This window comes from Xenopus laevis, chromosome 9_10S (genome assembly GCF_017654675.1).
Source record: "Xenopus laevis strain J_2021 chromosome 9_10S, Xenopus_laevis_v10.1, whole genome shotgun sequence".
NCBI classification, from domain to species: Eukaryota; Metazoa; Chordata; class Amphibia; order Anura; family Pipidae; genus Xenopus; species Xenopus laevis.
The window spans coordinates 22,396,585-22,647,373 of record NC_054388.1 but is presented as its reverse complement, the minus strand read 5'-3'; the positions used below and the strand labels follow the sequence as shown (position 1 = coordinate 22,647,373).

The following is a 250,789-nucleotide window of genomic DNA, read 5'->3' as shown; positions in this document are numbered from 1 at the left end:
AGTCACCACCACATAGCTCACACTAAAATGATGCCCCCTACACAGAGGCTTCTCTTCTCCCTTTTTTCTTTTGCCTCCCCCCCCCCCTGCAATCTCCTAACACCAATTCCTCAGTGGCTTCTCCTTTCTAAATTCTATCCTTTCAAGCCTTCCACTCCAGTCACATCTCCTACTCTAAACTCAGACATAAACTCTTAGTACGGATACTAACATAAACTCATAGTACAAGTTGATCCAGGGACTTGTCCGATTGCCCTTTGGGAGTCAGGAAGGAATTTTTCCCCCTCTGAGGCCAAATTGGCTCTAGCTTCAGATGGGGTTTTTGCCTTCCTCTGGATCATCTACTAAATAGGAAGATCCCTTTTACACTAAAACTTGAACCTAATGGATATGAATTAATCTAAAATGCATAAATATAACACCCAATTTATAAATAAATATGTTAATACACATTTCATTGGTGTTCTTGCATTTTTTTTAGTTCTATAGTATTGCCATGGAACATTACAGAAGAGGGAAACCGCTAGTGCAAGGGAAAAGGGTCACTGAAAAGTGAAGGTGAAATCAAGAGGCAAGGGTGGGAGAAATTGGTGAAAGGAGATGCTAAGGATGAAGAAATATAAGAAGGGGATAAGCCATGTCTGGACCCAGTCCTACTGATCTGCACTGATGTCAGATGTTTGGTGAATCAATCACATACAAATGATATATAGTGTATATAAACATATCACTGGGATTAGTACATTATGAGACTGGGTTCAGAAGGTGCTGACTTATTAATATGTTATTTTGGGCCTAGCAGGGACTTGTATATTCATGTCACTGCCATTAGTATCCTTTAGGCCTAGGAGAAACTGACTCATTGGCTCTAGAAAGAGCTGACCCATAAACATGCCACTGTCATTAGAAGATCTTTGTCCCATGATAAAGTAGCATTTGGTATTATTTGGGCATAGGAAGGGCAGGTCCGTGTGATGTTTCATTGGGCATCAGTCCATCCTGTGATTGGTCTACTAATAACAGGTGGGATATTAATGGCCACTGGAAATTCAAGGAACCCTGGGCCAAAGTAAGACGTACATAATTGACTCTACATTTTGATTCGTAGTGAATATTTTACCATAGTACCCTGCTCCCCAGAGGGTCACTGCACATATCACTCCCTTTTGGAAAATGGGAAGAGGAGGGTCCGTCCAGAGTCACCAGGAGGGTTTGTTCTGCTGAAGTGGGGGGATGTAACTTTACCAATCACACGGCTGAGAGGCAGTACAGCAGCCCCCCTGCCCTGATATTAATCCATGCAGTTTATGTTTAGTCCTGGATTTACTTGCCCTTTAAGAGACAGGGTGGGGGGTAGACAGAGCAAGGGTTAAGTTTATGTAATTGCAGGGTACAGCTGTATCAAGCTTCTCAGTGCTGTTTGGCCCAGGCCTTTAAGGAATCACATGTTGATCTTGCTGCCTCCCTGCTGCATGGTGTTGCCCCCATGCTTTAGAATGAAACAGTAGAATACCCATGCCCACTGACATACATGAGTAGGGGAAATAGGAGATGCTGCTTGTGAGAGTAGGCGCCTACAACAGATTTAGGCTGAGTGCCAGCACAGTCCAGTCAGCTCTGAAGAGGTATTATACTGGGTTTGTTCTGTGCCAGGGACATTATCATACATGGGCCCTCAGAAGGTCCTGCCTGACCAATATCTAGGGTTGTCACCATTTTTGAAAAAGTACAGAAAGGGGAGGGACAATGAGGGGGTAGTTCAGGAGAAAATATGGTCGATATGGGAACGAGGGATTATAGGAAGAAAGGAAAGAAGCTGAGCTGGAGGCAGGGATCGGGGAGGAAAAAGGACAGGGGTGGTACGTCAGGGAATTATACATTTATGAGCAAATACATTACTGGTTAAATGTGTAACTATATAACTGGTTAGGCTGGTGAAATACCAACCAGGTGCAACCCCCATTCATATCATAAACTCAGCCATATGTATCTGGGCAGGTTTGAAATGGATCCTTGACTGAAGTACCCACTGATCAGCAGGGCCGGGCCAAGGTAGTTTGGCACCCTAGGCAACGGCTTCAATCATCACCCCCTCATCCTGCATTACCATTTCCCTCCTTACCATTACATTTTAAATTAAGCTTACAACATATTAAATCACATTTTAACGTATCCACAACAAGCCATAAATATTGCCCCCAAGATTGCCCCCATCTGTACCTGTGCCAGCAGCCATTGCCCATTATCCATAAATATTGCCCCCAAGCCCCCATCTGTACATGTGCCAGCAGCCATTGCCCATTAGCCATCAATATTGACCCAAGGCCCAAGCCCCCTCCTTACTTGTGTCAGCAGCCATTGCCCATTAGCCATAAATATTGCCCCGAAGGGGCCCAAACCCCCATCTGTACCTGTGCCAGGAGCCATTGCCCATTAGCCATCAATATTGACCCAAGGCCCCCATACGTACTTGTGCCAGCTGCCATTACCCATTAGCCATAAATATTGCCCCGAAGGGGCCCAAACCCTCCATCTGTACCTGTGCCAGCAGCCATTGCCCATTAGCCATAAATATTACCCCCAATATTGCCCCCATGATCTGTACCTGTGCCAGCAGCCATTACCCATTAGCCATAAATATTATCCCCAAGATTGTCCCCATGATCTCTACCTGTGCCAGCAGCCATTGCCTTTTTAGCCAGCATCAATATTGCCCCCAACCAAGGCCCCCATCTGTACCTGTGCCAGCAGCCAGCAGTAAGGAAGCGTCAAGAATCACAGTATCAAAAAGCCCAGCAGGTCTCCTGTGTCTTCAGCGCGAGCCGCAAATTACTCCAGTGCATAGGTTCTCTCTGCTGCCCATATGACGTCCAACTTATATAGAAGCACCTGATCTACATCGCTTGTGCGGCAGTGCGTTATGGAAGGCTCCAAGTGCACGTTAAGGGTGGGGATAGCCTTCAATTTAGTTAACAGGCCAAAACAATAGTGAGAGAAGTTTGGGGCAGGCAGTTTTCTGATGGATACTGATGTTATTAAAGGATTAAACAAACCCATTTGTAAAAATAAAAAAAAATAAAAACATTTTTCCCCTGAGAAGTGCACACCCCCCAATGACTGCACCCTAGGCAGCTGCCTACTCTGCCTACTCCTTGTTCCGGCCCTGCTGATCAGCGCCCTGCTCTTGTACAGTCCATTGGCCAGACTAGTCCACCTCTCAAAGAATGAGCCAGGGAGCATATTTCGGGCATCAGATCTAAGCAGGAAAAAGAATAAAACAGCAAATCTGAACACAGTGTATAGATCTATATATTTAGTAGGACATGTGGCAAGGGGTTGGGATCTGATAATAAAACATCCCACAAATGGACACACATAGAAACATCATACAAAATAGTTTATTTTTTTTCAAAACAGAAAATGATGACATTATTATAAATTCTACTCTGAAGTCGTCCGAAGTTTCCTCGTGAGGAAACTTCGGGCGACTTCGGAAAACGCATCGCCGCGTGTGCTTTAGCACAGGTGACTTTTTTTCCTCAGAGGCTCAACGGTCACTGCAGGTAATCATGGACATACTACAGCAACTCGTCTGGTTCTCAACCTGAGCAAGTCATCCTTTGCACAGCTGATGTACTCACACCTCTAGTTGAGTGAGCAGTGAGTCTGACTGGTGGAGTCTGGCCTTGTGCCTAGGCTGTCATTGTTTGTTTGATCCAGCAGGATATGGTTGACTTTTTAGCTGGAGCACCTTGGTTTGTTCCTGATGGGAGAATCAGTAATGAATCTGATTTACTTATGTCTTGAACTCTGTGTAAGTAGAATTTTAGAGCCCAGACTGGGTCTAAATAATGCAATACCGCTTCTTTTGGATTTGCTGGAGCAGGACAGAAGGTTGGAATCACTATCTCCTGTTTAAGGTGGAACTCTGATATGACCTTTGGCAAAAATGGTGGGACTGTGCGGAGCACAGCCGTGTCATGGTGAAAAAAGGGGTATGGTGACTTGCATGAAAGAGCACTTAATTCTGAAATATGCCTCATCATGGCAATTGCCAGGAGGAAAACAGTTTTCCAAATGATCCATTGAAGAGGTACTGAGCCCATTGGTTCAAAGGGCGGACGTTGTAGTGCACGCAGCACTAATGTGGGGTCCCAAGGCGGGACTGGTGCCCGTACAGGAGGAGTCCAATGTTTTTCCACTGACAGGTTGATCAGTTCCTTGAACCAGGATCACCGAGGCCACCTTGGTGCAATCAATATGAGAGTGGTCTGTTCTTGTTGCATCTTCCTGATGGTTCTTGGAATGAGTGGCAGAGGTGGAAAGGCATACGCCAGTCTAAACTGCCATGTGGCTGTTAGAGCATCGACGTCTATGGTTAGAGGATCCCTGTAGTGGTATAAGAAGGCCGGCACTTTTCGGTTGTGACACCCCCACCGTTCCATCAATTACTGAAAAATTTCGCCCTTCAGTGACCATTCGCCTGGGTCTAGTGACTGGCGGCTTAGGAAATCTGCTTCCCAGTTTAGTAGCCCTGGTATCAATATGGCTGACATATGGACTTGATGGGTTTCGGCCCACTGGAAAATAAGCTTTATCTCGTTCAGTGTCCCTCTGCTTCTTGTACCTCCCTGGTGGTTGATGTAAGCCACCGCAGTGGAATTGTCCGACTGAATTTTCAGTGCCTGACCCCTCAGGTCTTTCTGCTAATGGAATAGTCCTAGACGAATTGTCCGGATCTTGAGCAGGTTGATCTGTAGCTTTTTCTAGTTCGTCTTCCATTGTCCCTGCGATGGGCAACCTTTGAGAACTGCGCCCCAGCCGAAGAGACTCGCATCCATTGTGAGGATGCGCCAGCAGGGTTCTCCTAGACATTTTCCTCCTGAAAGGTGGGGTGGTGTGTAGCCAACAGTGGAGGGATGCCTGTGTCCTGTGAGACAGGCAAATCTCTTGGAATAGGGATTTCCAATTCCAACTGGCAAGGATGTTCCACTGGAGTTGCCTGAGGTGGAACTGGGCAAATGGCAAAGCCTTGATGGTGGATACCATGACGCCTGGTACTTTCATGCAGAACTTGGCTGTGTGTAGTGGCTTCTGAAGTAGCAATTTTACCAGTGCCTGAAGGTGGAGTACTGGAGTACTTTTTCCTGATGGAGGGAGATCCGCTGTGTCAGAGAGTAGAACTGCTTCCCTAGGAATAGCATGGATTGGCTGGGCGTTAAGGATGACTTGCTCAGGTTGAGAACCCAGACGAGGTGCTGTAGAATGTCCATGATTACCTGCAGTGACCGTTGAGCCTCTGAGAAGGAAGGAGCCTTGATGAGAAGGTCGTCCAAGTACGAGGTGATGGATATCCCAGAGTTGCGAATGATCGCTGGGACTGCCGCCATGATTTTGGTGATGAAGACTCGTGGCGCAGATGTTAGGCCGAAGGGAAGGCTTGTGAATTGATAATGACAATTGTGGTAGGCCAACCTCAAGTATTTCTGATGCGGAGGGAAAATGGGTACGTGTAAATACAAGTCCTTTATGTCGAGAGAGAGAAGAAATTACCCTGGGGACATTGCTGCAATGACTGATCGGAGGGATTCCATCAATTTGTTCAGCTCCTTGAGATCCAGTAAGGGCTGGACAGACCCATCCTTCTTGGGTACTACGAAGAGATTTGAGTAGTATCCCTTGAAGCGCTTTCTGTGAGGTACTGAGGTAATTACTCTGCTAGGAGCAAGCTGGAGATGATGGATTGGAATGCTTTGCACTTTGTTGGCTCCTGGGGGAGCCTGGATATGAAGAAGCGATGGGGGGGATTGAGGAAAGCTCTATGTGATAGCCTAGAGTGACAACTTCGTGAACCCAGGAATCCTGAGTGAGTGTGAGCCATATGTTGGTAAAAAGGCATAGCCTCCCCCCTATCGGCATAGTGTCCTGAAGGGCGACGTCATGCTGAGGTAGTCTTGTCCAAGGTCTTGGAAGTGTGCTTTCGGCTTTGCCAAGTTTGTCTTTACTTACCTCCGAAGCATCCTTGTGATGAGAAGGACTGTCTTGGGGGAGAAGACCTTGTGTTCTTGGTCTGGGAGACACAAAACACCCCTGCAGAAGGAGGAGCGTGCTGTGGATTGTGGTAGCAAGGTACTCTTGCCCCCTGTGGCTTGACTGATGATTTTGTCCAAGTCTGGCCAAAATAGTAGCTTTCCTTCAAAAGGGATGGAAGTTAAGGATTTCTTGGAAGAAAAATCTGCTGACCATAGTTTTATCCAGAGAGACCTGAAGGCCGCCACTAAAAGCGCTGATGATCTGCTGATCACTTGTGCTGCATCCAGCGAAGCCTCACACAAATAATTGTTTGCTTCCTTGATCTGGGATGCCCATTGAGATAGCTTGTGTCAAGGTGATCCGGAAGCTATGGCGTTGAGTAAGGATTCAGACCAGGATTGGACTGCCCTGCTGACCCATGCCATGGCTATTACTGGACGAAGAGAGGTGCCTGAGGCTGAGAACACAGAGCGTAGTAGGCTCTCTAGTTTCTTGTCCATGGATTCCTTAAAGGAAGACACATTGGGAACTTGCAGGGCTGTTTTCTTGGAAAGACGGGATACTGGTGCATCCACTGAAGGAGGGGATGACCATCTTTCTGTAAGTTCGGCCGGGAAGGGATATAACTTTTCGCTTGAAAATGTCTCTCAGGTTTGTCCCACTCTTGTTGAATGATTTGGTCAAGCTGTGAGTGCGAAGGAAAAACTGGTGACACCTTGCTGTGATGTTTGAAGAGGACTTTAGAAGAATCAGATGAGACTTCTGTTTCTTGAAGATGGAGGGTTTCCAAAACTAATGAGATTAACGAATCTACAGATTCTGAAGATAGTTTCGGTGACTCCTCCACTTCGTGGTCTGAACTAGAGGATAGTTTGCCCTCAGAACGGTCGTAGTCATCCCCCGAATCTAATGGGAGGGGGGATGAGTGTCTGGGAGGGGTGTCACTTTCCTCCTCAGATGGAGATGGTGCTCTGCACTTAGAAGCCCTTGGCCTGGGGTTGTCTAGGCGGGATAGAATCTTGTCCAAGGAAAGAGCTAGCTTTGGGATTTCTGTGGCTAGTTCAGAAGCCCACTCACACACAGCGGGTGTGCGCTCAAAATTGTGGCCGAGAACTGTAAGAGGCTCATCTGTGTTCACGCGATGGTACCAGTGTGTGAACAGAATGCAATGGCGCCAATTTTAAAAATTTGCGTTCAGTCAGGGGAACCGGTCCGCAGCTAATTTTATTTGAATAGCTGCGCAAACCCTCCCGCCCCCTGCGGGTATGCTACAGGGACTGCTAGTGCCCAACCAAACTGCAGCAGTGAGCTGGACAGGGGAGGGTAAAACCGTTCCCCACAACAGGCTGAAGATCAGGCTGGGGGATACTGGGGAGAGCCAGGGAAGTGCAGAGTACTTATCAGTAGAAACTCTCCCCGTGTCTGCCGGCAGCCAGCTCTCCTCCTAAAGAGGAAGGAGACAAAAAATGGCTGTTGCAGTAACGTAACTAGAGGGGGGCACGCCTTGGTGCGGGACGCGCAGCCGGGCCCCCCGCACCCCTCCGTACGTAATTTTCGGCCCGCATTTCAGTGTCGCGCGAGCAAGGGGGGCCCTGGGGGGGTGCGGGCCCTAGCCTGCTCGCACCCCCTGCTCCCCCGGTAGTTTCACCACTGGGCTGTTGGTTTTGTGAATGCACCATATAGAGTCCAGCGTTGGAGAATGCCCAGTGCGGATCTTCTGCACAGTGTAGATGTCCTGAGCATTCTCTATTGTCAGATAACTGACCAAAAAAGGAATCACATCCTATCCTCCTGAGGACACAACTAAAACGGAGCTAAGCTCTGCCTGCTGGGGGTATAGCCAGTAGGGGAGGGGCCAGTTTTCTTATTCTGTTGTGTCCTGCCTCCTAATGGTACTAGCTATACTCCACTGTCCCTGTGTCCCCTAAGCTGATTAGGAGAAAAATGTTTTACTTCCTTGTGTGATTTCCAGCCCTGACCTTTTTTTGCATATGCAAATAATTTTTTTTTGCATATGCAAATAATAAACATTTGTTTGTGATTTGATGATTTGCCATGTAGAAAACTAATTTCGAGCAAAAACAGTGATTGTTCAGGTTAGTGATGTTGGGCTGCTATTATTCTGAACATAATAGTGTTTCAATGACGAGCACTTACTTGCAAGCAAGTCCCTTAAATACTGATGTCAGAGCAAGTTTGAATGTCTGACACAGGGAAATTGTGTATCAAACAGGCCGGCCTGTACCAGAAGAGACACCATTTCTTCAGCAGCCGAACTCCCTGCGAAAGAGAAAGCACATCATTCAGTTCAGCTCTTGTTATAAAAACATCATGTCTATACAGAGCCTGATTTTTCTCTGGTATTAAATAAGCCCCCCCATATTTATGAACTGAATCTAATGAAAGAGTTCTGTTACCTGCAATAGTTGCCGTACATATGTATATGAATGTTCCCTTTAAGCCTGAGCACCATTATCTAGAGACCACAAGGTGGCAGCACAATACACGCAAACTAGAGTCCTGCGCGGGTTCATTTTTTTTAACCCATACCCGACACCTGCAATTTGACCCACATGTTCCCGCTACATGACCCACAATAGGACAACTAACCTTCCGAACCCAGGGGACACGCAAAACCGAAAGTGACTCCAAAAAAAAGTATTTTATTGACTACAAATCACACGACATGTTTCAGGCTTAGCCCTTTCTCAAGTAAACCGAAAGTGACGTCACTCCGGTGCCAAATCATCCCAAAAAAAACTTAAAAACTGGAAGAACTACAAGGGAAGGTGGAAGGGATCATGCCCCCACCTTAGTTGGTACCCAGCCGGGTTACCCGTGGACTGTCAGCATGGCCAAGGAATAGGGGACATTTTGCCCAAAATCCGACCCCTTTGCGGGTATTCCGCGGGTACCCGACCCGGGTTACCCGTGGACTGTCAGCATGGCCAAGGAATAGGGGACATTTTGCCCAAAATCCGACCCCTTTGCGGGTATTCCGCGGGTACCCGACCCGATGCAGAACTCTAACACAAACTCTGTGACTAAACCAAGGCAATATCTTATCTAACTTGTAGCTGCAATCACCCTGCTCAGCCACTAGGTGTAAGGGTAACAATGTGTAACCAGGACAGAACAGGAATGAATGGTGCAGGTGCCCAGCTTAAATATATCCCCATAGACGAACAGTGCCTCTGGTTTCAGCGTAGTCTACCTTGCACAGTCAAAGCTGCAAAGAAAAGGCCACAAGATGATGGCGATGCACTTAATAGAATAGTACCCTGGGCCAGTACATTATTAAGCAAAGAGGGTGCTGGCTCAGGGTCTGAGGTAAGTGATTATTAATGATCACCAGGGGCCCTGTAAAAAATATGTGTTTGTGAGCAACCGTAGCTCACTAGCTAATGGTTGGGGATCAATGCCTTAAATGATGGCAAGTAAAAGCGATCTGTGAAAATCACAACCTCTAATTATCCCCTAAGTGCATCATTGGTCATTTGTTATCAAAACTTCCTCTTTCGCTGACACATTTGGGAGTTGTGTACCTTTTTTATTGATGCTTCTGTTCTGTACACTTGTTTATATGGATTATCCAGCAGAGATCTTACTTTTAACAGTAGCACTTTCTCACACGTTTTGTGGTTTTTCTTAGCCTATTACTTCTAGGAGGCTCAGTGTGACTGAATATAATGGAGACTCAACTTTTCCAACTGACTAGCTCTGTCCATATACAGTATAATATTTTCCCTATCAATGCCCTTTTATCCATAACATCTGCTTTGAGACACCCCTGTGTTGCCTAGCTTCTGGTCAGGGCCCCCATTATCTCATGTGATCACAGATACACTATAAAAGAACAATGTACCTAGGTTCGAATCCGCCCCCCCTCGCCCATCTGACCAGTCTGATCGTGCTATTCAATGCTATGGAAAACTACTCAAGAGTGTATTGGAAAGGTGTAGGCATATACCTAGGAGCAGGGTCGGACTCAAGAGCCCACTCAGGCTGCTGTCTCTGAGCCCCCCCGAGCCTGCCACAAATCCCCCTCCAGACCCCGGACAAGGTCGCAGCTACCTTTGTTATGTGCTCCTCTCCCCACGCGTGCATGCGCATACCTGACGCGACCAAGGCCAGAGATCGGGGCAGCAGGGGCAAGGAGCGGGTCTGGGCCCAGTCTGACCCTCCCTAGGAGTATGCAACGTATATGCATTCTGAGCTTGATTATGCTTGTATTTGCCTGCAAACCTGATTGGTAGTGATGAGTGAAATTTTTCTCCAGGTTGTGCCATGAAAATGACACCCATAGACTCCAATGGGTGAAATAAATTGTCATATGTAACAAAAAAAATTGTCACCCATCGACTTGCATTTGACAAATTCTTTGCCGCTTTGCAAATTATCGGAGAAAAGGTTCAGACTTAGCAACAGCAAACAAGAAACGGATCCGCACACACGCTATGATCAGCAGTTGGGGGGACACCCCTCTTTATTATATCACCTCGTGATCATCCTGATGAAGGGAGGTTTATCCCCCCGAAACGTTGATCACGAGGTGATATAATAAAGAGGGGTGTCCCCCCAACTGCTGATCATAGCGTGTGTGCGGATCCGTTTCTTGTTTGCTGTTCCTAACTTGTTACTTACCCTTCTGCGCAGGTCCAGTCCAGGGAGTTCACAGACGACATCTTCTTCCACGCGATCTTCTTCCTGCTGTGAACGGCGTTTTGGCGCATGTGCAGTAGGAGCATTTCGCCGGTACGGATCTACTGCGCAGATCGCGTGGAAGAAGATGTCGTCTGTGAACTCCCTGGACTGGACCTGCGCAGAAGGGTAAGTAACAAGTTAGGGGCATTTGCCCAGCGGGACGGGTAGGCCAGGGGGAGGAGGGAGGGTGGGCAACAAACGGGAGGGGGGTTGGGGGTTTGCGCCGACAAGGTTTCCTTCCCCTTTAAGGATACACAGCTTCACAGGGTAAATCCATCTACATGGTATTTTGTTGTTTTAATATAGCTCTTGTGGTTGCAAATTCCCTTCTCTTTAGTTATGTGTAGCTTGATAGATCTGGGAAGCATTGGAGATTGTTGAATTTGTTCAACAAGACTTGTTGTAGTGTGCTAGGAGTCACTAGTGCATCGGAGGTGGTGGGCTGCTACTCACTGAATCGCCACCATCATGAAAAGGGGAGTGTGAACCCATATGTGAGTTTCACTGGCAAAGGTTTATTCATGTGCATACCCATACTCTGCTGGCCCAGTGCTTTTTGTTTCTTTTTTAACTCATAGGGGCAGTGTCCACCAATTAGTTTATTTAAAACTTGCTAGGAATTTCCTGGCTAACAACTGTGTGTGACCTGTGCAGTTAGTTGTAGGCAAGTTATAGTTTCGATTAGTACAGTTGTAGTGGGAAATCTACACTACCGACTGGAGGAAAATCTGAAAATACCTTCTCCTTCTTTAACATTTCGATTGCTGCTTGTAAAACACATTGTGGGCAGTATTCTGTCTTAAAGGGATTATCAGAAAACGTTTTTTTTTCAAAATACATCAGTTAATAGTGCTACTCCAGCAGACTTCTGCACTGAAATCCATTTCTCAAAAGAGCAAACAGATTTTTTTTTTTGAAAAAAAAAATTCCCCCATGACAGTATCCCTTTAACATGGGAAAATGCTAAAGGAGACATGTTCCAGCAATTAAGCCAGACCACTATGCATAGCCATAGCGTTTTTTACATGCAGTGATTCAAATGTTTATAATTTTGGATGATATTTTCAGGCAATTTGCTGCCAACACCGGTAGTGCAGATTTTCTGAATTGACAAATCACTTTTCAAAGCCTTTATTAGGACTGGTTATTTTTTGACCAAGGGATTAAACCAAATGGCCCTTATTTTACATTAGAAATGCAATTTAGGTTTAGAGTAGGTACCTGCTTAAAGAGTCTACCTTGAAGTGGTGGCACGCCTTGTAATCCTTTGGCTAAAATGGTTTTAATTAATGTTTTAGCTCCCATGTCTGTGTGGCCTTTGTAATCTGGGGGTGGGCCAAGAAAATGTGGATGGTGGACCTGGACAGACCCACCAAAAGTAATCTGCAAGTAATAGTAGATGATACACAGACAATAGCAGTAGTGCTAGTTTGTCTTGTTAAAATTAAGCTGGCAATGTTGCATTGAAAATAAAACAAAGAAAGAAGACTCCTAGCATCAGGGATTCCAACTCATGTAATATTGCTATAAATTGTGTCTGCTTGTCCGTTTGCCTGGATGGATATATGTCTGAATAGCTGTGTATATAACATGTCAGATAATATAATAAAACAGAATGATCTCTAATTATGATGTACTTAAAGGATAAAAAAAAGAACACAAATGCTGAGAGGGTTCAAAATGTTTTACAACCCCCACCGCCATTATTGTAATCACTTACCTGATACCCTGGGCCATTGCTACTGTTTAAGGATGCACAGAATCCAGGATTCGGTTCGGGATTTGGCCAGGATTCGGCCTTTTTCAGCAGGATTCGGGCGAATTTGGATATGCAAATTAGGGGCAGGGAGGGAAATCACCTGACTTTTTGTCACAAACAAAAAAGGAAGTAAAAAATGTTTTCCCCTTCCCACCCATCATTTGCATATGCAAATTAGGATTCAGTATCTGGCTCAATCTTTCGCGAAGGATTCAGGCAGTGGCGGAACTTCTGGGGGAGCAGGGGGTGCAAGCGGGCCAGGGCCCGCACCCTATCAGGGCCCCCGGCAGCCTGCGCGCCACTGAAATGCGGGCCGTAGGGAGGGGGGCAGGGGCCCAGCTGCGCATCACACACCAGGGCCCGCCCCCTCTAGTTACGGTACTGGATTCAAGGGTTCGGCCGAATCGAAAATAGTGGATTCGGTGCATCCCTACTACTGTTAACTGAAAACTGCACTGACCCAGAGTACCAGCGAGCATATTATCTTCTTCCTCCCGTCATCTTCCGTGGTCGATGCATGCACAGTAGAGGGAAAAAACAACTTTTTTGTTACAGTTCAGCTTTTCACTCTACTGTGCATATGTCGAAGAAATAAGCATGAAGCGGATCGCTCCCTTGCAGGTACCCTGGGTTGGTGCAGTTTTCTGCTTACAGAAGCACTGGCCTGGGATATCAGGTAAGCGGGGTCGGACTGGGGGGCTTGGGGCCCACCGGGGCTGCTGCCCCAGGGCCCCCCTCCGGCTGCCGCTGCTTCTCCGGAGTGCTGCAATGGGCTAGTGCGCATGCACGTGTCGCCGCATTTGTGCGCCCGCGCGTGTGGCGCTACCTTTGTGCGCAAGCGCAGATCTTCTATTCTACCGTGACCCCGGACAAAGTGGGGTCGCGCCGCCCCACTAAGTAGCGGATCTGGGCCGACGGGGCCCACAAGAGCCCGGTGTCCCGCCGGCCCAGTCCAACACTACAGGTAAGTGATTACAATTATTGGGGTTCCTAACTATACGGCACCTTTCCTTCTCTTTGAAAAACATCCAAATTATTTAGTTATAACAAAGTTTCCAGAACATATACAAAATAATGTACTCAAATGCCAGTTGCTGGCCAATTTAACACAACCAGTGTAGATATAGGCGTATGTATGGCAGGAGACAAGCCAACCGATATTGGCAGAAAACAAGGATATCATGGCTTGGCTTTACATATGCATCTTCTAATTGTAACAGTACTCACAGGTAACTTCAGACCTTCTTTGATCTTCCTGGAGCTGATTATTGGACGAGTCTTTGCCTTTTTGACTATTGCATCCGAATGGTAGTTTTCTGTTTTCTTCCATGCCTTTCAGTTTGCCCTTTTAAAGCATTTGAGATCATTTTCGCTTAGCAGACTATCATTTTCTGCATTTCTGAGTTTTCCCCTCTCCAATCACCTGTTTAATCAAAGTACACTGTTCTTTTGTACAATGTCTGGAATGACTAATTTTACACACGGCATTTGCTGCCCTCCTTCCTTAAATAAGGGCAGTAACTGACACCTGTTTTTTCACAGAATGAGTTACCTCACTAATTGAACTCCACAATGCTATTATTTTGAATACGCCTCAATTAATGATTCAATTACATAGAATCAGCAGTATGTATATAATGACTGTTGGGTCTGTTGGTTTTCTATCACTCTACTACACATGCTCGTAAATTATTTACAATAGTTACATAGTTACATAGTTAAATTGGGTTGAAAAAAGACAAAGTCCATCAAGTTCAACCCCTCCAAATGAAAACCCAGCATCCATACACACACCTCTCCCTACTTTTAATTAAATTCTATATAAATTCTATATACCCATACTAACTATAGAGCTTAGTATCACAATAGCCTTTGATATTATGTCTGTCCAAAAAATCATCCAAGCCATTCTTAAAGGCATTAACTGAATCAGCCATCACAACATCACCCGGCAGTGCATTCCACAACCTCACTGTCCTGACTGTGAAGAACCACCTACGTTGCTTCAAATGAAAGTTATTTTCTTCTAGTCTAAAGGGATGGCCTCTGGTACGGTGGTCCACTTTATGGGTTAAAAGGTCCCCTGCTATTTGTCTATAATGTCCTCTAATGTATTTGTAAAGTGTAATCATATCCCGTTGCAAGCGCCTATTTTCCAGAGAAAACAACCCCAACCTTGACAGTCTACCCTCATAATTTAAGTCTTCCATCCCTCTAACCAATTTAGTTGCTCGTCTCTGCACTCTCTCCAGCTCATTTATAGCCCTCTTAAGGACTGGAGTCCAAAACTGCACTGCATACTCCAGATGAGGCCTTACCGGGGACCTATAAAGAGGCATAATTATGATTTCATCCCTTGAGTTAATGCCCTTTTTTATGCAAGACAGAACTTTATTTGCTTTAGTAGCCACAGAATGACACTGCCCAGAATTAGACAACTTGTTATCTACAAAGACCCCTAGATCCTTCTCATTTAAGGAAACTTCCAACACACTGCCATTTAGTGTATAACTTGCATTTATATAATTTTTGACAAAGTGCATAACCTTGCATTTATCAACATTGAACCTCATTTTCCAGTTTGCTGCCCAGTTTTCCAATTTAGACAAATCACTCTGCAAAGTGGCAGCATCCTGCATGGAACCTATAGTTCTGCACAATTTAGTATCATCTGCAAAAATAGAAACAGTACTTGCAATGCCCACCTCCAGGTCATTAATAAACAAGTTGAAAAGCAAGGGACCTAGTACAGAGCCCTGCGGTACTCCACTAACAACACTGGTCCAATTAGAAAATGTTCCATTTACCACCACTCTTTGCAGTCTATCTTTTAGCCAGTTCTCTATCCAGGTACAAATACTATGTTCCAGGCCAACATTCCTTAATTTAACCAGTAACCTTTTGTGTGGCACTGTATCAAATGCTTTAGCAAAGTCTAAGTAAATCACATCCACTGCTATCCCAGAATCGAGGTCTCTACTTACCTTCTCATAAAAAGAAATTAAGTTAGTCTGGCAAGATCTATTATGCATAAAACCATGCTGGTACAAACTCATAGTATTATGATTTGCTATGAAGTCCAGTATCTTATCCTTTATTAACCCTTCGAAAAGCTTTCCTACCACTGACGTCAGACTAACTGGCCAAAAGTTTTGAGGCTGAGAATGGGATCCTTTTTTTAATAGAGACACCACATTAGCAATTCGCCAGTCTCTCGACACTATGCCAGATCTCATTGAATCCTGAAAAATTAAGTAAAGAGGTTTGGCAATCACAGAGCTAAACTCGCTAATTACCCTGGGATGAATACCATCTGGCCCGGACCTTTGTTAATCTTAACATGTTCTAGTCTCTTTTGAATTTCTTCATGTGTGAACCATGCATCGTTAGTTGTATTACTAGAATTGGGACTATTATGAAGGAAACCTTCACTTACTGGTTCCCTCATTTGTGTAGACAGATATTTTGTTTTCATCAGCCAGCTGAGCTGACCCCCTCTGATAGTAAGGGTCCCACCCCTTCCTGCTTAATTTTTTTTACTATTAACATATTTAACAAATAATTTTGGATTTTTTTTACTGCTTGCTGCAATATCCTTTTCTATATCAATTTTAGCTTGCCTTATAGCTTCTTTGCATTTATTGGTCTCCTTGTACCTTATAAAAGATTCAGCTGTCCCAGCTAACTTGAAAGTCTTAAAAGCACGTCTTTTCTTACCCACCTCAACACCAACGCTTCTATTGAACCAAAAAGGTTTTGCTTTGCAACGACGTTCCTTGCTTACAAGTGGAATATACTGACAAGTATATCTAGTATAGGTAAATCTAAAAACAACTGGACTTGCTGAGTAATCAATGAAGATGTTTCACTACTCATCCTAGCAGCTACTTCAGTTCAACTGACTGGTGTGGGAAGTTCTCGGTATATAAACTCTTCCACTAATCCAATCACAATGGCACATTGTAACTCTTCAAAGACTTGAAAAAGAGCCACTAGCTCGAAACATGTTGTGAATAAAAAAAACTTGCAGCACAGTTTCTGCGGTTTTATGTTCCTGTTTGTCCACAACCTTAAAGATTTAACTCTTCAAAGAGGTGACATCTGAAGAAATTCACAGATGTGTAGATTCTGTGTAGTTACTGTGATAGGATTATCCAATGTGTCATGCAACTCCTAGAAAGAGGTGTTACTTGTGAGAGTTGATGAATGGACGTGTGAAGTGTTCTGAAACCGCCGGGGTACAGATGTTAGAACAGCATTGTATGTAGCAGACAGGTGGTGTCGAAGGCCCCCGCCTCTGTTCAGGGATGGTTTCTCCACCTTGACATGAATCGACTCTTTCACGCCTCGTTCAAACCAGCGGTCTTCTTTATCCAATATTTGGACCTTGCTATATTCAAAGGAGTGTCCCTTGTCTTTTAAGTGTAGAAAGACAGCTGAGTTTTGCCCTGTAGATTTCGCCCTCCTATGCTGAGCCATTCGCTTGGTGAGCAGTTGTTTTGTCTCCCCAATATAAATATTTGTGCACTCCTCGCTACACTGGACTCCATATACCACATTGCTTTATTTTTCTTTAGGGGTTGGATCCTTTGGGTGTACCAGTTTTTGTCTCAGTATGTTGCTAGGCTTGAAAAACACAGGGACGTGGTGTTTGTTAAAAATCCTCCTGAGTTTCTCAGACACTCCAGCTACAAATGGGATGACTATGTTTCGCCTACTATGTGTCTCCGGGCGGTTATTTCTATTGGTGTTCCTGTTGGGCTTAGTTACTACTGTTTTGACAAAGGCCCAGTCTGGGTAGCCACATGCTTTCAAAGCTCCTCTAAGATGTTTTTGCTCTTTGTCTTTGAACTCTGTATCAGTTGCCACAACTTCCGCCCTGTGGTGCAGAGTTCTAATGACACCCAGTTTGTGTTCCAGCGGATGGTGGGAGTCAAACAGCAGATATTGATCCGTATGAGTGGGTTTCCTGTATACTTCCGTCTTCAAGTTACCCCCCTCTTGGATGCATATCAAACAGTTCAAAAAGGCAAGTTTGTTCTCGTGGACATCTTCCCTTGTGAACTTGATGTTATTGTCCACTGAGTTAATGTGTTCTGTAAAGGCCGCCACTTCATTGGATCTGATTTTAACCCAAGTGTCATCCACATACCTGAACCAGTGACTCAGTGTCGTTCCCTGGAAAGTAAGTAAGGCCCTCCTTTCCACTTCCTCCATACACAGGTTTGCTACAATAGGAGAGACTGGAGAACCTATTGCACAGCCATGTTTCTGTCTATAAAAAAGGTTCTTGTACATGAAGTATGTGGTGTTAAGACACAAATCTAGCAACAAACATACTTGGTTGGGACTGAGCTTTGTTCTGCTGCTGAGGGTGTTATCTTGTTGCAGTCGATTTCTTACAGTCTCAATTGCCTCTGTAGTAGGTATACATGTGAACAAAGAAGTGACATCATATGATACCATTGTTTCTTCTGCCTCTAGTGTAACGCCGGGAATCTTGGTTACAAACTCTTTGGCATTCTGGATATGATACACTGTATTGCCTACCAACTGGGCTAAGATGTTAGCCAAGAAATTTGCAATGTTGTATGTCACTGAATTTATGCTGCTGACAATGGGTCTTAGTGGGGCTCCTTCTTTGTGTATCTTGGGGAGTCCGTATAAACATGGTGTGGCTTCTCTGGGGTACAGGCGGTGGTATAAAACTCGATCAATGGCTTTCTCCTTTTCAAGTTGTTGTAAGCAACCTATTACCTTTTTTATTGTAACCGCCGGTTGGGTCTTTCCTTAAGGGTTCATATGTATTGCTATCACTGAGTAGAGAGGTTATCTTGCAGACGTAGTCAGTTGTGTTGAGCACAACTGTGCATCTCCCTTTATCTGCTGGCAGGATAGTGATGTTCGGGTCCTTACTCAGAGAACTGAGCGCTCTCCTCTCTTGTGTACTAAGGTTAGAGGGAGGTGTTCTGGCACTTGCCAAAGCAGCTGACACATTTAGCCAGAGTTGTTCTGCTTCTTCCTTGTTCAAGTGATTATTTTTGATAGCAGATTCTGTGGCTGTGATGAGTTCAACTACTGGGATGTGTTGTGGTGTCACTGGAAGAGTTTATATACTGAGAACTTCCCACACCAGTCAGTTGAACTGAAGAAGCTGCTCGGATGAGTAGTGAAACGTCTTCATTGATTACTCAGCAAGTCCAGTTGTTTTTAGATTTACCTATACTAGATATACCATGACCTGGATGAATGAAAATCTTCATAGTCATACTGAAAAGTATATATATCAAGCAGCATTTTAAAGAATTCCCATTTTTGTTCTGTGTTTAACCCTGTGAAAAGCATTTCCCACTTAATATGTTGCAGAGATGCCCTTATACTGTCAAAGTTTGCACGTCTGAAATTTAGTGTTTTAGTTACTCCCTCATAGAATTGCTTCTGCAACAGAATCTCAAAGGAGACCATGTTATAATCACTATTCCCTAAATGCTCACCCACACAAATGTTAGAGATGAGTTCAGTATTATTAGTTATTACAAGGTCCAAAAGAGAGTTATTCCTAGTAGGTTCTTGAACGAGCTGGAATAAAAAGTTGTCATTCAGCATATTTACAAACCTACTAGCTTTTTCTGTTTTAGCAACCCCATTACCCCAGTCAATGTCTGGATAATTGAAGTCACCCATAGCAACAACTTGACCCAGCTGTGAAGCCGCTTGTATCTGCAAGAGTAGCTGGGCTTCATACTCGACACTTATACGAGATGGTTTATAGCATACACCAATGATAATTCTTTTTGTTACCTTTTGCCCAGTCAAAATCTCTACCCAGAGTGATTCTACACCCTCACCATTGCCAGCTATTGTTATTTCTTTAGTGCATGTCTTTAATTCAGGCTTTACATACAAACACAATCCTCCACCCTTTTTAATCCCTCTGTTCCTCCTAAAAAGGGTGTAACCATGTAAATTCACAATCCAGTCACATGTTTCATCCCACCAGGTCTCAGTGATACCAATTATATCATAATTTTTAGAGCATGCAATTAATTCTAGGTCTCCCATTTTACCAAACTCCATGCATTTGCCAGCATACAGCGTAGGTTACTACTTTTACTTTTGAAATTTGCATTACTTAGTGGAGAATTATATGTTAAGTTAGTATTATTCTGTTTTCCTTTAACAGAGGGACCTCCTTAGCTGGTAAACTGTATGCCCCCTCACTCCTCCCCCATGACCCCTCACTAACCCTACTGCCCCATCTACCCTAGCTTCCCCACAATTCTTTATCTCACCCCCCCTTGACTAGTTTAAACACTCCTCCAACCTCTTAGCCATTCTTTCCCCTAGCACCGTGGACCCCTTCCATTGAGGTGCAAACCGTCATGATTGTATAGGTTGTACCCCAAGGAAAAATCAGCCCAGTGCTCTAGGAACCCAAACCCTTCCTTCCTACACCAAGACTTGAGCCACGCATTTAACTCCCTAAACTCCCGCTGTTTTCCTAAACTTGCACGTGGCACGGGCAAAATTTCAGAAAAGATGACATTGGAAGACCTTTCCTTGATCTTAGAGCCTAGATCCCTGAAATCATTCTTTAAGGTCTTCCATCTACCATTTATTTTGTAATTAGTACCGATATGCACTAAGACAGCTGGGTCATGCCCAGCCCCACCCAATAATTTGTCTATCCGATCAACCACATGCCGAACCCTGGCACCAGGTAGACTGGTTGTAGCGATCCGGACGACAAATTACCCTATCCACTTTCCTAATAATTGAGACCCCTACAACCACAATCTGCTTAGGCCTCTCTACTGTCCTCCCCACCACTACTAGAGAAACTGGTCTCCCGGCTGTTAGAGAGATCAGCCCCATCTAGAATTGCCAATCCAGAGTTCATACTCCCATCATCTGCACACAATCTGGCAAATTTATTGCGATGTATAAACTCCGGATCAGCCTCCATTTTCCTTTTGCCCACCTTAGATTTTCTAACTGTCACCCAGCTAGCTGCCTCAACATCCTGCTGCTGTTCTGTTCCCCCCAAACTATCTGACCCCGCTAGGTCCTGCTCAGTGAGCAAAAGACTCCTTTCAAGATTGTCAATCAACCCCAGTGTTGCAATTTGTTGCTCTAGTGCTCTAACTTGAGTCTCCAAAGTGGCAATTTGCTCACAACCACCACAGAGGTAAGCATTTTGGATCTCTTGTTCCAAATCTGCATACATATGGCAGACTGTGCACTGAGTAAGACCTTCAATCTTGCTAGCACTCATTATCCCAGTTACAGATCAAAACAGGAAAAAATAAATAAATAAATAAAATAAAAATTAGGGTTTAGAACAAACTTTTGACCTAGTTTGAACCTCCTTTAGTTTGAAACTCCAGTGTTTGTAACTCCACTTACAGATCCCCCACGTAACTCCCGTGTTTGTTACTCCACTTACAGATCCCCCACTTAAAGAACAAACACTTAAGAGAAGCTAACACTAGCGCAAGCTCCACTGGAGTCCCAGGGGTTCTATTTATACAGTCTGTTCAGGTGCAACTAATCAAATCTAATTTCTATTAGTGATGTTGGACTGCTATTATTCTGAACACAACTGTATGTACATGTGTGAGCTTATTTAGAAGTATGGGAGGTTTCAGTGTATGAGTAGAAGTATGCCGGTGTGTAAATCATAAAAAGGTTTACTAAGAAAGTGCAAGAGCCTGAAACATGCAGAATATTTTTTCTCAAGTAACCCGTATCATGGACCGCGTGGAATTTTCTTTTAAAAACATACTAACCTCCCAGCCAGGAAAGTAAGTCATTCTATAACATACTAAAAGTTAACTTAAAGGAGAAGAAAAGGTTAAAACTAAGTAAACTCTATCAAAATGTCTAGGTAACCATAAACACTCAAAGGACATTAACTCAAGGAACGAAAACATAATTTTGAATCTGGTCTTTGGTAAGGCCTTCCTTGGCGTATGCAGTGCAGTTTTGGGCTCCAGTCCTTAAGATGGATATAAATGAGCTGGAGAGAGTGCAGAGATGTGCAACATAACTAGTTAGAGCAGTGATCCCCAACCAGTAGCTTGTGAGCAACATATTGATCTCAGTTGTCTCAAAGCAGGCGCTTATTTTTGAATTCCATTCTTGGTAACAGGTTTTAATTGCATAAAAACTAAGTATAGTGCCAAGCAGAACCTCCTGTAGGCTGCCAGTCTACATAGGGCTACCAAATAGCCAATCGCAACCCTTATTTGGCACCCAAGGGACTTTTTCATACCTGTGTTGCTCCCCAACTCTTTTTACATTTGAATGTGGCTCACAGGTAAAAAAGGTTGGGGACCTCTTAGAGAGATGGAAGACTTCAGTTTATGAGGGACTGTCAAGGTTGGGGTTGTTTTTTTCTGGAAAAAAGATGCTTGTGAGGGGACATGATTACACTTTACATGTACATAAGAGGGCATTATACCTGTAGACAAATAGCAGGGGATCACTGCATCAGAGGCCACCTCTTTACACTAGAGGAAAAGAACTTTCATTTGAAGTAGTGCAGGTGGTTTTTCCCAGTGAGGGCAGTGAGATTATGAATTATGATTAGCCCTGCCGGATGATGTTGTGATGATTGATTCTGTTAATGCTTGTATGTTATCTTGGACAAGCATAACATCAAAGGATATTGTAATACTAAAATCTACAATTATTATAGATATTGGTATGTCGGTGTGAGTGTGTGTATGTATGGACACTGGGTTTCATTTGGAGGGGTTGACCTTGATGTACTTTGCTCTTTTTTCAACCTAACTTAACTACTGTATGTGACTCACAGGGGCAAATTCACTAAACAACAAAGCGCCTAATGTAGCATAGCGCATCTTCGCACCACTAACGGACGCTGGCGTAAATTCGCTAGTGTTACTTCACACCCTTACGCCTGGCGAATTTGTGCAACGGACGTAACTACGCAAATTCACTGACTGGCGTTTTTTCCTATTTAAAGGGTGATAGACTGAAAAAGATCGTAAATTTTTTTTTTGGATATCCTCCTCCCCCCCTACATTTGATAATATATGGCACCTAAACTATACTGTGGGCACATGTGTAGGGCATTATAACAACTTTTATATAATTTTATTAAGGTTCCCTGCCCTTGTGTAGTGTAATGTATTTGCTGCAGCATATACGGCCATTGTACTTTAACTGCACGCCGTATGCTAATTAGCCAACGCTAGCGTAACTTCGAACTGCTGAGCGTAATTTCACTGGCGTAATTTCGCCAGCATTCGGTATCCTGTGCGCAACTTTGGATCTTCGTGAATTAGCGTTGTCCAGGCGAATTTACGCCTGGCGAAGTGTTGCGATGTGCACAAAGCCATTGCTGGCAAATTTTCGCCTGTTAATGAATTTGCCCCAGTGAGAGACACAGCAGGGGAGCTACATCACACAGAACTGATATAGTGGCTGCAATCTTAAAGGGGTGGTTCACCTTCAAACAACTAGTTGGTTTCAGATAGATCACCAGAAATAATGACTTTTTCCAATGACTTTCTATTTTCTAATATTGAAGCGTCAAGTGTCTTTTTTCACCTTCTGAAGCAGCTCTGGGAGGGGGGTCGCCGACCCTGTAAACTGTTCTAAATGGATACATTCATTACAGGCAGCTGTTAGAATTGATACAATAGTTGCTAATACTCCAGAGATGCTGAAATTACTGAGCTGCCAGACTGAAACACCAGAGGCACGAACATTAAACTTTAAACTTTTTGGAATTTTTTTTGGAAAAACAGTAAAAAATAAATAATGGAAGGTAATTGAAAAAAGTCTTTATTTCTTGGGAACAAATGAATTGAAAAAAATGTTTGGAAGGTGAACAACCCCTTTAAGCAAACAGAGAGAGCTTCTATGGCTGTTTACTCAGGTATTGTAGAGCATTCTACAAAATAAATATAGTGTTGTAGCTTGCATTATTGCGACTAATCTATTGTTGCATCTCCTTTAAATATGAACCACCCCTTTAACTAGGCCCCAAAGCCCTGATCCAGCACCTATGGCTTCACAAGCAGACTCCTGGCTAGAGACCCAACCAACTGATTTCTTGCCAACACCGCAAGGCCCCTCCATTGACTAGGTTTTGCTTGATAAATTTAGAGCAATGTGTAGCAGCGTGACATGCTACTGACTGACAAGCTGGGTCTGATTAGCCTCAGGTGGCTAATCAGCACTCCTTAAAACCCAGGTTGGTCAGTCTCTCGAGAGGTCTGAACAGCTCTGACTAGGACAGACCCGAGAAGAGAGTTGTGGATCCTGACACATAGGATCCTGTGTGGCTGTGCACACACAGTTACCAATACAGAAGGTTTGTAATTTTGTTATTTTTGATCTAACACTGCTGCCTAAAGCTATTTTTGTTATTTTGGAAAGAAAACTGTCTTTATTTTTACCTGTTTGCTGCTGGCTGAAATAAAAGCCATTTTTCTTTAAGAGACCTTTGCTGTCCTCACGCTTACTCTGTGGGAACCTGTCATACCATGCTTAACAGGAGTTGGCTTCTATGGCGGCCTGCATTACAATGAATATCACTAAACAGTTACAGGAGCATAGGCAGTGGACGGGTGTTATAGAGCACCAAATGGATGACATCACAACAGTGCTCGATGCCCATGAGAATGATATTCAAGAGCTCCAGGAGCAACAGCAGGAGGTCTGGGACACAATTGAAGATGCGGACAACAGATCCAAACGCAACCACAAATGTGGTTATTATGCAACAAAATATTTCGGTTTGGATGTCCTTTGCGGACTTTATGCTAACTGGAACAAACAGTACAAAGCCATGGGTTCCAGTTAGCATAAAGTCCGAATATTTTCTGACTAGACCCTGTTGGATCTTATTGACCCAGAATCAACACCAGTGATCCACCTCAGTGAATCCCTTCATGATCACCTAGGTTTGATCTGCTACTTTCTGCAACATCTAGATGCAACTGTTCAGGTCATTTGTTGATTAATCATATTTTCTTTGCTACTTACCTGCCCGAAATAGAACAACCTTTTTTTCAGAGTTAGCCCCACAAAATTATCTTGTTGCCAAATTGTGAGGATTTTGCCCTGACACCCTCTTTGGGGTAAATCTACTAAGCGGCGAAAAATTAGACATCGACTGCTTTGCAGTCATCGCAAAACTTCGCCAGGCGAAAATTCGCACAGACAACGCTAATTTGGTAGAATGCAAAGTTGCTTCCAGGGCTCCGAACACTGGCGAATTTTCTCTAGTGTTACTTAGTGTGAGCAAATCAAAGTCAAGATGCACTCTCGTTCAATTCTGCCTCTGGAAAAAAGGCGCTTGCGAGGGGACATGATTACACTTTACAAGTACAATAGAGGACATTATAGACAAATAGCAGGGGACCTTTTTACCCATAAAGTGGATCACCGTACCAGAGGCCACCCTTTTAGACTAGAAGAAAAGAACTTTCATTTGAAGCAACGTAGGGGATTCTTCACAGTCAGGATAGTGAGGTTGTGGAATGCACTGCCGGGTGATGTTGTGATGGCTTATTCAGTTAATGTCTTTAAGAATGGCTTGGATGGTTTTTTGGACAGACATAATATCAAAGGCTATTGTAATACTAAGCTCTATAGTTAGTATAGGTATGTGTGTATGGATGCTGGGTTTTCATTTGGAGGGGTTGAACTTGATGGACTTTGTCTTTTTTCAACCCAATTTAACTATGTAACTTCGTTAGAGGTTTTCGCTCAGGCTAATTTGCATACGTAGGGAAATTTAAAGTTGAATTGAAGTAGATGTTGCAGCAAATATATAGTAAATTAATTTTAAATTAAATATTAATAAATTAATAAGAAAACAGAGTTGTTATAATGCCCTACACATGAGCCCACTGTATAGTTAATGTTCCATTTGTTAGAAAAAGTATGGGGAAACCCGGTTAACCAAAAAAAAATTAAAGGACTTTTGCAGGCTATCAGTCTGAATAAGACACTTAAGACACTTTTTCCACTTAAAAATATGATGTACGTAAGTAGCAAAAGAATGAGGAAGATCTATGCACTTCAGAGCATTTTGCCTGGTCTGAGCTGGCGATATAGTGTAAATCACCACTAGCATCTATCTCCTGTGACTCCTGCGCCTGTTAGTAAATCTGCAAAGTCCCTAAAAACAGTAACGCTGGCGAACAGTGGACAGTTCCACTGAATTCTTTTTTCTTTGCAGTATTGCATTTTTATTTACTTCTTTTATTGTTATTGTGCTTTACAAGTTTAAGAAAGTGATGTTTATAGTTCTGCACTGCTTTTTTGTGACCTTCTACTCTGTCACGTTTAGAGTCACTCCTTATGACAATATGCTGTTCTACCTTTGTAATTATAATGATGTTGAACGTTTTGTTCAAGGGTTGAACTCCCCAACTAAAAGAAGGAAAGCCTTCCAGTATTACAAATATCTCCAAATTGATAAACTCTACCTCCAGAAAACCCACATTTCTGTGACATCTTAGCCAAAAATTTTACACAAACATTACCCTATGGCTTATATGGCTAACAGTGCTATTTTTTTTAAAATTCGGATAGTTTATTGAGTGTATAAAAATAGCAGTTTACAAAATAAAGTCAAAACAAGGAAGAACAATGTATCACAAGTTACATGTCATAGACAAAAAACAGTGCAGAGAATATAACGTGCCGCCATCACTACTAGGCACAACAGTTCACATCTGTATTAATACAACTGTCACCTTCCCTGAAACCTGACAGATTAAACTGCTAGAAGTTGTCTTGAGTGCTGGGGGTAAAGGTCGGTCCAGGGCCCCCAAATGGCTAACAGTGCTATTTAAACCAAGGGTGTAGCAATGTCACAGCAGGGCTACAAGCACAATTGATAGATATTCAAAGAGACCCGTATGGAAGATAAATTGCTGTCAAAATATCAATAGATGATATTGAAACTGGTTTCTTATAATGCCCCCAATTCAGCTCAACTGCAATTTTTTGAGTCCTTGATGGGTTTCCTCTTTCAATGGGAAAATAGCCACAAATAGATAGTTATTGGGACAGGCAGACTATTTCCCTACCTACTGATCCTCCTCACTCCCATATTTCATTCCAAAGTGCATTATGCAGATTGGAAATTGGGCATATATTTGGAGAGAATTGCATCCAGGTATTCCACAATTTACTCATTATTCTTCTCCTCACAAAATAGGGTCGGCGACCCCCCAGCGCTGCTTTAGAAGGTGAAAAATGACACTGTACACTTCAATATTGGAAAAATGGTGACACATATAAAATGGAGGAAAGTAATTGGAAAAAGTTGTTATTTTCTGGTGATCTATCTGAAAACAACTAGTTGTTTGAAGGTGAACAACCCTTTAAGGTCTGGAATAGTACCACATTCTCTTACTCACTGGAGCACATATACAAAAGGGTGAATTGTGTTTTTTTGTGTTTTTTTGTTTTTTTTTGCCAAAATGACAATTCGCAGCGAATTTGGTGAAGAAGACAATTCGCTGGCAAAAAAGCTCAGTGCTAGAGAACTTGCTGGAGTTTTTTTAATATTTTAATGTGGGATTATGTTTAAAAGTTGTAACTGTTAAATATATGTTATTTGCACTTTTTTTTAACTATTTGAAGCACATGCCACATTTAAGCAGGAGAGGGGAGGCATACGCAGTAACTAGATCAGTGTCAGCTTCCTGTATGGGCAGACTGGAAAGCCGTGTCGGGGATCCCTAGCTGAGAGGCAGCAGAGGAGAGAGCCTTTTAGCAGCAGCAATCCACATCTTATATGGTCTGTAGCTTCAAAACTGTCCATTTAAAATAATAAAGATAAATTACAAAAATCTTTATTCTGGCTTGGGTTATTCAAATTTATGTTCTGAAGGTGAACCACCTGTAGACAACCTATTTGAGCTATCAGTTATGTTAATCCAAATACTGCAAAATCAACACATCTGCATAGATTTGGGGGGGGGGCAAAGATAGAAAAAAGTACGATCACCCCAGAAAACCACCTGTTTTCGAAAAGTACACATTCGCCCGAATCCAAATTATCTTTCTACTCCAAAGCACCAAGCCTTAACCTTTCCTAAATTCTGCAATTTTGGTGACACTTCCAAAAATCACCTCAAAAACTCCACCCTGCAGCATCTTTTTTTCCCACATTTTTTTAGGTAAAACAATAAATCACTCCAAATATGAAAGCCAATATATGGTCTGTCATTTCAGGTACTGCAAAATCAACACATTTACATAGATTTGGGGGGAGCAGAAAACAGATGTTCACCACAGAAAACCATACACTTTCGGAAAGTACACATTCCCCCAAATCCAAATTGGGTATGCATGTCTTTCTACTCCAAAGCACCAAGCCGCAAACCTTTCCGAAATTCTGCAATTTTGGTGACACTTTCAAAAATCACCTCAATACTTCCATCCTGCAGCATCGTATTTCCCATATTTTATTAGGTGTAACAATAAATCACCCAAAATATGAAAGCCTGGGGTCCTCTAAGCATTTTTATGCCCAATATGTATAGGTGTACCTCAGAACATGGCATAGAGGGGCCCCAAAAAGAAGACCCCCCCCATATGGTCTGTCATTTCAGCAACTGTAAAATCAACACATTCACATAGATTTAGGGGGAGCAAAGGTAGAAAACGTTCACCACAGAAAACCATACATTTTCGGAAAGTACACATTCCCCCAAATCCAAATTGGGTAAGCATGTCTTTCTACTCCAAAGCACCAAGCCGCAAACCTTTCCTAAATTAGGCAATTTTGGTGACAGCTCCAAAAGTCACCTCAAAACTTCCACCCTGCAGCTTCTTTCTTCCAACATTTCATTAGGTAAAACAATAAATCACTCCAAATATGAAAGCCTGGGTTCCTCTGAACATTTTTACGCCCAATACGTATAGGTGTACCCAAGCACGTGGCAAAAAGGGGCCCCAAAAAGAAGACCCCCCCCATATGGTCTGTCATTTCAGGTACTGCAAAATCAACACATTTACATAGATTTGGGGGGAGCAAAGGTAGAAAACAGTATGTTCACCACAGAAAACCATACATTTTTGGAAAGTACACATTCCCCCGAATCCAAATTGGGTATGCATCTCTTTCTACTCCATAACACCAAGCCGCAAACCTTTCCTAAATTTGGCAATTTTGGTGACGCTTCCAAAAATCACCTCAAAACTTTCACCCTGCAGCATCGTATTTCCCACATTTTATTAAGTATAACAATAAATCACTCCAAATATGAAAGCCTGGGGTCCTCTGAACATTGTTATGCCCAATACATATAGGTGTACCTAAGCACGTGCCATATAGGGGCCCCAAAATGAAGACCCCCCCATATGGTCTGTCATTTGAGGTAATGCAAAAAAAAGTAAATGGCCAACTAGTACATGCAGCACTCCTAACCGGTGGCAATAAAGCCTCACTAACTAACTGGCTAGCGCAAAACTGTCTGCCTAACTAATAAAAGCAAAGTCCTCTAATACAAAAAGCAAAGTCTTTATTCTTCAGCGCCTCTTTTGGGTACTGTCCCTTTAACCAGGATACTCACAAATCCTCTTTGGAATACTTTAGAGCTCTCTCCAGGTGAATCCAGCACATTCAGACATACATTGTGATTACCAGCCCGTTTGGATGCTCAGATAGAAATCTTCTGCTGGTTGTTCCTCCAGTCTGGATTCCTTTCACGCTCTCTGTCATTCCAGGCACAGTATGTGTCGTCCCTGTGCCAGCCCGATCCAAATAAATACTTTTGGTGCAGCCTCTTAGCTCTCTGGGCCCACCAGCAGCTCTCTTGCTTCCTTCTGTCCACCATGCGGCTCTCTATGCCAGGCTTTCTTCTTTTGCCAGTCTCTGTGACTTCCTCTTCCTGCCAGCCACTCACTAGCTATTATGTCACTTCCTACTGCACTGAGTAGCTGGTTGCTAGGTAACAGCTTACAGCAAACAGACACAGGATCTGGGCTTCTGCCCTTACAGATATAAGAGCAATGATTTTGCACGGATTCCCTACATTGTCACAACATCTGGGTGAAGGGAGGGGTTGTTTATGCAGAGCTCATTATCTCCAGTGAAACAAATTCATCTAACGACAGGGACGGTACAACACCTGAAAGCCAAACAATTATCTCTTATGGCTGTTTAATACAAAAAAGACTATAGTACATGTGGAATATAAAATAAAAAAAGTTTATTTACATGGTGTTGCTTTTATAGTCACACTGTGTTGCACAGATTAGGTATCGAGTTCTTACAGCGTTGCACTGAAACTTCTCTCTGTCCCACAGCTGTCTGTCTACTCCACAATCCAGTGCATACTGTCATTCTGGCACGCCTAAAGCTCATCATTACTACTGTCACTCAGCCCCTCCATTCCTTAACCCCTGAGATATCAGATGGCCTGTTACCCCCAGAACCCAAGGGAGTTTTCTGGGAAAAGCCTGGCTAAGATTAATAGGCACAGAGACTGGAAATCTGAGTTATGATTGACATTTTTCAATTGCTTCAAAAACCGTCTAGAAACGCAACACGTGTTCATTATGGCACTTTTAGATAAATATCTTCATTCTCTGTATATTGCCTGTATACAAGTCAGCAGGAATTGCCAAAATGGTAGTGGCTTCTGTTTGCAGCACCTGGGGACGAAATTCAAATTTTTGTGTCTGCATAGGTTTCCTCCACATTCTCTCGTTTCCTTCCTCACTTCAAAAACATAAAGGCAGGTTAATTGACCCTACTATGTGGTCATATTATACATAGTTCCATATCCATTGAACTTTCAGTAGGAGAGAGGAGAGCACTCTGACGCAGATTAACTGCTTGTGATTAATATTTATTTAAGCTGCTATACACAACATGTTTCGGGCTGTAATTGCCCTTTCTCAAGTGTCTTGAGAAAGGGCAATTACAGCCCGAAACATGTTGTGTATAGCAGCTTAAATAAATATTAATCACAAGCAGTTAATCTGCGTCAGAGTGCTCTCCTCTCTCCTACTGAAAGTTCAATTGTTTGGGATGTTCGGTACATCTATTCGGGAGGATTGATGCATTCATTCATCAGGTGCTAATTGGCAGAGCGCGGATTCCCTACTTCCACTAATAGTTCCATATCCATATATATGTTCCATGGAGACAAGGACTAATGCAATAATTTCTGCAAAGTGCCATATATATATATATATGTGTATATGTATTGCTATTATATTAATACCAGATAATAACTGTGTCTTTCAGTGCCATTGGAGGCGATAGTGATTAGGGATGCACTGAATCCACTATTTTGGATTTGGCCGGACCCCCAAATCCTTCGCGAGAGATTCGGCAGAATACCGAACCGAATCCTAATTTGCATATGCAAATTAGGGGTGGGAAGGGGAAAACATTTTTTACTTCCTTGTTTTGCGACAAAAAGTCAAGCGATTCCCCTCCCCATTCCTAATTTGCATATGCAAATTAGGAGTCGGATTCGGGTTTGGATGAATCCTGCTGAAAAGGGCAGAATCCCGAACCGAATCCTGGATTCAGTGCATCCCTAATAGTGATACTGCTGTTGTTTAGGGAAAGTATCAAATAACCATATTGGAGACAAGTAATATGGAAAATACTTTCCAGAGACACAAATGATGATCATCATGGAGACAATGTTCTTTGCACAAAATAAGTTATACTCATGCAGCTTTGTAATTGAAGAGCAAATAAAGGCACAACAAAAGTAACTTTTAATCCATTTCTACGATGGCTGGTGTTCTGCATTCCACAAAAGCACATCTAGGTTGACACAGCTACGATACTTTACTTTTCCTCTAACTTTGTCCTCCAGGTTCCTCCATTGGAGTCTTTATCACCTTTACAACCTGGTCAAAGCAGATTACATGTGCCCAATGTGCACATTTATGTATAACCATGACCTAACTGGGGAAAGGGACTTTCTAGTAACTAGAAATTAGCAGGTGGAAGCTCTTAATTTAAAATCTAAAGAATCGTCTGAATTTAACGCTAATCAGTGTAAAAAGTCTTTTTGTGTTAAAATCTAAAGAGGTATGTAGTCACCACCTAAAAGAGGTGACCCCTTCAAACATGCAGATTTATTTGCAGCTGCCTCATTATCCTAACATAGGCACACTGGCACACTGGTGGATACAACTAAATGCAGCACATTAAATTGCAACATGGTACAAAACAATACAACCATATACCGTAACATGTTACTTAACACATGAGTGTGTTTTATGTGCAACAACATTGTGATCAGTTGTGAGGGCAAGAATTGTGAGACTATATAGTTTATTATAGTTTAAAATACTTTAAGCATGGATATCCAAAATGAGGCCTCCACAGCTAGATTAGCACTCCCAGAACCCCATCATAGCCCCACCTGTTGATATAATGATTTGTTCTAAAAAGTTGCCTTCTATAGGAGATAGGGAGGAGAAATCAAGCGCCGCACAATGGATCGTCGCCCTGTCACCGTTTCTAAAGAGGAATGCAATCGTAGAATCTGTTTATTTCTTAATAAAGACTTTGCGAATTTAAAGTTAAAAGTGTCTTGGTGTTTTTTTTTTCCTTTAATTTTTTTTTATGTTACTGGTCCTTTAAGGTGGTAGCAAACAGGTCAATTCCCTGAAATCTGAATGAGTGGCTCATGTGTGATTTGTCAAAAGTGGTGAGTGGTGAATGGTGAAACTGTATTCATCTTACTCTCAAATGACAATGTTTTTTCACAGCCATAAGAAATTATTGGCATCACTACAAATAACTTTGACGAGGCAAAATTGCCTGATATAACTGTCTACACACCCATATTATAGCTAAGAAAAATATACTTCAGGAATAACATCTTATATGATAGAATCAGTTATATTCAGTCTAAACAGTGTACTTTAGAAATAAAAACTCCAGAATAAAAATATTGACAGAACCTCTATTAGCCCCAAACAACCTACAAGCCACAAAAGATGCAGCAAGACAGATCTTTTGTGCCATTTGGGAACTAGGCTAAACTTATTCTTCTTTACCCACCATCGTAATGAAACCTAGCATGTACAAACAAAATTTGTAGACACTTTTTTAAAAGTGCTCCTGGCTGGGCAAGTTGAACATAAAAGGCCAGGGTTCACAATGGGCAAGTTTTTAAACAAAGGAATCTTCTCCACAATATACTATGTATATACAATGGTAAATTCCAAGATGTGGTTGCACTTGGGCAAAGTAAAGAACTTTACTCTAATATGTCTTGATCCATCACTAATAATCCTTCCATCCTATGCCTGTAATCCTTGCCAGAGTGCCTACCACACCACATGCTGAGGTCTTTGCCCCAGGGACTGCTGAAGTTCTCACACTATTAATCACTATCCATTATCAGCAGTCTCTTATTTTCTACTTTGGCCACCTCACAGAGCCCCATGCTAGAGACTCCCATAATGACTGACAAGCAGGGTGGCCTGTGCTGAACTTGAGTTCTCTGTGACACAGGGAGGTTTATTAAAATACTTTTTCCTTACAGCTGTACTGTATATGCAATAATTGCAGCACACAAGTGACCCCACAGCCTTTGCTCACTTGTGTGTATAACTAAAATCTCTGGGACACATGGAATGTCTCCACTTACAACTTATGAGAGTCCTCTGAGCCGTCACCTGTTACTCCTCACTCACACCAAAGCAGGGTATTAGAGTATGGGCAGTTTTAGGCATTTGGGACTATGTTTGAATCAAATTTAGGAAATAAATTGATTATTTGGTACAAGGCAACACTTTTCTCTTCCCACTGCAGTTTTATCAAATTTAGGAAATACATTGATTATTTGGTACAAGGCAACACTTTTCTCTTCCCACTGCAGTTTTATACTGGAACCCATGACGTTTATTGAATGCTTCTGCTTCTCTAACCATATACTCTGGCTTGTGTCTGTTACATAAACTAGGGCTCTTAAAAATATAAAATATTGTTTTTTTGAATTCTATAGTAATTACTCTTGTGCAATAAATGGTTCGCACCCCAGCTTGCACCTGATCCGTTTTAGCCAAATTATAATGTGCACAAATCAACAGTGGCGGAATTACCAGCGGTGCAGACGGTGTGGCTGCACCTGTACCAGGGCCTGTGCCCTTGCACTCTTTATGGGTGCCGCTGTGTATCAGGAAATACATTAAAAGGAAATACTAGTAGTACATTGGTGGCGCACTGCATGACGTTGCTACTGGTGCGCTGTGTCAAATAGGGCCCCGCACCCCTGGGGCAGTAGTAGTGCCGAGTCTCAGAACCAGCTCCGAGTCCGTGATTTCCATTATCTCTATTTGCGCGACTGATCAGCCGCAGTGACTGAATACTCACTTAAGGTAATTAGAAATAACAGGAGGAATACCGGACGAGTTGTATCAAACTGGCTTTGAGATTGTAATTGTTGCTGGATATTGGCGACACTGACAAGATAACAATTCTGCCACTGGAGAGAGACCATGTGCGCCCAATTTTTAAGGAAATTGCAAAACAATCCGGTCAATCGCCTGTTTGTACAGGCAGGCAGGGGCCCCAGATGCTTTCCCAAAAATATTTATGAACAACTCCAACTTCAGAACCACATTCTCTGTGACAGCGATCAGTCTCTCCTCAGCTGCCCTAATGGGATAGTATATAAATAATGAGCTAAATGTATCTTGCTGTCAGAGGTTCATTCCCAGGATTAAATAAAGCAATAAAACTATTGCACCTTATTAAATAAACCACCAAGACGCATTGGAAAACAATACCTAAATAAATAAACAAATACATGATCCACATATAATCTAATATAAAGAGGACTTATATTTTTGGAAATGTTTATATAATGCAGGCAAAAATAGCTTCTCTATCCCTCTTTTTGTCTTTATCTATCTGTCTGTCTCTGTCTGCCTGTCTGTCTTTGTCTGCCTATCTATCTATCTATCTATCTAGACACTTTCTAGTCTATTATATGTGTATTAAATATAATATGGAGAGCACACACACACAAAAAATCACCATCAGCAATCATATCCACAGCAAGGGGGAGAGATCCTTTTTATTGCACAATTTTTTAAGCAAATCCTGTGAGTTTTGAGTTATTGCTGTGGATGTGCTTATTGAACTACCACTCAGCACCCAGGCAGTTCATCTCCATTAATATTTTTATATTTAATAAGCATATAATAGACTATACGTGTATAGATAGATAGATAGATAGATAGATAGATAGAAGGGGGGACAATTAAATTGTTTGATTATAGCACATCCCATACAAAATGTTGCCATACTTGCCATAAAGCAGTAATGAGTGTGGGGCTGAGCACTTGGCAAATACAGTCAGGGGGAGACAGAACGTTATACAGACTGACCAATAGAAATGTATGTGTGTGGCACTCCTGGCATAGGAAACACATGAAGTAGTTATGGGAAAGAAACGGTGGACAGTACAGAATTTGACCTAGGAAGACATTTCTCAGTTTAGCACTGGATCCTTCTGATAGTAACAAGGTCTCCCCTGGCACCCTTCTTGCCAGTCCTTTATACAGGCTACCACCTAAACCCAACATGCTGGGTGTTACTTGGGTTAAAAGCAAGCACTTGCCTGTGGGAGAGGAAAATTTGATATGTATTAATTTTAATATATGTGTTGAGAATATTGTACAAAAAACCATCTGCTATGGGTTCTGGGTATTTATATTTGAAATTGCCACTGTGCCATCCTTCTATGGAAGCATAGGTATTCCTCTGTACTAAGCACAATTCAGAAGGAACAACCCCTATGTTTGCTCATAGTCTGTACACAGAGATACCATAAAACGATGGCAGCATAGGTATTCCCCTGTACTAAACACAATTCAGCAGGAACAGCCCATTAAGTTTGCTCATAGTCTGTACAGAGAGATCCATAAAACTATGGCAGCATAGATATTCCCCTGTACTAAGCACAATTCAGCAGGAACAACCTACTAAACTTGCTTATGGTCTGTACAGAGAGATTTACAGATGTCGACAGCACCAGCCATAGATTATGCTGTTTAAAATGCCTTTATTGAGACATGGGTTTCTGGCCCCAATACACTTGGCACAGAGAGATCCCATAAAATAATACATATACTATGAAATTGAATAAATGTTCTGTCTACGTAGTTGAACTCCATAAGAATAAACGGAGTAATGAGAGAAATGTATTAATTTCTTATGTATAATAATCCATAGTGTTGTGCACACATTTGTATCCTGGTCACCAAAGTTGCACAAAATATTTTGTAGTGGAGGACATTGCCTAGGCAGAAGTGATAGAGGGTAAGGCAGGCACTTTTTGCCCACCCAGCCCTGAAACCATATGCAAGACAGCAAAACTCCCAGTTGTTCAGTAAGGAAAGGCCTAGTAGAACGGTTTACATGACTTCATACTCAGCAAGGAAACAGATCAGCTTATCTGCCATGCTAGAAGTTTTATTTGTAAATGTGCCTGGTTTCTACAGTAGAGTGGCCTTACCTGTGGAAGGTTTTGGCGGCATTTGGTATAGGCCCAAAGTTTATAGCCCTGATACAACTCCTATACAAAGCCCCTATGGCATCTCTCAGGGTAGGTAATGGATACACACCCCCTTTCCCGCTCTCCAGGGGCACGAGACAAGGCTGCTCCCTGTCACCCATGCTCTTCGCCCTGGCAATTGAGCCCTTTGCAGCAGCAGTCCCTCAGAACCTAACCATACAGGGCTGGGAGTCACCAGACTGAACGGACAAACTGCAGCTATATGCAGACGATACCATTATTTACCTGGGAGACAGGGACCAGTCACTCAAGAAACTCATACAGCTAACAGACACCTTTGGTACAGTCTCAGTTCTGAGAGTCAACAAATCCAAATCAAATCTATTCCTCGTCGACCCCCCCCTGCCTGATGAAAATCTAGCAAACAGTGACTTACCGATTGTCCCCAAATTTTACCTAGGGGTGGTCATCTCTATGCCAGTGTCTTCTTATGTAAGCCTATATATACACCACTACTTGCCTGGGTGGAAGGCAGGTGTGCAGCATGGTGCAACTTGCCTGTGGGGCCAGCAGGCCGAATACATCTAATCAAAATGTTTGTGCAACTGAAATTTCATATATGTTGTGGCACTCCCCCAGGTCACCGACCCGGTCTTTCTTTAAAAAATTAGACGGAATTATTAGGAGGTTCCTCTGGGGCAAAGGTAGACCCAGAATAGGACTCTCCCTTCTGAAACGCCCTAGACACGAAGGAGGGGTTGCCCTCCCAGACTTTCATATCCTATATCCATGACCACCTTTAGAAATCGCAGGGCCCCATATGACAAAATTTCCTGGGCTATGCCCACCGCAAGCCCCACCTACAGGTCTGCCCTCCCCACCACAAAATAAGAAAACAAAAAAAATATTGGTGGCTAGGACCCCACATGAGAAAAAAAATTGGTGGCCAGCCCCCCACACACACACACATTATAAGAAAATTGGTGGCCAGGGCCCCTTAAACGTCCATGCCTTCCCGAAGTCAGCAGCTCTCAGAAAGATGGGGGGCCCGGCTAATAAAGTAAGTGTGGCGTGGCTGGGCCCCCCTTACCCTCGGGGCCCCCTACAACTCTCCCCCCTGTCCCCCCCTGATGGCTGCCCTGCCTATATCTAGCTGCACAGATGTCGCTCGTCTGCTCGCTTACCACGGATTGCCCTTGCACACCTCTATACTATAGCTGGCAACAGGGGTGCAATAAGCAGCTGCCTGCTTGGCAAGCCCTAATAAATATTCCCTTGAAGCCTGACAGGAGCCCAATAAACCAAGAAGCCGTATCTGCATACACAACTGCCAAAAAAATCATGAAAAATATGACAATGGACCCGGCCACCCAAGGTAATTTAGCTGAAATGGTCCCCCCACGTGCTGGCCAAAGGGTGGGATTGTAACGATTGGAGGGATGGGGAAGTAATGATTCCATTTGCAGCTCTTAGAAGACAGAGCAACCTACCAGCTACCTTAACTTACTACAGAGTAAAAGTGTATCTAGGGAAGAAGCACAGGCTCTCCCCCATAAGCATCGCAGAGGACCCAGTGTTAAGGTTAATTAAACAAGGCCCATCGAAATGTAAGATCTCAACCATGTATAAGCTCATCACCACAGGCGTACTCCACTAGTTTAAAAAGCAGGCTCCTATGGGAAAAAGATGTAGGGGACTTGACAGATACCCAATGGAAATTAGCACTCAAAACCCCCAGGTTGGTCTCAAAGGATTGTAGGCATGAACTTCTCCAGCTTTACTTAAAGGAAAACTATACCCCCCAAACAATGTAGGTCTCTATAAACAGATATTGCATAAAACAGCAAAAATCCTGCTTCATGTAAATAAACCATTTTCATAATAATATACTTTTCTAGTAGTATGTGCCATTGGTTAAACATAAATAGAAAATTGTCATTTTAAAAAATAAGGGCCGCCCCCTGGGATCGTAGGATTCACTGTACTCTCAAACATACCAACAAACCATACATGTTTGGTCACATGAGCCAATTAACAGACAGAGTTGTGTATTTTGCTTCCACACTTCTTCCTGTTACAGTTAGAGTTGAAGTATTTCTGGTCAGGTGATCTCTGAGACAGCACACAGACCATCACGAAATGGTGGCTCAAGGCTAGAGATGTAAAAGGGCAATATTTACTTAAATATATATTCCAGTTTGGTAAGATTCTTGAATATGCCACTTTATATGATATGAACTATCTGTTGCTTAAGTGTTCATTTTGGGGGTATAGTTTTCCTTTAATACACAGGGCCTACTACACGAAAGAAAAACTGCATAAAATGCTCCCAGAGCAATCCCCATTGTGCAAAAGATATAAAACGGAAGTAGGATCCCTCATACATACTTTCTGGCAATGCCCAGCACTGCAACAGTTTTGGGAAGAGGTCTTGTGCCATACGAGTAAAGCCATAGACACATTGATCCATGCAGACCCAGTACTATGCATTCTAGGGGTGACCACAGATCAGAGCATGCTGACAGAAAAGAAACAGCTGTTAACTAAAGCATTATTTCATGCCAGAAGGCTCATAACTACAAATTGGAAATCGGAAACACCCCCAAGCATTGAGGCATGGGTAGGGGCAATGCAGGATGCATGTAAGTTAGAACTGCATATATATATATATAGGAGGAGAGGCACACTCCAACAATTCACAAGGATATGGTCTGGCTGGATGGCAAATAATGCTGACATGGATGACCCAAATAGGGGTGACTCAATGTTGGAACTACTAACTCAGTAAAAAACAAAAAAACCCCGGGACTAGCCTGTGGCTATGGCTATGCCTCAACAGATTTCAATAGATGGGCATATATGGTGATGTTATGTTATATGCATATATAATAAAGTACACTGCTGATAATTGTTCGGTAAAGAAGGTGAACTGTAAATCTTTAAAATTATGCCAATCTGCGAATTGGCTTTGAAATGTTAATGCACTGTTGAGTAAATTGTCATGTTCAGAACTGTTCAATAAACTTATTTGAACCAAAAAAAAATGTGCCTGGCGTCTGCAGTCATGTGTTGATTGTCAATGATATAAATCATGGACGTTAGTGAAGCAGCTAGGAAACAGCTAGGAAGGTACAGAGGGTGGTCAAACTTTTTTTTCAAGGCAGGCATAATGAATCATTTGTGTATTTAGACCCTCTCCTATTCATATTCCAATCTCTTATTCAAATCAGTGCATGGTTGCTATGATAATTTGGACCCTAACAACCAGACTGCTGAAACTCAAACTGGAGAGCTGCTGAATAAAAAACTAAATAACTTAAAAACCACAAATTATAAAAAGTGAAAACAAGTTGCAAATTGTCTCAAAACATACACGTACTAAAATTAACTCAAATGTGAGCAATCCCTTTAGGGGGGCCTAGTTATAAATTTCTGTGCCGGGGCCCTTAGTGGTCTAATTATGCCACTGCTCTATTGTAGATATCCCCAGATACTGTTGATGGGTTTCTGTGGCACAAAAGGATGGGTAGTAATAATAAAAAAAAATGGGTAAAGATGCAAGAGCGAGAAAAGAAGATTTGCATGTCTGTGTGCTAAATAGATACACAGGGATTTCTCCTACTGGCTGTAATTTGCAAATATTCCCTGATTTGCTGTCAGTAGCGTTCGTTGAGGGGGGCGGGCCCTGGTGCGTGACGCGCAGCCGGGCCCCGCCCCCTCCGTACGGCCGCATTTGGCCGAGTTTCCAATGGCGAACGGACTGCCGGGGGGCCCTGATGGGGTGCGGGCCCTGGCCCGCTCGCACCCCCTGCAGTTCCGCCACTGTTTGCTGTCATTGTAACTGGACAAATGTGACTCATAACTATGGGTCATATTTAGGCCAAAAAAATACACATTTTCACTGTTATTATTCTAACGTCAAAAACCAACAGCAACTTCTGTTTTTTACTTAAAAATCATGTGTAAATAATTGTCATTGTTGGAGATGTTCTGATTCACTTTCCAGTTGGCCTGCCTGCTCAGTCCCCATTTCACCCCATAAGGGTTTATAGTCTTCATTTGCATAAATGGACTCCATTACAGATACATTATAAATACATTAATCTTGTGCCTTCTTGTGCTATCTTTACCCTACAGGTTGATGTTCAGATCTCTTGACGTCACATATGCTACCAGCCATTTGATGTTTCTTATACAGTATATTATTACTGTTTAACTTATCTGTGTCTTATTCAAAGCAGAAAGATACAGAAAGAGAATTCATGTCTGAAAATGTTATAATTATAAGATACTACCTAAGTAAACAAAAACAAGCAAAACGTTGGACTCATCAGCAGGACAAACTTTGGACATTCTATTCAGAATTCCAGTCACTCTATGCACTGTAGAAGCAGCAAAATACCTCCAAACCATAACACTAACAATGTACTAGAACAGTGGGCCATCAGTCCTCAATACTTTTTAACATTCTGCCATCTGTCACATCTGTTCCTTGATGATATTTGATAATGTCAGCCACATTAAAATATAATTAATTAAAATTCTACTGAATTCTACTATGAAATATATTTTGAAAAATCAAGGGGTTGAAATTCAAAAATACTAAACAGGAACTACAGGGTATTTAATAAATTTGATTGGTAGTGAATGTGGATGGCACACATCTGATGAGTCAGCCCATAGATAGCCCAATGCATCCCTATATAAGAATAAGAATGGGCAATCTGTATTCAAGTTGTGTAATAACTCCATGCACAAACTGATGGGGTGTCATTAAGCCAATGAGGCATTTTAATGTATGAATGCACATGAGAATTCATGGTCTACCCATTGCTTAAATATATTATCTTCCTTTGTATTTTATTTTGCCTGTTATTGCTGCCTACATTGTTATCACATATTTATACTTTTGTAATGTATGTTTATTACAGAACTTGATATCATACTTGGTTATTTGGATAAAATATATTTAAAAATGATTCTTGGTATTATGAATGTATTATTATGTAAGCGTATAATTATAATCTCCAAATGGTTTAAAGCTCCTTCATCACAAAATACCAATACCACTTAACTCAGAAAATAGTGGTACATGGTAGGGAATAGTCAGTCTGTACGGCAGCGCACTCCGGATCCCACACGACAAAGCCACCGAAGCCAAAGTTCCACATTAAAAAGATATCGTTTTAATTTGAACATTAGATATGCACACAAGCGTCTGAGGTCTATTATTTACCGTATAATTAACACCATAATTATTAAACCATGGTTACAATTCTGTACCAGCTCATATAAACCAATATGTTAGACTGATTAGTCACACACTTAAATGCATTAAATTGCACCAACTGATGTATAAAGCAATGATACTGGAAAGTAATGTATGTGTAAAGTGAATTGGCACACTGATAAAATAATGCCTTTCCTATGCATAAAAAATTATCATCATTGACACATCATCAGGTAAGTTGTTTTTATTTCTGGAATTATGCTTATATCACACAGGGTTTAGGATCGCGTCCAAGAATAGTCACCGGCGTCCAAGAATAGTCTCCAAGAATATTCGCCGGCGTCCAAGAATCGTCGCCGGCATCCAAAAAAAGAGACGCCGGCACCTCCAATGGGAGCAGAAACCCTTAATTTTTTGATTGAAACTTACCAGAAGCTGCTGCATTTCTCACCCTAGGAGAAAGCTTTCCCAGTTTTTGAAGGTAAAATCAGGTACCTCGGCTTATACTCGGGACGGCTTATACTCGAGTATATACGGTACTTGTGATAGGACACTATACTGTATTTACTCTTCAAGCTTGCTTGATGTCCCAGAAACACCCATATCCTCCCCAGTCCAAATTTAGCAGCTTTGGCTTACTGCCAAAAAAGGCTGACGTATGGGTTCTGTCATATTGAGTCAGATTCAATTACATAAAATGTTATCTTATGGTATATCACGTGAAAATCCATGTCTTTAAGTAAAAACAACTTTTCACCTAATTCTGGTCCAGTTTTCCCTTAGATTTCAGTAGAGTTTTTGGGATTTAATTTAATGAGAAAAGCTTATTTTCTTATTCAGCTCCAAAATTTCCCAAAGAGCCAAATGCAACTCAATAAATGTAACTTAATCTCTCTGTTTATCACATAAAATCTCTATTGAAGACTGTGGGAAAAGCTGAAACTGATATAGTAAAAAAGTTTTTACTTCTCAAATTAATTCTCGCAACACTTCAATAAAGTTTTCTTGTGATGTGACAGCGAAATTGCATCTGGCAGTAACTGAATTAGGCAATAGGCTTTTCTCATTAAATTGAATCTGTCCCTTTGCATCTCAAATTGAATCTCGTTCATGAGTTTTCACGTGGTAAATGTTTTTATCACATGAAAACTCATGAACGAGATTCACTTCAAAAAACCTTTTCTCCAAATTCAGTTCAAGTTTTTTCATAGACTTTAATAGAATTTTCACATGAGAATTGCTTCTCAAATTGTATCTCATCCATGACTTTTCAAGTGATAAACCTTTTTCTCACCAAATTGAATCTGGCTATTTGTGAAAATCTGGAATTGAATTAGGATATAAACTATTCTCAAGTTATCCAAAGTTATTCTAAAGTTATATCATGGTTTATCACTTGAAAAGTAATCAAGGAGGAAAAACCTTTTCTCCTAATTCTCTTCCAGCTTTTTTTCCCCATAGACTTCAATAGAGTTTTCATGTGATGTACTGTGACACAAGTTAAATCAAATTTGGCCTTTTGAGCCAGATTCAATTTAGAGAGGAAAATGTATCTCAATGTTGATCACGTGAAAACTCATGAACTTTAGTACACATTTTTCTCATTGAATTGCTGCCTCTATGTGAAAATCTGGAATTGAATTAGGAGATAAAATCTCCTCATGAAATTAAATTTAGCCCTTTCTGTGATAAACAGTGAAATACGTAATCTGGAATTTCATTAGAAGATGAGCTTTTCCATCAAATTGAATCTGTCTCATTGGGTCAATTACTTGCTGTCAGTACTTTGGAACCCAAATCTAGATTAACTGTTAAGAAGATATATTTACTTTCTTTAAAAGCAGGAGTCTCAAAATGAATGTCCTTCCGCGACTATTATATCTGTTTGAAACACTCCCCACTCCGGTGCCTAACAAAATTCTTATCTCTCTACAATCTATGCTTATGCAGGCAAAAAGCCACGCATAGCAAAAGGAGTACTGGTGAAAAGACTATCACAAGGAGGACTATCCGTACCGGACATTAAAGCATACTATCTAGCGGCCCACTTACGACATATCACTTACTGGACTACCTGTAATCCATTCAGCAAATGGGCACTACTTGAAACTCTAGTGGCACACCCACTACACTTGGGTAACACAATATGGGGACAGAGCCATCATCCAATGCCTAGTAGCTGCCCCCTACATTCAATCAAGTTTACCATATCGCTTTGGAAAAGAGTCGGCAAACAGCACCACCTACTATCTGGACCCAGTCTTTTACAGTCCATCATTGGCAAGTGGCAACCCACAATTCTCACCAGGACAGTCCATGTCCCTCCGGCGGGTCTGGCATGACCCAGTTAGCTTTCATATATGGGACATTATAACTCCTGCAATGGGCAAGATTAAACCACTGTCGCAGATACAGGAGAAGATGGAGACTAAAACGATACCATACTACCAATACGTACAAATCTCAAACTATGTCAGACCATAACTAAAGGACAACCTAACCTATCTCTCCATCCTTTTGAAAAATTGGCCAAAGATGGGCCCTCACACAGAAAACTGATCACTAACATTATAACATGCTGGTCACACTGCCTACAGACCCCTTTCCGAAACACTCATATATGCGCTATTGGGAAGAGAGCCTATCGATTAACTTATCTTATGAAGATTGGGAAGAAATATGGGAGAATGCCAAAAAATCCTCCACATGTGTGCGATATAAAGAGAACGTATACAAAATCCTACTTACTTGGTACTACACCCCGGATAAACTCCACACCATATACCCAACCACAACAGATAGATGTTGGAGAGGATGCAAACAACGAGGCACATTAGCACATTTAATGTGGTATTGTCCCATAATCGTCCCGTACTGGGAAAGGATGTCAACACTTTTAAGCAGGGTGCTTTTCCGGAACATACCACTTGATCCCTGGATATATCTACTGGGTAAACCCCTCGAGGGGAATCCCAAAGCAGACCAAAGGTTAATGAACCACATACTCACAGCGGCTCGGAGACTTATATGTTCAAAGTGGAAACAAAGATTAGCGCCTACTATGACTGAAGTACAAGATAAAGTGGAAGACATACGAAGAATGGAATATATGTCAGCTATGCATAATCACAGCAAATCGCCTTATGATAAGATATGGACGAATTGGATATACCATTTCCCCAACATCCATACAATTACATAATCGCTACAACCTTTCAGAATTTTGGGGCCCAGAGCGCCTGCACTACATACGCAGTTTGTGGCAATAGAGAATGGACACAATTACGTTCCTCGATTAGGGCTTGTTTGTAGCTAATTCCTCCCCATTCCATTTATTCTACGATACTTTAGGCCTACACCTCCTAAATCGATAACGCCCTTTGACTGGTTCATCCAGATACCACACTCCAAACTATGATGTAGAGTGGGGCTGCACCTTGTGAAACCTTATAACGCTGTGACATTGCATTGTATTTAGTCAATCATATCCACAACCTTGCATACTTCAGTTTCTCAACTGTATAATTTTTTCTTTTTCCTTTATGTTTTTTTCTGTTTTCTTATGTTTCCTATTTTGTCTTTTTTTTGTGTAAAAATCATAAAACAACTTAAATAAAGAGTTATAAAAAAAAAAAGCAGGAGTCTCAATACATTTTTTAAGCTCTGGGTCAAGCTATAGAAAAAAAGCAAAGAAATGGTTGTTATTAGATGCTGCTCCCGAGTGAAAAAGGAGAGTCAGTTTATTGTCTTCAAATCTCAGCTACATTATTACACAATACACTCATAAAGACTTACAGATAATGGGTATCAAAATAGTGCCTCTAAAACTGCTATATCATTTCCAGTATGTCTGACTTTCCTCCATAGAATGATAATAAACAATCATTGTTAAGTAGTAGTTTACTGGGTAATTGTTGTCCATATAGCATATTTATCAGAGCTCATCACAGTTCAGCAGAGGGAAATTTCTCCACTTAAAGTTTATCTGTATATGAATTTTAAGAGCATATTGATCATATAGTGAAGAGCATATTGCAGAAATGGTGAAAACAATAAATTAATAGATAGAGTTAAATTTACTATTTGGCAAAATGGGTCGTTTGAATAAATTGCCCACTTGCTAAATTTTTTTTCTGTGTCACCTATGATGGCTGACCACCCCTTGTGGGCCTCCTGTATAGGGGAAGCAGACCTGGGCCCCGCAGCCTCATGGGCTTTCCTATTCATTTGCTTCTTGGCGAGAATATAGTTAGTTAAAAAATAACACTTATATGTTATTAAGAATACATGTCAAGGAATTTATTGGCTGATAAAAATTATCTCAGTGTGTATTGGTTGTTTCATTCATGCTATGATTGATTGTGAAACTGTATAATAATACTTTACCTTTCTAGTTAAAATCCCCATGAGATCTGAATAGAGTGCACACTCTCCAGCAACATTAAGACTGAAAGAGAGCATACCATATTGTTGGAGTTGGCTATCTGTGAAATTTACTATTTTATTAAATATTTAGACTTACTATATGCACTGATAAATACAGTAGTTAAATAGGGTGTGGATGTTAGATAGAGACCTGCAGTGGGTTTGGTATCAGTGGAACCTCCGTGGTTGATCTACCTCCAGAGTGAGGGTTGGGTAGGGGGCTTGGGTAGGGGGGAATGGGATGGGTGTGGGTAAGGTTGTAGGTCAGTGGGTCTTGGTTGACTACCAATCAACCTTAGGTATCAGGTGGCAGTGGATAGTAGTATACCATGAAGGAATCATAGGCTGAATGGGGGTAATCATCAATATGCATTTTGAGAGGTTGATTAACGGATGAAAGGTTGTGGGAAGTAAGGATTTTGGGCATGGAAGGGATGTAACTCTAGTGAGCTCTTCGGAGATATAGAGTATATATCAGAGTATATATATCAGCGATGGGGGCAAATTCACTAACCTGCAGAAATCCGCCAGCGCTGGCTTTGCTCACATCGCAACACTTTGCCAGGACAACGCTAATTCACGAAAATCAGAAGTTGCGTCCAGGGTTCCAAAAACTAGTGAAGTTGTGCTAGCGATAATACGTTAAGCAGTTCAAAGTTAAGCTAGCGGATGTCTAATTAGCATACGGCGGGAAGTTAAAGTACAATGGACGTATATGTTGCAGCAAATACATTACACTACACAAGGCCAGGGAACCTTAATAAAATAAAATAGAGGTGTTATGCATATGTGCCCACTGTATAGTTTAGGTGCCATATGTTAGGAAATGTAGGGGGGAAGGAGGGGAGAAGGAGGGTACCCCAAAAAATATTTACGATCTTTTTCAGCCTATCACCCTGTAAAAAGTAAATGACGCCAGTGTTTTTTGGGATTTTTCAACTATTTTTGAACAAACTCCTATTTACACTATTGCACTTTGCCTGGTCTGAGCTGGCGAAGTAAACTCTGGCGCAAGAGGTAACGTTCATAGAAATCTGCATCTTAGTGAATTAGCGTAGTTGCAAAATTTCGCTTGGTGTTAGAATGCGAAGTAGCGCTACAGTCTTTCTCCTTCTCTAACGAATTTACGGCCATAGTAAATCGGCGAAGTGGCGAAATTCGCCAGCGTTAGCCACTTCGCACTTTTTGGGTCAGTACTTTGTCTGCTTTAAAGAAATGTGGTGGTGCAAACAACAGAATCATGTGTATATTTATATATATATATATATATATATATATATATATATATATATATATATATATATATATATATATATATATATATATATATATGTAGAAGGGCCGTGGCACACACTTACTAAAGCAAAGACCCAGGTGCTAATCAGAGAAAATTGTATAATCATGAAGAAAGCTGCAGCACACTGGGATTTATCAAAATAAAACGTATTTTATTGGATCGATGTTTCGGTCCACAAAGGGACCTTTATCAAGATAAATTTAATGTGCAAGTGTAGACAAATATGTGCAAGTGTAGACAAATTTATAGACTCACCCACCAGTGAACCTTCACCAGAACACACCCACATATCAAGTGAACATTTTAACCCTAGATAGTCCAACGAACATGGATGATTTTAACTTGGTCTGAAAAACAAAGTGCATAGAACCATATCATTTAATATATAAAAATGCATAATCACCTGTTATAAATACTCTTAAAAGCTGTAATAAATTTAGTGAAAATACTTTTCTTTTATAGTGAAATTGTAGTGAATATAGTGTTAAAAATGTCATAAAATATTCGAAAAACATACAATATCTATTAAATCCATAAGACGTAAGCTGTTTGCATAGAAATACATTACTATCTGTCAATGAAAATACATAAAATGGTATGAAATTTATACTTACTCATAAGAAACAGGTAAATGAGCAATACTCGTTAAGTCCTCTGGGGCAATGGTATTTAGCATTTTAATCCAATATACCTCCTTTTGCAGTAGCATGCGATCCCAATCACCCCCCCTAGCAGGTTCGGGAACTAAATCTATGCCCATGTATTTAAATGTTGGGAGATTGTGACCCATTTTTAAAAAATGTTGTGGTAGTGGTAGATCCGATTTTCCAGTTTCGAAAGCTTTTTTAAGAGCAGGGGTGCACGATCAATATTGTAGATAGTGGTGTGAAGGATCAGCACTCTCCCATTAGCTCAGTGAATGAAGTGTTGTTTTATTGAATACACAACATTAGATCCGAAGTTTCGGTCCCACTTGGGGACCTTTTTCAAGGATGGTGTGTACTTACATGTGAAAGCTTACATACCCACCCCCAATTAGTGAATTTGGCGCCCTTATGACGTCATGTGTCCATATACAAAATGCTGCTTCCAAAAAAAGTCCTTTTTTTTCTTTCTTTCTGTGTTCCAATGTGTCATAACCTTTTTGGTCCACAAGGTGTCAGTGTTACCTTCTCCAGTGAAATCATAATCAACATATTATAGATACTTGTTACATAGTAATCTTTTTGCTAAAAACAGTAACAAAATTAGTAACAAAATTATCACCTTGAAACATTTGAAACATGTTACTCACAGATTGCGGGAGTCATTCACATCAAGTATTGTATTGCTATTATGTCTATATTCTCCTGTGAAATAAAAGGATATAACTGTATTATGCTTGCAGAACACAATCATTACGTTAGAAAGCAATTTAGTTGGAGCTGTCATTCAATCCCTTTGGAATGACACAATCTAGCTCATGTATCCAAAACGCTTCTCGTTTCAATAACATATTGTCAATGTCACCACCCCTTGGTGGTTTTAATATCTGATCGATTGGCATACATTTAAATGCTGAAGGATCGTGCCTAGCCTCCTTCCAGTGTTTCGCCACTGGTTGCTGGGCGATGTCCTGTTTACCTGGCTCAACCTTTCTTTCTGTATTCAACACTGCCCTAATGCTGGCTCTGTGCATATTTACTCTTTCTTTTAACTGTCTAGTGGTTTTTCCACAATAGACTAATCTACATGGGCACTTTATAATGTAAATAACTCCTGTTAAGGTGCACGTTAATCTCTGTTCTATGACATATCTTTTGCCCGTTCTTGGGTGTCTAAATTCTTTCCCCAGAATTAATGTGTTACATGTTACGCAACCCGTACAGCTGTATACACCTGGGCAGGGAGTTAAAAAATGTTGTGCTTTAGGGAGCATGTATTTCTTTACAGGATCGGATGGACTCAGATGCTCCTTAAGGTTTGTGTTCCTGGCATAACTGAATCTAGGCCTTTTGGGGATTTTAGAGCTCAGACTGTCGTCCCTGGCTACAACTTCCCAATATTTAAGTATGATTTCCTTAGTGTCTTTACTCTGGGGGTTGTATTTACTTATGTAAAGATAAGATCATTGTTTTTATCCCTCCTTGTCTTTTGTGGTTTATTCGGCAACAAATGCTTGCATTCAAGTGCTTGGACTGTATTAATTGTATCCATAATTAATTGTTTAGGGTACCCCCTTTCCAGGAATTTATCCCCCATCTTTTTTAGGTCCTTTATGCATTGTTCTCGATCACTGTCTATTCTGACCACGTGGGATTGATTGTGAGTGACAGAGGACACGTATTTACAGCCAGTACAGACTTGATTACGATGGTGCACAGAAATACGTCACAGGGACAATGATTGTATTCTTTCATGTCTCTCTTAGCACAGACCCCTCAGGGGATAGTAATGAGTATATTAACAATGACATAACAGTAATTGATGGACGGTGGGCGAGGCATTTTTTCGGGTTATAATGATATCAAGCGGTAGTGAGAGGGTTAATATGTGTGGGTGACCGTTGCCCTGATGTTTTTATAACAGATCCACGTAGATGTTATCCAGATTCGGATATTAGAATAGGAATTACGAGTGAATACATGTAGAGAGATCCCCAGAGCAGACCTTCCACCCTTGTTCAAATTTTTTGATATTTTGTAACATTTAGCAACCATGGAAATAGCGATGGCATTATATTGGGAAGTGAAGTGCAATGTTACCAAATACCTTGTTTTTAACCTATTTTTATTGTGTATTTGATAGTGTGTATTATTATATTGTATATGTAATTTTCTTTTGGGTATAGTCTTTATGTGATAATGATTATTTAATTTGGGATACTTAAATTAGTCGTGCTTTAATGATGAGGTGGATGCGTCATCTTCAATTGGCCAAATTTCTCCCGCCAATCTAGGTATTTAAAGCATTTGTGGTTATGTATTTGTTACTTTGAAAAAGGCCTTGGAGGAGGTCGAAACGTTAGACTCTTGCAATAAATTTTCTTTAATTTTCATAAGTCCTGTGAGTGCGGATCTTACTTGTGCATTACAGATTGAAACTGTTGATACTGCACCCAGGCGTCTGAAACCATATATCGAGAGTGCCGGCTTCACGATGGACTGAATTTTAATAAATTAAGCCTGGCACCCGTGAGTTTTGTGACTTGAAAACCATTGAATTTACCAAAATGTGAATACTTGGATTTGTTTGGTTATTACCATTTGGACTGACGTTCCGAGATTTCTCCCAGAGGTCTCTAATTGTCTGGAAAGGGGACTCGAGATCTGATACTTGGAACAGCCATGGAGTTCTCCTATGATTTTATTACACTCAATACCTACTACCCGCAGTTGGAGGGGTGAGCTCGACGGAGTGGCATAAACAAATTAAGCTTTTAATCTATGATTATGGAACAGTGGAGAACCCGTTCTGGCAGACACCTGCGGTCAGCGATACAACTCACTTACGGTGATTTTAACATCTAAGGGCGTGCCGCACCTTCAATTCAACCTAACTATGCTTTGTCCCTCTGGACGCTTCTGTTTCACGTGGGCTGGGGTTAAACTCTGTCTCCTGCCTTGTATATCTGTCGTGATGACCGAAAAACACAAGCAGATTGAAGCGGAACATCTACTGTTGCCTTATATATCGTCTGGGGGGTCAGCAGTAAAGCGGAGGACAATTCTGATTTTGAATTACCATCATATACCGTCTGAATTTATTTTATCGGCGCTTTGAGGGTAATGAATAGTGATTGACACATTATGACCGGGACTATGAATTTTGGACACTCGGGGGTTTCTAGATTTATTTTCTATATTTTTTATATTTTATTGTCTATATTTTCATTTTTTATATGCAATTTTGATATTTTTATTGATTATTGTCACTCCTTTAAGTGCTCCTTTAAGTGTACTATTGATTGCAGCTACACGATGCGGGGTATGAACACTTAAGAGGGTTTTATTTTCAGCTCCATTTTTTTTACACGTGGGATTGATTGTGAGTGACAGAGGACACGTATTTACAGCCAGTTCACACTTGATTACGATGGTGCACAGAAATACGTCACAGGGACAATGATTGCATTCTTTCATGTCTCTCTTAACACAGACCCCTCAGGGGATAGTAATGAGTATATTAACAATGACATAACAGTAATTGATGGGCGGTGGGGGAGGCATTTTTCTGGGTTGTAATGATATCAAGCGGTAGTGAGAGGGTTAATATGTGTGGGTGACCGTTGCCCTAATGTTTTTATAACAGATCCACATAGATGTTATCCAGATTTGGATATTAGAATAGGAATTACGAGTGAATACATGTAGAGAGAGCCCCATTTAGCAACCATGGAAATAGCTATGGCATTATATTGGGAAGTGAAGTACAATGTTACTATATACCTTGTTTTTAACCTATTTTTAATATGTATTTGATAGTGTGTATTGTTATATTGTATATGTAATTTTCTTTTGGGTATAGTCTTTATGTGATAATGATATATATATATAGATATATAGATATATATATATCTTTATCTATATATATATATACAGTAGTTCATTGGTTCCCAGTACTTACTTTATTGCTCTTAAAACTTGAACTGTAAGTCTTCCTTTCCCACTTATGGTCAAGCCACCATATTGGAATCTCTGCTTTCCATTGACATACACTCCAGATACATCAAATATCAAATAACCATAGGCATTTGCAATGTAGCTTGGGGGTTAACTGAAAGCCTGAATTCCTGAGATAATGAAAAATAAGATAATAAAAAAATAAAGCCATATGATTAACACAGAGAAGCCTTTACTTAATGAGATACTGACACCAGAAATTAAACATTTTTTTTATATCTATTATAATATCACATGCTATTTATAATTTTGCCATAAATGTATTTACAGATGCTTTTATATTACCCATCTGATCCCACATGTTCCCCTCTGAGGGTACTGCCATATTTGAGCTTCAGCATTAGAAATTCTAACTGACATGTTGAGAAGGGACAGTCAGATGGACAAAACAGTCAGGTTTAGGAACTTCAAGTAACAATTACTTACAAAAGAGCATTAGCCGTGAAAATGTACGTATTAATACAATGCAGGCAAAACTTTCATCTGTACGCGGAAACCACAATTATTGTAGTTGAAATGGCTTCATTCAGGGATATGACTTCTAAATCTCTGTTGTCAAGTGCATTCTTTCAAATAGATAGTTATAGATAGATAGTAATACCTTGCAGCTTTGGTGTTCAAGGTTATAGTGTACTATCTGCAAGGAGTATGCCCCTGCACTGACAGTCTGCCCTATGCATGAACACTAAGGTGCAGCCTTCTAAACCTTCGTGCTCTTGCACTCCTGCCAGGGGTCTTTGTATGTGACCCTTATTAGATCGTAAAGAGCTGCACAATAAGCTAGGGTTATACAAATAAAGGCTAATAATAAAAGTTTACCGTATTGCTATATCAATGGAACCATTAAAGCGGCATGTACAGTGTTTTCACTCATTCTAACTGTTAAAGTTTGCACTTCAGGTCAGACGTTTGACCTTCAGCCTGCAAAAGAAAGAAATAAAGACAATAACACATATGCAGTATATATATACTTGCAAGTAATTTCACAATATAAGTTTGAGCATTTCACAAGCTATCTCGGTGTTGCTGGTCGTTTTGCTTTTTTACTTTATTGCCGTACACCAGAGGCATGTTCCTAATGCGGAGTGCTGCCCTTACAAAGCTATATATATATATATATATATATATATATATATATATATATATATATATATATATATATATATATATATATGCAAAAAACGGCATAAAGGTCCCCAGGTGGGACCAAAACGTTGGACAATGCTGTGTTATAAATAAAAACACTTTGATTCATCTTCACAAGAGTGTGCTGATCCCTGCATCGTTTGTATCATTCCAATTGATCATGCACCTCGCCTTCGACAAAGACAGTGTGCGGACACCCAAGCATTTATATAGTTTCTAACAAATTATTCTATAGTTGAATGTGCCACCTCTCAAAAACTAACATGCTGTTGGGATCACCTAAACAGACCCTAATAGTGTTCATTTCCAAAAAACCTGCAAGGTACAGAATACAAAAAAAATTAGCACAAATTTCATCTTTCCTCAATGGAATTTTGCCATTGCAGAATGCAGCACAAAGGGTTGCACCTCTACCTCTGTATGCTGTGCTGCTTGCTTTTGGCACATTCTGTCATGCTCCTGCCTTGTGAATCATTCAAACATCACCTGAAGTGAAAAAGTTAAGAGGTCCATGTATTTAAAAATATGGCACAAGAGTGGTACAGAGCTAGACTAACACCATGGCACCCAGCATAATATTTGTAAAGACATGTGCTCTTAACATTTGCACTGATAATCTACTGGATATAATCTGCAAGATATTTATTGAAGCAATTTGGTTGAGCAAGATGAGTTTTCAGATGGTTCCCATTTATAGGTAAATGTTCAGTTCCCAAATAAAACACAATTCACTTGCTCCCATCCCGTTATGAGGGATCCCCTTTAATTTTGTTTCATGTGTACATCTTTTTGTCCCACTGCATATAGGGGGGTGAAGTATAGGCATATAACCTCTGGATTCACATACAAAATAAAGTTGGCACATGCATACTTACTGCAAAAGGCTGAAGTTTAACTCTGAAGATTTGCTGGTGACTGTTAGATCGTTCACTATGTCCAGAGACCTTTGGAGCCATCCATATTCTCTGTAAACTGTTAAGGAATACGAAATCATTTTCTAAGAATATTCATGTACCTTCTTTTTTCCACAGCATTGTGTCGAGTAGGTGAAATTTACATTAAAGTCTGAAGGAAGTCAACTACAATACAATGTATCCTCCCCTAGCTACTCTACCCATACTCCATGTTTCTTTATGACTTTTCAAAGAATGTCCACTTACTGCTGGTCTGCAATAAACTGTACTTTAATAAGAAAAAGGTGATCCTAACATGTTATTACATGGAGGTACGATATTGATTGTGGCTTTAGGCACTAGTATAATCCAATCTAGAGCACAAGAAATAGTCTGTATGTTCCATCAACTGTATGAATAGTAGGACAACAGCCATGTATCTTGTGAGAGTAACAGCTGTGAATATGGTTGAGCTTTTTAGGCAACTTGAATGGATCCAAATTTATAAAACAAATAGAAAATTCTATAACTATCAGTTAAAATATACAACATAGTTCACATACTGTATAATAAAAATCGCTCACGATTAAAACATTTACTAAATGAACAATTAAAATGTTGCTAAGAACTGGCCATTCTATAACATATTAAATGTTAACTTTAAGGTTAATTAGGTCAATTTTAGCACCACCTCTGCAAAGATCCTCTTTCATCAGTCTATTTGATCAGATCATCGCATTTATATGAAACAAGGCAAATCTGCTGAACAGGTGATGCAGACGAAACCTTAGAATTACTGCCAGCTTAAAGGAGTCAGTAACTACAGGGTTCCCCCCAGGCTCATGAGATTCAGAACATGAGGCAGGATAGAAGCACTGGTGCTTAGCACAATTATAGAGAAGTGCAAGGAGTGTCTTGGGATGCAAGACTGGTGAATTTTTGCTCAACTGCAATGTGCCATATGAATTCATGTGGAAAATATTGGCGGTATTCCACAGAAACTGTAACTTACAGCCCTTACTTTTATTGACTTTGCAAAAATTACATCCAGCATTAGCCAGTGGCAAGGCTAGTCCAAAGATTAAGGCCAGACATGTTATTCTTCACATTTTTGTCTTTTCACGCTGTGGGCAAGGAGAAAGGAAGCAATATTAAAAACAGAAATATAATTACTGTAAAGCCGTGCCATTTATATTACTGCATTATAATATGACAGTTTGACAACCTGTTGAGTACTTGAAGGGAGTCCCCTTAAGTCTTATTGCAATTGTCCTGCTATGCACATAATTCTGGGAAATTTTTAAAAATTCTAAATCCCAACCAACCCCAACCCCATGTCCACAATATGAGCCACATGACTGAGACATGACTGAGCTGTCAGTTCTTTCTTCCAGCTTTCACTGGTGGGGAATGTGAAACACTGAAATATCAGTTATATTCATCCAGGATTATACACCAAAGTAGAGGCATTTAGGGAATTTACTGTCCCAGCATGTGATCTGTAAGGGCTGCATTTTGTCAGTTCTGCCCTGAATTAGAAGCAAAATAAAACCTAGTACCAAAGTCTTATTTTCTAGTACTTGGAGTAAAGTTGAAAAGAAGACCTCAACCAAAGTATTATATTTTGGTTCTGCATTGCTAGTTCCACTGTTAAATGCAGATATATTGTATCAGAGAGCTGGAACTAGGGCCGGAACTAGGGGTAGGCAGATGAGGCATGTGCCTAGGGCACAAAGCTGGGTTTGTGTGCGTGCGTCAGGAGTGGGAAGCGACGCGACTGGTCAGGTTGCTTATGGCTGTATGCGCTTCCTGAAATAAAATTATATATATCACCAAGTTTTTCACTAGAAACCTCTTCCTTCAAAAGTTCTCTTCTTATTTCGCTAAGAGGATCAGAGAATAGATGCACCTCTCAGCTTAGAACACAAATGTCGCTCTCTCCCTTCAGGCTGCACAGCACACCTCCACTGCACCTCCAGGAATGAAAGCAAAGAAGAGAAAAATTGCACACAATCTGGAAACGAGGGAAAAATCCCCTGCTTGGTTATTACTTACAGGATCCACTCAAAAACGATTGCATGGGTTCTCAGATGTGGTGCGGCTTGGTTAACACTTATTTTGACTGCCTCTTGTTCCACCGTCAGTGAGTTACTACCACCCCATGTCAAACTACACCCAGCATTATAAGCTAAGCCCCCTAACTTCTAATTGAGACACCTATTCTCAAGCACAAGCACTCTAGCAGCAGTGCCCAATATCACTGTCTGTCATTTAGCAGGTACTGAATATACTAATATTAGAGTTCAGGCAGTGCACTGTCACTTTTAATAACTTCACCATGTATGTTCCAGACATACCCTGGGCACAGGGGGCTGTGCTACACCCACACACTGGCCGAATCTTAATGTGAAATACCCATCTGGCAGGACACATGGCAACTTTAAGGGCATCTACAGTGGACTCTGCTCGCCTAAATTAACTGGTCTGCACTATTTCTCACAGTTACCAAATAACTATATGAGCTCTGCAGAGTGGTGTGACCCACTTCCAATGACCCTTCAAGGTTTTTCTATGGATCAAGTTCTACCCAAAGCTAGGGAAAGGGGGGTGCCTTAAGGCTTTGGGTATGCTGGTGTGATTAAGGTTTCAGTTCCTTTTCATCCAACAAGCTCAATGGTGTGGAATGTTCTATACAATGGTTCTGTATGTGTGAATCTATGGTAAATATATTAACCCAACTGTAAATCTGATGAGTTTTTTCTTAAAAACCACTCTACCTCCATAGCATTCCTCCAAGAAACCCACCTTACTGGCTCAAAAATACGGACTCTTATGAGAGCATGGGTTGGATGGGCCTATAACGCTCTCACTCTTCAGGGGCATCACTATCCCCCAACCATATTAGGAAAAGGTTTTACAAATCCTGTCAGACCAACTGACACATTACACCTTGTCTTTGGATCAACTTGTACTATGAGCTATCTTTCATAACCCTGTATTCCCTCACTTGCTAAAAAGCCATCCAACCCCTTCTTAAAGCTAATGTATCAGCCTGTACAACTGATTCAGGGAGAGAATTCCACATCTTCACAGCTCTCACTGTAAAAAACCCCTTCTGAATATTTAGGTGGAACCTCTTTTCTTCTAATCGGAATGGGTGACCTTGCGCCACCTACTGGTAAATAAAGCATTAGAGTGACTATTATATGATCCCCTTTACAAATTTATACATAGTTATCATATAACCCCTTAAGTGAAGATCCCTAATTTGGCCAGTCTTTCCTCATAGCTAAGATTTTACATATTTTTTACCAGCTTAGTTGCCCCTCTGTACCCTCTCTAATTCAACAATATCCCGTTTGAGAGCTGGAGATAAAAACTATACGGCATATTATAGATAGGACCTTACCAGTGCTCTATACAGTGGAAGGATGACTCCCTCCTCCTGCAAATCTATGCCCTCGCGTGCTCATGAGCAAGACAAGACTCTAGAGGAGAATCTGATACGGTGGCATTTACCTGCATATGTGGTTATAAAAAAAAATGAGCAGGTAAATAAAGACAGTGAGAGTTTTATGTTTGCAGCATACAGCTGGTATGTTCCCATGAGGACAAACAGCTCCTTATATATTCTAGCTCAAGGATATAGGATATACATGGAGCCATAAGGCTAAATCAGGCATGAGCAAAGCTCGGATATCAGTGAATTCCAACATGCCCCCAAATGCCTATTACAAATAGTAAGATACTGTACAGAAAACTGTAGTTCACATCTGGTCAGCTACAGGTTGCCCATCCCTACTTTACTCCAGCACAGCTCTAATAGAAGGTAACAGCTCTGTAATTTCACTACTCGCAAATCACACTTTTACTCTTGGGGGTGCCCTCTGCCATACCTTCAACCAGAGTGAACTCTCATTTAATGGGCCAGTGTGTTTTTCCAGCATCAACTGCCAACCCTGGCAAACTGCAATCTTTTGGGAAAAGCTCTGCCCTTCAAGCTGCCATACCAAAATCCAGCCAATGGTAATAGTTATTGATAGCTATAAAAAATGACTGCTGATATAATGCGTATTGCTCAGTTTATTAATGCATGTTCTTATTATGAGAATGTCAAGTGACAAGAGGGAGAAACACCCAACTGGGTGAAAATAGCACTTAGCCGATGCTTTATTCACCAGTAGATCCCTCCAGAAGACTTAAGGGAACCACTCAGATTAGCAGAAAGGTAGTTCCATTTTAAAGTAAGATTCTCTCTCTCTGAAGCAGCTGTTCTGGCACTCTGAGGACTCAGAGCAGCATTACTTTGAGTTTTTACTGGTATATTTATATAGACCTTTCTGAGAAAGCTTACTTAATTTTAGCCTTTCCTTTAAGCATGGTTGATAATCAGACTTAGAATGCTACCTTTAATAATGATGTTCTCCAGATATAGATTGTGGGTGTTGCCCTGGGCTGAATGGGTGTATTACACTGATCAACAACAAATCCAGGCAAAGGCTTAAGTTGCTGCCATGTTCCATCCATACATTGATCTCAGCATGAATAAGTATCTAAAAGATTAGACATTCTAGTTAACATTATTGGCAACTTATCGGGCCAAAGAGACAGACATGGTAATTGTCTTTCAGCTACAAGTTAGCAAGCTGATATGACTGAAAATGTGATCTCTTTCAGGGTTATATTCCTCTAATACTCAGAGCCATGGGTTACCTGTAAAATATATACCATGAATGGTGCTATGTGATGTCATAGGTTATCAGTGCTTAGTGATGTCACACCAGCATTGCACCCCAGCCTCATATATTTGCAAACATTAATGCAAGAGCAGCGGCCATTTGGCCATTCTATCCCTGGAAAATCAAGTTGGAGGTAAAGTCTTCGACATGATTGCATATATATACAGTAATACAGGTATGGGACCTGTTATCCAAAAGTCTTGGGACCTACGATTTTCTGGATAAGGGGTCTTTCCAAAATTTGGATCTCTATACCTTGTCTACTAAAACAAAAACAGTTTAAACAAACGATTGTTTTCATCCAATAAAGATATCTTAGTTGGGATCGAGTACAAGGTACTATATTATTATTACTACGAAAAATGGAAATTATTTTTAAAAATGTGAATTATTTCATTAAATGGAGCTTTCTGAATGACCTATTCCCTGATAATGTACACCATATCTGTATATGAAAAATCAACCCCTGTTTTGCTTATAGGAAAACTTTATGAAAAAAATTCTTTAATATATTGTTAGGGCTGAGTGCATTTTTCTTATAGTTATATTTCATGACATATAAATTAGGATATAACCAATATAAGGATATTAGAAGTTACCTTGGAGTTCCATGACCCTCATCATGCAGCCTTGTGCCTTTATGTGGTCATAGAACACCTTCATGACTTATATTCTTATAATTTACAGCAAGGAGTACGTTATCCCTTATAATACGAGTGATACTCAGAGTTCCCTGTATAACTCAGCCTGCACTCTTGTGCCTTTATATGGTCACAGAAAGCCTTAGTGGTGTCTAATATAATATCCTTATAATTTACAGTGGGGGTACACATATAATACATGAGTGATCCCTGTATAACTCAACCGGCAGCCCTATGCACTTAAGTGAAACAGATTTCAGCAGCACACTGTCGATTTGAAGAAAACGTGTAATTTATTGTGTCATTCAAAAACGGGCAACGTTTCGGGCCTCCTGGGCCCTTTATCAAGCCTAGTGTTACAGTCCCACAATCACATTTAAAGAGTGAGGAGGAGGTGTGGAAAAAACAGCCACTCCCCTTCCTGTGACATTGTGAAAAAGGGGATACCAATAATACCTGACATATTCCGTAAATTATTTATTATCAAAATGAGTTGCAGTTACCTTACAAAATGTGTTGAGCAATATCGAATATGTGACCTTTTGCATCAATAAATGATTTTTCATTTGGAGTAAATTTGTATCAAATGTTGTAGAATTTTCCCGAAACGTTGCCCATTTTTGAATGACACAATAAATGACACGTTTTCTTCAAATCGACAGTGTGCTGCTGAAATCTGTTTCAATTGGATTGTTTGGCCCTGGAAGCAGGCGTGAGACCTTCAGCTTAGCACCTGATACCACAAAGGTATTTAATCAGGGTTTTAAGCTCTCTGCCTTTGATACTGTGCCTTTATATGGTCACAGAGCTTCTCAGTGACTTCTAATATCCTTATAATTTACAGTAGGATTATATAATCACATATAATACATTAAAAGATTCTAAGAGTTCTTTGAATAACTCAGCCTGCAGCCTTGTGCATTTATGTCATTTAACTTCAAAACAATTTAACTATGTAATGTAACTTCAAAACAAAAATACTTCTAATGTGTGTCTCAAACCTTCCTGTTAAAAAGGCATATAAAGCAGCAGATGAGAAGATTAATATGGATATAACAAATCTTTCTGTTGCTGACCATAGATCACTCTGACATACATTAACACAGAGGGTTTAAAGTGCATGGCTTTATATCTGTCAGTGCTTTAAATCCCTCTTATTAATAAATGGCTCGGTTATAAAAGGAGCCACGTGCAGGTGTGACAAGATACTAGCCAATAAAGTACAGAAGTCAACCAAAGGGTTGGGACAGCTGAAGGGGTGACAGGGAAACCTGAGTAGGAATGGGGGGGAGTCCACTCAGGGACCCCATGAGATATGATGGTGGCCGTGGTTCTGTGTCACATGTAGCTCACATGATACAGAATCCCCTTCTATGTCATTACCCTAAAGCTGCATGTTACTGGCAGGGGGGTTAAAAGGGGAAACGGACCCTCAGGAGATCAAGGAGAAAAGAGGGCCCAGTGTACATCCCATCAAATACCAACAGCCCTAAATATAGACATGAGAGTGCACTGAGGGAAACTGGGGACCAGTGACTCTGAGAATCAAAATGCAAATGCAGTGGCTGCAAGTCTAATCCCAGTCTGTAGCCATGTGATCACAGCTTCATATAAACTGGAAACCTGCAAACTTCCAAGGATACTATGTCTAGCTATGACTAGTAAAGCCATTCCCTGGTTGCTAGGAGGTGAGAGCCTTAGAAACACAAAGCCTATTGAAAGTCAAACATACAGAGCTGCAAATCGGATATAAACTGAAATAAAAAAATCTAATTCCTAATAGAATACTTCTGGCTGACTTGGTGATGATACTTGTAGTTGTCTAGCCATTGCCAAACTACAAGTTCCAGCATTCCCTGTGACAAGCAGTAGCTGAGTTGTAGTTCAGTTAACAGCTGGTGGGCCACCAGACAGAGGAGATCTAAGCAGGACAACCATCAGTGGAGATTGGGGAGTCTAGTCAGGGGCCCCATGAGTTTTGATGATGGCCCTGGTTCTAAAGCTGCTTAGGTTTGGGGTTGATTCTGTTTCATTAAGCACAAGTTTGACTGGTCACATGTCACATATGTACCTGAGCATGTGATTGGCTGCCAGTGACTGGGGTGCCATGACTTAGCTCAGTATGACATCACTCCCAGGGAAGCTCTGATTGGATGAAAGTTGCCAGGGAAGTTAACTTGAGGGCTCAGGTATGGATGGCAGTTATTTCCGTTCAGGATTCAGAGGTAAGTGGAACTACTACAGAATCTGGGGGGGGAGATGACATATTAAAAAAGGGGAATTAGGATTGGTTTGCCCCACATGATTTATGGAAGCTTAGGGGAGTGAGGACAAACCACCCAAAACTACCCCTGGTACCAAAGCTCTCAAAATTGACCCCCATTGCCTGCTATTGTATGTATGCCTGCCTGTGTATGGCCAACATAATAATCCCAATCACAACAATTCATTTCTATGTCAATCACCCACACCCAAAAAGGGTTTTTAGCTATTACTCTGTAAAGTCCCCCCTTCATGTGTATTTGGTAACCAGGACCCACACTTGGGTGGCAGGGGTGTCCAGGGTCCTTGATTGCACCAACCTTTTGTATCTCTCCTAATCAGCTTCATTCTATTAAATCTGCTACTGATTTGTGTTACTGGTTATTTATAGAGGGGCAAGCATATTCAGTAGTGCAGTACAATTGGGAAACATAGTGAAAGGGAACCCAGTATATACAGATATATATGGCAGAGAGGGCTCAGCTCACAACTTCTCCTCTCTCTTTCTCTCCCCATAAAGCGATTTGCGATTTTTAGAGATTTTTTAGAGATTTCCATCAAATTCTCAGCGACTTGAAGAAGAAAGAAAAATCTTTTTTAACATCAAAAGGCAGAAGAATAACAACAACCTGCCCAACCCATTGAGGGTCAATTGGAGGAAGGTAAGGATCCTGCATTTGACTTCTGTAAAATGTTTTACAAAGTAAATGAGGCTGAAAAAAGACACACGTCCATCAAGTTCAACCTTTTTATGTAACTGCTAGCAAAACCTCACTGACCCTAAACCTGTGCTTCTCTAGATACAGCTGAGCTATAATTCCCAGCATCCCCTACGAGTTATAACTCTAAGGCAATGTGTATTTCATATTCCTAGTATATTTATTGCTACTTTTGAACTTTTATTAAGTCACTCTTTAGTTATAAATGCCAACTGTGATTTGACATCTAGGGTCCCACTCATCCTACCAACTGTCAAAAGCAACTGTTAAAAGCAACTGTCACTAGCATCAGCACTGGTGTGGATGATATATAAGAAAGGGCTGCAATAGAAACAAAAGTAGTAAATGTCAGAAAAAAATGCCTAGCATTAGGAATTATTGTGTTATGGCGCAGGAGCACGAATCATAGCATAGCTGGTTATGGGAAGCAGGCACATTGGGTACATGCAGGGTTTACTCTGCATTAATAGGTCAAATGAATCTCAATGCATGATGGGATCTGTAGTCTTATCACAAGCCAGCCCAGATCATGACATTATACAATACAATTCAAACTACCTTTTCTTGGCAGCATTCCCCCCCCCCCCTATAATATGGGTAAGGTATCACTCTTGGTTGTAGACATTGCCATGTTGCTCAATATAGTCCCAGCCATTATTCAATATTCCCACATTTATATTTGTAAGCCAGGGGCTTAGAGACCCCAGGGCAGGACTTAGTTTGCTTTCCACAATTCCAGGGGTAAACCTGCAGCAAATAAGCACATACCCCTAAAAACACTAAATGGCCATGTAGGTGGCACTAATAACACTAACTGGCCAAGTAGGTGGCATTAATACAATATGATATTGTAAATGGGAATAAGGAAGAATTTAAACAGAAAAAGGAAGAGTTTTGTTTGGTCACGCAAAGACTTTTGCAGCTGCTGTCTAGTTGCTATAGTTTAATTACCATAACAACCACACACCAGTTTGGAAATAAAATTAGGACATGAACAGTAGATGGGTTGAAAAGAAATACTACTAGTACTAATTTAAACAAATGGGATAAGAAGTGTTAAAATGTCATAAAATTACCCACATCAACTTCCCTTTCCCTACCTGCTCAGATGTGTAGCAGTGAGGTTACAGAGAGGTGCTTGTCTTGAGCTTGTAGTTTACCAGCAGCTACAAACAGTTGTATTCTTTATCTCCACTGAAGCAGCCACTTACACCAACCTTTTTTTTCTCATACAGGAGCGTCAAGATGGGTGCCAGACATTCTAACATTTTGCGTCGGCACCGGCATTCGGAGGTAAGGCAGATGGAAATATCAAGCTGTCGCTTCATGCCTGACGATTAGAGACCTTACCAACAGTTAGAAAGAGAAAAATCCTCAGATTGCAAGAAATATTTCATAAACCCATTTGACAAAGACAGAGAGATTTTTCTGATGTTCTCCACAAATATCATGTTTCATTGTTCAATATTCAATATAGTTTGCAAGCACTTGATCATTGTTTATAAATTTTTTCCCATTCTCTATAGACTGTCGACATCAAACAGTCTTTTGATGCATGTGAGCCCCAGGTAAGTGTCTCACTTTTAGGAATGAAGCAGGAGCTGGTGGGAGTCATCCAGAAGGAGATGAAGATAGCAGCAGGGGCCGAAAATCTATACCGTGCCATCAAGGACAGGAAGACCAGAGCCCTGATGAAGGAGCTGAGGAAGAGCAGTGAGAAGAGGCTGAAAGCCCTTTACTCCTCTCTCCTCAAGCTCAATAAGGAGATAGCTCGGAGGGAAGCAGAGCATGTTCCAGGTGAGTCATAACAGGCTCTAGCCTCTTTTCTATTGGCATTATATGGAGTAACGTGTGTCATCCTAACATCCCATCCACTACCCCTTCATGGACATTAGACTAAGCCCCACAGAACTATAGATGACTTTTATGGCTTTTGCATGTACTTTTCAAACCACTGATTATTAATAGCATCTTACCAAATCAAGAAACATCCTTAAGCCTTAGGTTCAAGAAAGTTTTTATATTTGAAAATTCATTCACTATGTTTATTTACTGTCTCTTTAGATGCAGCAGCGGAGACTACTAGTGACTCTGGTGTAAACCTCCCAGCAGAAGAGGTCAGCGCACCTGAGGTTCAGGTTGTTTCAGAACCTGCCAGTGATTCTTTCCAAGTGAGTATTTTATACTGATGCCATTCATTTCTTGGCCAGAACATAAACATTGCTTTTATCATATCCATGTGATGCCACGATCATTCATTGCACAATTGTCCCTTGTTTGCAGCATCAACATGACGAATCCACTGAAGAACCAGTGCCAGAGTTAGAAGAGGTGCCTGAAGAGTCATCAGAGAGGTGAGGATATTGTGGAGTTTATTTGAGACCAGATTAAATGCCTACCCCATACTTTCATAATATAAGAGCAATAAAATCTTCACAATAACAGGATTTTTCTTCTAATTAAAGTAAAGTATTAGATTGGTATAGAAGAGGACAGATGGTAAAATGCACCTGCACTTTGGCTGGGAGATTACACAATACATAATTCAGTAGCACAAAGCCACCTATGAATTATGGCTATGGGGTGCTGTGCTATTGAGGATTGTGGAGAATGGATCTGCTACGGGTAAAAAGTAAAGTAAAATAACAAACTTACTTTTCCTTATAGTGAGATATCTGTGGTTGAAGAGAACATCAGCCCAACTCCACCTGATAACGCAGCAGAAGGATTTCCACTGGCAGTGACAAAGGACCCACAGTAAGATGCAACCTGCACATGATGATACTATTAACATTTCATTTGAAATAAAAAATGAGTTTCATTTTGGGTATTTTTTTTTCAGGGCTTTGCAGTTAACCAATTACATACTGCAAGACTTCAACCAACGTGGTTTCCTAGGCGAGGGCGGATTTGCCAAGGTAATATTAAACTTAATCCATAATTAGGATGACTATTGGCACATGCAAGAACAGTGGCTAAACAGTTAGTTCTGTTAGCTTGCAATGCTGGGGGCAAGTATGGATCGATTCTTGCAGATCTCTTAAAGGGGTATGGATGTTCTGCATGTATCTTATTGCATTTCCTGAGATTCTCTCTTATTCCAGGTTCTCCTTGTTGAACACGCGGCAACCAAAAGATCCTATGCCCTGAAAATATTGAAAAAAGAGAGCATCACCTCCTCAAGGGGCATTGAAAGGTCAGTTTATGGAAATGATCATTTTAGCATGGTTGGCTTTGTTACTTACCCATGTCCCTTTCAAACAGCTATAGCACTCAGAGATTACCCTGATAATAAAAGCAATGCCAAACTAGTGATGTGTCTTGGGACTTGCACTAACATCTCCTATTAGTACTACACTAAATAATCTAAGACAAGAATAGGGCTCATATGGGCAGAGAGACACTTTTCCTACTGGCTTGTTTTGACAATAAATGCTTTTAATATTCAGGATCTTGCTAGAGAAACGGGTTGCTTTCGCCGTTGCTGACCACCCTTTCATTGTGGATATCCACGCCACCTTCCAGTCAGAATACCATCTATTCTTTCTGATGGAGTATGTTGCTGGCGGCTGCTTAAAGACATACCTGCAGAGGGAAGGTGCATTTGAACAACCAAGAGCTATGTAAGTACAAATTAACCTTTACCTAGAGTCATGCGGGTGCCATTCATACAAAGTAAGTAGTATATGGGGTCTGGCTCCTTGTTTATCTAACAAAGGCAAGAGGATGTAAGAAAACATCATTATTTAGAAATACATAACATTTATTTAAGTGGAGAACATACCATGATAGTAAGTGGGTCTCTTGACTCACAGCGAGCCAGTAATATTTAGACAGAGATACACTACACTAACAAATATATGACTATGTATTCAATAACGTTTGTGTGAAAAGCGAGATTTGTTTTGTACACCCTAATTAAATTACAACGTCACTTTAACGATAGAGAGAGTTATAATTACCTGATTATATATTTACTGAAGTTAAAAAAGGGTAAAACCCCTCTCTGTCTGGTTGCCTTGTTTTTGCCTTGACAAAGCCAGGAGGCGAAACACGTGTTGGCATACTTTTTAAACGCTCTAACTATTGCTTTTGAGCGATTGCTTGAATTTTTTAATACTTTCTCACACTTTTTTTTAAAGACCGCATTGGTTCCGCTTTCTCTCAACCTTTACTGCAATCGAATGGCACTGTGGGATTTGTAGTTTTTTAGGGAAGATTAGAAAAATTAAAGAGATAGCAAGGTAAATTGAGACTACAGTCCCCAGTGACCTACTTTCTCCCTCTTGTGGGGTCCCAGAATTTAGAAAAATCATAGGCAGTTAGTTCTTGGGACTTCTCCACCTCTAATAATTATCATTTTCTACCTTTTTCTTCAATGCTGGTCTTCATGTGGACATTTTGATACTATTTTTCTAATTAACGTTTTCACTTTAAACACCTAGGCTGAGGTGTGCAAACCAATTACAATTTACCATTGCAGTGGGGGTTTTTTTTATTAATTTTTGTGCAGTGAATGTGTGTAATAAATTCAGTCACAATCTTTCCTGATTAATTTGTGGTAATTTTGAACTAGTTTATTACCCGGACTTGTGCAGGCACAATTATTAAATTAATTCATTGTTTTAATTTAACTATGAATTTAGAATAATATTGCACTAGCACTTTAATCAATCAATTTGAATTGCTTGAGTAATTTATATTCACTTAATTTAGTATACCATAAGTAACTTGTAACCATTACTTAAAGGCACAAAGCACCTAATAGGGCAATCACTTCCTGGATTCAGACACTAATCACGAAATAACAAATCACAAGGTTTTTTTTAAATATTTATTGAAATTATTCTTAATTATCAGAAACTTAAGAACTGAACCATATAGATATTGGCAATTAACGTGGTATTAACAATTGGTCGGCAACCAGACAGAGAGGGGTTTTACTCTTTTCTAACTTCAGTAAATATGTATTCAATAACCTAATGATGGGAGTCTCTTTGCAGGTTCTATGCTGCTTGCACGCTGATGGCCATTTCTTACTTACATGAAAATGACATCATACACCGGTAAGTATATTTATTATTGTCATGTATATGAAACATTTTGCAATATAAAATGTAAGGGAGCATTACTGCTAAACATATCACACAAAGGAATAGAAGCCAATATTAATATCCCCTGTAGAGCATGTCCACAAGAGCAAGAGAACTTCACCCTTGTGCTTTTCAAAAGGATCTACTCAGTGACTTATAATATCCTTATATTTACAAAATGAGTTGTATTATTCACTCTACATCACTAATTATTTCCCCTTTTGTCACAGTGTCCCAGATATGTTGTACTTTGCTAACTTTTGCTGTTGTTTTAATACAGAGATCTCAAGCCGGAAAACCTGCTCTTAGACAGCGGTGGATACGTTAAACTGGCTGATTTTGGGCTGAGCAAAGACGGTAAGGATTCTCATAAACTAACACGTCAAAAAAAGGTTCAGTTTCACATAATGTTATTGAAGTTCATGAAGTGACTGACATTTGAAATTTCATTTTTTGCACAGAAAATATTTTACCCAGTTTCATTATTAAACTAAACATTATTAAACTGAATCGATATAAATAAATAAGCCCCAACTGATCATCAGTTTACTTACAATAACTGTTTTTTTCAGGAATTGGCTACGAAGGCCGAACAAGTAGCCTGAAAGGATCTTTTGGCTACATGGCACCAGAAGTCCTCGCCAGGGAGCCATACTCAAGATCTGTCGACTGGTGGTCTCTGGGCATTGTAATCTATGAGATGCTAGTTGGGGAGGTAAGTAGAAAGCTTAATAACTCGACTGAATAGACAACTGTTTATTAACTTGGAAATAACATCAAGCATCAGCTATATTAGTAACATATGGCCACAGAGCAATAAGTTGTTTGTGTGGCAGCATTTTTGCATTGATTGCATTTTTAGGGAATATAATTATTTCATGGTATCTTGAGATATGCCCACTACAATCTATCCTTACAAAACCCCCTTAATGTATGTAGCAATAGGTTTTGCAGCCATCTTAGTCACTTACACCTGATTAGTTCTATAAACTATAGTAAAAGATAACTTTCTTATGTTCCACATTGCAGAGACCAATGCTGAGACCATCTACTGGTTTAGTCTGCCCGACGTTCCTGGCAGGAGATGCAGTCAACTTAATATCAGGGGTAAGTTACTCGATAAGTTAAGGGCGCAAGCTGTGGTTTAACCAGTAATTCATGAACAGGTAGCACTATCCTTGCATCCCTTAAATCATTTCCTTCCAAGTTGTGCAGTCTGACTTTTAGCCTTTATAGCCATATAGTCACACAGCGCTGCAACAGAGCTTATCTGCTAATGTTTCTAAGGTCAATCATTCTCTTTCTTTGTAGCTCTTACAGCGGGACCCATTGAAGCGGCTGGGCTCAAGTGAGGAAGATGCATGTGATCTTATGCATCATTACTTCTTTCGAGTAAGTTTATATTTCAGTCAACTTTTGGTAGCTACAGAAATGAACTAAAGGTACAGATGTACTCCCAATGTTTATATGCTAATCAAACATATTTTAAATAAAAGTGTAAATATGCTAAGTAACAATTAATAATGAATGTTTTTATATTGTCTATTAACCAGAGCATTGACTGGATGGCTTTGATAGAGAGAAAAGTGCAGCCCCCGTTCATACCTGAGGATGTTAGACTTTCTAAGGATGGAGATCAACATCTAGTTCTAACTCCTCCCTCCGAGGGTTCCTTGGCAATGGAAAAGGAGATTGCGGAAGCCTTTAATAACTTTGATTACACCGCAATCTAGAGTTCCAGGATTAACCTGCAATGCCAAAATCACCAGCGTGAGATCTTGATTTGTATTTCCCTTCCTTCCTCTGCAGTAGGACCAGTGGTGCCCCCAACTTGAACCACAGCTCAACCAGCAGTGCCCCTCCTCCTTCCACCTCCACCAGCGGTGCCCCTCCTCCTTCCACCACAGCTCCACCAGCGTTGCTCCTCCTTCGACCACCATAGCTCCCCAGCGGTGCTCCCCCAGTTCAAACTAAAATATGGTATCATAAACAGGAGCACACTTAAGCCACTCGGTAGACCCAGCATTCCTTTTCATTCCATCCCTCAGTGTGCAGACGCCGGGGTCTGTGGGCTGCCTGGGGTTTAATGGAATGGAATTGAGAGCAGAATAGAATGCAGCATTCACCAAGCAGCTTAATGATGCTCATGTGTATGCTGCCATATTGCTTTCTATTTCTTTTCCTTCCACCATAATACCACCAGCGTTGACCCCCCCCCTTAAATCATAGTTAAACCAGCAACTCCTTATATCATAGTTATACCAGCGATGCCTCCCCTTTCTATTTAAAATATGGTATCATAAACTGGAACACCATTAAGCCACTCGGTAGACCCTACATTACTTTTCACTCCATCCCTCAGTGTGCAGAAGCCGGGTTCTGCAGAGTGCTTGAGGTCCAATGGAATGAAATGAAATGCAGCATTCACCTAGCAGTTAAATGGTGCTCATGTGTATGCTGCCAAATTGCTTTTAATTTCCCATCCTTCCACCAGCATTGCCTCCCTTTCCATCTAAAATATGGTATCATAGACAGAAGCCCCCTTAAGCCACTTGGTAGACCCTGCATTCTTTTTCACTCCATCCCTCAGACTGTAGAAGCCGGGTCTGTAGTCTATGTGGAGTACAATGGAATGGAACAGAATGCAGCGTTCACCTAGCAGCCTAAAGGTGCTCATGTGTATGTTACCATATTCCTTTCTGTTTCCCTTACCCTATTTCCCTTGATTAAATATGGCGCATTGATCCTGGGAGCAAATCCGATTGCCTTTAAGGAGTCAGGAAGGAATTTTTTCCTCTAGTGTCTCAGAGGTTTTTCGCCTTCCTCAGGATCAAAAAAAGCGTAGTTCTTTAATTATTATCAATAATAAATAAATTGTTACATAATTAATTAACTTCCATGTCGCTGTGTGTATCTTTATTCCGGGTATTGGTCTGTCTATGTTAATAGAGGGGGCTTGCAATAAAGAAACACTGAAAGGTTCAGTACCTGTGAGTGACACCAGTCCTCCACCAAGCATTATCAAACTGGGCCGGAGATTTAGTTTATAATGGTTATTCTTTGCATTCTCTCACCATTCATCATCATGGTATGAAGGTTGAATGCTCAGTGCACCTGCTGGTACATGCACGCATCAAAAAGCTGGGGAAGAGAAAAAACAACATTAGTAAAATAAACTCAGGGTTTAGTGTGACACTTGAATGTATCACAGTAAGAGTAAATCCTTATAAAAGAGATGTAAAAGCACAAGACAAAATTGTGAATATATTTAAGAACATAAGGATATCTAAATTGTAATTGTAAGCTGAATTCAGAATAAGGAATGGATCCCACTCTCCCTTTCATAGTCTAGCTCAGTGATCCCCAACCAGTAGCTCGTGAGCAACATGTTGCTCTCCAACCTGTTGGATGTTGCTCTCAGGGTCCTCAAAGCTGGGGCTGATTTTTGAATTCCAGGCATAGAAGTGAGTTTTAATTAAATAAAAACAAAGTATAGTGCCAAGTAGAGCCTCTTGTAGGCTGCCAGTCCACATAGGAGCTACCAAATAGCCAATCACAGCCCTTATTTGTTACCCCAAGGGTCTTTTTCATGCTTGGGTTGCTCCCTAAATCTATTTACATTTGAATGTGGTTTACGGGTAAAAAAGAGGTTGGGGACCCCTGGTCTAGCTGATCAGGTGCCATCCCCATAGGGAATATAATGCACATGAGCAAACTGGCTCTCACCTTTCCTCACTCTCAAGATCTGAGCCCAAATCAGTGAATGTTAACATGCAATACAAAATATTCATTGTCAGATGTGAAGATGCCTGTGGGTACAAAGCCTAACTCTATCCCTGTAGAGTTACTATGCAGTTGTTTCTCCTATTAACACATAATATTGGCAGGTGAGCAATAATGCACAGAATCCATTTGCATAACAGAGTTATAGGGAAATCCTTCAGATTTGTGGCACACAGCTAATGAATTTCTATGTGTCAAATCCACTCCCCTTTTAAAATACATGGGGGTTCATATTCTGGGATTCCAATAGGCGTACAGTACCTTGAATGAGCTCTAGCAGAGCTTGAGTGATACACTGTTTCTGTACCTTTAAGAGGTGGTACCTGAGCTACACAGGGTAGAGATAGCTACATTGACCAATCACCTTTAATAGCAGGGAGAAGGGGGCTAGACCAGGTGAGCGTACCCTGAACTATATAGCGTGTAATCCAAATGGAAGAGTGTGCTGGGTTGAGTGCCCCAGTGAAGTGACCCAGAAGTTCCCAGATGGCCCCAAGCGAGGCAGCCCCAGGATGAAAGTGAAGAATCACTACTTCAATGAGTGGCCTATGAAAATGCGCTTGTTGCAGCTGGCACTGTATAAAGTGGTCACAGACTGCATTATTACATTGCTCTAAAACTATATAACACAATAGTAAACAATGCCAACCAAGACATTTCTAGAAATTAAGTCCAAAGGTGAAAACACCCCCCTCTTAAATAAAGTCTCCAACACACACATTTTGAAGCCTGGGCTAGTTAGTGACCATAAAAACACCCAGTGGTATCTAATTTTGCTTCAATGTCTGGGCCCGGGAGGATGTTCATACAATATAATGTAGATTTTGGAAGCACTCACAACAGCAGGATAACTGCAATTAAGCTTTTATTGTGCATCCACACAACATGTTTCGGGCTCACAGTCCCTTTTTCAAGCTTAATTGCAGTCATCCTGCTGTTGTGAGTGCTTCCCAAATCTACATTAAAGTGTACAAGTTCTGTGCCCTATAGCTATATCTCTGATTAAGACCATAAGAATAACACAGAGGTGTTTGAAACACTGATCTTTCTGCACACAAGGAAATAATACAGTGTGAAGGAGAAAACACATGAACATATGGGTGGATACAAAGTTTGGGATCAGAAATTGAGGCTTTTGAAACACCCTTCCTAAACTGCCCCTAGTACTGGCCCCAAAATCCTGTTATATATATATATTAGTATTGATACATACAATCTGTTATACTATAATAATATGTTGTCCCTCTTCAAGTGCAGCAATGGTGTTAAAACTGCTGTAAATATAATCTCCATATTCACAAACAAAATTCTGAAAAAATACTGACTCCGCCTACACTTTCCATATTCTGGTGGAAGTAAGAACAGTTTACAGACACTTTTGTGAATATGTCTTTAAAATAAAAAAAGGAGAAGAAAATTACATTTTAACCACATTTTCTCCAAAAATGTTTAAATTGGAGTTAAACTCATTGTAACTCTTTCACTTAGCAGCCTATTGTCAGGGTATAAGCCCTGTTTTCTGTGTAGTCAGAAATCCCACTTTAAAGGGAATTCAACCCATAACATATAAAATCCCTACCCCACCTAGACCCCCTCCCTCCTCCCCCCCCAGCCTACCTGATACCCGGGGCAAATGCCCCTAACTTTTTACTTACCCCTCGGTGCAGATTCTGTCCTCGGGAGTTCACAGCCGACATATTTTTTTATTCATTAAACTTTGGAAGTAGCCCGTTGTTTTTGGCGCATATGCATTTGGAGTAACGTTCCGGTCCAGAACAACTGCTCATACACCGAGAGTCCCGAAAATTTCCAAAAGTCACAGAAAATGTCACAAAAATTTCCAATAATATTTGTAACTTTCGGCACATGTGCAGTTGTTCAGGACCGGAGTATTACTCCGACTGCATATGCACCAAAAACGATGGTCTGCTTCCGAAGTTTAACGAAGAAAAGAAGATGTCGGCCATGAACTCCCGAGGACAGAATATGCACCGAGGGTAAGTAAAAAGTTAGGCCCCATGTATCTGGTAGGCTGAGGGGGGAGTAGGGAGAGGGGTCTATGTAGGGTAGGGGGAAGGGGTTTTATGCTATGGGTTGAATTCTCCTTTAAAGTGGCAGGGTATCTTCTCTGAAGGGCATAACAATTATTACGAGGCAAATGTACTGCTGAGAGGCACCTAATGACAGACTGGTTTAGGCTAAAGCTAAAGACAAATTCAGAAAAAAATTCACAGAAGCATTAATAGAGGTTTGTGAATAGGGGAAATCCGACAATTTTATCATTACTTTTATTTTGTCTCACTATCAAAGCTTTCGTAAATTCTCCCTTAAGACTTGGTAGATTTTTTTAAAACTGTAACTGGTGTAATCTGTGCACATGGCCCAGGGCAAGCGTATTTGTGCATCTGAGCCCTACCTCACTGTTTAGATTTTGCGTATTTGATCTGTGAAAGCATTCATTTTGTGCTCATTTGAATTTGGGGCTGCCACATGGCTTCCCTTAGGCAATACTATAGCGGGATATGACTTATGCTGGGGTATATATGGGAAGTAAGTTAAAGGAGACATAGAACATAACTGAAAATCACACCCCTCCCGCAATCTTGTAGGCACTTGCCCTCTCACAACCCGCATCCGACCCGAACCTTCTGGCACTTTAATTCCTAATTATACAAGAATAATCCCAAATCTGCACACCCTGGCATTCCGATTGTTAGGTGCCCGGTACTCAATGATGGAGAGATCGGCGCCCTCACAATAAAGAAGGTAATAAAATTCACTGGCACACGTGACAAATGCAAGTAGGGCCAAGCCCTTGTGGTTTATTTGTGAAAATGCAACTTTTCGGGCTAACACCCCTTTATCAAGCATGCTTGGATTTTTTGACCCATTCCTAACAGTACCTGAAACTCACACGACTTCTTTTTGGCCAACAAATAGTCCAAATCTAAACCCTGTATGAAGTGCTAGGATTTGTCCAGACGGAATCTCAGAGTTGGTGCATCCTTGTTTAAAAAGGACAACTTTATAGGCTCTGCCCCATAGACCCTCTCTGGGGTGTTCCATATGAGCAGCAGGCATCCCCAGGGCCATTAGAAATCATGGGGCCCAGTACAACAAAAATTTCAGGGTCCCCTGAGCCATGCAACCCAAGATCCCACCCCACACCACAGTTAAAAGACCACACAGACATCAGTGCTAAAAACAGTAAATTTCCCCACACAAGGTATAAAAAGCCATTGATGGTCAGGGCCCTCCTATAAGTTAAAAGAAAAACTGTGGCACCAGGGACCCTCATTAAAGTTTTTTTTTAAAAATTATTGGTGGTCAGGACCGCCTATAAGTAAAAAAAAAAATGTTAGCGCCATGGCCCTTCTTACAAGTTAAAAAAAATAAAATAAAAAAATAACAACATTGGAGCAAGGGACCCTCATAAAAGTTTTTTTTAAAAAAACATTGGTTGTCAGGGTCCCCTATAAGTTAAACTTCTTACAAGTTAAAAAAAACAATTGGGCCCCCCAGAGAATATTTAAAAAAAAAACATTGGTGGCAGGGGCCTGTAATGTAAAGTATTAAAATGATACATTGGTGGCCAGGGCTTAAAATAAGGGGGAAAAAACACACATTGGTGTTCAGTAGAACTGAACTTGTGGCTTCAAGTTCGGCTCTTTTCATGACTTTGTGTCTTTTCGTGGCTTCGGTAGCTCAGTTCAGGCGGCACGTTTTCGGCGCTTTAGGCCCTGTACACTTGTCCCCCCTGATAGCGGCCCTGGACATCCCAGAAGCACAGTAGGATTCGGGTATTTTAAAATATTTGCCACCACCCTGCCAGACTGGGAACCACACTTCAAAGCAATTTCAGGCTACCCGGTGCCATTGCCCTAACAAGCACATTCTTATAGTGGAATTTAGTCTATAATGCTATGGACACAGTGACTAATATACAATCAATTGGATCAGCGCAGCTATCCCATACCAACCAATAGGCATTTTGTTTTCATTCTCTAACATGTATATCTAACATGTATACATAGCCAGACTGCACACACTCTGTGCCCCTTAGTAAATGTCACTTATATTACGTGACACACGTACAGTTCTACAACTTTATGTGGCATAGGCGCGTTTTACTTCAATTCTATATGTTACAGGTGGCGGCACCATGACGTGTGCGAGTGAGACAGACACAGCCAAGCTCCACAGCTCCCTCACTGCTGTTATAGTTATTATAGCTCCCTCAATAATAATGCTGCTGCTGCTAGGGAAACACGATTGATGTCAGCGCACGCAGCAGCAGCTGCTGACGCGGCGGAAGAGGCGTGCTTCGTTATGCAAATCCCCATCTGAGGCTATTTAAGACCTGCTGCACGTGCACAGTCCAGCTAAATCGTGACACAATCCACTAAGTGTCTCTGCCCATTCTCATTCTGCTCTGGCTGCTCTCGGCTCCAGCCAGCTTCTCTTCTTCGGCTGCACAGGAGACATCGCGCACAATCCCCTCATCCTCCTATAATTGCTGTCCCACTTGCTCACAGCCCCCATTCATTCACTGGGTCCCCTGAATCTCCTAAGGATGAGTGGGGATCATGTACAAAATGACTCACAGGTAAGCGCTTTCCCCCGATGTCCCCTACAGCCGACCCCATGTCCCACCTCGTCCCCAGACTTTTAAATCACTCCTTCCGCCTTATAGGGTCATTGCGTGTCACCAACTATTCCTAAAATCCCCCCACCCAGCCGGACACTTCTGGCGCCACTCCTGGGGGAGGAGCTCTAAACTAAGCCTTCTCTTGTACCCCTGATCCACTACAACTGAGCCAGCACAATCCATGGGTCCTGAGTGCCGGCCGCTCACTCCCTTCCTTGTGTTGCTCAACAAAAGCCTCGCCACTTGGGAAAGACTCCGAGTCAGAAGGCGCAGCTGTTTAACAACTTCCCTTAGACCGGGCAGAACTCGGCCCAAACAATATGCAGCCCCCAATCACTCACTTACTATTAGTATTGTCTTAATAAAGTTTCCAACGCTTTCCCCTGAGCCCCCAAATAATGTCCTAAAGTGTCGACATCGCCAAATGAGCGGATCTTTCCCCCATATGCCACTAACGGGCATGGCTATATCGGGGGTAATCTGCTCGTTCGGCCTTATGGCCGAACAATCAGATTATGATGAGAGTGCAATGGGCTCTTGCAGGACAAAATCAAACTTGTCCTATGGACCAAACGACCGATCTCCACCGGACGAAAAATATCGGGACTCTCCACACACGATCCGAAATCCTCGATTCGTACGATAGGATCTTTGACCAGCATAAGGCCCAATCCGGCCTTGAACCCGATTCCCTTCAGCCAAAACCGAGCTGCCTATCGCCAGTGTTCCCCGGCCTGTCGGCCCGCGTTTTCCCTCTCCTTTCCTCACTTGAATGTCGCCTTCCAGTAGGTGGGACTTAGTCTCTGCATCATTTTCTTTTTCTCTAGCTCCCTGTGTGTGAGGCAGTGTGTGTGTCTCAGGCTGGGCCTGGTATGGCTGCTGCTCACTCTGGCCTCTCACACTGAAAAACAGCCTCTCCCTCACACAAAGACACTCTTTACCTACATTATTCTAATTATTTCTCTTAATTTGTCACATTATGTGGGGGGAAAACTAGCTGAAGTGAATGTAAAGTAGAGTAAATCCTGTTTGTTTGTGAGTGTAGGGGGACTGAATGTGAAACTGAGCAGCTCTGGTCTCAACAGTCACTCACTATTAAAGTATCTTTTATTCTTATAATATTCTCTGTATTTCTTCACACATTCCTCTGTTGCATCTGTGACTTTTTCAACATTTTTACATACTTTATCAGTTTTATACTGGAGTCCCAGTGTATATTATATTTATGTGTAAAGCACCAGCCAGTCTTTGTGTTTCAATACTAAGTTCAGTACAACTGTTACAATTTTGCAACATTTAGTTGATACATTTCTCAGAAGCATCGCTGGAGATTAGCAACTATTGTATCAATTCTAACAGATGCCTGTAATGAAACCCAGAGATTCTGCTCAGCAGGGACAAATATAAGAAATGTATCAACTAAATGTATCCATTTAGGTCAGTTCAGGGTCGGCGACACCTCCTCCCAGAGCTGCTTCAGAAGGTGAAAAATGACACTTTACACTTCAATTTAAGAAAAACGGTGACACATAGAAAATAGAAAGTAATTGGAAAAAGTTATTATTTCTGGTGATCTATCTAAAAACAACTAGTTGTTTGAAGGTGAACCACTCCTTTAAGTTACTACAGTTCGTATTTCTTCTATCAGTTTTACCATATGATTGCAGGGATGCAACAGCATTTCGGTGCCTTTCGGTAAAAAAAGAGTGTTTGTATATATGAAACTTTTTTCCCAGATAAGTTGGGATAAGTTGGTAGCCCTATTACTTACTGATGGTTATTTGCAGATTGAGAACACAATGCAGCACTGTTTTTACAATACAGTAAAAGTAGCAGGGTAAACTGTATAATATAAAAAGTTATGTGCCATAAGCTATTAGACATAAGCGGCCCCTGCTCCATATGGCTTGCAATCTAAAATGAGGAAAAAACAAAACATACAGTAAGTAATTAAGCCCTGTGTTACTTAAACAAAGTTCTGGTTTTCTATAAGAGGAAATCTCAATATATAATGGACACCCACACTGATTTGGGTGCCTCCTAGGGTCACCACCACCCCCGTCTTGTATTTTTTGGCGTTAAGCTTCTTTTTAGGTGATATGTTGGCATCGGTAGCCCTGACCCATAGGTTAATAAACCATTCTATAGATCATATTTAGTGTTTCCACCCTAAAGTGTTCCTTCTGTACTAATTTCTTAAAGTGGTTACCTATTTAGTGTTAAAAAAAAGGCAAAAAGAAAAACGGTATATACGTACAGGTCCTGGAACAACTTGGCAGCTTCTAAATTCCAGTTGACTTGTAATACACATGCCATTAGCAGAAACTTGTATACAAGACAAGTTTGTTCAGAGAAAGTGCAGTGGACCAGCATGTATTTCACCTTAGAATACTCCATATCATGGGTTTCACTGTTATTCTAACCTATTTATAAAGCTCTATATCTCTGTGTAAAATGTAAATTAAAAAAAAAGCTGTGTTTACAATAAACCACTAATGTAGATTTTTACATTTCACTTCTAGTCAGTAGTGATTACTTACAATAAATATGCTGTGTTTATACTTGTGTGTGCATGTGTGTTTTTGCCTAGTTGCCAATTAGACATCATACAAGTCCAGGTGTTTGGTGTGTGTATAAAATTTATATCTTTTTTTTTTTTAATATATACAAAATTGAGAATTGGGTTGTTGTTTTTGGAATGACCCATGAATAAACATGGTCTTCTATCTGTTTAACTATAAAGTGCAGGGTATTTTAGACTTGTGATTCCCGAGGGGGGGCTCAAATGATTAGCTGAGACCAGTTAGTTGGAGTTAAATGTTTGTCTGCTCCTCTAAAGTTTAGAGTCTAAACAAGCCCTACCTGAAGGTCATGAAGCCTTGGGGTAAACCCTTATTTGCTGGCCTAGATACAGTTGAATAGACACTATGGATGATACAGCAACTTTTGAAATATTTGTGTGGGTGTCTATTATTTTAGGCTTTCCTTCTCCTTCAACTACAAAGTACCATAGTCAGCCCCTCTGTTACTGATTTCTTTCTATCTTTGCATAGGAGCATAGTAACATGATAATGTAAGGTGAAAAAAGGGCACATTAACATCCAGTTCAACCTCTATCTAAAAGATCCCAGCTGAATATGATACTTCAGCCAAATACATCCCACAAAGCAGATGCACCACCATCATTGAGGTGCAGCTCATCTACGGCAAAGAGCCTGGTGCTGATGGAAAAATCAAGAAGTGTGTCAAAAGATAAGCCCATCTTTAGTGAATTCAGAAGCCTTAAAATTCATATCCGTAATGCATGCTTTCCCTGTGGCACTGGGATTACTTGAAAAAGTCACCAATTGCATTACGTCACTTTCCCATAAGCCTTCAGTCTATATGTTATATAGACTGGAGCAGTCCTCTGTCTTGTACATGCACATAAAACTGCAGATAAAGAATCGCAGGTTAATGTCAGCTCATGTACTTTGGTATCCAGCGGCCATCTTAGTGACGCCAGTGGGAAAACAATGGCAGCCCAGTGCACTCCAATCCCCAATCCTACCGCCCACTTCCCGCCTCCGCTCACTTCCGGCCTGGACCCTGCCCACTCCCTGCACAGACTCCGACCACTATCCACCACGCTGACTCTTTCTGATTCCCCGCCACAGGTAAGAAAGTGGCTGTGTAAGAGGGGATTCTTGTTGGCTATAGACCGCAGTCCGGGCCCCCTTTTCCCCGGGCCCCCTTTTCCGCATGCCAACCTGCGACTGGGGGGTCTGCTTCCTCTATAGTTACGCCACTGCCTGCTTTTCCATGTCAAACAAACAGCCCATTTATTTGGTCCAGCAAAGATAAAGCTTGTGGTTCATAATTTAAGATAAACAGCTAAACCTACTGACAAATTGAACTTTTCATTTACCTTTAATCCTACTTCACAGGTTAAAATTAATATTACTCTTATATTGCTCTCTATTACTCTCAACTGCATCTTATGTTAACAACATACATATGTAGAATGCAAATCAGGAAAAGGTAAACAATCTACATAATTGTAAAAATGATAAAATGAGGGCTCATAGTAATGCAGTATGTATTTGGCTTAGAGGATCTGCCTAAAATCTAGTCAACAGCAGAAACAGAACCATTTATGTATAACCATTAGTATAGCCTGAATAGTTCTGATGTGGGCCTCCAAATTGGGCTGCTCTTATTGGGAATGAGTTGGGTCATACATTGAGCGCTGCTCTCCAACAGCAGTTTATTCAGAAGGTTTCATCCAGACCAAGGAATATGGCAGCGTCCATGAAAATGAAAATTTGCAGAAAAAGAAAAAAAAGACATCCTCTTGTATTTATTATTTATCCATATTGAACATTTGCCCCGAAAAGGAGGAAGCGCTGAACCAACAAGTTGTAGACAAATAAGTGAAACATAATTTTCCCGGTTATTTATTTTATACACACAGGTATGGGATCTGTTATCCAGAATGATCCGGACGTGGGTTTTCCGGATTACAGATTTTTCCATAATTAGGCTCTCCATACCTTAAGCCGCCTAAAAATAATTTAAACATAAAACAAACCCATAGGATTGTTTTCCACCAACAAAGATTTAATTATATCTTAGTCGGGATCAAGTATAAGGTAATGTTTTATTTTCAAAAAGAAATACTTTTACAAATTTCATATTATTTGCTTAAAATGCAGTCTATAAGGGATGGCCGGACTTTCTAGAGGCTTATTTTACATTGGGTCTTTTTTTATTTATCTATCTATAAGACAAAAAGAAATAATATAGAGCTCTGTTCTCATGGCTGCCAGGGTGGTTCTGAGCTATATGTTGAGATTTCAGGGAAGGCTGTGAATTGTGGTTATAAATTCTGGTTGTGTTTTAGTCCAAACAGTAAGCATTTTATCCAAGCAGCTATTCATATCATTGTCACACCACAGCATAACATGGGTCTTAGAGGAAATAAAACCGCTTACCTCACAGGGCTTTAGGATGACGTCTGTGAGTTGAATGTGATCAAGCAGCGGCAGTGGGTATCCTTTCTGCAACTTTTCTGTAATAAGGAGGCATATGGCATAAACCAAGGTTTCCCCATAGATACAGGGACATCAGCTATCTCCATCACATCTAAAAATCACCCATTCCTGGCATTTTATACGGGTGGTCCACCTTTAAGTTAACTTTAATATAGATGGCTAACTCAAAGCAACTTTTCAACTGGCTTGTATTCTTTATTTATTTTTTTTTATAGTTTTTAATTACAGGCAGTCCCCGGGTTATGTGAGTTGGGTGTATGTACCTCGAGAACTCCCTGTATTTGCCTTCTTTTGCCTTTCTGGCTACTTTCAGCTTTAAAATGTTTTTCCAATTCATATTTCAGCTTATTATTTAAATTAATGCCTGGTTGCTATAGTAATTTTGACGCTAGCAATCAGATTGCTATTGAAACTCCGAGCTGGAGCTGGTGGCAGTACAACCAGGTGGGTTGAAAAACCCATGTTGGGCCATATATCCACATAGCATCTAAGTGTCCCAGTTAAGATATGAACATATGTATATATGGGGGTGCACAGATGGACTATTTGTACCAGGCCCCACTTGCTCTGGTCACATACAATGCTGCAAATTGTGTGAGCCTTTTCATAAGTGATGGCTGAAACAATTGAATCATAATAACAACATAATTTGACTTTGCAAATTCAGAGCAAAGGACAAATGCGTGAGTCCACTTGTAAGCTACTACAGGAGCTACCTAGATGAAAGGTGGCCATAGATGCACAGATAATATCGCACAAAACTAATTTTTGTATGATATGATTCGGTGTGTGTATGGTGGGAAAAGAGCAGACTGATGTCGGCATAAGACTTGGGTATCGGTCGGCTCTTCGATCGGGCTGGACGGAAAATTTTGATTGCGTGCCTTTGAAGGCATCCATACATCGGATCATCTACACTTGTGTATTGAACGAACAATCTTTCTTCTTGCTATGATTATATTAGTTAGCCAATAAAGGTATCACCTTTATACCACTTTTATTATTTTTTATTTCAAAAGGGTTTCCCTATACCAAGAAAGATTGTTATTTGGTATGTCTATGGCCACCTTAAGCTCCAAGTCTTGCAGTCCAGGTTGCACTGTTATCCCTGTTGCTGGCATGATATGCACTATTATTCCTTAGAAATAACACGGCCAAAGTGACAGCATTTTGTAATGTATATGGGTTCTTTGCTAAAAAAAAACAAATACATACCATTGACCTCAGGAAGGAGAATGCTTGAGATGTAATAGTTCACAGCTGTGTTTCATATTGCTACCTAAAATCCATAAAAAACACACACACAGGAAAAGAGGAGGTTCGTTTATTGACAGTTTACAGCCTGTATCTTACCATCAACTGCAGAAATATTGGGACCTTGGGAGGGGGCCAAGAAGGAACCACAAAAAAACATTGTATGGAAGTGGTAGAGAAAGGAAATAGAGAAGTCAATAAAGAAGTTGAGAAGTAATAGAGAAGTAAGTAAGTGCTGCAGAGGTTATGGAGTCTAAGAGAAAAAAGCTGTAAAATAACAGAGATGTGAAGCTTATCAGGGAAGAGGGTAACGAGACCAATTTTAGAAAGTAAAAGTCTATGAGCCTGAGAGTTAGAAAGTGCTGATAATACAGGGTCAACATATCAATATATGTGTGATATATACAAACTGTGCCCTCTTCACTTACTGAGACGGGTCCAACATCTGAATGTACCAGCTGTATCTCTACCCTAGAACCAGGATCAAGGGACAAAAACAAAAATAAGCATGCGTCTTAATGCTCTGAGTACCAAAGCAAAACATCTTATTGGTTAATAAGAGTACCTCTGCTGGGGCATACATTTACTTTTGTTACCGCATAAACTCCATCATCATCATCGCCTCCCAAAGATTCCTGTTCTACTGTTTACTAGAGTGAATCATTTGAAAAAGTAAAATGTCAAAGATGAGGAGGAATACCCCCAAGCCGAAACCCGAGACCTCGCCTCGAGCTCTTTGCCCGCGATCAACCACACCCGCCGTCTCCCGGCCAGGCCTCCCAGCAACCCTCTCCTCCAGACCCAACCCTGGACCCATCGGCAACACCTCCTGAACCCACCCTGGGAGATGTACTATCCGCAATTATGGAGAGCCGCGCATCTACCACAGCACAATTTGAGGAAATCCGAATTGACTTATCCTTGCTGCGCCAGGACCTGCAAAAGGTGAGGGAGCGCACTACGGCCCTAGAAACCAGGGTGTTTCTCCATCATCATCATTGCCTCCCAAAGATTCCTGTTCTACTGTTTACTAGAGTGAATCATTTGAAAAAGTAAAATGTCAAAGATGAGGAGGAATACCCCCAAGCCGAAACCCGAGACCTCGCCTCGAGCGCTTTGCCCGCGATCAACCACACCCGCCGTCTCCCGGCCAGGCCTCCCAGCAACCCTCTCCTCCAGACCCAACCCTGGACCCACCGGCAACACCTCCTGAACCCACCCTGGGAGATGTACTATCCGCAATTATGGAGAGCCGCGCATCTACCACAGCACAATTTGAGGAAATCCGAATTGACTTATCCTTGCTGCGCCAGGACCTGCAAAAGGTGAGGGAGCGCACTACGGCCCTAGAAACCAGGGTGTCGGCAATTGATGACGCCGTGCCCCCGCTACAAACTGACATCCAGGCCATGAAAACCCAACTGAAGGCAGCCATTGATAAAGCAGACGACCTTGAAAATAGGTCACGACGCAACAACATCAGAATAATAGGTCTGCCTGAGCGGGTGGAGGGGAACAACCCTGCATTGTTTATAGAAAATTGGCTCCAAGAGACTCTAGGCCCGAATACCTTTTCTCAAGTCTTTATTGTGGAAAGAGCTCATAGAGTGCCAACAAAACCCCCACCACCCGGTGCACCTCCGCGCCCTTTTTTGCTAAAACTGCTCAACTACAGAGATAGGGATGTGGCCCTCACAGCAGCCAGAGTGAAAGGCCCGATCCGCTTCCAAGGGGCAACAGTATCACTTTACCCTGACTTTTCACCTAACATTCAAAAACAGAGGGCTGAATTTACAAGGGTAAAGGCTCGACTCAGAGAGGCGCAAATCAAGTACAGTATGCAATACCCTGCGCGGATGCGCATTCAAGATGGCGACCGCACACACTTTTGAACCTCGCCTAAGGATGTGGAAGACTGGCTCAACCAACACGGCGTTCGCCAATCTCCCAACCGGAATCCCAGACCTGACTAGGTAGCGACCTCCCAGAATCCCCAATTCTGATCCAGTCCACAAGGATCTCTACAAGTTGTTGTTTCTCTTGACTTTGGCAGTTTGAGTTAAATGCCCTAACCCCAACATTACTCTCCAGGGCTGTGAATATTTCAGTCGAACCAACTTAGATACCAGCAATATAGAGACGACTATCTGGTGACCAGCGCCTAATGTTGGGTAAACATGCAAACAAACACCCCAGCTGTCCCTTGAACATAACTGTCCAGTTTCCCTTTGTTCTACCCATGGAACGCTTACCCCCTAACGTTTTTGCCTAAGGGATCGGCCCTACAACTCTCCACAAACTGTCACTTCAGAGGGTACATGACCCTTCTCCGCATGTCCTAAGGACACCAGTTACTACCTGCAAAGAAATGGAGATACAACTGACATGAAGGAGTTCCTTATCAAGCATGTAATCCTGCAGTTTACAGTTCCCCCCCCCTTTTTATTTTTATTTTTTCTTTATTTTTTTCCCTCCTTCCCGGCCCCATCGATACCCCACTGTGGGCCGCACCTGGTCTTTTCTTACGGGGCAACTGCCCAATATTTCAGCTCGGTGCCTGACAACAGGCAGTTACTGACTTCAACACCCGCCCTAGACCCCTCGAATAGGGACTGTTTCTTAGCAGAAGTCTAGGGGATAACCCCCATTATTGTTCTAGATTGTTATGGGTAATAGACTCACCCGAGTTTGGGGGGTGAGTAGGGAGGGTTGGGGATGTATATATGTTGGGTTTGTGTATCAATGTATTTCGCAGACTATTCACTCTAAATTGCTCGGCATAGTAACTAAGCATGATATACTTTATAAGTTTCTCTTACTGATGTACCTGAAGGGATGGACACTTCCTCTGACTTGGCATATACCTACAACTGTATGCTATGGCTAATATATCGATACTTTCTTGGAACGTGAGGGGCCTTAATTCCAAATTTAAAAGGAGCTTGTTGTTTAATTACCTCAAGAGATATCCTCCCTCTATCCTTCTCCTCCAGGAGACGCATCTCTCTGGACAAAAAGTTCTCGCACTTAAGAAACCATGGGTGGGATGGCATTTTCACTCTACTTTTTCAACTCATTCGAGGGGGGTCTCCGTATTAATTCGCAAGGGTCTGCCATTTGAACTTCTAAAGCTCCACTTAGATCACTACGGCAGATTCCTGGTAATTCATGGCCTTATCACCAACAAACCCATTCTTTTGGTCAATCTGTATATGCCTCCGCCGTTTGCAGTGTCCATCCTAGATATAATGATGGCTAAACTGTCTGAAATCCCACCAAGCCCCCTCTGTATTATGGGAGATTTTAACTGTTGCTTAAATCCGTCCTTGGATAAACTTAGCCCTGACCCCCATACGTTTACTAAGCTCACCACGTGGGCAGAAGCCTTACAACTAACTGACCCCTGGAGGTGGAAATACCCACTCCAAAAAACCTTCTCCTGCCACTCTCCAGCACACAAAACTTTCTCTAGGATAGACCTGGCCCTCGTATCTCATGACCTCCTATCTATGGTTGATCAAATCCGATACCTACCCCAATCCCTATCTGACCACTCCCCACTTCAAGTTACTTTTCGCTGGAATCCTGAGGCCTCAGACAAGCTATGGCGCTTAAGCCCTTTTTGGCTCAAAAACACTACAGTGGCCGAGGCGAATGCCCAGGCCTATGGCGACTATTGGGTCCATAACGTGGGGTCCGCCTCCCCTCTGACTCTTTGGGATGCCTCTAAGGCGGTCATGAGAGGAGCGCTTATGGGGGCAATCTCACAAGCAAGGAATGATACTTTAGACCAGGTTAAAGCCGCGGGGACTGAACTCTGTAATGCTTCAGGAGCACATACACTGAACCCAACCCCTGCCAACTATGCTGGTCTCCTAAGCGTTCAGAACTCTCTTTCCAGAGCCTCCATATCACTAACTAGAAAAGCCTTGCTTTACCAGAACCAGCGTATCTTTGATCAGAGCGACAAAAACAGTAAGCTTTTGGCATTTTTGGCTAGACAACAGACTACATCCTCCGCTGTTCCCCGCCTTGTTTTAGACGATGGCTCAATAGTCGCTGAACCCAAGCTCATAGCACGAGAATTTGCCACCTTCTACCAAAACCTATATTCTACCACAACAACACACCCCAGAACCCAACTCCTTCACTTCTTGGACTCCATCCCTATCCCGTCTCTCTCACTTAGTGACAAAACATTTCTGGATGCACCTATAACGCCCCGAGAAATTGCTGATGCCATTGCCTCCCTACCCCCAAATAAGACACCAGGACCAGATGGCCTACCTCCAGACTGGTACAAAGCTCTCTCAGAACAATTAGTCCCGAAATATCTAGAGACGCTGCAAAGTGCTTTCGATAGTAATTCACTACCTCCATCATTTACAGAGGCCCTCATAGTTGTCATCCCTAAACCGGGTAAAGATACAACTCGCTGCTCTTCATACCGCCCTATATCTCTCCTAAATACAGATGCTAAAATCCTGGCTAAGGTCCTCACTTCCCGCCTCCAACAGGTAGTCCCTGACCTTATCCACCCTGATCAATCTGGCTTTATGCCAGGACGCTCCACTAACATCAACCTCCTCAGACTCTTTACCAACCTGCAGATCGCCCATACTGAAAGAGGCACCAGAGTAGTAGCCTCCCTAGACTCTGCTAAGGCTTTTGATTCGGTGGAGTGGGATTACCTATGGGAGGTTTTAGCCCGTTTCGGACTTGGCCCTAGATGCATATCCTGGATCAAACTTCTCTACAAGAACCCCACGGCACGCGTGAGAGTTAATGGCCATATTTCACCCCCTTTCTTACTAACAAGGGGAACACGGCAGGGTTGCCCCCTTTCCCCAATTCTATTTGCCCTAGCAATAGAACCACTAGCAATACTGACCAGACAGTCTCCTTTAATCAAGGGTTTAACCTACGGCACTATTCAGGAAAAAATCTCCCTTTTTGCAGATGACCTCCTTATATATTTGGCAGATCCCAATGATTCTCTTACAGCCCTCCTGGACCTGGTCAATCGCTTTGGCTCATTCTCTGGACTACGAGTTAACTGGGAAAAATCAGTTTTATTCCCGATTGACCCTGACCAACCTCGATCTCTACCACAAGAGACCCCTCTCGAATGGGCCACCCAATTCAAGTACCTAGGAGTGGTAGTCCATGCAGATCTCACAAAATACACTACCTTAAACCTCGACCCAATTTTAGTTAATCTGACCAATACCTTAAATCGATGGACTAAACTCCCTCTGTCTCTCTGGGGTAGAGTAAATGTCATTAAAATGATTTACCTCCCCAAAATTCTCTACCTACTCCATAATGCGCCAATATATATCCCCAAAAAATACTTTAAAAGTATAAACCAAATCGTGATCCCCTTCCTCTGGAACAATAAATTTTCCCTATCGGAGTCCCAGGGATTCTGGCCCATTACCGACGACACTGACTACCCCACAGAAGGCCTGGCTGATAGCTCTCAAAACTTTTGGGCCATTCACCACCCCTCCTATCCCCTCACCTCCCACTCTGGGGGAATTCCTATCTAAATCACTTTAGATCCTTGCAACACTCGGTTTTCTGGCCAAGGCAAGGCATTAAATGCTTGAAGGACCTCCTTGAGAATCATACCTTTGCCACGCTTTGCACACTCCAACAAAAGTGCCAACCAACACATATTCCATTATTTAAGTACCTACAATTACGACATGCCTTCCACTCCCAATTTAACAGTCTTACTCCCCAGCAATCCTGTCTAGTCATAGAAGAAATTCTTCATGATCCCAACCCAGCAAAGCTGGTGTCCCGGCTCTTCCAGCAATTCCTTTTATCCGGCCCCAAACCTTTTCGATCAGCACAAGACTGGTGGAATACCAAAATTGTAGGCCTTGAACAGGATAACTGGGACGAAGCAACAGATCACATATACACTGGCCTGATATCGTTGAAAGACAAACTAATACAATATAAAATTATGCATCATATTTACATTACTCCCACACGACTCAAACTGATGGGCCGGATCCCCTGCGACTCCTGTCCCAGGTGTCACCAACAAGCTGCGGATTTCTTCCATTTAATCTGGGAATGCCACTACATATTGAGCTTTTGGACACAAGTCGTGAACTATCTAGCGGACAATCTTGACTTTCCGAGAATAATTTCGCCTACAGTTTGCCTTTTGGGGGTCCTAGAAGAGATAATCACAGCTAAGTATACTCGAATCTCTTTTCGTATCCTACTCTTTTATGCGAAAAAAACTGTAGCCCTTCACTGGATGGGTCACCTCTCACCCTCTCTTAATGCTTGGATACAACTGGTTAACAAAGCAGTACCCCTATATAAGCTCACCTACGAAGTTAGGGGAACACCAACAAAATTTGATAAAATTTGGGGATTGTGGAATGACATTGACCCGACCCCTCTGTAGCATGTCTTAACCAAGTCCATCTCCTATTATGAAATCCTTCATGGTTAGCTATCCTACATATCCTCGAAGGTCCCAACCTAGCCTTCAGATGTAAAGTTCACCTGAATTTGATAGTGTCCATCTCAACTGCGCGATCTCTGTATTGTGTTATGCTTGGTGATAGCCTGTGCCATGTTTTCATCCTGCCAAACTTGTACAGTTTAGTCTGCGAGTGTACTTATTTGTTGTATGTCTGATTGCTTTGTGTTTAAAAAAAGAAATAAATCTTACCTTTAAAAAAAAAGAAAAAGTAAAATGTCATCACTTACCTGTTAAGTTCGAGGCAACCCACAATTCTCCCTGAATTCACTGCTACTTTCACCAAAACAGTAGTTATCTGTGGAATACATGTTAAAATTACCAGGTTGCAAAATGGCAAACACCACATTGGCCACCATTTACACAGATGCAACCAAACAGCCCAGCTGATCGGTCTGGGTTTAAGCCTCTTCAAGCCACCTTTGAGGCTCAACATTTGGATAGGGACTGTTAGTTTAACAAGGTTATAGATATAGTATAACCTTGTTAAACTAACTAACATGAATCTTTGGACTGTAATAATTCATTTGAGTGAGTCTTTTTGAAGATCTAATAAATTACTACAGTATATGTTTGTTCTCTTTCACTCAGACACTTCAAGAAGATAGCATATTATTGGATTTAGCTTGGATGGACATGAATAATTACTTAGTATAGATGCTACTAACCAGGTTAAGAAGAAACAGAAGTACCAGGGAGCTGTTGGGTAGAATGACATAGGGGCAAATTCACTAAGAATCGCAGTTGCGACAGGCGCAACTTCGCCGCACTTCGCCAAGTGTAGTTTAGCCAGTGCTCCGCAAATTCACTAAAATCCGATGTTACGCACAGGGGTAGCGTAAGGTTGCGAAGTTGCGCTAGCGTTGATTCGCTAAGCGAAGCAAAGTTACGCTAGCGATGGTTAATTTGCATACGGAGGCAAATTCAAATTTCAATGGAGGAATACGTAGAATCACTACAAATGCCTGGGAAACCTTCAAAACATCAAATAAAAAATTTTTTTTTGCCCTACACATGTGCCCACTGTATAGTTAAGTTGCCATGAGTTAGGAAATGTAGGGGGGAAGGAGGGGAGCACCAAAAAATTTTTCGATCTTTTTCAGCCTATCACCCATAATATAGAAAAAACTTAGAAACAATTTTAACTTTTTTTGAAGCAATCCCTATCTACTCTGTTGCGCTTCGCCTGGTCTGAGGTGGCGAAGGAAGTCTAGCGTAAAAGGTAGCTTTCAGTACACTGCGTGCGTTAGTGAATTTGCGTAGTTACGTCCGTAGCGAAAATTCGCCAGGCGTAAGGGTGCGAAGTAACACTAGCGAAGTTAAGCCAGCATTCGTTAGTGAATTTGCGAAGTAACGAAAATGCCCAACGCTAGCGAATTGACGCTAGCGTTAGGCGCTTCGGCGCTTAGTGAATTTGCCCCATAGGCTTTAATGTCCACACTGGGTGAAGCGGTCAGATTCCCTGGTTCTATGATCAGAAATGGTGCAGAGGGAACTGAAATCTTCAAAATCATGTGCATGTTTGGGTACATCTTTGACCGCTGCAAGTAAATACAAGAAATGCATTAAACACAGAATGCCTTAGCATAATCAAAGTTGATTTAGCTGTATGTTTTTTTATATTTAATAAAAGTATCACATTCTTGTTGATGACCTGGAATGAATTTCAGACTGCATTCGATGCCATGCACCATGTATTCTATCTAAACTAATCACTAATCTGATTTTAAAAGGTTGAGGCAGCAGTGCTACATACTGGCAATCTCCCAAAGCAGCAGCCAATCACAAGTTTGATTATAAGAGCAAGTAGGCAAGCAATGTGATATGTCTGTGTCGGCCAAGAATATTTATTTTTTATTATTTTTGCAGGCATCAGATCACCAGAAAATGCCTCTAAATTTGAAGTAAATGAAATCGCTAGTGCTATGACCAACATATTGCTAAGTAGCTCAAAATTGCCTTTGGAGGAAACTCCTGGCGACTTAGCAATATATTGGTCATAGCACCAGCGATTTCAAGTATTTCAAATGCAGAGGCATTTTTTGAGGATTTGTCGCCCCCACTTGCTCATAAATCTCTGCTACTGCCCTAAGGGTCATATAACAATGCACCTGGGCTGCAGATGCTTCAGGATATATGCAATGGAGAGCACCTATTGATGCACTTCCACATGGTTGCCAACACACACTTCTGATAAATGGTGCACAACTCTGTCTATAGATGCAGGGGATGCCCGGAGCCTACTCCACCCTGGAGCCAGCAGTAGCTGTAGGGTTCCCACAGCGAGTTTTGTCCAGTGAAACAGATGCAAAAGTTGATTTCAAGACTTTCTCTGTAAGTAAAGCAACCCCCACTCTAAATATGCTACTTGCACCAATGCTCAACTGCTTCCGCTTTGATGTATCAGATACAAAATTTTGCTGTAGTTATGGGGGAAAATTGTGTATTATTTTTATTTAAAAAAAAACAGTGAAAATTTGTTTCCACATTTGCACTTTGCAAACTGCTCATGAATTTATAATTGACAGCTCATGCCTTAACTATTAACAGTTATGCAAAATCCTTTTCCAGTTATCTTTGCTATTTACCAATAACACATGTCACACAGTGGCGTAACTAGTTGTTACTGGGCCCCATAGCAAATTCAATTTAGGGCCCCAAAATATTTATAAGTTGGCCTATTTTACCAAGATATATTAAAATTGCTAATTAATTAGGGTCTCACTGGGCCCCCTACACTCCTGGGCCCCCCTGCAACCGCAGGGTCTGCTTCCTCTATAGTTACGCCCCTGCTGTCACATATTAAAATACAGGACCAGGCCTCTCACCCTCTTTTCCCCTTTGGAAAGCTGCTCCCTCCCAATCATCCACCCACTGTTGCCACCTGCTCTGACAATTGCACTTCCAGACCCAATTCCAGACTCCCACCCATTGCTACTGCTTTATGTGGACTGGGGGTACTGGGCCCACTGGGACTGTTAACTCAAGGGCCCCCACACAGTGGCGGACTGGGGCCACCCAAAGACCTTAGACCAGAGGCCTACTCTCAGTATTATTATTCTTGCTCTTCCTCATATTATAATCTATTAATCCATCTATTTATCCTCTTTGTTCTTGTAGAAATTAGTAATGATCATGAAATAGGCCAAATGTTTGGAAGCAGGAGGGCCCACTGACACCTTGGCCCACCGGGAGTTTTCCTGGTATCCCGGTGGGCCAGTCCGACACTGGATTCAAATGGATGTCAAAATGTTTCAACCACTGCAGATACTGCCAGCAGGTGGCACAGCTCCCCCAGATTTTTTCACTCTAGACCAGGGGTCCCCAACCTTTTTCACCCGTGAGCAACATTCAGATGTAAAAAGAGTTGGGGAGCAACACAAGCATGAAAAATGTTCCTGGCTGGTGTAAAATAAGGACTGTGATTGACTAGGGGTAGCACCTATATGGACTGGCAGCATACAGGAGACTCTGTTTGGCAGTACATCTGGATTTTATGCAACTAAAACTTGCCGCCAAGCAAGGAATTCAAAAATAAGCATCTGCTTTGAGGCCACTGGGAGGAACATCCAAGCAGTTAGGGAGCAACATGTTGCTCTAGACCCTGGCCTTAATCCTGTTAACAAGACAAACAATTTACCTTCACCAAAAGAAAGGTTCTCTTACAGAATAAATGGTTAAGTCATGGTGTTTTTGCCAGACGAGGTTGTTTTACACTTTGTGTAACATTTTGAACAGACAAGAGTTCTAATTGATTTTTTTAAGCCTAGATAGCTATACAAAATCCTTCTTACCATAGGTATTAGAATCCCAAAAGAGGAGGTGTTCAGATGAACACTATAGTTCTGAGGAATCTACAGAAGAAAAATAAATAGATTTTAGAATCATCCTTATAAAAAGGTGAAATAGAACTGTCAAATATATGAATGGATCATTGTTTTTGTTCTGTAAAAAAATGGCTTTTACTTTGATTGATATTAACAAGCTTTGTGTTCAGTTATGACCAGGTCTGAGGACCTGCTACACTTCTTTCAAACTTCTTAATGTATTTGACCAAAGTACATTTTGCCAATGGTACTACATAATACACACCACCATGTATTTCAATTCTTAATGTAGACGTAGCTTAGCTTAACTGAACTACAATAGCTGCCGTTGCTCCCCATCATTTTTATAACTTCGGTCAATAGGACTTCTGTTCCTCTTTATCTCAAACCCAGACACACATTGCAACTGGAATAAAAGGTCACAACTGGCAGTTAGGCAGGTCACAAGAAGATTTTGATAAACATGTTAATATGTTACATACCATGTCATCAGTGATATAAGTCTCAAGCTTGCCAGCTGAATAATAGGCATAGCCAGCAGTGTTAAACAAGTAGTCAGAGACTCCAAAATAAACCATGAGATCCTGTTCCGCGGTGAGACTCAGAGTTGGAGGTGAAAAAGGGGGTGTTGTCAGATGAGCCATGTACAAAAATACCCTCTGTGGAAAAAAACTATGGTTACCATAATTTTTTTTATTCAGATAGGTTTTGGTTCACTAGCTGCTATGCCTACAGTGCAATGTGCTGAGTGTCGCTGACTCCCCTGCACGGCCTGGGAAAGGAGGCAGAAGGAAATGGAAAAGATTGAAGGGACTGGAAGGGGTTTTACAGAAATATTCAATAAATCAGCCTGCAAAACTACTTTTTTTTAAAAGCACGTATCATCTATATTTAAAGGAGTATAATGCACCAGCACATTCTTGTTTTTCTCAAAATATGGTCTCAATGTCAATGCACTTTTGTTTGTTGCAGTGAGTAGGACTGTTACCATTGAGGTACTGCAAAATCAACACATCTGCATAGATTTGGGGGGGGTCAAAGGTAGAAAAAACGTACGTTCATCCCAGAAAACCACCTATTTTCGGAAATTGTCTTTCTACTCCAAAGCACCAAGCCGCAAACCTTTCCTAAATTCTGCAATTTTGGTGACACTTCCAAAAATTACCTCAAAAACTTCCACCCTGCAGCATCGTATTTCCCACATTTTATTAGGTATAAAGATAAATCACCCCAAATATGAAAGCTTTGGGTCCTCTGAACATTTTTACGCCCATAAAGTATAGGTGTACCTAAGCACGTGGCATAGAGGGGCCCCAAAACGAAGAATCCCTTATGGTCTGTCATTTCAGGTACTGCAAAATCAACACATTTACATAGATTTGGGGGGAGCAAAGGTAGAAAACAGTAAGTTCACCCCAGAAAACCAAATCCAAATTGGGTATGCATGTTTTTCTACTCCAAAGCACCAAGCCGCAAACCTTTCCTAAATTCTGCAATTTTAATGACAGTTCCAAAAATCACCTCAAAACTTCTATCCTGCAGCATCGTATTCCCCCACATTTATTAGGAAAAACAAGAAATCATTCCAAATATGAAAGCCTGGGGTCCTCTGAACATCTTTATGCCCAATATGTATAGGTGTACGTAAGTGCGTGGCATATAGGGATCCCAAAATGAAGACCCCCATTTGGTCTGTCATTTCAGGTACTGCAAAAAATCAACACATTTACATAGATTTGGGGGAAATAAAGGTAGAAAACAGTATGTTCACAACAGAAAACCATACATTTTTAGAAAGTACACATTCCCTCAAATCCATATTGGGTATGCATCTCTTTCTACTCCAAAGCACCAAGCCGCAAACCTTTCCTAAATTCTGCAATTTTGGTGACACTTTCAAAAATCACCTCAAAATTTCCACCCTGCAGCATCGTATTTCCCACATTTTATGAGGTGTAACAATAAATCCCCCAAATTATGAAAGTCTGGGGTCCTCTGAACATTTTTACGCCCAATACGTATAGGTGCACCTAAGCACATGGCATAGAGGGGCGCCAAAACGAAGGACCCCCCATATGGTCTGTCATTTCAGGTACTGAATAATCAACACATTTACATAGATTTGGGGGAAATAAAGGTAGAAAACAGTATGTTCACCACAGAAAACCATACATTTTCGTGAAACTACACATTCCTCCGAATACAAATTGGGTATGCATGTCTTTCTATTCCAAAACACCAAGCCGCAAACCTTTCCTAAATTCTGCAATTTTGGTGACACTTTCAAAAATCACCTCAAAATGTCCACCCTGCAGCATCGTATTTCCCACATTTTATGAGGTGTAACAATAAATCCCCCAAATTATGAAAGCCTGGGGTCCTCTGAACATCTTTATGCCCAATATGTATAGGTGTACGTAAGTGCGTGGCATATAGGGATCCCAAAATGAAGACCCCCATTTGGTCTGTCATTTCAGGTACTGCAAAAAATCAACACATTTACATAGATTTGGGGGAAATAAAGGTAGAAAACAGTATGTTCACAACAGAAAACCATACATTTTTAGAAAGTACACATTCCCTCAAATCCATATTGGGTATGCATCTCTTTCTACTCCAAAGCACCAAGCCGCAAACCTTTCCTAAATTCTGCAATTTTGGTGACACTTTCAAAAATCACCTCAAAATTTCCACCCTGCAGCATCGTATTTCCCACATTTTATGAGGTGTAACAATAAATCCCCCAAATTATGAAAGTCTGGGGTCCTCTGAACATTTTTACGCCCAATACGTATAGGTGCACCTAAGCACATGGCATAGAGGGGCGCCAAAACGAAGGACCCCCCATATGGTCTGTCATTTCAGGTACTGAATAATCAACACATTTACATAGATTTGGGGGAAATAAAGGTAGAAAACAGTATGTTCACCACAGAAAACCATACATTTTCGGAAACTACACATTCCTCCGAATACAAATTGGGTATGCATGTCTTTCTATTCCAAAACACCAAGCCGCAAACCTTTCCTAAATTCTGCAATTTTGGTGACACTTTCAAAAATCACCTCAAAATGTCCACCCTGCAGCATCGTATTTCCCACATTTTATGAGGTGTAACAATAAATCCCCCAAATTATGAAAGTTTGGGGTCCTCTGAACATTTTTACGCCCAATACGTATAGGTGCACCTAAGCACATGGCATAGAGGGGCGCCAAAACGAAGGACCCCCCATATGGTCTGTCATTTCAGGTACTGAATAATCAACACATTTACATAGATTTGGGGGGAGCAAAGGTAGAAAACATTATGTTCACCACAGAAAACCATACATTTTCAGAAAGTACACATTCCCCCGAATCCAAATTGGGTATGCATCTCTTTCTACTCCAAAGCACCAAACCTTTCCTAAATTCTGCAATTTTGGTGACATTTCCAAAAATCGCCTCAAAACTTCCACCCTGCAGCATCGTATTTCCCATATTTCACCCAAATATGAAAGCCTGGGGGCCTCTGAACATTTTTACGCCAAATATATTTAAGTGTACCTAAGCACGTGGCATAGAGGGGCCCCAAACAAAGAGTCCCATATGGTCTGTCATTTCAGGAACTGCAAAATCAACACATTTACATAGATTTGGGGGGAGCAAAGGTAGAAAATAGTATTTTCACCACAGAAAACCATACATTTTTGGAAAGTACACAGTCCCCCGAATCCAAATTGGGTATGCATGTCATTCTACTCCAAAGCACCAAGCCGCAAACCTTTCCTAAATTTGGCAATTTTGGTGACACTTCCAAAAATCACCTCAAAACGTCCACCCTGCAGCATCGTATTTCCCACATTTTATGAGGTGTAACAATAAATCACCCAAAATATGAAAGCCCGGGGTCCTCTGAACATTTTTGAGCCCAATAAGTATAGGTGTACCTAAGCACGTCACATAGAGGGCCCCCAAAACGAAGACCCCCCCCCATATGGTCTGTCATTTCAGGTAATGCAAAATCAACACATTTACATAGATTTGGGGGGAGCAAAGCTAGAAAACAATATGTTCACCACAGAAAACCATACATTTTCGGAAAGTACACATTCCCTCGAATCCAAATTGGGTATGCATGTCTTTCTACTCCACAGCACCAAGCCACAAACCTTTCCTAAATTCTGCAATTTTGGTGACACTTCCAAAAATCACCTCAAAACTTCCATCCTGCAGCATCGTATTTCCCACATTTTATTAGGTGCAACAATAAATCCCCCAAATTATGAAAGCCTGGGGTCCTCTGAACATTTTTACGCCCAATACATATAGGTGTACCTAAGCACATGGCATAGAGGGGCGCCAAAACGAAGACCCCCCCATATGGTCTGTCATTTCAGGTACTGCAAAAATCAACACATTTACATAGATTTGGGGGGAGCAAAGGTAGAAAACAGTATGTTCACCACAGAAAACCATACATTTTCAGAAAGTACACATTCCTCCGAATCCAAATTGGTTATGCATCTCTTTCTACTCCAAAGCACCAAGCCTCAAACCTTTCCTAAATTCGTCAATTTTGGTGACAGTTCAACAATCAACTCAAAACTTCCACCCTGCAGCATCATATTTCCCACATTTTATTAGGTAAACAATAAATCACCCCAAATATGAAAGCCTGGGGTCCTTTGAACATTTTTATGCCCAATATGTATAGGTGTATCTAAGCACGTGGCATAGAGGGGCCCCAAAACGAAGACCCCCATATGGTCTGTCATTTCAGGTACTGCAAAATCAACACATTTACATATGTTTGGGGGGAGCAAAGGTAAAAAACAGTATGTTCACCACAGAAAACCATACATTTTCAGAAAGAACACATCCAAATTGGTTATGCATCTCTTTCTACTCCAAAGCACCAAGCCGCAAACCTTTCCTAAATTTGGCAATTTTGGTGACACTTCCAAAAATCACCTCAAAACTTCCATCCTGCAGCATCGTATTTCCCACATTTTATTAGGTGTAACAATAAATCACTCCAAATATGAAAGCCTCGGGTCCTCTGAAAAATTTTATGCCCAATATGTATAGGTGTACCTAAGCACGTCGCATATAGGGGCCCCGAAACGAAGACCTCCCCATATGGTCTGTCATTTCAGATACTGCAAAATCAATACATTTACATATGTTTGGGGGGAGCAAAGGTAAAAAACAGTACGTTCACCCCAGAAAACCACCTATTTTCGGAAAGTACACAGTCCCCCGAATCCAAATTGGGTATGCATGTCATTCTACTCCAAAGCACCAAGCCGCAAACCTTTTCTAAATTTGGCAATTTTCGTGACACTTCCAAAAATCACCTCAAAACTTCTATCCTGCAGCATTGTATTCCCCACATTTTATTAGGATAAACAAGAAATCATTCCAAATATGAAAGCCTGGGGTCCTCTGAACATTTTTATGCCCAATATGTATAGGTGTACCTAAGCACGTGGCATATAGGGGCCCCAAAACGAAGACCCCCCCATATGGTCTGTCATTTCAGGTACTGCAAAAACTCAACACATTTACATAGATTTGGGGGAAATAAAGGTAGAAAACAGTATGTTCACCACAGAAAACCATACATTTTTAGAAAGTACACATTCCCTCAAATCCATTTTGGGTAAGCATCTCTTTCTACTCCAAAGCACCAAGCCTAAATTCGGCAATTTTGGTAACACTTCCAAAAATCACCTTAAAACTTCCATCCTGCAGCATCGTATTTCCCACATTTTATTAGGTATAGCAATTAATCCAAATATGAAAGGCTGGAGTCCCCATAACATTTTTATGCCCAATACATATAGGTGTACCTAAGCACATGGCATAGAGGGGCACCAAAACGAAGACCCCCCCCCCATATGGTCTGTCATTTCAGGTAATGCAAAAAAAAGTAAATGGCCAACTAGTACATGCAGCACTCCTAACCGGTGGCAATAAAGCCTCACTAAATAACTGGCTAGCGCAAAACTGTCTGCCTAACTAATAAAAGAAAAGTCCTTTAATACACAGTCTCTTTATTCTTCAGCGCCTCTTTTGGGTACTGTCCCTTTAACCAGGATACTTACAAATCCTCTTTGGAATACTTTAGAGCTCTCTCCAGGTGAATCCAGCACATTCAGTCATACAGTGCGATTACCAGCCCCTTTGGATGCTCAGATAGGAATCTCCTGCTGGTTGTTCCTCCAGTCTGGATTCCTTTCACACTCTGTGTTATTCCAGGCACAGTATGTGGCTTCCCTGTGCCAGCCCGATCCAAATAAATAATTTTGGTGCAGCCTCTCAGCTCTCTGGGCCCACCAGCAGCTCTCTTGCTTCCTTCTCTGTCCACCATGCGGCTCTCTATGCCAGGCTTTCTTCTTTTGCCAGTCTCTGTGACTTCCTCTTCCTGCCAGCCACTCACTAGCTATTGTGTCACTTCCTACTGCATTGAATAGCCGGTTGCTAGGTAACAGCTTACAGCAAACAGACACAGGATCTGGGCTTCTGCCCTTACAGATATAAGAGCAATGATTTTGCATAGATTCCCTACATTGTCACAACATCTGGGTGATGGGAGGGGTTGTTTATGCAGAGCTCATTATCTCTAGTGAAACAAATTCATCTAACGACAAGGACGGTACAACGCCTGAAAGCCAAACAATTATCTTTTATGGCTGTTTAATACAAAAAAACTATAGTACATGTGGAATATAAAATAGAAAAAGTTTATTTACATGGCGTTGCTTTTATAGTCACACTGTGTTGCACAGATTAGGTATCGAGTTCTTACAGTGTTGAACTGAAACTTCTCTCTGTCCCACAGCTGTCTGTCTACTCCACAATCCAGTGCATGCTGTCATTCTGGCACGCCTAAAGCTCATCATTACTACTGTCACTCAGCCCCTCCAGGGGTGTTTCGCCAATGAGGCAAGTTGAGGCTGTCGCCTCAGGCGGCAGCGCCCCACTAGGTACCAGGGGCAGCAAAAATTCTGCTCCTGGTATTTTAAGAGCGAATTTCTGGGGTAGGGGGGGCAGCAGCAACTGCTGCTACCTCAGGCAGCGGAGGGGTCAGGATCGCCCCTGAGCCCCTCCATTCCTTAACCCCTGAGAGATGGCCTGTTACCCCCAGAACCCAAGGGAGTTTTCTGGGAAAAGCCTGGCTAAGATTAATAGGCACAAAGACTGGAAATCTGAGTTATGATTGACATTTTTCAATTGCTTCAAAAACTGTCTAGAAGCGCAACACTTGTTATGGCATTTTTAGGTAAATATCTTCATTCTCTTAATATTGCCTGTATACAAGTCAGCTGGAAATGCCAAAATGGTAGTGGCTTCTCATACCTCCCAACTGTCCCTTTTTCGGAGGGACAGTCCCTCTTTTGACAGCTCAACCCGCAGTCCCTCATTTGTACTGGAAAGTCCCTCTTTTCTCTGCACTGAACAGCCAGAAAAAGTTACACAAAATCCACCCCAGGGCAGCAGAGGGGTTAGAATTATCCCTGATAGCTTTCATACCACTGTTGGCAATGAGGCTTTTCAGCAGCTGAAGTCATGCGTTTGTCTTTTGCCTGACATTAAGGCTAGTGTCAAACATGGTGTTTTCTCCGCCACTATAAATACATAAAGGTGCAGAGAATGTCACTTTATCACCTGAGTTGGACTTTACACCACCTCAGCTGTACTTCACACCACCTGGGTTCTACTTTACACAACCTGAGTTCCTTCTACACAATATCCACAGTGAGCAAAATAAGGCACACTGGTGGATACAACTAAATGCAGCACATAAATTGCAACATGGTGCAAAACAATTATAACCATATACCGTAACACGTTACATAACACATGAGTGTGTTTTATGTGCAACAACATTGTGATCAGTTGTGAGGGAAAGAATTGTGAGACTATACAGTATATTATAGTTTAAAATACTTTAAGCAGGGGATATCCAAAATGAGGCCTCCACAGCTAGATTATCACTCCCAGAACCCCATCATAGCCCCACCTGTTGATAGAATGATACGATTTGTTCTAAAAAGTTGCCTTCTATAGGAGATAGGGAGGAGAAATCGAGCGCCGCACAATGGATTGTCGCCCTGTCTCCGTTTCTAAATAGGAGCGCAGTTATAGAATCTGTTTATTTCTTAATAAAGACTTTGCGAATTTAAAGTTAAAAGTGTCTTGGTGTTTTTTTTCCTTTAAATTTTTTTATGTTACTGGTCCTTTAAGTGGTAGCAAACAGGTCAATGCCCTGAAATCTGAATGAGTGGCTCATGTGTGATTTGTCAAAAGTGGTGAATGGTGAAACTGTATTCATCTTACTCTCAAATGACAATGTTTTTTCACAGCCATAAGAAATTATTGGCATCACTACAATTAATTTTGACGAAGCAAAATTGCCTGAGATAGCTGTCTACACACCCATATTATAGCTAAGAAAAATATACTTCAGGAATAACATTGTATATGATAGAATCAGTTATATTCAGTCTAAACAGTGTACTTTAGAAATAAAAACTCCACTATAAAAATATTGACAGAACCTCTATTAGCCCCAAACAACCTACAAGGAATAATATGCCGCACATACAGTGCATAGGACTGCAAGCCACAAAAGATGCAGAAAGACTTCAGAACTTTTGTGCCATTTGGGAACTAGGCTAAACATATTCTTCTTTACCCACCATCGTAATGAAACCTAGCGTGCACAAACAAAATTTGTAGACTCTTATTTAAAAGTGCTCCTTGCCACTGTGCCATCCTTCTATATGTTCTGAAAACTAAGGCAGCATAGGTATTCCTCTGTACTAAGCACAATTCAGAAGGAACAGCCCGTAAGTTTGCTCATAGTCTGTACAGAGAGATACCATAAAATTATGGCAGCATAGATATTCCCATGTACTAAGCACAATTCAGCAGGAACAGTCCCCTAGGTTTGCTCATAGTCTGTACAGAGAGATACCATAAAACTATTGCAGCATAAGTATTCCCTGTACTAAGCACAATTCAGCAGGAACAGCCCCTACATTTGCTCATAGTCTGTACAGAGAGATTCCCATAAAACTATGGTAGCATAGGTATTCCCCTGTACTAAGCACAATTCAGCAGGAACTACCCCTAGGTTTGCTCATAGTCTGTACAGAGAGATCCCATAAAACTATGGCAGCATAGGTATCCCCCTGTACTAAACACAATTCAGCAGGAACAACCTCCTAAATTTGCTCATAGTCTGTACAGAGAGATCCCATAAAATAATACATATACTATGAAATTGGATAAATGTTCTGTTTACGCAGTTGAACTCCATAAGAATAAACTGAGTAATGAGAGAAATGTATTTATTTCTTATGTATAATAATCCATAGTGTTGTGCACACATTTGTATACTGGTCACCAAAGTCAGTGGCGGAACAACCGGGGGAGCAGGGGGTGCGAGCGGGCCAGGGCCCGCACCCCCTCAGGGCCCCCCGGCAGTCCGCGCGCCGTTTTGCGCCGCATATTCCCGGCCAGTTCCGGGTGTACGGAGGGGGCCCGGCTGCGCGTCCTGCGCCAGGGCCCACCCCCCTCTAGTTAAGTTTCTGACCAAAGTTGCACAAAATATTTTGTAGTGGAGAACATCATTCCTAGTCTGCCCCCAACCCTGATTGGCAGAAGGGATCGAGGGTAAGGCAGGCACTTTTTGCCCACCCAGCCCTGAAACCATATGCAAGACAGTAAAACTCCCAGGAAGGAAAGGCCTTATAGAACTGTTTACATGACTTCATACTCATACAGCAAGGAAACATATCAGCTTATCTCCCATGCTAGAAGTTTTATTTGTAAATGTGCCTGGTGTCTGCAGTCATGTGTTGATTGTCAATGATTAAAATCATGGAGGTTAGTGAAGCAGCTAGGAAACAGCTAGGAAGGTACGGAGGGTGGTTAAACATTTTTTTCAAGGCAGGCATAATGAATCATTTGTGTATCATTTGCGTATTTAGACCCTATTCCTATTCCAGTCTCTAATTCAAATCAGTGCATGGTTGCTATGATAATTTGGACCCTAACAACCAGACTGCTGAAATTGCAAACTGGAGAGCTGCTGAATAAAAAACGAAATAACTCAAAAACCACAAATAATAAAAAGTGAAAACAAATTGCAAATTGTCTCAGAACATACTAAAATTAACTCAAAGGTGAACAATCCCTTTAGGAGGGCCCAGTTGTAAATTTCTGTACCGGTCTAGTTACGCCACTGTTCACAGGTGTATTATCGCTTCGACTGTACCTATTAGGTGTTAGGAAGGGTGGCAGGAAAATGATATTTGATACACCAACTTTCTCAATATATCAAAGAAAGAAGCAAGATATCGTTATACACACAGTAATGGAACAGTTCAGGTGTATTATCGCTTCGACTGTACCTATTAGGTGTTAGGAAGGGTGGCAGGAAAATGATATTTGATACACCAACTTTCTCAATATATCAAAGAAAGAAGCAAGATATCGTTATACACACAGTAATGGAACAGTTCTGGCACTTAACTCATTTGCTTGTTTTTTTACTTGTGAATACGCATACACTGTAAGGGATTCTACTTATGCTGTTAATCACCGTGGATGACAAGTCCATTTACACTGGTTTCTATTTGCCAGTGAAGCAGAGTATACAAACAGACCAGCTCTTTTGCTTAGATTTCTTGATTATTATCTTTTGATTATTATCCTTGATTATATTCTCATATTAATATTATCTAATACTGGAGGAAACCATGTAGATCAGGGAACATACCTACTCCATGCAGATGGGGTCAGGTTAGAATTGAACTCATTCCACTCCAATGCTACAAAGCAGTAGCAATCCACTGAGCCACCATACCACTCAATGGTCATAAAATCTCTGAGGATCATGAGAATATATCCATGAGGACAATGTCAGTGGACATCCAGCAGATGCATAATATAAGGGGCATGAAAGTGTAACCCATAAGAGAACCTTTGTGTGAATAATTAGTGTGGTGAACAAATAAGACAATGGGCAAGCATTCTAATAAATAAAGCTCTGAAAACATGGCTGTTGTCCCTGAGGTGTGCTGGCTGGCCATAGGTGGGCTAAATCCTTGGTATTTGTAAGTAGAAGGTGTGCGGCTCTGCAGCAGATCTTCGAAAATGTATTTTAAGAACCTTGTTTTGCACACTGGATGGACCTATTGTAACATATGGAATCCCAAAACCCAGAGTAAACCCCAGGACTTAATGAGAGAGGACCAAGGGGAAAGCTCTGGGCAGGCAAGGGAACCATAATGCATAACTGAAACGGAGAACAAGTAGCCTTGTCAAGGGACAAACCGGGGCAATACCAAACAGACAATACGGTACCAAATCAGGAAGCTGAAGCGGTCGCATGCCAAGGTCGAACACACCGATATCGAGGTACAAAGCAGGATCCAAAGGAATAGTCAAAGTTCAGGCAAGGGTCAGGACAGGCGGCAGACAATTCAGGAACAGGGACAGGCAAGGGTAAACACAGCTCAAACAATAACAGGTCACAGCCAGGTCTACTGAAGTAGACTTATACTGGGCAATGAGTCAGAGCAGAGTAGGGGTTTTTATATCCAGTCCAGTCAAATGGCTTACACAAATCCCCTGTGGCCAAATTGGCAACAGGTGAAACAAGCCATTCTTCCTACCAATAGCAAGTATAGGCATAGGAGTGAACACAAGTTGCATACTAGATGAAAAATGGAAAACCAGCTCCAAAATTATTTTGATGTTAACCAAAATCACGGGGGTTATTTATTAAAGTCCGAAAGGCAAAAATGCTAAAATTCAAATTGGAATTTCTTGTGGGGTTTATTATACCCCAAAGCTACAAAAAGTCAGAATCCGAAAATACGCCATCTCAGACCTGGCGAGATTTTTTTTTTTAAATAACTTGTAGGGGCCCTGGCCTATTTTTTTTTTAAATAAATTGTAGGGGCCCTGGCCAATTATTTTTTTTAAATAACTTGTTGTGGCCCATGCCAATTTTTTTTAAAAAAAACTTGTAAGGGGCCCTGGCCACATATGGTTTTTTTGTTTGGTTTTTTTTAAACCTTGTAGTTGGACCTTGGCCACCAATGTTTTTTTAAAAAAGTTGTAGTGGGCCCTGACCATTTTTTTTTTAAATTGTAGGGGGGTACTTAATGTTTTAACTCTTTTGTCTTGTGTGGCCTTCATACTGATGGGTGAGGGAGGGGGCCCAGAAAATTTAGTTTTGCAGGGCCCCGTGATTTCTGATGGCAGCCATGTTTATAAATATATACATGCCCTAGGGCTGCCATTATGGTACAGTCAGGCATTGGTGTGTCCACTTTCTCAAGATACACAATGCATACAGTGCACTGGTTTGGTTTAAAGGTGATTGGGTGAAAATGGCATCCGGGTGAAATGTAAGAATCGGTTTTATAAAAAGCAGCGGTACTTGTGATGGAAGCAAAAAAATGCAGCGAAAATGATGCGGTTTAGGTGGAGGGACTGTGCCCTATCGATACACAGAGTAAGAGTACTTGTGCTTTCTTTGTCCTTTAACAGGACATAGAAACTATGGTCTCAGCTATCAGGTAGAAGTGCAGAAGGGCAGCAGCAGAAGAAAGGATTCTCAGCCTGGGTTTCTCCAAAGGCCGAGATTTGACTCATCTGGCCCTAACTTTAGGATCATTTAAAGGAGAATTCGAATTGTCTTTCATCTTCGCAGATTGTGGGAAAATAAAGTTTGTTATTGTTCCAGAGAGTGATTTGTGCTTAGTAGGGACATTCTAGGATCCTGTTATATTTGTTATACACTATACATGTTCCTAGTGCAGCCCTTTGTGTTGGGTAACACTTGAAAGAAAAATGATTAAGCAGCACAATTTTAGCAAAGGAAAATAAGTACACATTTGGTTACATACCTGTACAAACACACACATTGCCAACTATTTCTCATTTTTATCAGCCCATTTTTACATGAGACAAAACCTTGCAACAGGCATTACAGATGTCATGTCGCTGACTTGGCACAAAAGAGAGCAGTCATCAAATGTCATCCCTGGCATACACTCTGTCAAATGGCCATACACTCTGGGGCGTTGAGAAACTTGGCTCAGATGGCAACACCCAGGGCAGCAAAAAAACTTTAACTTTAAGAGCTGAAAATCCAATTTTAAAAAATGAATTTTGGCACTGAGTGTCTAACTGGCCCTGGCCCCTGCATACACTGGCTGGTTGTGAGAGATTAAAAATGGAAAATCTATTGGAAGGCAAACAGGGGTTCACTGTTGAAGTTACAGTCAGATGTGACGGATAAACACAGCCTGGTGGCTCAGCAGATTTCAACACAAAAATGCATTCATTAGCGTTTCCACACTGAAATCTGCTCCATGTGTTTGCACCCAGACCGACACTGTGCCTGTAGGTACAAACAAAGTATGGTGCAGAGTTGAATAGCAGGGATTCGTTTCTGCTCTATTATATAATGCGATAATTGTTAAAGTATGACACCTGTACTTTCCATGTTTACTTATCTTCTCCCCTGCAGGGGGCTGACTGATGAATTGGAAATCCTGAAGTTCCTGCAGCATGGCACCTTGGTGGGAATGCTGCCAGTCTTGATCCACAAATATCAAGTACATGTAGAGAGTCATCTATCTGAGGTGAGCCTGGGCATATTTGGGTGTAGGGTAAGAGTTTAGAAAATCTGGCATTACGTGTGCAATAGCTTGGTAGGTGGTGGAGTAATATCAGAGGGCTGTATTGTGCAGTCACTTATGGAGAGCAAACAAAATTTGATTACCTACCTGAGCTCAGGGCCGCTATTATAAATCATGGGGCCCCGTACAATAAAATTGTCGGGCCCAGCCCACCCAGGCCCCCAAGCCCCACCGCAGACCCCGCCCACTCTACATCACAGTTAAAAGTACACACAGACAGCGCTAAACAGGTAACCCCCCCCCACACACACAAGTTATAAAAAGCTATTGGTGACCAGGGCCCCCCTATAAGTTAACTTACAATATTTTTTAAAAAAACATTGGCACCAGGGCCCCCCTTTACGAGTTAAAAGAAAAGGGGCCCCAAAGAATATGTTTTTTTTTAAAAAAAAACTGGTGCCAGGGCCCCCCTTACAAGTTAAAAAAAATTGGGGCCCCAAAGAATATTTTTTAAAAAACATTGGTGGCAGGGGCCTATAGAGTATTAAAATAATACATTGGTGGCCAAGGGATTAAAAAACACACACACATATTGGTGTTCAGAGGAATTGAACTTGTGGCTTCAGGACTTCAACTTTGCCTCCTTTCATGACTCTGGGTCTTTTCACCGCTTCAGGACTTCAATTTAGGCTGTTTTCGTGACTTCAGGTCTTTTCGCCGCTTCTGGACTTTGGCTTCGGTTGTTTTCGTGGCTTCGGGTCTTTTCACTGCTCTGGGACTTCGGCTGTTTTCGTGGCTTCGTTTTTTTGTCGCTGATTTGGGACTTCGGCTGTTCGGCACTTCTGCATTTGAGACTTCGGCTTTTTCCAATCACCATGGTAGAAAAATGTTGGGAAGATTATTCTTACTACACAGGTTCGTAAAAATCTTCGTTTTGTACAACTATATCCTTGCGTCTGTGGCCAGTTTAAGCCTCCAAGCACTAAAAGGTAGCACTCAGATACACAGCAAAATAGAAAGGTGCTTATTTGTTAAAAAAAAGGAGGCTTTATTTGCCCTCTAATCTGGACAAATATACCCAGGGTCACTCCAAGGCATTCTCAAGGGAAATCCTTATTAGCCAGACCATGAAAGTGATAACAGTCAGATAAAGGGCCCCTGATGTGGTTAAATGGATTTTTACATGTGAGCAAAAGTCAGATGCAAAAAGAGTTGGGGAGCAACAAAAAGTTCATGGGGGTGCCAAATAAGTGCTGTGATTTGCTATTAGTAGACCCTATGTGGACGTACAGCCTACAGGAGGCTTTATTTGGCAGAACACCTGGTTTCTATGCAACTAAAACTTGCCTCCAAGCCAGGAATTCAAAAATAAGCATCTACTTTGAAGCCACTGGCAGCAACGACGGCTTGGTGAGCAATATGTTACTCATGAATCACTGGCTGGGGATAGGGTCGCCACCCTTTCTGGAGCCAGAAAACGGGCAGGATGGATTACATCAGAGGTAGGGCGAGGTGGGACTAGTGACATTGGGGCGGGACTAGGGTTGCCACCTGGCGTGGCCTGTAAAAATGAAGGCTGATCCCAATGTTATTAATAGGGAAATAAGAAAAATATATAGGAAGGCCGGTATTTTTTTCCAGAAAAGGTGGCAACCCTAGGCAACATGTAATTATTTCCAATGTCCTGTCTGGATTTCATAATTTGGAAATCCAGACAAGAAGGTTTCACCCAGACAGCCCTTCCAAATACTGGGCTATCCCAGTGAAATCTGGACAGGTGGCAACCCCAGTTGGGGGATCACTGCTTTAAAGGATATATTGGCTCATTCAGCAGATACTATACAGAATATTTCAATAGGCCTCTAGCAGTTAGTCTATGGGCACACACAGGCTGGTGGAATTCAAATCAATGGAGCAGGGGCACTGAGCAGATCTGCAAAAAAAATACACAGGCTAACAACAGCCAGGGTCTTCAGTATATGTGCCCACAGCCTAGAGGATTTCAGGATTATATAATTCTATGGGTGATAAATCAGGGGGAGACCAGATTACCTGGTGATACTGAATGTGTTGAATATTTTCCCTGATGGAGACAAAAGTGGTAATTTACAAGACACCATCCAGTGTACATAGAGTGCTGTATTTTCAGTTCAGTGCAAAAAGCTACAATGTAGGGGGTCAAGTTATGCTAATTGAGCACTAGGGGTGTGCTCTTGCTTTCTTGCCCTTGCACCCCTGTGTTTGAAAACAAACAAATGAAGATTTGCAACTGTGAGATAATGTGTATAGTAGCAGTACCTGTTCTGACTTTGACTTATCGACAATGGTATCTATCCTGACTACTGAATTGACTACATGACAGAATAGGAATCTCCACGTAAAAAACGATGGCATTTGTGAAATTGTGTGCCCCAGAAAAGAGAACTAAATGAAAAATGTAATATAAGCTTAATTTCATGCAAAATCAGAAACTTTGTGAATATGAACTTTTTAAAATTCTGTAATGATTTTAGTTATCTGTCTGTCTATATGCAGCTATATTTGGAGTTGGAAAAACTGTTCGCTCAATGTGTTGACCAGAGTATACAATATTAGCTCTTTGGGAACTTTTATATTTATAGATATTGAAGTTATTTGAGGGACATTTGGTAGTGTGTGGATGTGTGTAGGAGGTAAATTATGCCTTATAATAAATGAGGGGCAAATTCACTAACTGGCGAAAATTCGCCAGCGATGGCTTCGCGCACATCACAACACTTTGCCAGGCGTAAATTCGCCTGGCGTTAGAGTGCGCCAGAGTCTATCTCCTTGGTGAAATTACGCCAGCGAAATAACGCAAACTACCGTTAGTAAATTGGCAAAGTGACGAAATGACGTCAAGCTGGCAAATTTTCGCCAGCGTTAACCACTTTGCCCTTTAGTAAATTTCCCCCAGAGTTTCCTGTATAACTCAGAATGCAGATTTGTGCCTTTATATGGTCACAGAACCCCTCAGTGACTTCTAATACAGTACGGGGTACATTATCCCTTATAATACATGAGTGATACTCAGAGTTCCCTGTATAACTCAGCCTGCAGCCTTGTGCCTCTATATGGTCACAGAATTTTTCAGTGATGTCTAATATCCTTATAATTTACAGCAAGGGGTACAATATCCCTTATAATAAATGAGTGATACTCAGAGATCCCTGTATAACTCAGCCTGCAGCCTTGTGCCTTTATATGGTCACAGAACCCCTCAGTGACTTCTAATATCCGTATTATTTACAGTAGGGGGTACATTATCCCTTATAATACGAGTGATAGTCAGAGATCCCTGTATAACTCAGCCTGCAGCCTTGTGCCTTTATATGGTCACAGAACCCCTCAGTGACTTCTAATATCCTTATTATTTACAGTAGGGGGTACATTATCCCTTATAATACGAGTGATACTCAGAGATCCCTGTATAACTCAGCCTGCAGCCTTGTGCCTTTATATGGTCACAGAACCCCTCCGTGACTTCTAATATCCTTATTATTTACAGTAGGGGGTACATTATCCCTTATAATACAAGTGATACTCAGAGATCCCTGTAAAAGCCAAATGTTAGTAATTGATCCAGAATATAAGTATGTTAAGGAAGTTTCGCTAGGAAGAAATTAATGGTAGAGAAAATTTGCTAAGAACTTTCACGCTGATGAATTTTCGGTTTCAAAGGGGAAAAACATAATTTTTTCATAGAAAAAGAAACGAGAATTGTTCGAGATTTATTAAACCCCATTTGTGTTAAAAATCCGAATAAAAAAGTACTCCAACTCAGACCTGCCCAGTACATGTAGAAGTCAATGTCAGATGTCCCGTTGACATTTTGAAGATATCCTGGGTTTTCGTTCAATAATCGAAGATTTCATGGGGTGGTTTCAAGGAAATATTCCTGGGAACTACCTGTGCCGTTTTATATACAATCTCATAATCGGAGGAAAATGATTGTTATGGGGTGTGCCATTTGTAGTAGAATGGCCAGTGTGTGTATGTGCTATATAGCATACTGCCAATACAAATTCACAGCCCACAGTGTCGTAGCAGTTGTTACACAAATATTATAGTGTTGTGGCATTGCAAATGCCATGCCAGTATCCGTTATAACTCAGCAGTATAAATGTTGGTTTAAGCAGTACAGATGCTGTGTCCCATCACTGGCAGTGTTCTATCTATGCAAACACAGGCCAAATAATATTATAAATGTAGACAGTGGCTGTGGGGACTTGAATGCAAAGCAGCCCCTACCTGCTCTTGCTCCACCTGCCTGCCCGTTCACGTCCCCCTCTCCCCATCTGATCGTGTCAGGGTAGATAAGGGAGCGACTGGGGAGGGGTGATTTCTAACAAGTATAGAAGAAGCTGACCCTGCAGTCCAGATCCTCCTGTTCCCTGGGCCAGCTGCAACCGGGTGATCTGCTTCCTGTATATTTACACAACTGCATGCAGAGTATGCGCTGCACTTGCGTTGAAGAGGCAATATCCAGAGACTATTGTGACGAATGATAAAGAAGGGCATGTTGTTTGGCTGTTAGAATGTGCTTGCACCTTTTCCCCATAGCTCCCAATTTTTCCCAAAGACAGTGAAGGGCACAGAATATTAACCATGTCATTTTAAAGGGAACTCTGCCTGGCTGATCTGTGAACTGCTTAGGGAGGATTCTGTATAGCTACCTTGGGGATATCACTAGAACATGTTTTATTGTTTACCAGTGAATTGTCTGATGCTAGTGGGCTGTTCAGCAGTTTGTGGAATAGAAAGAGCTTCTTCCATTTTCTTCCATCTCATTGGCCCCTTGTCTGATGCTAGTGGGCTGTTCACCTCGTGGAATGTTGCAACTGGTACCTGCTTACTTCTGTCACAAACAGCACCCTAAATCCAGAACCTGTGCTAGGCTCCCTGGTCTCGGCTCTTGCTTCTGCCTTTAACAGCTGCCTCGGCCGCTTCACCTCAGGAGAAGCCCTCAGCTAACTGGATGCCGCCAGGTCTTATTAAGAGAGGAGCAAAGCTACAGGTTCTGGACGAGCAAAGGGGCACGATCGTCTCACCAAGGATACTGGATGGAAGAACACAACTAGGAAGACAGGCCAGACAACACAGCATGGAACAGGCAGGCCGGGCCAGCACATGCGAAGGTAGAATAGTCAGACAGGCCGAAATCAGGATTAGAGAGCGTAGAATAGTCAGACAGGCCGGAATCAGGATTGGAGAGCGTAGAATAGTCAGACAGGCAAGGGTCAGCTAGGAGAGTTTAGGATAAACAGGCAGGCAAGGCTCAGGATTCAGAGTTCAGGATAGTCAGGCAAGGCAAGGGTCAATAACCAGAAGATCAATAGAAATTGCTTAGGAATAGCACCAGGAACAAACGAATTGAACCTAACAACGGGCAATGTTACAAATACTGAGATCCCTTTAAATAGTTTGTCATGTCATCACGCCGACGCATAAAACCTGGAAGTGCCTCCCACGCGCCATAGGGAAGCCAGCACAGGAGGAACAAAGCAGCATGTGGTGGGCATCCCCGCCGGAGACACGGCAGGGGGACCCCGCCGCCCACTAGACCGCCAGGGTGAGTTCTTACATTACCCCCCAGGAGGGGCCACTGGACCCTCAAGCTTACCAAGAGACCTAGGATGGGACTGTCTCCTAAAGTGATCAGCCCTGACATGAGATTTGGCCAGACTCTTTACCAACACTGGAGGTGGACAAACTTGCTGGTGGACCTGTATGGCTGGTTTCAACACAGAAATATGAAACAAGTTAGATAACTTAAACATATCAGGTAACTTGAGACAGACAGAGGTTGGGTTCAAAATCTCCACAATAGGATATGGACCAATAAATTTGGGCCGCCGCTTAAGAAATGGAATTTTAAGCTTGATATTCTTTGTGGATAGCCAAACCAAGTCCCCAACCCTATATTTGGGTATCTACCTACGGGGCTTATCAGGTGCTCTTTTCTGAGTGGATGTAACTGCCGAAAGGGAACTATATACCCCAGAACGAGACTTAGAACAATGCTCAACTGAAGGGAGTTTCTCTAGGGAAGCAACAGCCACCATTAGAGTGGAAGCTAGACATGAATCTTTGCACTTAGAACCCCACTGGATAACCTCCCCAGTCACCCAATCGATGTAGGGGTTATGTACCTGTAGCCAAGGTAACCCCAGAATTAATGGGGATGAAGAACCATCAAGAACGTGAAAAGCTAATTTTTCACAATACATATTGTTTACACACATGGATAATGCCTTGGATTTTTGGGTTACCAGACCTGACCCCAGTGGGCTTTTATCAATTGCAGAAATCCTCATAGAATGTGTAAGGGGAATAAGGGGAATATTATATCTTTCTGCAAAGGCAGCATCTAAGAAATTCCCCCCAGCCCCAGAATCCACCAAGGCTGAAACTTGAACTGAACCCCCAGGCCAGGACAACATAACAGGTACTAAGTTTTTTGAGGCGAATTGGGGAGAGGAAATCTCTCTACCCAAATGGAGCTCTCTTTCTCCATTTAGGTTTTGAGGTTTTCCTGGCCTCTTGGGAAATTTTTAAGGAAATTACCCTTATCCCCACAATATATGCACAGACCCTGGGATCGCCTTCGGGCCCTTTCCTCAGGGGACAAGCATGTAGCCCCCAATTGCTTGGGTTCCCCCTGAGGGTTAGGAAGCGAGAGAGTTGGTGATTTGTCATTATCACATATAATAGGGAAATATGTATCCCCTTCAGCCCGCCTTTCTCTTTGCCTCCTATCAATTTGGATGGCTAACTTCATAAGGTCATCCAAAGTGGATGAAGGAGGGTAATTACCAGGCTGTCTGAAAGAGCTACAAAGCCCCACCCAGAATTGACTACGAAGAGCTGTATCATTCCATCTCTACTGACCAGTGGCGGAATTCTGTACAATACTCCTCAATTACTCTTTTCCCTTGACGGAGTTTACGAATCATGGAATCGGCACAGCTAGCACGATCCGGGTCATCGTATAACATGGCCATGGTCACAAAAAATACTTCTAGGGAAAGACAGGCAGGATCGGAGGGGGGTAATCTTAGTGTCCAGACTTATGGGCAGTGGCGTAACTACAGAGGAAGCAGACCCCGCCGTCGCGGGGGGGCCTGGGGGTACAGGGGGCCCGGCGGGGCCTGCTTTCTTAGTAGTATGCGCAACCAGCATGAGTCCATTTCAGAACATGGTGCTGTTAACACTAATAAAAATAATGAGGGATCATAGAAGTAAAAAGAAAATAGAAGTAAAAGACACCCCGTTTATTTAAATGGCTACACAGAGCGCAGACTATGGATGCGGATCATGCGGACGCCTACAGAGACAACTTGCGAGTAATTGGAGTGGAAGGGTGGGAATTCGGCTGTGAGGGCGTGGCTTGCGATGCAAGTTGTGAAGCGGCTGCATACCTCCCAACAGTCCTGCTTCTCGCTGGGTAGTTCAGATTTTCATAAAAAGCCCACAGTCCCGGATCGCTGCTTAAAAGTCCAGCAGCGCCATCAATCTCTAGATTGTTGATTCCCGCCGGACAGCGAATACAGACTCCACAAGCCTCGTCTTGCCAGATCATACAGGTAGTCGATTATGGGGCGTGGAAAACACGGACGTAGTTGCATGACAGTGGCACACAAGGATACATTTTTAGTATGTGTTTGGCATGCCGAAATTGTGGGTGGCCGTTTTTGTTTTCTTATTTGCTCTGCTTGCAGTTTCTACTGTTCCATAATAGGTAACCGAAGCCTGAATTTGTGTGCCAACCCAGACCCGCACCTGTCTACACCTGGGCTACCCTGCCCTGATATCGGAGCCCTTGAGGAGGTTGTGACTGAGGCAGGGGGCCTGTAGGGGGGTTTGAAATAGGGGGTCGGTGCGGACCCCTGTATTGGAAGCTCTGGTGGGCCTGCAAACCTCCAGCTGAAAGCTGCTCCTACTGTGCTTCTGGACCGTTGGTCATGCCCACCCCTCTTTTGAAACACAGACAGGGACCTAAGGGAATTTTCATTAAAGGGTCTGTTTTAAATATAATATTTTTTAGCCCAAAGACTTCTGTGTGGTGGGCACAGGCTTATGGAACGCATATTAGGAGATTGTCAGGGGAAATCCATCTCCTGTATGCGATCTCCTATTCTAGAGGAATGCAATGTCGCCTGCTTTTCCACTTACCCCTCCTTAAAGCAGACGTCACACCTCACTCATCCCTTTTCAGCTGTGAGGTTCTGCTACTCACTCGTTCCTCCTCAGCCATCCATCCTGGGCCCTAGCTTCTCCCTCCTCACCATCAGCTGTAGCTCGAATTTGACTGCTGCAATTAAAAAACCTAAAACACCCATTGGCTAAAACAAATGGCAAGAACAAGTAACTATAATCAGGGCACAGGGCTGAATATGTGAACCCTGAGGAGTGAGGAGCAAGAGCTGACTACTGAGGATGGAGAAGCTAGTAGCCAGGACAGATGGCTGAGGAGGGAGGAGTGAGGACCCAGGACGGATAGTTAAAGAGGGAGGAGTGAGAAGCGAGGACCCAGGACGGATGGCTAACGAGGGAGGAGTGAGGAGCAAGAGCTGACGGCTGAGGAGGGAGGAGCGAGGTGTGACATTAGCCTCAGAGGATGGGTGAGTAAAAAAGCATGACATTTCGCATTCCTCTTGCTTAGGACAGCGCATGCAGGACAACAATTTCCCCTGACAATGTCCTAAAATGCGTTCCATACGGCAATCGGGACCTCTGCAGGCAGTGCCGGCCTTAGGCCGATTTTGTCCAATTTGGCCCATGCCCCCTGGGGCCCCACACCATGAAGGTAACCAGGACAAGCTGAGTAATTTTTCCACTTCCTCCCCCCACACAGGAAGTTCAAAAGCAGGAGACTCTGACTGAAGATGTGATCCGGTGCCAGACCTGCATCATCCATCACTGTGTGCACTTAGAAAAAACTTTGTGCGGCAGCGTGTGAGGTGAGGTAACATTTTGTACTGCACAAAGTTTTTTTTTAAGAGTGCACACAGTGATGGATGATGCAGGTCTGGCACCGGATCACATCTTCAGTCAGAGATAACTGGTAAGGAAATGGACTTGAACTATTTCATTGCTGTCATTAGCCATTTTCATTTTTAACCCATGGAAATTTGATATTTATTTTAATATATGCGCTCGGGTTATTATCTATGAATCCACCACAGTGTCATCTTGCTAGGAGTTCTGGGGGTATTTATACATAGAATTGCTACCGTGCCATCTTGATATGAATTATGGAGGTATTTTACATGAAATTGGCACTGCATTCATTCTGCTAAAACACTGCTAAGTGTTTTATGTGCATTATAAATTAAATTTCAGTGGCTTTTTTTTAAAACAATGAGATTTATAGGAAGAGGTTTAGAAGTGGGCATGGTCTTACTTCTGCAGTAACAGCCCCTAAGTTTGCTCATAGCCTTTACAGAGAGATATGTGAAATTAACAATTTGCTTTCTTCTATAGTTCTGGGGTATTTAAATGTGACATTGCAACTGTGCCATCCTTCTATGACTTCTTGGGATATTACACATGAAATTCTCCCACTATTTTGTGCAGAGGGGGCCCTGAAATTTTATTTGCAGGGGGGCCCTAGCATTCGAAGTTACGCCACTGCTTATGGGTCACCTTGTAGTAAGGTAATAATGAACCTAAAGGCTGTTTTGACACAATAAACTTTTTCACTTTTGGAACATCTGTCTGGTGGAAGTTTTTGTCTTTGAGTGCCTGCTTCTATTCGAGATTTCAATAATGAACCTTACTTCATCCTCACCAGTAGGGAAGTTGTGAGGGAAAAAACTGAGGTATAACTTACATGCCTCTTGAAAAACAAAAAATTCACTCCTATCCCCATTAAACTTATCAGAGAAGGGTATTTTGGGGTCATGGGAAGAACCTCTATTACCTGATAGCTGATGGGGGAGACCCCTCAGGAATCACAGGAATCTGTTGGAGAGGAAATGTAGACCTTGGATAATGTAGTCCTGTTTTCCCTCTTGTTCCTCCAGGCGCTGAAGAAAGGTAGAGTAAAGCAGCTCAGCGGTTTGCGGAATAGCAGGAGCTTCTTCCATTTTCTTCCGTCTCATTGTCTGATGCTAGTGGGCTGTTCACCTCATGGAATGTTGCAATTGGTACCTGCTTGTTACTTCTGTCACAAATAGCACCCTAAATCCAGTACCAGAGCTAGGATCCCTGGCCTCGGCTCTTGCTTCTGCCTTTAACAGCCGCCTTTCACCTTGGGAGAAGCCCTCAGCTAATTGGATGCTGCCAGGTTTATTAAGACAGGTGCAAAGCTACAGGTTCTGGATGAGCAAAGGGACACAATTGCCTCACCAAGGATACTAGATGGAAGAACACAACTAGGAAGGCAGGCCAGCACAAGCGAAGGTAGAATAGTCAGACAGGCCGAAATCAGGATTGGAGAGCGTAGAATAGTCAGACAGGCCGGAATCAGGATTGGAGAGCGTAGAATAGTCAGACAGGCAAGGGTCAGCTACGAGAGTTTAGGATAAACAGGCAAGCAAGGGTCAGGATTCAGAGTTCAGGATAGTCAGGCAAGGCAAGGGTCAATAACCAGAAGATCAATAGGAATCGCTTAGGAATAGCACCAGGAACAACCTAAATTGAACCTAACAACGGGCAATGTTACAAATACTGAGGTCCTTTTAATTAGTATGAATCTTGCGCCATTGCGCGTGACCCCGCCACCCACTAGACCACCAGGGTGAGTCCTTACAACTTCTTTGGCTTTTCCTCCATGAAAATGCAATACATTTCCTTTCTGTGGCCCCCTGCTTGGTGCCACTTTTCAATACACCACACCTGGTGTGAAAAGAAATATCTCTGTGCCAGCAATCAAATTATATTTAATTATGTGTGCTAATTGGCCCTTGGTTGAAAAGTTATGTACTGTAAGATGTGAGCAGCTTGTTGTGTTTTTCAATATATAATTTACTTCACAACGTACCTATTACCTTTGCATCTAATTACTGTATACACATTTTGTCTAGTAAAACAGGAGGCTGTTGGCTGAAGACTTTGCCTACCATTGGAAAATCTGCTGCGGACACCCAAACATGAAATAAAAATTTTAATAAAAATTCTGTTAAACTTCCTATATGCTTTTCAAATGCGGGAGGAAAAGGGAGAAAGCCATTCAACATCCCACTATCATTGGTGGTCCCAGATTTAGTCAATATGGCCCACTGAACTAACAGTCTGCCCCCTGGCCTCACAGACTGTGTCTTATTAAATCATCATCATTTGGGCCTTAATCATGACTTCAATTTGGTTAGGCCCACAAATTGAAATTATATAGCACTGGTCTGCCATAAGCTCAGATCTGGCCACCTTTGCCTAGCATGCATATAACAAAGTTTGCAAGTGCTATACTTGTGGGCTAATCAGCACATGCTTATGTAGGGATCTATAGGAGTAACAGGTAAATCCCTACCTTCCTTATCTCCTTTTTCATTGGGCATAAGCCCCTGTAGCATTTCATTTATTACACCAACAGCTATTGGCCAAGAGTGTAGTGACCCCTCCCTGCCACATTTCTATATAGTGTGTGTAAGGGGGGAGGGACTTCCTCTTTGGCTCCTGGTGTCTTGAAGCTGGGTGTTCCCATTGAGCCTGGGATCACGAAGGCCCAGTAAAGCCACCTCCCCAAAGGGACCTGTACCTTTGCTGATTGAGTTGGGGAACAGACCACCCCTGTGAACGACGAATAACTATCCTAGGGCAGTTAGGCTTAGCATTTGTCCTCCCTGATTACCCCACAAAGGTGCAATCCTGTCTTTTGGGAATTGATGTACACTTGACTACAGAAACTCATAGAAATTACAACTATCCAACTGTATAATGTGATCTGTCCTCTGTGATTATCATCTGCTGTTACCTCATCGCTCATTTGAGTAAACCTGGGGCCATTGTTCTTGTAACAATAAACTACTACCTTTTGCTTGCACCAAAGAACCTCCTGGCGTCCAATTCCTATCTTTTATATACAGTAGCCTGTGTTTTGTAGTTCCACTACGCCCCAAGGGAAAGCTTCCACTTGGCGAAGGCCCTGACCATGTTGTGTATGTCACATTGTAACCCTCGCTCACACCATTAGCTGGACACTATCTGTGGTCGGGATAGCCCAGATTAGTGTTACACTTACATCCATTAAGCTTCACATTTGTTGTACTGCAAGATGAGCTCAAGAAAGAAAGTATGTAGTTGGGATGTGCTCAACCCATGCCCATGCGAAAGATGTTCTTCTAAACCAGTATACAAATATTCTGATGAAGGAACAGGGATATGGGGGCTGGTAATTAATAACAGCATGTTCATATTAAGGATAGCAAAGAAAAGGTACGTAATGAATAAACAATTCTAAGAGAAAAGGCCATGGCTTACTTCTAGGATTTCTATTTTCATGGAATAACTTATCCTGAAACCCATTATCCAGAAAATTCCAAATTACGGGAAGGCAATCTCTCAAATTAATCAAATAAGTAAAATGTTATAAAATGATTTCCTCAGGGGCATAACTACAGAGGAAGCAGACCCTGCAGCGGCAGGGGGACCCAGTAGGTATAGGGGGCCCCATGAGGCTCTAATTAATGACCAATATCAACATATATTGGTAACAAAGGACAATTTCTGGATACGTCGGAGTCCTAAAATTAAATTCCAGCAGGGGCCCAGTAACATCTAGTTATTCCACTGGATATCCTATATCTATGTAATAATAAAAGAGTACCTTAGACCAAAGGTGGCCATACACAGACAGCTTAGCACCTGATCTATATCTGTCCAAAAATCAGGAATGTATGATTTTCCTGCATCTGCTGACATTTGAAGTGAATAGATTAGCCCAATATTTTTCAACTTGCCACATTTGCAGATATTGTAATGCATGGATAGCTTTAGAGTATGGTGATCCAAATCAAGGAAAGACTGGAAAACCCCAGAGATCCAGAGTCTTTATATGTTAGTACTCAAGTGCTATTACGGATACAACAAATAGATGCAATAAACCAATGACATATACCAGTGTTCCTATCACCCATATCTAAGAGAAGTCTCCTGATAATGGTACTATGAACAAATTCTATAGTAAGCCATGTTCCTTTTCAAATCCTTTTTCACCTCTATAGAGAAAACAGGTGTGGTTTAAATGTTCTGTTTTTAATGCTATCTAAATTTTCTTACAGATAATAAAGCTACAGCAAGATACATGCTCTTAAATAGATAGCTCAATTTGGAAAATAAATATGTAGTATGCAGTGGTATTCAATTCAATAAAACCATTTGTAGTTGGGTTTTTTAATACAATTTTTATTATGGAGCTTTCTGGTTTGGTGTTATTTAGATATTTAAATGTGTGGGTCAGAGCTGGGGGTGTAACTATGGATACCTTGGTGGAGTGGGAACAGCTTATTGGAAGATGTGTACCCTGCACAAGGCCTTCTACCTCAACAGTAACACCACTGGGTCTAAGGCACCATCAATAATAGTGGGTTTCTTGAAAGGCATATGTCTATTTGCAAAGGAAACACTGTTAAATAATACACAATATACAGTAATTTATCACATAGGCGCATATGTATATATATATATATATATATATATATATATATATATACATATATATATACACAATCATTAGTATTTATTTATAAAGCTCTTAGTATATTCATTAGCACTGAACTGAAGACAGAGATACATACAAATAGAAACTACTACAGAGGAACATACTTAGACAAGCTTACTTCCTGTAAATAAGAGTTGTGTGTAGTAATCCCATGAGTGCTTGTTGTAAAGGGGCCAAAATCTTCTAACATACACAATAATACCCAGTCATTATATTTTTAGATTGCTGCCATATTAATACAATTCTGGTAGAAGAATTTTGCAAACATTCTTTGAATGACAAAGCTGCCAGCCTAATGTGGGTAGCAGTCTGAATCACTGAATATTTGGCCACACGTGGAGGACTGAATTGGTCATTTATGGTACAGATCCAGTTTTTTTGCCAGCTGGTTTAACAACAGTGAGGACAATAACCTTGTGTGTTAGATGATATTAGGCCCCTTACTGGTTAACTTACTGGAAAGCCTGACTTTGTGTAATGTTAGAGTTTTTTTTCAGCTTTGAATATATTCAGAATTTGAAAGGTTTTCTCATTTATTAAAAAATGTGAATATAAAAATTTGCTTGAATAAAATTTGTGAAAAAATTGAATACATTGAATTTTTACTAGCTTTATTGTGCTCAATGAGGCTTTAAATTTGCAGTAGATGCTTCCCATTGACTTCTACATGAACTCGGCAGCTTTTAGATGACTAAGTTTACATGAGTTTTACCAATTTAACTTAATTTTGTACATGAGTTTTTGAATGCATAATTCGAAATAAGAAACGCATATTTTTCTATAATACCTGGGACTGTTACTGGCATGCCTTTAGCTGTTAGAATTGTGGTTGGAATGATTGAAACAATGTGGTCTATAATTATGAATGGACAAATGGTATCATCACAACTTCTCAATCTGCTATTGACAACTGGTGTGCAATGGGAAATAACTACATTACCTGAGTGCAACCTTATGTTCAGACAAATTTGTCTTATACATGTCCCAGCATTGGGTGATTGTTGGGCACCCAAGCATCTGAAGCCAAAGCTGAAGCTAAAAAATCTGCCAAAGTCCACTATCTATATTGAGAATGGCCAATTGAACAATTGAATAAGATGTTCACCTAACTTTAATTTGAGGTATTTTTAAGTTTAAGAAATGTATTCAGTACTAATACCTATCTATAACTATATTTTGCAAATGAATAGATAAGGAAGAAGACATTCTAGTATGACTTTTGCTGCTGGACTGTACGTGGCCCCTGTGTTTACAATATGGGTTTTGTTCTCCATTATAGGTTATGTGAATGTAGCATTATTTTATTTTCATTCATCCCATTTAGGAACATTGCCACACTGAAGAGATTTCCGTCTGCCTCATATACTTAGGTCAGTACAGAGCTCATATGTATTTGGGTACAGCTAAGCAACCTGTGGCTCTCTGAATGTTACCATTCCCAGCATCCCAATGACAAGTGAAAGGGTTGTATGTTTTTTTAATCAACATCTGGGGTTAGGTAATCTGTCCATATGTACGTGGTATACATACATGTTTGCTAAGTGCTACCTGTACACTCTGGCCCTATATAGCCATATCTAGCCAATCTGTCAAACACTTGCATATCTATCAGGTGTAATACATAAATGTAAAACCTTTTTCATAAGAGTATCCTTAATGGATTGGAAATTGAACATAATCAAAAGACTTATTGGATAGATGTTTGATTATGAAAAGCTGAAAAATGAAGGTTAAAAATCACTTTCAACATTAAATATTATTTTCAACTGGCCTATTCTAAACCAGGAAGGCTACCACAATTCATGGGTCAAACCATTCTTATTAAGAAGGTTCATAAAACAACACCTGAGTAGTTAGTTCATCTGTTTTATCCAGCATCCTATATTGTGTCCAAAGAACATAAGTGACGTTTTTTTGTGTATTACCTAAAAAGATGCTGCACACATGAATATTAAGAATTGTCCAATAAGTAAGACAGCAATTTACATCATCTGTAAATATCAGTCTGTTTTTAAGAAAGGCAGTGTCTGTTGCGGTCACACTGTCCACCTGATCTGACTAATGTTATGTAGGACTTTAAAACACTCTAAATCCCAGAGGGTGCATGAGACAGTATCATGGAGTCGATTTAGAGATTATGGTGTTGAGAGTTATCCAATTAGATCTTGGCAAACACGGCATTTCCAAGAAATATGGATACAAACACTATCGTCTATGTTGTTACAAGGAAAATCCGCTGTGGTTGGAAGACGTCTCTTAGTGGATGTCCCAGTTCTATAATTAGACCTTTGTTGTAAACATTCCATTATCTTTAACAAGAACCCATTGGCAGTGTCACCCAGCATATTGAACAGAGGAGAGCATCTTGAATCAGGTGGGACTAGGCAGGAAACACATTGCTGTATATATTAGGAGACTCCTCATTCATTGAGAGATATGTGGCCCTCATAGTTGGAGAATACTAGAGAGGAGGAGAAAAATGCATATATGAGATACAATGAATATTCACAACATTTTCCATACACAAGTGTCATAAATCATTACAGTCGGCTTCACATAAACATTTTACAGAAACTTAGGAAAAGTAGGACAAAGAGCAGACAATTCGGCACTGCATGATTATGGGATCCCTATATAAATATTTTGTTGAATACCTAGCAAACAAATTAATTAAAGGTTTATAAGAGCAAGCAAGTGCTTGTACTTACAAATAACAACCAATAAATAAAACCAAACACAAGCTAGCTTTATCTAAGGGGTTAATGTACTTAACCCCTCCCTTTCTTTATGCACTGTTTGTGGCACCAATGAATGAAGTTGAACGACACCTTTTTACCCTCACCATTTATAGATCTCAATAATACCTTTAAGCCATTCACAGTTTTTAGATATTATTATGTTGCATTTACAGTGATTATACTGTATTGCCCACTCAAATTGTATCACTAAGGAGGTTAATAATTGTAGTTAAAAAACACCATTCCAGTATCTGTTATTCTACAATACAGCTTAGCTTTTTTTTTTTATGGTAAATAATCTATTTGTATTAAATGATAAATACTGCCTTCAAGTGAGAGGGACTTTGATGGGGACTTCATACACCCTATCATCATTATGGACTTGTTTGACAGTGGAATTAGGTTTGAAGGAAGTGGTACTATTATTGATTTGGTATATGGATGATGTACTAATACTTTGGCTTGGAACAGATGATGCCCTACATGAATTTGTTAAGCTACTATGTAAATAATAGGAATATTAAAATAACATATGACTGGAATAAAACTAAAACTTTTTTTTAGATATAATGATAGAAATAAGGGAGAGATTATTACACAGACCTATAGGAAGAAGATGGCATTAAATTCATTCCTGTATGCAAGTAAACACCATCCACTGCCTTTAATTAAAGGCATTCCTGTGGGTCAGTTTATCAGAATATGTAGAAATTGCTCAGATAAAAACAGTAAAAACAGGCTATGGAAATGAATGAGAGGTTCAGAAGAAGGGGTTTAAGAGAGCAAATAATGGAAAAAGTAAAACATTGTTATACGATAGTGAGGTACGAGAAAATGGTAATAAAATAAGGCTAATAACACATTATAATCAACGATGGGAAGATGAAAAACAGATTTTAGATGACCAGTTGCGAAAGTGGCTTGGAAAAAAACAGCACTTAAAGGCTGTAGGAATATGTGAACACTGTAACCTTTGCAAATTGTAAAACAAATTGATGAACACACAAAGCTAAGCTGCATTGTGGAATAATGGAATGTGAAATGGTGTTGTTGAACTACATTATTAACAACCTAATTGTCACAGTTGACAAGTGTTGGAACGCCTACAGCACACACCCCGAAAATAGGGGTATAGTGTATACACAGCGTATAACATGGGTATAACTTGTGCGGTCCAAAAATTATAATGAAATTGCCTATTTTCACTATTGTAAGGACAAAATATTGCTTAGGCAAAAATAAAATTAAAATCAAGGCAGAAAGTTTCCTCACTTAAATTTCATAATTATAATTTCAGATATACATTATTTGAATTTTATGTATCTTGAAATAACCTAGTATTATAGAGTAGTGTTCAGGAATGGGGTGCACATGGTTATTCATTGTATGACAATCACCCAGATACAATCTTCATTGGAGTAAGTTTACTCCCAGGAGAAAAAAAAAACATGTAGGTAAAGTGATGCAATTTTGGTCTTTTACACTAATTTAATTTACCAATATGACTACGAACAAGCCTACTTTACCCTGCAGACATTTTACAAAATTACTAATTTAAAGAACATATAGTTCTAGGATTATGCAGCTCATTGTTTAACATAACTTTTTACTCCTATTTGCTATAGGTCTATATTCTGTATTTTGCAAGTCTGTGGCTTCTTGTAACTATAGATTCTTATTCTTCCAGATGTTTGGGGGGAATAGGCTTAATCCAGTCAAAAGAGGGGAAATGTTCCTGCAGAGGAAAGAGGGAGGTTTAGGGATGGCCTGTCCTGTGACCTGCTTTGGTGACATGTACTAAAGTTGGGGGTCGAACAAGAACAAGCACACTGTGGAAATGTTGTCTCAGGTCTTGGGCATCGTCTTTTATCATGGACTGGATGCAAGGTGGAACGGCGAAGAGAGTAAGACAGATCTATTTTCCTCCACACATTGCCCAAGCCCTTAAGCTGATAAAGAAGTGGTGCACTGGAGCAGTGGAAAGTACTCAAACTCACAAAAACAAATCTATGCCAGGGTATTTATGACTTTCTTCTCCATCCCTTTGACTATAAGGGACTGTATCAGTAAGAGCCTGAAGGAAACCTTAAAATATTTAAATGGTGCAAGATCCCCTGCAATGCTTTTAGATAACGCCTGGCTGTCACTGCAGGGAAATTATATGTAAGGGGCAACTTAAAATATCTGAGCCGTGTAAACTGATAGTGTCCCTGGGGGTGTGGGGGTGAAGGAGAGTCAAGAGCAGATTTTGGCAGGATGTTCTATATTAAGTAGTTTATATGAGGGAGTTCTGAAGGTTTTTGTAATATACGTGTCAATGATTATGCTGAGAGGAATCATTTATATAAAGCATCGCTATAACTAGGAGGCATATTATTTGGTCAGTGATTTGGTATCAGCACTGGTCTATGAGATGCATAAATTCTCTGCAGAAACAGACCTTACATTAAGATAACATTTTAATGAAAGTGATATTTAATAAGATTAATGATACAAACAAAGTGTGAATGGGAAGTATTGGATGAATTTGTTTTTTTTCTTGGACTCATTCTACTTTCTCATTGTAAATAATGTAAATATTGTAATATGTCCATTCTGATATGCCATGATATTGTTTTGTAAAGGTTTTTAATTTAACAAAAATATAAATTCACCTGTAATGAAAATGGCCTAACAGAAACATTCAGAAACATTGGAGAGTAACCACATGGCACTTTATCAATTTATTTTGTAAAGTCCAATGATAAAACAACAGCAACAATTCCTTCTATGGATAACAAAAAAAGTCCCACAAAAGTCTAAGATCCGATTTGTGCAGGACTCATTTCTTCTCTCTCTGAAGACTGTCTTCCAAGTTCTGGTGACTCTTTTTATGCCCCATTGACCCAGCCTCCCAGCAAGTCCTTATTGTTACCATTCAGGTGTGTGGTGACGAATTGGAACCTGGGTGACTGGATTATTTCCCCCCCCTGCTGGAGGCATAAACAGACTTGTTTGATCCACTGGTGGTCAGTACTTATTATTCCTTATCCCATGGCCATTGTCTACACCAGTGATCCCCAACCAGTAGCTCGTGAGCAACATGTTGCTCCCCAACTGCTTGGATGTTGCTCCCAGTGGCCTCAAAGCAGGTGCTTATTTTTGAATTCCAGGCTTGGCGGCAAGTTTTAGTTGCATAAAATCCAGATGTACTGCCAAACAGAGTCTCCTGTATGCTGCCAGTCCATATAGGTGCTACCCCTAGTCAATCACAGCCCTTATTTTACACCAGCCAGGAACATTTTTCATGCTTGTGTTGCTCCCCAACTCTTTTTACATCTGAATGTTGCTCACGGGTGAAAAAGGTTGGGGACCTCTGGTCTACACAGACAAACCTTGAATATGTCCTTGACCCTTTGGACTTAGGTTTAAGATAGAAATCAAATTAATTTCTCCAGTGTTTCCACAAATCCATCACATGCCACCCCCCAGTTACATAATTAGATCGAGTTAAAAAAGACCAAAGTCCATCAAGTTCAACCCCTCCAAATGAAACCCAGCATTGATACATACACACACTGCCACTGACCCCTCCATACACTCACAAACTATATATTATTATTATTATTAACATGTATTTATATAGCGCCAACATATTGCGTAGCACTGTAAAGTAAATGTGATTATACAACTACATCACATGAATTACATACATAGAATATATGGAGTAACAAACATCACAATCAATACAGGTACAAAAAGGTGAGGAAGGCCCTATGCATAGGCATACAGTCTAAAGGGAAGGGAGTAATACACAAGGTGTGGGAGTGGGCAAGATCGAATTGAGTGGGTGAGAAATGTGGTATTGCGTTTGGTAGTTAAGCAGAGTGAGGGTAGGCTTCTCGAAAGAAGTGCGTTTTCAGAGATTTCTTGAAAGTAGAAAGGTTGGGAGAAAGTCGGACAGACCGTGGGAGAGCGTTCCAGAGGAGGGGTGCAGCCCTTGCAAAGTCTTGAATGCGAGCATGTGAGGAGGTAATGAGAGAAGAGTTGAGTAGCAGGTCAGTAGAGGAGCGTAGTAAGCGAGTGGGTGAGTATATAGAGATGAGTTCAGAGATGTAGGGTGGGGCAGAGTTATGAAGTGCTTTGAAAGTCAGTGTCATTAATTTGAATTTGATTCTGAAAGGTAACGGAAGCCAGTGCAGGGATTGACAGAATGGCGAGGCAGAGGAGGAGCGGTTGCTGAGGTGTATGAGCCTCGCAGCAGTGTTCATTATGGACTGGAGAGGTGACAGTCTCTGGAGGGGGAGGCCAATTAAAAGAGAGTTACAGTAGTCTAGACGCGATATGATGAGAGAGTGAATAAGAATTTTGGCAGCGTCTTGGGTGATAAATTATCGTATTTTGGATATGTTCTTTAGGTGGAAGTGACAAGATTTAATAAGTGACTGGATATGAGGAGTGAATGAAAGGGCAGAATCTAGGATAACCCCAAGGCACCGGGCCTGGGGAGAGGGGGTGATAGTGGAATTGTTAACTATGATGGATACTTCGGGGATGCTACTGGTGTTAGTTGGAGGAAAGAGAACCATTTCAGTTTTAGAGAGGTTTAATTTAAGGTAGCGTTGTGACATCCAGGTAGAGATAGCGGACAGGCAGGAGGAGACGCGAGTTAGGAGTTCTGGGTTGAGATCAGGAGATGAGAGATAGATCTGAGTATCGTCAGCATAGAGGTGGTAGTGGAAACCATAAGAATTTATTAATTTGCCAAGGGAGGAAGTATAGAGGGAGAATAGTAATGGTCCCAGGACAGAGCCTTGAGGAACTCCAACAGAAAGAGGTAGGGGAGAAGATGCTACTCCATTGTAGGAGACACTGAAGGAACGATTGGTGATGTAAGAAGAGAACCAGGACAGGGCTGTGTCACGAAGGCCAAGTGACTGGAGGGACTGGAGGAGGAGAGGGTGATCTACAGTGTCAAATGCGGCTGAGAGATCAAGCAGTATTAGTAGTGAGAAGTGATTGTTGGCTTTAGCGGTTAAAAGGTCATTAGTCAGTCGAGTCAGGGCAGTTTCCGTGGAGTGTTGTGGCTTAAAACCAGATTGTAGGGGGTCCAGCAGGTTATTGTCAGAGAGGAATGAGGTAAGTCGGATGTAGACTAGGCGCTCAAGTAGTTTAGAGATGAAAGGTAGCAGAGAGATAGGTCGGAGGTAGTTAAGATTGGAGGGATCAAGAGAGGGTTTTTTCAGAATGGGGGTGACAAGAGCATGTTTTAGTTGAGAAGGAAACAGTCCAGTTGAGAGGGAAAGATTAAATAGGTGAGTTAAGGCTTTGATTAGACACGGATTGGTATTGCGGAGAAGTTTTGAGGGAATTGGATCAAGCGGGCAGGTGGTAAGGTGAGAAGAGGCCAGAAGCTTTGAGACTTCCTCATCAGTGACAGGGGTGAAGGAGCACAGGAGGGACTGGGGAGTGTGGAGGGAGGGTGGTGGAAGTCTTGGGGGGTTGAGTAGTGTAATGTCCCTTCTGATAGTGTCAATTTTGTTTTTGAAGTGCTCAGCAATATATTGAGCAGAGACAGATGTGCATGGAGGGGGTGGAGAAGGGGAAAGGAGAGTGTTAAAGGTGGAGAAAAGTTGTGCTGGTTTTTTAGAAAGGGAGTTAATGAGTGAAGTAAAGTATGTTTGTTTGGCTTGGAAGAGGCTGGTGTTAAAGGAGCGCAGGGCAGATTTGTAGCTCCAAAAGTCTGATTCTGAACGGGATTTGCGCCAGCGACGCTCAAGTGCACGTGAGTGTCTTTGGAGCGCTTTTGTATGAGCAGTATGCCAAGGTTGAAGTGGCTTGGGTCGAGAACGTTTAGTTTTTATAGGAGCAAGCTCATTTAGGGCAGTGGTGAGAGTACTATAGTAGACAGAGGTAGCCACATTAGGACATGAGATGGCTGAGATATTAGAGTGAAGAGAGTCAAAGGAAGAAGAGAGATGTGACAGGTCTATAGCTTGCAAGTCACGGTAAGTACGTGTTTGGGGAATAGCAGGGGGTGAGGAGGGAGTTAGTGAGAGTTGAAATGTGAGCATATTGTGATCAGAGAGGGGAAATGGTGAGTTAGTAAAATTGGTGGTTGAACAGAGTCTGGTAAATATGAGATCCAGAGCATTACCATTGGAGTGAGAGGGGGAGTCTGAGCACAAAGATAAGCCTAGGGAGGAGGTTAGTGAAAGAAGTTTAGAGACAGAAGAGTTGTTAATGTTGTTAACGGGTATATTAAAGTCACCTAATATGATGGATGGTATGTTAGATGAAAGAAAGTAAGGAAGCCAGGCAGCAAAGTTGTCCAGAAATTGTGCAGTTGGTCCTGGTGGTCGATATATAACAGCAATGCAGAGTGAAACCGGAGAAAAGAGCCTAATGCAGTGAGCCTCAAATGAGGAGAATGATAAAGAGGGAACAGGTGGAAGAACTTTAAAAGTACAGCGGGGAGAGAGAAGCAAACCTACCCCACCTCCAGGTCTGTTACCAGGTCTGGGAGTATGAGTAAGGTGTAGGCCCCCATAGGACAGGGCAGCAGGTGAGGCAGTGTCAGTAGGAGAAAGCCAGGTTTCAGTAAGTGCGAGTAGGTTAAAGGAATTTGCAATGAAATGGTCGTGTATAGCGGTGAGCTTGTTGCAGACAGATCTGGCATTCCAGAGAGCACAGGAAAGATTAACTGGGTTTTTGGGTATAGGAGTAAGTGTTCTGTACTATATATATACTATATATATACCCATATCTATACTAACTATAGATTTTAGTGTCACAATAGCCTTGGATATTATGTTTGTCCAATAAATCATCCAAGCCACTCTTAAGACCAGACCAGTTCTCTGGTGATGTGCCAAGATGTGAGGTCCTTCCTTGATTTTCCTGGATGGTAAGCTCTAACAATTTCAGTCTTTCAGTACCAGTCAGATCAGCTTCAAGAGTCACCAGCCAAGAATGATACAGATCCATTATAGATCATCCAGTGATGCACCTTGCCCTGCAGCCTCTACCTTTAAGTCCTCTGAGGTGGCAAATTGAAGGTTCAAGCCATCCCCAATGTTGTGGCATAAGTAGAGAGGATACTGAATGATCTCCCTCATGCTCTAGCAAGATATCTGCCACAGCTGATTGGCCTGGTCGATGTGTAGATTGGGTTTCAAATGGCAGCCATTTGTCTTCTTGTAAACCCTGTGTAGTTAATTCTGTGATTATGACATAATCCACGTAGGATTTACAGATGTAGCAAGGCCAGTTCTTCTACCATGCTTATAACTGGGTGTTGTCCAATATTAAAGCAACCAATCATTCTATGGATAACAAAAAGGCATTTATGAAGATCCACAAAAGTCTATCCACAAACCACAGAAAACACGAAGTAAGTAATGACCGAAGGGTAGTTAAGCAGGAGTCCTTTCTTCTTTCTCTAAAGACTGCCTTCCAACTCTCTCCTGGTGGCTCTTGTTATGCCCCCCTATTGTTACCATTCAGGTGTGTGAAGATGAATTGGAGCCTGATTGACTAGATTATCACCCCCTGCTGGATCTGCCTATTGTTCTTATGGAGGCATGCACATAATTGTTATAGCCACTGGGTTTATCAGTGCCCATGGCCTTTGTCTATACAGACACACCTTGAATATGTCCTTAAAGGGATCCTGTCATCGTAAAACATGTTTTTTTCAAAACACATCAGTTAATAGTGCTACTCCAGCAGAATTCTGCACTGAAATCCATTTCTCAAAAGAGCAAACAGATTTTTTTATATTCAATTTTGAAATCTGACATGGGGCTAGACATTTTGTCAATTTCCCAGCTGCCCCTAAACATGTGACTTGTGCCTGCACTTTAGGAGAGAAATGCTTTCTGGCAGGCTGCTGTTTTTCCTTCTCAATGTAACTGAATGTGTTTCAGTGGGACACAGGTTTTTACTATTGAGTGCTGTTCCTAGATCTACCAGGCAGCTGTTATCTTGTGTTAGGGAGCTGCTATCTGGTTACCTTCCCATTGTTCTTTTGTTTGGCTGCTGGGGGGGGGGGAAAGGGAGGGGGTGATATCACTCTAACTTGCAGTACAGCAGTAAAGAGTGATTGAAGTTTATCAGAGCACAAGTCACATGACCAGGGGCAGCTGGGAAATTGACAATATGTCTAGCCCCATGTCAGATTTCAAAATTGAATATAAAAAAAATCTGTTTGCTCTTTTGAGAAATGGATTTCAGTGCAGAATTCTGCTGGAGCAGCACTATTAACTGATTCATTTTGAAAAAGTTTTTTTTCCCATGACAGAATCCCTTTAACCTTTTGTGTGTCACAGATCCATCACATTCCCTGCTAAAAAGTCATGGGTTTTTGTATACTACATCAAACGTTTTTGTTTGGAAATGTATTCAAGTTATTATTTTGTAAAAAGACAATTACTAAAGTGCAAAAGGCACTAATTTGATTCAAACTGCATTTTTTTTTACCTGCAAAACCAACAATGCAGAGCTCTTCTCCTAGAATTCTAGAATAACCGTAATATAAACCACAACTTGTGCTTGATGTTACAATGTGGGAACAAATAAGCAAAATGTGCAAAAGTGGGTATGGTGTCACTTCTGGTCCCAGTGCAAAACCCCAATGCTTCTAAAGCAAAGGAAAGACGTCACTCCAGATAAAAGAGATGGTTTATTGCAACAGGTCACAGACCAACATCACCTGACGCGTTTTGGGAGCAGCTCCCTTAGGCTTATGATTATAATTAAGCCTATTATTAAGGGAGGTGCTCCCAAAATGTGTCAGGTGATGTTGGTCTGTGACCTGTTGCAATAAACCATCACTTTTATCCGGAGTGCCGTCTTTCCTTTGCTTTAGAACAATTTATTACAGTGGGAACTGCTGGCAGAGCACCCGGATCTGATATTGGAGCTGTACTGTGGTGAACATATGAGGGGTGAGTCTGGAGCGGCTTTAACTTCTATTGACTTGGTCAAAACCTCAATGCAACCAACAAGACATTCGATTTCAATATAATTTAGTCCCTTGGAATAGATAGATATCTTATAATTCTGGGTGGTTAAATGTCTATCTAAATGTTTTATGCCTCAGGCACTATAACTAATGCTATCTTTATGGAGTGGGCACCCACTGGGGAAGAATTACTATTACCTAGTTCTATAGTAAATACAGTATATGAGAGTTAATACTCTGATATATTTAACCTGATTTACTTCAGTGATTCTGTATGTACTTCAGTGATCCTGTGCACTTTTACACAAGTGTAAAATTAGTTCTCCTTCAGGACAGTGTGTGTGTTTACACAAGGTATACACAAAGAGGGAGAGGATAACAGGACACAGCACATACCGATAGATAGAACTTACTGTTTACCATATTGCTCCAATACATGGGTGCAAAAACAAAGAAATAATTAACATGTAGAACAACATAACACACTACAAACAATTATGACTATACTAAAGTGCAAAGTAGACCATTATTTGATGCCACTGGAGTGTTTAAATTGAGCGTAGTACTCAATCTTACGTTGGTCAGGATTCGCCAAGTCCAGGCTAAATGTACTGTGAAAATAACAAAAGTCAACTGGAGAGCAAAAAGTGCACTTTCTTTGTGAATTTATTCTGAGATCATGTTTCGAACCACAGGGTTCCTTCTTCAGTTTGCACTGAAGTGGTTGAACCACCCAATTATGACTTCAAATGTCTGATACAGAGATGATCCATATCATTAGTGTTATAACCTCATTTCGTAAACAGTAATAGTTAAAAACAGTTTTAAAAAAGCTTAGAATCAATCATTATCAGCCAAATGAAATGTGGATATTTCGATTCCAAACATATTATTTAATGATACAAATAGGAGCTGCCATACAACTTGCTTCTGTAATAGCACCAATTTTATATTGTGTCCTTGGCAAACCTGTACACATGTACACAGGTACACATGTTCATAGAAAAGAATGCTTGCAGAAGAGCAGAATACCTGAGTGGCACATTACAGCACTTACTGCTTTCTTAAGAAATCAATTGGGCTGGGGGTTCTGAAAATAACATAATCTGTTATATTCATCCAAGAGTTAAAAAAATAACATTTGTATGTTTACCACAGATCCTCTGGTGTCCTAATATCAAAAACCTGGCTTTGTTCTGTCCAACTCTTTTCTGGGTTGTGAACCAGTTATTTGATATACATGTTCATAGGCCATAGACATTCATTCATTCATAGACAGTCATTCATTTATGGACATCATCATATTAAGATGATGATGTCATATAAGGAGTTCTATGGAGCACCTGGAAAATCTGGAGACCAGAGGTTTACATAGGTGGGATACTTATGGCCCATGGCTGTGCAGCTTCATAGCAATGACCTAGCACGTAGGCAGAAAGATGGTATAGGTAGAGAGATTCAACTGTATAGGTTGCATGTCTAATATTCAAGAAGTGTTTTCCAAAAACAATACTGTCTGGTCATTTAAATTGCAGAGAGACACCAGCCTGGTAGTGGAAAAGAACATGCTGTATTCTAAAGCCTAGGGTACTGTATGTATCCTTACTCCATTCACTGGGCCTGACATATAATCAGGACAGAATTTAGTTGTTAGCACTGTTGCTTTGCACAAAACAAGTATTTTCCCTTCTATAAAACAAAAGCATTTGAAATTCTAATATGTACTCTAGGTCTCAAGGGAAGGCATTTTTTGTGGGACAATGTGCATGCCTTTTGTATCTTCTGTACTGACAGTAAGTGTTTTGAAAATGCAGTAAGTGTTTTGAAAATGCAATTACCAATATGTCTCCAGGCCCGGATTTGTGGAAAGGCCACCTAGGCCCGGGCCTAGGGCGGCAGGATTTTAGGGGGGTGGCATGCTGCCCAACCACACCCACATTGGTTCAAAAACACTGGAGATGCACTGGAGATACGATCATTTTTTAAATTTCCCGTGCACCAATCCCCGTTGCTCCTGTCAGGCCCTGTATGTCCCCACCATCTAATCAAATGTCCCCTTCACAAAACTTATTACAAATTGCTATAAAAAAGACTTGGATTCAGAGGCCCAGCGTACCGTGGGTGGAGGTGATCCTCTCCCTATCAGAGGAACGTTTTCATAGCGAGGGTTTCCACCGAACAGAGCTGCCTGATTCCTAAATAAAAGTGGGAAGAAACAAAATTAATTTTAAAATATGTATAGCATATGCTATAGTAATTTCTGGGGATGGAAGCAGCATTAGGTCAGATATATTTTCTCTTTATCCCTTTCTTTCTTCATGCAAAGATGTATAACTTTAATTTATTTTAATGTAAAGGAGGAGTAAAGCCTAAAAAGACTATGGCTATACATGTGTATTTTATACAGTATATTGAACCAATACCGAGATTCAGCAGCATTAACCAAAATGAGCCAGGCCTTCAAAGTTATCTACAGGAGATCATCATCTTGGATCCTGTTCTTGTAAGTCTGAGTCTCTGAGTCTCAGCATAGGCTCATTGTTTTCTAACCAACTGACCTGAAACTAGGCTATGGTCAGACATTTCTGTTTCTCAGCATGCGGATAAGCATAGGCTGGGAAAACTGGCTGATATATACAGGCAGATAAGCATGCAGATAAGCTTAGGCTGTGAAAACTGCCTGATATGTATATGTGTATTTATATGTGTGTATATATATATATATATATATATATATATATATATATATATATATATATATATATATATATATATATATATACACACACACATACATACATAATATAACATATTAGACTATGTCTGTACTGATACTTTGTTGAGCTTTAGTTCTCCTTTAAAGAGTCAATAATAATTCCAATTTAGACAAAATCCAGAAGCACACCAAAAATAGTGGCTGCATGAAAATAGGTGATTTATTTAGCCCATAAATGGCTTGATAAGGGCCCAGAGGGGTCTGAAACGTTGCCTTGTTTGTGAAATACTTATGAGCTAAATAAATAACCTATTTTCATGCAGCCACTATTTTTGGTGTACTTCTGGATTTTGTCTATACTGACTTTTGACCCCGTGCAAGGAAGGGGATTTCTGGTTGAGCACCCACCACTTTCAACAAGTCGAAACCTCACAGGTTGAGCACTCCATTATGAACTTCCCCTCGTTATTTATCACAGTGATTATAACACCATTGGGGGTGGTAAATATGCAGAGCTAGTTCTCCTGCCCTAGGACAATAGCGACTTTCCATAACTCATGGAAGCACTGTACAATGAAACCATACCCATTTTATATTAAAACACAAAAGAAAACCGTTTGTTTTTTAATGACAAAAATTAGCAGAGAACCAGACCTTAAGAGGCAGAAAAGAAACAATGAAGACCAATTATCAACAGGTATATAAGAATAGTAGGGGAAATGTTGTATGAGACAATAATAATTATAAGCCAAGATCAAGCAGTGTAAAACTGGCTATAGAGTGTCATTATGGTAGTGGTGGTGGTGGGAATAAGAAAGATGTAGCAAAAATCTAGACATCAAGGGGCAGATTCACTAAGCTCGAGTGAAGGATTCGAATGAAAAATACTTCGAATTTCGAAGTATTTTTTTGGTACTTCGACCATCGAATTGGTTAAATTCGTTCGAATTCGAACGAAATCGAACGAATCGAACGAAAAATCGTTCGACTATTCGACCATTCGATAGTCGAAGTACTTGCCCTTTAAAAAAAACTTCGACCCCCTACTTCGGCAGGTAAAACCTACCGAAGTCAATGTTGTGGGGAAGGTCCCCATAGGCTTGCTAACCTTTTTTTGATCGAAGGATTTTCGTTCGATCATTGGATTCAAATCCTTCGAATCGTTCGATTCGAAGGATTTAATCGTTCGATCGAACGAAAAATCCTTCGATCGATCGATCGAAGGATTAGCGCTAAATCCTTCGACTTCGATATTCGAAGTCGAAGGATTTCAATCCGAGGGTCGAATTTCGAAGTATTTTTAACTTCGAAATTCGACCCTTAGTGAATCGGCCCCCAAGTATACACTAATATAAAAACTATAAAGATAAATCTCAAACTCTTAAAGTAGATCACTACTCACATATATTCAGCAGCTTGTGCATTGGAGACAGTTTGTGCAGGAGGCTGGAGACTAGCTTGACTACCCAGGCTACTGCTGTAGCTGCAGAAACTCCTTAGCTGCCCTCGATTTGGATTATGCACTGCTATTCTGCGAGCTTGTGGATTGAAGGGGTCTTCGTCATCAACGTCATTATAATCTCTATCCCTGAAACACAGAGAGGCCACATTGCCTTACACAACCCTCAGACACTTCATGATAAACCAGTTTTAAATCAATGAGTGAATTAATCAAAGTAAACGAAACATTTGAGGCAGGTTCTCCATGTTTTCCCTTCAGTGGTACAGGAAGAGATCTCTGTGAAGCTGAGAGAAGTCTGATGCTGACATAGAATTTTAAGGGATTATCAATTTAAGGCATCTGTTGATGGAAAGGACTGCTCTGACACACTGGTTATATATGCAGCACAAGTGTATTTTGAATCAATTATTGCAAATGTTAATCCAGAGTGAAAGCACATACATTAAGCAATTAAGTTACGCTGTTGCTGGGCTGCCAAACAGGTTATTCTATCACAGTTTTCACAGTGTGGAGTTCCTGTACATAGAACTTAATGGCATAAAACCCATTTTTATAGCTATATAGGGTCAATTTCTTAGAGTTCTCCTTATAAATCCCTTATTTTGAGGAGCAAAATGGGTTATCAGCGAGGGAATAGGGTGGATACATTAGGCAGAAGGGAGACCTATGGATGTTTACTTTAAAGGAAAACTATACCCCTAGAACAATGTAGGTGTTTATAAAGATAAATTGCATAAAATAGCTCATATGAAAAACCCTGCTTCATATAAATAATTTGCATAATAATATACGTTTTTAGTAGAATGTGCCATAGGTTAATTAAAAATAGAAAATTGCCATTTTAAAGAATAAGGGCCACCCCCCTGGGATTATAGGATTCACAGTGTACACAAACAAACCATACATGCTAGGTCACATGAGCCAATTAAAACACAGAGTTCTATTGCTCCCACACTTCTTCTAGTTAGGGTAAGACCACACGAGGAGATTTGGGGAGATTTTGTTGCCTGGCGACTAATCGCCTCGTCTTTTGACCGACTCTGCCTCAGCGGTTTTCCCCATAGGCTGCAATGAAAAGTCGCCTGCGCTAATGCACACACGGCGATGCGTTTTCTATAGTCGCCCGAAGTTGCCTCACTGAGGTAATTCATTTTGGGGGTATAGTTTTCATTCAAATACATTTTATCCCTGTGGGTTTAATGAAAACTTAAAAGTTAGACCTTTTTTAAAATGAGTATTGCAACTCAGACTGTAACCATCAGTGAAATAAAAAAGGGAATAGAGACCTAAAGTGACCCTAGATAGATATAAAAATGTGTTATGCCACTAAGTTATATGTGCAGGAAATACACATTGTAAAAGTGATTGTGCAACTGCTTTTATTCTTTCCTGATAGTTTTAAGAGAAATGCGGTCACATAATCTGTTGTACTGTGGATTTCATAGTAATGATTAATATCAACTGTTCACCCTGAAAATATTTTGTGAATATTTAAATAAACCTGGGAATTGACTTTTATTATAAATGTATGGTGTTCTGATACATAGGTTATTCTATATATATAATATAGGTATTTGGGGTTAACAGGGATTGAGTTTGGAACAATACATGGGGAGTGACTTTTCAAGTAGATGATTTTTTAATATACTCTGTGGGGTGGGTTTGACATTGATTTTTTTTTGATTTTGTATTGGTTGGTGCATAGGTGTAATAAGGTGCAAATTTTATTCACATGATAATAGAGTGAGTACACTTATTATGAGTGATAGAGTATGGGGTTTTATAAAACGGAATTTATGGTGATTAATACATAATAATATTGGTTTGTGATTGCCTATGACACACTATGGGGACACGTATTATTTGGATTTAGGGGAAATATACTTCCACATATGTAAGCACATTTTGGTGGTATACTGCAAAGGGGATTAAAAAAGAGGGTGTTAGTGAACACATAATTTTTGGGGAGTGCTTTACCATTCCTAGCAACTATAGAGTACACCACAGGCAGATCGTTCCATGTCGGCTCCAGCATAGTAACATAAATATAGGATAAATTAGCAATATAGGGTAAGAGATAGAGAGCGAGTGCTGTAATTTAAATGAAAGGAAAGCCATATAATATATGATTTAGTAGACCAAAAAAGAAGGGGAGAGATATATCAATGTGTTAGACTCACATATTTGTAACACAAGTAACTGAATCTGTTTCTTTTACTGCAACATTGTAACAACATTGTTATGAGTGATATATATCTATATCTATATAGAAGCAGTAACATCTAGAATGTGAATCTGTTTCTGCTAATAACTATGACAGATAATGTTATATGATTGTAACAAAGCAATTTGCGTTTAACTTTTGTCTGTATTATGAATGATGATAAATTGTTGCATATTTACATATATGGAATGTATGTATATTTAGTAAAACAACTTAACTGGGGTTTGCTAATGACGCTGATCATGTGATAACGCTGTAGCTGTTGTGTTCCCGCCAGTTTATACTTTTAAGGCATGTTCATAGTTGATTTGGGCACTTTGAGAAAGGCCTTGGGGTCGGCCGAAACGTTTAAGTCTCTTTCCATTTTATTAATACATTTTTTTCAACATTTTTAAGACCTAAGAGTGCTGATCATTATCATTATAGTCATCACATATGTCTCAAGTCCCCCCAACATGTTCCAGACAAGATTATCATCTGAGACCAGATGGCCTGGAGGATTCGTCACAGAACATTGACTAAATTAATAAAGGTCCCCATAGACGCAACGATTCTTCTTTGGTGAACGACCGATTTCAGTGAAGTCCGACCAATCCGTCAAATTATTGTGCGGTTAGTGGGATTCGAACGATCGTACATCTTACGATTTTTCGGCCGACATCTGTCAGAAAATTGATCGGCCAGGTTTAAAAATCTTTATCGGTCCCTGTGCAATGTATCTATGTTTGCAGGGCCAAGAAGGCAGCTATTCTTCAGTTTTGCTGGCAATATCGCCTGAATGGTCTTTTTAGTTGATGGACACATCGTACATTTAAACGATCATTTCGAGATAATCGTGGTCTCACAATAACGATTGGATCTTTTAAAAAACTTTACATCTATGGCCAGCTTAAACAAGGACTTTAACATCTGATTGGTCAGAACTGAAGCCTTTGGAGATCCCGTTACAGGGGTATAAAAGGACCAACACTGGAGGACTGTTTTTGGAATGCTCCTCGGTATATAAAGAGACTGGTTGCCTGACAATATATTGTATATAACAAACTCATTACTTTTAATTAAATATTTCCTTGTTTACTTCTAGTACAGTGCAGCACAGGTTCTTAACCTTTATTCACTAATGGGGGAATATATGTTAATATGTTTGCACAGACCATTGTGGCATTAGCGACCATGCTTGTATAATTTTTGACTGTGTATACAATTGACAATGAATATTAAAAAATTTTACCCTGTGCTCCTGTCAGTCTGTGGTATACTACAAAGTTGTTGAAAATAAAAATATTGTGTATATATATATATATATATATATATATATATATATATATATATATATTAGGAAAACTGTAAATACAATAAATTATGTTCTAACAATGTTCTAACATAACTAATGCACTCACATAATTTTATATTAGTAGTGAAAAAGATAAGAAATAAACAAAATAAAAAGGAAATTAAAGTTTGATCAAAGACTCTTTTAACCACCTGCATGAAAGTGATTCTTTTTCAATTGTGCAAACAAACAACTTACCTAGCTGCCAAGTGTTTCCAGGCTCGTGGCATTGCACAAACCATGGCAGTGAATGCCACCGCTGCCAGCAGTGAGAACAGACTTAGGTACAGCAGTCCTTCTACTCCATCATAGCAGATGCCAATCAGAGCTTCCAGATAGTCCTGTGCCAGATAGACTCAATTAGACAGAGGTACAGGGCTAACATACAGTACTGGAAGCATGTAAAGACCAAGCAGACAAACATATGGTGCTCTCCATATAAAATTCTTCCAGTGCCCTCTGCTGGGCAGTGCAAGTAGAGGCCCAATATGCATCCCTGCCAGGCAGCCTGCTCACTGGACTGGCAAAGACTTCTACATATAACTTAATTACGCTAAATGAATAAGTCCTTGTGGTCCAGCCTCAAAGATAATCTTGGTCACAGTACTGACATAACTTTCTACAGTTCATGTTTTTGCTAGGGGAACAAAACTTGCAGCCAATTAGTATTATAGCAAAGAGGATGTACACAATATGGATTCCTCCATACAACAAAAGTTGAGCAAGACTGCTGACAGTTGCAGGGAGCAATATGTTTCCCTAGTAACAGTCATTTGGAAATACATGGCAAATGTGGCCCCACAAACTCCTAGCAGATCAAAAATTTTGCCCACTAAGGACCCAATTGCAAATGTTTACCCATCAAGACTGGAGCCAGGGGTGTAACAAAAGTACGCCGGGCCCCCAGCCAGTAAATTTTTCAGAGGACCCAGTGCGCATAGGCACTGCTGCAAACTTCCGCAACTCCCTCTCCCCTGCCGCTTGCTTACTCAGCTGTGAGTGCGTCATTTAAAAGAAGAATAGAGTTACACCACTAACTGGACCAAACACCTGAATGTGTGAAATGTGTAGCTGTGTCTTCTTCAGAAAACAGAGGATTACATTTCTGTATGGGATCTATTTACTGAATTCAAACAACCTTGCTGTCTATTATGGTGTAGAAGCATACAGACAGTATGACTATGAAGATTTTCATTCATCCAGGTCATGGTATATCTAATACAAGTAATTCAAAAATAAACAAGACAGTAGAAGTTTTATAGACTGTGCACTCACACCAGTCTTTGGCAGACTTTTGCATCAAAATAGCAACTTTTGTCATCATGCACCATGTTGCTTACCTTATGAAGCCCTCTGCAATCCAGCAGAGCTGTAATTTGATGTAGGTTGGATTCAGAAGTGTTTAGAAGGAGCTGTATACCCAAGAGATCCTTCTGTTTACCCAAAACATAGAAAGTAAATACAAATGAGATGGGACTTATTTTGCAATTGCCTGTATAAAGGAGGGCTGTATCATAGTCTATAGGTGCCACTGAAGATAACAACTCCCAACATCCCTAAAAACCAAACCAAGTAGATGCTGGGAGGTTTATATCTATAACAACAAGTGCTACAATTAAGCTACTCCAGGGCTGGTTTACTGCTTATGTTGATTGGCCAGCAGAAATAAATGAAAGGCTTGCAAGGAGGCCTCACCTGGGCTGTGGGAAATAATGGCACAGCAAACTGGAGTAAGCCTTGGATTTGGATTTGCATGGTTGTAAGTGACCTTTGGAAGACTGTCAGAGCCTGCAAAGAGAAAGAGAGTAGAAGGGATTAACATGATTGAAATGTTTTTGAACTATCGCGAAAATGAAAATTTAATAAAGCTTTGGCATACTGAAATAAGAAATTTCCTAAATATAGTCAATTAAAGAGATAAATGTAAGCTTCCACCAAACTAGCTGAGGCCAAAAACCAAAAGTGGAGGCCCAAACCAGATAACATGACAATATTGTGGCAATTCTGCAAGGCATGCTGCCACCCCCCCACATAAAGTTTTTGCATGTTAAAATTAACTTTAGGTGTGAGCAGGGGCCCCATCACTAGTGCAGAGGATGCAATTGTTCTCTCTGCACTAGAAGAGTTGAAACTCTTTAAACACAGAATTTAGGATCATATAGTTACCAAGTGCAGATTTTTGCCAAACCATAGTAACCTGAGGCACATTAATGATAGGAGCACCCCTGCTGACATCCCAGGCTCAGTTTAACAACAATTACATGGAGACAGTGGCAAATGGTACATGTTATATGGACTTATAGTAGAAAAGCCCACCAGGCCACAACCACTGGCAACAGATGCTTAAAAAGGGAAAATTGTTTTACATATTTACCGTAATTTTCCTTTTCTAGCCACTGTATGTCAACATAAACACTGGGTAGTCTCAGACCAGAAAGTCCTCCAAAATCTATAAAACACCCCCTCTTAGGGCCAGCAGTCTAATAATTTAGTCCAAGAAGGGAGGGTGTGTTGACATACATAGTGGCTAGGAAAGAAAAATTATGGTAAGTATGAAAAATAATTTTCCCTTTTCCTAGCCACTGTATGTCAACATAAACACTGGGATGCAATATCAAAAAAAACTGGGAGGGAAAACAGAAACAAACTCTCTCTTTTTTTTAACTTATAATTTTACTTAGAAATTTTCCTTTTTTCCAGATAGTGAAAAATACAGAACAAGAAAAACACATTAAAAAAAGAAAAGTACAGCAAAGTACAAATACAAACATCACAAAAACAACAACCAAACTCAATTGATGTCCATTGGTAGGCTGAGCATATATATTCATACCCGGCCTTATTCTCCCTTTCATTGTCTTTAACCACTCGTCTCCTTCATCTATATGTTTTAACCATATTCCTTCACCATTTTAGTATTATTCCTTTATAAGGAGCCTCCCTCTTTTAAAGCTTCCAAATATGAATGGGCTTCTCAACCCCCCATTTGAAGCCCGCATAATGTTCAAGAGATGTTGGTAGCCCATTTCAGCCATCCTATCCACAGTTTGTGACTCTTATATGATAAGTGATAGAAAAAAAAAACAGATTCCAAAAGGTGTATGTCTCAAGTTAAATAAATATAGTTTATCCTTCCATATGTGTCTAAAAAAAAAACCATGTGCGTGTTAGTAAAGTGCTTAGTGTGCAGTGTAATTGCCTACTTTACCTAGTGAATACTCCCCTATTTACTGGGGATCCTTTATACTGTGTTCCTCTTGTGTGTGCGTGCCATCATAAAGGTGTGCAAATCTATGTGATAGTTCATATATGTGCCACTTTGCAATCTATAATGAATATAGAGAGAGAGGAAAAAAAACAAAAAAACAAACAAAACACCATTATATGCATATCTATAAGTCAGTGTCCATAGCAGTGGTCTTAGCTGCTACCACCTCCTTTACCACTAATTTCACGTGTTATGGAAACAGAACACCCAATAATTATGTCTCTTAGGATAGTGGTTTTATCATCCAATTTTCTGGCTGTCATATTTTCTAAAGAAAAAGGCTATTCAGTCTATGGCATATTAGCAAACCCTTCAAGTTCCCATATAGACCATGTTTTAAGGTATTGAGGAGTTGTATTTTGTAAATGGGCTATAATTGCTTCAAACCGCTTATTGGCATTCACTCTATTAATAATTTACTTGATACTCGGACACTCAGGGGATTTCCACTTAGATGCTATCGCTATCCGGGCACCCATCAAAATTTGGTTTGCCAACTTTTGGCTAGATTTTGATAAGCCCACAAAGGGTCTGCCAATAAGAAGGTAATTATATCTAGTGGGACTTGTATTGTCAGAACTCGGTCTAGTATCTTCTTAATTTCCATCCATACTGGTTTAACAATTGGGCATTCCCAAAAGATATGAGGCAATGTACCTATTTCTCCACAATTTCTCCAGCATTGGGGCGTGTGTTCCGGAAATAGCTTATGTAATCTATCGGGGGTGTAATACCAGAACATCAGTATCTTATAGATATGTTATTTTTGTCTTATGCATGTGCTCATTTGATTTGCATTGCGCCAGATACCCACCCAATCTTTTTGCGACAATCGGTTCAATGTTTTTATATTCCACTTAACCATATACTTATGATGTCCCATACCTATTATTGATGGACTATTAAGAAGCCTGTATATCTTAGAGATAAGTCCCTTTTGTGGTAGGCCCTTCTTAGCTAATGTTTCAAATGCTGTACTCCCAGCATCTTTTGCACTAATACAATACGGATTTATAAAGTGACGTAATTGGAGATATTCGAATTGGTATAAAGTGGAGTTTGGCATTAAATTTTTTAGTTCCTGAAAAGTTAAGGGTGTATAGGTGCGTTCATCTAGCAATTCTCTTATTGTGGATATACCTGTGCTCCCCCAACGCCTGCGGAAAGATGCATTCATCCCTGGAGGAAAATTAGGGTTCTGTAGATAGCTTGTTTTTAAAGAATATTGTGATATCAACTCCCGTTTATGCCTTAATTTATACCAAATCTTCATGGTAAGCTGTGTGGTCGGCAGCAAGCCCTTTCCTTCCTTATCTTTAATGTTAGCTGCCCATATTAGTGTATTAATAAGAATTTCCAGTGCCGCTGAATTTTCAATGTTAACCCAGGCGCTAGGAGAAGTCTAAGATGACCAGGCCATCACTTGTCTTATTTGTGCTGCCTCATAGTATGTCTGTATACAGGGCACTCCTAAGCCTCCCGAGGCCCTAGGCCCTGTCAAGACTGATCTAGCTATTCTATGACTTTTTTGTCTCCAAATAAATTTATGAAATATATTTTGAATCTCTTTTAATGTCCTCTTAGGCACCATAACCGGCCGGGTTTCAAATAAGTATAAAAATGTTGGTAGGATACTCATTTTAATTGCTGTGATTCTTCCGAACCAAGATATCAAGAAATGCGCCCACTTCACAAACAATTGCTTAGTTAGATTTATGAGAGGATTAAAGTTGGTTTGGTATAATGATATTTTGTTGTAATTTGAACGCCCAAGTAATTGAATTCTCTTTCCATCTATAGTCAAAATTAGCCTTCAGAGTTTGAAGCTCTCTTACAGAGACATTTAAGGATAGGGCCTCAGATTTTGACAGATTTAATTTATAACCGGAGAATATACTAAATTCCTTTATAATTTTTTTTTTTTGTAACTTAAAATTTTTATTAAGAATAAAATTATCCAGAAAAGAAAAGAGAAATAAAGCAGTCCAAGCTTGCAATATCGCATGTACACATTACAAAAGTGGGTGCCAAATAGCACATGAGCATTAAACATTGCCGCAAGTCTGTATTACAAGCTAAGATCGTTCTGGACATTCTCATACATGCTAAAACAGTAACATAGAAAACAGAAAACAAATGAAAAAGAAAAAATAAAAACAAAAAATAAAGTTCTACCTTACAAGAAATATTCTCCATAGCAATTAATAAAAAATTGGACTGCACATTGCTTAGTAACTCAGATACCAAAGCAAAGTCCACGTCTGAAGCGAACATCGTGAGTTAACGAAAAATCAGGAATCTATACAACTTACAGCTCAACATTTGCCACCCAGGAGAGCGCAAAAATAGTTAAGGATTTTGTGGTTTTCGCTAACATCTCGTAAGGAGCCCAAATAGCTAGAAACTTATGTGTCCTGTTCTGAGTATAAGCAATCATGTTTTCAAAAGCCATATTCGAAATAAGTCTTCTATGAACCTCCTGAACAGATGAAATTCCATTATAATTAGACAATGCTGCAGTTGGATGGGTTAGTGACAAAATGACATAGTCAGCAAAAAGTGCAATTTTAAACTGATTAGGTCGAAGAGGCACCCCTGATATATTAGGGCTCTCTCTTATCGCTGCAGCCAGTGGTTCAGTACATGCATATAATAGGGGCGAAAGAGGGCAACCTTGCCTCGTGCCATTTGTTATTGGAATAGGCTTATCTGATTGACCGGCTAACTTTAACCGGGTTGAAGGTTGACTATAAAGATTTTTAAGGGCTTCAAAGAATGGGCCTTTTAGGTTCAAGTTAGTAAGCAATGTGAAAATATAGGTCCAGTTTAGCCTATCGAATGCTTTTTCAGCATCCAAACTTAAAACGACAGCAGGAGTGCCTGTTCTATTAAGTATTTCAATAAGGTTGATCACCCTTCTTGTATTATCCCCAGCCTGACGTCCTTCTATAAATCCTACCTGATCTTGATTTATTAAATTTGGCATTATCGGGGCTAATCTATTGGCCAAAATTTTTGAGAAAAATTTAAGATCTGAATTTAAGAGGGCTATAGGTCTATAATTTGTACATTGTGTCGGGTCTTTACCTTCTTTGGGTATAAGAGAAAGATATGATGTCTGAATGGAATTAGGTATTGGGTTTCCTTGCATATATTGGGTAAAAAGTTTTACCATATAAGGAGAGAGAATATGTGAAAATAATTTATAGTATCTATAAGGTAGCCCATCTGGTTCTGGGGTTTTACCATTTGGCATACCTTTTAGTACCTGTGTTAGCTCTTCCAATGTAATGTCCTTATTTAATAACTGCAGATCTTCCTGTTGGAACAACGTATTATTGTTTAATGGGGTAGATTTCGCTAAGTTATATAAATTGTAGTAAAATTCATGAAACCGAGTCCCAATTCGAACTGGGTCATAGGTAAGCTGCCCTTTTTTAGTTTGAATTGCATTAATACGTGACGATGCTTGTTGGTCTTTAAGCTTCCTCGCTTATAGAGTGTGCTGCCTATCCCCTTTTTCATAGAAGGTCTGCTTTGTCCAGATTATAGCTTTAGAGACCTCAGCTCTTTTAACATTTGCTAGGTCCTTCCTCAAGTTGATAATTTGATTCCGCCCCACATAGATTATATTGTGATTCTAAATCTCTTGAGTTTCCTTTGCATGGAAAGATAGATCCCCACTTTCTCTTTCCGTTTACTAGCGGTCAACGCGATAAGATGGCCCCTAATTGTAGCCTTATGGGCTTCCCATAAAGTAGTCAGATTATGCACTGATCCCTCATTTAATTGGAAATATTCCTTTAAACTCGATTCAGTTTGTTTAAGAGCCTCTAGATTATGTAATATAGTTTTGTTCAGCCTCCAATGGGGCTCTCGAAGAGGAAGCCTCAGGAGATCTATAGTTAGGGATATTGGTGCATGATCCGACCACGTGATCGGGTGTATCTCAGTAGAGTATCTTAAGCGCAAGGTTGCTTGTGAGATAAAAAAATTATCAATACGAGAGTGAACCTTATGTACTGATAAATAAAATGTATACTGCTTATCCTTAGGATGATTAATACGCCAGGAATCAAACCAGTGTGTCGCATCAGCTTCCATAAGTTACATGACATTAAATGTGCCTGTTTATCCGGACAAGGGTAGGAACGATCTACTTCTTGCGAATATAACATATTAAAGTCTCCCCCTATTACCCCATATAGGGACTCAGACTGCTCAATTTTAGCAATCATCCTTCTCAAGAAGCGGAGCTGATGTTTATTAGGTGAATAAATATTTAAAAGGGCTACTGTTCTATTAGCATAATTGCCTACTAACAACAAGTAATGGCCTTTGGGGTCACTGATAATTTGCTCAACTTTTAATGGGCAATCATTATGTATAAGAGTAGCTACCCCTGCATTTTTATTGGGCCCTGAAGCATAGTATGCTGTTGGATAATATTTAGAATATAACCGCGTAATTCCGTTAGCTACCAAATGCGTCTCTCACAGGAAAGCAATATCTGCCTTTAAGGCTTTAATTTCTTTCATTGCTAAATATCGTTTAGTTACACTATTAAGTCCTTTTACATTAAGAGATACTATCTTAGCCATACTTTAGGATAGTCATATATAGCATAAATTAAGCTATCTTACATATCATATACAGAGATTCAGGCTTAGATATTAGTAACCTTACTATGCGCCCAGTATCCTCTATAGCTTGACTCAAATATGAGACACCACTATATAGAGAGACCGTTATCAGAGGATTTTCCCAGCTTACATGGACATCTAGAGTTGTTGTACATTTAACGAAAAAAAAAGATTAGAGACAAACATATTCTTAACATAGACAATCAGGTACCAAAGCCACAGACCCTTCAATAAAGCCACAGACCCTTCAATAAAAGGGCCCCTCTTGCTGTTAAATATCGTCTACGAATGAAACCCAGTAAACCTTTACCTAGAAGAAATAAAGAAAAAAAACAGAAAAAAAGACTATTGTGTCTATACAATGGCTAAGGTTCACATACCTAAGCCTAAGGGGAGCAAACATAAGAGATTCCCCCCCAGCGATTGAAAAAAAAAAGGGGGATGGGGGTAACCAGTTCAGACACTGTGTAGTCATTGAAAGTATTGTATAAAGTTCCAAAGAGACTTTAAGTCCAGCAGGGAATACTGTAGGTAGTATAAATTCATATATCCCTGTTTAGGCAGATTGCAGTTAGTAAAGGATGAAGAGAGACTCAGAACTAGACTGACTAGGTGAAACTAGGGCTAGAGCGAGCCTTCTTCCCTGATTTCATTACTATTTTACCTATACTGTACATGGTCATTTTTTCCAACAACATATTGTTCTTAGGTAGACTGCCTCTCATTGCCTTCAATACCCAGGGTTCTGAGGAATTTAGTACCATTTGATAAATTTTGCAAAGTATGTAGATGTCCAGAACGGTTCACCATCAGTTTAAAAGGGTAGCCCCACTTGTAGCGAATATTGTGCTCTCTCAGCTTCTGTGTAATAGGCCGAAGTTCCCTCCGCTTAGCCAGAGTAATGGAAGACAGATCTGCAAATATCTGAATCCTGCTTTTCCGAAAATCTATCGATTTAAGTGTTCTCGACTTTGCTAGGAGAGCTTCCTTAGCCTGATAGTGGTGAAAGCAAACCACAATGTCTCTCGGGGGTTTAGTAGCAGGGGGCTTCGGGCCTAATGTGAGCCCTATCCACCCGCCATTTATAATCTAAAAATCCGGGCATATGAATTTAAATAAATCTAGGCGGTAATTTGGGATTGCATCCATACAGATCTCTTCTGGCACTCCCCTAATCCATAGGATTTGCCTACGAGATGTTTTCCAAATCCTCACATGTATTTTTCAGTTGTGTCAATTCTTCCCTAAGGGAGGAATTGTCCCCCTCTAAGATTTACAGTGAGGAATTACGACTACTGCAGGCATCTCTGATTGAAACGATAACACAGACAGTTTCTGGGGCAGTGGCTGGAGCTCTTAAGGAAATTCAGAGAGATATGACAGAAATAGGAGATCGTACAAATAAATTGGAGATAACCACAGAAACTATGAAGAAACAAACTCTCAACCAATCCTTATAAGGTTTAATTAGAGTTAAAGGACTGAAGGACTCCAGAAGCAAACTCCACCGCTGTGCGCCCCACATTGAGACGATAATGGTTCATGAAGGTTCTAGCTAAACTCCAAGAAGCCGTCTGACAGATCCGATCCACCGAAACTTTCGCCACCGCTTCCCAGAATGTGGCCACTGTAGAGTGAGCTTTTATCCCTTTGGGAGCTAGCTTGCATTGTAATCGGTAGGCTTTTGAAATCAGGATAACCATTCAACTGGAAATAGTGGAAGAAGAGGCGGCCTAACCTCTCCTTGCCCCTGCCGGGATAACAAACTATTTTTTCGATCTTCTAAAGGGCTCTGTGGAATCCAGGTACTGCATGAGTGCCCTGGCTGGATCCAAATTCAAAAACAGAGGGTCTTCTGAAGCAGCCAAGTTAGTAGAGAGGGATGGAAGGACAACCTCCAGATCCAGATGAAATGTATAGACAACTTTAGGCAAGAAGGAAACATCCAGCTTTAAAATCACCTTGTCTGGCAGAATGGATATATTATCTTGATCTATGGACAAGGCTTGTAAAAAACTGACCCTGGCCGCTGAGATAATAGCCACTAAAAACAAAGTCTTTAGAGTTATATTCTAGACAGAAACTTCATTCAGTGGCTCAAATGGGGAAGATACTAAGGACTTAAAAACAAGAGGCAAGTCCCATGGTGAAGAGAAAGACCTCTTTGGAGGCCACAATTTCAATGTTGCCATAAAAAATCTTTTGATGACTGGATCTTCTGCCCTTCTAACCCCTGTCATCGCCGACAAGGCTGATACATGAACCTTTAGTGTTCTGTATTGTAAACCCTTGTCCAAACCGTTCTGCAGAAAATTCAAAACTTGTGGTAAATCCGAAACAGACTCTTCTAAGCCATTTTGACTTTGCCAGACCAAAAACCTCTCCCATACTCTGTAATATGTTTTTGAGGTTGAAGAGTTCCTAGCTTGAAGAAGAGTAGTTACCACTGCTTCCGAAAGGCCTAAGTCTTCCAATCTTTTCCGCTCAAACTCCATGCTGTCAGTGAAAGAGAGGCTGGATCCGGATGCAACAGGGGCCCCTGAAGGAGAAGGTCCTTCTTTAATGGTAACCACCAAGGCTTCCCCCTCTCAAAAGAACAGGCGATAAAAGCGGAACTGGTGAAAAGAGATAAACAAGGGGAAAGTCCCAATTCTGGAGAAGTGCATCCACTGCCGCTGCCTGAGGGTGAAATCTCCTCGAGAAGAACATGGGTACTTGAAAATTGCCTGATGAAGCCATCAAGTCGATACTTGGCTCGCCTCACCTCTTCACAAGTTGCTGAAATATCACTGGATTGAGCTGCCACTCGTGCTTGCACAGTCCACTTCTGCTCAAGAAATCTGCCTGCTGATTCTGAGACCCTGGAAGATATACTGCCGTCAGGGCTTCTAGATTCTCCTCTGCCCAAACAAGGGGATACCTCCTGCAGCAGCTGAGCACTCCTTGTACCCCCTGCCTCCTTATGTATGCCACTGCCGTCGTGTTGTCTATCCTGACTTTCACGGATTTTCCCTTCAATAGATGAGCAAAAGCTAACAGGGTACACTTGACTGCCCTGATTTCCAAAATATTGGAAGTGAGATCAAGCCAAACTCCTTGAGCCATGTGAGAGGCCCTTGGAAAGATGCATCTGTCGTTACTAATTCCCAGTGAATATGACGAAGAGGAAAACCCCTCAAAAGGTTTGAAATATTTAGCCACCACTGGAGATCTTCCTTCAGTGACTGTGGTACCACAATCTTCTGAGCCCAATCCTCTTGAAATCTGTCCCACTGGCAAAGAAAAACTTGCTGAGCAGTTCTCATGTGCCACTGAGCCCATTTGGTCACTGGAATAGTAGAAGCCAGGAGACCCAGGATAGACATATAATCCTTGGCTGACATGCAGTCCTCGTCAAGGAGTGAAATTTTCTGACTAATCCTGTGAGCCTTCTCCCCCGGAAGACAGGAGACCTGACCTACTGAGTGTGTTGAAAAGGGCACCTAGGTAAACTGAGACTGAGAGGAATCCAGGGAACTCCATGTTTATCAACCAGCCGTGGACTGAAAGGAAATATAGAACTTGATCCCGGTGTTTCAACAGGAGAGCTGGATCTTTGTTCGACAGAACCAGATCGTCCAAATAATGCCAAATTAATATGCCCTCTTTGTGGAGTTCTGCAATTAGTGGAATCAGAAGCTTTGTAAAAGAAACTGAAAATGTCTCCTGCCTATTGCAAACTGAAGAAAGGGCTGATGACATGCCACCACCAGGACATGAAGATATGCATCTCTCAAATCTATGGAGATTAGCCAGTCCCCTTCCTGGAGCACCGGAATGATGGTATGGATGGATTCCATCTTGAACTTCTTTGGAGCTATGAAGGCATTCAATCTTTTCAGGTCTAAAACTGGCCTCCAACCCCCTGAGGATTTCTTTACCAGAAATCGAATGGAGTAAAAAACCTGACCTCTCTGTCCTTCTGGAACCTGAATGATAGCTTCGTTCACCTGCAACAGCTCCAGATACTCTTCCAAGACCTCTCTTTTTTCCTGAGAACTGAAGAGACGGCAAAAAACTCTTGAACTGGGATAGTGGAAAACTCTATACGATATCCCCGCTCGATCACCAAACTAACCCAAAGGTCTCATACTGTCTTTTCTCACTTGTCTGAAAAACTCGCAAGTCTAACCCCCACCTTGGAGTTTTCCAGCCAAAAATAGTCAGGAAGATTTTTTGGAAGTCTGGGTAAACTTACCTCGACTGGCCAAAGTGCTGGCTCCAGACCAAGAAAAATACCTTGTTGTGTCTTTCTGGTTTGGTCGGGCAAAACCGGATGATCTACCTCTTCCGGTCCCTCGAAAAAGAAAAGATTTAAAAGACTGAGGCTTTTGTTTTTTCTTATCCTGTGGAAGAAAAAGACTCTTTCCCTCCGAGGATTTTGAGATGATGTCATCCAATCTGGACTCAAAAAGTCTCTCTCCTTCAAAAGGCAATGACCACAGGCTCTATTTGGAAGGAGTATCTGCCGACCATTGACGCTGCCAGAGGGCCCTCCTGGCTAAAACCGACAAAGCCATATTATGAGCCATAAGTCAAGTTACATCTATTGCAGCTTCAGAAACAAAAGCAGCAGCCTGCTTTAACTCAGACAAGCCCGCAGAAACATCTTGTAATTCTGCCCTCTCCTTTACGGCTGAATCCAGATTATCGATCTAGAGGGAAATGGCTTTTGCCACTGAAATTAAGGCCACTGCAGGTCGACAAGCAGCTCCAGACACCTGAAAAACTTTTCTCAATTCTGATTCTGCCTTCCTGTCCATGGCATCCTTTAGGACTGAGGAATCATCAATAGGAAGAGTAGTCGTCTTGGCAAGGTGAATGACCGCTGAATCAACTGTTGGAGGAGAATTCCAACACTTTGTATCTTCTCCTAAAAAAGGATACAATCTAGAAAATCTGGATGTCAGAGCAGAAATAGAAACTCTTTTGGATCCCTTAGACCACTCCGACTTGATCAGCTCTGCAACTTCCCGGAAATAAAGGGAAATTTTCCTTGGATCTAACCGATGATGACAGCACGGTTAATGATTATTTATAGACAGAGGTAAAAAATAAAAAAGCAAGCCTGACATGTATCCAAGAATATCTGATATACAAAGGCAGGAGAGCAAGGGAACCACAACTTGGAGGCAGGACAAAAACAAAGAAGTTGCGTGATGGATGACTCAAAACTCCCTGCCTCCCATAGCCTTCAGCGAATGACACTTGGATCTCGGAAGGCGCATGCGCAGTAGCTAACAAATAACTCCGCCATCATTAATAGAAGGGCAGAAGCGGTGAATATGCGCATGCCCAGAAGCTAAAACACGTCACTTCCGGACGCGTGGCCAAACCACCGGCGTCATCTTGGACGAGGCGACCATGATAAGCGGCCATACTGAGAAGGACTGCCAAAACAAAAAGAAAGAACCAGGATGAAAACAGACCCCACTACACCGTTAACCTCCTTCAGGGAGATTACCACAGTGTGCTTTAGGCTCTGGAGAGCCATAAGAAGGTGTCCAACGTTTTGCTCACGAGTGGACCTAAACCTTCTTAATAATCCACAGAGTGTTTTAAGGAAAATCCTGACTGCCCAGAACAGGAAGAACCCCTGCCCTTAACAAAAGGAGCACCAAACGGGTATGAAATGTAAAAATAATTTTAAAAGTAGAAGAATAAAAATCTGTGGTCCGAAAAAAAAGACTGCTGGCCCTAAGGGGGGGGGATGTTTTATAGATTTTGGAGGAGGGACTTTCTGGTCTGGGGGCAGGGTTTATGCTGACATACAGTGGCTAGGAAATTTTAGTTCACAGCAGCTGTAGGAATGTAAATTTCATGAGGGGATAGTGTTTGTAAGAAGAAGGCGTGGCAAGAAGATATATTGTGATGTCTCAAGGTAGGTTTTACTTTACCTGCTGGAAAGGGTTCCTCTGACTCTGGCTGCAGTACAGATAGTAATGAACAACATCTACAAAAGTTATGCAAGAAAGAGAAAAGCCATTTAGTGCTTGATTTGTAGGGAAGTGGACCATATAAAAACAGTGCTTTTATAGAGGCCATGGATAAACTTGCATTTTACAGCAGGGGAATATTATTTTTTATTATTTTAGTCGTGTAATACAAATTACATCACTATACAAAAATTATAAATGATAACAGGAGAACAAGGTAAGACATACGGTAATAAAACAGAAGGAACAATAATGAAGCAGAGAATAAAAAGAAACATGGCAACAGCTGAACTATGGTAAAAAAAATACAGCAAAATAGTATGAAGGTAGATACAAAGGGGCAGATTTACTAAGGGTCGAATATCGAGGGTTAATTAACCCTCGATATTCGACCAGGAACTAAAATCGTTCGACTTCGAATATCGAAGTCGAACGATTTAGCGCAAATCCTGCGATCAAACGATTCGAAGGATTATAATACAACGATCGAAGGAATATCCTTCGATCAAAAAAACACAGGCAAGCCTATGGGGACCTTCCCCATAGGCTAACATTGACTTCGGTAGCTTTTAGCTGCCGAAGTAGGGGGTCGAAGTTTTTCTTAAAGAGACAGTACTTCGACTATCGAATGGTCGAATAGTCGAACGATTTTTAGTTCAAATCGTTCGATTCGAAGTCGAAGTAGTAGTCGAAGGTCGAAGTAGCCCATTCGATGGTCGAAGTAGCCCAAAAAACACTTTGAAATTCGAAGTTTTTTTAATTCGAATCCTTCACTCGAGCTTTGTAAATCTGCCCCTTAGTGTGAATATGAAAGAGAAGGGAAAAGTTATGAGCACATTAATTTTGTAAGCTCTTGTGAGGCACCTGATTTTTATTCTGCAACTTGTTTATGAAATAATTGTAAGACCCTATTTGTTAAAAATGTATATAAAATAGTGCATAACCTGCTAAATAAATAATGATGATTTATGTTTATATGTAGTTCCAAGTATTTTGCCCCATTAGGTTCTCACTTCTGCTGATGAAAAACAGCTCCATGGCATGATGCTATAGCCCACCATCCTTCACTGTATTTACAATGTACAGTATCTGATTAATGGCTACTATGATATGGATGACCCATGCCCACAGTCAAAAAAGAAGCATCATGCTGTAGAGCTGGTTTTAATCACCAGGGACTCAACATCTTGTGGTGCAACATACTAAATACTGCTCAAACTGTTGACAAAAAGACGATGTGAAAGTTCATACTTCAGTAGAATATGAACACCACAGTTAAGTTGGCCACACACAGAAAAGTCCATGTGTTTGCCAAATGAGCGTATCTTTGCCAGATTTGGCCATCTATGTGGAGGGCAGAATTGGGCTGATCAAATCACTTGGTACCTGGGTAAGAAAACAGATCACCATACTTGGTCTGGAGGAGCAGATGTGGCTGCTATTACCAGCCAATGCATGACCATCTTTATACTGGAGTGCAAAAAGATAATTGTCCTGGAATGACCCAGCCAAAGTCCTGATGCCAGGGGCCTACCAGAAAACTTAAGACCATGGCCCCCCAGAAAACCTTAGACCGTGGTCTTTCCAATCTATTATTCCTTCTTTCTTCACTCAACCTCTTTATTCTCCTAGTCTTTTATATCTACTTACTATATTCTTCCATTATTAAGCATTTTTATTCCTAAAAAGAAATTAGGAATAACCATGAAATAGGCTAAATGGTTAGAAGCAAGAGGGCCCACTGACACCTAGGCCCATCGGGAGTTTTCTTAGTATCCCGGTGGGCCAGTCCGACACTGGACACAGTTAAAAATTCCTTATACTGTTTAGAGTAATTAAACTATGTCTGCATATTAGGCTAATGCCAGACGGGCTGAAAATTGGTTTGCTGAAATGTGCAGTCTGAAAATCAGCTCCTATGCTGGCAGTAGCATCCTTTTCTGCCTGCACACAGAATGATGATGTGGGCCTGATTTTGGCGAAGAAACGCACCATTCTCGTGCCTCCATGGGCAGTGTGGTTTTTTTTCCAGAGCCGACACAAAGGTTCCAGATGCAAACAGATGTGCATGTGGCACTAACCTAAGTGCTGAGTCTCAGCCTTCATATTTCAGCAGGCAGATTTCCTGCACCTCTGTCATTAGCCTTACTGAATATCCTGACAAGGGTACAATATTTTGCTCCGTAGCTTCTGGAACTTTCATTCAAACAGGACTGCATTCATCCAATCCAAATATATTTAGACAACCCTTTACTAGCTACAGATATGCAGATTAATCAATAACCCCATAGAACCTAAAAGTCTGTAAGGGCAGTGGCTGACAGGGAGATTTGTCAAAACATGACAGTGGGTGACAAATCTCCTGCAAATGCTTCTCCATTATAAATAACTAAAATCTCTAGAGGTAAACAAATGCATTGTTTTGTTCTTCAGAAGTCACCCAAAGGAGGAAACTTTGGGCAACTATGTGATGCGTCGTAATTGATCTTCTTTCCAAACCTGGCCCTACTCCCTTTTAAAATACCTACTTGCAACCTTGTGGATTCTGCTTTCTTCTTGGGTAAACCCACTGCCACTGTGTCCTTCCAGTACTGCTAAGACAATTGTGGCAGGTAGCATTGTAAACTGTTTTACAAAAACTCATGTATAATATTTCTAAACTTACTTCCAAACATATGTCTTGTTTTAAAATGGGTAAAGATGGCAACCCTGAATAAGTGAAATTAATATCACATAAGGGCGCTGTAGCTTCATTTTACCTGCTGTGATCTGATCTGGAGTCATGTTTAAGATGAATTTGTCTGGAGCCACACAGAAATCACTGGTGCCCTAAAAGATAAGGAGCACTTGGAGTATAACAACACTGTTACAAATAAACACTTCATTTCTTGTATACTAATGCCTGAATTTGGTATTGACTTCCCCAGCAGTTTACAAGAAATTCTCTTCTAAAACACTTAATTTCTTGTAATTGTATGCTAATGCTAGAATTTGGGAATTAAAGTTTATACAGAAGTTTGTACAGAAATTGATGTTTTATGTTGAAGAATAAAAAGCTGATAACATGTCATCTGTCCTTCAATACTTAAGGTGGCTCTGATAGGCCGTTATACACCTTAATACCCAAAAGATACATGATGACATGATGTGACCCATAGTAACATAAATATTTAATGTGCATAGCTACACTTATTAGTCTTCATTTACTATATGTGATGCAGAGTTACATGTGCCCAATTCAGCTGCATTGCTTGGGCACAGTGTAAGTAATAAAAATGTAAGAAGCTTCACGCTCACAGACCCAGTTGTGCTTTTGTTAGTGTGTCATTTTCCCCTCCAAAATGAAAATGATTGTGTCTTCTGGAGAATCATTGAGTTACATATGTTAGATATCACCACCTTTTGTCTAACTACATACACATTAAAGTCCACTACTAAACAGTTGCCACCTTCCAACAAAATTAATAAATAAGTGAGGTTGGTTGCAAAGTTATTTATAGTTACTTATATTATACAGTCTGGGCCCCTGAAGAGGAGTTGGGAGCAGTCTTTAGTAAAAATTACCTAAAAGAAAATATAATTGGGCATTTTGCTCACTAATATATATGCATCTAAAACAACATTCTCAACAGCAAACAGTTTTTAAACCACTGAATTATTGGGGAGCTGTAGTGATGGATATAAAGAAGAGATTCATCAGCATTTGAGCAATTATTGAATAGTTAGACAGGAAAATTGTTTGATCAAGTTTTAAGGGACCGTTCAAATGGGTTAGTTTAACTAATGCAGGAGAAACCAGGGGCTTTATGATCAATCAGTAGATTACCAGCATTCCTACCCAGATGGTAGCATTTTCATTAGGGAGTAGGGGACACATGCACAGACTCATTGTTCTAATTGGGAATGTGGGTCATAATGTGACACACCCCACTAGAACAAAAGCACTTTCCACGTGCAGTATTGCAGCCACAAATGTATTAGCAATCAATTTGTTTATATCTGTGGACAAAGCAGGAAGCATGAAAGAGTTCATGGTTAAAACATGGTGGGGGTTAGAATGCACAAATAATAATAGCAGATGGCATGAAGAAGACAATAGTTCAGAAGGAGTAAGTGAAGAATATAATATAGATCTCTAAGGCTTCTGAATGATTAGATTAAAAGTGCCACCTGGAGATTATTGGGTTAAATGTAATCATGTACTTATAAACTGGATGCAAGAGCATTAGGCGGGGTGTAGAAAATACAGTGCTGTATTCATCAGGGAAGTGCAGTACTTTGTACAACATTCTGGAGCTCAAAGATCTGCACATGTGCACTAAACATTAGAAAGATTACAAAGTGCAAAAAAAACCTAGTTCAGCAGCATCTATGTTTAATTTTATAAAAAGACAAATATAAATTCTGGAGGACAAGAACACCATCAGCACTTTAATGTGGTCCTTGCCCGACGGGTACCGGTATTCTCACAGTATGAACTAATCTTTGATCAGCACTTGCATGGCCATTCAGGCAAAGATCCCCTCATTTGGTGCCCTTAGTAAAAAAGAAAATCTGAATGTGTATGGCCAGCTTTATATTGAGCCAATTTCTTATCAATATTAGAGTTTATTAAGTGACAATCTACTCATCTTCTTAAAACTCAAAGGAGTCATATGAGAACACCCCCCCACCCCCCCACACACACACACCAAACATCATCTATGACAGATCCACATCTTAATAAGCAATGACCCTTTTAGTGCCATTTCCCATTCCTCCTGAGGTCAGATATATTTATGCAGCATCTTTGAGGAAGGAAAGAGGTTGGGTAAAAGCTTTTACTGCTATGAATCAAACAGCAGCTGTTCAGCTGTAACAGTGATGGGTTTAAATTGCTTCAAATGTGTGTATAACAAGTACTGCCATGGTGGCTCAGAAAGAAGTGTTCAGAAATCAATTGCCTGAGAAAAGCTACAGTATGTGAAAAATATATGACTTCTGGAAAGCATCCACATCTGTAACAGTGCAAGCGTGCTGAAATTGTTATTAGTCTGCACCATTTTAAATGGACCAATAGACCATTAAATGGGATGTACACTTACCACTGCAGATGAGGTTTCCAGGGCCAGAGATGCCCAACTCAGCATTAGAGCAATCAGCCCACAGCACAGCATTCTAAAACAAATAAACATAATGGTCACCACCTTAGGGGGTTATCAGTTCATTAATGCAAGTCTCTAATTAATACTGGTCTTATCTATATACCAATTCTATATGATGGACCTAAGAAGCTTACAAACTAAAGTTGGTTAAGTATATAGTGCTTGGTGACTTGTCCATTAATTTAGCGAATATCAAATCTGTTCACGACCTCTTCTGATGGGTTGTCAATAGAATTTATACTTCCACCTAAAGATACAAGCCATAATTCCACCTTAAGCTTCTAGAACAGGATAAGAAAATTGTATGCTACACTTCTTACATAGCATAACTACAATTCCCATAATTCACCACCAACCAACAGGTGTCTACTGGAGTGATTCAGGGAGTTGTACTAAAGCAAACAATGTTCTATAAGCGGATGTTGGCAGGTGCTGATGTTAGTATTGGGAAAAAGCTGTTCTTTACTTTTTATAACTGGATTACAGATGTCAATGAGTTGTTTATGTTTGTTAATTGTAGATGATTAAATATGGGTTCTTCCAATTCTTTCTGACCCGAGTTAGATTTAGTGTGCATTAGTAGTGGATATTCAATCCTGCATTACATGCTACTCGATTCTGCATTATGTCTGCAGCCTCAGCTCTGCCCTGTTCCTCGGTAACTATTCAATTATTCATGTCTTCTGCAGTAGTATCATGTTTTTTCAATTCTTTTTTTTTTCACTGAGTTACTTTTCTCCCATCACTATCATTCCCATCTCAAACAATTATATCATAAATCAATAGGTACCAAGGAGGGGTTGACTGGGCCAGCCATAGAAAATTGTAATAAGAGGATCTCCAAAGGTTTTCCAGCAGCAGAAGGAATGCACCACACCCTTTGTATACTTGCAATTGTTCCTCTTCCCAAAGACGTATAAGGCTTCACTGGAACATGGCTGTTGTTTACTGGAGAAGAGTAGCTTAAGGGGTGATATGATAACTATGTATAAATATATAAGGTAATCATGTAATAATCTCTCTAATGCTTTATTTAACACTAGGTCAGCTAACTATTCCAGCTGACACACAAGGGGGCACCATTCCAATTAGAAGAAAGGAGATTCAGTCTAAATATTCGGAAAGGGTTTTTTTTTACAGTGAGAGCTGTGAAATTGTGGAATTCTGGAGAACCAATTTATCATGCAGTCATCTTTTATTGTGTATTGTGCAATACACAATAAAAAGATGACTACATGAAGAATGGGTTCTCCGGAGTAAAGTTTGCTTGATTTGTAAAGTCGAGACAGCTTATTGGAACCCCTACTCTATATAAAGGACCCTAATACTGGAATAACAGAGAGGACATCACCAATTCTCCAGTTTTACCTTTGAAGTTGTGGAATTCTGTCCCTGATCAGTTGTACTGGCTAGATAGTTTTAATAAGAGGTTAAATTAGCGTTTTAGCAAGTGAGAGAATACAGGATTATGGAAGATAGTTCATAGTACTAGTTGATCCAGGGACTAGTCCGATTGCCATCTTGGAGTCAGGAAGGATTGCATGGAAGGGCAAGAGTGGCCTTCACATAACTATAGCCTAGAGGCCCAGCTGTGTAAGTAGACTATTGGTTAACAGTATTAAATAGAAAAAAAGTGACAAAACCACCATCATTTTACATTAAAACCTTCACTAGATAAAGATATCGATGAACAGAAAAGCAGAATTAGCCTCTGTCAGAGAGAGAACTGAAACAACTCATTTTCAGTAAGATTGATTCCACAACATGGCATCTCCAAAACCGGCACAGAAAATCAATAAGACACAAGCGTGATTCTATTACACAGGGTGCAGCTGCCAGATGGAGGTTCAAGATTAGATTTTTCTAATGAGACAGAACCTTCTGCAACATGTCTTATAAGAAAAGTCATACAGTATATACATACATACAGATATTTACATATATACTGAAGGCTGTCCTACTGAAAACTGACCCAGAGAATTCAACTTGTCTTCTTGCAAGAGCCTCTAAAGTAGAAGGTCAAACACTTTAAAATTTCAGCAACTCATAATTTCTTGACTTTGTAAATGATAACCAAATAGACATTAAGGGGGTTATTTATCAAAATCTGAAAATTCTCAGAATTTTTTGAAAACTACTCCAACCAAATCTGCACTAATTTTTCCCCTTATTTATCAATACATTTTCATGAAAATTTCTTGTTCGGGAAAAAACTCGATAAAATCATGAAAAAAGATTTGATGCCAGAATACCGAAACTTTTTTGGATTCAACACCCGAAAAAGACACACGTTCTTCAAGTTTAATCTATATATATTTTAGTCTATATATAACCTGCCTAACTGCTAGGTGATCCAGAGGAAGGCAAAAAAAAAAAAACAACTTATACTACGATCTATCTTCCATAACCCTGTATTCCCTCCCTTGACACACCCATCAAGTTCAACTTTTTTGCCTCAGTAAAACCTGCCTAGCTGTTATATATTTTAGAACTTATATTTTCTCAGGCATCCAGCCTTTACTTGAAACTATCAGATAAATCCGCCACTACAACAGCCTTGGGGAAACAGAGAACCCTTTTTGCATGTTAACAATGCACGTTTCCCCACCGACGATTTCCATTATTGCCAGTGAGAAAGCATTTTCCTTGTCTGCCATTAAAATAAAGGGCAGATTTACTATGTGGTGTAAAAAACTTTGCTATAATTCGCCACACATTACCAGGCATCACTTTGTAAAAAGATCTGAAACAATGTAAAATAACAGTGGCAAATCTGTCGTTCGCATGGCATAAAAGAACACACATCTTGATAAATTCACCATTTATTATACATAGCTTTTTTACAGAAAATTTAGTTTTACACAGCATAATAAATAACTGCACAAGTGTACATGTTTGTAGGCCAACTGCATAACCTTACATTTATCAATGCTGAATCTCATCTGTCATTAATGAAATTAATACATTGATAAAAACTGGCTAAAGGATTGTGTACAGAGGGTGGTTATCAACAGTACATTCAGTAGGGTTCTTAGTGGAGTCCCACAGGGCTTTGTTTTTAGTCTACTTTTATTTAACCTATTTATTAATAAGTTAGGGGAGAGCATTTTAAGTAATGTATCAAAGTTTACAGATTATATAAAATGATGTAACCCAATAAATTGCATCCAGGATGTGGCATCCTTACAGCAGGATCTTGATAATCTGACAATCTGGGTGGCTAAGTGGCAGCTGAAACTCAAGATAGATAAATCCAAGGTTACGCACCTAAGATATAAAACTATGTAAACAACTTACTCCCTTAATGGATTTGCTTTAGGCAAATCCATAATGGCGTTCATATAAATAATATACCTGATTGTAGCAAGCAACGCTAGTCAGCAGCTGCCACGGCAAACAAGATATTGAATTGTATTTAAAGGCATCTAGATTCACGAGAGGAGTCACTCTTCTGTTTTGCAACATGTTGCTCCTGAGCTACTGGTTGGGGACCACTGATCTAGAATATGCACTTGGTCACCATTGTTTAAACACAAGATTGCTAAATTAGAGAGAGCCCAAAGAATGGCAACTAGGCTTAGGGATATCAAAGGGGATCCATTTGAGGTTTCACCTTCATAAAGGGTCTTTTACAGTGAAAATGTGGAGTTGTGGAATTATCTCCCTGAATCAATTGTACTGCCAGATTCATTAGGTAATTTTAAGATGGGTTTCGATGATTTTTTTTTAGCACATCACTACTGAGCAGTTTGGATCTGGGAAGCAATTTGTGGAAGAAAAGAATGCAACATAATATTTCAACTCAGGTGGGGAGAAGTTCTTTGTAAGTGAAAATATGTAATCTCCAAATGATTATCTTGGGAAAAAATATGTGCCATATCTGCCAATCTTCTAGCTATCCAGCTGTGCCATTACTAAGATGAAACCAATACCTGGTTATGAGCTTATAGCTGAAAGAAAAATCAGTACATTTTTGAAAAACCGAAATCCCTACACCCTACATCAATCTCTTAGTTATGAACAAAACTCTCTCGGCCTCCCTAAAGTAACACATGGCATTGGTAATTTGCCCGGGGGGGGGGGAGGAGGGAGAGCAGTCTACGTGGGGTGGGGGGTAGGGTTTTTTTGGCTAAACAGTTGAACTCTTTTAAAGGGGTTGTTCACCTTCAAATAGTTCACCAGAAAAAACATACTTTTTCCGGTTACTTCCGATTTTTCTACTATTGAAGTGTAAAGTGTTATTTTTCTCTTTTCTAAAGCAGCTGTCTTAAATCGATACATTGGTTAATACATTTTTTATCTTTGGCCGTACTAAGCATAATCCCTGAGTTTCATTAAAGTCAGCTGTTAGAATTGATACAATAGTTGCTAATAATCCAGAGATGCTGCTGAGAAATGTATTAAAGGGGAATTCCGGCTTCCAAACAAAAATTTGATAAAGAGGCCTACATAACACAGAAACCCCTAATATACCCATCACAGTTACCTGTTTCTTCAAAAAGTATGAATAAATGCTGGTTAACAGTTCTTCTCTTAACAGTTCTTCTCTTTCTGCATAATTTGAAATCCTGGTAAGGAAGGAGGGACTAAACACTGATGTTACAAATTGTAACAACTTCCCCACAGCTTACAGACAGCATGCAGGAACTACATAACCCATAATGCACTGCATTGTGATGTTCCATTTCATTATTGAGATCACATGTGCAGAGAAATGTGGGGTTTGGAGGATGCAGGATGAGGACAGATGGCTGTTGATACAAGGTAACTAGTCAGCCAGCTCAACAAAGTAGTCAAGAGAGATCAGCAGCAGAGCAGGGGGCTAGGCTTAGGGAACTGTCAGAAGCCCTTAAAAATCATGAAAAGTCTGCATATTTTTAAAATTGATGTATATTGCAAAGTTGCTTGAAATTATGTTTACTTTTCAAAAAGCTTAAATTATGTTTTTGTGGAGTCCCATTTAACCAAAATTGTAACAGTTCAGAATCTGCACCCGATTACTGAGCTGCCAGACTGAAACACCAGAGGCAGCAACCTTAAAGGGGAACTCCGGCTTCTAAACCAAAATTTGATAAAGAGGCCCACATCCTCTAATATATCCATTACAGTTACCTGTTTCTTCAAAAAGTATGAATAAATGCCATTTTCAATGCTGAAATCCATCTGTTTAACAGTTCTTTTGTTTCTGCATCATTTGAAATCCTGGCAGGGAAGGAGGGACTAAAACACTGATGTTACAAATTGTAACAACTACTCCACAGTTTACAGACAGCATGCAGGAATTACATAACCCAAAATGCAATGCATTGTGATGTTACTTTCCTTATTGAAATCATGGGTGCAGGGAATTGTGGGATTTGGAGGATGCAGGATAAGGACAGCTGGCTGTTGATACAAAGTAACAGTAGTCAGCCAGCACAGCAAAGTAGTCAGAGAGATCAGCAGGAGAGCAGGGGCTAATCTTAGGGAATTGTTAGAAACCATTAAAAATCATGAAAAGTCTGCATATTTTTTAAATGATGTATATTGCAAAGTTGTTTGAAATTATGTTAACTTTTCAAAAAGCTGAAGTTATGTTTTTGTGGAGTTCCCCTTTAAACTTTGATTTTGGAAAACGGTAAAACATAATGGTAAGTAATTGAAAAAAGTCTTTATTTCTGGCAAACAAACTGAAAACAACTCAACTGAAAAGTTGTACCGATCTTATATTATGCCTTCTTTACTATACATTTTTTATTAGTAATTTTATTAGTAATTTATTTATTAAGTGGTAAATAGCCTGCCATTGTAATTATTGCACATAGGAGTTACTGTAAGCATTTTAACATGTGTGGGGTTTCTAGCCTGATGTGAGTGCACCAGCAATGTTGGGGAGAATAGGCCAATGGAGGGGCAACACTAACATAAGCTTCCAGCACAATGATTAATCTCTGAGTCAATTAGCTCCCACAATCTGCTTTGAGTATAGGAGTTTGCAAGTAGCTGTGTGTTTTTGAATGTATTACTGTATATGCTTGTGTGCAAATATCTGGTTTTAACTGTATGTGTTTGTTGGTGTGTATATATTTTCCAGTATCTTAATATTTCCTTCTATACTACAATGAACCAAGTGGAATCAACCACTGTTTGGTGATTCCAAGGGTGCAGCTTGTTAAATAAAGGAATTTGCTTAAAAATTGGTACATAGTATAAGGCTTGGAAGTACAGCAAACTAGACCCTATTGACCATTCTGGTCAGGAGCACTTACGTTAGAAGCAGACACTTTGATTTTTTTGCAAGTCCCAAGCAAGTGACAAGGCAGATGACAACATCGGTGATGAAAAGGATGAGGTATGAGAGCCACCTGGAAAAGAAACGGTTAATTAATACTTAGTTAAAGTAATCCATCATGAGAAAAGGCTAGCATCAAACCAAACATAGAGGGAACAAGATAAAAATATAACACACTATTTCCTGTAGAGTTTTTCAGTCTATAGACAGTCTGCTGCTATTCATCTCTGTGTCTGTGGTGTTGTTGTTCTTATGTACCCAGATAAGCAGGGGCGCTCGGCCAATGAGGTGGGCTGAGGCGCTCGCCTCAGACGGCAGCGCCAGATGCATTTCCAGGGGCAGCAAAAAGCTGCTCCTGTACTTTGAAGAGCCAAATTTCTCGTTTTGAAACCGGAAATTCGGCTTTACTAATTCACTAATTTGGTGTAAGAAACCTACCTTGGTGGTCTAGTGGGCAGCGGGGTCCACGCCGCGTCCTTGGCGTGGACACCCGCTGTGCCGCTCCTGTCCTTCCTTTGCCGGCGCCATCTTGGATTCCTAGGGCGCACGCGGCGCGCCTGCACGTCTCTTAAAGGCGCAGGCGCTTGGCGTGATTGCGCCGGCACGCATTGGCGCGAAATTGCGCAAGTTTTGGCCCGAATTGGAACCCTATTTAAGGCCCCTTCAGACCTGTAGCCAGTGCCCGTTATAGGATCATATCCTGTGGTTTCCTGAGCCTTGTGCTACCTGTTCCTGAATTTGCTATCCTGACTTTTCTTCCCATGTTTGACCCAGCCTGTTCCTGACTATTCTGACCTCTGTATCCTGATCCTGCCTGTTTATTGACTACCGAGCCTGCCTGATCCTGTTTGTCTGATTACCCGGTTTTGACCCTTTGCCTGCCTAACAACTACTCCTTCTGCCTGATCCAGTCTGTCTGATTACCTGGTTTTGACCCCTTGCCTGCCTGACGATTCTGTTATCTGCCTGTTCTGATCCGGTCTGTCCTGTTTCCGTTTCCACCAGACGCCTTGTCCTTGACCTTCTGCCCAAAGACTCTTGCTATCCGGTTGTGCCCCTTTGCCAGCCAGAACACCTCGCCTTGTACCCCTCGTTAAGTTCAGGTGGCACCCAATTAAGCTGAGGGCTCCTCCCGAAGCCCAAAGGTGGTCACACTACTGGTGAAGCCGAGCCGAGACCAGGGTCCTTGGCACTTGTTCTGGTATTGGGTGCCGGCCGTGACATTTGGGTATTCATTTTTACACACTTTGATGTATACACACAATCATCTTAACCAATATCTCTTACATTATGTATTAGATAATAAAGAGAAACACTATTTCCGTGACAGAAAAGTGTCAGGAGGTCCAGGTGTGCCCAGACAATAGATGCAACAACAACATCAAAAAATATATATGTGATGATTGTGTATTCTGCATAGGTAGTTGGAAATTTGGAGCATCTTGCTGATGCAAGATTAGTAAATCTTCTGAGTATGGATAATATATATTAAATAATGTGTTTGTAGAATCAGGCACAGGTGAGAGAGGGAAAAATAGAATATTCTGGGGTTGTGCTATATTACATATAATAGCAGACAGGGGGCTTAATTTGCTAAAGAAATGGAGTTGGCAGCCAAGAAAATGCATATGCATGATTTTCATTTTAGGTCCCTAATAAATCTATGTACAGTATATTGGGCATCAAATTGTTCAGTAGACCTCTGGTGTACATATTTAGGTTATTTCATTTTTGTATGTAATACATTTTGTAAGATAACTAGACCAAACTGCAATAATGTTAGCTTATTTTTCAGAAATGTAACAAACATTAACTATGGTAAAGCTTTTTAGTTTAGATTACAGTAACATAGTAAGTTAGGTTGAAAAAAAGACACACCTCCATCAAGTTCAATCTTTTAACTTTTTTTAACCTACCTGGCTGCCAGTTGATTCATAGGAATCAACCCCAGCTTAAGCTTCTCCAATTTGCCTCAGACTAGTCCCTGGATCAACTTTTACTATGAGCTATCTTCCATAACCCTGTATTCCCTCACTTGCTAAAAAGCCATCCAACTCCTTCTTAAAGCTATTAGAAAGCAATATTTACCCATTTTGGATTAGTTAGAATGTGAAAATGTGTATGTGTTTTTTTCAGGGGTGTTTGACACAAAATACACAGGCGGGGCTGTGGAGAAGCTGAGTTGGCACTTGGCAGGCAAAAAAAAGCATGGGCATTTATTTTATTTTGGGGTCCTTACAGGCCACATACTTTGGTAAAGCTAAACAAAGTAACAATCAAACTGTTCAGTTGGATAAAGCAAAATGGAAATTGCAAAGTACCTGTGCTTTAAAGTGGGAGAAACTAGAAAGTGTTGGTGAATGGTTCACACATAAGGAAACTCAAAAGAGACTAGAACATCTTAAGATAAACAAAGGTCCGGGGCCAGATGGTATTCATCCCAGGGTACTTAGCGAGCTTAGCTCTGTGATTGCCAAATCTCTTTAATTAATTTTTCAAAATTCATTGAGGTCTGGCATGATGCAGAGAGACTGGCGAATTGCTAATGTGCTGCTGCTATTCAAAAAGGGATCCCGTTCTCAGCATAAAAACTATACGCCAGTTACTCTGATGTCAGTGGTAGGAAAGCTTTTCGAAGGGTTAATAAAGGATAAGATATTGGACTTCATAGCAAATCATAATACTATGAGTTTGTGCCAGCATAGTTTTATGCGTAATAGATCTTGCCAGACTAACTTAATTTATTTTTATGAGAAGGTAAGCAGGGACCTCAATTCTGGGATGGCAGTGGATGCTCTGTACTAGGTCCCTTGCTTTTCAACTTGTTTATTAATGACCTGGATGTGGGCATTGAAAGTACTGTTTCTATTTTTGCAGATGATACTAAATTGAGCAGAACTATAGGTTCCATCCAGGATGCTGCCACTTTGCAAAGTGATTTGTCTATGCTGGGAAACTGAGATTCAATGTTGATAAATGCAAGGTTATGCACTTTGGCAAAAATAATATAAATGCAAGTTATACACCTAGGGGCCAATTCATTAACTTCGAGTGAAGGATTCGAAGTAAAAAAACTTCGAATTTTGAAGTGTTTTTTGTGCTACTTCGACCATCGACTTTGAATTGAAGGATTCGAACTAAAAATCGTTCGACTATTAGACCATTCGATAGCGAAGTATTGTCTCTTTAAGAAAAAACTTCGACCCCCTAGTTCGCCACCTAAAAGCTACCGAAGTTCATGTTAGCCTATGGGGAAGGTCCCATAGGCTTTCCAAGTTTTTTCTGATCGAAGGATAATCCTTCGATCGATGGATTAAAATCGATTATTTCTTCGATCGTTCGATCGAACTATTTGCGCTAAAATCCTTCGACTTCGATATTCGAAGTCGAAGGATTTTCATTCCCAGTCGAATATCGAGGGTTAATTAACCCTCGATATTCGACCCCTGGTGAATTTGCCCCTAAATGGCAAAATAAAGATTTTCTATTTTTACTAACAGCCTGGTGTGCGCAATCGCTCTCTATTTATCCTTATCGTTTACGGCTTGGGACGCCGAACTTCCAGCACCCGAACTTGGATTTACTGTGCCGGCTGCCTTCCAATCAATTTGCGGTGAGTCGGAGCGGTTCTCGCTCTCCCTAAATGGCAGTGTGTTGGGAATTTCCTTAAATGAGAAGGATCTAGGGGTTTTTGTGGATAACAAGTTATCTGATTCTTGGCAGTGTTCTGTGGCTACTAAAGCAAACAAAGTTCTGTCTTGCATAAAAAAAATGGCATTAACTCAAGGCTTGAAAACATAATTATGCCTCTTTATAGGTCCCTGGTACCTATAGAGGGATATAAATGAGCTTGAGAGAGTGCAGAGACATGCAACTAAACTGGTTAGAGGGATGGAAGACAAATTATGAGGGTAGACTGTAAAGGTTGGGGAAAAAGGGGACATGATTACACTTTACAAGTACATTAGAGGACATTATAGTCAAATAGCAGGGGACCTTTTTACCCATAAAGTGGATCACCGTACCAGAGGCCACCCCTTCAGACTAGCAGAAAAGAACTTTGATTTGAAGCAACGTAGGTGGTTCTTCACAGTGAGGACAGTGAGGTTGTGGAATGCACTGCCGGGTGATGTTGTGATGGCTGATTCTGTTAATGCCTTTAAGAATGGCTTGGATGATCTCTTGGACAGACATAATATCAAAGGCTATTGTGATACTAAACTTTATAGTTAGTATAGATATGGGTATATATAATTTATTTAAAAATGTGGAGGGATGTGTGTATGGATGCTGGGTTTTCATTTGGAGGGGTTGAACTTAACGGACTTTGTCTTATTTCAACCCGATTTAACTATGTAACTATGATGTTACCTATTACTATAGTGGGTGTGATTTATAATTGTGGGTATGGCTTATATTTGGCGTGTCATGCACATAAAAACCCCTCCACTTATTATAACCCAACTCAAGCACAGAGTAAGCCCAATAAATAATTGTAACATTGTTATGAGCTAATGAATCTGTTGCTGGGGTCCAAATTACGCTAGTGCACTGATTTCAATAAGAGACTGGAATATGAGTCGGAGAGGGCTTGAATCAAAAGACAAGTAATAAAAAGAAGAAATAACAATAAATGACTAGCCTTACAGAGTATTTGTTTCTTAGATGGGGTCAGTGACCCCCATTTGAAAGCTTGAAAATGTCAGAAGAAAAAAGGCAAATAACTCAAAAAGTATAACATATAAATAATGAAGACCAATTGTAAAGGAATAGGATTTTAAATAGGTTGAAGGTGCATGACCTCTGTCTACTGTAAATTTCCAGAAATATATTTTTTTTACACATACATGCTTGATTCCACAGATAATACTTGTAGGAACCATCCTAGGATTGCAAGGTAATGCAATCACTTTCCTTATCGTGTTCTATTCTAATTCTGAAAAGTAGAGAGAGAGAGAGAGTCCCAGAATCTATCAATTCCCATTGGAATAAGTTGAGGAGCATAAGGGAGGTAAAGAAATGGCCATGGAGAGTAGATACAGGGCATCATAGTTTCCTTTCGAACTGTGAAATCAGATACAGTATGTTTGTTTTCCCAAAAAAAATATTTCTGGATGTTCATGTATTCAAATTTTCTACTTAATAACCCCTAGCTGAAAGTGCTAAAGTAAAAAAGGGTATACATTTAATGTTCCATCTTTACTAGGGGTTGTTCACCTTCCAACACTTTTTTTAAGTTCAGTTGGTTTCAGAGAGTTCACCAGAAAAAAAGGATTTTCCAATTATTTTCTATTTGCAACAGTGTTTCTAATATTGCAGTTCAAAGGTTACGTTTTCATCTTATGTCTTTCTGAAGCAGCTCTAGGAGGGGGGTGGGGCACAGACTGTTCTAAACTGATACATTAACATGATATATTTGTTATTTTTGTCTCTGCTGAGCAGAATCCCTGTTTCATTAAAGGCAGCTGTGAGAATTGATACAATAATTACTAATATTCCACAAATGCACATGAGAAGTATATAAAACGAATGTAGCAAATTGTAACAATTGTAACAATTAAATGTAACAATTCAGAATCTGCACATGCATTACTGAGGTGCCAGACTGATACACCAGGGACAGGAACATTAAACTTTAGACTTCAATTTTGGAAAAATGGTAAAAAAAAATAAAAAGTGGAAAGTAATTGACCATAGGTCAAGAAATATAATGTTGTTTTTAATATCCCACTGGTGCTGTGTGCTGTATTTGGGGCTGATATTTTAAATTGCTCAGAAGAGTACCAATAGCTCCTGATTTACAGGTATTTTCAGTTAAATGAATGTCTGGCTCAGGCATAATGAAGTATTATCTCCTTCATATGTCCTTCCTCAATGGCAATTAATATTTATCTCACTGTTGCTAGGGAGGGGGTCCCCAACCTTTTGAACCCATGAGCAACATTCAGAAGTAAAAGTAGTTGGGGAGCAACACAAGCATGAAAAATGTTCTAAGGGTGCCAAATAAGTGCTGTGACTGGCCTTTTGGTAGCCCCTATGTGGATTGTCAACCTACATTGAGGCTCTGTTTGGCAGTGCACCTGGTTTTTATACAACCAAAACATGCCTCTTAGCCTGGAATTCAAAAATAAACTCCTGCTTTGAGGCCACTGGGAGCAACATCCAAGGGGTTGGAGAGCAACATGTTGCTCAAGAGCTACTGGTTGGGGATCACTGTATAAGTTATATTGTTTGACTGGGATTACCATTTATGTGTACCTACTGTTAATTTGCTATATTGTGGTACCTGTAATACTCAATGATGCTGGCATTTCTTGCAATTTCTGAAAAATTCACACTGGTTCCCTGCCAGTTAGGCAAGCTGGTGAGTTGCTGGATGATGTTACCAGCCATCTGCTGCATGAATCTAAGGCTCTGGATATAATCTCCTCGTGCTGCAAATATCTCATTTAGGCGAAACAAATGCTGATCTAGATCTTCCTTCATCTTGGCATTGGTATTTGACACCTGTTGGGCAGGAAGAATAAAAGCAGGGTTTGAATTGGCATAAAATTGGGAATAAAGGCCACATACAAAGAAACCTTATACACATACTGCAAGCTTCTTTTTAATAAACAGTTCAGTGTAAAAATAAAAAGTGGGTAAATAGATAGGCTGTGCAAAATAAAAAATGTTTCTAATATAGTTAGCCAAAAATGTAATGTATAAAGTGACTGGATGTCATAGCCTGAACAATACTTCCTGCTTTGCAGCTCTTTAACTCTGAGTTAGTCAGCAACTTGAAAGGGGACCACATAGGAATCAAGAATGGAGGTGTGCATGTCCAGCATCAGTAAACTTGCTTCCTTATTCTGTTTTTATTATCCCAACATTGAAGTAGGGTATGCTGTTTTGTTTTATTTGCCATAAAGGAAAAAACAGCATAATGAGTAGATAACTCTTTCAATTTGTGTTTTCTATAATATTACCCACTGTTTCCGCAGCTGTCATATTTGTTAGTTATTTGTTAACTGTCATTATTAAAATTGTTTTAGATGTTAATATGATTTCTCTGGGTGTCATTTAAAATAGTTTGGGCACAGGAAGACATCAGCTGTTGATTAGGCTCTTAAAAAATATGTTTGTTGGTGCTGTCCTCGTCCTGATGGCCTGCTTGTTCTACATTGTGATTAGATCATTGTGATCAGATCAGCCCAATATCACCTACCTTAAGGTGGGCATTATCAGTAAAAGATCTGCTTGCTTGGTAACCTCACTAAACAAGTGGATCTTTACAGTATGGCCAACTGTAGAGTCAGTCATATTACCACTGCCATCTGTTGACTGCCTTTTCCCATATGTGCCTAAAACTAGTTTGGTGGTGGCAGCCACTGCTGCTCGGAGTGGGGCTGGCAAATATGTCAAGCAGCAGGCATGGTGGGATAGAGTCAGTGACAAATTTGCTAGGGTCAACCCACAAATAAACGCTCTGAAGCATACAAAGATTAGCTCCGGAGAATGCAATTTATAGTGTATACTCTGCTGATGTTTATTTGTTTTTGTAGAATTCTTTTTCCTTCTACAAATTTTTAATTGGAAAAGTTCTAAAACCAAATAAATACAAAGTAATAAAAAAGAGAATAGCTCAGGTATGCACAAACTTTGCATCCCACCAGACAGGATGCAATTTGGTATCCTGCTCCAATTCCAGTACTGGCCATCATTGAATGACTTTAATCAAATAATGAAGAGTTGTAAACTGCTTATTCTTTTAAACAGAGAAGGATTTATGGCACTTAAAATTAAAATGAATTTTGGATAGTGCAGATTAAAGGGGTTTTCCCTTCATGCCAGTACAAACAGACAAATAGGTAGGACCTATAACATAGCCAAAATTAAAAATTAATTATGACCTATACGACCACTTGACTTCCTCCTCACCACTGTTATACATTTCCCATAGTGGTACAGTAACCAATATTAATAACTTAGCATGTGAAAACCTGTACTGACATGTCAGTACTAGAAGAAAAGGAATTTAGAAAATGAACGTAAGTGAAATTCTCATTTTCTTCTGCTTCTCTCCATATCAGTACACATAGGATCTACCAAGTCATGCCCCAAAAACAAACAAGGGGTGGGAATAAACAAAATACAAGATAAAGCAATAACCAGGTCGGGAGACCTTTATTTCAGGTAGTGCTTTTATGCCGGTAAGCTTTAGCATTTGAGTATTATTGCCAGAGGTAAATAGTTAGGGTCCGCCATATGGGTTTTACCTTGACGTGGTATGGTGGCTTATCAATCTTATGATCATAATTTTGTAACTAAAAAACCCCTGTCTATGTAAATACATGCATCTGCATAGATTACTTATGACAGGGGACCAGGGAATGTGCATTGATCTTCTTTTTCTCTATGTCTTTATTTCATCTGGCCAGATCAGTGCACTTCCATTGTATTTTAGTACATTTTTATTTAGCCATGTAGCAGTATTGTACCCCCTTCCTTTCCTATGATTTTTCTGCACTTAACAGGCAATTCTCCTATTTCTGCGGTGCATTTATGTGTGCTATAGGTTTTATTTTTAGAGATTTAATTCCTATGTGGAGGGCTTAGTTGTAGTTTTACTACACCTACCGAGTTGTGTTAGCTGTATGATTCCCATCTTCTTTAATTGGTGTGTTGATGGGCATTTACTTTATGTTTCAATAATTTTTATTGGAAATTCTTTTCAATTATTAACAGCATTTGTCAAATGAATGACATATCAACATATATAACTGTTTACATAACATATTTAGTATTACATTTTTAATAGGACCTTTATACATTCCATGGAATAATCTTTTGCAGCTTGTTATATTTTTCCTTCGCATTCTGTTATTAACATGTAACATGTAATCCTTAAAATGTGTAGCTCGTTTTTATTGTTTAAATACGTCTTATTTATTTTCTTGAAGACGCATCATTTGTTGTTTAATGCATATTCCATTGTGAGCTTTACCGCGTGTTTTTACGCACATTTTTACGCGTTTATTTCAAACCCATGTGTAGTGACATGTTTTACATCCGGTTTTTGATGCATACATTTATGAGACCATTCGTAAAATTATATGCGTAATGCTGCATTCTATATGCGTATTTGAATGTTTATGGTTTAAGGATCATGCGTAAAATAATGCAAATTGTAGGCATGCGTATTTGAATGCGGAATTAAACTGTTGCAAAAACCCATAGGATAGTATAGTAACTTGATTTGAACTATGCTTATGAAACTATTCTTCTGGTTTAACTGTGTTCATAACTTTGAGAATTCAACCAAAATTAATCACCAATGAAGAAAGAAAAGAAAAAAAAAATATTTTGTTTCATGAGTTATCCGAGGGGTGGCTCTCCAGGAAATGGAGGATTAAGACCACCTTACTGAAATCCTGGAGGCCACACAACAAGCACCCATGCAAATTTAGTAAATATGCTATATTATTGGTGAGTGAAATATCATATTTCTAACTGTTGATATATCTAGCTTAGATTTCCAATCTATATCTGTTTTTAGTATATAGGTGTCCTGACTAACTACTAGACTAATGGGCATTTACTTTAAAGGAACAGTTCAGTGTGAAAATAAAAACTGTGTAAATGCAAAATAAATAAGGTCGGCGGGGCCCACCAGTTCCGGGCCCACCAGGTTTTTTTCCCGGTCTCCTGCCAGCCCAGTCCAACTATGAATATATTCTATAGTAAATATTGTATTTAAATGCATATTGGGAATTTTAATTTTTCCTTGTTAATGGTTCTGGAACATGAAAGGGGTGAATTAACAATGCAAGTGTAGTGCGCAACATGCAAATTCTGATGTAAATTGCAATTTTTTTACCAATAATGTAGCATTTTCCCCATAGTTCTAGCATAATTGTGGGTCACACTGCAAGTTGCAGTCATCATAGTTGCACCCGAAATGTCAAAACAGATGTGACTGCACTTTGTTTTGATTCAAATTTGTGTCATTTTCAGAATGCAACTTCAAAACAATGTATGCACTGAGCACAGCTGGGACAAGTCTGATACATCTTCTCATGCAACTTGCTGTAAGGAAGCTACTGGACCTACTGCCAGGCTCAGAGATGTAGGATACTCAAACATCAATATGCTCAGTTGTGTAGCAAGTACAAGTGCCGTAATATGCAGGGATTTCCATTCATTCATTTTGAGCACCCACACTTGCAGGTGCACTTGTAAATGAACCCTCAAATCTCTTTTAGCAGAGCAGCTATAATATAATGGAAAGCCTAAGTGTGCCTGTGTTCAGCCAAAAATATTTCTTCTTGTAAGGGTTCTGGCTCTGCCACATTTTAGCTACACTGGCAGTAGGCATGTTTGGGACAAACCATGATCTAAGAGACGAAAGTTCATTCAGAATGCCACTCTCAATAAAAATCTCAGTAATGGAACATAGATTTAATCTTGATTTTATTAAAAGAGCCACACAAAGCCTGATCTCCTTATCAGCAGAAATAAAAGATATTTATCTCTCCCTTTTCCTCCCATACTAATGGCCCTCAGTCTGGGAAGCTGATGGACTGCAGCTGGGGGATACATCTCAAGGGAGGGAGGGAGGTATTATCTCAGGCACCAGAATGTGCTGGGGGATGGGAAATCTATGCCCAGCTGTTGGCTTACACAGGCATGTCTAGGCAAAAGAGAGGAGGCAGAAAGATGAGATGAGGAGAAAACAATATTATATGGTTTACTAAAAAGAAACAAGAGATGGGAGGCTAATTACTCTGGGGTAGTAGGTTTGGAGTGGATATACAGTAGCATATTGCATCTAAAGGCAAAGACATTAAATAGGCTTTCTGCTGTAAAGCAGCCGGGCTTCATTATTAAGTCAACTGGCAAAGTATTATATAATAATTATTAGATTTGGTTATTAAGACTTTGAATTGGAAGAGGGTACTAAATAGTCTTGGCTAGACCTGATATAATTTATGCACTACATGCATACCTCCCAGACAGTCCTGATTTTGACAGCTCAGCTTGCAGTCCCGGATTTTTATTAAAATTTGAGTTTCTCTCAGGGGCGGTCTTGGGACTGCTGCCGCCTGAGGCAAGGTTCTCACCTTGTGGCCCTGGTTTCTCTTTTATCTCCTGCATGGATGTCAGAAAAGATACATAGCCTCTGAAACGTAATTAAAGAAAAGGCTTTTTGGTGGAGAGCCCAGAGAACTCAATACCTGCATTTTGATACAACTGTAACGAATATTCTAAATTGGTAGTAAAAAGCATCAGAGAACACGAATTACAGTTTTTAATGACTATGGTGAAACTGTATGGATGTTTGCACACTCTGAAAACACAGTCACACAGACTTGTAAAGGTGTCCTATAATTGTTTTGTAGTTTAATAACAAATGAGTCCATTGCTGTTCCTATTGACTATAATAAGATGACATTCTTGTTGTTGTTGCAGTTATCTAAATTGTAAAATCCTTTTTTTGAAAACCCGAACTGTCAGTGAAGATGCTATTAGGGTAAGCATTCACTTCCAGGGACAATCCTGGACCCACTGCTGGTTGCTGCTGCCCCCCCCCCTCCCCTGCGTGCTCCTTTTTTGTGCCGGAGGGGTTGGTCTACGATGTTGGCAGAGGGGTCAGAGAGCACAATTGTGCTCTCTGTACGAGAAGAAAACCGGAAATTCAGCTCTTAAAGTTAATAGGAGCTGAATTTTTTCCACCCCTGTTCACCTCTGAAGGCAAGAAAGAAGAAATCAGTGCTCCTCCAGTACAGTTCAGTTTTCTTAGAATAGTCAAGTATAGAGGAGCAGAGAATATAGAACAGTAGGAGAGAGAGTGTAAAGTAACTAAAACATTTTAGTAGCAACTAATAGTTACTAGCAAATCTTTTTGAAACTAACAACTGATTAAGGTCAGGAATTACCGCACTGACAATTTGGGCAAAAAAATTGAGAAAAGGATCCTCCAGTGCAAAAAAAATTCAAATCCCCTTTTCTCTAGAAAAAAAACCCCTCCCTGCCAGTGCAGACATTGTAGGGATGTCCAAAACCTACTTAGAAAATGTTAGGTCTATAAAACTTCACAAAAGTAGAAAGCAAGACCTAGGTGGCTACCCTACATATTTGATCAGGGTTGGCACTGGCAGAATTGCATAAGGCTCAAGAGCTACTAAATGCTCTAGTCTAGAGGAATGTGCCCTAACAGTAAAGGGTCTGGTTTGTCCCTTAAGATCATAACCACAATTTACAGTATTAACTAGCTATCTAGCTATAGTACGATTATAATCTGGGGAAAACCCTTGTTAGTGACAAGGAAGACATCCTCCTTCCTTGGATCTATCCAACTAGTACCAGACAGATTTGACTATATCTATCTTGTAGAACCCATTTTGCTTAGCACTGAAAAATGATAGGAGGTTAATCTCCTCTTTAAAGGAACAGTAACACCAAAAAATGAAAGTAATGAAAATATCATGCACTGTTGTCCTGCACTGGTAAAACTGATCTGTTTGCTTCAGAAACACAAAAAAAGAAGAGAAATATAAAGCACTGGCCCTCACAGTTGCACCTTCCCGAGGCGCACCTTTTAGTTTTCAGTTAGGCAGGACGTCTGATAGGGACTTTAATGGGAAAACGGATCGGGAAGGTGCGTCACGAGGGTGAAGGGGTTGGATGTGGTCAAATGATCCGTGGGCCAGAACCTTAGCTCTTTGCAGAAAATTAAGTGCCTAAGGAACACGTCATTACTACTGAAGGGAACTTTAGAGCGGGTGGCGTACTATGAGGGTGAAGGGGTTGGAACTGGCAGAATGAACCGTGGGTTAGAATCTTAAACTAGCCACAGAACTGGTAGTTACCAGTACGGCAAGGTAGCCATTTGCTAATTTGGTTCATAATCAATACCTAACACCCACTAGGATTAACCAATCACTTGGTTAAACTGTTGCTCAGCACTACTCGTGACAACCCTCCTTTTACCCGGTCAATCAACGTCCTGTTTCTAGCTGTCTTTTTAAACATTTTTTGTTTGGACATCCATTTTAAATGCTGATTAAAAGTTATGTTTTAATTTTAATACTTCTAATTAAAAATTCGGAGGTTATATATGGGAAGGTGCAACTGTGAGGGCCAGTTCTTTCTATTTCTCTCCTTTTTTTGTATATAGTTATTATTTGGCCTTGCACACCATACACTGTGTTTGATGGTTGGTGCTCCCCAACACCACACTTTTTCTTGCTTCAGAAACACTACTATAATTCATATAAACAAGCTGCTGTGTAGCAATGGCGAAAATTGAAAAATGCTATATGGCACAGGTTAAATAATGGATAACTGATAACAATATTATGTTCTACAGAGCTTATCTGCCATCTGCTGTGTAACCTGACCCTTTTCTCATTTGAATGGCTGCCCCCATTGCTACACAGCAACTTATTTATATAAACAATATTTGTAATTATAATTGTATTACTTTATAACACTTTCATTTTTTGATGTTAATGTTCCTTTAATGTGGTTACAAAGAGATTGTCTTGAGGTAAAGGATGGAACTGAATTGATAACCACCCAGTTGTGGTGGATAATGAGTCAGAGCTCCTTATGCAAGAGGGCAGCTATGTTGAACACCAGTCCGAAAACCTTACAGAGATACTGACACCAAAAATTAAACTCTTGTTTACATCTATCATAATATTGGCTTTAAACGGGTCGTTCACCTTAGTATGTTATAGAATGGCCAACTTTTCAATTGGTTTTCATCATTTATTTTTTATAGTTTTATAATTATTTGCCTTTTTCTTCTGACTCTTTGCAGCTTTCAAATGGGCGTCGCTGACCCCATCTAAAAAAACAAATGCTCTGTAAGGCTACAAATGTATTGTTATTGTTACTTTTTATTACTCATCTTTCTATTCAGGCCTCTCCTATTCATATTCCAGTCTCTTATTCGAATCAATGCATGGTTGCTAGGGGAATTTGTACCCCAGCAACCAGATTGCTTAAAATGCAAATTGAAGAGCTGCTGAATAAGCTAAATAACGCAAAAACCACAAATAATAAAAATTGAAAACCAATTGCAAATTGTCTCAGAATCACACTCTCTACATCATACTAAAAGTTATCGCAAAGGAGAACCACCCCTTTAAAATCTACTTATAACTTTGCCATAAAGTATTTGCACAATGCTTTTACATTACCTTTCTGATGCCCCATTTTCCTGTATGAGTGAGCTGCCATATTTGTGCAGCAGGAGTCCGTTAGCATTAGAAACTTTAACTGACAGGCTGAGATGGGACAGTCAGGTTGGCAAAACAGTCAGGTTTAGAAACTTCAACTAACAATTGCTTACAAAAACAAACCTCTCAGCAAAAAACAATCAACATGGTCTATAGGTAACTTTTAATGTACATTCATATGTAAAAAGTAGTTTTTTAGTGTCAGTATCACTTTAAGTGAGAAACTCAACAATAGTCTGAATAAAGGCCTCTTGCCAATGAACTCTTGCTGGGTCACCTCAAGAAATAAAGGTCTTCCAGGTTTTCTCGCAGAACCCTGTCCATGGGGGGTTTTCTGACTTTTAGGAGTGTATTACTTTCTCAGAGAAGCACTTGGGAGTGCCACAGGTCAGACTCAATAGCATGACCGTTAAACGTAGCATAATTAGATTTTCGTGCTTGATTGGTCCCTGTGTAAGCAGATCTGGTCTGGGTGGTAGCCATCATGCTTTGGCCACTGACACAGTAATTAGATCTGAGTACCAGATATCTGATCTAGGCCAATCTGGGCATTCAATATGGTAATGGTCTTTCCCTGTTGTATCTTTTGGATTATCCCCTAAAGAAGAACCAGTGGTGGCAAAGCACACTCTCTGCTAAATGTCCCACGTATGAATAATGCATCCACATAAGACACTTCTAAATACCCTCACCTGGCCACAATCTGGTTGAAGACCTCTGGGTGGAGTTCCCGCTCACTCTGGTCTGGTGAGTAAGGTAGTTAGGTGGAGGAAATTTGCCCTTCCCCCCCAAAACCACTAACAGGAATTGGATGTGCTGACTAGTATAAGCTGGCTCCTCATGTGGTGTACTATACAGCTGCGTTGTGTCAGGTGGTGATACAAAGACCCTCTGGACCATGCAGGCTGAAGGATCCTGAACTAATAGTGCTTGTCCTGGATGGTAACACGTAGGCATTCTGGAGGTCCACTGTCATCATGAAGCAGTGAGAAGTAAAAGATGTGAATACAGAACATAGGGTTCTGTTTGGAGACAAATGGGTTTAGTGGTTTCAGGTTTAGAACTGGACGCAAGGTTCATGCAGAGTTGGGCGTTGTAGGCCCTGTATTCTTTATTCTGAGGAATTACAAAAGAAGCAAATGAGGCACCCTTGAGAAATCCATGGTCTACCATAGGACCCGTTCATTGCTTCAGGCTTTGCCCACTTGCTTGATGGCAAAAAGCTACTACTGTGTCAAAACTAGAGTTAGCTGTCAGCCAGAAAAATGTGAGCAGAATTGAGTCTTTGTAGGTCAGCATGGAGGGCTTGCAGTGAAGCAGGCAGATGTTTAATTTATTCCTGGCTCTAGAATCTTGCTGTGTGTACTAACCGAGACAGTGCTGTAGCAGGTTGAAGAATTGTCATAGCATGCCTTTGCAAAGAGAATCTTTTATCCTCTAATATATGGGCCCTTTAAAGGTGGCATTCTCCTACAGCAGAGTAGTGTTTTTGCTGAATTGACTCTTCGGCCCAAATTATTATCACCAAAATTTTGTTGTTCTTCCAGATCTGGGTAAGTGGTGAAAGATAGCTAAGTAAGTGTGAGCCTCAGGCTTTGTCCATTCTTTCAAACAATTAAAAAAAGGTCAAGAAAGCAGGAAAAAGATTATGGCTGCTTCAGACAGAGTCCTGGGGCACATCTCCCAACTGCCCAGATTGATGGCCCCTTGTAGTTGTTTTTTTAAGTCTCCGGCAGGCCCTAAGGATGTGCAGGGCCGAAAGCACTCCCTGTAATTCTGCCACTGCCTTTTTACAGGAAAACAGCCAATGTTCCTGGTGCTTGCAGAGTCAAATGGGAAAACTGTACTCTCATGTACCCAAGCAGGGGGTGCATGGGAGGTTAGTTGCTTCTGTCAGCTCTTACTTTTGTAAGAGACAAATGTCTCAACTGTTACTGTTCCACTGATCTGTTCATTAATGCATACCCCATCTGGACTTTATAGGGTTTTTTTTGTTCCAGAAACCAAAAGTATCTGCTTTTTTATACCATACAACTATATATTTATAGCTGCAGCCACCTTTTACTTAAATCTTTACATTCTCAGTCACCCAGCCCTTAATAGTTTTTAACACTTGTTTCTACTTATTATTATTATTATCATATATTTATAACACTAACATATTCTACAACAATGTACTTACATTTATACAGTGAAATTATATTATATGTGGGTGCATACACTGAACATACAGATTATGTACAAAAGTCAAACAATGACATAAATAAGAGGTAGATAGGGCCCTGCACACTCTTCTCCCTAATCTTCAATGTCCCTTCAATCTCTTTCTTTTCCTTCTGGTCCAAACATTTACTAGTTCCCAGATTTGTTGGGTTATTCATCTGCAAATGAATTTAGTCAAGATAGGCATTAAGCCTCTCCTTACCAGAGAATCAATCCCAGCCAGTGTGTGGTTGGCATTATCCAAGGAGTAGGTCAGCTGGTAAACACCATCATTGGTCTCACTGTTCCCATAGAAACCAATGCCAACTGCAGCACTGTGGGGAAAAATAATGGTTATTAGTTTTAAAATAGAACCTGAAAGATGGTAAATCAATGAGAGGCTCATTGACTGCTGCTGAAAAACAACTCCCAGCATCTTCAGTCAGCCTAATTGTTAGTAACCCACAAACTGAATTTGCTTTCCCTTAATAACTCAAACATAATTCAAATATTTGTTTTTCTACCTGTAGCTGGATCTCCCAATGTTACAGCATACTTAGTGCACCTATAATGGCTACCTTGCTTGTTGTAAAAAAAACACTTTGGCCAAATTATGTAAGCTCACGTGCCACATTGAGGCCCCTCATTGTATGAGAGTCTTAAAATATAAACATTCTAAATTTGCAGTGCAATTAAAATCAAATAAGACAGTTGTACTTACCCTTATCCTACACTATTAGGGTTAGGCCACACTGGGCGTTTTAGGGAGATTTGGTCACCTGGCGACTAATCACCTAGTCTTTGCGGCAGCCAATCTCCCCAAACGCCTTCCCTGACTCTGCGCCGGCTAAAATGAAAAAACGCCGGCATTAATCACACGTGGCGATTCGTTTGGAAATTATCTCAAAAACCTCTTGTTACAATTATGGTACTCAATGTTCCTTAAGCAATTAAAATGAATGAATAGGAAATAATTCAAATTCAAATAATTATTCAACCCAAATTTCACCGTAAATCACCTTCATGCTACAGTAAGCTTTCAATTGTACAGTATCTGAAAAGCCCCCCTGCATTGCCTATCCTCCACCAGATGAAGAACCACTGGGCTAGTACAAATTATAAGTTATATAATTAATTTCCCACTGTAATTTATAATGGACTCACAAAGTCAGTTCAGCACACACATTTCCTAGTAAGGATGCACTGAATCCAGGATTCAGCCTCTTTCAGCAGGATTCGGATTCAGCCGAATCCTTCTGCTTGGCCGAACCAAATCCAGATTTGCACATGCAAATTAGGGCAGGGAGAGAAATCACATGACTTTTCGGCGCGATTTACCTCCCCGCCCCTAATATGCATAAGCAAATTAGGATTTGTTTCGGTATTCTGCTGAATCTTTCGCGAAGGATTTGGGGTTTTGGCCGAATCCAAAATAGTGGATTTGGTGCATCCCTATTTCCTAGTGATCAACAAGCAAGATGATTTTTTTTATATATGCCTGTCTTTTCGGCTTCACAAACCAGACATAAGGCATTCATTGCATTTCAATAGGACATCCCCACTAATACTTTCAACAAAAAGCTGTTTTTGGAAATGACAAAATGCAGCAAAACCAGGCTTAAACAAAATGTAAATTATTTCTCACAGTAACAAGCTTAGTCCTGTCTAAGCACTGTACAGATTTTGTTGGCCATAACCCACAGAAATATACAAAACACTATTAAATCCCTGACTAGGCGCCATTGTATTATCAGAATTGCACTAAATATCACATACACAATATATATATATATATATATATATATATATATATATATATATATATATATATATATATATATATATATATATATATATATATATATATATATTAATTCAAGAAAAAGCAATACCATTAAAGAAGCAATTACGTTATTTCAACATTCTGCAATAGTATAAATATTACTCCACATTTAATAGCTGCTATTTCTCTTTCTCACTCTTGTTTTTTCCACTCTTTTAATGCCGTTTTCTTCTTAATCTGTTTGAATTATTGAGAGATTTTGGCAAGTTTTTGTGTAGAGGAAAGATAATGTATGATACTATTTTAAACCTTGCCTAAAAAACTGCCCTGAGGTTTGATTATACACAACAGCCTATTTCTTGGCCTGGAGAAAATGCACCAGCCTCCTCTGATTGATACTGATTTCCAACAAGAGAAAACTTATTCCTTCCTCTCACTGAGATAATATAGAATGATGACTATTAGTTAAATTTGTGACAGTGTCCCAACAAAACAATTTTTATAACCTATTCTGAAAATAGCATTTTGCAAATCCATAATTTTTCTATTTGGCCAAATCATGATTAAACTGACCATTATGTACAATATGTGAATGCGATAGGGAATATGATTGTAAGCCCCCAAATTAACATTAAAATGTTAATATTTAAAGTAAATATTAAAATACAAAGAGGTCACAATGTCCCATTTCCTCCCTTCACTGTGTTTGTGGACACAGTGTTGGTTATGTTATAACAAGCCATGCCACCCTTCAGTACTCAACACTCGCAAAGCAGCAGTAACTGTTCATAAAACTAGTACTTCCTCTCTAGATTTTTCCCACAGAGCTGCTGGTCCTTCTCAGGAGGAGACAAAGAACAACGACCCTGGTAAGCAGGGTTTTTGCATCAAAAGCCTCACCCTCTTCTGAAATGCAGAGTCTATGAAAAGTCTATAAAAAGTTCATAAAGGACCGTAAGGCCTTTATGAAAACATCATCTGCTACTTATGTTCATCAACATCTCACCAAGGACTGTAACATCATTGTAAAATGCACAGAATGTGACAGCATACATCACAACACAGCTTTACATCCTTGGCCAGCCCCATGGACTTTATCTCACACACAGGGTGCAAGCGAGTAAGGTGACACAACAGGAAGTAAGGTGACACAACTACAGCTACACCAGAGGTCAGTCAGTTCTCAATGCACAGAAATCTGAAAAATAACTAGGAGGCAGATCCTGCTCCAAAATGTGTCTAGTCAAAGTATATCAGACAGACCAAAGAGATAAACCCATTAAGCTCTACGCAATCCTGGATGACCAGAGCAAAAGATCTCTAGTATGCCCAGGTTTTTTGATGCATTATCAAGGGCCCTAGCACTCCCTACTCCCAAATAACTTGTGCAGTAATTGTTGAGACAGCATGCAGAAGGGCATCAGTCTACCAAATAGCCCATAGACGGACAGATATGATTACCCTTACCAACTATAATTGAATGCAACTGGATTCCTGATAATGGATCCCATTCTCAGCCTCAAATCTATAGGCCAGTTAGTTTGACGTCAGTGGTAGGAAAGCTTTAGAAATGAGATATTAAGGGATAAGTTACTTGATTTCACTGCAAATAATAATACAGTTTTGTGCCAATGTGGGTTTATGTGCAGCAGATCTTGCCAAACTAATTTAATTGTCTTTTATGAGGAGGTGAGCAGGAACCTCAATTCTGGTATGGCCGTGGATGTAATCTACTGGAGTACCACAGGGGTCTGTACATGGTATATTGCTTTTTAAATTGTTTATTAATGACCTGGAGGTGGAAATTGAAAGTTTCATTTTTGCTGATGATACAAAATTATGCAAAACTATTGGTTCTCTGCAGGATGCGGCCACTTTGCAAAGAGATTTGTCTTAACTGGAAAAATGGGCTGCAAACTGGAAAATGAGGTTCAATGTTGATAAATACAAGGTTATGCACTTTGATAGAAATAAGTAAATGAAAGTTATACACTAAAGGGCAGTGTGTTGGGGGTTTCTTTAATTGAAAAGGATCTTATGGTTTATGTAGAAAAAATTTGCGGAACACATTTAAGTCAAGGGGAATCAAAATAATTTTGACATGCGACAATTTTGACTTAAAGGAGAAGGAAAATTACCAAGGCAGTTTATTGCCAATAGATTAACCACAATAGTGCAAGCTTCAACACTATATTTATTCTCCAGAATGCTTTACCATCCCTGAGTAAACAGCTCTAGAAGTTCTCTGTTTGCTTAGGATAGCCGCCGCCATATTAGCTTGGTGTGATATAACTTCCTGCCAGCATTACTTTGAGGTTTTACTGGTGTATTTATATAAACCTTTCTGATAAAGCTTACATAGTTTTAACCTTTTCTTCTCCTTTAAGCGACAATGTTTATACCCGCAACTATTTTGTCCAAATGCATTAAAGTCAATGGGCGTCCAAATCATTTTTATGCGCGTGTCGATTTTAATGCGCGTACACCTCAACAACCAAATGTCACAGAGGAAACTGAACTGCGAAGGTCAACCCTCACCACAAAAGGGATACTAGCTCCCAGATACTTACAAAGCCTTACCTCAGGGTCGCAAAGCAATAGGTTGTAAGTGGATATTTAAAGTGAAATGTAACAAATCCTCACCCTGGTGGTCTAGTGGTGGTGTGGCGGTGACACCCTTCCTAGTGCGCGCACTTCCGTATTTTATAGGTGTATGAAAGCGCGCAATGGCGCAAAATTCAAATAGTATTTAAAGGGACATTTTTTCTTATGTTATTGCCCGTGTTAGGTTTTGTTCCTGGTGCCTTGTACCTTGTGCTGTAAAGCTTATAGTCTGTTTGATTTCTGTGTTTGACCCTGTCTGGCTGTTTGACTACTCTGATCTCTGGAACCTGACCCTTCCCTGAAACCGACCTCATTTCTGTTTAACCATCCTGATTGACGTTCTAGTTTGACCTCTGCCTGTTATTTGACTCCGATTCTGCCTCATCCCATCTGTTTGATTACCCGGTTTTGACCCTTGCCTGCCTGACGTTTCTTGCTATCTGCCTGCCTCTACCCGGCCAGTCTGACCACGAATATGTCTTATCCTGTAGTGCTGTGACCTTCGGCCTTACTGACTTTAACAACTGTCGTGCCCCTTTACTTGCCAGAACTCCTCGCCTTGCTCCTCTCGAAAAGTCCAGGTGGCATCCGAGTACACTGAGGGCTCCTCCAAAGCCAAAGGCGGTAACACTACTGTTGAAACCGAGCCGAGACCAGGGAGCTTGGCACTAGTTCTGGTTTAGGGTGCTGACACGGGCCATGGAAGACGAAGGTCACGCCGATGCTGCTGCTGCTCTGTCCACTCTAACCACAACCGAAGCACTTCTTACCACTCTGCTACAGCGCTTGGAGGATCAGGAGCGAAAGCAGAACTATCTCCTGCAGGGTTTTCACAACTTAACCCGCCAGCTGGAGACTCCGTAAGCTCCACAGCTGCTGCCTGTTCCTGGTTTCTCTCCTCCTGTGGGTTCTCCTGCCATGTGGGGTAACACTGCTAAGCCCCATGAACCCAAGGTTGCGTTTCCTGCAAAATTCTGTGGTGACAGAACCCAATTTTTTGTCTTTAAAGAGGCATGCAAATTGTATCTTAGCTTTTTCCCACACACATTCCCAACTGGTGAGGAAAAAGTAAGGCTTGTGATGACCCTGTTACAGGGTGATCCCCAAATTTGGGCCCTTAGATTGCCCTCCTCTGATCCTGCCCGTTTTTCCTTAGATACGTTCTTTAGCACCATGGCGATACTCTACGATGACCCGGATTGTGCATCTTCTGCCGACTTCGCAATTCGTAAATTACGCCAGGGTTCCGCCAGTGGGCAGTCGAAACTGGCTGGAACGACACGGCTCTTCGCAGCCAGTTCCGTATTGGGCTATCCGACTCTATTAAAGGTAGCCTTGTGAATTACCCCTTGTCGTCCATTCTGGATGATCTCATGTCCCTAGCCATTCAGATCGATAGGAGGCAAAGGGAAAGAAGGGGTGAAAGGGGTAATTCTAATTTTTCTGGGGTTACTAATGTAAAACCTAACTTGGTGACCAATGTTAAGTCTTCTGATTTCTCTGTGTCTTCACCTCAGGAGGAGCCTATGCAATTGGTCTATCACATCTTTCTCTTGAGGAAAAGACACGCAGGCGTACCCTTGGGCTGTGTATATATTGTGGGGATAAGGGTCATTTTCTTAAACAATGTATTAAGAGGCCGGGAAACGCCCAACCCTAAATGGAGAAGGGGAGCTCCATTTGGGTGCAGGCGTTTCCTCTCCCCAATTTGCCTCCAAGGTTTTGTTACCAGTTAAATTGTCCTGGCCTACGGGCTCTGTGAATTTGTCCGCTTTTTTGGACTCAGGGGCGGAGGGTAATTTTTTGGATGCTGTTTTCGCAGCCAAACATGGCATTCCTTTGGACCCTCTGTGTACCCCCATGAGAATTTTAGTGGTGGATAGGTATAGTTACAAAAAAAACTGTCTTCCTATCATTGTGTATCAACGATTCTCACTGTGAGCAACTACCTCACTAGAGGGTTTACCTGCAGCCTATTCGGCATATGCCGACGTCTTTTCCAAGAAAGCTGCAGAAACCTTACCCCCACATAGACAGTATGACTGTCCCATTGACCTAGTTCCAGGTTCCTCTCCTCCTCGTGTTCGTACTTATCCTCTTTCTTTACCTGAAGCCCAAGCAATGAGGGACTATATCAAAGAAAACCTTGAGAGAGGTTTCATTCGGCCCTCTAATTCTCTTGCCAGTGCTGGGTTTTTCTTTGTGGGTAAGAAAGATCGTGGTCTTCGTCCTTGTATAGACTACAGGGGTTTAAATAAAATCACCATTAAGAACCGCTACCCCCTTCCTCAAATTTCTGAACTATTTGACCAGGTTAAAGGTGCCCAAGTCTATACTAAGTTTGATCTTAGGTGCTTACAATCTCATTCGTATTAGAGAGGGGGATGAGTGGAAAACAGCATTTAACACCAGGGACGGCCACTACGAATATTTAGTAATGCCCTTTGGGCTCTGTAACGCCCCCACAGTTTTTCAAGAATTTGTTAATGACATCTTTCGAGATCTGCTGGGGGTATTCGTAGTGGATATTCTTATTTTCTCTTCCAATCTAAGTGAACATCGTAATCATGTTTGTGAAGTCTTATGAAAGCTAAGGGAAAATAATCTTTATGCGAAACTAGAGAAATGTACCTTTGAGGTCTCTTCTGTTCAGTTTTTGGGGTTTATTATTTCCAGCAAGGGTCTAGAAATGGATCCAGGCAAGGTGAGAGCTGTCCTGGATTGGGCCCAACCTCTTTCGTTACGTGCAGTTCAAAGATTTCTTGGTTTTGCCAACTATTATCGTCAATTTATTAAGAATTTTTCTCTTATTGTGGCCCCCATCACAAATTTAACTAAGAAGGGCGCTGATCCCAGTATATGGCCTCCTGAAGCCTTACAAGCTTTTGAAACCCTCAAAAGGGAGTTCAGTTCTGCCCCTATTCTTCTACATCCTGATTCTGCTCTTCCTTTCATTGTGAAGGTTGATGCTTCTGGGAGCGGGGGCAGTCCTTTCTCAAAGGCACCCGATAACCAACAAAATGCATCCCTGTGCCTTTTTCTCTAAGAAGTTTTTACCTGCAGAGGTAAATTACGACATAGGGAACAGGGAATTGTTGGCTGTCAAATTAGCCTTTGAGGAATAGCGGCATCTCTTAGAGGGTGCAAAACATGTGGTGACGGTCTATACAGACCATAAAAACTTACTTTATATTGAGTCTGCTAAACGCCTGAATTCTAGGCAAGCCAGGTGGGCCTTATGCTTCTCAAGGTTTAATTTTTCTTTAACTTTTAGGCCTGGTTCCAAAAATACCAAGGCGGATGCACTCTCTAGGAGTTTTGAATCTATTCCCTCCGACTCTAGTGAGTGTACTCCCATCATCCCCAAATAATTAATTTTGGCCACTTTAGAATCTGACCTTTCCTCCCTTTTACTTCCCATACAAACATCTGCTTCTACTGATACTCCCTCTGGGAGATGGTTTGTTCCTGAGGATCTTAGGGAGCAAGTTTTGAAGGAGGTTTATGATTCTAAAATGGCGGGACACCCGGGGGTTGCTAAGACTCTATTCTCTATTGTCCCGTCATGTTTGGTGGCCTTCTCTCAAACAGGATACCAAAACTTTTGTCAACTCCTGTCCAATCTGTCAAAGGTCTAAGTCATCTCATCATCTGTCCCAGGGTCTGTTAAATCCCTTACCCATCCCAGAGAAACCTTGGTCCCACATTTCCATGGATTTTATTGTTGAGTTGCCCCCTTCTCAGGGTAAGACTGTGATTTGGGTGGTGGTCGATAGGTTCAGTAAAATGGCTTACTTTATTCCTCTTCCACATCTCCCTTCTGCTAAAACCCTGGCTGACTTATTCATTACTCATGTTTTTAAATTTCATGGTTTTCCTGAAAATATTGTTTCTGACAGGGGGGTTCAGTTTGTTTCTAAATTTTGGCGTGCTTTCTGTTCTTTGGTTGGAACTGAATTGTCTTTTTCCTCTGCCTATCACCCTCACTCAGGTGCACAATTCTTTGTCCGCAGCTTCCCTAGCTCAGAAAAAAGCTGCTGACAAATCCCGTAGGGAAGCACCCCAGTACAAGGTGGGGGACTTAGTATGGTTGTCTACAAAGAACATCAAGCTGAAGGTTTCCTCTCCCAAATTGGGTCCCAGGTTCATTGGTCCATACCCCATCATTGCAATAATCACTCCATCCTCTGTACGTCTTCAATTACCCGCTAATTTTAAAATTTCTAATTCCTTCCATGTTTCTCTTTTAAAACCTGCCACTAATGTTCGTCATTTGTCTGTTCCTACCCCAGTGTTAGTTGAAGGTCAGCCTGAATATGAGATCCAAGAGTTCCTTGATTCCCGCCTTGTGCGAGGTAAGCTACAATATCTTACTAGGTGAAAGGGCTTTGGTCCTGAGGAGAACTCTTGGGTCTCAGTTGATGACATCAAGGCTGACCGCCTTAAGAAGCAATTCCATGCTAAGTTTCCTGAGAAGCCTGGGGGTCCAGTGGCCCCCCCTGGAGAGGGGGGTAATGTAATAAATCCTCACCCTGGTGGTCTAGTGGTGGTGCGGCGGGGACGCCTGCCGCGCCGCCCTGCTCCTTCCATGCCGGCTTCCTAGTGCGCGCCGTGCACGCACTTCCGTATTTTATAGGCGCATGTGTGCTGGCTTGATTACGTCAGCACGCAATGGCGCGAAATTCAAATAGTATTTAAAGGGACATTTTTTCTTATGTCATTGCCCGTGTTAGGTTTTGTTCCTGGTGCCTTGTACCTTGTGCTGTAAGTCTGTTTGATTTCTGTGTTTGACCCTGCCTGGCTGTTTGACTACTCTGATCTCTGGAACCTGACCCGTGCCTGAAACCGATCTCGTTTCTGCTTAACCCTCCTGATTGACGTTCTGGTTTGACCTCTGCCTGTTATTTGACTCCGATTCTGCCTCATCCCATCTGTTTGATTACCCGGTTTTGACCCTTGCCTGCCTGACGTTTCTTGCTATCTGCCTGCCTCGACCCGGCCAGTCTGACCACAAATCTGTCTTATCCTGTAGTGCTGCGACCTTCGGCCTAACTGACTTTTACAACTGTCGTGCCCCTTTGCTTGCCAGAACTCCGGAGACTAAGCTGGGGGGGCAAGGGGCTAGGAAGGTCGTGAGGAAGTCAGGTGCTAGGACCCTGTGGCCTAGGTGAACCCAAGCCCGAAATCCAGGCCTATCTGTAGGTGCCCTTATACAATAAATACAAGCAGAAGGAAGGGTAACCAATAGTGTAAAAGCCTACATATTTCATGAAACACAAAATCACTGGTTTCTCACTGTTATTCCCTAGAAGCTTTTTGAGCTGTCACTGTGGAGTTCAATGCTTCATAGCCAGTCAGGATTATAAAAACAATTCTAAAGCTAATCCGCTGCACACAGCAAAGTGATTTATGCGCAGTGGCCAGAAAACCCTGCTGAGCTGATGAGAGGTATATTGAATGATTAGCAAAGTGGTAATGGGCCAAGGGAATTTATCGGATTGGGAAACTAATCAAAGCTCAGGGACAAGTTATTTTGTAACATTATGCAAAGGTAAGCAGAATTTTACTTTACAATACAGCTCTGCATAGACTACCATGTAAATGTAGCCCCTATGAGGGCGTTGCGTTTGAAGAATAATATTTTCTACCTATATCTTAAAGGAACAGTAACAACAAAAATTAAAGTGTATTAAAGTAATAAAAATATAATGTATTGATTGTGCTGCACTCATACAAGTGGTGTTTTTGCCACAGATCTCTACTATAGTGTATTAAAACAAGCTGCTGTGTAGCCATGGGGGCAAGCTGAAAAAATAGAAAAGGCAAAGGATACTTAACAGATAACAGATAAGCACTTTAGTATACGATGGGATTCTACAGAACTTATCTGTAATCTATTGTCTATCCTTTGCTTGAATGGTTGCCCTCATGGCTACACAGCAGCTTGTTTATATAAACTATAATAGTGTTTCTGAAGCAAAAGCACTGTTTTTACCAGTGCAGGGCAACAGTACATTAAATTGTCATTCATTTATTCATAACTGTTCCTTTAATGAACTTGGGCATATTCATCAAAGGCAGAACAAACGATTCACTACAATATATCCCAAAAGAGAAATTACCTGCTGTGTTCATTTGTTTTTTTTACCATTTTATTATGATGCACCAAAAGATGCTATGCAGTGCACTCCATGTGCCCAAACAGTCAATATTTTTAAAGGGATGGTGAGAGATGAGGATTAAAACCACTGGTAAAACAAAGGTTGGACAAAGGTTGTTACATTAAAAAAGATACCGAGTTTTTTGTTATTTCCCAATGCTGTTTCCTTGTTCCTTTGAAGTGGGATATCTTATTTTGAGAGTGACACACTACTATGGAAAGAACGCAAACAGTTTGTAGTGGGTTGGTGCAGGAAAGAGTATGCTGATTCAGACAGATGGGAAGGCTGAATTCTGAGTAGTACAGTACATTTCCTGTTCATCTTAGTGTGGGGTGCCTCCGGGTTCTGTACTTTGTCCTCTATTGTTCTCCTTGTTCACTCTCTCTTTAGGAGAACTTATATGTTCATTTGGCCTTAAATATCACCTGTATGCCGATGACATCCAGATATTTAGACACCCCTTCACCCTTCACTGGAGCCTCCCCTGCCATGACGCAAGGTGAGAACCTTGCTTTAGGCGGCATGGAGCGGCCATTTACCAGGGTTTGCAAAAAGTTGCTTCAGGCACTGAACACCGCTGACTGCCTTGTAGCCTATCTCGTCCTGGATAAACCAGCTCAAGCTCAACTTCAAAACTGAGCTCATGATCTTTCCACCCAAACCTAGCCCATCTCTTCCTTTCACTATTACTATGACCATTAATCCTGTTAACTCAACACACTGCTTGGGGTCATCTTTGACTTGTCTCATCTTCTCTAACCATATAACCATATTAATACTACCGCCAAATCCTGTTGCTTCTTCCTCGCAATATAGCCAAGATACACCCCTTTCAGAAACAACAGCCAAAACACTAATCCATGCCCTTATCCTATCCCGTTTAGACTATTGCAATCTCCTACTAACCGGTCTTTCTGACTCCCATCTCTCTCCCCTCCAATCAATTTTTAAACTCAACTACAGGATCCTCCTGCTCTCGCCTAAGAAGGAACCAGTTCAACCCAAACTAAAATCCTTAGCTTGGCTGCCTGTTAAGCAATGTATAGCATATAAAATCAGCGGGTAACATTTACTGGTCACCTGTTTAAAAGCAAGCATCTTATTGGTTTATATGGGTTACTGTTCCCGGGTAAACTTAATGTCTTTTAATATATATGGGGGTTACTGTAAAAGGATGAAGCGTGGAAGCAAAAAGGTTAATTGGTTAATGTATGCTTTGTTTAAAATGGCAATTTTCTATTAATCATTACCCAATGGCACATACTACTAAAAAAGTAAATTATTATGAAAATGGTTTATTTACATGAAGCAGGGTTTTACATATGAGCGGTTTCCTGCAATATATTTTATTAGAGACCTATACTGGGTATAGTTTTCCTTTAAAGGAGAACTAAAGCCTAAAGTTAAAAAACCTCTACCTCCCTTCCCTCCACTGGACAGAATCTGCACAGAGGTGTAAGTAAAGACTTAGGGGCATTTGTCCGGGGTAGCAGCTAGGCTGGGGAGAGGGAGGGGGGGGGTCTATGTAGAGTAGGGGGTAGGGTTTTTTAACTTTAGGGTTTAGTTCTCCTTTAAGCTCAGTGTCCTTATATGAGCTCTGTGTACGTTTATTGTATACTTTTATACACTGTACTTTTATGCATTGTACAGAGCTGCGCAGCACTTTCAGCACTTTACAAATAAAGTTATACATACATACATTTCTTGTGTCAATGCAGTTTCATACTGCAGTCTGTTAGATAAATTGTTACCTGTGTGAGTTATTGGGAATTATGTGTCCCTGTTTTTTTGCACAGGTGCTGCCCATGTATCATTTGGCACAAACATACAGAATTGCTCACATTATTATTATTATTGCTATTATTATTAACCAGTATTAATAAAGCTCCAACATGTTCCCTAACACTAAACTGAGAGCCAAAGGCCGTCATGCACAATACATATAAACCAGATTTGCTACAACCCAACAAACTAAAAAACTAGGACAGTTTCATTTTACAGAGGTGAATGGTAGATATTAGGCTCTCACCAGCAGAGAAGGCCAGACACAGCAGCAGTCCAGGTGACACAGCAGGAACTTGTCATCTTCGTCTCTGTTTCATCTTCCTTCTTGCAACAGCAAAGGCATATAAGATAGCCAGAGACAAACAGCAGATTGACAGCAGCACAGAGGGCAATGAATAGTGCCACAAATAGCAATGTCTGTAGGAAAAGTAAAAACAACTTTATTTTTTTTATTTTTTTTTAAAGGTGTTCTTTTTATTGTTTTAAATGTAACTGGGATAGGGTACAGAAAGAAAGAGGGAAGGGAGGGGGGGGAAGATAAGTACATCAGCAGTGAAAACAACATATTTATTTGTAGATCATACAACATTGCATTTCTCAAAAGATACAATATCATCATGGTAATGTCAATAAATGTGCTTCTAACCAGACACCCCATATTCTCTCAAATTTATTAGGGTGACCCCTAGCTTCATATGTCAACTTGATTAATGGGAGCATCTTGTTCACGTACCCAATCCAGCCCGGTCTTTGGGGAGGGTGGGGGGCCATCCAGTGAATAACTATTAGTTTCTTGGCGTAGAAAAGTAGGGATCTGAGTAATATCCTGGTACTACTGAGTGGCACCATGTCGTCAACTTCACCCAGTAGGCATATTTCCGGGGTTTGTAGTGGGGGCAGGGACAGGACCTCAACAAAAACAACTTTATTTTTACATGTTTAGGAATAACAAGAATCATTTTAAACCAGCGTGGTTTAGCTCTGGTACACTAAGGTGCACATCTACCTAGGGTCAAATATTGAGGGTTAATTAACCCTCGATATTCGACCGTCGAAGTAAAATCCTTCGACTTCGAATATCGAAGTCGAAGATTTTACGCTATTCCTACGATCGAACGATCGAAGGAATAATCGTTTGATCGAACGATTAAATCCTTCGAATCGAACGATTCAAAGGATTTTAATCCATCGATCGAAGGATATTCCTTCGATCAGAAAATTGTTAGGAAGGGGACCTTCCCCATAGGCTAACATTGGCCTCGGTAGGTTTTAGGTGGCGAACTAGGGGGTCGAAGAATTTTTTAAAGAGACAGTACTTTGACTATCGAATGGTCGAATAGTCGAACGATTTTTAGATCGAATCGAAGTCGAAGGTCAAAGTAGCCAATTCGATGGTCGACGTAGCCATATCGACCATTTGAAATTCGAACTATTTTTCCTCTATTCCTTCACTCGAGCTAAGTAAATGGGCCCTTTAGGGTAATATTTGTGTGTAAAAAGAAATTCACTGAAAAAAAATTGTAAAAAGTTGTGTAAAATAAATGGCAATGGTGTGTGTAATTTTTTACCATTGAACACCAAATTTTACATAATTTTACATTGCTTTATGCAAAAGTCACTCCAAGAACAACATTTTTTACACAGCGAACTCTGGAGATGTGTGGTGTATTATGCCACTGTGTTTATTCACAGCATAATAAATATGTCCCTAAAACTCCCAGCACTTTTAGCCAAATTGCCAAGTCTGGCACTCTACTACAGCTTTCACCACTAGCCAACCTGTTTGCTTGACATCTTTCAACCTTCTATGTACCATTCTTTATGGTATTTCCTTCTAGTTATATGCTGCAAAGGCAGTTTGAATAAGTATTCATACAGATGACATACAGAGATGATGACATTTCGTTGATGGGGGTACATCTGTCTGTGAGTACTAATTTCCTGAAACAATGCAGGAGTCCTTCTTCAGGTTTGTATATAAACAGCCAGAGAGGTACTGTTTTCAATAGCAATTATATTTATAAATAAAATTAAAACCCTGTAAAATTTTGAATGAATATAATTTATACATATATATTATTGAAAATAGTGTTTGGTGGAGTTCCCCTCTAATAACTAATAAAAAATAAATTTTTGCATTGGCTGTACAATTCATTTTACATGAAACACATAACTATTCAGATGCCCTAATGGCTTTAAAGTTGATCATTTAACCACCTTACTCATGGAGACTCGAGTTGAGATGTGGAATTATTACTTAGGTTGAGAAGATATGGACTCCCCAGCTGATATAAACCCAATGTATGTAACTGATGCCTCTTAGCCAGATTGGTGGACTCTGAGACCCTCTTCCTTGTTTTTCTCACAATGTTGCCCTGCCTCCTAAGATTGTTAGCAAGGAAGCTGCATAGTATGCTAAACATAGTACATCATTATGTATATTTGACATCTACTCCTTACTTTACCTTTTCTTTGTTGTTTTGGTCAACCCTACTTGCTGCCCACAAAGATAATTCTACAATTGGACCATTTATTGATGTCAATAACTGTTTTCATACCAAGTGCAAACAATTCCTTTGACTTTAGCAGGTGAAGGGGAAGAATAAAAGATTTCCCAATTTGCCTATGAAAAATAAAGTCTTGTGTACCTACTACTTTGGCAATCCCCACACCTTTTTTCCAGATGGAGCCACCAGTCCCAGCTGTAGAAGGATGAGTGGAAGAATAAAAAGGGTTTAGCAGATTGTTATACCTTATACTAAATTCTATTTTATGTTTTTCTGCAGCCATAATATGTTTCTAAAACTTGTATGGAGTATATCCATACATGTGAGACAGTAGAACATATTATTGGGGTACTGCATTATACAAAAGACTTCTGAAGCTGCTTTATACCCCACATTTCCTAAGACAAATGTTCTGTTGATCTAGTTTTGCCCTAACACACAACAAAAATGAATCAATCATAAAATGTATTCCGACGGTCTTATAAAAAGTGCTACTGACACTTAAAAATTTCTCTAAATATTGGTGTACATTAAGGGGCAGATTCATTAAGGGTCGAATTTCGAAGTTAAAAATACTTCGAAATTCGACCCTCGAATTGAAATCCTTCGACTTCGAAGTCGAAGGATTTAGCGCTAATCCTGCGATCGATCGATCAAACGATTCGAAGGATTTTAATCCAACGATCGAAGGAAAATCCTTCGATCAAAAAATCACAGGCAAGCCTATGGGGACCTTCCCCATAGGCTAACATTGACTTCGGTAGGTTTTACCTGCCGAAGTAGGGGGTCGAAGTTTTTTTTAAAGGGAAAGTACTTCGACTATCGAATGGTCGAATAGTCGAACGATTTTTCGTTCGATTCGTTCGATTTCGTTCGAATTCGAACGAATTTAACCAATTCGATGGTCGAAGTACCCAAAAAATACTTCGAAATTCGAATTTTTTTCATTCGAATCCTTCACTCGAGCTTAGTGAATCGGCCCCTAAAAGTTACCGATAGGTCACTTTGATGATTTTTTGCTGATATCTGCTTAAGTAATTGTTACTTGAAATTCCTAAACCTGTCTGTTTCGTCAAATTGACTGTCTCTTCTCAAATTATTAAGAGTTTCTAATGCAAACAGGTTACTGATACACAAAGATGGCAGTCTCCTCATAAATTAACATGGTGGATCAGATGGTAAATGTAAAAGCATTAGGTATATACAGGTATGGGATCAGTTATCCGGAAATCCGTTATCCAGAAAGCTCCGAATTACGGAATGGCCGTCTCCCATAGACGCCATTATAATTAAATAATCCATATATTTAAAAATGATTTCCTTTTGCTCTGTTATAATAAAACAGTATCTTGTACTTGATCCAAACGAAGATATAATTAATCCTTATTGGAAGAAAAAAATGCTTTTTAGGTTTATTTAATGTTTACATGATTTTCTAGTAGACTTAAGGTATGAAGATCTAAATTACAGAAAGATCCGTTATCCGGAAAACCCCAAGTCCCGAGCATTCTGGATAATAGGTCCTATACCTGTACTTTTAAGGTACATTTGTAAATAGCATACAAAGGCAATTGTATGTTAGATGTAAAAAAAAAAAAAGATTACTTCCATGTGCCGTTTTTTCTTAATATCTAACATTCCGTTTCAGAGCTAGGGATGAATTATGGAAACCCCGTGGCACAGTCTTGTGACTATACACAAGTAACATTATTTTGTTTGTGCAAGGCTGCTCAGTAATTGAGCTTGATATGTCCTAGAAACAATTCAGAACTGACAGTTACAAAAAATATCTGGCTTTGGAATCAATGTTCTTTTTAGAGCTCATGGGAGCTGCAAGTCTTAAGCACATGACTGGGTTGTCCAAGTTTTTGCTCAATCCACGCTAAACTGATATATACACAATTAATCAGTGTGTTCTAGATGAACTGCAACTCTCCCAGTGATACGAACGAGTTAAATAGAATATATACTATATACAAACTCAATACAATGTGCCATTTTACGAAGTTAGCACTACTTTATATCAGAACACCACACATTTATAAGTCAATTCCCAGGTTTATGTAAATATTCACAAGATATTTTCAGGGTAAACAGTTAACAGTACTAATTAGACATTACTATGAAATCCACTTTACAAACAGATTATGTGGCAGCTTTTCTCTTAAAATTTATCAGGAAAAAATAAAAACTGTGCTGTCCAGAAAAAATATTTAATGCATAACTGCTATACCTTATTATGATCGATTATCAGAACCTGGAACCACGGCACTAGACATTTCCCACTGATGTAATAAGAAGTGGTGCAGGACACCATGAACTAGTGATCACCTCCTGCAAATGCACACCTCTTTTTGATGCAAGGAAACCTGTTTCACTTACATCCTGTGGAAGTGGTCCAAGGTCAATAGAGAACTTTTGATTAATATTATGGGACCTGTTATCCAGAATGCTCAGGACCTGGGGTTTTTCGGATAACAGATCTTTCCATAATTTGGGTCTTCATGCCTTATGTCTACTAGAAATTCATTTAAACATTAAATAAACCCAATAGGCTGGGTTTGCTTCCAATAAGGATTAACTAAATCTTAGTTGGGATCAAGTACAAGTTACGGTTTTATTCTTACATAGAAAAAGGAAACCGATTTTAAAAAATTGGATTATTTGGATAAAATGGAGTCTATGGGAGACAGCCATTCTGTAATTCGGAGCTTTCTGGATATCGGGTTTCCGGATAAGGGATCCTATACCTGTACAAGTAACATCATTTAAAACATGTGCCAAGTGTGCTCATAGAGGTGAGCAGATGTCAACGCAAAATATAATGCTCCTATAGGTATAGTCCTAAACCTAAGGTATAAAATTCCAAAGAACTTTTTCCACTTAGCTAAATTCAAGTAAGTAGTTGTAAGTAGTGGTGGTGTGAGGTGCTCAATGTTAGCCCTGCTGCAAATAGAGCTTTCTTCAATGCACGAAACAATAGAAACAAAGGCACACTCACTACAATGCATCTGCAAAAATTCAAATCCTTTTCATTTTTATTTTAGGTGAGATCCCAGCAAAGATCCCAGCTGCTGGGATCTCACCTAAAATAAAAATGAAAAGGATTTAAATTTTTGCAGATGCATTGTAGTGAGTATGCCTTTGTTTCTATTGTTTCGTGCCTAGTCCTAAAACTAAATCAGACTAATGCAAAGTGCACATGCCATACAGTAGTTAGAGAATTAGTTAGAGATTTGCTACACTAGATAAAAGTAAGGTTGTGTTTTTGGAACCCCACAGCAGTAGTACAGCTAAAGAACAAAGCACAGATTATATTACAATACAATCAAACTAAAAGTTGTTGCAATCACAAACAGTTTACACACATTATCAATACTTTATTACAAGGAAAAAAAGAATTACTGGGTCACATAACTAATACCCTTTGTGTCAGTGTTAATCAGATTGAAGACCTTTTCTGTGAGAAAATATTAGAGGGTACATTGGTTGCAATGCACTTGAGAAAATAATTATGATTTGTAAATGATTTGCACTCACATCTGTAAAGGCTAAAAGCACATTTATATGCAATGTAAAAAAAAAAGAGGACCAAAAAAAATTGTACTGTATGAGTAATTCCCTCATAAGATATAATATAAATTATATTTTTCTCTAATGATTTTAGTGAAGAACACAAGGGGTTAAACATGTTGGAAAAAGTGAGCATATATAACAGTCTCCATTCAGCAAGCTATTACTGCACATCCCATGCTTTCTAATGGTTTAATACGTGTTGTGCTAAGTAAGAATTTGGTCCTGTGACCTTCATCCTGCCTCCCTCCTGCTACCCCTTCCATGAAATATCCAGACCTTGTGATGTATGTGGGAATCTAGCTGGGTGAGGGGCTGATACATATGGCATTTCATATGTACAAAGAATTTCCGCAAACCTCCCCCTTCCTTCTCCATCCTCAGTTTCCTGTTTCTCTTCCTTTCTACCAAAAATATTGTCTTATTGTCTCATTCTGCCCAGGATTCCATCCTCAAGAGCTAAACTGGCTCTTTTGTTTAATCGGCAGCACAGCCGAGGCAACTGCCAAACAGGGCTGAGAATCAGTCAATACCAGGATAACGTAGTGCACAAGTAAAATCTAAATGTAATTTTTTTAAAACTTGTATTGGAGCAAAGGGCTAGTATGATGCTTTCCACAGCCCCATTCCTTTAAGGTTAATGTTCCCTTTTTCGAACCCACTACTTTACAGGTTCCTTTGAAAAAATTCCCCTCCAATATTTGTGGGAGCAGGAAAATGTCTAGTTCACTGTCCCAGGATCCAAAATACTGAAGTACATAAAGTACTGTGTCTGGTATGACACAATTGTACTTTAAATGACAAGTAAATTTACTAAGGGGTGCAATGTGTTAGGTGAATGTAATCATTTAACTGAGAAAGTCCATTAACCCGGGGTAAAATCCCTTGAGCACTGCAAAGTCCGTTGAGCTGGGGTAAAATACCTTGAGCACCGCACCTCTATCTCTACAGTTGTTTCAGGTATCCTCTGCGCTGTCCTGAATAGTTTGCATGGCATGTGCAGTGGAGTACAAATCCAAGCTCTATCTTTAACAGCTTTTTAGGCAGTTTGCTGTATTTGCCAAAATATGCAACACATCCACATTAATTTCCAATGTATGCACAAATTCTATTTATTGGTGAAGAGTGCCTGTATGTTTTATAATATCTACATTTTGGTTTCTGTGGCAGTGGGTAAGTACAAGCTGCTTCTCCATTAACTACTTACTTACTATAATGACCATTTAAATTGCATCTTAGGTTGAATAATTGTCCCTGGAGGGGTGAAATTCATGATCTTCCCAGAAGGAGCAACTACCAGTTTATCTCATAGAGCTTTATGTTCCTGCCTCTGGTGTTTCAGTCTTACAGCACAGTAATTTAGGATTCTTTGCTACAGAATATTATCATCTATTGTATAATTTATAATTTATAATTAAGAAGGTAAACAATTTGAAAAATTAGAAAAATTTTCAAAAAGTAATTAAAAAATAAAATTTCTGATGAACTATTTGAAAACAACTGAACTGACAAAAGTGTTGCAAGGTGAACATTTCCTTTAAAGGAATTGTACAGTGTAAAAATAAAAATTGTCTAGATAGGCTGTGCAAAATAAAAACCGTTTTTAATATAGTTAGCCAAAAATATAATCTATAAAGGCTGGAGTGACTGGATGTCTAACATAATAGCCAGAACACTACTTCCTGCTTTTCAGCTTGCTTGGTTTCCACTGATTGGTTACCAGGCAGTAACCAATCAGTGACTTGAAAGGGGGCACATGGGCCATAACTGTTTGCTTTTGAATCTGACCTGCATGCTAAGGATCAATTGCAAACCTTCAAGTCGCTGACTAACTCAGAGTTAGAGAGCTGAAAAGCAGGAAATTGTATTCTGTTGTCTTGGAATCCAGTCACTCCAGCCTTTATAAATTACATTTTTGACTAACTAACTATAGAAAATGTTTTTTTTTTGCACAGCCTTTCTATTTAGCCAGTTTTTATTTTTACACTGAACTGTTCCTTTACATTTGAAATATCTACTGTAAAGTGCAAACATTTCTCATAACACACATACACAAATATACCTTTACCCCAATTCTCAACCCATTTGGGATCCTTATATTTGGATGTTGGTCACCTAGGAGCATGACAATGAAGAAGATATAGTTTTCCAGAAACTATCACAAAGATGGCAGCCATTCAAAGCTGAAAAAGGAGAGGCAGCAGATAACAGATAAGCTCTATAGTATACAATGGAAAGTTTTAGAATATTTCTGTTGTCTGGTGTACATCCTGTGCTTGAATGGCTGCCCCCATGCCTAGACAGCAGCTTTTTTATATAAACTATAGTTGTCTTTCTGAAGCAAGCACATCAGTTTTACCATTGTATCTATCATTCAGAACAGCAAATGAACCTCACTCACAGGTCTTTACTAAACAAAAAATAGTGTTAATTTATTTGAAAGTTTCGGCTCCTAAACTCGAGAGAGATATATACATAATATAGCAGAATGAAAGCACTCACAGCAAAAGTCGAATTGCAGCAAAAATAATGCTTTACTGCATCACAGCAAATATGGACATCACGTTTTTTTTTTTTGATCCCCTGGGGACTGTCGTCAGTATATATATATATATATATATATATATATATATATATATATATATATATATGTATATATATATATATATATATATATATATATATATATATATATATATATATATATATACAAATACACATACACAAATCAGTAACTGCTATGTACAGGCCCCAAATTCAAATAGTGTTCAGCTTCTGCAAACAGCTTGACTTTACACTTAGGGGCAGATTTACATAGGGTCGAATATCGAGGGTTAATTAACCCTCGATATTCGACTGCTGAATGTAAATCCTTCGACTTCGAAGTCGAAGTATTTACCGCAATTAGTTTGATCGAAAGAACAATTCGAAGGATTTTAATCCATCGATCGAACGATTTTTCTACGATCAGAAAATTGCTAGGAAGCCTATGGGGACCTTCCCCATAGGCTAACACTGCACCTCGGTAGGTTTTAGGTGGCGAAGTAGGGGGTCATAGTTTTTCGATTATCGAATGGTCGAATATTCGACTGATTTTTAGTTCGAATCGTTTGATTCAAAGTCGTAGTCGAAGGTCGAAGTAGCCAATTCGATGGTCGAAGCAGCCAAAAAAATCATTCGAAATTCGCCCCTAACTGTACAAAAAAAACATATTTTTGAAAAGTATACATTCTGACCTAGGAAAAGATGTCTTTCTACTACCAAACTTTCCTAAACTTTTTACATTGCTAAGTACACTTGCAACACTTTATACATATATACAAAGTTATACATACTGTAAAAAGGCAAGCAGATGTAGAGAAGAAACAGGGACAAAAAATGCAGAAAAAAATGCCTTTAATTGTTTAACAAAAACAGAGTGCTTGTCTTCATATGGCGGTATGGCATTTCTTACACACGATACTGTAGTTTTCCTGACTACCCCAGATTCTTGACGGCTACAAGGTTAGCACCCTGTTACTTACAGTTCAGCGATAATGTCTATCAGTCAGGCCACACAGCCTACTTTCAAGTTTGCTTTACTGCTGCACTTTCTCCAAAATACTCTCTCTAAGTGCAGTCACAGGTCTCTTGACACTCACTTTCTCTCAAAGGCTCTCTGTCTCTCTATGTCAGACACTCTGTGTCTCAAGCTCTACATGCCCCTTGGTCCTCTCTCAGGCTTCCTCTCACACACATTAATATCAACCAGGACCATGTCTCTCCTCCAGACACATAGAAGAGAACTATCTACTCCAGACATCCAGGGAAGAGCTCATAAGTGTGAAAGCACACCCCTTTTACCTGCAGTAGCAACTCTGCTCTTAGCTACCATCTACAGTCAGGTAAATAATTGGACAGACTGATTTTCTAATTTTGGTTCTGTACATTACCACAATGAATTTTAAATGAAACAACTCAGATGCAGTTGAACTGCAGACTTTCAACTTTAATTCAGTGGGTTGAACAAAAAGATTGCATAAAAATGTGAGGAACTAAAGCCTTTTTTTAAACACAATCACTACATTTCAGGGGCTCAAAAGTAATTGGACAAATAAAAAAACTGAAAATAAAATGTATCATTTCTAATACTTGGTTGAAAACCCTTTGCTGGCAATGACAGCCTGAAGTCTTGAACTCATGGACATCACCAGATTCTGTGTTCCTCTTTTTTAATGCTTTGCCAGGCCTTTACTGCAGCAGCTTTCAGTTGCTGTTTGTTTGTGGACCTTTCTGTCTGAAGTTTAGTCTTCACCAAGTGAAATGCATGCTCAATTGGGTTCAGATCAGGTGACTAACATGGCCATTCAAGAATATTCCACTCCTTTGCTTTAATAAACTCCTGGGTTGCTTTGGCTGTATGTTTTGCATCATTGTCCATCTTTATTAAGAACGCCTCCCAATCAATTCGACTGCATTTAGCTGGATTTGAGCAGACAGTATGGGGCACATTTACTAAGCTCGGGTGAAAGATTCGAATGAAAAAAACTTTGAATTTCAAAGTTTTCTTTTGGCTACTTCGACTAGGAACTAAAAATCGTTCGACTATTCGATAGTGGAAGTACTGTCTCTTTAAAAAAAACTTTGACTACCTACTTAATTAACCTCGATATTCGACCAATAGTAAATGTGCCCCTATGTCTCTGAACACCTCAGAATTAATTCTGCTGCTTCTGTCCTGTGTCACATCATGAATAAACACTAATGTCCCAGTGCCACTGGCAGCCATGCACATCCAAGCCATCACACTGCTTCCGCCATGTTTTATAAATGATGGGGTATGCTTTGGATCATGAGCTATTCCACGCCTTCTCCATACTATTTTCTTGCCATCATTCTGGTAGAGGTTGATCTTGGTTTCATCTGTCCAAATAACTTTTTTCCAGAACTGTGCTGGCTTTTTTAGATGTTTTTTAAGCAAAGTCCAATCTAGCCTTTCTATTCTTAATGCTTATGAGTGGCTTGCACCTTGCAGTGCACCATCTGTATTTACTTTCATGCAGTCTTCTTTTTATGGTAGATTTGGATATTGATACGCCTACCTCCTGGAGAGTGGTGTTCACTTGTTTGGCTGTTTTGAAGTGGTTTCTCTTCAACATGGAAATGATTCTGCGATCATCCACCACTGTTGTCTTCTGTGGACATCCAGGTCTTTTTGCATTGCTGAGTTCACATGTACATACTTTCTTTCTCAGGATGTACCAAACTGTAGATTTTGCCACTCCTAATATTGTAGCAATTTCTCGGATGGTGGAGTAATATTTGGGCCTCAGTGTACTTAAAATGACAGGGCTTATTTTGAATCCCAGTCCAGGCCTGCATACATACAATATGAGGTTACTCTTTCAGGAATCAGTGAACAATACATGCTGAAGATAAATGGTGCCTGCTGCTCTTTGTTCCTCATTCACTTCCCGGTTTCTGTTTATACTCACGTGTGATATTATATATAGAACTAGGTGAAAAGCTAGGTCATTATCATGCTTTGGACATACACAAAGTCTCTTCCTCATTTAATGGGACAGCACACACCGAAAATCACCTTTGCTAAAAATGAGCACATTAAATTGGACATGAATTTAATTTAAAAAAAATGTAATTAAAAGAAAATCCATATTCTCCTGTTTATGCCATTATAAAGCACTCATTTGAAAGTTGTGCTATGTTCGCTGAACTTACCTGCCCCTTCCTTCATAAACAGGGATATTTGTTCAGAGCTACCTATCTACTCTACAAACCACTCTCTTAGCTAAGCAGCAGCCTTTGAGCAGCTTATTAAAAGGGTCTTCTCAGTGGACTTAAAATTAGGTTTCAGGATTCAGCTCCTTTAAGTTATTTGGAGCCAGAAGTGACAAGAAGTACTAAAGCAAAACTGACTTTATATTCCTGTTTAGTGCCAGAAATAACAGGTTTATGTTAAAAAGGAGAGTATACTGTCCCTTTAGGGTGGTGGCAGACAGGGAGATTAGTCCCCCAGCGACAAATCTCCTCTACTGTGGGCGACTAATCACCCTAAACTGCCTTCCTGCCATGAAGGATATGAATTACTTGCAAGATCGCTGTGGATTTCCAAAGTTGTTCGAAGTTGCCTCCAGACTCAACTTCAGTAATCCGAATCGATCCTACCTGTCCATTCATATTCTTGCTGGCAGGATCACTTCGTATTTATTTTAAAGGAATTATGATGCTGGATGCACATGGGCTGAGTAGAGATTCAACTTTTAATTAAGCAGGAGGGATTGCCACGTGTGGAACACAAATGGCTAATTTGAAATGATCTGACAAATCACCTGTGGCTATGGGCTAAATAGTTGCATAAGAAGGCCTAGGGCACACTGAGCTTTGGCTCGCTGCTCTCAGCCTGCATTTTTTCTGCAGGCAGCAAGAAGCAAATCCGCTCACTTTTGCAGCTCCACCTATCTGCACTGAAAAGCACAGCTTCCGCTTGAGTGCATGTACACAGAACAAAGCTTGGTCCGAAAATGACTGCTTTTGCATTTTTGGTCTAATGTCCACTCCACTCTGGAGCGTCCTGGTATAGTAGATTTCCATAAGGCAGCAAATCCCCTGTCTGCCATTGTCCTGACTGTTTTCCCAGTTCTTTAAAAGAACAGTAACACCAAAAAATTAAAGTGCGTTAAAGTAATGCAAATATACTGTACTGTTTGTACTGTATAACTGTCCTGTTTTCTTCTATAGTTTATATCAGTGATCCCCAACCAATAGCTTGTGAGCAACATGTTGCTCTATCTTGGATGTTGCTTTCAGTGTCCTCAAAGCAGGTGCTTATTTTTGAATTCCAGGCTTGGAAGCAAGTTTTAATTGCATAAAAACTAAGTACAGTGCCAAGTAGAGCAACTTGTAGGCTGCCAGTCCACATAGGGGCTACCAATATCCAATCACAGCACTAATTTGGCACCCCAAGGGACTTTTTTATGCTTCATGAATGTGGTTCACAGTTAAAAAGGGTTGGGACCCCCGGTTTATATAAACAAGTTGCTCTGTAGCCATGGGGAAAGACATTCAAAGCTGAATAAGGAGAAAAGGCACATAATACACAGCAGGTAACAGATAAGCTCTGTAGTATACAATGAAATTATTCAGAACTTATTTGCTATTTACCGTGTATCTTTTGCTTGAATGGCTGCCCCCATGGCTACACAGTAGCTTGTTTATATAAGCTATAGTTGTATTTCAGAAACAAATACACCCGTTTTACAAGTGCAGGACAACAGTACATTATATTTTCATTCCTTTAAAACACTTTCATATTTTGGTGTTACTGTTCCTTTAAATAGGCAGTTATGACATGGGCAGAAAAGGTTGCAGTGCGTCGAAGCAGTAAACATGACATGTTTGGTGCTTTATAAATAGGGCCCTATGTGGCTACAAGACACCCAAATGGACATGCCGGAAGTCATTTGATACAATAAATGGACAAAGATAATCCAGAACACTTTGCCCTGATAGTGGGTGCACTCTTTACAAATCCTCCAGCAAATCCAGGACAATGGCCAATTCAGAAATCTAAAGCCTTGTGCACAGTATAGAATTGTCTTATTCTGACTTCTTGAGTTTTAGATTATATAATGTTGTTTTCAAGTGACATAGCCAAGTCAATTAAAATGCTTTTAATGGAAAAATGTCTGGTAGTAAGGAAACAGTTAATGCAGGGAAAAAAAACCCAAATATGTTCCATCGAACCAAAGATGCACTTATGCTGTAACTGCTACTAATGCAACTATCTTCCATAGGTAAGAGTTCTTTACTACCCTTCCATACAAATCAGTGCCTAAGGCAAAGATATGTTGTAAATAAGTCTGTTGAATGGTCTGGATTCCCTTGGGATAAGCTGGCTATGCACAGGCCAAACAAGCTATATAAGCTATAAAGCTGCTGACTTGGCCCCTCAAGACCAACAAGTTGGAAGTTTATTGGCCCATGTACAGTATGTGGTCCAATAGTACTGAAAAACGTCCAAATATTTATTGAGAAGGTTTGCAAATGCCACAAGAGGAGGTTACCTTCAGTGTGTTTTCAGGTCCTCCTCCAAAAGGTCTACATAGGCTCACTGTAACTTCTGTAACTTTGGATGTTTGAGCTGAAGGAGATTAGGTGCAGGCAACAAAAAATCTGCCTGCAATCAGCCTAAAGTACAAGTACAGGAAATACCAACTATTTTCATTCTGTTTTCATTCAAACCAAATCCTAGCTTTAACTGCAATTTATTAGTTATTACCCCTGGAGTCGGTCTGTTCAGATATCACTATCTGTTAAACAAAAGGAACGCGGATTGTGGGATGTACTCCAAGGCTAAGTAAAATATAAAAGTACAATGGAAGTGCAATTTAACCAATCAAATTAGCGATAAGCACACTAAAAAAAGTTAATTGAATGCATATTCCCTGATCCCCGTTTTCTCCACAGGAGGAGAGAAGCCGATGCATTACCATATTATTACTTTTACGTCTATGGAGCACCTCACTTTGCTTCCAGACTCCCAAAGCAGTCCTTGGTGGGGATAGGTTGATGGTATGGAGTCACAGATATAAATAACAAAAAGGAAACCCAAGTGAACAAATGGATAATAGAGAAAACAAACAAAAATAAAATCTAGTGTAGTATTTTTCACACTTGTTCAGTGCATTCCCTTTTACAAAAGTAGAGAGTGCTAATTCCACTAAACCATTCTTGTATGTATTGTTTTACATTTCACTGTCCCCTCGCTGTGCTCTCTCCCAGTGTGAATCCACTCACAGACAGAAATCACTTTGTTCCAATTCAGTATGAGAACTTTTCTGTTTTCACCAACTGCTTCTCCTCTCACCCCTTAATTAAAAGTTGTGGACTAGAGGGTAAAAGTACTTAAGCATGTGAAAACTCACTTTCAAACTTTTAATAACAAAACTAATTAAAATGCACTCACTAACATTCTCTTATAACTGCACCTACAAACAGCTGTCTCTGTTATGCTTTCAGTTACCACACTTTCCAGCCACTCTTCTCAATATTAATGCCAAGCTCCTTGGCAACCTTCAGCTATACAGTCTCTGTATTAGTGTCCATTAGAGCTCATTTCAATGTCTGCATGCTTTATTCCCCTCCCTGTTCAAAGGTCAGGGTCAGACTGGGCCGGCCCAGACCTGCTCCCTGCGCAAAGCCTACTCCGGCTTCCGAACTTCCTCCCTGGTCCCCCCCCCCAGAGGAGGGTTGTGGCTGGGAGGGGGGGCACATGGGGCCCCAAGCAGCCCCCCCCAAGTCCCACGCTGTCAAAGGCTCCCAACTTTATTCGTTCTCACACAAAAGACCTGTTCCACACCTCCCAACATTTGAAAAATGGAATGTGCAGTGAATTTATTGACCACACCCATTTTATGGCCGCACACCCTAATTACCATCTCAATTTTACAAAATGTGGCAGGTTATAAAAGTTTTAACACATTTCTGGGAGTTTTAGGGCAAAGTTTTACATGTTTTGCTAATGAGAGCGAAATTGCCCTTTAAGCTGTGAGTCTCGGCTTAGCTTTGTGCTTAGCAGCTCTCCACTTTGGCATTTCAGCGGCTATCTGGTTGCTAGGTTTGCTAAGGGGAACTTAAAGGTGAACTACTCTTTTAATACAAACAAGGTTCCATATACTGGATTTTAGTTGGCCTTTAGCGTGGAGAAAACCATCATACAACAGTGGATCTAATCTTTCTATTTTAAGACAGCCTGGACTGGACAATGGTATTCGGATAGAGCCTAAAGCTTGTAATCCACTGAGAGAACCATATCCTCCTTGCCAAAGGTTTCTACTTTAATACTTTCATTAATGTACACTTATCAGTACTATATATAGTCTGTAAAATATCAGCAGCATATTTAAATCTGCTATGTGGCAACCCATCACTATCTTTCAAATAAACAATTGCAACTTCTCAAGCTGTGGTACATGCCCAGCACTGCTTCAGGATCCAGTGCTTTGGGCCAATTATTATCCTGAAGTTACAGATGTGACTTGCCATCTTTTACTTATCTACACTGTCCACATCAGAGGCTGGTCACGTGAAAAGTGGTATCACACAACACTCTCATTAAAGGGATCCTGTCATCGGAAAACATGTTTTTTTAAAAACGCACCAGTTAATAGTGCTATTCCAGCAGACTTCTGCACTGAAATCCATTTCTCAAAAGAGCAAACAGATTTTTTTTTATATTCAATTTTGAAATATGACATGGGGCTAGACACATTGTCAATTTCCCAGCTGCCCCTGGTCATGTGACTTGCGCCTGCACTTTAGGAGAGAAATGCTTTCTGGCAGGCTGCTGTGTTTCTCAATGTAACTGAAGGAGTCTCAGTGGAACATGGGTTTTTACTATAGAGTGTTGTTCTTAGATCTACCAGGCAGCTGTTATCTTGTGTTAGGGAGCTGTTATCTGGTTACCTTCCCATTGTTCTGTTGTTTGGCTGCTGGGGGGGGGAGGGAGGGGGGTGATATCACTCCAACTTGCAGTACAGCAGTAAAGAGTGATTGAAGTTTATCAGAGCAAAAGTCACATGACTTGGGGCAGCTGAGAAAATTGACAACATGTCTAGCCCCATGTCAGATTTCAAAATTGAATATAAAAAAAAACTGTTTGCTCTTCTGAGAAATGGATTTCAGTGCAGAATTCTGCTGGAGCAGCACTATTAACTGATTCATTTTGAAAAAAAAAAAATTCCATGATAGTATCCCTTTAAGCCATCCAAAATAAAGCAATAGTGCAAATAATGCCAGCTCAGACCAGACACTAACCATTATGCTCATAGAGAACATTATGTCCATAACAACTTCCCTGCCCTATCACCTCTTGGAAATTCTGTATTTCATGCTGCACCTATTAGTCACCAGGGGCATACTCTGGTAACTTGTGGGGTGCTGCTGTATTGTTGCCTCATTGCTGTAGTACCCCTGTTAGTCACACAAGAGGAACAAGTGCTGACACAGGTCATCTTGTTACATTACTATTAGGTGGTGGGGATTTGTTATATCATAATGTGCACTGGTTTCAGCACTGCACCACTTTTATTAATGTATGTATGTATGTATGTATGTATAACTTTATTTGTAAAGCGCTGCTAAGGAGCCGCAGTGCTGTACAGTGCATAAAAGTATAATATATATATATAAAAGTATACATGGGGGAGACAAATCACATAATAAATATATACAGAATCATAGGACAAAGAGCTTAAGTGCTATGTGGTAAGAGACACAGTGGGAAGGAGGTCCCTGCCCCGTAGAGCTTACAGTCTAAGTGGATGGGAGGCTAACATACAGCTACAAATTGGAGATGAAAAAGTGCACAAGGTAAGGCATAGTCAGTAGGGACAGGACTAGGCTAATGTTCTAGTGGTCCAAAAGGTAGGCTCTTATTTTTTTCTTGAAGAGGTTAAGAGAGGATTCCTTACGGAGGAATTCAGGGATGGAATTCCAGAGGTAAGGAGCAGCAAGATAGAAGGGTTTGAGACGAGAGGTGGCAGTGGATGTGAATGGTGTGAAGAGAAGGTGGCTCTGAGAAGAGCGGAGAAGACGACCAGGAGTGTATAGTGAGACAAGAGAAGAAATGTAGTGAGGAGCAGAGGAGTGGCTATATCTTGGCTATATTGCAGAGGAATAAACGACAGGTTTTGGCAGTATTATTAATATGATTAGAGAAGGAGAGGGACTGGTCAAAGATGAAGCCTAAGCAGCATGCTGAGTTAACCGGGTTAATAGTCATGCCATCAATAGTAATGGTGAAAGGAAAAGAAGGGCTCAGTTTGGGTGGAAAGACCATGAGCTCAGTCTTGGCCAAGTTGAGCTTGAGGTGGCGTTGGTTCATCCAGGAAGAGATAGCTACTAAGCAGTCTGCGATAATGTGCTCATTGTTTTTCAAATATGTGACTACCTACAGATCAAGAGCCATAACAGATGGGACACTTTGTCACCCATGGGAAATCTCCTCTCCCACAGAGTGCCTGAAAATACCTGTCTTTCCATATCCATCGGAATCACCACATGTAAAACATTTTACATGCGATGATCCTGGCTAATCACACCAAAATTCAGAATCATACATTGCATTTCTGAACAATTACCTGGGATCACGTTGAGTGACAAAGCATCCTGTCTGCCATTGTTCTAAATGTATTGTCCCAAAGTTTGCTTCTTTTACACATTTCTTCTTTATTTTGATGCCCTTTTAATTATTAATCTCTTTCAAAGCACTGGCACACTGGGCGATTTGTAGTATTATGATGTTCTCTTTTTTATCCTGGTTAAAACATGTCATCAAAATGTCCAAATTTGAACGGACTAGGTGGCTTGCAGCCAGCATGGGTGCTTGCTAGCAGAGTTTGCATTACCAGAACAAAGTGGGGAAACTAGATATTATGGGGGCCCCATAGCAAATAATTTTTAAGGCCCCCAAAATATCTAGCGGTTGTCCTGTTTTACTAACATTTATTAAATTGTATATAAATTAGGTCCTCATGGGGCCCCAATACCTCCTGGGCCCCCTACAGCTGCAGGGTCTGCTTCCTCTGTAGTTACACCCTTGCCTGAACACTACTTTCTTGGCTGCCTACAATTATAGATATTATATGGATTCTGTTGTGGGAATTTCTTTTTTGAATGCATCAATTAATAGTCCCACTCCAGCAAAATTCTGAACTGAAATTCATTTTGTTTACCACCAAAGGTAGTAGCAAAGCAATTCTCATTATCTACAGTAAATTTGATTCAAATATGAAAACATGACATCATCAGTCACAACCTATTTCTGCCGGGTGAGAATAAATATCTGCTGCACTGAAATGGAGACAGACATGACTCGATAGAAGATGTCTGTATAGATTTTGCCTATGGTATTCATAATCATAGCACAAGATTAAATGCAAACATATCACAATAACTATAGATAAAGAGCCTGCCATACAGTCCTGTGATTACAGTGCAGTTGGGAAACAAAGTATCTACACAATGTACAACATGTGGCTGATTGGAAAGATTGGATTGATGTGACCCAGTGATCCTTGAAATTGGTGTCCTACATTCCAACCAAATCCACAGAGATAAACAAGCCTGATAGGCACATGCTCTGTAAGGGACCAGGCAGGGGCAGCCAACAGCCCCATCACAAAGCATACACATTGTTTCTCAAAATCCCACACTTTGCCCAATAGACATAACTCTCCTATAAGCATATTAAGGTGCGGGTAAAGTGGCTATGCCCTGCATGTAAAATCAGCCCAAATAACTATATATATTATATGAACAATGGCCTTCTCTGATATTCCACTGTTTCTATACAGCGTGACTAATTATTCACTACATGACCACTTATCATGTGGCTGATGATAAGACTGACCATAGTGCCTGTGAATTGTAAACCCCAGTAGCAGGGAACAGGGCTGGTAGAAATTATATATAATCCAGCGCTGGAGAATAGTAATGTCAAAGCGATACCAAGAAAAGAGAATTATAATAAGCACATCATCGTTTACTGAATCCATTTCCTTCTGCCCAGAGATTCTTAAATTCTAATTTGACGGAGCATTATAGAAACCACTGAACAACTGGCATTTAGACTAATTTACTATACCAGCATCACAATTTCGGGTTGAAGCTGGGTCCGTAAAGCTGGCCATAGACGCATAGATGCGATTGTACGAATTGAGGATTCATATGATTTTCGGACCGTGTGTGGACAGCGCCGGCATTTTTCGTCCGTCGGAGATCGGTCGTTTTGACAGGTTAAAAAATTTCTGTTGGCTGCCGATAATATCTCTGCGGGGCCCATTTACTAAGGGTTGAAGTGAATTCGAAGTGGATTCGAAGTGAATTTTCTAATTCAAAAACTTAAAATTCGAATTTCAAAGTAATTTTTGGTTACTTCGACCATCGAATAGGCCTCAATTCGAATTCGACTTCGACACGATCAGATCAGCCCAATATTGCCCACCTCAAGTTGGGCATATCGGGGAGAGATCCACTCGTTTGGCTACATTGCCAAACGAGCGGATCTCTCCGTGTATGGCCACCTTTAGTAAATGTGCCCCTGCATGCATGCTGATCGTACGATCTTTATTGGGAGACTGTCAATAGCTTTTGTCTGACAACTTTCGTACGATTGCAGTCAGGGGGAGAACATGGGCTGATCTGTTCTTTTCTACTTTATTTGATCTGAATGGTTAATAGCAGGTCAGGAGATGGGGTAGTCCGATCTTTCGAGGATTCGAACGATCGGATCTTTCCGTCTATGGCCAGTTTAATAACTCTGGAGCTTTGAGTATAATCTGAGATGCACACACGCGTCATGAGAATTTAGCAATGCCCCTTCCAAGTGATGCCACTAGTAAGTTACACAGTCAAAAGCTCCTGCTGGAGTTGCAGAGAAATCCATTACGGTGCTCTATACCAACAAAAGAATGCTGTGCCCACACTCCCACACCGCCGGACACTGACCTGCTGATAACCCGGGTCCTTGGGGTTAAAATCGCCGCTCTCCCGCTGCAAGGAGAAATCCACATGTGGGAGATTATGCAGCCAATAAACCCACCAAGGAGCGATGTATTCCACCCGTGCCGTTGCCATTCCCTCACCTCGATTCACCACCCGAAGCGCGGAGCTATCATATCTTACAGACAGCAAAGGGATAGGAATCAGAAGGGGCGCGCAGAGCGCACACTAATAAGAGAGAATGCCGGAGCGCGCAGCGGGTACACGCATAAACAGAAATCGGTAACGCGCCGCGGCCACGCCACCTTCGCCTATCCCGAGAAAGCAGTCCGTGTACTTCCGGATTGGCGGTTGCTAGGTTACAGTACACTTAAGCCCTCCATACATTCAATTCAGCAACAGCAGCGGGAGTCTGTGTAAGGTAAGGGTCGCAGCTAGTTTCTTAAATCGATAAAAAAAACAGGGCGCCGGACACCTGCCTACATTAACATTCTCCGCTTTGCCCTTAGTATTGACTATTGATGGAATGAATGTGCTATTGCACAAAATGCAGCTTTTACCCACTCCGCAACGACCGAAACAAAGGCCTTTGGTCTGTGCCCTAAGAAGTAAAAAAAAAAAGCGCCTGGGAGAAGTTGGGTTTATACTATAGATTCAAACAATCCAAATTCAATACGTGGAGTGGAATAGAAGCAGCGTCAGGCTATTTTTGGTCACTGCATTTATGACTCTCGCTCCTCAAACTGATGGAATGTCCCCATCCAAGCCGTCATTACAGGGATTATAGGTGATAAAACTCCAAGGGGCATCTATGCAGGTCTGGACTAAAGGTGGCCATACATGGATAGATCCAGGTCCGGACTGAGAATTAAAATAGGCCCTGGCATTTTAGGTACACAGAGGCCCAATCAGCCCACATAGAGGCCCAAACAGCCCCCACCAGCCCACTAAATAGTGACTTTCTATGGCACCTTATAGCAGCCCCTCTGGCATTTGCCAGAACTCACAGATTGTCAGTCCGGGCCTGGATAGATCCGCTCGTTTGGCGATGTCGCCAAACGAGCGGATCTCCCTCCTATATGCCCACCTTGAGGTGGGCAATATCGGGCTGATCCGATCGTGGGCCCTAGGGCCCAACGATCGGATCCTAGCGTTCGCAAGCGGGCGGTCGGATCGCGGGACCGCATCAACGAACAGATGCGGCCACAATCCGACGGGATTTTTAATACCATCCGATCGAGATCTGGCCACTTTCGGCCAGATCTCGATCGGGGAAGCCCGTCGGGGGCCCCCATAAACGGGCCAATAAGCTGCCAACTCGGTCTGTCGGCAGCTTTTATCGGCCCGTGTATGGCCACCGTTAGATTCAAAATAGGCCCTGGCATTTCAGGTACACAGAGGCCCAAACTGCACCTCACTAGCCCAATAAATAGTGTCTGTTTATGGCAATTTACAATAGATATAAAATACAATAGATGTTGCAAATGTTTTTTAGTAGTAAGCCAAAGGGGGCTTTTGGGGCTTTTTTGTACTTGCTAAGTATGGACCCTTAAAACAATATACATTTGTAATAATCAGGTCTAATTTTCCCTCATAGAAGCTGCTTCATATGGGGCAGTAGATCAGCTGCAAAGCGTACCTAATGTTAATGCATCTAAAGCAATATATTTTTAGGATCTTTCAAACTTTGGGAAGATTAAATAATTCTTCACTTAAACTGAAATTGTGCATCAGATGGCACTGGATCCTCTATTCCCATAGTTACATAGTTAAATCGGGTTGAAAAAAGACAAAGTCCATCAAGTTCAACCCCTCCAAATGAAAACCCAACATCCATACACCCACCCCTCCAGCGCCGCATTCGATGGCCGGGCGCCCCTAGGCCGCGTGGTCCACATGGTCCTAGCGCCCGCCAGCCCTATCTCACGCCACAGAAACTCTCAACACACTGCCATTTAATGTATAACTTGCATTTATATTGTTTTTGCCAAAGTGCATAACCTTGCATTTATCAACATTGAACTTTATTGCTCATTGCTGCCCAGTTTCCAAACTTAGACAAATCACTCTGCAAAGCGGCAGCATCCTGCATGGAACCTATAGTTCTGTACAATTTAGTATCATCTGCAAAAATAGAAACAGTACTTTCAATGCCCACCTCCATGTCATTAAAGGGATACGGTCATGGGAAAACATGTTTTTTTCAAAACGCATCAGTTAATAGTGCTGCTCCAGCAGGATTCTGCACTGCAGAATTTTGAAATCTGACATGGGGCTAGACATATTGTCAATTTCCCAGCTGCCCCACGTCATGTGACTTGTGCTCTGATAAACTTTTTACTGCTGTACTGCAAGTTGGAGTGATATCACCCCCTCCCTTCCCCCCAGCAGCCTAACAACAGAACAATGGGAAGGTAACCAGGTAGCAGCTCCCTAACACAAGATAACAGCTCCCTGGTAGAGTCACATGACTGGGGCAGCTGGGAAACTGACAAAATGTCTAGCCCCATGTCAGATTTCAAAATTGAATACAAAAAAATCTGTTTGCTCTTTTGAGAAATGGATTTCAGTGCAGAATTCTGCAGCTCTATTAACTGATGTGTTTTGGAAAAAACATGTTTTTCCATGACAGTATCCCTTTAATAAAAAAGTTAAAAAGCAAGGGACCTAGTACAGAGCCCTGCAGTACTCCACTAACAAGAACAAAATACAGAGAGAAGGCGCACACCCGTTAAAGTAGAGTGAGGGGTGCTAATCCATAGGGGACTCCCCATAAAGGTCTCCAGACAAGACTATAAATACTCAAAGTAATGGATAGCACACCCAATTTTCAAAAAATAATAGAAAAATTTATTACAAAAAAGTAAAGAAAATACAAAAAAATTATACAAAAATAATAAATAATATATAATAAATAATATAACAGTGAGCCTCCCTGTTATATTATTTTTGTATAATTTTTTGTATTTTCTTTTTTGTAATACGTTTTTCTATTATTTTTTGAAAATTGGGTGTGCTATCCGTTACTTTGAGTATTTGTACTCCACTAACAACACTGGTCCAAGTAGAAAATTTACCACCACTCTTTGTTGTCTATCATTTAGCCAGTTCTCTATCCAGGCACAAATCCAGGCCGACATTCCTTCATTTAACCATTAACCTTCTGTGTGGCACTGTATCAAATGCTTTAGCAAAGTAAATCGCATCCACTGGCATTCCAGAATCGAGGTCCCTACTTACTTTCTCATAAAAAGAAATTAAGTTAGTCTGGCAAGATCTATTACGCATAAAACCATGCTGGCACAAACTCATAGTATTATGATTTGCTATGGAGTCCAGCATCTTATCCTTTATTAACCCTTCGAAAAGCTTTCCTAATACTGATGTCAGACTAACTGGCCTATAGTTTTGAGGCTGAGAACGGGATCCCTTTTTGAATAGCGGTACCATATTTGCAATTCGCCAGCCTCTCTGCACTATGCCAGACCTCAAAGAATCCTGAAAAATTAAGTAAAGAGTTTTGGCAATCACAGAGATAAGCTCGCAAGCTCGCTAAGTACACTGGGATGAATACCATCTGGCCCCGGACCTTTGTTTATCTTAACATGTTCTAGTCTCTTTTGAATTTCCTCATGTGTGAACCATGCATTATTAGTTACTAGAATTGCTAGAATTAGGACTATAAAGAAGGAAACCTTCATTAACTGGTTCCTCATTTGTGTAGACAAATATGTGTTCAGAATCTGCACTTTTTTTTGTTTTCATCAACCAGTTGACCCCCCTCTGATATTAAAGTTTCCACCCCTTCCTGCTTCATTTTTTTACTATTAACATATTTAAAAAATAATTTTGTATTCTTTTTACTGCTTGCTGCAATATCCTTTTCCATATCAATTTTAGCTTGCCTTATAGCTTTTTTGCATGATTTATTGGCCTCCTTGTACCTTATAAATGATAAACTTGAAAGCCTTAAAAGCACGCCTTTTCTTACCCACCTCAACACCAACACTTCTATTGAACCACAAAGGTTTTGCTTTACAACAATGTTCCTTGCTTACAAGGGAAATATACTGACATGTATATTTATTAAGCAGCATTGTAAAGACCTCCCATTTTTGTTCTGTGTTTAACCCTGTGGAAAGCATTTCCCACGTAATATGTTGCAGAGATGCCCTGAGGGTCTGGCCACATGGGCAGATTTGGGGAGATTAGTCGCCAGGCGACAAATCTCCTCTTCTTCACGACGACTAATCTCCCCCCGATCTGCCTTCCCCTGCCTTCCACCGGCTAAAATGAAAATCGCCTGGGGGCAGGTAGAAGTAGCGATTCGTTTTCTGAAGTCGCCCGTATTTGCCTCACAAGGAAACTTCGTCGACTTCTGAAAACGAAGCGCTCCATGTGCATGCCCTTAGGCGTTTTACATTTTAGCCGGCGGAAGGCAGATCGGGGAGATTAGTCGCCGCGAAGAAGAGGAGATTTGTCGCCTGGCGACTAATCTCCCTGAATCTGCCCGTGTGGCCAGACAATTATACTGTCAAAGTTTGCACGTCTGAAATTCAGTGTTTTAGTTACTCCCTTATAAAATTGCTTCTGCAACAGAATCTCAAAGGAGACCATGTTATGATCACTATTCCCTAAATGCTCACCCACAAAAATGCTAGAGATGAGTTCAGTATTATTGGTTATTACAAGGTCCAAAAGAGAGTTTTTCCTAGTAGGTTCTTGAACGAGCTGGAATAAAAAGTTGTCATTGTCCTGGCAACCCCATTACCCCAGACAATGTCTAGATAATTGAAGTCACCCATAGCAACAACTTGAACCAGCTATAAAGCCGCTTGTATCTGCAAGAGTAGCTGGGCTTCATACTCGTCACTTATAGAAGGTGGTTTATAGCATAAACCAATGATAATTCTCTTTGTAACCTTTTGCCCTGTCAAAATCTCTACCCAGAGGGATTCCACTCGCTCACCAGTGCCAGCTATTGTTATTTCTTTAGTGCATGGCTTTAATTCAGGCTTTACATACAAACACACTCCTCAACCCTTTTTAATCCCTCTGTCCATCGTAAACAGGGTGTTACCATTTAAATTCACAGTCCAGTCACATGTTTCATCCCACCAGGTCTCAGTGATACCAATTATATCATATTTTTTAGAGCATGCAATTAATTCCAAGTCTCCCATTTTACCTGACAAACTCCATTTGTTAGCATACAACGGAGGTTACTACTTTTACTTTTGAAATTTGCATTACTTAGTGGAGAAGTTAGTATTATTCTGTTTTTGTAACAGGGACCTCCTTAGCTGGTAAACTGTATGCCCCCCTCACTTCACCCCCATGACCCCTTACTAATCCCACTGCTCCGTCTACCTTAGCTTCCCCATAATTATTTTTCTCACCCCCGCCCCAGAGGGGCCAATGGGCTAATCTGGCACACTCTCTGACCAATACATCAACAGGCCGAACAGATGGAGTGTGTATAAAAAACCATACACAGTATGTCTATTGTTCTGACATTGATATTAGTGGGCCCCATACACACAGAAACATTGGAAACTAAGTTTCGTACTATCTGTGTCTGTATAGCCAAATTAAGACCATATGTGCAAATATTCTCTTGTTGCTACTCTGTGATCGGATCTCAAGTTTTAGATGGTAAATAAAAGCAAATTTTATTTGTGATCTCTATTTATATAATCAGCCTATATTAAACTTATAAATATTATATCTGCTATATTTCTTACTCCAGGCACCATGGAGATTGTCTATGTGTATACACGGAAGAGAAGCGAATTTGGACGTCAATGCAACTTTTCGGATCGTCCAGCAGAGCTACATGTTGATATACTTCCTGATCCTAGCCAAGCCTTAAACTTTATAGAGAGAAATCCGTGTGATGTTGCTATTCAGTGCTCTCATGATATGTCTGAACATGAGGTATAAAGCTGCATTTACCACTGCTTTACCATGGGACAGTGTGGCCTTGATCAGAAAAATTATTTTTACAGTTGGCTGGAGGCATTCTCTCAGTTATAAACAATAACTTTTGTCTGGCTTCTCACTAGCTATTTTGACTCGAGTTGTACCATAAGATCATAATAAATAAAGCCATAAGTTAGGACAACTTTTCCTCTGTAATTATTAGATAGCAATTTCAATTGCAGGATAGAAGGAGGTGAAATGGAAAAGTACATCATATAAAAAAACATAAATAATTAAGACCATAATATGTTACTATAGTAAGTTAATTTTTGTTACTCCGTAGGTTAATACAGAGAGGTATGAGATGGAAGCCCATGGAATAAACCATGTGGAAGGTGGCTGGCCCAAAGATATAAATCCACAGGAAATGGAACAGACTATTCGTTTTCGTAAGAAGGTGGAGAAGGATGATCACTATGTAACAACCATTTCACAGTTGGGCAGTGTAAGTAACACAATATACAAATTGTAATTCACTACCCTGATCTTTCTCCCACTCTTGGAATCATACTAATGTGAAAACATTTTTTGTGGCACTTGTATTTCTTCCTGTGTGTTACCTACCCAAAAATGCAAGTAAATCTTGTATAGGTGAAGTAGCTCATAATGTTTTTTGTTTGCCTAGATTTTTATTTTCTTCTATGGGATTCTAGGGTCACAGGACTGGACTTCCACAAGAGAGTTCATTTTTTCTTTTGCTTTTGTTGTTAATAAGGTGATGGAGCACTGCATCAAGCAAAACAATGCTATCAATATATATGAAGAATATTTTGAAGAAACTGAGGAACTGGAAGGGATTGATGAAACTCCCTCAGCCAACACAGTGAATGTATTCAGGTACTACATTCATACACCTACTTACAGGGAGCTTTAAATGATAAAAAATGATATAAAAGAAATCACTTTTACTGAGCTAACTTCAAGGTACCAGTCAATGCATAACAGTAAATGGTAATATATTCAGATGTGACATTGACTTTATAAAGCTGTCTCAAAACAATATATTGTGCTATTTTAATCACCGTGCTTTCTTGCCACAGAGACCCCAATGAAATCAAACGTACAGCCACACATCTGTCATGGCACCCAGATGGTAACAGAAAGTTGGCTGTGGCCTACTCCTGCCTGGAATTCCAGCGGGCACCCAAAGATATGAACTTTGAATCATATATCTGGGATATTGGTAAAGAAAATTACACATTTCATATTTCTTCATTAAACCATTTTGCATTATTGCATCTACTAATAAACGTAATTAGGTTATGCTGCATTCTGCCATTAGTGAAATTCCTGAGTTTTTATCAATACTTACATTCATAGGATAAAATTATGCATTATATCAAATTATACTTAGCTGTAAAGAATTCTCCAATCTCTCTCACTGTAGCTAAGGGGATCTCTTGATTTGTGGTACATTTGAGTGAATGCCATTTAAGGAGAAGGAAAGCTATGGATGCATTTTATTGACAATAGATTAGCTGCAATAGTGCAATCTAGAATGACATTTATTCTGTAGAATGTTTTATCATACCTGAGTAAACAGCTCTAGAAACTCTACGTTTGTTTTGGATAGCAGTTGCAGTATTAGCTTGGTGTGAGATCACTTCCTGCATGAGTCACTCACTGCTCTCTCATAGCTCTGGGCTCAGAATACAGCTAGGGTTGCCACCTGGCCGGTATATTACTGGCCTGGCCAGTAAAAATGGTGGCTGATCCCAATGTTATTAATAGGGAAAAAAGATAAGGGGGGAGAGCAGAGAAAGGGGGAGAGGAGCAAACGGAGCTTGCTCTTGCCCAGAGCAAGGAGGTTTAAGATTAAAGGTGGCCATACACGGATAGATCCGCTCGTTTGGCGATGTCGCCAAACGAGCGGATCTCCCTCCGATATGCCCACCTTGAGGTGGGCAATATCGGCCTGATCCGATCGTGGGCCCTAGGGCCCAACGATCGGATCCTAGCGTTCGCCAAACGGGCGGTCGGATCGCGGGACCGCATCAACGAACAGATGCGGCCGCGATCCGACGGGATTTTTAATCCCATCCGATCGAGATCTGGCCGACTTTCGGCCAGATCTCGATCGGGGAAGCCCGTCGGGGGCCCCCATACACGGGCCAATAAGCTGCCGACTCGGTCTGTCGGCAGCTTTTATCGGCCCGTGTATGGCCACCTTAAGGCATGAAGTCTGATACAGAAGCCCATGTGTACACAAAAGAAAGAAATGCAGTGTTTCTTTTGACAGGGGACTCAGAGCAGCATTTGAGAGTTTACAGGTATATTCAGGGGCGCTCGGCCAATGAGGCGGGCTGAGGCGCTCGCCTCAGACAGCAGCGCCAGGCACATTTCCAGGGGCAGCAAAAAGCTGCTGCAGTACTTTTAAGAGCCGAATTTCCGGGTTTGAAAATTCGGCTTTACTAGTGCGAGAGAGCGCAGTTGCCCTCTCTGCACTAGTGTTCCTGCCTTGGATGCCTCCCCACCTGATGGGTAAGCCGGCGAGGGGGGGGGGGCGGCAATTTGAGGAGCCGCCTCAGGCAGCTTCTTCACCAGAATCGCCGATGGGTATATTTAGGTGGACCTTTCTGATAAGGCTTACTTAGTTTTAACCTTTCTTTCTCCTTTAAAAATAAGGTTAGTGTTTTTGGTTGAGAGATGCTTGTGTTTGCCTGAAAAAAAACACAATTTGCAGTAACAGTAATGAACATGGTTCGATGGTTGACCTGTTAGTCAACTGCCTTATATAATGTGTAGTTGTGCACTGCAGTATCCCATATTTTGCTTAAAAGAACAGTAACATCAAAAAAAGTGGTTTAAAGAAATTAATATATATAATATACTGCTACCCTGCATTGATAAAACGGATTTGCTTGCTTTAGAAACACTACTATAGTTCATATCAGTGGTCCCCAACCAGTGGCTCATGAGCAACGGGTTGCTCACCAGCCCCTTGGTTGCTGCTGGCATCAAAACAGGTGCTTATATTTTAATTCCTGCTTAGAGCCAAATTTTGGTTTCATAAAAACAGCCCTTGTTTGGCACTTCCAGGAACTTTTTCATGACAGTGTTGCTCCTCAACTCTTTTTGTGACTTTTTGAGAAAATTGTGACTCATGGGTAAAACAGGTTGTTGACCCCTGGTTTATATAAACAAATTGGCTGTGTATCTATGGGGGGCAGCCATTCAAGTTGAAAAAAGGAGAAATGGCACACGTTACAGATAAGCCCTGTAGAATACAATAGTGTTTTATTTCTTATCTGCTATGTAACCTGCGCCCTTTCTCCTTTTTTTGCATTTTGAATTGCTATACAATTTCTTTGTTTATATATACTATAAAAGTCTTTCTAAAGCAAACATACACAATGTTTACCAGTGCAGGTCAACACTACATTATATTTCATTACTCTGATTTTCATATTACTGTTTCTTTAACAAGCTTTGTGCGTCTTAAAGGAAAACTATACCCCAAAAATGATAGTTTATATCAAATTAAGTGACATATTAAAGAATCTTATCAAACTGGAATATATATATTTAAGTACATATTGACCTTTTACATCTCTTGCCTTGAACCACCATTTCGTGATGGTCTCTGTGCTGCCCTAGAGATCACCTGACCTGTACAACTCTAACTGTAACAGGAAGATTATGGAAGCAAAAGACAGAACGCTGTCTGTTAATTGGCTCATGTGACCTAAAAGTATGGTTTGTTTGGTATGTTTGTGTGCACTATGAATCATACGTTCCCTTATTTTTTTTAAATGGCAGCTTTCTATTTATGATTACCCAATGGCACATACTACTAAAAAGTTATTATGAAAATGGTGCATTTACATGAAGCAGCTGTTTTATGCAATACATTTTTATAGAGACCTACTTTGTTTGAGTGGTATAGTTTTTCTCAAGCCTTATGCATATACTTGTGGACTTTACCGGTGGCTCATTTGTCCTTTAGCATTAAAGGACATGTAAACCCTACAATTTCCTACTGTCAATATAAATTGGGTACATCACTCCTTTTTTCCTTTCCAACTTTTATTTTTTACCATTTCTCCAATTAAAAAATATATCAACTAAATGTATCAATTTAGCGAAGTTACAGAGTCAGCGACCCTTCTTCCCAGAGTTGCTTTAGAAAGACATAAGAGGGTGGAAAGTTCAGCTTTAGACTTAAATATTAGAGAAACAGTTACAAATAGTAAAATATAAAAAGTAATTGGAAAAAGTCTTTATTTCTGATGAACTATCTGAAAGCAACTGAACGGAAAAGTGTGAACAACCCCAACAACCAGAGTGGTTTTAAAGATTTCGAAGAGGCTGTTCACTGACTATATTTTTTTGTGGGGGATTTACATATCCTTTAAGTTCCAATATATGCTTGAGCTTGATAAAGGGCCTAGTGTGGCCCAAAACATTGCTGTAATGCCCTATAAAATTATGCAATAAAGGCATTTTTATTATTCCAAGGAAAAGTTGTTCTGTTCCATTTTCAAATTCCAATATTTCCTTGGGACATAATTAGTCAGCAGCTCCTCTATTCCACTCTTCTTGGCCTGTAGGTGAAATATTTAATTCCTTGGCACAAACTTAAGCTCAAATAATTATCTCCTCTTGCTTTTTCTTCAGAGATCCCAAATAAGCCAGAACTGACCCTAAGGCCAGCCTCCCCACTTGTATGCTTGGAATACAATCCGAAGGATTCACATGTTCTGATCGGGGGATGCTACAATGGCCAGATTGGTAAGAACACTAATTTCACTACTGTATATGCTTAATTGTGTATTTAAAGCCTAAAATTGTATAACTTATAACTGTACCAATCCCCATGACATTAAGATTACAGATCACTAAGAGATTGCAAGGATATTAGTTATAATGGAAGTCTACTGGGCTGCAAAGGTTTTCAATCACTGCAACCCTTCTAGCGCTATCTGTTATAACAGTGTTGTCCAACTTCTATGGTACCGAGGGCCGGAATTTTTCCAATCTACATGGTAGAGGGCCGATAACGGAAGCCAGTGTTAGCCACTCCCTGTTTTTAGACCACACCCATTTTAAACCACACCTATGTTACCGCAAGACCATGTCCACATTAATAGCACACCAAAAAAACAAATGGTTGGTGCTCACTGCAGGGATCAGGGCCAGAACTAGGGGTAGGCAGAGTAGGCAGCTGTCTAGGACGCCATCATTGAGGGGCACACTTTCTTCAATCGTTTATTTAATAATTTGTTTCAGTAATCATGGTCACCCAGTTGGGTTCGAATCCATCTCCTTCCCCTTCTCCCTCTTGCCGGCAAGTAATAGCTCCTTCTGTGCGGTGCACCACGACGTGCATACACGCGTCAATGACGTCACTGATGTGTTGGATGACAGAGAGAGGCAGAGAGCTGGCGGCCTGCTCGGTGTGGCTCTCGCTGCTCTCAGCCTTGCACAGTTGCACTGAACTGAAGACATTCTTTCTATTACTGTAAAGTGTGAAGCTTCCTGCTGGCACAGCCAGGTACAGATTTGGGGGCCATATGTTTGCTGTTTCTGCTGGGCGCTGGCACAGGTACATAAATACTTGGAGGCAATATGATTTGATCAGATTTATTTTTGTCTGCCGCCGGCACAGGTAAAGATTGGGGGCAATATGATGGCTGCAGGAGGGCTGTATGATGGATGGCTGCTGAGCTTGCTGGTACAGGTACAGGGGGCAGTAATATAAATGAAAAAGTGTCGTATACTTTCTTGCTTTCTTTATTTAAAAACCATCATGGTAAGGAGGGAAATGGTAATGCAGGACAGGGGGGCACTGAGTGAAGCTCTTGCCTAGGGTGCCAAACTACCTTGTGCCTGCCCTGGCAGGGATGTCACTCATATGTGAAAAAATCCAAGTCATATTAAGACATACCCATAAATCCATATGCCTCCTCCTCCCCTGTGTATAATATAGTACCCAGCATATGATTAAACATTTTAGGGGCCACTAACAATAATTTTCAAATGCTAACAAACCCCCAAAACAAATACCAAAGTATGACACACACAGGGAGCATAGGGAAGACAGAACAGAGCAGGAATCAGGTCTAAAATGTACTACATACAGTGACAGTGCTGGTGCCCCATTAGCATTTTCAATAAAGTGTGAACAGGTGAACAATGTGGGCAGTTTCCGTCTGGGTCTCAGGTAGAACAGTACAGGGCTTTAGGGGAGTGAACAATAGAGATGTCACAAGTGTGAACAATACAGAGGGATCAAAGGTGTGAACAATGCAGGGATTAGTCTGAATTTGAGGTTTAGACAATGCAAGGGACAGTTAATCGCTGTAGTGATACCTTTTACATTTTACATATGGTAAACAGACACAGCAGGCAGATTTTGATGTGGAGGGCCACATGTGGGGGGGGGGGGTCAGCCTGGGGGCCGCCAGTTGGACAGCCCTGTGTTATAACATTACATCTGCTGTGAGACTATTACATATTTGATTATTCTTTACCTGTATAACACTGACATATTCTGCATATACATCATTTACACCAGGCTCTGCCCTAGTGGAGCTTACAATCTAAGGCCCCTATCACATTCACCCATTTTCAGTTGTATTGTGACCAAACTAACCCTTTAAGTGCCAGAAAAATTTTGCACTCAGAGCCAGATGTTTTTTGAATATTTTGTTCACTCTAGGGGGGAGTTACCGTTTACATAGGAAAACTATTTGTTTTTGTTTTTAATTATTTCTTTCTGAATCTGCCAGTGTTGTTATGTAATTCATTTCTAAAATAATATGTCTTTTGTGTGCCTTCCTGCCAGTGCAGACATGTGGTTATGTTTAGGTTCACCTCTGGAGGCAGGACAGAAGGATTGGACTCTTAACTGTTTCTCAGGATATATGGTCTAGATACACCTTTGTTTCTCAGTTCATTTGTCCTGCCTTGGAGGTGAAGGTCAGGAACCTTTGTATTCTGATATTTTTCCCCCTAATTTTATTGCTTTATTTGTAGTTGTATTGTTTTATTTATTCTTTCTTACACTTCCACTACAACACAGACGGAGACATGCAGAGCTGTTTCCCAAAAAGGTTTGCTATTCCCTCCTTGCTGGCAAATCACAGCAAGCAAAGTTAGCACAGACATACCCCTGTGAATTCTGAGGACACAGGCAGTACCTGCATCATGTCATGCTAAACTTTGGATTGAATTTGGCATGCTGAGCTGCCTTGATACCCAGCAGTCCTGGCTTTGTGTTATCCTAAAGTCCAGATTTCCTGTATTGTCTTGTACATTATGTTTGGTTTTGCTGAGCTGCCATGAGAACTGGTAAATTTGTATTCACTATACAATTACACACCGGCGCTCAGGCTGTTAGGGTAACCAGTTGCCTATACTGCTGATAACTCACCTATAAGGTGACAGCCCCCAGGACAATTTGCACAAAGTTTTAGATTTGGTGCCTCCTAAACTTTAGAGCCCTTCCCATTCAGGCACGAACTGTCTGATACAACTGCACTGAGCATGCTGACATCACTGTGCACTGCCATCTTCCATTTCCAAACTGTGTCTCTGGAAAAACACCTCTCTGACTGCCATGAGTCACCATGAGAGCCAACAATAGCACAGATTGGGTGCTTACCTTTCTGCAGCATGGCAACAATCTACAGCATCCCCCCCCAACCAACAACCACCACAAGCCACTAAATGTAAAGTTTAGGAAGTTTTTTCTCTGATTTATCTGACCCAGAGGAGGGCCCTTCCTCTAATATGACTCAGAATTTCAATTCTCTGACCAGGGAGACATAGACACAAAAACTGATTCAGACACTGAATAAGCCACATTTACAAACCAGATATCCACAAAAACATAGTGATGATGGAGATGTTAGATATCAAGGATGAGGCTGTCACAACTGCTGACAAAGTACTGGGAGTACGTCAGAGAATGACGTGCTCCTTTTCTGTGTTCAGTTCAATAACCCAAACTGTTGATGCAGAATGCCTACAGATCCTCAGACAGCATGACTGCCTGATAAACAATCACAAATGCCAGCCCCCACACCATCACAATGGATATACTTCTTAAGTTGATCATAGACACAAAGATAAAGTTGTACAAATAGAAGTATGATTTTAGTACTGTTTGTGGATTGTCCAAATATTTTTCATAAAATGACAATTGCTCGTTTAGTTGATTGGACAGGTTAGAAGGTTTCTGTTGATCAACGATAATTTCTCTGCATGTATTGCCTATCTGAAGATATCAATGGATGAATGTCACTGCTATTTGTTGGACTTAACTTTCATACAATTGCTGTCACGGGCAGAACATCATCTGATTTGTTATTTTACTACTTTAATCGAAATGGTTAGCGGCAGGTCAGAAGATTGCGACTTCCGATCGTTCATCATATACAAATACAAATCTCTGCACATCTATGGCCAGCTTAAAGTCTGTTGTGTGACTCCCGGCTCCAGACAGTACAACTATTGAAGGACAAGATCAAAACCCTGATCTCCCAACACGCAGTCTATGCTTGAGGAGACCAGAATGTAGGCAGGGGACAGCCTGCAACTTCTGGGGTACATGGTAGCAGTGCCAGAAGCTATTCCATATGCCAGATTCAACATGTGGCTGCTGCAGTGGAGTTTCCTCCAGCGCTAAAGCAAAGATTACCACATTCTTCAACAAAACACTCCTCTCTGCACAACAATGAAGGAAAGCCTCCATTGGTGGACAGTCTGCACACACCTGACCCCCAGCAGAAGCTGGACCCATCTGACACGGGAAATAGTGACAAATGAGGCCAGCAAATTCAGATGGGGTGCAGTGTATTGCACACACGCACACACTGCAAGGTCAGTGAACACCGCAGGAATCTTACCAGTCAATATTTTAGAGGAATGGGTCATAGTGTTAGCTCTTAAGGTGGCCATAGACATAAAGATCCGCTCGTTTGGCAACATCGCCAAATGAGCGGATCTTTCCCCGATATGCCACTAAACTGCGTGGCTATATCGGGGGTAATTCGAGCGTTCGGCCGTATGGCCGAACGATCGAATTACGATGCGCCGTCGGAAGCCGCAATACACGGGCAGATAAGCTGTCAAATCGGTCCAAACGACTGATATCGGCAGCTTTATCTGCCCGTGTATGGCCACCTTTAGGGGCTGTACCAAACTCCTCCAATCAAGACCAGTTAGCATACAATGCTATAGCTGTAGAGTATGTCAACAAGCTAGGGGGGAACACATGGCAATTTGGGCATGCGAAAGGAGGCAAAGCAGTTTCAGCAGTATTTATTTCATGACTCCTGAATTTAGAAGCAGATTTTCTCAGTAGGCAGACAATAGGACAACAGAATGTAGCCTCCACTGCAAAGTGTTCACCCAGCTAGTTGACAGATGGGAGTCACCAGACATAGACATCTTGGCATCCAAGCACATTTTCAAAGTTCTGCGCTATTGCTGCTAGGCCAGAAATCTGGGGGCTGCATTCATAGATGTCTTGATTTATCACTGGAGGTTCAAGAGGGTATACACATTTCCTCCATTGACAATTCTACCCAGAGTCATTACCAAAATCATACAGGAACATGCAACAACAATACTTATTACTTCAGATTGGGCTTTCGTACACAAACTCTGTGAACATGTCAATATCCAGGCCGTGGCAATTCCCTCTTTGCCTGGATATTCTCCTCTAGGGCTCCGCACAATACTCCAACCTGCCCATTATCTGTTTGACGGCCTGGCACTTGAGACCCAGTTATGGACCCAGAGGGAATTTGTACAGTCCCGGGTTTTCTACCAAAATTAGTATCCAGGTTCCATATAAACCAGAAATTAGTAATGTCATCCTTTCACCCCAATCCAACTAACAATAAAGAAAACTGCGAAACACACTAAATGTGGTATGGGCAATCAACATTTATACAAAGAGAATGTCTACATTTAGATGCTCAGGCTACCTGCTGGAGCACAGCTGGAGACAAAGACCATTCCAAGTTACAACTCACTCCTCAAGGGCACAAAGCACTTCCTGAAACCTCCAAATCTGGCTACACCAGAGCAGATCTGTAGAGCAGCCATGTGGGCTTCACCCAACACCATTATCAAGTTTTATAAGTTAAATGTTTTTGCTTCTACACCTGTGTTTGGCTGCAAAGTCTTACAAACCATTCTGGCAAATTACAGACCTAGTTGTTTGGTTGTACCAACTGAGTTGGTACAACCCTCTTGAACCTATAGGACAACTTTTCAACATCACCACACATCTGCACTGACAGGACGGCTTACTAGAGAAAAAGGAATTTTGTACTCATCGAAAAATCCATTTCTAGTAGGCTTGAACTGTCAGTGCTATAAGTCCTACCCAGCTGATTTATTATGAGTCAAAGAACTCTGTCTCTCTCTCAATCTCTTTTCCTACCTCCCTACTTTTGTCTCCTTACTTCCTCCTTAATTTAGCTCTTCCACCTCATTGAGCTTTGCCACAGAACTGGGAAACAGAGGTGGAGCCAGCCTATATATCCTGAGGGTGGGGGTCAAGAGTCCAGTGCTTCTGTCCTACTTCCAGAGCTGAAAATAGACATAACTACATGTCATTTAGAGATCCCAGAACGAAATGAGTGTATCACTTCAACTACTGAAAAATCAACACACTTACTGCATTTTATGCTATGTAAAGCCACAAAAAAATCCAAAATGGGTAAAGTCTTTTTACACAAAACTACCAAGTCGTAAAGCTTTCCTAAAATTACTGGTTTCAATAAAATATCTGAAAATTGTCTCAAAGCTTTCCAGTATCTTATTTCTCACATGTCATTGGATTTCAAGATAAATGTCCTAAATAGGAATGCCAGATGTGCGCCAAATAGTTTGATGCCCGGTATGTATAGCATCACCAGACTATCTGGCATGTAGGGTCAGGACCCTAAAATGTACATGGTGCATACATATCATGTATTTCTACTACTAAAAAAATATATTGGCTGTTTTATGTGTGGTAAAATTGGCAAGTAAGTAACAAGTAAGTGGACCCCGAAAAACTATATATTTTCAGAAATTTCTGCATTCTGCAAAATCCAAAATGAGCAAATATATCTTTCTACTCCAATCTATCAAGTCGCAAAGCTTTCTTATATTTAGCATATTATTGAAAATGATCTCAGTCCTTGCATTTTAAATAATTATATGCCCCACATTTTATAACATAATACAATCTAATTAAATATACTGTAACAGGCAGCGCTGGATTTCAAATTCATCTGCCCCAAGGCCGGCATGCGATTCTTAACAACCCCCCCCCCACGGACGCACGCTAAGGATCGCTGTGTGCTTACCTCAACCTGCATCGCCCTCTACCGAAGTAAAGAGGAGCCGCACTGGGGACACAGAAAATTCTAAAGGTAGCGCAGGCCCCGGTGCAGCTCTATCAATGTGGCAAGTGGAAGGCATGCCGCCCTTGAAATATTGCCGCCCTAGGCTTGGGCCTTTGTGGCCTTGCTACAAATCCAGGCCTTATAACAGGGGTCTACAGCTGCAAAATAAACACCTGATATGTGTATTATATGCCCCCTAAGACCCCTTACAGACCCATAACAGTTTGACCCTAGAACTATCTATTTTCAGAAAGTACACATTCTGTTGAATATATACTGTAAGCTAACTGCAAAGTTGTGCTAAATTTATGACATTTCTGAAAATTGTCTCGAAGCTTGCATTTTATTCCATCATATGCCCCACATTCCATAATTTACCAACATAAAACATCCTAAATATGAATGCCAGGGGTACACTGAACAGTTTGCTGCCCAATATGTATATACTGTATACATTTACCCAACTATGGTGTGCAGAGGCCCCAATATGAATATATACCTGTCAGGGAGCCGGGAGGTCCCTCCAGGGAGGTAGTCAGGATCGAGGAGGAAGCCCTCTTGAGGGAGCAAGGTCACGGTGTCTAAAGGGTTAATCAGAAGAGTAGTCAGGATCCAGGCAAGAGTTCACAGGCCTCACGGGGGGCCTCTGGACCACCAGGACTTGGCTTCTGGGGAAATTTAGAGTGGAAATCCCTCACAAGACGAGGAGCATGCACATCAGAGTGTCCTTCCCAGGAGCATTCTTCAGGGCCAAAGCCCTTCCACTTGATGAGGTTCTGAAGAGAGCCCCTGGAGATTCTGGAGTCAAGGATCTTCTCCACCTCATATTCTTGTTGACCATCCACAGAAATAGTAGGAGGGGGAGACTGGTTCACAGAAAAGCGGTTGGAGGTAGCGGGTTTCAGCAAAGAGACATGAAACACGTTGGGAATTCGCATCTCAGGGGGAAGCTGAAGTCTAAAAGCCACAGGATTGATCACCTCCGAGATGGAGAATGGACCCACAAACTTCGGACCCAACTTAGGAGATGGCACCTTCAACCGAATGTTCCTGGAAGACAACCAGACTTTATCACCAACCTTGTAGGGAGGAGAGGGTCTACGTCTACGATCTGCAAACGTCTTGTGAACCAGAGCGCTCTTCTCTAAGTTCGACTTGGTTGCAGCCCAAATAGCAGACATGTGGGCTGCATGGTCATCAGCAGCCGGGACGTCAGACAACACAAAGTCTTGGGGGAAGGCTTGAGGATGCTGACCATACACCGACATGAATGGAGACCTTCCAGTGGAAGTGTGGCATGCATTATTATGAGCATATTCCGCCCATGGGAGGAGATCAGACCAGTCATCTTGACAAAGGGAGACGTGATTCCTCAAAAACTGTTCCAAAGCTTGGTTTACTCGTTCAGCTGCTCCATTAGTCTGGGGAAGATAAGCGGAGGAGAACTGGAGAGTAATACCCAGATCTTTGCACAGGGAACGCCAAAACTTAGCAGTAAACTGAGAACCTCTGTCAGAGACCACTTCCACAGGAAAACCATGCAGACGGAAAATATACTGGATGAAGAGCTGAGACAACTCCACAGCAGAGGGAAGCTTCTCCAGGGGAATGAAATGGGACATCTTACTAAAGTGGTCAATCACCACCCAAATCACAGTGTTACCACTAGAGGGGGGAAGTTCAACAATAAAGTCCATTGCTAAATGAGTCCATGGACAAGATGGGATAGGAATGGTTGTAATAAACCACTGGGGCGAGAATGGCTAGGTTTGGATGTAGCACAAATGGTACAATCAGCAACAAAGTCTTTGACATCTTTTCGGATAGTCGGCCACCAGACTAAACGTCGAAGGAGTTCAAGAGTCTTTTCAGGACCAGGATGTCCTGCTTGCTTGGAACAATGGGTCTGTTGAAGAATGGGCAGACGTAACTCGGAGGGAACAAATGCCATCCCAATGGGGGTATCAGAGGAGCATAAGATTGACCAGCCAGAATCTGATCAGCGAATTGAGGGTACAAGGAAGCGATGATCTTGACAGGAGGAATAATAGGCTCTTGTCTTTCAGGAGTACGATCCACCGGAGTGAAACTTCGAGACAGAGCATCGGCTTTCCGATTCTTGGAGCCAGGGCGAAAAGTCAAGACAAAGTTGAAGCGGGAGAAGAACAGGGCCCACCTGGCCTGACGAGGATTCAGTCTCTTGAGAGAATGTATGAACTCCAAGTTCTTATGATCAGTGTAAATCGTGACCGGGATTGAAGAACCCTCTAGGAGGTGACACCACTCGATTCCCTACATCGTAATTCTGTTCTGCAGGGGAAAACTTTCTGGAGAAAAAGGCACAGATGCATCCACCTCAATGCAAAAGGGTAACTTAGGATCCGGATGACGGAGGACTGGGGCAGAAGAAAATGCGTCTTTTAGGGACTGAAAAGCTTCTATAGCAACTGGAGGCCAGGACCTGGGATTACCCCCTTTTCGGATGAGAGTAAGGATAGGTGCAATACGGGAAGAAAACCCCCTGATGAATTGCCGGTAGTAGTTGGCAAATCCGATGAACCTTTGAATAGCCTTGGTGCTCAAGGGAAGGGGCCACTCTTGGATTGCTGACACCTTAATGGGATCCATCTCGAAACCTTCTGGGGAGATGATATAACCCAAGAAAGGAATCTTAGACACCTCAAAGACACATTTCTCCAACTTGGCGAAGAGAGAGTTCTTCCTCAAACGAGAGAGCACTTCTTTCACCTGGGAGCGATGAGATTCAAGGTCTTTCGAGAAGATTAGGATGTCATCCAGGTACACGACCACAGACTTTCCCAAGAGATCCCGGAAAATGTCATTCACGAGCTCCTGAAAGACAGCGGGGGCATTACAGAGGCCAAAGGGCATCACGAGATATTCATAGTCCCATCCCGAGTGTTGAATGCCGTCTTCCATTCGTCCCCTTCACGGATGCGGATGAGGTTGTACGCCCCACGGAGATCTAATTTAGTGAAAACCTTAGCCCCTTTCAATTGGTCAAAGAGTTCAGCAATCAAAGGCAAGGGGTACCGGTTTTTAACAGTGATCTTATTAAGGCCCCGGTAGTCAATGCAAGGACGTAGTCCTCCATCCTTCTTTTCCACAAAGAAGAAACCTGCCCCGGCAGGAGAAGTAGAGGGGCGGATAAACCCCCGCTGGAGATTTTCCTGAATATAGTCTTTCATAGCGGAAGTCTCAGCCGGAGAAAGAGGATAGGTGCGACCCCTAGGGGGCATGGTTCCTGGCAGGAGATCGACAGGACAATCGTATGGTCGATGTGGAGGAAGGAATTCTGCGGATTTCTTACAGAATACATCAGAGAATTCCCTGTAGAAGGAGGGTAGAGTCTTCAGATCAGACATAGAGATATTCACCCTCTGGAGGGGTTCAGCAGGAAGACAATGTTGCTGGCAAAATGGGCTCCAACGGGAAATCTGTCCTGCGGACCAATCAGTGGTGGGATTATGCAGGCGCAGCCAAGGGAGACCCAAAACAACAGGAACGGATGGGCAGGAAATAAATAGGAACGATAGTCTTTCTTTATGCAGCGTCCCAACCTGCACAGGCAATTCCCCAGTCGTCTTAGAGATAAATTCAGCCTCCAGGGGTCTGTCGTCAATGGCAGTGACACGAAGCGGAGTGGACAATGGGAATAAGGGAACTTCCATGTGTTTGGCGACAAGAGCGTCCATGAAGTTCCCAGCAGCTCCAGAGTCAATGAAAGCTGAGCCGACAATGGTCTTAGTGGCTAGGCGAATCTGTAAAGGAAGGAGAAACCTGTGAGTTTTCTCTTGAGACTTCGGAGTAGTGCCCCCTACATGAGTTACCCTAGATATACCTTGGGGAACAGAACTCATGGGCTTCACCGGACAAGAGTTCGCAAATTGAGACTGTCCGCCACAATACAGACATAAGCCAGCCATTCGTCTACGGAGTCTTTCTTGTTCGGAGAGACGAGCCCTTCCAACTTGCATCGGTTCCTCCGGAGGAGAAGGAGAAGCTTGAGCAGCTGGAGTTTGCAAGAGAGGTCTCTGGAAGCGAGGTGCCAAGAAGGGTTGAAATCGTTTACAACGCTCCCTCTCTACTTGATGCTCTCTGAGACGAGTGTCCACCTTAATGGATAGTGCAATCAGATCTTCCAGCAGATCAGGGAACTCCCTGGAGACAAGATCATCTTTAATGCGAATAGACAGACCTTGATAGAATACGGCCTTATAGGCATCGTCATTCCAGGAAGTCTCAGCCATCAAAGTTCTAAAGTCAATAGCATAGTCACTGACACTGCGGTTTCCCTGTCGGAGTTGCAGAAGACGAGAAGGGGCATTTGTGACCCGACCCGGGGCATCAAACACAGTACGAAATGCTTGAAGAAAAGCCTTGGCATCAAAAGTCAGTGGAGAATTCTTCTCCCAAAGAGATGTTGCCCACTCAAGCGGTTTGCCCACCAAACGAGACATCACATACCCCACCTTGGAACGTTCATTGGGGAAGTGCGAGGGTTGAAACTCGAACTGGATCTGGCACAGTGTAGCGAAACCTCTGCAGGCCTGTGGGTCCCCACTGAAGCGAGGAGGAGGCGGAATACGAGGCTCACCAGACGAGAAACTGTGCTAGACGAGACGGTCCGCCATGGAGGATTTACAGCCGCTTGGGAAGCAGGAGGTGCTGAAGGCACTCGGGAGAGAAGGGTATCGAGTGCCTGTCCTATGCGGTACTGCTGGGCTTCATATTCCTCCATGCGGGATGCCAGTCCGCGGAGCGCTCGTCCGACATCAGGCGTAGCTTCCTCAGTAGGATCCATGGCCCAAGTATAATGTCAGGGAGCCGGGAGGTCCCTCCAGGGAGGTAGTCAGGATCGAGGAGGAAGCCCCAATATGAATATATACCTGTCAGGGAGCCGGTAGGTCCCTCCAGGGAGGTAGTCAGGATCGAGGAGGAAGCCCTCTTGAGGGAGCAAGGTCACGGTGTCTAAAGGGTTAATCAGAAGAGTAGTCGGGATCCAGGCAAGAGTTCACAGGCAGGCAGAAATCAGCAAAGTCCAAAGTCCAGGCAAAGGGTCAGGATATCAATCAGGAACAAGATTTAGCAAATAAGCTCACAGGAAACCAGGATACACCCTTACCGAAAGCGAAAAGTTATTCCTTATACTTGGGCGCCATCTCTGGCGTCTAGATGGCGTTTTTATTTTGAATTTGGCGCCATTGTGACGTCATTGACGTTCTTGCGTCGACGTCGGCGCACTGACGTCATCGCGCCGGCGCCGCTACCCACGTGGCGGCCATGGGCGCCGCCATTTTGGGAGTGACGCCGGCAGGGGAGGACGCGCCGCCCGGAGCTCCAGGACCTGCTCCGGGCGGCGATCGTGACAGTACCACGCAAACTTTTCACAGGCAAAAATAAGTAATCAGCAACAATGCAGAGTGCAATAAAATCCAATTAAACCACTCAAATCAATGTATTTTTTTCACCTAGTGTGAAGTTTGAATTGTTTCACCAAATAAGTTTTATGAGCACAAACAATCAAACAATACCTATGCAGAACTGAAAATGCAATAAAACAACTAAAACAGAATAATAACAGTATTAACAGTAGGTATTGCACAATGCAAATACTCTATTCACAATGGCAATAAAAAAAATTTCAGGCAAAAAAAAAACACACAATACAAAACATTGTTAAGTGTGTATCTGTGTGTGAGTATGTTTAAGCACTGTAAATCTGTAAAATTCCCCACGATTCCCCTAAAATGGATGTGTGTGTAATTGTAAATGTAAGTGTGCAGTAGATTAAAATGAACTAGAATTAGAATGTGTCTATTTATGTGAAAAGTATGTGTATTTGTGATGCTAATCAGTGCAGGAAATCCAGAGGAGGAGGCAAAAGGAATGCAGGAAGGGGAGGGCCTTCATTGCACGTAGGTGGGTGGGTGATCCAGAATCCATAGTTAGCAGTCTAAAGGGGAAGCCCCAACTATATTGTACTTTACTGTCTCTTAAAGGCTTCCTCCGTTTAGAAAACGTTCCAAGTTTATTTGTAGCTTATGATTTCAGAATGAAGGTGAGGATTGTAGATATCATTCTCGTACGACAAGGATATTGATCTAGTTTTTGCTAAAATTTCTTCCTTGCTTTCATAGTAATGGGAACATACTATAATGTTTCATGGCAGTTTTGTTAAGGGAGATATCGGGGTTAGTTCAAGTGGTACTTCAGGGCAGAAGTGTATGAATAGGTCAGTCAAATATTTGGCTGTATCTGAGTCAATGATGTCCTCTAAAATCCCTCTGAAACACAGATTCTGTCTGACAGACCTATTTTCTAGGTTCTCACAGGTATCCTTAAGCTGAGTCATCTCTCTGAGCTCTAGGTTCTCTTTGTTATAGATTAGCTAACCTTCATACTATATCATATAAATGTCTCAAGCTCGACAGTGCGTTGTCCAAGATATGTGAGCTCCTTCTGTAAGTCCTTAACTGCAGCAAATATTGCTGTTTGTAATAGTGTGTGTGATAGTGGAGTTAAGCTGCACTTGAATCAAAGCTAATCTGCACAGTAACTGGAACCTCATCTGGGGAAGGTTCTTAGTTTTATAAAATCCACTCTGGCCTGGAGGTGTTCGATGGTGTAGGGCCTTCTAGGCGTGGTGGAGAGTCAGGTCTGTATGGACTAGAAGAGGCGCTGGACTGATTGGTGATATCTTGACTGTCTTCACAGCACTCAGCTCCAACCGTTCTGTGCACGTACTGGGATAGCATTGCTTTCTGCTCATGGTTCCTTTTTTCCCCATGCCACTGTCATCTTCTACCTCATAGTGTTCTGTGCTGTGTTTAAGCTGCTGATTGATCAGGTCTCAGTCACAGAGCCTCTAAAAAGTGCATGCGCTGCATTCCATTCCATCAGTACCTTTATCTACTTAAGGGTTAAACTGCTTGGGTGTTTTTGGATTTGGAAAGGAAGCAAAATACCTGGGGAGAACATAGAAACTCCTTGCAAACAACAGCACTGTTGCCCAAGGATATATACAGTCATATGAAAAAGTTTGGGAACCCCTCTTAATTCTTTTGAGTTTTGTTTATCATTGGCTGAGCTTTCAAAGTAGCAACTTCCTTTTAATATATAGCATGCCTTATGGAATTAGTATTATTTCAGCAGCGACCTAAAGTTTATTGGATTAACAGAAAATATGCAATATGCATCAAAACAAAATTAGACAGGTGCACAAATGTGGGCACCCCAACAGAGATATTACATCAATACTTAGTTGAGCCTCCTTTTTGCAAATGTAAGAGCCTCTAGATGCCTCCTATAGCCTTTGAGTGTCTGGATTCTAGAAGGCGGTATTTTTTATCATTCATCCATACAAAATCTCTCCAGTTCAGTTATTTTGATGGCTGCCGAGCATGCACATCCCATAGATTTTTGATGATATTCAAGTCGAGGGACAGCGATGGCCATTCCAGAATATTCTACTTCTGCCTTTGTACATTTTGAAGTGTGTTTAGGGTCATTGTCTTGTTGGAATATCCAACCCCTGCATAGCTTCAACTTTGTGACTGATGCTTAAATCCTGAAGGATTTGTTGATATTGGATTGAATTCATCATACCCTCGACTTTAACAAGGGCACTAGTCCCTGAACTAGCCATCCAGCCCCACAGCATGATGGAACATCCATCAAATTTGACAGTAGGTAGCAAGTGTTTTTCTTGGAATGTGGTGTTCTTCTACCACCATGCAAAGCACTTTTTGTTATGCCCAAATAGCTCAATGTTTGTCTCATCAGTCCAAAGCACTTTGTTCCAAAATGACTGTGGCTTGTCTAAATGAGCTTTTGCTTACAAGTGACTTTTTTGTGGTGTGAGTGCAGAAAAGGTTTCTTTCTCATCGCCCTGCCATACAGATGTTGTTTGTGCAAATTGCACTGAATTGTAGAATGTACAGATACATCATCTGCAGCAAGATGTTCTTGCAGGTCTTTGGAGGTAATCTTTGGGTTGTTTGTAACCATTCTCACAATCCTTCTGTATTTTTCTTGGCCTGCCAGAGCTGCGTTTTACAGCAGCTGTGCCTGTGGCCTTCCATTTCCTGATTACATTCCTTACAGTTGAAACTGACATTTTAAACCTCTGAGATAGCTTTATGTAGCCTTCCCCTAAACAATTATACTGAACAATCTTTGTATGCAGGCTGAGAGGGGTACCCAAACTTTTTCATATGACTGTATTTATGTAAATGATTCTGATATACATACAATAGGCATTCCTGGTTATGTTGATTCGTTAACAAAAGAGATCAATCAAGAGTTCCTTCAAAGTATACATCTAATAGTAAAAAGATACTGAAATATAACTACAGTAATAACAAACACAAAACAACCACAAATCTACATAGAATATGTAACATATATTTACAATAAGAACAAATGTAAATGTTTCATCTAACCTTTTGCCTTACAGTTTTTTACTGAAATAAATATACTAATGTACAGACAATACAATAATGTTTGCATTGTAACTCCTTTTTCTTAAAGGGATACTGTCATGGGAAAAAATTGTTTTTTTTCAAAATGAATCAGTTAATAGTGCTGCTCCAGCAGAATTCTGCACTGAAATTCATTTCTTAAAAGAGCAAACAGTTTTTTTTATATTCAATTTTGAAATCTGACATGGGGCTAGACATATTGTCAATTTCCCAGCTGCCCCAAGTCATGTGACTTGTGCTCTGATAAACTTCAATCACTCTTTACTGCTTTACTGCAAGTTGGAGTGATAACACACCCTCCCTTTCCCCCCCAGCAGCCAAACAAAAGAACAATGGGAAGGTAACCATATAACAGCTCCCTAACACAAGATAACAGCTGCCTGGTAGATCTAAGAACAACACTCAATAGTAAAAACCCATGTCCCACTGAGACACATTCAGTTACATTGAGAAGGAAAAACAGCAGCCTGCCAGAAAGCATTTCTCTCCTACAGTGCAGGCACAAGTCCTGCACTGACCTGGGGCAACTGGGAAATTGAGAAAATGTCTAGCCCCATGTCAGATTTTAAAGTTGAATATAAAAAAATCAGTTTGCTCTTTTGAGAAATGGATTTCAGTGCAGAATTCTGCTGGAGTAGCACTATTAACTGGTGTGTTTTGAAAAAAACGTGTTTTCCGATGACAGGATCCCTTTAATACATTCATTAGTAGACATAATAAAGCTATGGAGGGATGGGAAAGTAAATGGGGAAAGATAAGTGTGGTAAGAGTGTAGGATTTTATAGTAATAATATTTACCCTTCTTACTAGTGTTACAGTTTTTTTGAGAAATAATTATATAGTCAGTAATATATCAAGCAATCGTTACAATTACATTATTAAGCTAACAATATTTACAATATTTACTGGTTACTGTTACTGATTAATGCCTAGTCTACATCATAGTTATCAACAAATTAACCCAATAGGATTGTTTTGCCAATATGGATTCATGCAGCTTAGTTAATATCAAGATACTGCCATGTCATTATTACTGAGGAAATCCTTTTTAATACTAAATATTATTTGCTTAAAATGGACTCTATGGGAGAGGGCCTTCCCATAATTTCGAGCTTTCTGGATAATAGATCCCATACTTGTACCAAACATGCAGTTGGAAAGGTGAATTGAAAACCAGAAAACAAGTCTTATCCAATTATGATTTCATTATTAAGGGACTTTTTAAATCAGACACATAAAGGTAATTGTATTTTCTTTAACTTTGCCTGCAGCCTATTGGGACACACGCAAAGGTGGAAATCCTGTAGAGTCAACTGTCATTGAGTACAGCCACAGGGATCCTGTGTACAAGGTCATCTGGCTTCAGTCAAAAACTGGCACAGAATGTTTCTCTGCATCTACAGATGGCCAGGTGATCACCCAAGATGTGCAGCATTTTGAAACGTTACAGTCTGCAAATACACACTTCTGTAATATTCACTTTTAAAGGAAAAGTATACCCCTCAAACAATGTAGGTCTCAATAAAAATATATTGCATAAAACTGCTCATATGTAAAACCCTGCTTCATGTAAATAAACCATTTTCATAATAATATACTTTTATAGTAGTATGTGCCATTGGGTAATCATAAATAGAAAACTGCCATTTTAAAAAATAAGGGCCACCCCCTGGGATCGTATGATTCACGGTGAACACAAACATACCAAACAAACTATACTTGATAGGTAACATGAGCCAATTAACAGACAGGGTTCTGTCTTTTGCTTCCCACACTTCTTCCTGTTACAGTTAGAGTTGTAGTCAGGTGATGAGGCAGCACAGAGACCACCACGAAATGGTGGTTCAAGGCAAGAGATTGAAATGGGCAATATTTACTTAAATATATATTCCAATTTGATAAGATTGTTTAATATGTCACTTAATTTGATATAAAATATCTGTTTCTCAAGTATTCAGTTTGGGGGTATAGTTTTCCTTTAAAGTAACACCAAAAAAAAAAACAGGTTTATTAATATATAGTGTATTGTTGCCCTGCACTGGTAAAACTGATCTGATTGCTTTAGAAAAACTACTATTGTGTTTCTTAACAAGCTGCTGTGTGGCAATGGAGGCAATTTAAATAAGGCAAAATGGCACAGATTAAATACATAATACATTTGCTTTGCAGAATGCCATTATATTCTAAATACCTTATCTGCTGTAAAACCTGAGCATTTCCTCATTTAAATGGCTGCCCGGCAACTTATTTATTTACTAATAATAATAACTATAGTAGTATTTCTGAAGCATGCACAAACACAAGTGAACCACTTTAATTTTTGGTGTTACTGTTCCTTTGGTTTATTACCCATTTTAATACAAAGCACAGAAATAAGGAATTTACATTTTGCAGAAATATTTGCATGTGATTTGCAGAATTAACCTATACTGAACTGGTTCTTTTTTTTGCAGGGTGAGAGAAGCTAGCTTCTTTGATCTTTACTGAAATGGAGAGCTTTCACTTTAGTGCAGGTACACTGAGCAGAAAGGAGATCACCCCAAGAATGCCTGTATTCAGGCCATTCTCCACTCCATGTTCCTAGACTAAAGTGGAAGCTGTACTTTTTATTTCAGATCAATAGAGCTAGGGAAGGGAGTGGATCTGCCTTTCTCAGCACTGCAAATAAAAAAAAAAACTCCACGTGCCCTCAGCCTTATGTAGCCATCTGGTACAGCAGATCCCTTTAAACTTAGAAAAAGTTTGGGCTTTGTTTTTTGCTGCTGATCAAAATTAAATCTTTCCATGAAATATGGCAGAAACTAGGGATGCACTGAATCCACTATTTTGGATTCGGCCGAACCCCTGAATCCTTTGTGAAAGATTCGGCCGAATACCGAACCAAATCCGAACCCTAATTTGCATATGCAAATTAGGGGTGGGAGGGGGAAAACATTTTTTACTTCCTCGTTTTCTGACAAAAAGTCACGTGATTTCCTTCCCGCCCCTAATTTGCATATGCAAATTAGGGTTCGGATTCGGTTCGGCCAGGCAGAAGGATTCGGCCGAATCCGAATCCTGCTGAAAAAGGCTGAATCCTGGCCGAATCCCGAACCGAATCCTGGATTCGGTGCATCCCTAGCAGAAACATTGTATAAACCAGTGATTTGTTAATAATTTAATAATATCTTGCCTAATTATTAGATCTTATGGTGGGACATACGAAAACTAAGTGAACCAACAGAGAAATTAATACTAGATATCTCCAAGAAAGAAAACATTGACAATGCATTGGGTGCTGTGTCCATGGAGTTTGAGCCTACTTTGGTGAGTGATTGTAATATGAGTGATTGTAATACATCTCTACACAGTCACAGTGGCATGATTAAAGAGTTAACAAGCCAGGCGGTTCTTAATTCCTTTATGTAATGGAATATATATAATGAATTGTGATTCTGAACAATTATGTTCTTAATCTTTTAAGGTCATACTTGTCACTGTAGCTCATTTATAGAAACAAACAACTTGTTTTGTCTGCATGAGATATTTAGTTTGAATAGTAGCAGGTACAACCAAGTTGAAGCAAAACCTGGGTTACTGTGGCATGGACAGAAATAACAGTTGCCTGTGACCATTGTTAGACAACACTATGTAGCTAGTCTAAGTTAGAGCAAGAAGAATCAAGCATCAAGCATCTGAGTAGTTATCACAGCCTTAGCAGAGTTAAGAATCTGAAGAAGTAAAATCAGAAGGCTGAATAGACTTAAAACTCTGGGCAGGTTTAAGGACCTGAATAGAAACAGAATCCTTACTAGAGTCAAGAGCAGGTACACGACCCTGAGTAGGAACAGAAGTCAGACTCAGATAGGGACCCTGAATAGAATTAAACAACAAGAAAGAGGCAGCAATCTGGAAATCCCCAACCAGATGTACAGTTTGATTCTCAGCTGACTGCTTTTTTTCCCCCTACAGCCAACCAAGTTCATGGTGGGAACAGAGCAAGGCATGATTGTTTCTTGCAACAGAAAAGCCAAGACTCCACCTGAAAAAATTGTCTGTACATATGGTGGGCATCATGGGCCCATATATTCTATACAGAGGAACCCATTTTTTCCTAAAAACTTTTTGACAGTTGGAGACTGGACGGCAAGGATCTGGTCAGAGGATTGCCGAGAATCCTCTATCATGTGGACAAAGTAAATATTATTTAAAAAAGAAAGAATAAGCATTGCACATAGTTCATTTGTGGTGCAAACTTAAACCTCAGCAACTGTTTACTGTATTACACGGACACAGTCACTGTGATGCTAGAGCAGCTACACAGCTCTCTGCTGTGTTGGCCATTGTATGTATTGGCATACAAACAAGGCACTAATGTGACACTACAGTTGAAATAGCCTATGTGTAATGTGGTACAATAGTAGATCAAATGTCTAATTAAACTTTGCTTTGTGTATAGCATACCCCCTATTGTTATATTTAAGGTTAGTATTATTTACTACATTATTTATGTAGCTTTTTACATAGCAGGTGAATTCATTATTTGTGAAACATATAAAATTGATATGTGTATAGGACTGCTTATTTAAATGTCAGGGCATTATAAACAAACTAAACTCACTACTAGGATCAAGAATTATGGCCTATGGCACACAGTGTTTACAAAGCAACAATAAAAAAAAATTATCTACCTGCAGTATGCTGCTTATTACATATGCATGCAGGGATTCAATGAAAACTCTTAACTCTGCATAATTACTCCAGTTTTTGCCATAGATCTAACTCTTCAAAATGTGTGACTTACTTAAATAGGCAATACATAGCCCTTGTAAAAGAAAAGGATATAAGAAGTCACCACAGAGTTCTTTGACTAAATAAAGCCACAAGGCTACAGGCCAAGCGGTTTTATATTTGTCAAAGAGCTCAAAGGTAATGTTATTAAGATATTAATAATGATATTAAGGTAATGTTGTAAGATATTAATCTTATTTACATTAAGATATTTTACAGCAGAGGTACATTATTTATTATAATAATACACATTTCTATGAGTCAACAGTGACATCACTCCAAACCTCTTTTACAACTAGATATGTTGTACAAGTTAATAATAGCTTTTTTTGTGCTAGCCTTCCAATCTTCAGTCTTCACTGCATATGATGCTTACTACTGTTTGGCTGGTCTGCCCATGTGAATAAGGTTAGTTTAGGTGTGCTCAGAAAAGCCCTGCACATTAATCAGTTTTATTTTTCTCTTATAGATACCACACAAGTTACTTAACTGATGCATGCTGGAGCCCAACACGCCCAACTGTGTTCTTGACCACCAAGATAGATGGGACTCTAGATGTGTGGGACTATATGTATAAACAGAACAACCCCAGTCTAAGTCTGAAGGTGAGTGCAAAATTACACATTTAGCCGTAACTGTTAGGATACAATATTATTGGTATTCTTTATATAATGTTTAAAGCTAGCTTTGTGGAGATATCTGAAAAACTGAATTAGGTCCCTGGTAAAGCTTCACCTTGAGTATGCAGTGCAGTTTTGTGCTTTAGTCCTTAAGAAGGATATTAATGAGCTGGAGTGAGTGCAAAGATGTGCAACTAAACTGATAAAAGGGATATAATATTGAAACTATGAGGGCTGAATGTCATGGTTTCGTTTTTCTTCTCTGGAGAAAAGACACCTGTGAGGGGACATAATTATTCCTTACAAGTACAATAAAGATAGATATGGGCCTATAATAGCTACTTATGTGTATTAGCATCAACAATGGCTTACCATGCAAAATATTTCTCCAGTTTCCTAATGAAACTTTTTCTGATTTTGCTCTTTTAAGGTCAGCGATGAACCCCTCTATAACATATGCATGCAGGACAATGGGCGATTTGTGGCCTGCGGTTCCAAAATGGGAGTAACCACACTAATGGAGTTGTCAAAAGGACTGTATACTCTACAAAGAAATGAAAGAAACCTTGCTTCTGCAGTAAGTGCTGATATCCCTTAGTGGATAGCTTTCAGAGGCTAACATTTAGCAGAATCTGTTGTCAGCAGCCTGTGGTACCCAAAGCTTATGTATTCCAAGCTGTTTACAAGTCTTAGTTTATCCAAAACTGAACTCTCTTTACAAATTGAATGTATAGCTCTTGTCAGCAAAAGTACTGCATTTTACTGTACATAATTCATAAGTCAAAAATTTAACACAAAATGTTTTCTTTACTTGCTTAGATGTTTGAGAGAGAGACCAAGAGAGAGAAGATCCTAGAGGCGAGGCACCGTGAGATGAGACTTAAGGAGCGCAGCAAGGCAGAGCCAGGGGAGGAAGTTAAGGATGAAAAGCCAGCAGAAGATATGAAAGAGATAATTGCTAATGCTGAGAAAGATTTTTTTGAGAACATTGAGGCTGAGCTTAAGCGAAAAGAGCAACAGGAAATTAAGCAGTCTGAGGATGAACATCAGGTAAGATGAATATGGTTTAAAACTCTTTAGGGGACTTGTATGTATGTATGTATGTATTTTATTTGTAAAGAGCTGTAAAGGAGCCGTAGCACCATCAATTTAAATAAAAGTACAATATTTAAAAGTACACACAGCGAGTACATAAATACAATAAATATACATAGTAAACAGAGCTCATGTAAGGACAACGAGCTTAAGTGCTATGTGGTAAGAGACACAGTGGAAAGGAGATCCCTGCCCCGTAGAGCTTACAGTCTAAGTGGGTGGGTGGTTTACATACAGGCACAAATTGGAGGGGAAAAGTGCATAAAGTAAAGGCATTGTCCAATAGGTACCAGGACTAGACTAATGTTCTATTGTTCCAAAAGATAGACTCTTAGTTTTTTCTTGAAGAGATTGATAGAGCACTCCTTATGGAAGAATTCAGGGATGGAATTCCAGAGGTAAGGAACAGCAAGATAGAAAAGTATGAGACGAGATGGATGTGGATGGTGTGAAAAGAAAGTGGCTCTGAGAGGAGGGGAGAAGACAGCAAGGAACGTACATTGAGCCAAGTGAAGAAATATAGTGAGGAGCAGATGAGTGAAGGGCTTTGAATGTTAGAAGAAGGATTTTATATACTATCCTTTACTTAACAGACCAGCTGCAGAGATTTTAGAAAATGCTGCAATCTGGGGGGATGGCACTGATATTTTGCACCTAACAATAGACCCACATTAGGAAAGCCAAAATATTATCTTTCATTATACTAATCACTCTACTGTAGATGTTTTAAACTGCTGAACGGTTTCTATGGACTGCTGAACAGGGACAAATTTTCCCCTCTTTACTACATAATTTGTTTTGTCCATTTGCTAAATTTGGTTCAGTTATTTCATGACAGTAATTAGCAGATGCATTATTTATTGTTTTACATGAATTTGGTTTCTTTCCTAAATAATACAGATGTTTCACATGTCAACTAATGTCAAGACTAAAACCACAATAACAGAGGAAATTCCCAAAAACTGAACATTTAGGGATTAGATTGATCCTATGGAGCCAACAGCTCAAAGTGAAAGATTTAGTATAATTTCTCTTTTTTTATTTTCTATAATGCATACTATCATCATCATACTATATATATATATATATATATATATATATATATATATATATATATATATATATATATAATATATATATATATATATTTAAAATGTATTTAATTTATTTTATTTAAATGAATTTAAAATTCTTTCAGTTAAAGCAATAATCTGGACCCAATAATTGTTTAGGTTGTAGATTTGTGCTTCAGGATCAGATGAAGTGTAGATGTGCTAAATCATCTGTTTTTTAAGACATTTATATATCATAGTGATGTTGTGTCTGGGAGGGTCTGTGAGCAGCTAGTCTCAATAATGGTTAATGGTTGGGACATGTTTCTTGCACCTCCTAAACCATTGCAGCATTGTGTGTTATTTGTGTGAATTTTAAAGGAGAAGGAAAGCTACTGAAGCAGTTTATTGCCAATAGATTAGCCACAATAGTGCAAGCTATAACACTATATTTATTCTGCAGAATGCTTTACCATACTTGAGTAAACAGCTCTTGAAGTGTTCTTTGTTTGTTTAGGATAGCAACTGCCATATTGGCTTGGTGTGACATCACTTCCTGCCTGAGTCTCTCCCTGCTCACTCATAGCTCTGGACTCAGATTACAGCAGGGAGGGGAGGAGGGAGTGAGAAGCAAACTGAGCATGCTCAAGGCCATGCCCTGGAGGTTTAAGCTGAAAACAGGAAGTCTGATACAGAAGTCCATGTATATACAATCGAAGGAAAGAAATGAGGTGTTTCTTTTGACAGAGAACTCAGAGCAGCATTACTTTGAGAGTTTACTGGTGTATTTATATAGAGCTTTCTAATAAAGCTTACTTAATTTTAGCCTTTCCTTCTCCTTTAAATGGTCTAGGGCAAAATAATTAGACTCTTGGCCAGGAGTACCCATACTTTACTAATGCGAGGTCTACTTTTAGTGATGTTGTCCCTTTGTGATCTACATCCATAAAGGCATTTTAAGCATTCTATTGCATGGAAAAATATTACTTAAATGAGAGAAATTATATTGCTATATTTAAGAAACAACTACTTCTTATGTAACCTTAGTGTAATAAATATCTGAATGATAAGCATGAAATAGGAGGGTGATATAAATATGTTGTTTGCTGACAGTGTCTTGAGATCTACTGCTCACAAGCTAAAGGTCTACTGGTAGATCCCGATCTTCCCTTTGGACACCCCTGAGACAATTTGCAATTGGTTTTCATTTTTGATTATTTTTGGGTTTTCAGTTATTTCACTTTTTATTCAGCTGCTCTCCAGTTTGCAATTTCAGCAGTCTGTTTGCTAGGGTCCCAAATTCCTTAGCACCCATATATTGATTTGAATAAGAGACTGGAATATGAATAGGAGAGGGCCTGAATAGAAAGATGAGTAATAAAAAGTAGCAATAAAAATGATTGTGTGGCATTACAGAGCATTTGTTTTAATAATTTAAAAGCTATAAAAAATTAAATAATGAAGACCAATTGAAAAGTTGCTTAGAATTGACCATTCTGCAACATACTAAGGGGCACATTTACTTAGATCGAGTGAAGGATTAGAAGGAAAAAACTGTTTTTTTTGGCTTCTTCGACCATCGAATTGGCTACTTCGACCTTCGACTACGACTTCGAACTAAAAATCGTTCGACTATTCGACCATTCGATAGTCGAAGTACTGTCTCTTTAAAAAAAACTTCGACCTCCTACTTTGCCACCTAAAATCTACCGAGCATCAATGTTAGCCTATGGGGAAGGTCCCCATAGGCTTTCCTAGGTTTTTTTGATCGAAGGAAAATCGTTTGATTGATGGATTAAAATCCTTCGAATCGTTCGATTCGAAGGATTTAATCATTCGATCGAACAATTTTTCCTATGATCGTTCAAACGAATTGCGGTAAATCCTTCGACTTCGATATTTGAAGTCGAAGGATTTTACTTCGACGGCCGAATAACGAGGGTTAATTAACCCTCGGTATTCGACCAATAGTAAAATGTGCCCCTTAAAATTAACTTAAAGGTGAACCACCCCTTTAATGAACTGATTTGAATAAGAGTCTGGAATATGAAATGGGGAGGACCTGGATAGAAAGAGGAGTAATAAAAAAAGAGCAATAATATAACATATGTAGCTTTACAGAGCATTTGTTTTTAGATGGGGTCAGTGACCCCCTTTTGAAAACTGAAAAGAACAAGAAGAAAATGGCAAATAATGGAAAAACATAAAAAATAATAAAGTTGCTTAGAATTGGACATTCTATAACATACTAAAACTTTAAAGGTGAACACTTTTATCTTAGCCAGCAGCAATGGATGATTTCTGTATAATATACTCCAGGGATTGTATATCAAATGAGTTCTGGTCCTACAACTACATTCCAAAGTTTGGAAACCTCTACACTAAAGATGAATATCATGGATCTTACACCACAGCTGATTACATAATCTGAACTTGTGAGCCCCTAGATTGTATCTGTGATAGCTTTTCATGTGTACCACAAGCTTCCAATTCATATGACCTATAATAGTGCCTTGACCTTGATCTCATACTTGAAGAGTATGTTGAGACTAAACACCACTGTTTTCTGTGTGTTAATCCCATTTCTAAACTAGGTTATCTAATATGCTTATATTTCATAGGAAAAAGAGGTGTCTGAGGAGAAAATTGTACATGAATAAATGGTAAGTGTTCTAACTGCATGAGCTTGTCAAGCCTTTGCACAGTGACAGTAGCGTACAAATAATAACCATATGTTAGTGTCAAAGATACAGGACCTCTCAACAAAATATATACGAGCCCCCCTAAAATTTGCAGAAAATAACATGTTTTTTCACCATACAGTATATTGAAATTAACAGGGGTCAAGGACCCGCCTGGCCATCTGAACTCCAGCAGCAGTTGGGTGTTTTATTGTTACACCCCCCCTCCAAAACTGCAGTAACTCTGTTTATATTATTGGTAAAGGCGAATTAAGCCTCAAAAATGTTGGTTTTTTATTTAGAGCACTGCAGAGCCTTTGGCCAGCTCTTAGGGCAATGCCACATAGGGACACTGTGGGCAACAAATCTCCTGAAAATGCCTTGCCATTGTCAACAACATTGCCGCAAGTAAAACATGTTACTTGCAACGTTCTGGCTTAATCGCAGGAAATTGGCTCCCTTCACATCTGATAATGCCTTGCAATGGCAAGGCATTTTCGGGAAATTTGTGGCCTGCAGTACCGCATATTTACCACAGGTGCTTCTACTGTGTCTTCTCTGCCTCTAACCCACCATTTAACATAATTTGAGGACTCGATAGAGGATTGACATATTTATGTGGCACAGTATGGGAAATTGGAATTACTGTAGATGTAACACCATTAGCTACATGTAAAAATGTAGCTTGGCCTTATAACCTTTAATAAAACATCTGTATCCGAGCTGTCCACAAATAATTCTTTCCATTTTATTTTCTAGGTTTATTCTACAGTCTGGGACTAATTAGAACTATGTGAGGATATTTTCAATAATTCATTGTATTACATTTGTTCATAATGTCTGTATTTTTGTATATCACAAACAAAAATAAAAAAATTGACGTTCTCTGCAAAATGATAACTTTGTATTCTTGCTTTTTTTTCCACATTAACTTAGTAATGTTTCTAAATCAATGTGCTCATTTTATGGTGTGTGTGTGGGGGGTCTGTTAGGGCCCATGCACAAAACATTTGTACAAAACAAAATATGTTGCAGAGGATTTCAAAATCGGATGCAACTATATAATGATCTTCTGCAGCTTGTGGCCCCTGACTACACACCTATCACCCATCCCTCCTGAATGTGTTTGGCAGTGTTTTCTTCAAAGCAAGGCCCATTGGGCACAATTCGAG

General features: G+C 40.7%; 2 protein-coding genes and 4 long non-coding RNA genes across 8 annotated transcripts; 2 read left to right on the top strand and 4 right to left on the bottom strand.

Annotated features, from left to right (window-relative positions):
• Positions 1 to 47,042: 47,042 nt before the first annotated feature.
• Positions 47,043 to 55,936, bottom strand: LOC121398979. Its single transcript, XR_005964673.1, has 6 exons — positions 54,677 to 55,936; positions 53,638 to 53,734; positions 52,436 to 52,537; positions 51,561 to 51,726; positions 48,250 to 48,304; positions 47,043 to 47,302 (listed from the first exon to the last, which is right to left on the bottom strand). It is a non-coding gene; the product is annotated as an uncharacterized LOC121398979 (long non-coding RNA).
• Positions 55,937 to 57,910: 1,974 nt separating this feature from the next.
• LOC121399030 lies at positions 57,911 to 65,850 on the bottom strand. Its single transcript, XR_005964692.1, has 3 exons — positions 64,672 to 65,850; positions 63,117 to 63,361; positions 57,911 to 58,208 (listed from the first exon to the last, which is right to left on the bottom strand). It is a non-coding gene; the product is annotated as an uncharacterized LOC121399030 (long non-coding RNA).
• LOC121399031 lies at positions 64,106 to 64,795 on the top strand. The gene is made up of 3 exons (XR_005964693.1): positions 64,106 to 64,187; positions 64,300 to 64,370; positions 64,684 to 64,795. It is a non-coding gene; the product is annotated as an uncharacterized LOC121399031 (long non-coding RNA).
• Positions 65,851 to 67,395: 1,545 nt separating the features above from the next.
• LOC108702378 lies at positions 67,396 to 82,572 on the bottom strand. Its single transcript, XR_001933259.2, has 6 exons — positions 82,256 to 82,572; positions 81,789 to 81,852; positions 80,514 to 80,590; positions 70,098 to 70,250; positions 68,715 to 68,857; positions 67,396 to 67,812 (listed from the first exon to the last, which is right to left on the bottom strand). It is a non-coding gene; the product is annotated as an uncharacterized LOC108702378 (long non-coding RNA).
• Positions 82,573 to 119,165: 36,593 nt separating this feature from the next.
• Positions 119,166 to 213,824, bottom strand: ttyh2.S (tweety family member 2 S homeolog). 3 transcript variants are annotated; one of them, NM_001087123.1, is given in 14 exon segments: positions 119,432 to 121,960; positions 133,298 to 133,376; positions 135,300 to 135,485; positions 139,115 to 139,257; positions 140,257 to 140,349; positions 140,612 to 140,704; positions 152,764 to 152,819; positions 155,562 to 155,631; positions 157,887 to 157,959; positions 164,195 to 164,290; positions 170,504 to 170,724; positions 180,871 to 180,982; positions 193,225 to 193,397; positions 213,569 to 213,754. In NM_001087123.1, coding segments are annotated over 14 exon segments (1,605 nt in total). In that variant the 5' UTR covers positions 213,698 to 213,754; the 3' UTR covers positions 119,432 to 121,879.
• Positions 213,825 to 213,970: 146 nt separating this feature from the next.
• dnai2.S (dynein axonemal intermediate chain 2 S homeolog) lies at positions 213,971 to 250,514 on the top strand. Its single transcript, NM_001096041.1, is given in 14 exon segments — positions 213,971 to 213,983; positions 219,312 to 219,499; positions 219,828 to 219,989; positions 220,260 to 220,381; positions 220,585 to 220,727; positions 224,162 to 224,275; positions 240,671 to 240,810; positions 242,583 to 242,705; positions 243,351 to 243,574; positions 244,639 to 244,774; positions 245,220 to 245,366; positions 245,609 to 245,839; positions 249,558 to 249,599; positions 250,377 to 250,514. Coding segments are annotated over 12 exon segments (1,764 nt in total). The 5' UTR covers positions 213,971 to 213,983; positions 219,312 to 219,316; the 3' UTR covers positions 249,597 to 249,599; positions 250,377 to 250,514.
• The last annotated feature ends 275 nt before the right edge of the window (positions 250,515 to 250,789 follow it).

What these genes read in the sequence shown, in the direction of transcription:
- ttyh2.S (XM_041577653.1), bottom strand. Translation starts at nt 213,697, where the DNA reads ATGGCAACGGCACGGGTGGAATACATCGCTCCTTGGTGGGTTTATTGG. An exon ending in TGGCTGGGATTGATTCTCTG is followed by an intron (nt 170,725 to 180,870) that starts GTAAGGAGAGGC and finishes CCTGCCCAACAG; the next exon opens with GTGTCAAATACCAATGCCAA. An exon ending in ATTGCAGAGGGCTTCATAAG is followed by an intron (nt 139,258 to 140,256) that starts GTAAGCAACATG and finishes TATCTGGCACAG; the next exon opens with GACTATCTGGAAGCTCTGAT.